General features: G+C 43.4%; 11 protein-coding genes and 2 non-coding genes across 22 annotated transcripts in view; 8 read left to right on the top strand and 5 right to left on the bottom strand.

Annotated features, from left to right (window-relative positions):
* Nucleotides 1-12,806: 12,806 nt before the first annotated feature.
* On the bottom strand, nt 12,807-19,786 carry cbln2b (cerebellin 2b precursor). The gene is made up of 4 exons (XM_062985628.1): nt 19,718-19,786; nt 17,681-18,148; nt 14,967-15,086; nt 12,807-13,632 (listed from the first exon to the last, which is right to left on the bottom strand). The coding sequence occupies exons 2-4, from the start codon at nt 17,963-17,965 to the stop codon at nt 13,435-13,437; spliced, it is 603 nt and encodes a 200-aa protein (XP_062841698.1). The 5' UTR covers nt 17,966-18,148; nt 19,718-19,786; the 3' UTR covers nt 12,807-13,434.
* Nucleotides 19,787-22,224: 2,438 nt separating this feature from the next.
* fbxo15 (F-box protein 15) lies at nt 22,225-33,458 on the top strand. 2 transcript variants are annotated; one of them, XM_062985631.1, is made up of 10 exons: nt 22,225-22,362; nt 23,182-23,271; nt 23,514-23,618; nt 24,764-24,994; nt 28,616-28,816; nt 28,897-29,020; nt 29,259-29,341; nt 30,427-30,572; nt 31,588-31,712; nt 32,100-33,458. In XM_062985631.1, exons 1-10 carry the CDS (start codon nt 22,334-22,336, stop codon nt 32,376-32,378), a joined length of 1,413 nt encoding a protein of 470 aa, XP_062841701.1. In that variant the 5' UTR covers nt 22,225-22,333; the 3' UTR covers nt 32,379-33,458. The 2 variants fall into 2 exon arrangements, with proteins under 2 accessions (XP_062841701.1, XP_062841702.1); XM_062985632.1 differs by having other exon boundaries at nt 31,593-31,712; nt 32,100-32,275.
* A 23,413-nt stretch (nt 33,459-56,871) lies between these two features.
* On the top strand, nt 56,872-91,195 carry neto1l (neuropilin (NRP) and tolloid (TLL)-like 1, like). 2 transcript variants are annotated; one of them, XM_062985887.1, is made up of 11 exons: nt 56,872-56,933; nt 58,329-58,382; nt 58,588-58,722; nt 60,805-61,053; nt 83,603-83,644; nt 83,721-83,848; nt 85,095-85,323; nt 86,006-86,119; nt 87,137-87,611; nt 88,762-88,836; nt 90,732-90,817. In XM_062985887.1, the coding sequence occupies exons 1-10, from the start codon at nt 56,903-56,905 to the stop codon at nt 88,820-88,822; spliced, it is 1,518 nt and encodes a 505-aa protein (XP_062841957.1). In that variant the 5' UTR covers nt 56,872-56,902; the 3' UTR covers nt 88,823-88,836; nt 90,732-90,817. The 2 variants fall into 2 exon arrangements, with proteins under 2 accessions (XP_062841957.1, XP_062841956.1); XM_062985886.1 differs by lacking the exon at nt 88,762-88,836 and having other exon boundaries at nt 90,732-91,195.
* LOC134301262 (cytoplasmic polyadenylation element-binding protein 1-like) lies at nt 70,711-74,363 on the bottom strand. 5 transcript variants are annotated; one of them, XM_062985889.1, is made up of 8 exons: nt 74,278-74,357; nt 73,650-73,834; nt 73,199-73,305; nt 73,043-73,126; nt 72,781-72,873; nt 72,201-72,321; nt 71,344-71,420; nt 70,711-70,882 (listed from the first exon to the last, which is right to left on the bottom strand). In XM_062985889.1, exons 1-6 carry the CDS (start codon nt 74,290-74,292, stop codon nt 72,224-72,226), a joined length of 582 nt encoding a protein of 193 aa, XP_062841959.1. In that variant the 5' UTR covers nt 74,293-74,357; the 3' UTR covers nt 70,711-70,882; nt 71,344-71,420; nt 72,201-72,223. The 5 variants fall into 5 exon arrangements, with proteins under 5 accessions (XP_062841959.1, XP_062841961.1, XP_062841960.1 ...); XM_062985891.1 differs by lacking the exon at nt 74,278-74,357 and adding an exon at nt 74,141-74,171 and having other exon boundaries at nt 72,993-73,126; XM_062985890.1 differs by lacking the exon at nt 74,278-74,357 and adding an exon at nt 74,141-74,171 and having other exon boundaries at nt 71,344-71,488.
* Nucleotides 91,196-93,017: 1,822 nt separating the features above from the next.
* On the top strand, nt 93,018-95,121 carry timm21 (translocase of inner mitochondrial membrane 21). Its single transcript, XM_062985755.1, has 6 exons — nt 93,018-93,309; nt 93,415-93,477; nt 93,784-93,881; nt 94,082-94,155; nt 94,342-94,447; nt 94,585-95,121. The coding sequence occupies exons 1-6, from the start codon at nt 93,018-93,020 to the stop codon at nt 94,675-94,677; spliced, it is 726 nt and encodes a 241-aa protein (XP_062841825.1). The 3' UTR covers nt 94,678-95,121.
* Nucleotides 95,122-96,353: 1,232 nt separating this feature from the next.
* si:dkey-118j18.2 (uncharacterized) lies at nt 96,354-104,877 on the top strand. Its single transcript, XM_062985941.1, has 5 exons — nt 96,354-96,604; nt 98,441-98,520; nt 98,605-98,764; nt 99,246-99,375; nt 102,321-104,877. Exons 2-5 carry the CDS (start codon nt 98,501-98,503, stop codon nt 102,518-102,520), a joined length of 510 nt encoding a protein of 169 aa, XP_062842011.1. The 5' UTR covers nt 96,354-96,604; nt 98,441-98,500; the 3' UTR covers nt 102,521-104,877.
* An 8,602-nt stretch (nt 104,878-113,479) lies between these two features.
* On the top strand, nt 113,480-237,550 carry sema5a (sema domain, seven thrombospondin repeats (type 1 and type 1-like), transmembrane domain (TM) and short cytoplasmic domain, (semaphorin) 5A). The gene is made up of 23 exons (XM_062985554.1): nt 113,480-113,544; nt 152,816-153,025; nt 163,406-163,505; nt 165,826-165,871; nt 176,809-176,871; nt 181,541-181,639; nt 186,467-186,680; nt 188,854-189,139; nt 189,723-189,858; nt 193,473-193,677; nt 197,587-197,674; nt 197,781-197,900; nt 201,193-201,310; nt 202,727-202,908; nt 203,668-203,811; nt 208,164-208,311; nt 218,246-218,471; nt 224,723-224,932; nt 226,496-226,666; nt 228,931-229,086; nt 230,620-230,664; nt 231,407-231,618; nt 235,827-237,550. Exons 2-23 carry the CDS (start codon nt 152,881-152,883, stop codon nt 235,944-235,946), a joined length of 3,234 nt encoding a protein of 1,077 aa, XP_062841624.1. The 5' UTR covers nt 113,480-113,544; nt 152,816-152,880; the 3' UTR covers nt 235,947-237,550.
* On the top strand, nt 216,035-216,108 carry trnat-agu (transfer RNA threonine (anticodon AGU)). Its single transcript has one exon. It is a non-coding gene; the product is annotated as a tRNA-Thr (tRNA).
* Nucleotides 237,551-262,325: 24,775 nt separating the features above from the next.
* On the bottom strand, nt 262,326-277,239 carry mtrr (5-methyltetrahydrofolate-homocysteine methyltransferase reductase). 2 transcript variants are annotated; one of them, XM_062985624.1, is made up of 15 exons: nt 277,132-277,239; nt 276,257-276,416; nt 276,000-276,153; nt 275,628-275,745; nt 274,801-275,161; nt 274,592-274,705; nt 273,427-273,580; nt 273,254-273,342; nt 272,866-273,046; nt 271,451-271,493; nt 270,265-270,454; nt 269,894-270,012; nt 265,606-265,698; nt 263,177-263,380; nt 262,326-262,657 (listed from the first exon to the last, which is right to left on the bottom strand). In XM_062985624.1, the coding sequence occupies exons 2-15, from the start codon at nt 276,401-276,403 to the stop codon at nt 262,513-262,515; spliced, it is 2,112 nt and encodes a 703-aa protein (XP_062841694.1). In that variant the 5' UTR covers nt 276,404-276,416; nt 277,132-277,239; the 3' UTR covers nt 262,326-262,512. The 2 variants fall into 2 exon arrangements, with proteins under 2 accessions (XP_062841694.1, XP_062841695.1); XM_062985625.1 differs by lacking the exon at nt 277,132-277,239 and adding an exon at nt 276,701-276,967.
* A 294-nt stretch (nt 277,240-277,533) lies between these two features.
* On the top strand, nt 277,534-281,288 carry cct5 (chaperonin containing TCP1, subunit 5 (epsilon)). The gene is made up of 11 exons (XM_062985712.1): nt 277,534-277,752; nt 278,375-278,435; nt 278,637-278,801; nt 279,034-279,232; nt 279,337-279,529; nt 279,826-279,975; nt 280,060-280,179; nt 280,267-280,452; nt 280,562-280,699; nt 280,785-280,965; nt 281,060-281,288. The coding sequence occupies exons 1-11, from the start codon at nt 277,648-277,650 to the stop codon at nt 281,185-281,187; spliced, it is 1,626 nt and encodes a 541-aa protein (XP_062841782.1). The 5' UTR covers nt 277,534-277,647; the 3' UTR covers nt 281,188-281,288.
* Nucleotides 281,289-282,163: 875 nt separating this feature from the next.
* On the top strand, nt 282,164-284,876 carry cmbl (carboxymethylenebutenolidase homolog (Pseudomonas)). 2 transcript variants are annotated; one of them, XM_062985285.1, is made up of 7 exons: nt 282,176-282,270; nt 282,812-282,960; nt 283,197-283,411; nt 283,576-283,683; nt 283,782-283,924; nt 284,287-284,378; nt 284,467-284,876. In XM_062985285.1, exons 2-7 carry the CDS (start codon nt 282,958-282,960, stop codon nt 284,644-284,646), a joined length of 741 nt encoding a protein of 246 aa, XP_062841355.1. In that variant the 5' UTR covers nt 282,176-282,270; nt 282,812-282,957; the 3' UTR covers nt 284,647-284,876. The 2 variants fall into 2 exon arrangements, with proteins under 2 accessions (XP_062841356.1, XP_062841355.1); XM_062985286.1 differs by lacking the exon at nt 282,812-282,960 and having other exon boundaries at nt 282,164-282,270.
* Nucleotides 284,877-285,317: 441 nt separating this feature from the next.
* Nucleotides 285,318-285,391, bottom strand: trnat-agu (transfer RNA threonine (anticodon AGU)). Its single transcript has one exon. It is a non-coding gene; the product is annotated as a tRNA-Thr (tRNA).
* Nucleotides 285,392-286,382: 991 nt separating this feature from the next.
* klhl15 (kelch-like family member 15) overlaps nt 286,383-288,358 on the bottom strand; it is a 9,903-nt gene continuing 7,927 nt past the window's right edge. The window contains exon 5 of one of the 2 annotated variants that reach the window (XM_062985284.1): nt 286,383-286,550. In XM_062985284.1, the coding sequence (XP_062841354.1) occupies nt 286,541-286,550 (10 nt within the window). In that variant the 3' untranslated portion in view covers nt 286,383-286,540. The remainder of the gene's footprint in view (nt 286,551-288,358) is intronic. The other variant, XM_062985283.1, reaches the window with a different exon arrangement.

Raw genomic sequence — 288,358 nt, 5'->3', positions numbered from 1 at the left:
AAGCCGCCGTCCAGACACGCTCATCATCTTCAGCAAAAACAATCATATTGATTCATTTTCTGAGCGCCGACAGCAGAGACGCCGCAGTAACACACTCCTCACGTCCCCGTCGATCAGAGGAACGTCGTTACAAAAAAACAGCATCTAACGGATTCTACAGAATTTATTTGTGATGGACGTGAAGTTGTGGGACTGAAAAATGCTCTTCTACCCCTCATACACCCAAGTTCTGTGGTACAAAACAAATTCTGCATCGCTTAACCCTTCGTAATCTTGATCCTTCATGATGGTCAAAATAAGAGAAACATTCTTCATCATCTGTTCATCAAGTTGTGTGTGAAAAAAACTTGACTTTGAGATGAATTAGAAAGACGACTGTGAGTCAGGCCTTTTGTTTTTACAAATTTGACCTATTTTATGCAAATTTAACACTGATGGTGAAAATAACCTCATTCCTCATCATCCGCTCATCAGGTTTGTTGTGGAGGAACTCCTGCAGAGCCTTGGCTTCAGCCCCACTGGGCACCTTTGGGATGAATTGGAAGGACAACTATGAGCCAGGTCTTGAATGAATTTTCCACGAGTTTCATGACAGGACGAAAAGATTCCAGTCACAAAAAATAAATAAATGAATAAAAATGAAAACTTCAGCAGGTTCTCGTCTCTCTCTCCTCGCGCGTGATTGGATGAGCATATTTCTGTCTGTGAGAGGAAGCTGAAACCCTGGAGGTTTGGTGATGAGGTGTCACCGCGTCCCCGGAAGAAAAGGTTTCATCTCCAGAACTTCTCATGTGGATGCTCGGCGACGTGAGCAGATCCGCCGTGCCCCGTCACTTAGCTTCACTCAGAGCCGGAGAACCTGGTGAGATGGAGATCTTCCTCCATCTGGATTTAAACGCTCGTCTTCTACGCTTCATGATCATGAGAGAGATTTTATTTCATTATTTATTATAACATATACGACTTTAATCACGTTTACATCCTAAAGAAACTTTTTATTATATAATTATCATTTTACTGGAATCATTGGGTGCAATAACGGAACGCACCCCGGACAGACGCCAGTCCATCGCCGGGCCTGGGCCATCCTCCACCCAGATGTAGCCAGTCGTGTCCAGATGCAGACGCCCGACTGGCCGAGAGCACCACTGAGGATCGGAACCCTGGATTCCAGGGGTAGAGGGCTAGGTGGTCCATGAACTTGAATAAAGACGACTGTTTCATGACCTTGAGTAAAGACCGCTGTTCCACAGACGGCTGTTCTATGAACTTGAGTAAAGATGGCTGTTCCATGTTCCAACATAAGGCCAATCATGTGTACATGCAGACACCCGACTGGCCGACAACACCCCTGAAGATTAGAACCCTGGATTCAAGCGGTAGTGAACCAGCTAGTCCACGACCTTGATTACATCCAATCATCTAGAAGGAACGCACCCCGGGCCTGAGACTGTGGAGGAAAGTCCACGACTGTCTGTGTTCCTGGATCTTCACTGATCTTCTAGTGATTGATGCTTAGCTGTGAGGTTTGAGACTCGTTATAATAAATGCAGTTTTTTCTCTCTCTCTGTTTCTTTCCTCTTGGTGTATTCTTGTCATTCAGCTCGTGCTGTTCTCCATTCTCCCAGGAGGCATTGTGGTTTGTTTATTCATTCCTGAGCTAACGCTGATGGATCGCTGGATGAGAAGTAACTCCAGACGTAGATTAGAAACAGCCACATCGTGTTCTGTGTTGGTTTTAGGTTTACTGTAAGGTCAGCGCTCCATAGCTGTCACATGATGCTCAGTGGTTGTTAACATCACGGACACATCTGTACAGCTGTGGTTGTCACTACGAGCTCCTTTTTGAGGTCGAGTTTCCATCATTTTGTCCACCGCAGTGGGATCGCTGAACTTGAGCGTCTTCATTATCTCCGCCCGGATTCTTCTCACCCGAGCACCTCGAGCTTCTCTGGAAGTCAGCTTTGGGTGCACGTTGGTAGCGGCTCATTCGATTTATCAGGAAGAAATGTCAGCGAGAAAACAGCCAGGAGGGACGGCCGCGAGGATCGAGTTTCGTATCGAAATGACTCCTAATGGATGCGAAAAGCCGGCAGCTCGAGTCTGATTGGATCCGAGAAATTCACCTGATTAGCCGTGTGATGGAACGCTGCGGAATCTCATAGACACGCGAATGCACCCCAAATAGAACACCCCAAATGCACCCCCCAAAATTTTATAAGGCTGGGAACAGAGCTAGGAAAGATCCCGTTACAGCATGATGTTCTGATCTCCTGCTCCACCAATCATAGAGGGGAGGAATCCCTGCAGTTTAGTCCGTCATCCTACTGAAAAGTATTGGAACGTCCCTTCTGAATTTGGACCTCATATGTTTCAGCCACAACAGTTACTAACAGGTGAAATAAATCATATAAAGGAAATGACATGCTTCCAACTTTGCAGCAACAGTTTAGGGAAGGTCTTTTCCAGTTCCAGCATGAGTGAACTCTATAAAAACACAAAGAATAAAGGACCTCAGTCCCACTCAACAGCTCTGGGATTAAATGGAACATCCACTGGAACATGAGACTTGCAGTACCCAGCCTTACAAATGCTGTCATCTGTTATATGAAATGAACGAGCACAAATCCCCACAGTTAGGTCTGGGATGAATCGGAACACCTGACTGGAACATGAAATGCTGTCATCTTTAATATGAGATAAGAGGGCACAAATCCCCACAGACATACTCCTAAACCTCATGAGAAGCTTCTCAGAATGTCGGCTGCTGTTCCAGCTGAGAAGATCACACAGCCCTCACACACAGACGTCGCTCAGTTTTAACAGCGTTCGTTTTTAAACGGGACGCTCAACAAGCTCACAATCAGGCGTCCCAATACTTTTGGCTGTGTAGCGTGTAAAGCTGGTGCTGATCCTGCGCTGTTCTTTAATCTCAGATTATTGATGTTAAATGATTTCTTTCTGTTAGATTTTAGGGGGAAGAGAAACTTTGATCATTTTTAGTGGAGCAGAATATCAGAGTCGCTCCTCGTCGTGGCTCCGTCGTTTGTTTATTAAAGATGGGTGCGTTTATGTAATCAGCGCCCTCGTCACGCGCCCCGGCCCTGTTATTTTATTTATTTATTAATTTATTTCTTTTTTACACGAGCGTCCCATCTGCTTTGACAATCTGTTTTGATAGAATTCATTTTTCTTTCCCTTTTTTTCTCTTCCTCTTTCTTTCTTTTTTTTTTTTACCCGACTCTCATCTCGGTCGCTTGATGTTCCTCGGCTCAGGCTCGGCGTGCGGTCCGATAAAAACCCAGAAGTCGGGAGCCACCCGATCCGAGCCCCGAACAACGAGACACATCAGAAGCACCTCCGGAGGAAAAAAAGAGCTTCACGGGATCTGTGAGAAAATAAAAAATGTAAAGAAATGAAGATGATGAATAATTTTCTGTGCGACTGAAGTCGGGAGGAAGCGCTCCTCGTTTTGTTTTATCTTTATCTGGAGAGATCGGCGAGAACCGACCCGAACACCTGCAGATTAAACAAGACGTCCAGCTGTAATCGAAACGTTAAATTCATTTTTATTTACGGAGGATTTTTGGGAAATCTGATTGGTCGGATTTAACACACGGCAGCCTCTTAGATCCTTTTAGATCTTTTAGATCCTTTTAGATCTTAGATGAACTGTTGTTCGGTGGTGAAGTTTTCCAGGTCATGAGCTTGTCAGACATCAGGTTTTAAAACTGTGGGCTTTAATACAGAGTTGACCCCGCTCCTCCCTAATTTTTTCCTCCATTTGATGCCATAACAGTCTCATGAGTTTAGAGCATCTGGTGCAATTCAGTCAATCCCATCTGATTTAAAAAGCACACGTTGGACGGAACGACCTGCCACACATGAGCGTTCAGTTTCCTTACCTTGTGCACAAGGGCCTTCCCTAAACTATTCACACAATGTTGCCTGAAGGAGGCGTGTCGTTTATTTTATAGAATTTATTTTATACACTTTAGTAACGTAGGCTGATAGCACAAGTTTCATTTAATCATTTATTAAAGGTGTGTTCACATACTTCATATACATGACACACTCGTCTTTTGTCAAGGGTGGCAAGAAATTCCAACTCTTACCTTAAAAAACCCACAAAAACTGGAGCTTGTGCATGACGGGTGTCACTATCCACAGTCGGACAGGCTTTACACCTCACTCAGCTGTAAAGAGTTGGTGTTTCGTGTTTCCGTCTCATGCCCAGCGTTTCTGCAGGCCAACATGCACAATGTCAGGAGGCCGACTATTCAACCAGGGTCCATTCTAAGCAGAGTTTGGTATGTTCTCCATGTTCTCCCCATGTCTGTGTGGGTTTCCTCTGGAGCTCCGGTTTCCTCCTACAGTACAAAGACGTGCACTCAGGTTAACTGGAGATAATAGAAGTGCAAGTGTGGTGCCCTGTGATGGACCGGCGACCTGTCCGGCATGTTTCCTGCCTTTCGCCCAACGAAACAGACACACAGCAACCCTGACCAGGATAAAATGGCAGTAAATCAGACACCGAAAGAATAAATGAATGTATTATTATGCCAGACTGGCAGTGAGTGAGATCCACGGCATAAAAAACAGCGCTTGGTTTGGTGCATCCTGTCAGAAACTCTTCAGCTCTCTCAGATGTTTTTCTCCGACATGCAGCTTTACCCCCGACGGAACCCGAGCGCGGCGGAGAGGAGCGTTGTTTTGCTCCGGCGTTTTTAAATATTCTTTTGTGCTCGCTACTCTCCGTCTCGGCTGCCACAAAGTGGCTGGATGTTGTTTTAAATGCAAAGCCGGGACGATGGTGGAGCGCGTCTCCGTCCCTGCTGAGACCGCGCCGGCGTACGCCTCTTCTTTGTGCCGCTGCTGCTCGGCGGCGTGTTTGTGTGGATGGTTTTTTGTTTTCTTCCCTCTGACTTTTGCTTTAGAGAAGTTTAGAGAAGTAGAGACACTTTTCCACGTTGTTGCAGACGACTCGGAGAGATCCTGAAGCTCTCATTTACTTCTCGTGTTTAAGCTTCATACGTTATTCACTGATGTTCACCCGAGCCTTCGGAGCGGCCCCGCCCGCTGTCCGGCCTACGTGTCTTACCACGGAGATGTTTTCAGCAGCTAAAGTTTTATATCCAGCAAGACTGGAAGAAGGAAAAATTCTGCTTCCACCTCGACAACAAATATTCATGGAACTCCTGCAGGAATGGAAATAGAACCCGAGTGCAGGAGTTCAATCAAGATTAAACAACAGACGCAAATAAATAATGTGGACAAAATAATAAAGGCAAAGAAACAAATAAAAAAACTTCCGCAGCAGCAACGGAAACCGTGAACAAAACAGGGGCGGCACAGAACTGAGAACTGTATGTCACGATATGACAGGACAGAAGGGGAACTGACCAAGGATGTCACACCGCCATTGAGGGATTCCGACATTCCACATCAGCGGAAAATCGAACTACACTGAGCATTCTGGCATCACGGCTCCACAGAAAAGCAAGTGTGCAGGCTAAGGAGCCAACGAGAACGAAAGTGAGGGGCCGTGACATGTAGGGGAACGTCCACCTGGAGCGAATCAGCGCTCAGATCACACAGCAAAACAGGGACACGACATTCAGGATGCACCTGTCCCAACTTTATTGGAATGCCTGGCATCCATCGAATGATGATACGCCTGCTATTTAGTTTAAAATATAAATATTTTGTCTCTTGACTGTTTACAAACCATTACTGTCTGTGCTCCTTGGTGCTCGTTGTCATTTTTCCCAGAATTGTGTTTGTAATTCTGAGATAAAAACGTCCAAACTGTGTGAGTTCATATTTCAGGCTCTTCTGAGGATCTGTAACGACGGCTGTACCACACTTGGCGCTTTCCCGGCGGTCTGGCAGTAAATTCCCTCACGCCGGGCGCCGGCTGATGTTTCTCCTCGCTGCTAAATGAAAATGTCCGAGGGGATTTTGGAAACGACGCCTGAAAGTGTTATATTAAAAATCCACTGCTGTTTGTGTTTAGAGGCATCAGAACGCTTCGGACAGTTTTCGATCTCGTCTAAAACATTTAAATATATCAGTTTTTTATTCATGATGTGGTTGGAATGGTTTATGGTGGGATGCTGGAGCTTCGAATCTACCTCTCAGTCTGCACTCCAGAACTTTCCATTAAACTTTAATGACTTAAATCCGGTGATAAAAGGATCTGAGACTTCATAAAGAAATGTGAGCACTTCCACCTGTTGCTTTTTTATCTACAAACCGACCGTGCGGTGAACGGTTTGATCTGAAAGGTAAACTTGTAAACTCCTACAGCGCTGGAGTAAAATAAAATAAAATAACAGTGTAATATCAGATGATCGGGGTGATATTCTGAGACCTCCGGAACAGGTTTGACCTACAGGACCGAAGATCCATCACGGATCAGCGGACGAATCCTAATAAGCCGAGATCAGGTGTAGCCCGAGGCCATGTAATAATAGCGAGGTTGGGCGGGTCGTCCGGGCCTCGGCGCGGCGGCGGGCGCTAATGAAACACTGCTTCATGCATTAATGTAAACCCTGCGAATAAAATCACGAGGTGGAGGGTTCGTTATCGGCTCTGCCTCCTCATCTCTCATAACCTTGATTTTTTGTCTCGTTAGAGTCCATTGATTTGCGCCGCGACCTTTGGCACGTCGTCGCCGCTGCTGCTTTTATATAGATTATTGCGCACGACCCTCGTCTTATTATTGGGAACCAAATACGTTCAATATGTTTATCCTGAATAAATAACGTCAACGTTTATATCTGTTAGAACTCAGAACCATCATCCTCACTGTTGCATTAGTGCTGTTACATTGTTACAATGTTGCATTAGTGCTGTTAAATACAATGTTGCATTAGTGCTGTTACAATGTTACATTAGTGCTGTTACAATGTTACAATGTTGCATTAGTGCTGTTACAATGTTGCATTAGTGCTGTTGAATACAATGTTGCATTAGTGCTGTTACAATGTTGCATTAGTGCTGTTACAATGTTACATTAGTGCTGTTAAATACAATGTTGCATTAGTGCTGTTACAATGTTACATTAGTGCTGTTAAATACAATGTTACATTAGTGCTGTTACAATGTTGCATTAGTGCTGTTACAATGTTACATTAGTGCTGTTAAATACAATGTTGCATTAGTGCTATTACAATGTTACATTAGTGCTGTTAAATACAATGTTGCATTAGTGCTGTTACAATGTTACAATGTTGCATTAGTGCTGTTACAATGTTACATTAGTGCTGTTAAATACAATGTTGCATTAGTGCTGTTACAATGTTGCATTAGTGCTGTTACAATGTTACATTAGTGCTGTTAAATACAATGTTGCATTAGTGCTGTTACAATGTTGCATTAGTGCTGTTAAATACAATGTTGCATTAGTGCTGTTACAATGTTGCATTAGTGCTGTTAAATACAATGTTGCATTAGTGCTGTTACAATGTTGCATTAGTGCTGTTAAATACAATGTTGCATTAGTGCTGTTACAATGTTGCATTAGTGCTGTTAAATACAATGTTGCATTAGTGCTGTTACAATGTTGCTTAGCTCCCTTAAAATGCTCCTACTGAGGCGCCTTAATTCTGAGTGATGATCTGACTGAATAACGAGGGAGCGCCCGACGCCTCCTCAGCGCTGAACTATCCTAATTGATGTGGGCGCATGGAGGAACCCGCTGTGGTGTAAATCTGTACCTGGAGGCGCCTCCTGAAGCCCCGTCGGTACAGAATATTTTTGTTTTCCTTTAGTTTATTTATTTATTTATTTATTTTTTGGCGGTTCGACTCGCCTGCAGCGTTCCTCCAGGCTCATCAGAACGCTGCCGGCCAGAACCACTCCGGCGGCCGGAGTTCCGATTCCTGTTTTTTTTCTCCCGCCCTTTCATCCTCACGCCTGTCATGCGCCGCTCATCCCGACGGAGCCCCGGGGTTTAAATTAGCGGAATAATCTTTAATTCAACACTAATTAAGATGCTAATTAAGAAAAAGGACGCGGCAACAAGGTCTCGCTAATACGGCGGGTAAAATTTCACCTCACGTACCTGTGATTATAAAACTCCAAATTTTCTCTTACACAACAGAAACAGTGAAATATTATTATTTATTTATTTATCTGCGCTCACCACTGCAACAAGGTCAGGGTTGTGGTGGGTCTGGTGCCACCTGGGGAAAGGGTCCCGATCCATCACAGGACAGCAAACAATCAAACAGTCAGATCCAGAGATCCGGGTTTCATTAGACAGCGAGCTCCAGAAAAGCTCCAGCGTACTGCACCGAGCCCTGAGCTCAGCCCCACTCAACAGCTCTGGGATGAACCGGAACACCGACTGACTCGTTAAACATCAGTATCGTCTGTACGCTCTTCTGATTGGAATCTCGTGCTGTAGAAGGAAATAAATCAGCAGAAGAAGCCACACCGGCTCTTGTATTTTAGTTTTTTGTTTCCTGCCGGTTTGACGATCTGAGCTGATCTGATACCTGATGTGTTTAATTTAGCTCGAGTCATTTCCTGTTCTAGATTGACTTCTTGATTTCTCTTACAGCTTCTAAAACAGGAGCTGAGGGTTAATTACAAGTTCACAGGTACAAAGAAACAGAGCCGGGCGGCAATTTAAAAAGTTTCGGCTTCTTCGAGGATCGTTACAGATGTGATTATTTTCTAATCTAGTGAAGAGCCGAGTCACCAAACACACTAACGCTCAAATATTATGAAAGCGAACATATAAATATATGATATACCTGCCATTTGTGTACAGGGGACAAATTCCTGCAGTAGAAGTCACCACAACGCTGCCTGGCTTCCAGGAGGTCGTCTGTGGCCGCTGAGCCGGTTTCAAGCGACCAAAGTTCCCAAGTCGGCCTCATTACAGCACATCCCGGCGTCTACGAGGGTGATTTACTCCCAATCCAGTCCCAACGCTTCTAAGATTGAAATTTGTACTTTCCAAAATTCTTCTATTACATAAAGTAAATACAATTCTTTCAACATTTGGGGTGTAACTGCGCCCCTGTGCACAAATCAGGGTCCCTAAATACAGGGTTCAACAGGTTTGGTTTGTTGCATTAGTGCTGTTACAGTGTAACAATGTTGCATTAGTGCTGTTACAATGTTGCATTAGTGCAGTTACAATGTTGCATTAGTGCTGTTACAGTGTAACAATGTTGCATTAATGCTGTTACAGTGTAACAATGTTGCATTAGTGCTGTTCCAATGTTGCATTAGTGCTGTTACAATGTTGCATTAATGCTGTTACAGTGTAACAATGTTGCATTAGTGCTGTTACAGTGTAACAATGTTGCATTAGTGCTGTTACAGTGTAACAATGTTGCATTAGTGCTGTTACAGTGTAACAATGTTGCATTAATGCTGTTACAGTGTAACAATGTTGCATTAGTGCTGTTACAGTGTTGCATTAGTGCTGTTACAGTGTTGCATTAGTGCTGTTACAATAATGCATTGTTGCATTAGTGAGTGTGAACCTTTTTCGCCTGTGATTAGTCCCTGGTAGACAGCTATTGTTGCCCACAAAGTGTGTGTGTGTGTGTGTGTGTGTGCGTGTGGGGGGAGTGGAATACAAGCAAGGCGTCCACATACTTTTGGCCATGTAGCGTATGTGTTGGTTTTTTTTTGTATTTCTGTAAAATGAGGTGTATGCAGCTCTGCAGCTAATTTTGGTCTCAGCTCAATAAATTACCCATGAGGCTTTGTGTTCTGGTGCTATGTTATTATTAGACTTAGCACTAAGCGCGTTAGCGTGATATGGCGTTAGACTTTCTGATTGCTAGCTGTGTTAGAGATTAAGAGATTTCTCATCTCTTTAAAGCCATTAGCGGGTGGTGTAGGTGTGGCGTGTGTGTGTGTGTTGTGTGTGTGTGTGTGTTGTGTGTGTGTGTGTGTGTGTGTGTGTGTGTGTGTGTGTTTGGGCCTGAATGAGACTCATGAGGAAACCTCACGTTGATCCAGATTAACGCTGACGCCGCTCCGGAACCCTAAAACATCTCGGTGCTGAAACCCCACACGTGCCGTTAGCGTGTAACCTCATCCGCCGGCTCGTGAAGCATCACGCCGTGCCTCGCCGTGAAGTCGCCGGGACGCTGGACGCTTCCGCCGGGAGAACGAACCCGAGGTTCAGTACAGGATCAGTTTCAGAAGAGCCGGAGAGGAGCGCTAACGCTAACGTTTCCCTGAGTGTTGCTGCTTTTTCATAATTATAAAACGCGGCGTATTCAGCCATCTGTACCATCGTCAACGTGTCGCCGGAACGCGAGATTTATTACGTCGCGCTGCGCCGCGTTTATAGCTGCCGCTGTTTAATAGAGAGAATTTTACTGTAATGTTTACAGCACAAACAAGCACGACTAAACACAACGACCGTTACTGTCAACCTGAATAATAACATCACCTGTCTGTCTCTCTGTCTGTCTGTCCTTTTGTTTTTCTACCCATTCATCCATCCATTAATCTATCAATATATCTATCTGTTTGTTTATCTATCTATCTATCTATCTATCTATCTATCTATCTATCTATCTATCTATCTATCTATCTGTCTGTCTGTCTGTCTGTCTGTCTGTCTGTCTGTCCTTTTGTTTATATATCCATCCATCAAACTGTCTGTCTGTCCTTTTGTTTTTCTATCCATTCGTCTGTCTTTCTTTCTATCTATCTGTCTGTCTTGCTATATGTCTGTCTGTTTTCTATCTGCCTTTTAGTTTTTTATTTGTCTGTCTCGCTATCTGACTGTCTCTCTGTTTTGCTATCTGTTTGTATGTCTGTCTGTCTCTGTCTGTCCTTTTATTTGTTTGTCTTTCTACATGTCCTTTTGTTTTTTCTAAACTGTCTGTCTTACTATGTCTTCCTATTTGTTTTTTTTATCTATCAGTTTATCTATATATGTTTGTCTGTCTGTCTGTCTGTCTGTCTGTCTGTCTGTCTGTCTGTTTTGCTGTTTGTATGTCTGTCTGTCTGTCACTTTATCTGTTTTTCTCTCTCTGTCTGTTTTTCTATCATGTTTGCTTTTTGTCTGTTTCATTATCTGTCTGTCTCTATTTTATTTATCTCTGTCTTTCTAACTGCACTTTTGTTTTTCTATTTGTCTGTCTCACTATCTATCAATCTCTCTCTCTGGTTTGCTGTCTGTTCGTATTTCTGTCTGTCTCTTGGTGTTGGCCCCTAATAAACCAGCACAGACCAGCATGGAGGATCTCTGGATCATGATCGGCACTGATAGTCCTGGATTACAGACTAGTATTAGGGACTAGTGTAGGAACATTGGGAGCCTAATGATCAACAGGTCGAGAGTTTGAATCCCAGCTCTGCCATGCAGCCACGGTTGAGCCCTAGAGCAAGGCCCTTAACCCTCTCAGCTCCAGGGGCGCCGTACAATCTCTGACCCTGCGCTCTGACCCCAGCTTCCAAAATGAGCTGGAATCCAGGACTCCATCAAACCACAGCGAGAGCCATTAAGTCTAAATAAAGAGAACCTGAATTCCTGGTAAATCTACCCAGGAGTTGTTACCCTGCTGTAGTTTATTTAGGAGCTCAGCGACAACCTGACGTTGACAACCTCTAGTCCGACACTTCCTTTTGACCGAATGGACTCAAATTCCCAGACACTCCTAAATCTTGGGGAAAGCCTTTCCAAAAGAGCGTAAACTGTTGTGGCCACAAAAAAAGCCCAAAGAAGGGAGAGATACGAGCATCAACAGTTACATAACTGACTGATTGTAAAACGTTTTATTAACACATTTAAAAAAATATATATATAAAATTAAAAAATAATAATTAATCAAAATAAATACATAAATAAATAAATCATAAATAATAATAAATAAATACATAATTAATAAATAATTATTATAATTATAATACTAATATTAAATAAATAAATAAATAAATAATAGTAGGACTTTATCCAATAAACATGGTGCTGAAGGACGTTTACGAACTTAGTAGCGCTCGTTACTGCTTATGATTGAATTTTCGGTGTCCATATAAATAGGACTAGTTCGTCTTCACATGGAACAGTGGTCTTGTGCCAGGGTCAGAAAAAAAACACACCTGGAACACGGGCGTGCTTGTACACAGCTGAGCAAGCTTTATATCACAACAGGTTTAGACCTTATATCTGTACACTATAGGTCCAAAAGTATTCGGACACCCGAACGTGAGCGTGTTGGACGCCCTGTTTCAAAAACACAGTGACCTCTGTGTGATCTTTTGGGCTGAGAAGCTTCTCACAAGTGTGTGGGTATTGGTGCCCGTTCAGTCAGAACATGACGGCATTTATATGATCAGTAGACGTTCCGGTTTGTTCCAGAGCTGTTGAGTGGTGCGGAGGTGTTTCTCTTCATGTATTTATAGAGCTCGCTGCGTTCACGGGGGTGCAGTCATGCCCAAATGGAAAAGGGGCCTTCCCTAAACTGTTGCTGCCAAGTCGAAAGCACTTTATCAATCATTTACGTTTACATTTAAATTTTTTGTCATTTAGCAGACACTTTTATCCAAAGAGACAGTGTACAATCCAGGCAATTGAGGGTTAAGGGCCTTGCTCAAGGGTCCAACAGTGGCGACCTGGCAGTGGTGGGGTTTGAACCAGCGACCTTCTGCTTCTGCTTCTGCTCATTTCTTTAATATGATTGATTTATTACACCTGTTAGGAAGCGTAGTGGTGGAAACACACACACTTTGACAGTCAAATGTTTATAAGAATTTAACTCCAAGCGCGTCTCCCCAAAACAGCCGTAATGAACGAGACTGAACAGACACACGTACAATACAATATTTTATTAGGCGGGACATCAGTATAGGGATTTATTTTTCCACAATGCACATTTGTGAGCAAGGAACACCAAATCAATCAAAGTTAACGCAGATCCGGAACGTCGAACACAGCATGGGAATAATAGGTACTTCATAAATTCTGATAGATGCTCGGTTAAAGCTTCGGCTCGTCCTCGTCCGCTGATTCAGCTCTATAGTTTATATATCGTGTTTTTCTCGTTTAGTAATCAAGGCGTGGTGGAGGTGGCGTGCGCCGGGCAGACATGTCCGGAATCCGGAGGGAAACATTGTGAACACCACAGACAAACACCTTCCGAAAGAGTTCGTAAAGGTCCGACGCTCATCGTGAGGCTCTACACACACAACGCAAAGCAAACGAAGGAACGCAGTCCAGGTTCCGCTTCATTATTTATTTATTTTTAAATCTGTATAATATGGACATCCAGGTTCAGGACAGAAACATAAACTCTCTCTCCGGCGATAAATCCATCATGATTCTCGTCCTCCGTCTCCTCAGGATCGTCCAGGTTATATAAGTATATCTGCATTTAATATGTACGTATATTAATATATATATAGTATAAATATTCATCCTCGGCGCTCATCAGACAGTCAGGAGCGAGTTCACAGAGGAAAGACTAAAAATCCAGAGAAGGTGGAGTACTTCCATCCGCCCATCAGGTTCCCGCGCTCCAGCTTGAGATAGACGCGATCCTCCCGCTCCACCATCAGCAGCACGCCGTTGCTCGCCGCCTCCCGCGTCACGTCCTGGTCCCCGGCGAAGGCCGAGATGATGGGGTACTCGTTGTGCATCAGGTTCACCTGGACACAGAGTCACACGCCAGCGCTCATTATTTATGTTTAATATTATCGTGCCAGCATCTGTATTTTCTATAATATATAATAATATTAAAATAAATAAATAAAAAACAAATACACAATAAATAAATTAATAATAAATAAAAAAAATAAATAATGAATAAATAAATAAAAAATAAAAAATAAAAATAAATAAATAAATAATAAAAAAATAAAAAAATAAATAAATAAATAAATACTTAGTAGTGCTCCTCGTTACTGCTTATGATTGAATTTTTGGTGTCCATATAAATAGGTCTAGTTCGTCTTCACATGGAACAGCGGTCTCTCGCCAGGGTCATAGGCATGCTCATATACAGCCAAGCAAGCTTTATATCACTACGGGCTTAGAATCTGTAAACTATACTGCCAAAAGTATTCGGAAACCCGACCGTGAACTTGTAGAAATCAATCTTGCCTTTTATTTTGGACTAAACTGTGGGAATTTGTGGTCCTGGGCCAACATGTGTATATTTGACTAAAGGAAGCATGTGCACACCAAAAATCAGCCGGTTGGGTGCATGGACATGATTAGGCAGCGTGCACTTGATTTTGTTGGTGCGCTCTCAGTGCAGGTCCCAAGCCTTGATAATAATAGAAGGGTGTCAGACAGGGTGTCCGGGGTAAAAACTACATCCCGAGTCTGGTACAGGACCAATCCACTGTGGCAACGCCTAAATACGGGAGCGGCCAAAACAACAACAAAAAAAATATTGAGGTGTTTATTGACTCTAATCCCTATGTCCTGCTCCTTCCAAAACAGTCTACAGGCCACCCCGGTCACCCCGGGCCAGGCTGGTCCAGTTCCGGGTTTTACACTGGTTTATTATGCAGTAGCCTCGCTTGATTTCCTTTTTTTCTGCACCGTGTGTCGGATCTCGGCACTGAAATGAGCACACAAAGCTTTATAAGCTGCTGCAGGGATAAAAGCCCCACGGGGTAAAACCAATAAACCACAAAATACTGTCGGAGCGCCGCGCAAACCTCATATCACCACAAAGAGCGGTCAGCACAAAAGTTCCCCGCCATTTTTATTGGCTTTAATAACTCCGGTCACACGTGTTTTCCTTCGGGGGGCTTTTATGCTCCAGATTTACGATACCGAGCATCTCTGGACGTCCATCTGAAAACAGAGAGGGAATTCCACAAGGTGTGCAGTGATGCCACCACACCTAAAGTATGAGGACACCTGATCATGAGCCTTGAAAACGAAAACGATCCAAAATCCGTCCGCTTTAATCCCGGCCTCGAGGTTTTTCAATGGTCAGAAATACACCCTGTGATGTTCCTGTTCTCACCTGGATGGTTTGTCTGTTGTAGACCTTGACCACGTGGAAGCTAAAGCTGTAAATTCCTCTCCGGGGTGCCGTGAACACACTGGCCTTCAGATCAAAGTGGTTGCCGATGTTCACCAAAACCTGCAGACAGAGGCACAAGGATACAGACGCGTCTGTAATATTTGTTTTTATTTATTTGTTAAAAGTGACAATTTTGCTTTTGGTTTGTTATTAACCCGTCACATGAGGAATCACACATTTCACAGAATGCAGGCAGGTCAGCCTAGCACCTGATAGTATTCTCTGAGGAACCATAAGGAGCTTTGTTGTTGTTTTTGTGCAGGCAGGCCAGCCCTGCACCTGATATCACTCTCTGAGGAACCATGAGGAACTGTATGGAGCTTTGTTCTTGTAATTTGTGCTTCATAATGCTCTGCACATTTTCTAGACTGCAGGCAGGCCAGTCTAGCACCTGATAGAAGACACTAGCTAGAAGCAGAACATGTTGCTCCAGAATGTGTAGTTGTGAAGGTGCTCTCACAAATATACAAGCTAGAAATGACATAACTGGACATACCAGACCCTGAACAGACCTGGAGAGATTGGTCAGCTTTAATGCAGTGCTGTTGGGGGCATTCGTTTTTGGGCATTTCCCCTTCTATGCACATTTCTTTCCATGATATCATGCACTGAAGGGGGTGAAATGCATAAAAGCCTTGCCTAATTTCAGAATGTGTAAAGATTGCTTTGTGATGGTTGGCTGCACAGATGGATCAGCTTTCTCCAACATTCTCTGAGTCCTTCCACAATTCCTGTCATATGTAGTTATTTTTTTGGTTATATCTGCAGATATTTGCTTATATAAAAATCATGCTTCATAATGCTAATGTTCTTTCAGTGGGATACAGGTCCAGACTCCAGGCAGGCCAGTGTAGCACCTGCACTCTCTTACTATAATACTATATAACAAGCATGGACGTCCCTGAAAAAGACGTCTAACCGTCTTTGCTGCTCCAAAATGCATTATGTACCCCTCAGCATTTGCCAGTGGTCCATACCAATGGCACCAACACTCCGCCGTATCATGACTGGCACTGGGTTTCAAACTTTGCACTTATTGTCCCAGAAAACACGACGCCCATTATTTCCAAAACCTGTGGACTCGTGGCACATGTTTTCACTCTGCAACAGTACATCCAGATGAGCCAGGAGAAGTCGGTGCCGTTTCTGGATGTTGTTGATAATTGGTTTCCGCTTTGTATAGTTGAGTTTTAACTGATGCGGCGGTGAGCTGTGTTTACTGACGAGGGTTTTCTGAAACAGTCCCAAGTCCATGTTGTTCTATTCATTACAGAGGCAGGTCCATTTTTAATGCGGCGCCGTCTGAGCGATCAAAGGTCGCACACATTCAGTATAAATTATTTTACTCTTTTTAATAATATTATGGACAGTAGATGGTGAAACCTCGACATTTTTTGCAGTTATTCTTGTTGGACAATTCGTTCTCGCAGTTTTTCCACCTGTTCCTAATCCCTAATGACTGAACCTTTCATTAAAGCTCCATTTTATACCAGATTATGACAGAATCTCCTGTTTTGTTATTTATTTATTTATTTATTGTATTTTACAGTACAATCTCCTCCTGATCTTCTCGGTTTTTATTTTCCAGCTCTTTTAAAATGCCGTGCAGGCATTAATTTAGGAAATAACTAAATAAAAATGGTATAAATCTAAAATAAACAGTAGTGTGGTTTATTTCTACAGGACATACACACGTTCCTCACATGGAGCGGTTATTTTCCCTACAGCGCTCCACATAGAATTACCATACGCAAGGATTTCTCTGTGATTTCCTATAAACGTTATATAAATTATAAGATTTAACTGTATTAAGTGTATAGTTATGTAGTGAATGTGCTGAATGAAGTGTATGTATGATGTATACTCTCTGTATGTACTGTATGATTTGTGTGTATAGTGCGTACATGCAGCGTATACAGTACATATGTGTGTATATGTATGTATGTATGTATATAAAGCATATTTTAACAAGGCAGTAAGACTTTATTCACTTTATATTAAATTAATATTTATGCTTTGTGCCAAACATTTATGGAAATGGTTTTTTAATTTAAAACTAAAAAAATCGACTGATTTTTTATTGATTTTATTTATTGATTTTATTATTTATCACTAGATGAAATTAATGACAAGTGGGTGGGTGCAAAATAGGATTTTATATTTTATATTTTTTTATATTTTTATATATTCTAACTTAGAATTAAAAACTAATTAAATGCCTTAAAATAGCTGTTATTCATTATAAAAATTATTATTTATTTATTTATGCTTTATTTACCTATGCTTACAAACAGTAAATAATTTTATTTAATAAATAATTTTATTTATAGTTATTTATAGTTTTATTCTTTTTTTATCTATTTATTGTAACTGTGTGTGATGTTTATAAAAATAAATCCTTTAATTCTTTTATTAATATTTTTGACTGGGAAGATTTAGAAAAGGTAAATAAAACCAAAAAAATATTTTATTTTACTAAAAAAACAGAATTAAAAAATATTGGTTAAGTAAACCAATGATTAAGACTATAAAATAAATAAATTAGGAATATTGTTTGTGCTTTTATGTCGAGTTACATGATAATTAAATCTAATATGACTCGTTACCCAACGCTGTAAAATCCCAAATGAGTAAAGAACAAAAGGCTGCTGGACCTGGTCGAAGTAGATGGTGGTGGAGGTGTTGCTCATGTCGGAGGGTTCGTGGTTGGTTCCTCTGATGGCAGAAAACGCCACCCTGGCGCTACCTGAGCGAACCGAGATCCCCAGCGCCGACGTGACGCCCCCGTCCGAGGAGGGGTTCGAGTCGCACACCACCAAACATTTGCCCTCCAGCACCACGGGCTCGGTGTCGTTCTGTCCCCGAGACACACCCACCCCGAACAGCAGCAGAACTGCCAGGACCAGCGCCAACATGGGCACAGCGTAGCGCCCCAACATGATCGCAGAAAGGGGTTTCTCCAAAATCTGTACAATCCCAATCAGAGGGGGTTCAGATCACCGTATCTCCAACCACTCTCTCTCTCTCTCTCTCTCTCTCCCCTGCTATTTCTCACTGTGAGTGATGCTTGCTCGACCCTCCGGCTCCTCGCAGCGATCCTCACAGCTCCTTACTCAGAGAGTCTGCAAAAATACACGTAAAAACATTAGAATATACAAACTAATAAATACTAATCTCACAAATATATCACATTTACTTTCAGAGAAATTGTAAATATTTTAAATACTAGATCATAAAAAAGAAAATAAAACATATATCTGCGTCACTTTTTGAATGACCGAATGTCTAAAAAATTATTTGAGGTTTTAAATTTAAAAACAGACAGAAAACTAGTTGTTCTTTAAGAATTTCACAATGTTAATTAAATTTTTTATAATTTTGGTGGATTGTTGATTTATAAATTTGTAATTCTATCATATTATTTTTCATAAGCTTGTACCTGCATAGAGCACTGGACGTGTTAAAAGAATAAAGATCCAAATACACCGTTAATAAATGTAGATTATATTAATGTACATTTAATTAATGGGTTTAAATCATCTGATAAAACTACTAAAGCAGACTTCAGACTATTAAATTATATGTGCATATTGAGCTAATAAATATAAATTTCACTATCTTTAAATTAAATGTGAACATAAAACCATGTACATGTTTTAAATGCAATATTTGAGTTGCAACTTGAAATTGAAATTAAAATATTAATAATAATTTTTAGTGTTTAAATGTAAGCTTTAAATTGAAAGTGCACAAACTGCATTGGAAAATATGCAATGTTTGGACATGCATGTCAGTATTAAAACTCCAACTTTTAAATAAAATTTAAAAAAAGCTCAAAATTAAAATCGATTTTTAGCCGTGCAAAATGTTCATTGTAGTCCTGAGATGCAAAGATAAAATATGAAATGTACGTGTTCATGATAGGCTGTCTTTAAAACTAAGAAACAACAAAAAACATTTTTAATTTTGTCCGTTTTTGCAGTATTTGCAGTTTTAGCCCCACAAATCAGCAATTAAAAACTTTTTTTTTTATTTTGTATTCTTGCTTTGTGTTTTAAGATATACAAGCAACATCACTGACTATGTAATTTATTACAATATAAAAAAAACAGCATTTCCAGTCATGCATGTTCCATTTAAATAGAATTTATAGTTTAATTCTAAGGTTTTTTTTATATGTCATATAAATTGTATTTAAAACTACTTTTCATTTTTATTTATTTGATGTTCAATTACAGTAAACAGTAGATGTGAAATCTGCATTACACACTGTAATATGCAAACAATGCTTATATGCTTTTAACATTTTGTTATAGTGTAATTGCAGTGTAATTGCAATGTAATTATAATGTAATTGACTGCACTGTGTTTTACTTGCATATACAAGCAACATATTCATGTCACACAAGTTCTGCTGCAAAGTTTTTTGCATCCAGCTCAAACAAGATGTTAAATATTTTGCATGCATTATGCATTATATTTCTATAAACGTGCATCGTTTCTCTTCTGCGTGCATTATTATAAATACATAAAACTTTTATCTTTTGCCTGTATCCCTGTAGACTGTAATATAGACATAAATCCAACATCTATGTCACACCTGAATGCAATAACATGACTATTAACTCTGTACATACAGGTACATACAGGTTCTACTGTAAATAAAAACTGTACATTCATTTCTTATTTACCTGGTCGATCCATCGCTGTATGGGATGTGTGGGTCCGTCTGCAGCTCAGAAGAGAATGAAGAAGATTCCTCCTCCCCCTCATTCCTTTATAAGCACACACACACACACACACACACACACACACACACACACACACCAGAGAACTCCAGGCTACCGTGCACCCCTCACCATCACATCACCCAGTCACCTGAATCACCTGAATAAATTAATAAATGCATCTTCTTTTCTTCTACAAACTGCTGAAATGCAACTTGATATAAATATGATCTGCTCAAAATGGAAATCTAAAACAACCACAAAATAAAAGACCAAATGTTGCTATTTAAATTGATTAAATTGACTTTTAATGGATAAAAGAAAGCAAAAGGATGAATCTTGATGAATGGGTGAGTGTGTATGAGGAGAAGATGGGTTGCTGGTTTGCTCCTGTGTTTTAAAGAGCAGATAAATAAAGGAGCTCTAGCGCCATCCAGTGGAACATCCTATCACATTTAGACTGAACGGGTGGATAAATGGGAGATAAACACGTCCAAAATGTGGACGCCCTTTTATTAATGTATCCGTCGAATTCCACCACACCCACTGTTATCATGGAATCGTGCAGCCATGCAGCCTCAGTAGACAAACACGGACAGCATTGAGAGTTTGAGAGTACTTTGTGATGGTTGCATTCAAACAAGCCTTGTTTATATGGGCACAAAGATGTCACAGGCTGGTCAATCAAGTGGTGCCATCTAAGGTGCTGTATGTATGTACAAACATTGTCAAGGACACACAGAGAACATGCCAATTTCACACAGGCCCAGACAACTGCTTGACCCACTGCACTACTGTGCCACTGTATATAACACAGTGAATAATAATTTGGAGATCTCAGTTGATGCTGGCTAATTAAACTGCTCTGTTTGGACGTATTTCATAGTAAACGTTGCTAATTAAGTAAGATAATTAATAAATAAGCTGCTCGTTTAGCTCCTGATCTCGCCGTGTTTAACGATACGCTGACATTTTAAAAACGGCGGGGTGAAACTTTCCGTGAGCGTGTGATGTTCAGTCTGACAGTGTGTGTTTGGATTGTTGAACCATCACTTAACCTCCCTAATTAACTGTCACTTCTAAGTTACTAATTGGTGCTATTATGTAAGTCGTGCCACACCGACACGGATGAGTTACTCTGGAGGGAATGGGAGAGCTGGAGGTTGAGCGAGGAAGTGTTCATTTAATTACAGACCTGCTTATGCTTTACTCATTCTGTCATTGACTTATTTACAATCTGTCCTTTTACACACAATAGCTTAGGGAAGGCCCTTTTTGGTTCAAGCGTGACTGTGCTCTTGTGGACAAAGCGAGGTTCATAAAACTCTTCAAATTCGGTGTAAAGAAACTCCACAGGCCTGTACAGCTCGATTCTAGCTTCACTGAACATCTCTGGGATTAATTAGAAGTCTGTGGTTTGTGTCTGACTTCTATTTAAAAAGCTTAATTCCAAAAGTGAAATAAGATAATAAGAGCAAAGCATTAACAGACCCTGAATCGTTTACTTACAATTAGTAGGAGGACCATGCATCCTCTTTTTAGCAGTTAAAACTGTGCTCTAATTTGTAAGAAGAGTTTTTAAAGGTTAAATAGAAATAAATAAGATTATCTGATCGTTAAAGGTAATTTTATTGGGTTGTTTTATTGGATTAAACTCAATATGCCAACGTGAAATGATGCCACGCAGAGCTGGATGCTAGACAGGTTACCGGATTAGCCACCCACTCATCCTTATGATGATCCTTATGCAAAACTGGCAGAATTTGGTCCTTGGTAATTTGGCACATAATCCGGATCTGACCATCTGAAAAAAAGATCCTGGGTATATTGTGGGCAGATGCCCATTTTCCACGGCACGGTAACCTATGGTATGGGACATATTTTGTTGCACTGTACTGAAGTACCTGTTCTAATATGGTAACCCTTCTTGACCAGGGTCTAAGTGCACTGAAGCAGGCTGTGTAGGTGGGGCAAGAAACGTTACAGACCGGTCCGTGTACCTTTGGTCATTCATTTTTTATTTAATTGAAAAATGGGTAAATGGGCCCTTTTTGTTTGTCTGATATTTATCTATTAAAACTTTAATTGTTCAAAAAAGGCTAACAGTAAGGCTAACCGAAAATTGTCCAACTGTTGCTGCTGTGTACAATATGAAGGTGTATTTGCTCTATATTTCTATATATTGTTCACTTTATGTCAGATATGGCATAACATACACACACACACATATATATATATATATATATATACATTTTATTATTTATTCCACGTCGAAAACATTTGATACACAATGGGCACATTACATTATGTTAGCATTGTGCTAAATATGGTAACGGTAACGTTGACAGGGCCTGTAACGCATGCGCAGTACAATTCAGGCAGCGCAGCCTCGACTCTATTTGCCCCGCGCATGCGCCGTAGTGCTTGTGATGTTGTCATGGTTACGAATACTTCTCGAGTTCTCTCGAAAGTAATTCAATTAAACAGACGAATTAAAATAAATTGAATGATTTATAAAACGTGTTTAAAGTGTTAAGGTGGAATTAAGTCGGTCTTAAGTTCTACAGAAACACAGGACGGATGAGTTCAGCACGTTTCCACACGCACAGGTGAGAAGCTTCGGTTTGGGGTTTGTTTTGCTAAACTACAACCAGGGTCGCGGTGTTCCGTGCACCACATAGAGGTGCACAGCGTTCCACACCGTTAAATAATACTAAAAATAATGCATTTATCCTTGTCCACCAAGTGCTTTATCATGACCGGGGTCGCGCTGGGTGCGGACCCACCCAGAAACGCCCGACGCAAGGCCAGAGCACACCCTGGGTACAGTAGTTGGCAGGAGTCACAGGACTCACTTAATTACACACTTGTTATCAAATCAGGCCAGTTAAAAGCTGCCAGTCCATCTTCTGTATGTTTGGGAGGAGTGGAAAAGACTACCACGAAGAAACCGGGGAGAACATGCCAATCTCCAGTGCCAGTGCTGAGAAGAAATGTGTCCTGTTGCTCCAGTGTGATCCAAGGACCAAGAAACTCAGACCTGCCATTATAATTAATCATAAGTTGTTTTAAGAGTGCTTTATAAATCAAATTTACTTACTTACTTACTTACTATAACTAATTAAGATATTAATTACGATGATGCTTTTGTTGGTCAGGGTGGCGGTGGGCCCCGTCACCCCTTACTGGGTGCATCGCAGTGCTTCGACCACACACTTATGCCTGTGTAGACGCCCGGCTGACTGATAACAGTGGTGGGCTAGTGTAGGAGGAAACCCACACAGAGCTCCACACACAGCAAGGACCCGGACCACTCGTCCTGGGAATCGAACCCAGGACCTTTTTATGTTAAAGTTTATTGTAATAAAGCTGTATGGTTTATTGTAATAAAGCTATATATTTTTACTTTGTCTGTTTTCTTTTAACAGAAAGAACCATGTTCTGGTACAACGATCACCACTCAACCCCAAACCATCGTCCAGATCCACCACCAGAAGATCTGAGAGCTACTTAGAGAGGTGATTCACCTTATTACTCTAGTCTGGCTTCGGAATAGAAATAAAGAAGTGGGATTTTAAAACATGTCCTCATTTTAAAAAGGGCGACTAGTGACGTTAGTATTTAAAGTAAAGTAACAGCCAATAACTATGTCATAAATGAAACATATTCAGTACATTTTGTGATAATAAACATATTATCACACACGTGTTTAACAGTGCACGTATCTGATCCTATATATTTTGTCTTTGCCGTTGTGTAGGTTGCCACCGGAGCTGATCGTGAAGATTCTGTCCTATTTGGACGCCGGCTCTCTGTTCTGCATCAGCTTCGTTAACAAGAGTTTTAACGAGCTCGCCAACGACAAGTGAGTTACAGTTTTAACACGTTAGTTTCTGAAGCGTGGACGTGTTTCATTTCTTATCTGTAGCCCTCACAGCCAGATATGAGGCTGGACGGCTTCCTTCATCTCAGAATCTTCGTTCCACTTCCTTCCTCTGTTCTTCTTTTTAGGTGTAGGGCGCCTACTGGGGAGGTAACAGGTGATTAAATAGACACCCCGAATCATGCAGATTCACCCGCTCGTCCAATCAGATCTCCCCGCCACAGATTTATAAAAGAATAATTAAGTCAGGTTTATTTGTATAGCAGTTTTTTTTAAATGAGCATTGGTTCAAAGCAAATGTACAAAAATCCAAACCCCCCAGTGAGCAGCCGAGGGGGGCAGTGGGGAAAAAACCTCTCTTAAAATTATAGCCTAGAGAGGAACCAGATCCGTGAGCGGACGAGAGAAGAAATTTAGATTTATTACATTAGTACTAAAGAGAATGTAAAGGAAATGATCATCAGTTCATCATCCTGTCTGATGGTGAACAGCAGGACCGGCATTTGGGGGTTTGGCAGCTTCAAATCCACAGGATTCCGCCCCAGGTTTTTGGCAACGTGAAGGTAAAAGAACCCAGAATATCTAGTCCAACTATGAGAGGAACAAAATAATAAGTCGGGAGACTCCAGCAGCACCCCTCATTATAAGAGCAGAATGTACCATCAACAACCCTGAGAGGACGTATGTGAGAGCCAGAACGAAAGCAACCATGAACCCCAGGGAGATCAGAAGGAGCGAGAACTTCCACATCTCATCGATCCTGAGCCATCAGACTGCATCAGACCCTCGAGCTCCAGGACTAGAGTCATGACCATTTGGACTCTGGAGCAGCAGCACATTTTCAAGAGTGAATCATGTTTGACGGATGCCCTGGAGAGTTTAAGGATCCACCCCGCCCTAAGTTGGATAGAAAGTTAACTGTAAAGTGTGGTGGAGGTGGTATCATGATATAAGAAGCTTAATTAAAATCTTTAATGAAGCCTGTGTGAAGTAGATATGATATTATTTTGGGAATCACGTTCCTTGATGGGAGCTTTAGAGCTTTAAGGCTTCACAGCTTCTAATTATCGGACTAGTAGCTCGGTTCTCGCTTTTAACCACAATAATAACGAAGCGTCTCCCCCCAGTGCAACATGGTACCACCTTTACTCCCACCGACGAGCAAACGTGGTGACGTCCGGACCGGTGCAGCACCTGACCGACGGACTGGACGCGGCCAGCGTTCAGGAGAAGCGCAAGGGATTCTGGAGGAGACGGTTCTTCAGAGATCTGTCCGGCCCACACAAGGACTGGAGGAAAGAACTCAGAGTCGTCCATCCTTACACCGGCCTGCCACGCCGAACCGCCCAGCTCCTCAGGTGAGACGTGAAACCATCGTTTATTTACCAGGGCCTTCAAAAAGTTTCCTCACTTTTTTACTCTATTTATTTAGAATTTCAAAAAACAAATTCCATCACTTTTGTACACAGTTGCCTTCTGATGCATTTTTTAATGTTTGTGGTTGAGCTCGTAGCCGCTGATGCGCCGCTGCTTTCACTTCATCATCACATGAAAATCTTCTTCCTCTTAAAGCTTCTCTGAGTGGAACAGGTGGAAATCAGATGGAGCTAAATCAGGACTATAAGCGTCTCTCAGTCTCTCAGACTCGACACATTACTCCTCCTCCCACCCTCACCACATTACAGCTTATAGTCGGGTGTCCAAATACTTTTGGCTGTATAGTGTACAGTTCAAGGCTTGCATGGCAGCCTCAAAGTCTACAGCATTATGAAGCTTGCTCGACTGTATACAAGCACGCCTGTGTTCTAGCAGCTTTTTTATTCATTTATTCATTTTTAATTGCAAACCCTATTTCAAAAAAAGTTGGGACGCTTTGTAAAGCGCAGTAATAAGAATAATCTGTGATTTTTTGAATACGTTGAAATATTTATTTAAATAAAAAAGTAGAAAGAAAAGACTGCAGTGCTTTCACTGAATTTGAAATTCTAAAATCCATGCGCGTAGCTTACTCCAAAAAAGTTGGGACGCTTTGTAAAGCGCAGTAAAAAGTCAAATCTTTGTTAATATTTGTTAATACTTTCAAATATTTATTTAACTAAAAAAGTAAAAGGTCTTTTTGTAGATTTAGAATGAGATGCCTGCAGCACGCTCCAAAAAAAGTTGGGACAGAGTTAACATAAGACTAAAACTTTAACAGAGTGTTTGAGTAGTTGGTACCAAGTGAGGTAGCATGATCGGGTATAAAAGGATCCACCTGGATCAGGATCAGTCTGTACAAGCAATGAAGTCTCGTTGCTCACGACTGTGTTCCAAACTTAGTACAAGAATAAACATCTTTATAAATGACCTCATAAAGGTCCTTCCCTGAACTGCTGACATTATACATTTACGCTTTTATCCAAAGCGACTTACAGTACCGTGACAGCATATTGTCCAAGTAATTGAGGGTTAAGGGCCTTGCTCAAGGGCCCAACAGTGGCAACCTGGCAGTGATGGAGCTTGAACCAGCGACCTTTCGATTACCAGCCCAATGCCTTAACCGCTTATACAGCTGTTAGAAACGACTGTTCCTGAACCCTTCCTCGACTCCCTGCGCCGGCTGGGCAGAACATTTCCAAGAACGTAAACACACAGGGGTTAAGATGTTAGCAAAACATGTCAGAACCTTCCCGCGCGCCCGCTAATTGGCGCCGTATAATCAGGGCAGCTCTAACGTCTCTGACAGAGGAAACGCGGCGAGGAACGCGAGCGCCGCGCCGGGAGTCTCCGAGGTTCAGCGTGCGGTTTCATCTCGCCGGTAATTAGCAGCAGAAGCTCCTCTCGCTCAGGCACTTCAGATAAACACATAAACCACACAGCCAAAAGTATGTGGACGCCCAAATTATGTGCTTGTTAATGATTTTGTTCCAAACTCATGTGTGTTTTTTAATTTCTGTACCAAAGCTCACTCTACTGGGATTTCCCCCAGGTTTTGAAACATGACTGCAGGGATTTTGCATCCGTTTAGCCACAAGAGCATTAGTGGGTGGAATATTGACGTTTAGCTGCATTTGTGGCATTTAGTGGACGCTTTCTTTATCCAGAGCGACTTACAATTATGACTGAATACAATCTGAGCACTTGAGGGTTAAGGGTCTTGCTTAGGGGCCCAACAGTGGCAATTTAGCTGTGGTGGGGCTTGAACCGGCAACCTTCTGATTACTAGTCCTCTTAAACAAATGAAAAGTATTGGGACGCCACTTCGAATAATTAAATTCACATAGTTCAGCCATAGCAATCGCTAACAGGTGTAATAAACTATTTATATATGGGTAGATACGCTTCTCTCTTTGCAGCAACAGTTTAGGGAAGGCCCATCCCCGTTCCAGCATGAGCGAGCTCTATAAAGACTTGAAGAGACATGACCTCAGCCCCACTCAACAGCTCTGGGATGAACCGGAACACCGACTGATCAATCAGTAATCAGTGCCAGTCAATCCCAGCCATACAAATACCATCATGTTTTGACTAAACAGGCACAAATTCCCACACACAGACTTCTCAGAAGTGAAAAGATCACTCAGAGGTCGCTCTGTCCTCATGTCCTCATGCTCAGGTGTCCAAATAATTTAGATCGTATAGTGTAGGTGTGAGATGGTTCCAGCATCCACTTCCGTTTGATCATCAGGTGATAATTCTGTAGTTTCTAGAGTTAAAAGTAGAGTTGAACACACACACACACACACACACACACACACACACACACACGCACACACACTCCAGGTTTATTAAAGGTTAGCATCAGACACCACATCTCATCGCTCTTTTGGGAAAACGAGGTGCTGGAACGGCGCGTGATCCCGCCGCCGGAGCCGCTGTAGTTTTAACCTCTGATTTAGAGCTGCTGAGCCTCTCGATTTCCCCTCTCTCAGCGCAGGCCGGGTGGGAGTAATTGTTCTCCTGGTTTTCTCAAAACGTGGAAATAAATTGCCTGGCTCGGTCCTCGCGCCCGCACCATTCCCCCGTCGGCTGGCCCGTCGGCGAGAGGACGAGATTTACCTCCATAATAACACTCCGCACACACTCGCAGACACAAACAACCATCAGAATCGAAGCTCTCTGGGATTCAGCACTCACGCTCTGTTTGAGTCGGCCTGATTAATGCCACGGGGCGCCCGGCGTCACCCCTAACGTCCATCGTATCACCCTAACGTCCATCGTATCACCCTAACGTCCATCGTATCACCCTAACGTCCATCGTGTCACCCTAACGTCCATCGTATCACCCTAACGTCCATCGTATCACCCTAACGTCCATCGTATCACCCTAACGTCCATCGTATCACCCTAACGTCCATCGTATCACCCTAACGTCCATCATATCACCCTAACGTCCATCATGTCACCCGTTTCCTTCCCTTCACACTGGCACTGGTCTGGATTTACGTTTTGACTAACGGCATCCACTCAGGAATCCTGTTTACCGTCACCGGTGCTACACTGAAAGAGGTTCAGCCGAAAACCAGTCAAAAGTTTACATACACTTTACATACGTTTCCACCAGGTACTCTTGATTTTAACCAACTGAACATCCAACCAACCATCCAGTTTAGCAAATATCCAACCAAACATCCAACCAACCAACCATCTAACCAACCATGCAACTAAACATCCAACCATCTAAACATCCATCCAACCAAACATCCAACCAAACATCCAACCAACCAAGCAAATATCCATCCAACCAACCAACCATCCATCCAACTAAACATCCATCCTTCCAGCCAAACATCCATTCAACTAAACATCCCACCAATCATCTAACCAACCAGCATCAGTGCTTGACCTCACAACTGGCACAAAATCCTGATACATTCTGATCATCAATGAAGCTTTTTTATCTACTGGAAACTTTGACTGGTCTCCTGAACACACACTGTTAGTACCTGTGTCCAGAACTATATGCATTATGATCTTAATCCTCGTTGTTGTGTTGTCAGGACTCTGTGTATCCAGTGGGAGATCACGGTGAGGGGTGTAAGAGGACGGGAGAACAGAACGGCACACACTCGGGTTTATTTTAGCCAAGCCTCCGTCACCGTGAGCTGGACTTCAGGGAACTGGCCCACGCTCGATAAACCCACCACACTGGAAGTGCACGGAGTGATGCCAGTGCCCATTAACTGCCCACTCGCATTCAGGTAAAGACTGGCACAGTAAGTGCTGAATGTGAGAAGCTCTGATGTAATGGATGTATTTGTTGTATCTTGTGCTCCTGTAGACCGGGTCGGCGGTCCCTCCTTAATACGGCGGTGCTGAATAAGGGTGTCGGTACACCGTGTGGTTCAGACGGACTCGTCAGGTTGCTGTATATAGAGAAGGGATTAACTCTGGGGGTCTGGAAGGTACGTGTGCTCACATGGACCAACCAAACCCAAATCATGTCCAAATAATACGGTGCTGTGAAAAAGTAAGTGCCCCCCTCCATCCTGCAAAACATCAAATCCCAGCAGCCCCGGGGAACAGACGCTGTATTTTTATTAAATCATATCATTAATACACTGGACTTGTCATCAGAAGGTTGCTGGTTTAATGAGGTGATTATTTGCATTGTTTACATTAAAAAGTGTTTTCGATTTCCAGGATCAACAGGAAGTGGCTTTTGTTTTGTTGAACCTTCATCATCACAGACTGGTGGAGAGGAATCTGCTCGGCTCCTCCACCACGTACGTTTATTACAGTGATTTTCAGTCTCGTATGAACACGTGTTGAACTGAACCATAAAGATCCTGGTGGTGGTGATGAGGAGGTGAGGGTCGCTGGTTTTTGGGACGTGGAGCTCAGGTGGATTGGGGAGCTGCAGGGTGTTTAATAGATTAGCTGGATAACGACTCCATCTCCTGGTGATGCTCAACACTGGGACTGTAACAAGAAACTCACACACGGTCCATCACTACTGCAGATTTAGGATCAGATTATTCACTCTGATTATAATCCCACATACCAGTCTAGGTTTAATCAATCAGGATAAACTCCCAATCATAATCAATAATAATAATAGTAATAATAATCAATAATAATAATAACAACAATAATAATATTAATAATAATGATAATCATCTAATAATCCTAATAATAATAATGATAATAATAATAATAATAATAATAATAATCTAATAATCCTAATAATAACAATAATAATAATAACAATAATATTAATAATAATGTTTATAATATAATAATAACATTAATAATAATAATATGAATAATAAAAATAAAAATACAAAACAAAAATAATCTAATAAAAAATATAATATAATAATAAAGTAATAATAATAATGACAATATCAATAATAATAATAGTAAAAAAATAGTCATAATATTAATAGTAATAATAATTTAATAATAACAATTAGTTATAATAATTATTATTATAATAGTAATAATAATAATGTTTGATATATGGTTAAAGGAACTTTACAAGTAATCAGAAGGTTGTTGGTTCTAACATTTCCAGGGTCTCAGTTAGTTTGGTGCCACCTGGAATGCATCACTCACTCACTCACACCTAGGGGCGGCGTAGAGCAGCCAGTCCACCTTCTGCATGTTTTTGGGTGGTCAGAGGGGAAACATCACATGTACGTTTATAGACAGTGACCTGAGGTGAGAAAGGTAACGAGGATCCTGAAGCTGTGCAGCACCCACACCACCCGCTGTATGTAATCTAACAGAGTTATTACAGTGATGTGGTACACATGTGAGGTTTTAGATCATATGTAATGGTGTTTCTGTCCCTCACTGTTCCCTGTAGCATGTATGAGCCGGGCCGAGCGGCGGCTCGCTTCGACGACCTCGATCCTGAATACGGGCTGCACAGCTACTCGGTCCACACCGAACTGCACAACACGGAGACGAGCATCACCTCCACTCGCTTCACCCAGCTGCACTGCAGGAGAGGTACACAACTAATCTCAACCTAATCTCAACCTAATCACGACCTAATCTCAATTTAATCTCAATTCATTTTGAATTGTATAAGCCCATTTGGAGTGGCTGTGTCCCAAATTGCAAAGCACTGTACTAAGGTATGTTTACTTTGTTCACCAGAGACTTTATTATTCAAATAAACACTTTATTTGTGTTTTTTATTATTATTTTGCTAGATTCCTAGCATCACTTTTTATATAATTGACCTTATTTAAGCATCTCATTGTACTTGTACAGTGACAATAAAGCTGTTTTATTTTATTTTATCTTAAAAGTCATCTAAAGTTTACGTTTCATTTCATGGTGTGAACGCTAGAGGGCGCCAGAGCACCACGTTCTCCACACCACCATTAAAACAGATCAGAACCTGCTGACGGGTCCAAAAGTCTGATCTAATGTACATAATAATTATTATTTTTATTGTAATATTACATTTTAAAAACAGATATGGCCAAACACATACATACATTTAATTAAATAATACATTTGGTGCTGTAGAAATGTGACATGGTCTCCTAATTCCTTCTCACCGATTGTTTATGGGTTAGTTTGATCACATCTATTAAAAAATACATGGAACAGTGGTCTCTTACCAAGGTCACGAAGGGAATTTGCACCAATTCACAGCACCATGGACTCAAAGGCTGCCATGCAGGGGCTTCTTTTTATTTATATTCATTATAATTTAACCAAATGAATCATCTGTATATATGAGTTCGGCCGGCCCGAGAGGCACGCAGACTAGCACACGCCTCATGTATGGAGGATTACGCTACTCTCTCTGTATTTCTCCACCACACAGTAGCAAGGAAGGTTAACCCCGTCTAGCATTTCCTCCCCCAGGCACAGCCAAGTGTGTTTGTTCAGTGCTCGGTCAGGTCAGTAGGTATACTGCTGCACCACCCACATCATTTTTTCAAAGTGTCTGTAAACTCTGATCTTTATTGTTTTATCGAGCAGTAAATCGTGATTATTTCGTTATCAGATCAGATAGACGGAGGTTACGTCCTGCTGAGGGTTCTTCAGAAGGAGAACAGGTCCAGTCACGTCCCTCTGTGTGCAAACATCAGCCTGCCGTGGAGAACCGAAGCTCTGCAGGGATGCATCCAGGTATCCAGAGATCAGTACTCTAAAATTACTCAAATGTACTTCTATGGTGCGTACAGGAGGTCTGGGTGTCCATAATTTGGAATCACATTGAGTAGCTACAATACAATAGTGTCACAAAAACAGTGTTAAACACTTTAATACTTCTGTGAGGGTGTCCGAATACTTTTGGCTGTACAGTGTTGGTTCAGGTTATTATGATTAATCGATCAAAGTAAAATAAAAACTCATCTCAGGCATTTACATTATAGTTACAGTCTGAGCAATTGAGGGTTAAGGGCCTTGCTCAAGGGCCCAACAGTAGCAACCTGGCCTTGGTGGGGCTTGAACCAGCGACCTTCTGATTACAAGTCCAGTACCTTAACCACAGGGATGTTTGTGTCTCCTCAGAACTGCTGTATTTTGACGCTGACGCTTTTCGACGAAGCTCAGACGCCGTTCTGGTGCGTCAGCGCTCCCGTGGCTATATCTAAATCAAACCCGGCGGAGGTTCTGTACGACCGGGCCGGAGAGAGCTTCTCCATCCGGTACCAGGATGCAGAAGGGAAGCTGGAGATAGTGCTGGAGGAGGAGGAGGAGGTGCTGGAGGAGACACGCTACGTCATGGTTCAGTTTGACATTTTTATTCCGCTCAGTAAACTGAACAGCCACTTCGGGAGGAATTACTGACGCTCGTCTCCAGGAATTTCACAAACGGGATCCAGAAACGGGCGCGGTTCATGAAATCGAACAGAATCGGAACGTGAAAGAGCGTCGTTTATTATTGGTGTGTTTAAATATCGGCAATGATTCGAAATCTACATGTTAATCTGTTATAATTAACGTTATAACGATCTCTGATCATTAGCTCTGTGATATGTGAGGGTTTAGTGTCACATGAGGCAACCAACAGAGTTTTAATATTGATCACGTACTTAAATAAGCAGCTTTAAGATTCAGAGATTCAATATCAGCAACAAATGGAGCTTTGTTATTTTTGTGTGTCAAAGCCTCGTGCACCAAGATGCTTAGCTTGGTATAAGGAGCAACCACCGTGGACCCCTGAGCTTCTCATATTAAGATTTTCCACTTACTTACACACATTTACATTTGTACTGTTTTCATATCACTGGCAGCTAATAAATGTGAAGTTCTTTTAAACTAGCAGGTGCACCCTATGGCGCAGACACTCTTTTCAGGCCATGTGCTCCTAATATATCACTCACTCACTCACTGTCTTAACCATTTATCCAATTAGGGTCACAGGGGGCGCTATCCCAGCTTTTCAATGGGCGCAAGGCACACAGTAACACCCTGGACGAGGCGCCAGTCCATCACAGGGCAGACACACACACACACATACACACACACACACACACACACACACACACACACATTCACCTATAGGGCAATTCAGGGTCTCCAATTATCCTGACTGCATGTTTTTGGACTGTGGGAGGGAACCGGAGCTCCCGGAGGAAACCCACGCAGACACCGAGCCACCGTGCCGCCCTCTTAAAATCATATAAGGTATAAAGTATAAGGTACTGGACTAGTAATCAGGAGGTTGCCAGTTCAAGCCCCACCACTGCCAGGTTGCCACTGTTGGGCCCTTGAGCAAGGCCCTTAACCCTCAATTGCTCAGACTGTTTACTGTCACAGTACTGTAAGTCACTTTGGATAAAAGCGTCTCCTAAATGCTGAAAATGTAAATGTAGAATGTGTGGGGTTCCGTTTATTTATTAATAAAATAACGGTGGTGGTCACATACTTTTGGCCAAATTGTGTACCTTCTTTTAAGGCAGGGGTGTCCAAACTACCCTTTCTGAAACGGCCCGTGAGGTATTTTAGAAATTAAATGAAAGTTGGCCCACAGGTTTAAGATCTAAAAATAATAGTAATTCCCAGTTTGGACACTGTGTGGCGCTCCACATCACCTTTTCTCAAACCAATAACGACGTTACACCTGCAGTAATGATCCTGAACCTCATGGTGGCTCCAATATTTTTTATTACTGATGTATTTATTTATTTTGGACCCCCTGCTTTAACATCTGCGTGACCAGACGGGGGCGCTCTACCAGCTCTGCGACGTGAATTAGTAAACGCTGCACGCGTGAGCCTAACGCACCTCAATAACACTGACTCACGAGATACGGAAGCGCCGGAGCCGCAGGCAGGAACTCGGTACGCCCCGGCAGTCTCATTAACATTCGGGTCGTAACACCGGCGACAGAATCCGCTCGGTCTCCTCGCGCCGGCGTGCGTCGATAAAAAGCCGCTCCTCCAGGATAAAGCCTCCTCCGAGGAGCCAAGACGATCCCATTACGCTAACCCCGCCGAACCCCCTCCTCCCCGTGCTAATCGCCGCTGTTTTAACGCCGCGGAGATTAAATCTTCTCCAGCTGAGAGTCGTTATATTAAAGGACGCTTTTAAACCTTCAGCCTGAACGAGCAGCGCTGAGCCTCAGCCACTCGGGAGCGGCCGAACCCAAACACCCTGCACCCGTCCCACCCGGGGGCGGTTCCATCCAGAAACGTGGAGCTGCAGTAATAAATCGGCTGATTACACGTGATTACAAGGGTCGTCTCAATACTTTTGACCAATCACAATCCAGCTTGTGAAAAAAATGGTCAGTTATTTTTATTATTGCTCTTCAATCCTGTGGTTTCTCCTTTCACTCAACTAGCAGGTGCACCTTATGGTGCAGACACTCTTTTCTGACCATGTGCTCCTATTTCAGGATGGTGTCACCTTTCAGAAATGAAAAGGGTGGCCACATACTTTTCGCCAAATTGTGTTTTAGTGCGGCCAGTCGCACCTTCACGTCGCACCTTCTTGTAAGGTCTGTGTGACCAGACGAGGGCGCTCTTCCAGCTGAGGGATCAGGAATCAGGCTCTTAGCAAGTGTTGTGGCTGGATTAGAAGGGGCGTCCCAATACTTTTGACCAATCACAATCCAGTTATTTTTATTATTCTTCCATCCTGTGGTTTCTCCTTTCACTCATTTCGGGCGGAGACGTCGTTTTTGTCACCGCCTGGTTTACATCAGCTCATGCCACCCCTGACGCCCGACCCCCCTGAGGTCCGGTTTGGTTAAACGTCGCTCACGTTAAGCTAACTGGTGTCAGAGAGGCGGATACTCCACCCCGTTTACACCCCGTTTAACCACAGCCAGATTTTAATGAGTTTTAAATCCTCCCAAACTCGTCGTTTTAATTAAAGCTAAACTCTCGGCCGGCGGGAGCCCACCAGGAGCGCTCGGTACCCGCCGCTCAAAACGAGGATTTGGCACGAATGCCAGCTCGTTAGGTCGACGAGGGCAGCGAGGCCGAGCGGAGTGTTTATTCGGTGATTAGTTATACGAGCACTGACAGTTTTTATGACCGGCTCATTCTGTTCAGGGTGGCGGTGGGTCCCGGTGCCAGGGTGTGTTTCTGCCTGGCACTTAAGTTGCCTAGTGCCTAGTTGGCATCGAATCTGCCACAGAAGTAAATACACTCCCCCAGTAGCTGCTTTTGTTTGGGTTTTTCTTTCACCATTCATTCAGTCATTGTTTTTTTTTACTACTACTTTATCCTGGTCAAGGTCACAGTGGGTCAGATTCATTGGGCGAAAAGCAGGAAACATCCTGGACAGGTCGCCACTCCATCACAGGGCGCGCACACACACACACACACACACACACACACACCTAGGTGAACTGTAGTATCTCCAGTTATCCTGATTGCACATCTTTAGATTTGTGGGAAGAAACCGGAGCAACCAGAGGAAACACACACAGACACAAGGAGAACATGCAAACTCCACACAGAAACTGAGTCGACGATCATTTTAGATCCCGAGTGCTTGAGTTGAAGGTTTGAAGACGTTAGTGTGGAGTTCCGGGGATTGACCCTTTAATGGGGTGGCGCGCAGAGCCGTTGCCCCACCCTGCCATCATGTGAGTGGTTAGGATCACGTGGGTGGAGGTTTAACCGGGGTATAATCACCTAGGAACCTAGATCTGGGGTTTTCAACTTACGGCGCACCTGAGTACCTGTCCAGGGGGGCGTGACATCAGTTTGGTTCTGGTGTTATTTTATTTTATGGGTGCCGCTGTGCTTTTACACTGTTTGTGTAACGAGGGCACGTGTAGGTCGTGGCGGTGATTTATTCCGGGTTTGACGGTGAGTAGACGTTTAGATTAGCGTGATGTACGACTCGCGCTGGTTCAGATCCCGCATCACTCAGTCCTTCCTCTTCGGCGCTAACATGCTTTTAACCTCGTTATAAAGAGCCGCGGATCAGCGTTTAACCTCTTCTGAACTTCAGAACGGCTTAAAGCTCCTCCGTTTCCTTTTTTTTTGGTATTTTGGGGTCGTGAACACGCATCGTTACTGAAGCGAGAGGAATCTGCGGTGTTTTGTTTTTTCCGGAGTCGTTTCTGGCTCTTACCGTGATCTGTTGGTGGGTCTGGACCTGGGGATTCGAACCCTGCATGATGAGGACGCCTGGAGAGTAAAATCCAGGCCGGAGTTTGAGTCCCGAGTCTGTTGGAGCTAAATGAAGACAGAAAGCGTTATCCATCCAGTTTAATTCCACCCTCAGCGGCGGGTTCTGACCGGAGCGGCGCGGCGGGTTCGTTACGCTCATGGCGGGCAGATTTAAAGAGGGCGCGGTCACAGATTTCAGGGTGTGATTAATATCACCAGCTGTTTACTATGTCATGTAAAACAGTGAGGTCACACCCAATCAGCAGCATGAGCTTCGACCTTCTCCATTCTTCTCCATTTTTCTCCATCCTTCTATATCCTTGTCCAACATCCTCCTTCAACATCCTCCATCCTCCTCCAACATCCTCCATCCTCCTCCAATGTCCCATCTCCATCTTTCTCCATCCTCTTCCAACATCCTTCTTCAATGTCCTCCATTGTCCTTCATCCTCCTCCATCCTCCTTCATCCTCCTCCATCCTTCTCCATCTTTCTTCAAAGTCCTTTTTCCTCCTCCATCCTTCATCCTCCTCCATCCTTCTCCACTATCCTCCATCCTTCATCCTCCTCCATCCTTCTTCATTCTTCTTTAAAGTCCTTTTTCCTCCTCCATCCTTCTCCACCCTCCTCCATCCTTCATCCTCCTCCATCCTTCTCCACTATCCTCCATCCTTCATCCTCCTCCATCCTTCTTCATTCTTCTTTAAAGTCCTTTTTCCTCCTCCATCCTTCCTTAAGTGTAGGAACATAGAAGCCTCAGAGCTCAGCCCTTCACTCTTGAACGTACCAGAATGTTCAGATCTGACCGGATTTATTTATCCTGCTTCTCTCCTGATTGCTCTCGAATCTTTTTAAACTGCAATCAAGCCCCATTTTTCAAACGTCTCTGGGATCAGTACAGATATCAGAGCGCTGTTTTTACACGTCGGCTCTGATCCCTCTGTGTGTCTGACAGGATGTAATGCGCTGGTGCTTTCAGCTTCAGCCGTGACGATGAGAAGCTGATTGCGTTCGCTTCATACGCGCCGCCAAGCTGAAGTCGCCGTTTACTGCTGTTTTTTATTCACTTCACATCCAATAAAGAACAGATAGACAGATGAGTGAAAAGTATGTGGACACCTGAATTTCAGGGAATTTCCAAACCCTACAGGCATTAATACTGAGCTGCTGTATCAGCTTCCACCTTTCTGGCTGCCAGTCTACTAGGTTTTAGATCATGCCTGCTGGAATTCATTCCCATTCGGCCACAGATTGAACTCGAGCCCAGAGAACTGTATAGAATCGATGTCTGGATTTCTCTCTGTGTGACAGAGTTTCAGGTTGCATTTTTTAATCCAGCGGCGGGCCGTGTTAAGTGACAATGGATTTCTGAAGCACTCCACAGCCCATGTGGAAGCTGTAACACAAGTTTAAAAGTGAAACAGTGTGGAACATCCAGATACATACAGTGTATCACAAAAGTGAGTACACCCCTCACATTTCTGCAGATATTTAAGTATATCTTTTCATGGGACAACACTGACAAAATGACACTTTGACACAATGAAAAGTAGTCTGTGTGCAGCTTATATAACAGTGTAAATTTATTCTTCCCTCAAAATAACTCAATATACAGCCATTAATGTCTAAACCACCGGCAACAAAAGTGAGTACACCCCTTAGTGAAAGTTCCTGAAGTGTCAATATTTTGTGTGGCCACCATTATTTCCCAGAACTGCCTTAACTCTCCTGGGCATGGAGTTTACCAGAGCTTCACAGGTTGCCACTGGAATGCTTTTCCACTCCTCCATGACGACATCCCGGAGCTGGCGGATATTCGAGACTTTGCGCTCCTCCACCTTCCGCTTGAGGATGCCCCAAAGATGTTCTATTGGGTTTAGGTCTGGAGACATGCTTGGCCAGTCCATCACCTTTACCCTCAGCCTCTTCAATAAAGCAGTGGTCGTCTTAGAGGTGTGTTTGGGGTCATTATCATGCTGGAACACTGCCCTGCGACCCAGTTTCCGGAGGGAGGGGATCATGCTCTGCTTCAGTATTTCACAGTACATATTGGAGTTCATGTGTCCCTCAATGAAATGTAACTCCCCAACACCTGCTGCACTCATGCAGCCCCAGACCATGGCATTCCCACCACCATGCTTGACTGTAGGCATGACACACTTATCTTTGTACTCCTCACCTGATTGCCGCCACACATGCTTGAGACCATCTGAACCAAACAAATTAATCTTGGTCTCATCAGACCATAGGACATGGTTCCAGTAATCCATGTCCTTTGTTGACATGTCTTCAGCAAACTGTTTGCGGGCTTTCTTGTGTAGAGACTTCAGAAGAGGCTTCTTTCTGGGGTGACAGCCATGCAGACCAATTTGATGTAGTGTGCGGCGTATGGTCTGAGCACTGACAGGCTGACCCCCCACCTTTTCAATCTCTGCAGCAATGCTGACAGCACTCCTGCGCCTATCTTTCAAAGACAGCAGTTGGATGTGACGCTGAGCACGTGCACTCAGCTTCTTTGGACGACCAACGCAAGGTCTGTTCTGAGTGGACCCTGCTCTTTTAAAACGCTGGATGATCTTGGCCACTGTGCTGCAGCTCAGTTTCAGGGTGTTGGCAATCTTCTTGTAGCCTTGGCCATCTTCATGTAGCGCAACAATTCGTCTTTTAAGATCCTCAGAAAGTTCTTTGCCATGAGGTGCCATGTTGGAACTTTCAGTGACCAGTATGAGAGAGTGTGAGAGCTGTACTACTAAATTGAACACACCTGCTCCCTATGCACACCTGAGACCTAGTAACACTAACAAATCACATGACATTTTGGAGGGAAAATGACAAGCAGTGCTCAATTTGGACATTTAGGGGTGTAGTCTCTTAGGGGTGTACTCACTTTTGTTGCCGGTGGTTTAGACATTAATGGCTGTATATTGAGTTATTTTGAGGGAAGAATAAATTTACACTGTTATATAAGCTGCACACAGACTACTTTTCATTGTGTCAAAGTGTCATTTTGTCAGTGTTGTCCCATGAAAAGATATACTTAAATATCTGCATAAATGTGAGGGGTGTACTCACTTTTGTGATACACTGTACATTTGCTGACAAACCCGAACTTGCAAATAAAAACACTTGTGCAAGTTTATTATTATAAGTTAAAAATCAATAATAATTCATTTACGTTTGAAAATAACTTCGTCCGCCATGTTTTTATTATTTTTCTGTGAGAGAAGAGCTGCCGCAATGAATGCTGGGATTGCCTTGATCACTAAGGACGCTTCCGATGCTCACTCGTTCTTGAGTCAAAAAAATGTTGACATTTTAAGATGCCTCAGTAGTGAGAATATTACGGCATCTAGGATTTCGAACAGCCTCCTTCTCGGGAGCGTACGTAGGATGACATAAAATGCGTCTATGTAGAGAGCGCGCTAGGTTTTCCAACACACCCACTGTGTATGTGTTTACTGTATTAAATGTGAATTATTAATATTTCAGCATTTAGGATTTGAGTTGGGTTTAGGATCCTGATATTCACGTGTGAGTAGATTTTCCATCCCGGTATTCCAGCCGAGTGTAAAGGAAGAGGCGTGAAGCGCTGAGTCGCTGCTTCTGATATGAGTTTCCTGAATAATTCAGGATCTTACTGTAGATCAGCGAGGAGACCGAGCCGAGTGGCCGCACCGACGGGTTATTGTTTTATTTTGGGGTTTCGTAGGGACTGTAACCGAGCACGACGGGAACAATCCGGTACCAACAGAACAAATACAAGAACAAAACACCACCGAGAACCAAACGAGCAATTCATACTTTCATTTTTATCTCCTCGGTGCTTTTCTAGTCAGAGATTATCATTAACTATTAATTAATTAATCATTAACTACCTTCTCATAGAGGGGGGCAGTCGTTAATAACGAGGTGTTAACGAGCCCATTTTTATTAAAACCGTGTTTAAAGTGTAAAAGTTTAAGGCGAGCTTTCAGATCATATGTTTCAGGTATAGAGAGCGGTTAAAGTACAGGATTGCTTAGACAGTAAACTCTCACAGTGCTGTAAGTCACTTTTTCATCATTTACATTTGCAGCATTTAACAGACGCTTTTATCCGAATTGTGACTGAATACAATGCAAGCACATGAGGGTTAAGGGCCTCGCGCAGGGGCCCAACAGTGGCAACTTGGCAGTGGTATGGCTTGAGTACTAATCCAGTACCTTAACCGCTAAGCTACCACTGCCCTCATCATTAGATGAAGCTTTTTCCTTTCAGGAGAGTTTCAGAGCTGTTTATTATTCCTACACTGACTGACGACCCTGAGACTTTACATTCAGATTCAGATCGTCCTCACTTCCTGCTCCCGCTCCAACAAAACACCCCGAGGTGCCCGAGGTCGCCGTCCTTCCTCTCTAATGAGCCGTTTATAATCTGTTTTGTTTGCTGAAGGTAGAACGTGAATCTCAGGGATGTAAATCTAAGAGCCTGGAGGCCACGAGTCCCTCGGATTGAGTGTCCAGGGTGTGTTCCTGCCCTGCTCCTGATGTTTCAGTGTTGTGTGTGAAAATAAATAATGTTGGTCATGAACCCAGACGTGTTTGTGGTTTCTCCTGGAGGTACCAGGCTCATGATGCCAACCACAGAACTCTAGATGATCTGGTGTGAGCGAGTAAATAATGCAGCGGTGCTGATGTAAGATTGTGATGAATCTGATGCAATTAACTGTAAAGTAAGAACTATTATATACATTTAATTCCCCACATCACAGACCCGGAGCCTCTTAGATCAGGAGGGATGATAAAGATAAAATAAAATAAAGAATCATCTCCTCCTCCTCCTCCTCTTGGTGTCCTGGTGTTCGGTTCCTCTCTCTGTTCTCTGGTTCTCTGTGAGGATTTGCTCTGTAGATCTGCAGGAACAGCTCGATATTTCTCCCAACCAGCGCTTTCAGGAGGAAATTAATCAATAAACCCCCTTTTTTTTTTACACCACATTCATCTTCCTGTTACAGCGAAAACCAAAATCCTCCTCCCATGATGCACTGCACACGACCTCACAAAGCTAATGAACCTCCAACTATAAACTGGGGGGTTATTATTATTATTATCGTTATTACTATTATAATTATAATTATTATTTATTATTATTATTATTATTATTATTATTATTATTATATTTTATTAAATACTAATACAAATACTAATATATAATAATAAAATACTGATTTATTTTATTATTATTATTATCATTATTATTATTATATTATTATTTTTATATTTTATTATACCAATTTGTTTTATTATTATTATTTATTAATCATTATTATTATTATTATATTTTATTATAATGATTTGTTTTATTATTGTTATTATTGAAGTAAAAACTATAAAAAGCCCTAGAGCAGAACCTTGTGGGACACCTATCTTCATTAATTGTGAATAAACCAATGATGGTTTATCAGGTACAACCCAAACCAACCGCATCGTTGAACCTTTCCAAGCACCACCGCGGTTATTTAGTGCATTTAGCACTTCAGCTAACTCTGATTCTCTCTTCTACCGTGGCGCTTCTGTGTGCCAGGCTCAGGAAATTATTAGCATGTGTTTGTTTAATACCGAATAGACGTGATTGACGTTGCGTCTCTCTGAGTGAGAATCTGAACGGAGTGAGAATCTGAACGGCGTCCTGTATTTACTGATCCCGAGTCACACGCCTTCACTCGACTGTCCGTCAGGTCCACAGCTCGTCCGGCTGGAGTTTGGCTCCGCTAGCCATGCGCTAACTCGGTTTCGCTCCGTCGCTCGGCTTCTCTCTCACGCCGCTCTGAGCTCTCAGCGGACTCGTGTCAGTCACGTCGGCATCAAACGTCTGATTTAATCCCAATCAAACGCTCATCATCCAATTACTCACCGATCACGAACCGAAACCGTTATCAGCACTGGTGAGGGAAATGCTTTTCTTCTCTCTTTTGGGGGGAAAGGGGGGTGGGGTTCCACTTGTCCCCCTCGTTTCCTGTTGTCCATCTCAATTCTTCTGCCTTGACCACCGCCACACCCCCTCCGACTTGTCCGTGCAACCCCACCCTCCCTCAGACACCGCCTGTTGTCTAGGGTGCCAGGCCAGGTTGGTAGTGCTGCTGCTGAGATTAGATTCTTGTCTTTTTTGTGTGTGTGTGTGTGTGGGGGGGGGGGGGGGGGGGGGGGGGGGGCAGTAAGGGTCCCTTCTCCCCATCATTTCTTGTTTCCTATCTTAATTCTTCTACCTTGGGTACCATCGCCGCGTCCCCTTAGACTTGTCCGTTCAACCCCTTTCTTAGACACCACCTATTGTCTCTGTTGGATGCCAGGCCAGGTCAGTAGCGCTGCTCCCGGGAGGGGGGGGGGGGGGACTGTTCTTCTGCCCTCGTTCAAGGATTTGGTTTTTAATTTCAGGTCAAACATCTTCTCATTAATCAAACTCAGGAATCACTAATAATCACCGAGCGCTCACATCCAATGAATCACCGTCAGATCTGCACCTGATACACACGCGTGTTCCTTCAGTCGAGGAATAAATCAAAACGTCGTGAATATTATCCACAGATTTAACGTTCCTCTGAGGACCGAGAGCGTCCGTGAACCTGGTGAATGAAAAACTGAAGAGCTGAAGGATCATTAACCGGTTAAACGTGAGCAAAAGTCCTGACCTGTAGTGACAGGAAGCAGCGATAACGAATCACTGTCATTATATATTACATCATATATTACAGAGTTAATGGTAGTTAAAGTGAATCCTGCTGATGTGAAGGAATCTGCACTCGAAATGTCTAGATCTTCTCCATCATCTTCTCCATCATCTTCTCCATCATCTTCTCCATCATCTTCTCCATCATCTTCTCCATCATCATTTTTTCTAGAACTCACTCTAAAACCAAACTAAGTAACGAAGAACTCAAATTCTTCTTTGCTTTGTTCGGTATTTATGCTGGTGGAAAAAAACGGATAAACACATCGTCACACCCGGTGATGTCAAGCTTTTTGGGTCCAGGGTTCGATTTTATCACGTGTACCTTCTTCTTATAAGATAGAGCTGAAACGGTTCCGGTCACTCCTGGTAGGATCGCGGTGAGAACCCGGTAACGAGGCCGTTATCACACGTCTTGTCGGGTGTAATTTGTCCCGAACTTTCCGACCTCGGCGCTTTTATCCGTGTCTGTGCGGAGCAGAGAGAAAATGTCAGAGGAATAAATGAGCTACTAAAACATTAAAGCACTGTAACTCGTAACCTGCCGCCGGACGCCACTGATAGATCGTCTCTGAGCCGCGCCGGGCGCAAAGATCCCGTATTTCACCTAACGTGAACGCGCCGGATCTGCAGGAAACTCGCCGTGACCTTCTGAGAGCCGTTTACACCCGAAATACGAGCTTACTGGACGTTCTGTTTTTAAACTGTGAGCATCTGTGCAGATTTGTGCCACCTACCTGTCAAAGCAGGCCTGTCCTGCCCAGACATGAACTCCACTAGACATCTAATAGATCCCTCACCCTCACACGCACCATCAGATCCACATCTAATAGATCCCTCACCCACACACACCATGGACAGGTCCTTCCCCAAACTGTTTAAGAGAGAGAGAATTGGTTTGATGTGCTGTATGAGGATGGAGGACGTGTGGAGTCGAGTGTAATTGGGTCATATTCCAGCCTGCATTTTAATAACCTGCTAATTAGCCGACAGGTTGTAGCGGGTCCACATCACACACAGGTCAGAGAACAAGTGTGTGTGTGTGTGTGTGTGTGTGTGAGTGTGTGTGTGTGTGTGTGTGTGCTGTTCCCTCCTCGACGGCCAAAATTCGGGGGAAAAAATGAGTCACGGCGACGGTGCTGTTTTGGACCTTGACCTAATTTTTCTCATCAGAATCGATCGTGAGCTAGCTTTATATACACAGTAAATAAAGCGCTAATGCTAACGCGTCACTTGTATTCCCTGACAGGAACATTAACAAACTCAGGCTCTGATAGTAGCCTACTCACTGTGGCACGTAAAGTGCTTTCTAATTCATCCCAGGGGTGTTGGGTGTGGTCGAGGTCAAGAAAGCACATGTTCACTGCTCGGGAGTCCACAGGTGGAGTGCTTTACACCCCGGAGACAGATCGGCTTGTGCTTGGTGGCTGGGCAATGGAAACCCAATCCAAGTTTTAGCAGTTTAGGCTTCGGGGCCGAGCTGTTCCTGCTCCTAAACATTCTCTGATAAGACTGGCACAGCTGGTCAGGTGGGTGTGGCACAGCAGAGCGGGTTCAGCCGACTGGGGTTGATCCTTCGTCTGGAGTGGGTTTTGTTCTTCCTGCCAAAACATGCAGAAGGTGCCTCCTTGTGCCCGTTGTTACCCTGAACATAATGGATAGATTATAGGGAATGAAGAAAAAATACCCTAAAAGCAGCTAAATTGAGGGCAAACGGAGGTCCTGTAGGTCATTTTGATGCCCCCCTGATGCCACATCACACGTCCTGGCGCGTTATTTTCCCGCCGCGGTGTTGGCGCGTGGACAGACTGACGGAGGAAGAGCGATACTGATGTGTTATAATAATATTTTGTCAGTGCGCCCCTGTGCGCCTCTGTCCTTCTCTTATTATAAACGATACTGACACTTTTGCTGCAGGAGGGTATACATCACACCCCGCCGCTGGTACACGGGGTTACCATGTGCCCCCGCTGCCGCAGCTGACGACTATATTTAGCTGAGCGTTCAGTGTCAATAGAGGACGCGCTATATATCCAGTGTGGAAGTGTAACGGCGGTGCAGGGGTGCACTTATTTATCACCCTGTATCACCCCCACGCTCACTCTCTCGCCCTCCGGAGAGGTGGACTGTATTTAACTCAGTCACATGCCCAGTTAGTACCCTCGCCCACCGCTGTGGAGACCCCGGGTCAGCTGTGCCTGGATGTGATGGTCAGATGTGATAGGTGGATGTTATAATTGTATGTGATGGTCGGATGTTATGGTCAGATGTGATTGGTGGATGTTTTGATTGGATGTGATGGTTGGATGTTATGGTCAGATGTTTTGATTGGATGTGATGGTTCAGGAATCAGTTGTGCCAGAATACACAGTTACACTATATGGTCAAAAGTATGTGGACAGGTGATCACAGGCTTACTGGACATCGTGGTCCAAAACCATGTGTTGTTAATATAGACCCCTTCTCCTTTTGGGGCACTAACAGCCTCTTCTCCTCTTGCAAACGTTCTAATCATTCAGTCACTCACAGTTGTATGTAAACGTCACACTGTGATCCGACTCCGTGTGTGTGTGTGTGTGTGTGTGTGTGTGTGTGTGTGTGTGACTGATAGATACGTCCCGTCGCGATGACATTTTCATTTACTGGTTGGGAGTTTGAGCGTCTCTCCGTCTTATCAGCTTTTCTCAGGAACTGAATCCGTCAGTCTCGTGTCGGATGAATTCGGAGGAGGACAGGAAGGACAGGAAGGACAGGACAGGAAGTTCTGGCGAAGTTTCATCATTTATACTTTTATTTATTTATATTTATTATTAGTTTGTGAAGTCTGAACAAAAGTGGAACTGAAGTCGTTTGTTTGTGAGGATCCTGACCCGTCTGTCTTCTGCACCGAGGCTCTGAGCTTCAGGTCCATGACTGGACGGATTTGGAATGGAAGGAGGGAGGGAGGGTGGGACTGGGTTTGCTCTAAATTGATGCTGTCCGTACACAATGGACAAAATACGGATAAACGTACACTCAGGAACACCTACATCTGTTTAACTCATAATTTATATGAGTTTTATTAGTTATACTGATGGAATAAAAGCTAACGTGGTAGATGTGGCCTGAAACGGGAGACTCGGAGCTGTTAAACGGTCCATCGTGGGTCCTGTACATTACAGCCCCGCTGTGCCGGGTTTTAGGACGTCGTTCCTCCAGATCTGCTGACTCGTCCTCCCTGTTTACGCCGCAGCGCTATCAGATCAGCAGCACTTTCACTTACCGCCAGCGCAGCAGCAGCGTGTTGGTGCAGCACCAAGCGCTTCAGCGTCACGTTTCTCCCCCTCGTAGCGGCGCATCTATACGCTCCTCTCTATAGGTAGGGAGAGACGCCCCGGTCTGACATTGCTGAGTCTCTCTGCTCCATTATTCTCCTCTGGAGAGAACCTGGCGTCTCCTCACTGCCGGAGAGAGTCGCTCATCCATCGTCTGCAGAGCGCTGACACTCACAGATCTGCACGACGGGACTCGACTGCTCCGGCATCTATCTTCTGTTTCATACCGGGAGAGAGCAGAGGGGCCCGGGAACCACGCCCGAGAACCACGCCCGAGAACCACGCCCGGGAACCGCGACCCCACTGTGAGATTCTCACAGATCAGTCACTTACCTGCAGGGGAATCATGTAAGAGAATTAATGGAAATAATTCATTAGGGGGAACAAAGGGGGTTAAAATACACTATTATATCAATACTAACAATACTAGTAAAACTACTACTAATACTACCACTAATACTTCTACTAAAATACTACTACTATTAATACCACTTAAAATACTACTAATACTACCACTATAATTTATATGCTACTAATAATACTAGTAATACTAATAATAATAATAACAATAATAATAATTCTAACAATACTAATAATTATATTGCTAATACTACTTATAATACTGTTACTACTAATATTATTACTACTACTGATACTAATACTAATAATATTTATAATACTACTAATGCTGCCACTACTACTACTAAAATGCTGCTAATAATACTATTACCACTACTAATACTACTAACACTACCTGAAATGCTACCACTAATACTAATACCTTTTATAATACTACTAATACTACCTGTAACGGTTTGTGGGCTAGACGGACAGGATGGGCGGACACAAACGCAGAGATGTGAAAGAAACGATATTTTAATGATAACAAAGACAAGACAGGACACAAAACCAAACACACAACCTATGCTAAGCTAACTAAAGCTAAACTAAACACACAGGAAACCTAAACCCTAAGCTAAACAAGAACTAGACAGGACTAAACAGACTGAACAGGACTAAACAGACTAACAGGGCAAAACAGACTAACAGGACTAAACAGACTGACGGGGCTAAACAGACTAACAGGACTAAACAGACTGACGGGGCTAAACAGACTAACAGGGTAAAACAGACTAACGTGGCTAAACAGACTAAACAGGCTAACGGACAGGCTAAACAGGACTAACGGGGCAAACAAACAGGCTAAACAGGCTAACGGGGCTAAACAGGCTAACGGGGCAAACAAACAGGCTAAACAGACTAAACAGGTTAACGGACAGGCTAAACAGGCTAACGGGGCTAAACAGGCTAACGGACCGGCTAAACAAAGACTAAACAGGCAAAACAGACTAAACAGGCTAACGGACAGGCTAAACAAAGTCTAAACAGGCTAAACAGGCTAACGGACAGGCTAAACAAAGACTAAACAGACTTACAGGGCAAACGGAGCAAACGGAGCAAACGGAGCAAACGGAGCAAACGGAGCAAACGGCGCAAACGGCGCAAACGGACAGAGTACCAGGAGCAGAGCAAACAGACGCAAACAGAGTTACCATGAAATAGTCTCCAACCAGCCTTTCCCTGAGCCTCTCCTAAATAGTAGCAGCTGGGGCTAATTAGCCCCAGCTAACCAATCAGGAGAGGGAGGCTGGCTGGAGACTGGGGAGAGAAGGGCGTGGCACACTGGAGCACAGGATCACACTGAGGCTCCAAGCGTGACAGTAGGCCCCTCCCCGAAGGCACGACTCCTGGCGTGCCCAAATACAAAAACAAAAAGGAGGTCCTGGACCTTGAGGGGCAAATTCGAAGTCATTTAATATGCCTTGCGGTAGGCATGATAGGAGACCAGAAGCGCTATCGGGGAGCGCCGACGAGAGTTCAAAAGCGCCGTCGGGGGGCGCCAACGTGGGAACAGAAGCACCATCGGGGGGCACCAACACGGGAACAGAAGCACCATCGGGGGGCACCAACACGGAAACAGAAGCGCCATCTGGGGGCGTCATCTCGGAAACAGGAGCGCCATCTGGGAGTGCCGATGAGGAAACAGGAGCGCCGTCGGTGGGTGCCGATGAGGAAACAGAAGCACCTTCGAAGGACACCAACTCTGGAACAGGAGCGCCATCAGGGGGCGCCAACTCAGGAACAGAAGTGCCGTCGGAGGACACCAACTCAGGAACAGAAGTGCCGTCGGAGGACACCAACTCAGGAACAGAAGTGCCGTCGGAGGACACCAACTCAGGAACAGAAGTGCCGTCGGAGGACACCAACTCAGGAACAGAAGTGCCGTCGGAGGACACCAACTCAGGAACAGAAGTGCCGTCGGAGGACACCAACTCGGGAACAGGAGCGCCATCGGGATGCTCCAACTCGGGAACAGGAGCGCCATCGGGATGCGCCAACTCGGGAACAGGAGCGCCATCGGGACGCTGACGAGGGTTCAGAAGTGCCCTCTGGGGGCACCCAGGAGAATTCAGAAGCGCCATCGGGGGGCGCTGACGAGGAACCAGGAGCACCATCTAAGGGTGCCGACGAGAGTTCAGAAGCGCCGTCGGGGGGCGCTGACGAGGAGCCAGGAGCACCATCTGGAGCCAGCTGCGTTGAGCCTGGCGAAGAGGCTTCGGAAGCCAGCTGCGTTGAGCCTGGCGAAGAGGCTTCGGGAGCCAGCTGCGTTGGGCCTGGCGAAGAGGCTTCGGGAGCCAGCTGCGTTGGGCCTGGCGAAGAGGCTTCGGGAGCCAGCTGCGGTGAGCCTGGCGAAGAGGCTTCGGGAGCCAGCTGCGGTGAGCCTGGTGAAGAGGCTCCGGCTGTCAGCTGCGTAGAGCCTGGCGAAGAGGTTTCGGGAGTCAGCTGCGGTGAGCCTGGCGAAGAGGCTTCGGGAGTCAGCTGCGGTGAGCCTGGCGAAGAGGCTTCGGGAGTCAGCTGCGTTGACCCTTGAGAAGAGGCGTCCGGAGTCAGCTGCGTGGACCCTTGAGAAGAGGCGTCCGGAGTCAGCTGCGAGGACCCTGGCGAAGAGGCGTCCGGAGTCAGCTGCGAGTACCCTGGCGAAGAGGCGTCCGGAGTCAGCTGCGTGGACCCTTGAGAAGAGGCGTCCGGAGTCAGCTGCGAGGACCCTTGAGAAGAGGCGTCCGGAGTCAGCTGCGAGGACCCTTGAGAAGAGGCGTCCGGAGTCAGCTGCGAGGACCCTGGCGAAGAGGCGTCCAGAGTCAGCTGCGAGGACCCTTGAGAGGCGTCCGAAGTCACTTGAGAAAACACTGGAGAAACGTCATTCAGCTGCGAGGACCCAGGAGAGGCGTCCGAAGTCAGCTGCGAAAACACTGGAGAAACGTCATACAGCTGCGAGGACCCTGGAGAGGCGTCCGAAGTCAGCTGCGAAAACACTGGAGAAACATCACTCAGCTGCGAAAACACTGGAGCAACGTCATTCAGCTGCGTGGACCCTGGAGAGGCGTCCGAAGTCAGCTGCGAAAACACTGGAGAAAAGTCACTCAGCTGCGAAAACACTGGAGAGGCGTCCGAAATCACTTGGGGAAACACTGGAGAAACATCACTCAGCTGCGAAAACACTGGAGCAACGTCATTCAGCTGCGTGGACCCTGGAGAGGCGTCCAAAGTCAGCTGCGAAAACACTGGAGAAAAGTCACTCAGCTGCGAAAACACTGGAGAGGCGTCCGAAATCAGCTGCTTGGACCCTGGATATGCGTCAAAAGTTAGCTGTTTGGACCCTGGAAAGACCGGACTCAGCTGTGAAAACACTGGAGAGGCATCCGAAATCAGCTGCTTGGACCCTGGAGAGGCGTCAAAAGTCAGCTGTTTGGACCCTGGAGAAACTGGACTCAGCTGCGAAAACACTGGAGAAAAGTCACTCAGCTGCGAAAACACTGGAGAGGCGTCCGAAATCAGCTGCTTGGACCCTGGATATGCGTCAGAAGTCAGCTGTTTGGACCCTGGAGAAACTGGACTCAGCTGCGAAAACACTGGAGTCCGGACCACATTAGCAGTGGGCGCTTTGCTGCAGGAAAATTTTGCTCTCATGAGGCCCTTAAACACCTTAACCGAGTTCAGCTCAACTCCCCTGTCAGACCAAAGCTGCTTAGCCCACTCACGAGCAGCACCCCTCAGCCGAGACATCATAAATCGCACCCTGTCGATTTCAGCTGGCTGGGGGTCCAGAAGGTTCTGCAGGTAGAGCTGGCTCTGTAGAAGGAAGCCTTCGACGCCTGAGTCGCTTCCATCATATGGAGCTGGCCTACTAAGCGGGAAGGTTTGAGGAAACCTCATGGAGCCGAAGTCCGGAAAAACATGGACAAAAAACATCTCGCTGTGTCCTCTTTGGGGAGACTATTCTGTAACGGTTTGTGGGCTAGACGGACAGGATGGGCGGACACAAACGCAGAGATGTGAAAGAAACGATATTTTAATGATAACAAAGACAAGACAGGACACAAAACCAAACACACAACCTATGCTAAGCTAACTAAAGCTAAACTAAACACACAGGAAACCTAAACCCTAAGCTAAACAAGAACTAGACAGGACTAAACAGACTGAACAGGACTAAACAGACTAACAGGGCAAAACAGACTAACAGGACTAAACAGACTGACGGGGCTAAACAGACTAACAGGACTAAACAGACTGACGGGGCTAAACAGACTAACGGGGCTAAACAGACTAACAGGGTAAAACAGACTAACGTGGCTAAACAGACTAAACAGGCTAACGGACAGGCTAAACAGGACTAACGGGGCAAACAAACAGGCTAAACAGGCTAACGGGGCTAAACAGGCTAACGGGGCAAACAAACAGGCTAAACAGACTAAACAGGTTAACGGACAGGCTAAACAGGCTAACGGGGCTAAACAGGCTAACGGACCGGCTAAACAAAGACTAAACAGGCAAAACAGACTAAACAGGCTAACGGACAGGCTAAACAAAGTCTAAACAGGCTAAACAGGCTAACGGACAGGCTAAACAAAGACTAAACAGACTTACGGAGCAAACGGAGCAAACGGAGCAAACGGAGCAAACGGAGCAAACGGAGCAAACGGCGCAAACGGCGCAAACGGACAGAGTACCAGGAGCAGAGCAAACAGACGCAAACAGAGTTACCATGAAATAGTCTCCAACCAGCCTTTCCCTGAGCCTCTCCTAAATAGTAGCAGCTGGGGCTAATTAGCCCCAGCTAACCAATCAGGAGAGGGAGGCTGGCTGGAGACTGGGGAGAGAAGGGCGTGGCACACTGGAGCACAGGATCACACTGAGGCTCCAAGCGTGACACTACCATTACTACTAAAATACTGCAAATAATACTACTACCACTAATACTACTATTAATGCTATTACTAATACAACTAATACTACTTCTACTACTACTACCCAAGGACGGATTAAGGATAGTCTGGGCCCCTGGGCAAAGAGTTGATCCGGATCAGTCAGGGTGGGTTTGGTGCCCCCGGATACTCCCTGGACCGAACCCCACCAGTGTTTATTACTGTAAGAAGTTCTGCTCTCTCCTAAAACGTACAGAAGGTGGATTGGCCGCTCTGAATTCCCCTGAGGTGTGTGATTTATTCCCTCGGCTCACACACCGTTGATGTGATTTGGTGGTGGAGGTACAGGGCTGGATATTAATGAGAAAAACAGATCTAATAGGAAGGTGAAGCTCCTGCAGCGTGATGATGAGAGCCGCTGATCCTCCTCCTCGTCCTCCTCGTCCTCCTCGTCCTCCTCGTCCTTGTGAGGTTATTTAGGTCCAGGCTTATTTTCTGCCTGAAATCCATTAGCAGATTCATTAGTTCATCCACTTGCTGCCAGCACAAATAAAAAACTACAATAATAATAATAATAATAATAAAACCTCAACGTTTCAGCTCTGCTCAGTTCTCGGAGTGAAGACTGATGCTGATGTTAGAACTTCAGAGAAACTCTAAAATCCGGTGGCGTGTGGTGGTTATCTGATGGAGGTTTCGTGACGGTGATGAACGCTCAGAGTCGTTTTCTGTTTGTCTGGACGGTTTTGATGAACAGCGCTCCGTATTAAAAGCTTTACTGTGATTTATGACTCGCTCTTCAGAGCAGTTTGTCACGTCCCGTCATTTTTGGGAGTCTGATAAAGAAAATGCATCGCTGGAGATGTTCAGAATATTAAAGCTCCTAAACTAAATGGGTTTTATATAGAAGTTTATATCTGGGCAAACGTTTGTTTATATGAACCTGAGGTGTTTGAATCTTTTATTTTATTTACATTATATACATTAATATATATGCAGGTCCACGATTATATGTATATATATGCTTTTACAGCCTCATATCAAACAGTTCGTCTCATTGGAGGAGCTTTGAATCTCATCTTCTCCTTTCATCTTCTCATTTCCTCTCATCTTCTCACATCCTCTCATATTTTCATCTCTCATTTTCTTCTCTCCTCTCATCTTCTTATCTTCTCCATTCATCTTCTCCTTTTATCTCATCTTCTCCTCTAACCTTCTCCTTTAACCTTCTCCTTTCATCTTTTTCTTCTCATCTTCTCCTTATTTCATCTTCTCGTCTTCTCATCTTCTCTTCACATCTTCTCATATTCTTTCATGTTCTTCTCCTTTTATGTTCTTCTTCTTTCATCTTCTCTTTTCATCTTCACATCTTCTCATCTTCTTTCATGTTCTTCTTCTTTCATCTTCTCTTCACATCTTCTCATCTTCTTTCATGTTCTTCTCATTTCATCATCTCCTCCTCTCATCTCCTTTCACCTTCTCCTTTGGTCTTCTCTTCATATCTTCTCCTTTCATCTTCTCATCTTTAATTCTCCAAGCTGCCACCAGTAGAACCAGCACCACGGTTTGAGAACCACAAACATGCGCTGGTACAGAACCATGGTTGGTTTTTATCCTCTGTCCTCGTCCGGGTTCAGGGTTTCCAGGAGGACTCAGAAGTTTGATGTGATTTATGAAGGATGTTCTCTCTGTAGATCCAGTAAAGCTTCGTTTCTTCACCAGCGCCCGGTCTCCTGCGTCCCTGACTCAGTGATACGTCTTCATTCTCTCACCGGCGTCTTAATGAGGTCGGGTGATGAATTACAGAACCAATTAACCCTCCCTAATATTCACTCCTAAGTCTTAGTTGCTTTGAATGAAAGTGTCTTGTTGACTGGAACACCCGGAGGAAAGCTTATTGGCTTCTTGTAGACCCCAACTGATGATGAGGATCAAACCCAGGTCTTCAGGATGCATGTTGCAGTATGGCACCCACGTCACCCATTGCACCACGATGCCACCCATATTTAGGCGTTGCCACGGCTGAGCTGGTCCTAAAACCAGACTTTTGTTTCTATCTGGGCTTGTGACCTGCACTGAGAGCGCCCCGACAAGTGGACCTCCCAATAGCTGGACTGTTTCTCATCTTCTCATCTCATCTTTTTCTCTCATCTTCTCCTCTCCTCTTCATGTTCTCCTCTCATCTTCATCTTCTCATCTTCTCTCCTCTTCATCTTCTCCTCTCCTCTTCATGTTCTCCTCTCATCTTCATCTTCTCATCTTCTCTCCTCTTCATCTTCTCCTCTCCTCTTCATCTTCTCATCTTCTCTTCTCATATTCTCTCCTCTTCATCTTCTCCTCTCCTCTTCATCTTCTCATCTTCTCTTCTCCTATTCTCTCCTCTTCATCTTCTCAACTCCTCTTCATCTTCTCCTCTCCTCTTCATGTTCTTCTCTCATCTTCTCCTTTCATCTTCTCCTCTATTCTCCTCTTCTCTTCTCATATTCTCCTTTCATCTTCATGTTCTCCTCTCTTCTTCTTTCATCTCACCTTCTCTTCTCCTGTTCTTTACATTTAATAAACAAAATTCCTTCTTGAATGTGTTCACTTCACTCTCATCCTGCTGCCTTCATACTAAGTGTGTGTGTGTGTGTGTGTGTGTTGTGCAGATACACACACTATGCCAGATAAGCCCTCGTTTGCATAATTGCCATGTTGCAACCATTCATCCGCCCGCCAACCCACCCGCCGGTGAGCTGAATTCTGATTTGTTGGGTCACATGACCCAGTGAGAGCTTCTGAAACACACAGAGATGTGAACTAAAGCGATAAACGGATTAACTGGTTTAGCTGGTTTAGCTGGTTTGCAGAAGCGTTTGACTTTCAATCGTTTTTCAGGGGCGTTTAATTCCGGCAGCGTATTGAACCGAAACGAGCCCTTATTATGATGTCGTGAGGAACACGCCCTGGACGTGAGCTGCCTCCAGGGGGGGTATTGGTGCACTCATATATCCAAACACCATACTGGATTCAATAGAGTCAATAGATGATTGATGAAGTAACAGGAACACAGATATCACACACTGGTGGATGGAGTAGCTGTCGTTTAGGTAGCAACCCAGTTATTATGTTTTTTGTTATTTGTTTTATTTTTGTGTTATACGATTATACACCTCTATGTTTGTGGCAACAGTTTGGGGAAGGTCCTTCCCTGTTCAGTCATGACTGTACCCTATATGCAAAGCCATGACGTTCATGAAGTCAAGATTAGTCGAGTTTGTTGGGTAGAAACTCTAAAAACCTTCTCGTCCAACATCAGAGCCTGACCCCATGGAAGCTGTTTCGACTGACCTGGCACAAATCCCCACAGACACACTCCTAAACTCCGTGGAAAGCAGTTTTTGGCACCTTGGCCTGTTTAGTGTCGTTCAGAGAGAAGTTTTGGTGTTTACGACCTGACGTCAGATCAAAGTGACTCTCTGCGTTAGTAAATCAGGCTGGTCAGACAGAGGACGTCTTCTGTGCTGCGATGTTCCTGTTCGGCACGTCTCGGTCAAACCACCGGCCGCCCCGCGCATGCTAATCACCGGATCTGTATGCACGACTCCATCTGCATAAAATATGACACGGCTCGGCTACGGCGGCTTTTGATCGGCGGCCAGCGCTGGGACTGCGCTAGTAAATCTGATGCTAGCTCACAATTGCTTCCTGATGATGTTTTGAGGCAGTAAGCGAGCCGCCTGCTACAAATCCTCCTGTTTTAAGTGGACCTGAGCTGCACCTTGTGTCGCTGTACAGGATTTTGGAACTGGACTGTGGGGATTTGATCAAATTAAACAATAACAGTAATATAGAGGCTTGGTTTATTGGCAAGTTCCTGCTATTTGTATATTATTATTAAGGTGGATGCAGTGTCCACTGTGTCCTGTACACATTCATTTTTAAGGTGGATGCAGTGTCCAGTACACATTCAGTATTAAGGTGGATGCAGTGTCCAGTACACATTCAGTATTAAGGTGGATGCAGTGTCCAGTACACATTCAGTATTAAGGTGGATGCAGTGTCCAGTACACATTAGTTTTTAAGGTGGATGCAGTGTCCAGTACACATTAGTTTTTAAGGTGGATGCAGTGTCCACTATGTTTGCTACACATTCACTATTAAAGTGGACACACTGTGTACTATGTCCAGTACACATCCATTATTAAGATGGATGCAGTGTCCAGTAGGCTCCTACATTCTCAGTGGTTCAGCTGCTGGTCCAGTTTCACAGCAGCGTAATGTCCCTGTTGGGCCCTTAAGCAAGGCCCTCGCACTCGATAGTAAATTTGCTTTGGATTAAAGCAACCATTGAACGGCTGGAGTGATATTTGCTTTGTGTGTGTGTGTGTGTGTGTGTGTGAAGACCTTGTGTGTGTGTGTGTGTGTGTGTGTGTGTGTGTGTGTGTGTGTGTGTGTGTGTGTGAAGGAACCAGGGCCACGTTTGGTTCCGTTTTGGATGGAATGGTGAGTGTTTTGGTGCTGATGAACGGAGTGACTGTTGCTGCAGATGCTGCTGCTGGCCGCTGATGCTGATCCTCCTCCCATCCATCTCATCCTGTCCTTCCTTCCTCCCTGTGTGTGTGTGTGTGTGTGTGTGTGTGTGTGTGTGTGTGTGTGTTTTCTCCGTGCCTCTTCATTCAGTCGCATGTGCTGCTGCTGCTGCTGCTGCGCGTTTCCCGCAGTCTGCTGCTGGTTTGCGTTTATTTTTGCAGGATTTTCGGGGGTAAAAAATCACCTTTACACCGGATTTTTGGATGATTTGGATTTACAGACGCGCGGCGGAACACCGCAGGACCATTTTGATCCATGGATGAACGTAAATCATCAAAGAAAAAGATGTAAAGAGAGGATTTGAGCTGGTTTGTTTGGGGTTTTTTCGTGCGTAAACTCCGGGGAAGTTGATGTGTTGATTTGTTGATTTGTTGATTTGTTCTCTGCATGCTGCAAACCATTGAGAGATGTTTTGAAGAAGGAGTGAGCTGGTGGAGGCTGAATGGAAGGAGAAGATGAACGGATGGAGATGTGAATGGACGGACGCGCACGGATCCTGATCGTGAGGATCGTTCCCAAAACGCATGAATGAATTCCTGCGTAAAATAATCATTATTTTTATGATGATGCGGCGGCTTCGCTCTGAAGATGAAGGAGTCAGGACTGAATAAATAAATGCACCAACAAATCAGGATTTGGAAAGAGTTCACACTCAGCTACTTCAAACCTGTGAAATATAGATTTCTATATTCATATTTGTATTTATTTTCTGCGTTTCTTTCGGCTGCGCTTCTCTCACCGTGAACGCAAACGCATGCTCGCCAGGTGCTGGTGTGCTGGTGCTCTTCCCTCTCCGCACCACCGATTTTGGAAATCCTTTCCAGTTTATTCGTATCTAAATGGAATTATTTCAGATCGAGGGACGTGGTGAAAGGAGCAGACATGGTTCATGGTTCATTCAGTTTCCTTCACGGTGAGTCCAGAACGCTCCTCTCTCATTCCACCTACTGCAGAATTCACTTTAATCTCCAGTGTGCTGCTGATTTCTGTTTCAAGTTGCAGAACTTAACAAGCACTAATAAAAGCATTAATAATGAATAATTAATCAATACATATATTGTGTTTGTTGTTATCCCTTTTAAAATTTTATTAGTGCAGTATTTGGTGCGGATGCACTGCCCACTGTATCCAGTACATTAAATATTAATGTGCATGTACTGTCCACTCTACTGTCCTCTTATTATTATTATTATTATTATTATTAATAATATTTTATTATTATTGTTTTGTTGTTATTATTATTATTATTAATATTATTATTATTATTTTATTATTGATTTAATTATTATTATTGTTATTGTTATTTATATTATTATTATTAATACTATTGTTATTTTTATTATTATTATTATTATTATTATTATTTTATTATTATTATTATTATCTCTGCTGTATGTAATACATAACAAACACACTATATGGCCAAAAGTATTTGGACACCTGATCTTAAGCTTGTTGGTCAACTCATTCAGTCAGAGCGTTGGTGTGGTTTGTATGGTTGGGCAGTGATGCTGGTCAAGAAGGCCTGAATTGATTTGTGCTTTGCTTTGTGCACAGGAGCACAGTCATGCTGGAACAGGAAGGGGCATTCCCTAAAATGTTGCTGCAAAGTCAGAGGCATCTTATTTCCTTCATATTAACACGTCATTAGAACCGATGTCCCAACTTTTATTGCTGCTTATGAACAGCACGGTGGCTCGGTGGGTAACACTGTCGCCGCACAGCCAGAAGGTCCTGGGTTTGATTCCTAGGCGGAGCCGTCCGGGTCCTTTCTATGTGGAGTTTGCATGTTCTCCCTGTGTCTGTGTGGGTTTCCTCCCAAAAAGAACTTTATTTAGGATGTAAGTTCAGCATCAGTGATTATCTGACTACAGCTGGCGACTTCTCTGTGCCCATATGAACATGGCAGGTTTTGTTGCACCTATTAGACCGGTTCAAAGAGCTGTTTACAGATCTCACAGAGCAGATTACAGTCGGGAATTTCACTCACTGCCATTTATAAGCAATTTCAGTCCTCAGAGCTACGTGGAACAGTGGTCTCTTCACTTAATAAGGGATGAAAAAACCTTTTAAAAAAACCTTCAAAAATAGATCTATTCAAACACAGTATGTTCTTTATGTATTGTAGGTTTCACTTGATGGCGCACTCCCAGTCTGCATTCCTATTCCGCTCAGTATTTCCACCCTAATATTTGATCTGCATTTTCCAGTGGATTAATATTAAATAATCTACCTGGTTTAGTGATTTAATTGATTTAATTAAGTTGATGTGATCTAACGAGCCTCCTGACGTTGAATCGTCTCTCAGTTGTTGCAGGTCTTCTGATGCTCGGCGTGTCTGGGGCAACGAAGAAGGAATCAGGTAACGACTGATGACTTTATTTATTTATTTATTCTTTTATCATACATTGTCCCAGGTTGAACATATCCATTTCCCCTGTACACAGAGAAGTGGCCCAGCTTATCACACGCCTTCACGATGTGTGCAAAGTGGAACACGCTCTACCCTCTGTGTTTCTCCACCGTTTGTGACGTCTGAATGCTTTTCGTTTTGTTTTTCCCGGCAGCGAGAAACAACTCAGGACTCCAGCCAGCCGGGCAGTGCGGAACGTGGGTAAAAAAACCCGAGGGAGGGTTCTTCACGTCCCCCAACTACCCCAACAAGTACCCGCCGGAGCGAGAGTGCGTCTACATCATCGAAGGTTTGCAAAGAAACACGCTCGATCACTGTTAATGCGGTTTCAAGTTTTTTTGTCACGGCGTGCTAATGACGGCACGAGAGTGAGTTTAACATCTGCTCTTCATTAATAAAGATCCACTCCAGTGCACGGCTGTTATACGTCGCTGCAGAACGATTCACATTCATTGTGATTATTGTTTTTGACTTCCGTCATTAATTAAACGTAATTGAGCGTGAGAGCGGTGAGCTGAGCTATGGGTAGCCACATGGCTAATATGCGGGTGTGTCGACTCTACACGTGTCACGTCTTGTTTTCTATAAGCAGGGTCAGTTCTGGACTGTTTGAATGGACTAAACCCACTCGCTCCTTTTAAAAAAGACTTCAATTTGTTGCCTGCATGAAAAACACACTCCAAAAAATGGGACGGAGGCAGAATAAGAATGAAAGTTTTAGTGTTTATATCAGCAAGTCGACACCGGGCCTCATTCTGTTCGTGCTACATAGACACAGAGTGCGTGTGCTTGATCTGCCTGTAGTCTAGAGCTTTACACCACATACTACATACATATAAATATAAAATATATACACTGATCAGCCATAACATTGAAACCACCTCCTTGTTTCTACACTCACTGTCCATTTTATCAGCCCCATTACCATATAGAAGCACTTTGTAGTTCTACAATTACTGACTGTAGTCCATCTGTTTCTCTACATACCTTGTTACCCCCTTTCATGCTGTTCTTCAATGGTCAGGACCCCCACAGGACCACCACAGAGCAGGTATTATTTAGGTGGTGGATGATTCTCAGCACTGCAGTGACACTGACATGGTGGTGGTGTGTTAGTGTGTGTTGTGCTGGTATGAGTGGATCAGACACAGCAGCGCTGCTGGAGTTTTTAAACACCGTGTCCACTCACTGTCCACTCTATTAGACACTCCTACCTAGTTACACCTTGTAGATGTAAAGTCAGAGACGATCGCTCATCTATTGCTGCTGTTTGAGTCGGTCATCTTCTAGACCTTCATCAGTGTTCACAGGACGCTGCCCACGGGGCGCTGTTGGCTGGATATTTTTGGTTGGTGGACGATTCTCAGTCCAGCAGTGATGGTGAGGTGTTTAAAAATTCCACTCATACCAGCACAACACACACTAACACACCACCACCATGTCAGTGTCACTGCAGTGCTGAGAATGATCCACCACCTAAATAAAACCTGCTCTGTGGGGGTCCTGTGGTGGTCCTGACCACTGAAGAACAGCATGAAAGGGGGTAACAAAGCATGCAGAGAAACAGATGGACTACAGTCAGTAATTGTAGAACTACAAAGTGCTTCTATATGGTAAGTGGAGCTGATACAATGGACAGTGGGTGTAGAAACAAGGAGGTGGTTTTAATGTTATGCCTGATCGGTGTATATACACATATATCTGTCAGTGTTCTCACTTCCCGACACATTAAAAAGTCTAATATTCTGTAAATATAAACACATTTAGAAATTGAAACCAAGCGAGAAGCTCCAAAAAAGTTGGGACAGGTGCACCGCTGAGATTCAAACAATCTCTGCATTGTTGGGCTTGCAAACTAAAGCGCTGCACCACCTGAGCGATTTTATTATTTAGAAAGGGTGCACGTTTTAGAATCTCTGAATCTGTCTGAGGGTGGGTGAGGGTGCGTTTCAAATCAGCATCCTACTGCAAAGAGCTGCAGCCTTGCTCTCAACGGGGGAATGGGTGCGTTTTACCCCCCTGTGTTCCATCGGCGTTCCTGTTAATGACTTTTTAATGGACTGTCAGGTTTCATGACTCGTCCTTCCTCGCACCCCTGTGAGCACCCCTGTGAGCACCCCTTGCTGAAGGGGAATGATTCACTCCTTGTCCGTTGTTATTAAATAAACACAGACATGCACATATTTGGGGGATGGCCCTGACGTACTGGTGCACCCGTGCAGGCGCGTAACGTAATAGAATGGATGTCGTTTCATATCCCCCCCTCCAAACCTCCTTCCCACAGCGGTATTGATTTCAAATGAAGTGTTTTATCAGCGTGTACGCCCTTCCACTCACCGTTGAATTGGCGTGTGTGTGTTTGCTGTTGCAGCTCCCCCGAGACAGTGTATTGATCTCTTCTTCGATGAGAAGTACTCCATAGAGCCGTCCTGGGAATGTAAATTCGACCACATCGAGGTGCGGGACGGCCCCTTCGGCTTCTCGCCTATAATCGGGCGCTACTGTGGACAGCAGAGCCCGCGGTACATCCGCTCGAGCGGCCGCTACCTGTGGATAAAGTTCGTGGCGGACGGTGAATTAGAGGCGGTGGGATTTTCAGCCAATTACAACTTCACCACAGGTAAGAACCGCCCGGTTTAGTCCTGGTGCTGATCGTTTGGTTTCATTGATTCACAAGCTGAACGAATTTGACCTTCGGCTAAGAAAAGGCGTGGCTGCTGTACCTATCAGTCCAAGTGACAGTGGCACGGCCTGGCAGGTTCCCTGGGACTTGTCATTATGGGTCGATGAGGCATGACGCATGGTCTCAGTACCTGTCAGCCTTAATAAAGGAGGTGTGACCTCTCTGTACCTGTCAGTCTTATGAAGAAGGTGTTGGGTGTGGCCTCTGTACCTGTCAGTATTATGAAGAAGGCGTGGGGCGTGGCCTCTGTACCTGTCAGTCTTATGAACAAGGTTGGGGGCGTGGCATCTGTACCTGTCAGTCTTGTGAAGAAGGTTGGGGGCGTGGCCTCTGTACCTGTCAGTCTTATGAAGAAGGCGTGGGGCGTGGCCTCTGTACCTGTCAGTCTTATGAACAAGGTTGGGGGTGTGGCATCTGTACCTGTCAGTCTTGTGAAGAAGGTTGGGGGCGTGGCCTCTGTACCTGTCAGTCTAATGAAAAAGGCGTGGGGCGTGGCCTTGTTGTTATGGGTAAATAAGGTGTGACTTCAGTACCTGTTAGCCTTAATAAAGGAGGCATGGCTTCTGTATCTATTAGACTTAATAAAGAAGGTGCGGCCTTTGTATATATTAGCCTCAATAAAGAAGGCGTGGCCTATGTACCTGTTAGACTTAATAAAGGAGGCGTGGCCTATGTACCTGTTAGTCTTAATAAAGGAGGCGTGGCCTCTGTACCTGTTCGACTTAATAAAGAAGGTGTCGCCCCTGTTTTTGTTGTTATGGGTGAGGAAGGCGTGACTTCTGTACCTATTATCTATAAAAAGGGCGTGGCCTTTGTACCTGTCAGTATTATGAAGAAGGCGTGGCGTACCTGTAAGTAAGTTATATATACACATACACGTGTGTGCAGAACAAGGGTTAAGGGCCTTGCTCAAGGGTCCAATGGCGTCTGCATAGCAGAGCCAGGATTCAAACCGACAACCTTCCGACTGACAGCCCAAAGCTCCACCCACTAGGCTCCACCCACACGGTGTAGAATCAGTGTTTTGCTTCTTATTTTTAACAGTTGTTGTTTTAAGTGCCTTATAATTAAATTTTACTAACTTAAATACTAAACACCATTAAGCACAGTGTGTCATTACCTAGTAACAACATTACTGTCATTATTATAACACATTTATGAGCCTTATAATAAAATAATCTAATAAATTCAGCACAGCGTAATTAAACAATAAAACCGAGGATGTTTTATTGATAGATCGAGCTGATTGGCTGAGTCATGTTAAGTAAATATATAAATACGAGCGTGACTCGATGTGGTTCACTTTATGATCAAACACGCCACAGTTTCATCTCCTTATACGATTGTAATCAGACTGGAGTTACGATTTTATGTGTTTAAGCAGCTCAGTGATAAACCTGTAGCTGTAATGATGAGATAAAACACAGATTTATGATGTTCTGGTGTCCCGTGATTGGTTCTGGATCTGAGCGGCTCTCTACTCCTTTATTAATAATGTAATGACCCGCCGGTGGGGACGGAGAATGATCCCGCCGCCGGACGGAAGAGGGATGAACGTGTGAGCGAGGTGGCTGAGATCAGACCGGCTGATTAATCGTAACTTTTTTTTTATTATATTCCTGCATTTTTCCCTTTTTTCTCGATCGAGTCGTATCCGATTCCCGTGGTTATATCTGCTCCAGCAGTGCTGCAGAGGGCTACAACTAACACACGTGTGCAGTAGCCGAGCGCTTCTTTTCACCTGCATGTCTCTGTGCAGTTCTTTGAGCAGCCAGCAGAGGACGCTATTGCAGCCGGTCATTTCTGTGTAGGTGTTTGGGATTCGATCTCACAATCTCAATGTCAGCCCTGGTGGACTAGCGTGTTTTACCGCTGCACCCCCCAAGCCGTTGGTTCTCTGCATAACAAAAACGACAAATCGTGTTTTTATATCTAACCGGGTTTAAAATGTCATTTTTTTATTGTTATTTGAATCTGAATCATTTTCACGAGTCATTTTTGAGTCAATTTCATGATTCACTATGAATCGTTTTGATGATGGGTTTGAATCTGAACCATTGTGTCCAAATTTCCCACACATTCGATCCTTCTGCACTGTTCGAGGGCCCTGAATGTGTGTAGGTGTTACACAGTTCCTTTATGTCAGGGTTTAAACCTCTCATTCAAACATCGGGTCTGTCTGAAAACCTATCGACCCGCCCTGCTCCCTACTCCCTACTCCCTACCTGATCAGCTCCTCTGTAGAGATTCTAATAAGACCTGGAGCTCATAATTAGATTATTTAGACGCTCTATTATTTATACAGTCTAGTAAATAAGTAAATGCATCAGGACCCCCCCCCCCCCCCCCCCCCTCCATTTGCGCCCCTTATATCCTCTATACAATTGACTGAATCTGAGATTTTGTGCTTTTACTAGCTGCAGTGGCTCACTCGTGCGTTCCCTTTATTAACCACGTCGCCTCCTCGTTTGTGACGCTCCTGCTTCAGGCTAAACACTAATAATAATCAATAATAAACTGACGTTAGAATAATACGATGCTCTTCCATTAGCTCGACGCTCCCGGTGCTGCTCACGGCCGCGTCAGTCACGTACTAACAGATACGATGAGAGAAAAATCTCATTATCAGGAATCCCGACAGGTCGCTGATGCAGTCAGATCTATTCATCTGCTGATTTGTGGATTGGTGAACGGAGCTGATGGTCGTAGATTTAACTGGGAGAGCTGGTACCATGGTTCCATGGTCCGATGGTACGATGGTTCGATTTATATCAAAGCTGCCGAAAGCAGAAGAAATGAAACGTCTTCATCTCAGGCTGGCGTGATTGCAGACCAGATTGAAATCGACTTTTCTGCTTTTGTGATTTTTCTAAACAATCTTAGAGAACAGACAGACAGAAGCAACCAGCGCATTAGTATTGTAAATGAGACAGTAGATGCTTTAAACTCGCATTTATGACTATTTTGGTTTTTCAGGTCTATGCATCTATTTATTCTCCTGTTTCTTACAATCTAGTCGTCCATCTAGTCCGACTCCATGGTTATATCTCTCCTCCAGTGCTGCAGACCTCAGCCCTGACCGAACACATGCCCCCGTAGACAGTGCACCGCTTCTTTTCCCCATGCACACAGGGATCTGTATCGCACACTGCAGGGGTGTCCCATCAAAATGGCTTGTGAGGTATTTTAGAAATAAAATGAAACTCATGCCACTATTAATCAGTTTTTTTTTTTAAAAACAGCTTGAACTGTTTGATAAAAGTTTGGACCCCACTGGCGTACGAAGAGTCACATACTGCTCTCTGTTATTCACCGTCTTTGTGCAGCGCCTCGACCGGCCAGCAGAGGGCGCAACTGCAGCAGTGATGCGGAATCCCTCCGGCCCGACTGATAGCAGAGCTAAGATTGGAACTCACAAGCTCGAGATCTCAGCTCCGGTGGGTTAGCGCCACACAAACGGCATGAATATTCTCACTTTAAATCCTTTTTTGAGAGGTTCTGGTGAATAGGAACTATTCAGTAATTCCGAATGCTTTTCCACGTCCTTGGCGTGACGAGATCAGGTGTGACGCCTGTCGTCCGGTCCGGTTTATGATCTAATTTTATAAAGTCATTTAATAAAGAGCACGCTGCCTGGCACCGTAAAGCGCCGCCACCCGAGTCAGACGTCTGGCATGAGGAAAGCTGGCTGAGAACGCTCGGATCGATTTCTCTCTTACGTCATGATTTTATTTAAGAAGGATGTCACGGACGGGCCGGGCGCTGAGGAGACGATCACCGTGTTCACCGATTTCCCCAGACGCGCCCTGAACGTCTCTGTATGAGGGCTCTGTACGCCTTTCTATACTCAAAAAAAATAAACGTTACTTTACCTTCATTCCACGGCTACAGAAAATCGAACGCATTGTATTCCTGTGTGTGTGTGTGTATAGTGTGTATAGTGTGTGTGTGTATAGTGTGTAGGGTGTGTGTGTGTATAGTGTGTAGGGTGTGTGTGTATATAGTGTGTGTGTAGGGTGTGTGTATAGTGTGTAGGGTGTGTGTGTAGTGTGTATAGTGTGTAGGGTGTGTGTGTATAGTGTGTGTATAGTGTGTAGGGTGTGTGTGTAGTGTGTGTATAGTGTGTAGGGTGTGTGTGTATAGTGTGTGTATAGTGTGTAGGGTGTGTGTGTGTGTGTGTATAGTGTGTGTATAGTGTGTAGGGTGTGTGTGTATAGTGTGTGTGTAGGGTGTGTGTATAGTGTGTAGGGTGTGTGTGTATAGTGTGTGTGTAGGGTGTGTGTGTAGTGTGTGTATAGTGTGTAGGGTGTGTGTGTGTGTAGGGTGTGTGTGTGTGTGTAGGGTGTGTGTGTATAGTGTGTGTGTAGGGTGTGTGTATAGTGTGTAGGGTGTGTGTGTAGGGTGTGTGTGTGTGTAGGGTGTGTGTGTGTGTGTAGGGTGTGTGTGTATAGTGTGTGTGTAGGGTGTGTGTATAGTGTGTAGGGTGTGTGTGTATAGTGTGTGTGTAGGGTGTGTGTGTAGTGTGTGTATAGTGTGTAGGGTGTGTGTGTGTAGGGTGTGTGTGTGTGTGTGTGTAGGGTGTGTGTGTATAGTGTGTGTGTAGGGTGTGTGTATAGTGTGTAGGGTGTGTGTGTATAGTGTGTGTGTAGGGTGTGTGTGTAGTGTGTGTATAGTGTGTAGGGTGTGTGTGTGTGTATAGTGTGTGTGTAGGGTGTGTGTATAGTGTGTAGGGTGTGTGTATAGTGTGTGTGTAGGGTGTGTGTGTAGTGTGTGTATAGTGTGTAGGGTGTGTGTGTGTGTGTAGGGTGTGTGTGTATAGTGTGTGTGTAGGGTGTGTGTATAGTGTGTGTGTAGTGTGTGTATAGTGTGTAGGGTGTGTGTGTGTAGGGTGTGTGTGTGTGTAGGGTGTGTGTGTGTGTAGGGTGTGTGTGTGTATAGTGTGTGTGTAGGGTGTGTGTATAGTGTGTAGGGTGTGTGTGTATAGTGTGTGTATAGTGTGTAGGGTGTGTGTGTGTAGGGTGTGTGTGTATAGTGTGTGTGTGTAGGGTGTGTGTATAGTGTGTAGGGTGTGTGTATAGTGTGTGTGTAGGGTGTGTGTGTAGTGTGTGTATAGTGTGTAGGGTGTGTGTGTGTAGGGTGTGTGTGTATAGTGTGTGTGTAGGGTGTGTGTATAGTGTGTAGGGTGTGTGTATAGTGTGTGTGTGTAGTGTGTGTATATTGTGTAGGGTGTGTGTGTGTAGGGTGTGTGTGTGTGTAGGGTGTGTGTATAGTGTGTAGGGTGTGTGTGTATAGTGTGTGTATAGTGTGTAGGGTGTGTGTGTGTAGGGTGTGTGTGTGTGTAGGGTGTGTGTGTGTATAGTGTGTGTGTAGGGTGTGTGTGTAGTGTGTGTATAGTGTGTAGGGTGTGTGTGTAGTGTACTGTGTCATGATACCATTGCTCACGCTTAAATAAGCAATTTAGTCGGTCAAGGTCAAGGTGCTTTTTGGAACGGAGTCTCTTATGATCACCGTGTTCCAGGTCGGATCCTTTTCTCATCACGATTGGCATCAGGATGGCGGCGGGTCCAAAGGGTGACAGTCCATTTGAGGGCAGCCAGTCCAGTCGGTGGCGTAATGGGTGTAATCTCTGTCTAAGTAGAGCGTCTAAATAATCTGATTATGAGGTCCAGGTCTGATTAGAATCCTCTCTACTGAGGAGCAGATCAGGTGGGTAGTGGGGAGCAGGGCGGGTCTCTGTTGGACCCCTGAGCATTGGCAGGGCTTGAACCTTCAGTCTTCTGATCACTTGTGCAGTACCTTATCAGGCGGTTATCATATTGTGAGCTCATTAAGCATCGTGTTCTAGCAGTGCATCAGCGTCCTCCGTATCTCTGCACACGGGTTCGAAACGATCGTGTGTGTTCGTGTGTGTGTTTATGAGTGTGTGTGGGTGTGTGTGTTTATGAGTGTGTTTATGAGTGTGTGTGTATTGCGCAGTGTCGCCTTCATTATCTTTAGCTCCGTCCATTAAGCGCTCAGATCCTGAAACATCGATTAAATTAAGCGTTCCAAGATTGTGTGTGAACATCTGCAGGTTTGTCACACACACACACACACACACACACACACACACGCAGTGTAGCGTTGGCTGCGGTCGCCTCTCTCCCTGCCAGACTTGATTAATCACGCGGCCACGCTGCGCTCTCCATTTCTGTTTTTATTACTTTTACTGCTACAAAACGCGTCCAATTTCAGCAGGAAAGGAATCGAGAGGAAAAACACATCGAGAGGGAACGAGCGTGAGTGATGAGCGTGCTGGAACATTCCGATTTCCTCAGACCCGCCCTGAACGACTCCGTGTGAGGCTCCGTACGCCTTTCTTTACTCAAAAAAAATAAACGTTACTTTACCTTCGTGCCACGAAGGCACTGCGACCTTCTGTGTGTGTGTGTGTGTGTGTGTGTGTTTGTGTGTGTGTGTGTGTGTGTGTGTGTGTGACAGACCTGCAGATGTTTAATTTAATAGATGTGCTTAATGGACGGAGCTGATGCTAACGAAGGCGACACTGCACAATACACACAGTTACACACACACACACTTACACACACAGTCATAAACACACACAGTTATACACACGGACGTGGAGACCGGTCTACCTGGGAATCAAACCCAGGACCATCTAGCTGTAAAGCAACAGTGCTACCCACCGAGCCATCCCGGACTGGTCGTGTTTAGTATCTCCAGTAAACATGACTGCACGTCTTTGGACTGTGGGAGGAAACCCACACAGACACGGGGAGAATATGCAAACTCCACACAGAAAGGACCCGGACCGCTCCACCTGGGAATCAAACCCAGGACCTTCCTGCAACGATGTTTTGGTTATTCCTCGCCCCTGCCCTGATTCTTTAAATTGCGATATTTATTTAGTTATTTATTTATAGTTGGTTGGATGTGGGCTCGTTTCACACGCTGGTTTGCAGAAGCGCCGCCGTCGTGGTGATGAATTCTGGAGAAATTTCGGCTCTGATCCGTCTTCCGGCTTCTCCTTTCGTTCATTTCGGCGCCGTTGTTATCCAGCAGCTCGTTTGACGGATCGGTCGCTCAGGAGTCCCGGTCCGTTTGTCTTAATTAGCGAGACCGGGCGAACACGACGGGCGAGATTAGAATTATCCTCTCTAACGTGTCGCTGGGAACGTACCTGCCGTCTCTGCTCCGTCTGATCCGGTTCATCCGGCGAAAGCTCAGCGAGAGCCTCGGGGACGGGATCTGATCGAGCGGATCCGATTACCAGAACGAGGCCGGTGTTACCGAGATAATCGCATCAGGAGCACAAATGCGTTTACTCGCTGCTGTCGTGCAAAACCAGGCCAGGAGTAGAAATGCTAAGAGTGTAGAATTAATTCTACAGACCGAGCCAACGTGGCCGCGTTTCAGAATAACTTACTGAGTAAAGTACTGATTTCTTACTGGAGTGCACCGTGGTGTTACTGTAGTGGTGTTATTGTGAACGGTGAACAGAATTACCAGGAACTCGAGTCACAATCACACGAAGCACAAATCAGTCAGAGTCTGCTTCTGATTACAGTTTTTATTTTCATCACGAGCCGCTCTGCTCAGAAATCCTCCAGTAATGGAACCGCAGACCTTCAGCACGGAGGAAGGTCGACCGGTCCGACCAGACCTGTTCTCTCCAGGGTTACTGAACCTGGTATCCTGGTACTCTGGGGGCAGAGGTACCAGTCGTGCATGTGCAGGGCCCAGGGCCGGAGTGGGCCCCTTTTTCAGCCCGGGAGTTTCATGCTCAAAATGTTATAAAGATAAAGGTATTTAAATTTGTACAGGAGCAATAAGTTAAAAGAAAAATCATTTGAAATTAAAATTGCATTTGTCTTCCCAACAGAGAGGTGCTCTATCGTTAGGTTTACACTAAACTCTTAAGTAGCTTCACTACACATATTTAGTGGCTACCTACAGCATCAAAAGCCTCCTAAGCAGTGCACTGGTTTCTGTAACTTTATTAATAATGGTGTCATTGTACATGAAACATGGCTTATCTGCTGCTCGGAGGCTAAAAAATTAAGGGTTAGCCTATTTTGCTGAATAACATAACATGCTTGAAGTTTTTTTTCTTTCTTAACAATTTAGCCTTTATTATGATGGTGTAAAATTGTTAATGATTTATGTTATTTGTCTCCATTTGTTAAAATAAATTAGGCTATCGTGCTGACATCTTTCCGAATGTCAATTTAACATCATGTATATTCTCTGTTATATTTTACATTACAAATAACTATGTTAGTGTAAATAACTCTGTTAGAATATCCTCTACCTGTCCCTTCAGTAGTCATGGCCTCCTCGGGGTCAACAGTACAGTAGCGTCAAAAACATTGCATTAATGAGTTAGGCTATTTAATATATTACACTTCAAATTATCTTTATTATTTTCAGTTTGAAACTGGATATTTGTGATTAATGGTGTGTATTGGGTAAATAAACTACGCTAAGTTGACATTGCAAATGTTGCGCAATAGCCTTAGTGACAGTACAAAATTATTTCCATATCTCTCTTTACCGGCTGCATGGGGTCTGTCCTCTGGAATACAGCTCTGTTCATTTAGCAGCATCTTTTTCCAACACCTTACTTTCTTTAACCTGGTCTTTTCGGCTCCACCTGGCCTCTTCCTGCCCTCCATCACCACGGACTGATGGTTTGCGCTTTCCTGTCGCTATATTTACTTTTACTGGCGGTCAATTAAAGACGCCTCGTGGGCCAAACCACATCTGGGAGGGGGGAATTCCCTCAGATGGTAGAACCCATCTAATCTACTGTGATGTAGGGGCCACACGGTCAAATGAATGGAGAATGAATGCAAGAAGATTAGATAAGTGTCAGAATTAGTTTTCCCATCCAACCAGCCCAAACTCGAGACTGACATGAGCCGGCCCATCGGGAATACTCCCGAATCTCCCGATTAGCCACTCCGGGCTTGTAAACACCTTATAAACCATCACACACACACAGCCATACTGAGCACAACTGGCACACGGCCATTTTAACCATCCTGTGATTTGTTACTGCTTAGTTTTGCTGCTATACTTTGTAATTTTGCTTTAGATCAACATAAGCTGCTGCAGTGTTTGTACAACACTTAATGTGAACACTTTACTTTTTTATATATATATTTTAGTTTCTTCTATTATACTTTAGTTTATTCTTATTTTATTCATGTTGCACACACACACCGAGGCCTGGGTAACTATTATACTACATGGTTGAATCACTTAAAGCCCAGTCTGAGTATTGCTTGTTATTCTGGCCCATAGTTTTGTGCATCAGGTCTGGTGTACACTGGTGTTTAGTGTTACTACAGTCTCACTGTATTCAGATCCACAGCTGTATGGTGAAACATCTACAACCTCATTAGGAATGCTAGTGACTAACTTAAACCATAAACTTTAGGTTAAAATGCTCAAATCAAACTCAATCAACAGCTGACAGACCCCACACACATTCAGAATTCTTGGACCTGTAGGCAGGAATCATGACTAAACAGATTGGTGTGATCTTTATGAAAATGTAATGTTTGTAAGAGACACAAACTCCAACAGGACTGAACGTTTCAATATTTTTAATAAAACCAACCAATACAAAATCTTACAGGGGAAAAAAAAAGAAAAAAATTTTAAAAAAAAAAGAAAAGAAAAACATTTGCTGGATTCTTTGTTCTCATCACAGGAACACGATGGTTCCTCAGAGTCACATCTGCATGCAGCAGATGAGTATCTGTAAACAAGCAAAGAAATCAATGAGTACAATGACATGAACATGTTCTCCCTATTACAGGTCTAACAATCTAAACACTTTAGCTGACGTTCAAGACTCGTTTAAAACATTAATGGCCAGTTCCAATATTACAGCATACCAATTAAGGCAGAGACACAGCTGCAGGAGTCCATGTGAACCTGCACTGGTGTACTAGACTTGTCTAGACTGGAACTAGAACAGAGGACCCAGACCCCTCAACCTGGGAATTTATCCCAGGACCTTCTTGCTGTGAGGCGACAGTACTACCCACTGAGCCACTTTTTTGCCCCAATTTCAATCTAAAATTTGAAAGCGGTTCAAAATAAATATTAAATAAAATTGTTCAAAACCTTTAAAAAGGAACCAGTCAGAACGTTTCTCATTCTATTAAGATAAAGCTTAAATGTTAATATTCTGTATTGTAGAAAAACTAATGATACCTTTCCAGTGATGAGGGGGGTCTGGTGATGCTGCATCAAGGGCTCCCCAGTGGCTTTCCCGGGTGTTAAAGATCACCCTCAAAAAGAAAAGAAAAGACAGTGGTGGTGCTGGACTCAGTACTGGTCAGTTCCAATATTCCAGCATCTTAGTTAAGACAGAGACAGAGACACTGCTGAGAGTCCATGTGAACCTGCACTGGAAGACTGACCGTCCCCTGTGAACGAGTCTGGACCGCTCTCACCTCAGTCAGTCCAGAGACCGTACCAATACCAGCACAGCTTCTATTCTACACTCATGTACAGTACATTATAAATGGGGGGGGGGGGGGGGGGAACATTCTGGTTCATGGCTACACCTCTACTCTAGCACTGTAAGGGTGGTAGCACACGGTCCACATCTTACTGTAATGATTCTGTATTTAATATTGTGTGGTAACGATCGTACTTGAGGGATCTGTTGGATGTGGGTTTGATCGAGGCTCCCGTGTTGAATGTAGCAAATCTGATCAAAAGAAAGAGGGACTGTGACCCTGACCAGATCGTTACGATCAGACGACTGGGTCGAAGCAGCAATGGGCATCACAGGCAGTCGTGGAGGGACGAGCCACAAACTGACAACTGGGCAAGACTTTGAATCCAGAGACCTTGGTGTTGGAGGGAACGAAGGCTGAGGAGTCTGATACTCGTTTCATGGAGATCATGAAGATACTAAAGTACAGTTACAGAACTCTGTGCTATCTAAATGTTTGTACAGGTATGTTTTGTAATGATTGACCACTAATCCACATCTAGACTGGAACTGGAACCAGCAGAAGCTCAAGAGGAAGAAGATAATCTAAAAACAGATCTCAACTTACCACGACTCCCCCAAACAGATCCATCATACAGAGCTCGGACAGACAAAGAGTAGCTCCTCCCCAACCGGAACCCCCTGGTAGCAAAGGCGCAGTCGGCCACCACCCAGGGCATCACCTACACCTGTAGGATTGAGGTGAGACGAGGTGGAGTCAGATACCTTACACCAGTAATGCTCATCACACACACAGTTAAATTAAATCCACCCTCCATATTTATTAACCCGTGGGTCATCGTTAGGACGTTATAAACAGTGAGCGGTGTAAAGCACCAGCATGGCCGCTCATGATGCTTAAACTGTTCCAGCAGCAGCGCCCCCTTGTGGAAAATCTTCCACCGGGTGAACGAGCCAGTGTGTGTAAACAAATTCCAATCCAGGTCTACAGGGAGCACAAGATCCACGTTCTCTTGATGCACCGACCAGTTTCTATGAGCCACGAGCTTTTACTCTAAACACGATAATCCACCCAACAGGTTCAGGTTCTCAGATCCAGTGTGAGAAGAACCAGAGCCGAACACTTAAAGCCCCGTGTAGTTTCTATCAATCTAGATGTAAATGAGATGATGCAGTGCTGCTTTTACCCTCTGGTTTGGGTGCCTGGTTGTGGAAAGCACCGTGTGGTAGGTGATGATGCCGTCGGGGTGGTGGTCCTGGGTGCAGGTCTGAAGCAGGGCCTAAAGGAGAGAGCAGAGAAGAAGAACCCAGTGTGAAACATGTTCGAAATACCACCACCATCCACCAGCCATCATCTGTTCAACCATACACATTTATTCAGAACCCTGGTGCAGCTCACCCAACCACCACCAGTACAACCACCACCAGTACAACCACCTACACCGTTACCTCGACGAACATGTCCTCCTCTTGATCGATGGGGCCACTCGACCTTTACGGGCCCACACCCACCAAATTCTTCTAGGAGGGCACCTAAAAACACAAACCAGGTGAACTAAAGCACAATAACAATCATGTGTTGAAGTTTTGAACAGGTGAGGGAACCTTCAGTGATGTTGTGAGGGATTCCTCCCAGGAACACCTTCCTTGAATACACCTTCGGGTGGGTAGGGTTCCTGGGTGGTGGAAGCTGCCCTCTCCAGGTGATGGTTCTTCATTAACAGCCAAAATCAGAGCAAAAGAAATATTTAATCAAGGAGAGACACAACAAGCGTTTCCAGATCTGAGCTTTAACTTCCATTCTGTTCCACTAAATTACTGATTTTACTGGTTGGATCTTTTACTCAAACTCGAGATTATCAGGGTCTACAGATGAAATGATCAACTTTAGAAACATCTTTTACATGAAAGTTAAGTTTGAAAACTCCAGTTTATCTTGTATCATGTGCTCAGAAAATCCCGTTCATTCGATTCAGACTAATAATATAAAACAGGGTGAAGATCAGCAGCACAGACGCACCGGATCAGTCAGAACTTCATCTAATCAGAAACGTACCTGATACTCTGTGGTGCTCCATGTACACAATGACTGTCTGGGTACCGCTGGAGACCGCCTCCCGGATTGTGTTCTGGGTCTGGGTACCCCGGGAGATGAACTCCCAAGTTGTGGCCGAGGTCTGAGGTCTGAGTTCCCTGGACCACAAGCTCGGGTGACTGTGGCCCAGTCGACACATCTTGAGCCTAAAAAAGAAAAAGAAACATTTAATCAGTTTAGTTTTAATCCTTCTAGGTGCAGCTGATATGAAGGTAGAAACACAACGTGAGTGATTTTGGTCTCTATGGGACGATTCAGCACTAATTGATTGTGGTTTAAACTGCAGCACTAAACTAGAACTAAAGTTGGAATGATTGAGTAGCAGGAGGAAGTGGTGCAGTAATCACTGATCAGCTCATCACTTCATCTCTACATCCGTTTCTCTAATAACCCACCTGAGCAGCTTTTATTAGCACTTCTCATTTAGAGTTAGAAACGGCTTCTATACTCACAGTATCAGGATCCATTGTTTGGTTGTTTGGTTGTTTGGTTGTTTGGTTTTTAGGTTTAAAAAGTTTAAAAGGTTTAATAGTAGAATAAACAGTGAAAGTTCCTCGCTGGAGAAAATCAGCTTTTATAATCTGTTCACCTGATTCCAGTTCATCAGCTGATCTGTAACCACCTGCACTGACCAATCACAGGCCAGAGTGGAATTAGTGTCACGTGGGAGGGGCGTGTTAATTAGCTGCTAAAATAAAGAATAAAACAAGATCATGGATTCAGATTAACAGTCGTGTTGGTGGCTGCTAACTGATGTAACCTGAAATAGAATTACATTAGAATTAAAACAGAATTAAAACAAAATTAAAACAGAATTAAAACTGAATTTGATTTTCTGTTAGTTCCTCTGAGAATCCTGGGGCTGATTATGAGGTTTCATGATTCAATTCTGATTTCGTTACAGATTTAAATATATTTATTCTGGGCATTTAAAAATAAGAGGAATGGTCGAGGGAACACGTGAAGAACATGCCAAACTACTCACGTTAACAAGATGAGAAATGATTCATTTATTGACGGGACAATTTACACTCAATTATTCTACACACATTGTTCTCTAACCCTAACCTTCACATATAAACGTGTGTGTGTGTGTGTTTCTTTGCCCTGTGATGGACTGAGCTGTCCAGGGTGTTTCCAACCATTTCACCAAGTGAATCGGACCCACCGCGACCTTGAATAGGATGAGAGCTGGAAGGAAAAAAGAATGAATGCAGTAGCGACATCTCCTGGTCACACCAAGTACTGCACTGGACCCGGATGCTGCAGCAGCCATAAAAGATTCAACATTAAAAATATCTTTTAAATATCTGTATATAAAGTCGGTTACAAACTATTATAAATGAAAATGAACTTAAGTGCTCGTGAGACTGAATTATATTTTTGTTTAGACACAGAATGTATTCAACTGTTTTGCAGTTAAAGGTTGATTATAATTTTTTATTGATAATGTTCTCAAGCTTTTGATGATATCTGCTCACAGGGGGCTGATGCACATAAAACCTGCAGAGCCAGAAAGTACAGATGGGGGTAAAAAGTCCTTCTGCTTTGACCAGAAACACTAGAGATCCTCTGATCTCTTTTACTGTACGTTTACTATTCACCATGTGAATCACCATGTTGGACATCCCACTCCAAAACCATGAGCATTACTGTGGAGTCATATTCCTCCAGTATGGGAAGATTTTAAAGTATCTGTAGGGATTTGTTACTTTTCAGTTAAAGGAGCACAATAAAAGGTGAATCTAGCTTCAGTAAGGTGCATTGGGACTCCTGTAGTTCCTGAGAGGAAGCTGGTTGTTCCCACAGCTCTATAGAGGAGTAATCCCAGTATCCTGCCCCATCAGCATCACCGCCCTGGTGCTAATGTAAATGTACTGGAACACTCTGGTTAACTGTTAAGCCATGAAGAACTTATTTGTTTTGGTGCTTTAGGTTAAAATGCTCAAATTAAACTCATTTAACAGCTGACAGATCCCCCCCAATCACAGCCCCCCCCCCCATTTTATTTTCTGTAATTTAGGATATTTGCTAGGGCATCTTTGCATTTTCAATTCTGTAATTTAGGATGTTGTTTAGGGCATTAATTGCATTTTTATTTCTGTATTTTAGTGTATTTAGTAAGGTATTACTTAATTTCGGTAATTTTAAAATTACTGTCATTTTGGGTGTTTATAAGGATATTTATTACATTTTTAATTCTGTAATTCAGAGGATTTATTGCATTATTAATTCTATAATTTGGGATATTTATTAGTTTTTTTTTATTTAAATTTTTGTAATTTAAATCATCTTCAGGGTAGTTTTTGTGTTTTTATTGTTGTAATTTAGGACATTTATTAGGGTATTTATTGAATTTTTATTGCTGTAATTTGGAGCATTTTTACTCTCTCTGCCTCTCTGCTTCTCCTCCTGACCTCTCGCACCTCCTCCTCGGCTTCTGTTTCTGTTGGTGAGCAATTATCACTCGGTCAGGTATCTCGGGAAGGTCGCGGCGTCCCACTGTGAGAGTGAACTGAGCTCGGTACAGATGATCAGATGATCACACTCAGAACGGTGAGGACAGCGAGGACGGAAATCCTCACACTGTAGGAGCGAGGGCGACGGGAACGGGGGCATTAGGTGTTAAAATGAAACGAGTGACTGGATGTCACCTTAAATATTTAGGAATCCTGATCAGATGTACCCGTCCGAAGTAATCAAGGCTGGTGACATACGTGTAGCAAGGGGGCACATACTTTTACTAAGGGGGTACATACTTTTTCAGGTCGCCCTAATCCTGACATCAAAACGTACAGAACCCTTCCCACCCCGAGCACCCAGGCATCATATGGGCAAAGATCTAAAATTCACAACATCTGCTTGGCCGGTACACACACACACACACACACACACACACACACACACACACTCTCTAGTTCACCCTCTGTGTGAGGTTTTGGGCAGCATATGTTCACCGTATGCCAGGGAACTCACCGACCGTCGTGCCAGACAGATTGGACTCCAGTTGAAAAGCAAGCTGGCATATCAACCAACCCACGATGCACAGAACACTCACTACATGGGCAAAAGTATGTGGACGCTCGTACATCTCTTTAGAGTTGGCATGTCTCCTCTGCCAGCGTGTATGAGCTCGTCTGGCTTCTCAGTTGAGCAGTTGTCGCTAATAGAGTTTCCTAGACTGAGCAGAGAAGCGTTTTGTCGTCTGTGGAGACTGTGTGTGTGTGTGTGTGTGTACGATGCAGAAATAGTTGATTCCATTACGAGCGCTGTTGTATTACTGTAATGTTGAGTATTTATGATGGTGTTTATTACATGTTCATTTTCAGGGATTGTTAGTTTAGTTTGTGTAACGGAGGCAGTAGAGGCGAGTGAGGCAGAGTGATACGAGGTGAGGAAACGAGGCAGCATGATGGATAAAGTAAAGCACACCGAGGTCTCCAAGGTCGACCGTAACGAACGACTCCAGCCACTTAATTACAGCCGATCAATTCCAGCCGATCGATCGTACCGATCCGAACTCGGAGCAGAAGCTTCTAGTAAAACCAGTTCAGGGTTGTTTACCTGAGTACTGGAGACACTCTCTGCTTTAGGGGTGGGACAGAGACCCTGACCAGGTCACCAGGTGAAGGTTTTGGCATCAGTTTTGTGTACTGATCACTAGGTGCCGTTAAACTAGTTTAACTAGTCGTACAAGGTTCTACACCACCAGAGAAATCATACAAGCTTCTGTCTGTATATTTATAATCTCTCAGTAGTGTCATGTACTTTATTTTATTTTATTATTATATTATATTATTATATTATTTTTATTATATTATTGTGTTTATTTTTTTTTCTACCTTATTATAATGTTTTTTTTTTTTTTTTCATATTATTGTATGTATTTTATTTTTTATTATATTATTGTATTTATTTTTTTCTACTTTATTATATTAATTAATTTACTTTATTTTATTATTAAAATATTACTTTTATATTGTTGTATTTATTTTATTTTAATTACTTTATTTTATTATTTTATTTAACTATGGGCAAACAGCTATAACAACCTTCATTCTTTTGGGAAGGCTTGCACAGTGTTTTGGAGCATGTCTGTGGGAATTTGTGCACATTAACTAGAAAAAAATGATTTATTGAGTTCAGACAACCAGTGTTCCAATTTGTCCCAGCTGTATTCAGTGGGGTTGAGGTCAGGTTTCACACTAAAACATGATAAAAAACGTCAGATGCAGAGGAAGGACAGAAGTGTAGAATATATTTTCTGTTACTGATTTTACACACCTGGTAGCGATGAGTGTAACTGAAACTTATGTTGCCCCCTGTAAAGTGGATGTTCTGTACCGGTGTATATAAACGTCGGACTGCAGGAGATGGAATCATTGCTGACCTTTCGTTTAAGAACTCTGACCTTTGAGCCTCTGAATTGGAGTGTGGAGTTCTTCGCCTCTTTGGCTTTTATTGATTGAACTTGTTCGGCGTTTCTGCTCTTTAAAGGTCGTGATGTTTTTCCTCGTCCTGCTGAGCGTCGCCGGCGTTTCCCACTCGGACGCGTCGCTCAGACTGAACGGAGAAGTTTATCTAACATACAGACGGATCTGATCTGCTGACTCGCTGAGCTGAAGGGTTTAGCGCCTCGGACTCTCAGATTAAATCTCTCGGGCGTTCGAGCTTCGTGGCTTCGCTGGTTCGAGTCGAATCAGGACTCTGAGAGGGAGGAGAAGAAACTGATCCTGGTTATTAAGTTTAAACCCTCGTCGTGCTCGGGGGGATTCCAGATAAAAACAAATCGCTTCATCTCGATGCTTTTTAATTAATTTTATGATGCGACGATATCGAGAAACCCAGAGAATTACAAGAGGAGATAATCCTGAGCTCCGGGGAGCCGCCAGCGCTTAAATAAATAAAAACATCTCGTTTATTCCTCTCATGGTTCTTTATTTTATCTGAGAGCTTCTGTCTGCTTCTGTGAAGATCATCTTAGAAGTCTGTGATTATACCAGAGCAGCTTGTTTGTTTACGTCGTTCCCACTTTGCAGTTTGTTTTTAAATGCGGCTCATTTTATTTTTTGTCTCATTTTGACTTTCAAATCACAATAAATGTATCACTAATTGCTATTAACTGAGAGACGTACTCTGTAGGACCAAAAGTATCTGGACGCCTGACCATGAGCTGGTCAGACTCCCCGTTTAGTAGAACAGAGCGACAGTTCACTGGGCAAAAGGCGGGAAACACCCAGGACAGATCACCAGTCCATCACAGGACACACACACACCTAGCTGCAGTTTGGTATCTCCAGTTAACCTGACAGCACGTCTTTGGACTGTGGGAGGAAACCGGAGCATCCGGAGGAAACCCACACAGACACAGGGAGAACATGCAAACTCCACAATAGGGCTTATTACACACACACACACACACACACACACACATCATTACCCTGGTTTTTGCTGAAGTGAAACTCTGGAGCCGATGCTGCGTTCGGAGCTCCACCACTGTGGCGTGAAATTGTGTTCCGAAGCGGATGTAATTGCAGCGTGAACCCCAACGCCGTGTGTGTTCTGTATTAAACGTTTTGGGCTGAAGCGCCGCGGGTGTGTTGTGACAGGCGAAGTGCTCGGGCGTGAACGCTCTCGTTAGGTGTTAAAGGAGACGTCAAATCACACACACACACACACACACACACACACACACACACAAATAATACATGGCGAGTTGTATGTGGACACCCGAGCATAAACATGTTTTCCAAAATGATTAGCATTTGTATCAGCTTTGATTTGATTCAGAACGTTAAATACAGGTCAGATTTTCTGTATTGTTGACTTGGTGGGCACAAATCCCCACAGACACGATTCAAAATATCACAAGAAGCCCTTGTGATATGGAGCAAGGAAACTCCATATCCATGTTTGCACGTGATTTTGGAACGGGATGTCCAACAAGGAGGATCAGTGCTATCCTAGTAGGTAGAGCTCTGATCCGTCTGTTATAAGGTTGTGGGTTCGAATCCCGGCTCTGCTTTGCTCTGTGTACAATGCCTGACCCTTGTCCTCCGACCCCATCGTTTAAAGAAAAAGCACTTCACTGTGATGTACACGTGAAGACTTGTAGTATATATCACAAATAAACGCTTCATGTTCCATCCTAACAAGCTCACGATCAGACACCAGGTGTCCACATACTTTTGGCCGCTTTGGCTGATCGTGTTTCTCAGTTGATTATTTTGAGGAGTTTGGAAGGAGACGCGCGGCCGTAATGAAGATGAATCGGATCGAACAGCTCATCATATTCTAATGCAAATGGTGCATCTGCTGCAGCGCCGCCGGCGTCCGATCAATTTAATCATCCTGTCATGAACAGTTTGTGACTCTCAGTAAAGGAATTTAGTCGTAGCCGGTTCCTCTTCCTCTGCTGGAGACACCGATGGTGTACGAGGAGGGTATATTCAATAACTCGGATCGGCCTGCATGACTGGACCCCTGTGTTTGCTCTTAGGGGCCCCTGTCCTCAACCCCACTGAGCTACTTTGTGGTCCAGGCCGTCTCGTCCAGCGTCTGCAAAAGTATCTGGACGCCTGACTGTGAGCTGGTCGGACGTCTCATTTAAAAACATATTAAAATAGTGAGAAGTGTGTGTGTGGGAATTTGTGCCTGTTTAGTCAAAAGATGACAGCGTTTGTATGGCTGGGTGCTGATTACTGACCGATCAGTTGAAGTTCCGGTTCATCCCAGAGCTGTTGAGTGGGGCTGAGCTCAGGGAGCTTTTCTTCATGACTGTATAGAGCTCGATCATGCTGGAACAGGAAAGCACCTTCCCTAAACTGTTGCTGCAAAGTTAGAAGCATAGAATTTTAGCGACTGTTGTGTCTAGAATGCATGAATTGGATAGTTAGAAGAGGCGTGTCTGAATACTTTTGTCCTTACATTGTAGATGCAGTTTGGTTCATCGTGTTCCCTCGTTTTTATTAATTAATTAAGTTAAATAATTAAAATTAGAAGTTTGTTGGTTTAGAGACACAAACTCATTAAAAAAACAGAACCAGGTCACGTGTGTGTAAAATAAATCATCTTTTTGGCTCAGCAGTAATTGAAGGCGGTGGATGTGAAAATGAGCTTCACTATCAGACGTTCAGACTCTCCGTACCATGAAAGAAGAATCTCGTCCGCTTTAATTACCTCTCGCTAATTTTCCTCTCGGAGCGGCGGGTCCTGCTCCGCTAGCGTTCAGGAGCGGCGTGATGAAAAGCCTCGCCGCCCGTATCGATCCGAGCGTCGGGCGGAGCAGAGATCTGATTACGGCTTCGTGTTCGAATCGAGGCTCAGCGTCTGGTCTGGTGGAGGCAGCGATTTCAGGGCAGCGATCAGATATTTCTAGATTCAGCTTCACGCTGCTGAAAAACAGGCGCTAGGCTAAACGTTTACCGATTCTCCTGATGAAGATCCAGCAGACGGCGGCCCACAGAAGCTTGAAATTTCAGGAAGCACGAGGAACGACTCAAGAGGAAACCAAAGAGTGATGTGGTTTGTGGTTTGTGCGACTCCACCAGCTACTCTGTCCACCTTGAGCTCAGCAGTGAATAAAGAGAGGAACTCTACAGAGAACATGTCATAGCACCCACAAAAACGCCAAAAAGCCGCTACCGTTTACCTACCAAGTCCCCGGAAAGAAACACTAGATAGAGGAATGTGCTGGGACTCGGGTATGCCTAAAAATTCTCCTCTCGCGACCCACCGCTGTTCTGTTCTCTAGTAAACACATTATAAGCCGTGCTGGTGTTTTTGTGTTAGCGGTAGCATCTCCTGCTGTGATTCAGATGGAGAACGAGAATGAGAACCGCTTCAACAATTACGCTGTGTGTTATAAATCTGGGTAAATAATTTGGGTTGCCTGCACCAGTGAAACTCCTCACACACTGTGGTTGCCGTGTGGAGCCCTGGTTGATCGGTGAGCGCCCGGCCAGGCCGGCAGGTCCACCGTAACATCATTTTTCAGAGCTTTGTTTTATTGTTTATTAGAGACCTGCTCTTACTTTATTATTTATTAAAACCTGCTTTGATTTTATTGTTCATTAAGTGTAGATTAGAAGATCTGTTTAGGAGGCGTGTCCACATACTTTTGGTTTAAATAATGTAGAATCTTTACAGGCTACACGCTGGGTGGTGTTAGCTAGGCTAACCGTGTCGCTCATGCTAAGCGGTGTGAGTGATGAGGAATGAGCCGAGCTGAGCCAGCGCTGCGTCTGTACGAGCCCCGAGAGAGACGAAGCATCATCACTGAATCATCCCCACCATCCAATTAATCGTTTACAGTCCCATTAAGAGCCGGGCGGAGTCTGTTAGTGCTGCAGGAGGGTAACGGCGTCAAACGTGAGGTACAGACGGTGATTTATGGTGGAACCTGAACGAGACCTTTTCAGTTCCAGGAATTTAATGATCACAAATCGTTTCAGGTGGAGCAGGAAATTAACAGAGCAGCATTGTGAGGATCTTCATACTTATAGCCGTACTCACATCTGTACTCACATCTGTAAACATCTGCACATTCTACCGACTGAGAATCTTAGCTGTGCTATCAGCCGGCCAGGCACCTAGATTGGCTGTCTGTAGTGGGGAGGGAAAACGGTCAAGAAAGGATTCCTCATTGCTGGCACAATTGCAGCCTCTGCTGGCCGGTCGTGGCGCCTGAATGAGAGGCGGCTGATCGTGGATGGCCCTCAGTGGTGTTATCAACCTGCTTTTATTATTTATTAAAAACCTGCATTTATTTATTTTTTGTTTATTAAAAACCAGTTTTTATTTTATTATTTATTAAAAACCTGCATTTATAATTTTTTTATTTATTAATTATTATTATTATTATTTTATTATTCATTTAAAAATCTGCTTTATTTTATTATTTATTAAAATCAGTTTTTATTTTATTAGTTATTAAAATTTCCTTTTATTATTTATTAAAAATCTGTTTTTATTATTTATAAAAAATCAGTTTTTTTATTTTATTTTATTATTTATTAAACATCAGTTTTTATATTATTATTTATAAAAAATCTGCTTTCAGCATCATTAAATTACACCAGCTCATTACCGCTGGGATTCAGGGTTCAATTCAGGGTTCGGATCCCTGGTGGTGTTATCAGTCGGTCAGGCGTCCACATACAGACACGATTGGTGATGTTTGAGGGATGGATTGACCGAAGTCTCATGCCCAGTGTTTCCATGGAAACTGTGACCCTGACCCAGAAATGTCATGGACGTTCTGAACCGTTCCTCAAACCTCACGGTACCTCAGTGATACAGATCCAGACCAGTGTGTGTGTGTGTGTGTGTGTGTGTGTGTGTGTGTGTGTGTGTGTGTGTGTGTGTGTGTGTGTGTTAAACATCGCTGCTTTATTTGCTAAATAAAAACAGTGGGGAGCAGGGCAGGTCATCACCACACGAGCGTCAGCCGCTCCACGCTCCTAAATAAACGTGGAACCCGGGAGCTTCTCTCGGTCCCTGAATCGGTGTGTAAGTTCACACACACGTTTAGCTAATGAGAAAACGCCCCGGGGAAATACACTCCCGCCGTAAACGATGCCAAAACCCTGAACCATCAATCGCTGCACCAGCTGATCTCACCCGACCGCGAGGTCAGAATCTCATCGACTTCCTGCCGCTTCGATTTTTCTCCTGAGTAAAATACAGGAGCTCTTAAAAACCACCAATAACCCACATGGACAGGGTCACACACACACACACACACACACACACCAACAGTGCTGGTACGTACCAGAACAGCGGCACCCAGGTGGTACAACAGACCACAGCGGTCGAGGTGCCACCGGGAGTGGTGGAGGAAAACGTAGAGCATAGCGTGACTCGCAGGTTTTCAATACTGTAATCGGCACTGATGTGTCCCGTTTCCGTTTCAGATCCCGACTTGAAAGACATGGGCGTCCCCAAACCTCTCCCCGGTAAGTACCCTCGATCTTCCTTCTTGTTCCAGCGGCGCCTCCTTGTGGTTCTGACGCTCCTCCTCTCTCGCTGCAGCGTGTGAATTCGAGATGACCGGACCCGAGGGCATCATCGAGTCCCAGCAGATCGTCAGAGAGGGTAAAGCTTCACCCACCGAGGCCGTGGACTGCAGCTGGATCATCCGAGCTCCTCCCCGCTCCAAGGTCAGAGACTCCGCCCTTTTTGGCCACGCCCTTCCAAAAAGGAGACCCTGTTAAAGCGTGACCGCGCCCCTGTACAAATTTAGGACCATAAACACAAGCTGGCGAGGTTACCATGGAAGAACTTTAGTAGCCTGCACCAAGCGAACACCTTTGGGACGAATCGGACTGTCCACCGTGAGTCAGGGCTTCTCGTCATTCCCAGCCATCAGCACTTCGCGCCCTCGCTCTACACCGGTGCATTAGCACGTTAGCTCAGCGGCGACGTGATCTGCATGCCAAACCCGGACGCGTGTGTGGCGACGCCCCTCCCGGCGCTAATGTATTCCAGAGCGGCGGCGAGGAGAAGCTAGCTAATTGAAAAACCGTAGCGAGGACGGCTAATTAGAGCGCACTGGAGTAAACAAGGCTGTGACGCTAATACATCCAGCAATAACGAGTCCGAGTGACGTGAGTCGCATTCGAAGGTCCTTCGCTGAGCGCCACGGCTCTTGGCTGTCAGGAGTTTTGCATGTTCTTCCTCCCTTTTTTAAAAACGTGATAAATTCTTTATTGCTCATTTTCCTTGTTTTTTTTTTTTTTACCTGGTCCAGTCGTAGTCGATTGGAATTCATCCTCGACAGTTGGGCCCCTGAGCGAGGCCCTTAAACCTTAGGGTCACTGTTGGGCGAAACAGCCCAAACAGTCCACCACATCACACACACACACACACACACCACACACACACACTTTTGTAGTAGCTCCAGTGAACCTGACTGAACGTCACTGTACTGTTGGAGGAAACCGGAGCTCCCCAAGGAAACCCACACAGACACGGGGAGAACATGCAAAACTCCACACAGAAAGGCCAGGGAATCGAATCCTGCTGTGAGGCGACAGCCCCCCCCCCCCCCTGAGCCACTGCGCCACGCTGTCGCTCAGTAAAAGTGGAGCTCTGTAATTTACCTGTCACGTCTGATGGTTCGGTTCTATTTTGAGTGCCGCCAGTGGAACTCAGACGGAGATTTTTGTGTCTCGTTTCCTCCTTTCTCAGGAGTGTAGGATGATGGGAAATGCGTCTGTGTAAAGAGAGAGCTAGGTTTTCGGACAGACCCGTCGTCCCCCTGACATCTGACGCTTCGGTTCGTGCTGATGGTGCTCGTGTGCAGGCCGCTGAAGTTTCTCCACACCAAACCAGTCAGACTGAACCACGCCCTCATGGACCTCATTGTCCAGTAAATAAACTTCTGTGTTTCTATTCGTCCCTCAGATCTACCTGCGGTTCCTGGACTACGAGATGCAGAACTCGAACGAGTGTAAGAGGAACTCGGTGGCGGTGTACGACGGCAGCGGCTCCGTCGAGGACCTGAAGTGTAAATTCTGCAGCACGGTGGCGAGCGACGTCACTCTGAGGACGGCGCTGGGCGTGGTGCGCATGTGGGCCGACGAGCACAGCCGGCGCAGCCGCTTCCGCATCCTGTACACCACCTTTAAAGAACGTGAGACGCGCACACACACACACACACACACACATTTATTATATTTATTATATTTAACTACAGACGCAGGAGCAGTCACAAGTCACAAATAAATGAGGTGGCCGGAATAATAGATCAGGCTATCTAAATCAAAACCAGTAAAGACCAAATGAGCAAACCAGTATAATCTGCTAGACCAGCTAAACCACTAAACTGGTGTAAAATCACAACACAAGCTAAACTAGCGTCGTAAACGATACAGCAGTTCAGGTCACGTGTTCTGTGTGAGAATCAAATCCTGGTGGTGAAGAGATGAACTACAGCATCGTTTAATTTCCAATCAGAACGAAAATCTTTCAACAATTAATCATCCAAATTCACTCTGTTGTTGTTGTTCTCCCTGGGAATAACGACATTAATATCTCCACAGCTTCATTTACTGCGGCCTGGAGGCTCTCCGATTATATTAGGATGATCCTTTATTAAAATATGAGATGTCTAAGGAGTCTAGTGCAGCATCCTTTCATCTGCACACCTCATTCAACCTGCAGCTTCACCTATTCATTCATTCATTCAACACTCGCTCTAACAGGTTAATCTGGTCAGGCCGAGCCAACCCTCCCTCCCTCAGACACGCTCAGTTGTGTTTACATCATTGATTTGTGACTTTGTGAATCATATTTTCTTGTGTTTTTTCCTGCAGCTCCGTGTGAGGCTGATATGTTCTTCTGCCACAGCAACATGTGTATCAACAACTCGCTGGTGTGTAACGGGATCCAGAACTGTGTCTACCCATGGGACGAAAACCACTGCAAAGGTGAGCTGAACGTCCTGTCCTCTTTCTGAGCGCCGATATAAAACACGATCAGGTGTTGAGGGATATTTCATGAGTCCTTGATGTTCTTGTACAGAAGAGCGAGGTATAGACCAGGTCTCATGAGAAAATAACACTGATTTATAAGAGGCGCTCTGGGCTGGAGGGTGGAAGTCAAGTCAAGTTTTTATTTGTATAGCGCTTTTTACAATGGACATTGTCTCAAAGCAACAGAATCCAGGACCAAAACCCCCCCATGGAACATGAGGATGGTCAGTGCAGGGGAAATGTTGTGATTTTGTTTAGTTTTGCTGTCTTTAAAACAAGGAAAGGTAAAAGATCTGACACTGTACTGATAAGGTCTGTGAGGTGGACGTCTCGAGGTAGCTCTGACCTTTTAGATCTTTTTGGTTCACGCAAAATTAGGAGATCATCCTAGACTAGACTAGACTGGACTAGAATAGAATAGAACGTCTTTTTTTGTCATATATACGTGTTCAGTACAATGACATTTTTTCCATATATCACAGCTTGTTTGGAAGCTGGGGTCAGAGCGCAGGAGCTAAGAGGGTTAAGGGCCTTGCTCAAGGGCCCAACAGTGGTTGACAGTCTTCTAATTGATAGCCCAAAAGCTTGACCAACTAGACCAGAACATCCATGATTTGTAGCACGACCCAGGCAACACATAAAAACACATGAAAACGATGGCAATCTGGTCCCACTGTGGTTTACAAGGTGTAGCGTAAAGCCTCCACAAGGGGGCGATCGTGTACAAGTTCATTTTTTTATGTGCCGGTTAAAATTCATTTATTTAATTAGTATTTTTGTCTGCAACTCATTTTAGGGTTTGAATCACCTGCACTAGACTACCACTGTCCTTAGTGTCTAGAATGGTCATCCAGAGTAGCCAATCCACTTTCCGCATGTTTTGGGGTGGTGGGAGAAGACCCACTGAGTGAAGCCCTGTAGAAATGTCTAAATGATATCAGAATGCAAAAATATTTGAACCTGTTTCATCAGAGAAGAGGCAAGCGAACATCCTGGATAACCTGAACAACACCAATGGCAGCATCATCGGCGTGACCTGCTGCGTGGTCCTGGTCCTGCTCGTCGTCTCCGTCATGGTGCAGATCAAACAGCCCAGGAAGAAGTACGTCATGCAGCGGGACGACCTGCAGGACGCCTTCCAGGACACGCCGCGGCGCTACGACCTGGCCGACCTGGCCGACCTGGCGGAGGACCTGGAGACCACGTTTCAGAAGCGCTGCGTCCACGAGCACCACTGCGGCCGGGCCAAATCGACCTCCGGGATGGATCCTCATCATCATCATCACCATCATCACCACCACCATCATGTCAAAGATAACCGGCGCAGCATCGTGGTGATGAAGCACGGCTACGCGGCGCAGGAGGAGCCGGAGATGGACGACGAGCTGGACGAGGAAGTGCCGACCACCAGCCACCGACTGTCCCGACACGACAAGGCAGTGCAGCGGTCAGTACCTCTCGACTTCTGAACACCAGCAGGAGAACGTCGTCCTGGTTCTGGTTCTGGTTTGAGTTTATTTCTCTTGTTTTCTTGCTCCCGGTCGACTCGTCTCATTTCGGCAAACAACAAACGAGCAGACGAGACGTTTCTGTTGTTTTTATTTTCCTGCTGAAGTTTCTTTCTTTGTTATTTCTAAATTTTCCATTTGCTCTGTTTTTTTGTTTATTTTTTTTAATGCTTTTGTGTCTTTTAAGCTTTACTTTTTATCTTTATTAGACAAAAACAGGATATTAAATGTTTTGCTTTATAAACTTTATTAGGTACACCAGCTGGTTTGTACATTTGCAGATTATTTCATAAGCTTGAACTTTGTGGGTATACAATAACTGACTGTAATGGACACTTTGTCAAACCCCTCTAACCCATTCATTATGGTAAGCAAACACACAGGACCCAAACTGACCGGATGATGTCCAAACATGGTAGTGCGTGCTGTTCTGTGTATATATAAACATAGCAGGTGCAGCAATGTTGTTGGGATTTTCATATTAATTCCTGTTGGAACTTCCCGGCCTCTTTATTAGGAACACATGCCCTGTTAGTGCAGGTTGTAGATGGACAGTCTAGTCTGTCATCAGTGGACAGTTTCTGGTCACAGGCCGATCACGCTGGCTTTATATTTTGGTTGTTGTTTTGTGCAGTTTTTCTCTTTCCAGTTGGGTGACAGTCAGTCATTGTATATCCACACATTTATCTGTATGGTGGATGTAGCTTGTAAAATAATCAATAAATGCATCAGATAGGTGTTCCTAATAAATATAATCATAATACATTTATGATTTGATACGACTAGATGGGGGGGTGATGTAGAAACGGCACTTCAGCGCCATCTAGAGGAAGAGTCTGGTTTAGTGTTTGTGTTTACACTAGAGTTAATTACTGTAAATATACTAACAAATAAGCACATATATATTTAGATGTCACTTAGAAAAATAAAAATATAGTCTAGAAAGATAATACAAGTGCATAACTGATTAATAATGAAGATGATTTTGCATGTGCATATTCTTGATTCTGAAGTTGATTAGATGAATATTAATGTAAATAATGATTATTAAACAATGAATATTAAACATGAGAGCGGTGGATGTTTCAGGTTTTGCCTCATTGGGTCTCTAAACAAACATGAATCAGAGTACAACACGACTAGAGTGTAGGAGACCGGACGAAGGTAAGCTCTCCTAAAGCATGGTACCATCGTTTCTTTGGGATTTCAGAATGATTGTGTTGCTGTATCTTGGAGTTTGTTTGTTGTTTTATTTTTTGCACTTGGACGTGATATTTTACTGTTTGAACGTCGTGTTCAAGACTTGAATGTGGTCTTTATTATTCGAGCAGTAAAATGCATCTGCATGCATGTTACAATATTTTATATTTTATTCTGAGACTCATATTTTACTTTATTATTATTGTCTTATGCAGAAATGTGGACACCTCCTGGTCAAACTGCACGTTCTGTTGATTTTTTTAAGTGAAAATAAGTCAGCAGGTCTCTACAGGACCCTTTCAGCACCCAGCCACTCAAATGCTGTCGACTGAACGGGCACAAATTCCCATACACAGACACACTTTTAAGTCTGGACCGGCTGTAGTTCTAGCTGAAAAGATCATGTAGACGTCGCTCTGTTTTATTACAGTTTCTTTCTTAAACAGACGTCCGACCAGCTCAGGATCAGGCGTCTGAATACTTTTGGCCTTATATTGTACGTTTGCCTGTTCATTCACTGCATGTTCTGTGTTGTATGAATTGAAAGCTTTTGCTCGTGTGTTTGCTCGTGTTCAGCATGTGTTATGATTAATGTTTTATTACATATGAAAACACTGAAGCCGAGGATTGAATCAGCGTAATCTTGAACCTTCCCTGGTCTGTGTTCAGTTCCTCCTGATTCCCATTGAGGGCTAACACGTGCTTCCTTTTAGACATGTGAACTCACTCCATCTTTACCAAACTGCAGATTATGCAAAATCACAGAGCGGATCGAAGCACTAACTGCCCTCATCAGTAAACCTGACCCAGACTGACCCAAATGGACCCAAACTGACCCCGACTGACCCACAGGAGAGCATGCATGTGGCAGCTCTGTCTGGAGTCACTCTGTGGACATGTGCATGCTGATGTTGTGCACGTCTTTATTTTATATACTGTTTTGTTTTTGTATTTTGAACTGAATATAGATGTTTATTCTGTTACTCCTAAACCTCACTAATAATTATTAATAAATTGTATTCATTCAGACCTGTAACCTATGTAATATTATATATAGTAAACAAACTTATTTTATACTTACATTTGGACACTGTATCATTTATCATTTACCACTTTGCTTACTTATTGCTTACAAAGCATTTAATCTGTTTATTAAAGAGTCAAATCCAACACAAAAAGAATTAAAATAAATAAGAAACTAAATCCTGTATTTACAAAAAACATCAAAGGTATTATTATTGCTGTTGTCGTTATTATTATTATTATTATTATTATTTGTAATATTGTTGCTGTTATTATCAGTACTAATAATATTATTGTTGTTTGTTTTGTTATTATTATGTTTATTATTATTGTTGGTATTGTTTGTAATATTATTGTTGTTATTATTTACATTAATACTTTTATTGTTTAAAATTTCATCATTATCATTGTTATTATTATTATTATTTTTAATGATAATATTATTGTTTTTATTATTGTTCTTATTCCTGGTGTTGTTCCCAAAACATCACAAATCCTTTATTTTATTCAACAGTATTAATACAGTTTTTTACTTTATCAATATCCTTTTTACACCAGACACATTTTACAGCTTGTTAGTTATAAAGTGGAATCTTAAAATTCTCAAAATCCTACGTGTTTGATGCTTGGAGATGTTTTGCCTCTTTAACCATCCTCCTCATTGTGCATAAATAAAAATACTCGTGTCATTACAGCACCAGTTGTTTCAAACTTAAACTTAAATTATACCTCTAACAGTGAATAAAAGCATTTTTAGGTTTGTAGATGTTTTATCTAAACATTTGACCTGATATTGTTGATTGTAGCTTATTTTTAATTGTTTTTATGTTTTACAGATGTGGCCCATCTCTGCCTTTCCAGCTGAGGACTAAACCCTGCTGTAGAAAAAATAAACTGCTTTCTCTGTTGGATCACTCATGGATAATACACACTGTGTTTCTACTACAGACAAAAAACTACAACTGTGGCGGTTTGTGGCGGTTTGTGGGGGTTTGGGGAAGATTTACCTTGTTATTTGGTATTTTTTTTCCATGTGTAGAAAAAGAATCTGTTATGTTTCACCGGTTTGCCCTTTAAGAAACTCCTGTAACGCTGAATATGAAGAGGTCGATTTTAATCTGTAATCTTTTTCAGTCCAGGATTTATCGACCGTTTATCAGACAAGCTGAAGAAGGAAGAATGTGCCGCCCCTGTAAGACTTTAATATTAAAAGTGTATTCAAATAGTTTAGCAAGTCCTGTCTATGCATAATTTAATAGAAATGGCTACTTAATTATTTCATTTTTACCAATAAAATAAAGGACAAAAGAAGTCGAGTCTTTCTTTATTAAACATTTGCACAGTTCCATTTCACATTCACACTATATGGTCACTTCTAAAAAATCAGTTGAAAACGACTAGATTGGAAGATAAAAGTAAACAAACAAAATAGAAGTTAAAGGGGAACGCCAACTTCCCGACAAGTTCAGTTCATTAAATCTGTGCTTTTCTAGAGCTGCTCTGGCGACTGTAACTGCAGTTTCTGAAGTGGAGACATCAAGGAGCAACAACAACTCAGCCATAACGCTCACAGAACAGGACACCAAGTGCTGAAAAACATAGAAATATTCTGTCCTTGATTTACTAATACACTCACTACTTGGCAAAGTTAACATTGTCATGTCTGGTTCATTTGTTTATGAAAAAATAGCAGGTCTGCAATAAATTAGAAGATGCTGGATCACAGGAGACACTGTCCACAGCCAGAAGAGCTTTACATGAGAACTTTACATCACCATGGGCTCAGGAGGATGCCTTGCAGGAAAGAAACCCCTGCTTCTGCTTTTCAGACAATAAACGAATGTTTGAGACACAGTTTTGCATATAATTTCTAATTACATACGTTTTTGTTTTGATTTTGAATAAGAACTCGGGTAAATGTTATGCTACTGTGATTAGCAAGTGAGGCTCTTTTTTGCTAGTACATTATTAGCATTATTAGCATTAGGAAACTGGTATTCACAGTGAACTAACATTATAAGAAGGACTACACCTTTGGTGGCAACTGTAATGTGTAGTTACAGTGTAGAGGAATAATTGTATAAGATTTTTAATTGGTATAAGTAATTAAATACGTTTTTGATAACTTGTAATTGTTTGCTTGTTGGTATTAATGTAATTGAACATCATTTTGAGACATTTTAATATTAAATATTTAAGTGAAATATTAGTTGATTTGATATATCTTAAAATATAAACTTAAATACCCCCCCCCCCCCCCCCCAAAAAAAAGGTTAACAAATATGGGTGAAACTACAACTCCCATGAGCACTTGCGTATCGAGGTGCTGTGAAGCCTCGCAACACACAGCTCCTCACGTCACAGTTTAATCACAGACTCTGTCAAGGAATCGACTCTTATTCCCGTTGGATTAAACTCGATTCCAAACCCTTGAAAACTGCGTATAGACTATTGTTTTAGAGATCACATACATTAAATATAAATCCAAAATACAGTTAATGCCAAATAGGTGCATTGTACGATTGATCTGTTTATGTTGTTTGCGGAACCTGAGCCAGTTCGGACAGTTCGTTGGAGAGTCGATTCTAAAATTAGGGAATCGATTATATTAATAAAGCGTTAAATATGAGAATCGACACTGCAGAATCGGCTCTTCATTTCTGTTCACTTCTCTAACACTTAAAAGCATAATAAATGAACCGAAATATATGTTTTCTGACTATTTTAGGTTGAATATAAAATATCTGATTAATATAAACAAAACAACTATGAATGAACTATAACTTTAGTTATCGCAGCTATATTTATGGATTGGAACTGTAATTTTGAAGGGGGATTTTGGGCATTGTAACTGTGGCTGTGTTTGCAGCTCATTACACACTTTATACACGCCTGCAGAAATTAAGTTGCTTTTGTGTTTATGTGCGTTTACATCTACAGAATCCAGAAAATAAGCTTTTAATCTCAAGTAAAACTATTTTATAGAGTTAAAATCGTAATAAAAGGCATTGTGTGCATGTAAAGCGTTTGATTTTGGTTAGTTAGACTAGAAGTTGCTTGTTAGTGTTATTGCTATAGTCATATTTTTAAAATAACTGTATATTTTTACATTTTGGGTGTAAATGATGGTTTATTCTTTCTTATACAGACTTGCAAAACCCTCTCATTGTGTACAGCATGTGTTAAATCGGTTATATGTCACCTTGCCTGTACAAACGTCAGCTTTACACTTACATAGTCCAGTTTTAATTCGGATTAATAAATCTACATTTGCTTTTCTGCACCATCACGGTGCTTTAAGCCAAACGAGACATTTGCATGTTGGATTTCAGTGCAAAAATAAAGATCCTCCTGAAAAGCAGGTTTCAACCACGGGAAACACACCATCCTCAGGCCTGTCTGCTGCCCAGAAAGGTTCTTTTTATTTATTTATTTCTGTTAAATGCATGTTTATTAGTACATTACAGTAAAGTTACTCCACATGTCCTGGATGCACTAATGCTGGTTTATTCCCAACAGTGAAGCAGGCTGGACGAGATGTCACCTATCTGATTGTAGTGCTGGTTGGACTCGGAGTTACAGGTGAAGTTTATGATCGAAGATGCAAATAAATTCATTTTGCATGATGGTTAAAGCTGCAGTATGTAACTTTGGAGTGTGTAGAGGATTTGGAGACCTCTCTGGCGTATTTGTGTAGCGTGGAATAAACTGACGAAGGTTGGGGAAGCAATCCACAGTGCTTAATTACGTTAAACACACCTCAAGGACCGTGCATTCCTTAAACAGGCCTTTACAGGTCAACACACAGCACCCTTATTATTAAAATTCACATACTGCAGCTTTAATAATGATATTATTAATACACCTAAAAGCATCGACTTCCTACAGGAGGACTTCTGTACGTCGTCTTTCAAGAACTGTTCTCATCATCAAGTCCAAGCAAGCTCTATGGAAAGGCTTTTAACAAATGCAAGTCACATCCAGAGGTACGTACCAATGGAATCAGCGCTACAAGCAATATTTCATTTTGGATTTTACCTCATCCAAATTTTAGCCTTCAAACTACCCCTGATAGTCTCCTCAACCCTGGTGTATGAAGTCATATCAATATACCTGTTCACACCAACAACAATAAAGTAGCGCTGATCTTCATTTAAATGACTAAAATTTTTGGTTTGGTTTTTAGGTGGTCGGAGCTTTCGGCGAGCCTATTAAATGTTACGGAGAGACGACACGGCGAGGTCGAAGACAACACGTCAGGTGAGGGGGAAAACTATTTATTATTAAGATACATTGAGTGGGTGGTGCAGAAGTCGCAGAGACCTGGATGTGATACTAATGCTTATGTTTTTGAAATGGCATCTCCAGCAGGTTCATGGTCAGGGACTGTTTTACTTTAAAGATCAGTAGATTACGTGTAACGAGCTTTCTGTGATCTCTCTGCAGTCATGTTGAGTACATGAAGGACGGACAGAAACACATGAGGCTGAAATTCTACATCGAAGGTTCGGAACCGGGCCTGCAAGGCACCGTCCACTCCGAATCACGAGAGGTAAATAATCACTAATGTGTAGAGTATATTCTCTATAGTCTCTGAACATACAGTGCCAGAATTATTAACATCCATGGTTAAAGAATGCTTGTAACTACACATTTGTATATTCACACTGTGCTTTTGTACCTTCTTAGAATCCAGAAACCGGGAAATATGAATTCCGTTACATATTCGTGGACGTGGAGACGTACCCCAGGAGAACCATCGTGGTTGAAGATAACAGATGAGAATGTTGTAGGAGAAATTTCTAAAAGTGATGATCAAATGGGCTTAATTACTTAAATCCAAAATGCAGGAAAATGAGCATAGGAAAATGGAACATTGCCTTCTGGGCAGTTTGATTCAGACGTTTAGTCTTTTTCAATTGAACGTGTTTTGCTTCAGCATTGATTTGATATTTGAGATTGGTCATATAAATCTAATCAGATATTTTGATTTGTGTTTATTTCTGTAATGCCTGTTTTGTTTAAGGGTTTTGGTTCTTTTTGTTGCTGAGTAAATATCTAGATGTAATTCTTCTCATTTACAAAAAAAGGTCTGGAGCTTTGGAGTGGTCTAAACAGTCAGACTTGCCCTGCTTATATGAGCACAGAGAAGTCACCAACTATAGCTATGACTTTATTTTAGCAGATTTATTGCCAAAATAGACAATAAAGAATTTAAATTTGCAAGAGGGAAACAGTGTTTGTTATTTAAATTCCGTGACAGGATGATTAGAAAATTTGACTTCAGATGTAAATCCTGATACCAAAGTGTTTTTTATTAATACATATTTAATAACAAATATTATAAATAATTATTGATTTGTTTGAAACTGAAAGTTGGATGGAAGGGATTTTTGTGACTCGGTTTGGGCGTGTCTCAAATCGACGTCTAGTTCTCAAATGAGACCTTGTTAGTTAGGAACACTTGTTAGGCACTCATTTATTTAGTTTCACCACCTGTTTCTTGCTGGTCAGGATCGTAGTGAGTCAGGTACCACCTGGGAACACTGGGCAAAATTTTGGATGCAATTTTGAACAGCCAATCCACCTACTGCATTAGGAATAAATTAACCAGAGGTGAATTGTTACCCGGTGTATTCCTCCTGCCTTGCTCTTGGATTCCAAATAGTGCTCAACCCACTGCAATCCTGACCAGGACGAAGTGGTTAGTGAAAATAAAAAGGGCTGTTTCTGCCATGTGACCTGATGGTGCAGCAAACGGATAAGTTGAAACTCAGTAAGAGGTTTGGTATGTTCTTTCCATTTCTAAGAGGGTTCTTTCCTGGTCTTACAAACATGCGAATGATGGGTTGGCTGCTCTAAGTTGAAATTGCTATAGATTGAACTCTGGAGTGTGTGTTTGTCCTACAGTGGATTGTCAGTGGTGTGTTTCCAGGTGGTGCCAGATGCACTGCAACCCTGACCAGGATGAATAAAAGATGAATGGTAATGTTTTACCAGGTGATGTGATGGAGCAGTGGATAAAGTGGGTGCCACATGGTAACTGGTTCTAAAGTAGCTGGGTTCGAGCCTCATTTTCAGTCCCTGTTCTAAGAAATTTGGTATGTTCTCCACGCATTTGGACGTGTTTTCTCTAGGGGTTCTGGTTTCTTCCCACTATTAAGGCATTGGGAATGTGTTGTTGGTGTAGGTGAGCAAATTTGGAGTGTGTTGCCCTGAAATGGGCGCATTCCAGCCCTGCGCCCACTGCCTCCGGTGCGCTGGATGCACTGCATCCCTGACCAGGACGAGGCACTTGGCAAGAATAAATAAAGAGATATTAAAATCCCCTAAAGGACTCATTCTTTTCTGAAATTATTGGATGATAACTGGGATCCTAGCTAGTGCACAGGCAGAAGTGATGGATGGTTTGAGACGCGTCTCAGCCCTGTTGGGTTTTTCTTACGGAAGCTGTGTGATACACAAAGATTTATTCATGTTAGCTCTCATTACACACACATTATAACCGCGGGGATCTCTTTTAAAGGTCTAATATCAATAAATACAACTTTTTAGTTAGCGTTGAATCGTTAGAAGAGCGATATTTCAGTCAGAAGTTGGTTTTAAGGCGTGTTTAGGCTATTGAGAACAGCTACATTCCTCAGTAATGGAAAACAAACAAACACCATGCTAACGGCTAACTGAGTTTACACACATCAACGTGGCGCAGGTCAGTCACTTTTATAACCTTTTAAACTCATTACAGAAGTTTTGTTTGTGGAAATAAAATATTATTATAAGATTTCAAACTTTAAGGTAGTAACTGGATACGCTAGATAGCGTGGAGCCCTGTGGTAATTAGTATAAGCTAAGTGGCTAAGCTAACACAGTAGTGTGTTTGATTCTAACGATACAATTTTATATATATATATATTTGTAATGTTTTTAACTATCAAAATGGATTTGGTAAAGAGTTCTGGACTGCAACTTGAAAAGGGATGCGATACACATTCTGTCTGCATTGTTTTAAATGTATTGATGTCTTTTTTATTTATATATATATATACTTATAAAAGACGTGTATTATGGTAATCTTGGTGTTTAATTAATTTCTACAGTTCCATTTCTGTCTGACTGTTTAATTTAAACACTAAAATACAATTTTGTTTAAAATTACTCTAACAAAATTGAGTCTATCAGTAATAAAAACAGAGAAAAATCTGATGGGTTAAAAATAAATAGCAGCACATTTAATATCTGGTTATTTTAGTGCTCAGTCTGATGCTTATCTGACCATTTACAAGCTCCTGGTTGAACCCCGGTTAGATTTTGACCAACTACACCTGACAGAATTGTTCTAATTCTAATCTAGTTCTAATCTAATTCTAATCTTGTTGGTTTCTGGCATGAACTTCATACTGTACCCTCAACTGGATTATTCCAAAAGCTTCATTTTAGTTGTTTTATCCATTCCAAATGCAGTTTTCATGTGTATTTTGGATCAGTTCCCTGTTGGAACACCCACATTTGTTATTATTATTACTATAAGGTGCCATCAAGTTGACTTTGAGTCTTGCCAACCATATGGATATATGGTAATAATATTTTAATAATAGTGTAATAATTATAATAACAGTAATTTAATATATATTGTGTCCAAAATAACAGAGCTTCAGATTCTTTGCCATCCAAAGTTTTCTCAAAAGACTTCAACCACTTTTTTTCCTGCTTTTACATCCATATTGCCATCAATAAGGGTTAAATCAAACAAGTTAGATTTACATTAGAACCGTAAGAGTAGTTATGGTTCATTTTTATGCAACAGTGCTTATTACACACAGCACTGGATATTATTGAAATTATGAGGGAACATATGAGGGAAAACGGAGCTGCTGCCAAGTTAAATCTCTTTAGTCAAACTGTTTTTTTTATAAATATAAGACAAAGGCGCCCAGGTGGCACAGCGGGATATTCCTCTAGCACACCAGCGCAGAGATTCTGAACTCCTTGGTTTGAAATTCGGCGTTGCCACCGGTCGGCTGGGCGCCATCTAGCGGGCATAATTGACACGTTTCTGCTAGGGTGGGATGACCGGACTATGTGGGTGGGGTGATTGGCAGATAGAGAGGCGCCTGTGCAGAGTACACGGGTGGAAAAGGGTTCCGCTGAGGGCTGCGCGCGGGTCGGAGGAGGCGTGAGCGGCAGTATACCCTCCTCACCTGCAATCAGGGATCCACCAGCAGGGGGAGACAAACTGACTACGATAAACTGGGAGAAAATGCAGAAATAAAATAAATATAAGACTATTATACTATATTATTTTTGATCCGATTAATTGATATTGCAGCTAACCCTAACCCCCCCCTCCCCCAGGACTTCTTTGCATCCTATTATTGTCTGATTTGCACAGTAAAACTTCCTCTCAACTGTTTGTTACTTGAATTTGAGGAAGTGCGAACATGACGAGTGCATATCAGCGTGTCGTGTGTGTCGGAGCAGGAAATGTTCAGTACAGGAGACACTGAATGAATGAACGTTGTCTCTTGTTTTTTGTTTCTGATTTCAGTCGGACTGAAGGTTATGAAGATTGGATTATGAGGACTGAATCAGACTGAGAAGGTTCATCATGGAGCTGTACTGGTACATGTACGTGTTACGCTATAATCAGGCTGTTTGTTGATCGCTCATTTTTGTCAGTTTGGTGAACGCGGCTGTATTCTATCGTTTCAGAGTCGTCATAATATTTATTATGATAAAGATCTTCTTCTACGTCTGCTGGTACCGCTCGAGACAGAGGCAGCTGGCGGCGTATCTCAGTAACCCACGCAACGCCCAGATCGTTATCGTGGGAGGACGGGCGTACCTGCACCAAATGTGCGAGAGACAGAATGTACGTATGATGTTTATCGAATCAAGCTTTATTGTTGTTGCTCGGTCACGGTACTTGAAGCGTACGACCAAAAGTATGTGGACGCTTTGCCTAATTATTAATTTTGGGTGTATCAGCCACACCCGTCAATAACTTTTCCAAACCAAGCTCCGCAAAAACAAGGTTTGATGTGTTTATGCTGTTTGGTCTGGAGGAGCTTCAGTGGATCTTGTAAAATTCTAAACTCAAACCATCAAGAGTCTTTGGGATGAATTGGGATGCAGACTGCATAAACAGTGGACCCCGTAAATGCCCTTTTGACTGAATAAACACACTCAGAATCGTCCAGACAGAGCAGAGGCTCCAGGATGATGGATGATAACGCCCAGCTCACAGTCAGCATTCCAATTCGTCCCAAGTGTGTTCAGAGGGTTTATTTAATTACACATAGAGCTCCAGTACAGCCCCTTATCACAATGCTGTTTTGTCTTGCGTTTCTCAGACGTCCATCTGGCCAAACTGGCATGGCGTTCAGGACGAAGGGTCAGTGGGCGAAGTGTCCGCTTCCCTTCCTCCGTCCTCATCCCTCTCTCATCTGGACCTACCTCCTCCATACGAGGTCGTCTCTGGAGGTAAGACCTAGAGCTTCACAACATGGAGTTTCCTTTCTTTCGACGGGATAGTTCACATAGTTCATGAGTCCTAAATTTTTTTGGGAATAGTTATTAACCTTATCCATAAAGGCCTACCTAATTCACGGCCTTAAAAGTTGCATCACAGAGCGTGAAATACGCCGTTTCCCGTGTAATACGCAATTTGCTGTGAAATTTAAACTTTAAAAAGTTTGTGTTAAGCAATTTAACATTTTTAATTTGTGCAGCATTCAAGTGCTTCACGATTGCTGGTTAATCTGCACTACGAGGTGCCCTGGTGTAACCGAGCATCTTTAGAGTTGCTGAGTTTATAGAGAAAGAAATAAACTGTACATAGACAAACTATGGGGAGTAGAATACTACTGGTTTGTTATTTTGAGGTGCAGCACAGAGACGATCACGTGTGTAGAGAAGCACACTTTTACATTGATTATAGAGATAGATGGATAGATAGATGGATGGATGGATGGACGGATGGACGGACGGGTGGATAGATAGATGGATGGATGGAGTGATGGATGGATGGATGGATGGACGGGTGGATAGATGGATGGATGGATGGATGGATGGACGGACGGGTGGATAGATGGATGGATGGATGGACGGGTGGATAGATAGATGGATAGATGGATGGACGGACGGACGGACAGGTGGATAGACAGATAGATAGATTGATCAGTGTGTTAATCCCAGAGGGAAAGTCAAGTATTACAACAGCTCAAGGTACAATAGGAAAAAAATTAAGTAAATAAAAGACTCAGTTAAAAATGATTAATTAAATAGGCTCAAGAGTATTGCGTTAGTACAGTGTTGGTAGGTAATAAATATATGTGCGATATGTAATATAAATAGAGAAAATTACAAAAGTGTCTTGGGCATTAACATAAGAGAAACTAATACAAATAAAGTAAGTAAGGTGTAGCGAATGTACAACGTGCATATATAAAATATATGTAATTGTGCATCTGATACAATAATAATAATAGGAGCAGTAGTGTATCTATTCTTATAAACAATATATACAGATATATAAGTATAAATATAGCAATAGTGCAGAGGAAACGGTGAGAGGAAGTTTGATGATGCGTTAAAAATATGCACCGTGTGTCAGCCTCGACCACATTTCCAGCCTACCTGCAGAACGTGTGTGTGAGAAGTACAGTGTGGTGGAAGCTCTTCAGATGTTCCTGTACATGTGGTTCAGTGACTTTGTGATTAAGGAACAACTTTGTTCCACCCTGTGGCTTCAGTCAACTACCGTTTCCTCTGCTGTAGTGAACGCTTAAAGCTTTAATCAAACACACTGATGAGCCAGAACATTAGAACCACCTCAGATGAGCCGCTGAGACACTGAGTGTGAGCTGGATCGTCCATCGTGGTTCCATCTCCATCTTCCACACCCCTACATGCATGAAATAGGCATTAAAATGCACATATTTTCTCCCTCATCATTGTTTGGATGCTCATGAGTAGTCAACTGAACGTTGGGAGAATATGCTGAGGTGAATTCAGGCCTCTCAGGGTGGTAAGATATTTACAGCCTTGTTTCGTCTGTTCGGGTTACGACCTGCATAAAAGCGAGGAGCGACCCGAGGCGAGTCCAAGCCTGTTTCTCCGTCGTACTCGAAAAATACTCTCCGGGCCGGAGGATCGTAAACGCTCCGTTCAGTTTCTGTTCAGAGCCTCGCTTCATGTCTCTTCTGCTCTCTGATTATGTCTAACAATGTTCAAATCAAGTTTTTAATTCACTTAAGTTGTGTGTGTGTGTGTGTGTGTGTGTGTGTGTGTTTTTTAAGTGTACCATAGTCAGAAAATGAGTTGCAGAATAAATAATAATAATTAAATAAACCTGTATGTGACCGCACTCTTGTGGAGGCTTTATGTTACTTCGTTTAAACTACAGTGGGACCAGATTTTAGAGCAAAGACAGTAAGATGCCTCGTTTGTGAGCAGGATTGACGTGGGAGGGTTTAGAAAAGTTTGCAGAAGCACTTTTACCTCGTTACTGTGACCAGTTTCGGTTCTGATTACACCGAGGCTCGACGTGCACTTGTGGCTTTCAGCTCACAGAGCAGAGACGGCAGGAAACCACGCAGGTCTTCAGGTTTCTCACGATGAGATGTAGAGCAAATAACACACAGCCAGGATTTAATCAAAGGTGCATCGTTTAGGGCTAATTCTGCTTCATGGGGGGTAAACATCAAAGCAAATATGCTATAGAACTAGTATAGAACTAAGTATTAGTATTATTATCATATAGCATAAAATATAGTGGCTCGGTGGGTCTCATTTTACATTTACATTTTCGGCATTTAGCAGATGCATTTATCCAAAGCGACTTACAGTACTGTTACAGTATACAGTCTGAGCAATTGAGGGTTGAGGGCCTTGCTCAAGGGCCCAACAGCAACAACCTGGCAGCTGTGAGGTCTGAACCAGTGACCTTCTGATTACTAGTCCAGTACCTTAACCACTAGGCTAGTCTCCTCACAGCAAGAAGGTGAAGTGGAGTTTGCATGTTCTCCCCGTGTCCATGTGGGTTTATTTATTAAAATCCTAATTAATAGAGAAATTAAAGGTTTAAGTCCCACCACTGCCAGGTTGCCATTGCTGGGCCCTTGAGCAAGGCCCTCAACCCTCAATTGCTTAGACTGTATACTGTCACAGTACTGTAAGTTGCTTCAGATGAAAGGTGTCTGCTAAATGCTGTAAACGTAAATATAAATAATAATTAAATAAACGTGTATGTGGACGCCCCCTTGTGGAGGCTGAAATATGAGTTTTTAAATGCTTGTCAATATTTATGTGTACACTTGTGATTTAACAAAGGCCGCCGATGCCGTAGGTCGAGCGTCGGCATCAAAGATGACAGGAAACTGACCGTCTCTTATCGTTCCTCTCTCTCTCTCCCTCTCGTGTTGAAGCGAACGACCTGAAGCCTCCGCCGTACAGCGAGTTCGCCCAGAACGACGACACCGACGCCTCCCAGAGCCTCACCATTCCAGACGCCAACGATTCCAGCACCATCAGCGACGACCCTCCGCCGTACTCGCCCAGTCCCAACCGGAGCGCTCGCCCCGGCGTCCAGCGGCACCAGCCCGACTCGGAGGGCAGATCCAGCTAGTCCTGATCCGTCCGTGCGGATGATCCTGTGTTTTTTTATTAGTTTGCTAATTAAGGTGTACGCCACATGGTCAAAAGTATTCGGACGCCTGATCGCGAGAGATTTAATAAACAAACAATATTAGGCTAGAATAACAGATGCTCTTTGAAGTATGTCTGTCGGAATTTGTGCCTATTCGGTAGTACGAAAGACTTTTAAAAGTCGGTAGTGTTAAACCTTGTTAAGCGTTTCCTCATGCTGCAACAGGAAAGATCCTTCCCTAAACTGTTGCTGCATATGATTTCCTATATATCACTGATTTATTACACTGTTGTGGCTGAAACACACAGATTCAGTAATTAGAAGTGGCGTCCCGATACTTTTGTCCGTATAGTGTATGCGTACGTGCAGGATTTTCTATCCTTTAAAATGATAATAACGGGACTTTTAATACAGGAAATGTGATGATAAATAAATAAAACAGTTCATCGTTTACTATCCTGGGTGGATGATGAACTGTGTGAGCTGCTCGGATGATAAAGGGTGTGCTTTAAGCTCACATATGCCTTATTTTAAATTCCTCCTTTATAACCAGCATCGTTTTAACATCACACTCGTATCGTATCGTATTCTACCGACTATAAATCACAACCGAAAAAATGGATCATACATGTTACTTTTAGTAGATGTTACATTAATGCAGCGCTTTTCAGCTTCCGGATTCTGATGCCCTTATAGGATAGACTCATTATTACTGTACAATTATTACTGTACAATAACTGACTGATCTGATGCGTTTTGATGCTTTTGAAAGAAACCGAATGCGTCTCCTAGGAGCTGTAACACAAGTTTAAAAGTGAAACGGAGGAGAATCCAGATAAACACAGATATTATAGTGGTAGACTAGTGGATACTATAGGGATAGACTAGTGGACTAGTGAACAAGTAAGACGGTTGCTAGTTCAAGCCCCACCACTGCCAGGTTGCCACTGTTGGACTCTTGAGCAAGGCCCTGAATTCTCACTTGCTCAGACTATATACTGTAAGTCACGTTGGATACGAGCGTCCGATTAAATGCCATGAATGTACAACAGAAGCATCAAAATGCACCAGGAGCGACGCAGCATTTCAAACAGAAGCGTGTTCAGCTAAATCAGAAACGCCTTAATCTTCTGGTCAGCGTAGCATTTCATCCGTCTCGGCTAAAGGCCGCGGCGGCGTCCTCAACCCGCGGCCTCGTAGATGGTGTAGATCCGTAAGTGCCATGTTGGAAAGTCGACTCTGTAGTTGTAGACGCGTGTAGAGGTCTGACCTCACGTCACGGTCACTTCCTATGTGAGGACGATTTCAGAAAGTCCCCCCCCCCCCTTCCCCAGCACTTTCTTTTTGTCTTTTATTCGCCTTAATTGTGTGTGTTTTTGTGTAAAGGCATGTGCAGATAATCTACAGGAATCGGTTATACAGAGTAAAGCGCCGTGATGTGGTCCAAACAATCAGAAAGAGCTTCTATTACTCTAAATATGTCTGTCATGGTTATTTTACCAAAGTGAAATATTATACCAGCACTTAAATATATAAACACCAGTCAAAATATTCCAGGTTTATAGGCCTTGTAATGGTTAGGGTTAGAGCAGTTAATTTTCTTAATAGATTTGAGTTTTTATGCTGCAAACGTTGTATTTACTAGGCAGCATTTCCAGCCAGCGTTCGTGCTCTCAAAACGAAATAATCGTGCCATTTAATATATCCACTGTGAAGACGGAAGCTTGGTTAGCTTTGAGAGGTTAAACTCGGGGTTAAAATGCCACGGTGGGATTGATTATTCCTTATTAAACCAGGATAAAGTTTTAAAACTGTAGAGTATCAGTACATGCCTGTTTGTATGCAGTGTATATAATGACTTATGATGATAATGATGGTGTAAATGCAGAAGGTGTGATTGTGTCTTTTCTCTCTGTGTCTTATCAGGTCTTAGTAGCGACTCTCGGGCCCTCGGGTCGAACCTTAGCGAGCGTTCTGATTTTGATGTGTGTGTGCGGTAACGACGTGTTTAGCGTTTGATCTGACGGTTTGGGTCCACATGTGTGGGGTCTGTAGGATGAATGAATGAATGCTTGTACACTGTTATTCGCACCGGCCGTGTTGGTTCCGTTTGTAGGTGTACGTCGAGAGACTGGAGCTCATCTGTGTCTGTACGCTGTGCGCTGAGGGTGGTGACTTAGATTTAAGGAAGGGGGTAAGGGGGATGGTACATTGTGCAGATCTACAGATGAGCTACAGTCAGTAGATGTATACCTACACGATGCACCTGATATTCGGTGCACTCGGTGTATAAGGATCAATGCTTTTTATTATTAAACCATCACAATGAAATGAAAGAGTTTGGTGGGATTTTGTCTACTGTCATCGTCTTTGCTCTCATTTTACTTTTGCTTTTTTAACTTACATTTTACTTTTTAAATACATTTTCATACACTGAAATAAAATATATTTAACTGTTTGGCAAGTGCTTTTATTTTATTTACATTTCGGGACGGTGTACCATACCCTTATTTAGAATGTATTTGTGTACACCTTATAAGCATTTTTAAAATTCTCTGTAGGACAGAGATGAGGACTCGTTTCAAATGACTAGGACTCGACTCGTGACTCGCAAAAAAATGACTTGTGGACAGCAAAAGTCAGCAACATTAGTTATGTTTGACAATTAAACGCTTATAAATTTAATAGCATCTGGAAGAACAGAAGTTAAGGTAAGCAGTATTATGGATTTTTTGCTGTATCTAGGATTTTGGCCGCGGTGCCGTAATTTGCAATGAAAACAAAACGTCAATTTAAGCTTTTAACTGGTACCTAGGAGAAGTAAAGGCACGAAATCAAACGGCAAAATACACTCGCTAATCTGTTGTTTTTTATCTGAACTTACAGATTATTTGTTTATTTCTACGCTACATTTCCAATATTGACTCGTGACTTGACTTGGACTCGTATTTTGTGACTTGTGAACATCTCTGTCTGTAGGTAAATGACATGAATGTAAATGTAAATAATTATGAGGGGTGTCCACATACTTTTGGTAATATGTACAGTACTGTAGCTCGATTATTTTTGTAAGTGTGACTCAATGTGGCCACTAGAGGGCAGTAACACACCAGGTTTATTACAGATCCCACCAGCTCCTCTGTGTCCTCTTATTACTCAGAATTTCTGTATTATTTAAAGTGCTGGTATTAAAGTTCGGGCCCCAAACGTGCAGGATTGTTTTACTAATGACATTATCTTAAATATGAAACACAGTATGAGGACCAAATTGAAACTGGACGAGGAGATTGATTCAGAGCAGCTAAAAGTTCTCAGCAGACCAGAGAAAAGAGAAGAGAAAGATTGATCATATTTCTGATTTCTCCTTCTTCTTCTGCGTTCCTCCCCTGAGGCCTCAGACGCTACCCGAATTATCCATCATTTCCTGGCAGAGTGTAACCGAGCCCCTAGTTTACAGTCATCAGATGCTAATTAGAGCTCAGATTCAGATTAAAAGAAAATGTCAGGGTAGAATTCATCGAGAGGAGGTGATGCCGCCTGAGGGTTCCAGTCCCTTTTAATAAAGTAAACCATGCCTCTCAGTCACAGATATTCAGCACACGACCACCCCACGGCTTCAAACATGCAGAGCAGGAGTTCTAACTTTTCTATGTGCCTGGCCAAAAGTATGTGGACACCTGAATTCCTAAATGCAATATAGAAGCACAACTCAAAAAACATTGTATGGACACGTGAGCATGAGCTTGTTTATTTTAAAGTACACCTCCTATTCCAAAAATATAGGCTTTAATATGGTTTACCCTTTTGCAGCTTTCAGGGAATCATCGCAAGTATTTGGCATGTGTCTGTGGGAATTTGTGACTATTTAGTCATTGTACGGAGGCCTGGCTTGCCACTGAAGTGCCACTGTGGTTTCTCTACACTTTATGGGTGGCACGACCGTGCTGTAACACTTAATGGCCTTCCTTAAACCGTTGACTTTAAGTGATTGGAAATGTCATTTTTGGGTGTGTGTGGGAATTTCTGTGCAGCTTCCATTCTTCTAACAACAAGAAAAACAAGATTTTCATCTGTGCCTGTGGGAACTTATGTCTGTTTTGGTTTTAAAAAGCATTTGTGAGGTCAAGCGCTCATGGTGGACTAGTAGGTCTGGCTAAATATTAACATTTCAGTTCAAAAGTGCACAGTTCTGCAGTAACTAGACATTAATGCAGCTACCCTGTAATGCATCAGTGCTCATGGTACCGGAGTACTGACAGAAAGCCTGAAGGTTCAAGTCTCACAGTCCCAAACAAATGAAATCTGTTTGTGTGAGGTCTCTTAGCTTTGGAGTAAGAGAACTGTGACCAGACGAGTGTAATCTCCTGTAGACGGACACCGTGGGCCAAATTAAAAGGTGTTAAAAAGGGATTTGGCCAATGATCGACATCTACCGCATCTTCTAATCCAAAGCTACTCCGACAGCCCCTTCACTTAATCAAAATCTGATCTGGGTTGCTGTCAGCTCTCCGAGTTCCCTTACCTCGGCTCCCCGATGAGAAATAAGAGCACCAAATGTTCCACGAGCAGAGTCGATGCACAGCGCAATTAGCAAACTAATAAACACCTCTGTGATTTATTGTTCCTGCTGTTATTGGGGACAGACGTGTTTATAAAAGAACCTCGCTAGTTTTTAATTACGCCTCATTTTTCCTGCTGTCGGCGACAGCCTTATGGTTTTGGAAAACTTCAATTAGTGTTTAAAGTGGAGCGCCTATTAGAACCACCCTGCTTTCTTCTCCTTCTTCTTCTTCTTTCTCGTTTATTTCTGCCGTCGTGTCTGTGTTAAAAGTGGAACGGCGTGGGCGCAGCTTTTATCTCCATTACTGTACAGAAATGTGCGAGGAAGTTCGGTCTGAAGTAACCACGCCGAAACACGGGACTTCAAAGGCCTGTTTTAGACTTCAAAGCAGCTCTGAGCATGACCATTACTGATGAGACCAGCTGATGGACACTTTGCTTTCTAACATGTTTTTATAAACATTAAAAACATTAAAATGTAGGAATATATTCTGCATAAGGAGTAGCCTTGGTGTGGCGTGGCCAATGGTGCCTGGAATCTTCCTTCCAGCATGTTCGATTCCTTTATTTTTGCTTTTATTTGATCACCAGGTTTTACAATCATGTAGGGTCACTGCATACAAAAACAGGATTCATGACGGACATGCAGTTCCATTCACATGGTATTTTAATGTGTATATAGTTGACCATTTGCAATTTTATGAACTTCTACAAGCTTATGAATCTTTTTATACGTCCTAAATAAAAAAAATGGAGCCCAATGTAGAGTTTAAGGTTGGAAAATCATTTTTTGTGTGTTTTCCTTGACCGGTAGATTTGATAAAAGGTTTATTGATTGAAAAGTCCATTGGGACTAGCAGAGTGATGTACAATGACACGTAGGTTATAAGTTTTGACCCACGATTTTCACACTGTTCCGTGTGACCCTTTAAAAACCCACATACAGTCCTCACATAAAGGCTGTGATTGTGTAGCGAGACCCAGCAGTGAAGGTTTGAACCGCAGGTAAAAGAGGGAAGACAACAGGTGAGTGTGAAAGGTCAGAATGAGTCAATTCGTGTGTACCTGCAAACTCCATAATGTGTGTGTGTGTGTGTGGGTGTGTGTGTGTGTGGGTGTGGGTGTGTGTGGGTGGGTGGGTGGATGCACGAGCAATCTGACAAACCAATGTCCTGTACAGTGTTTGTCATTTCAGCCACCTTTTAAAAACATGCCAGTAGGTGTTGAGCTGCTATCCACAGCGACGTACAATTCTGACCGAGTGGCAAATTTGCGATGGTGGGGCTTGAACTGACAATTTTCTGATTGCTTCCATTTCCCTGGTGAGTGTGTGTTGCCCTGCAATAGCTTGGCGCCCTGTGCTGGATGCCTTTCCACCTTGAACCCAATGGGTACAGCCTGGACTCACTGCAATTTATTTATATTTAAAGAATTAAGAGTTCCACATCAAACAAAAATAATTACTAAAAGCGTTTATTTATTCAGGTCCTGTTGCGAACTGGTCATGGATGCGGCGGGTCAGGTGTCACCTGGAAGGATGGAAGCTCCTCAGGTCTGAGGGAATTCACCATCACGTAATATTACCACTTCAGGTAATGTAGGTGCTGCACAGCTCCAGCTGCCCAGGTCTGATCCCAGCCTGTAGTTTGTTCTCATCATAACAATGACCACAGGTTTTCTCCTGGTACCATTATACCTCCCTCCTATGTCCTGAAGATGTCAGTAGGTGGATTGGCTCCTCTAGTTGTAAAGATACCAGTACCAGTAACACAATTAATAATAGCAGAGGGTATAAAATACAAAAAAGATCAGATCATTAAGGAAATGAGATTAAAATGTAATAATGACACTCAGTCATCAGTCCATAAAGCCCTGTGGGAACAGTATAAACGCAGCAATTTCATAAATAATTTAGAAAGTTATCCCAATATTTGGAATATTCATCAGGCTCAAATTTAATAACATTATTAATAAAACTACAAAGAAGGAAAACAAGTAATTAACCTTAATTAATGTACTGCATTTGGTATTACATAACAAAATACACAGAAAATAAATGCAGTCTTTGTTTTTATTAAAATGTATTCTTTTATAAAGTTTAATTATGCCATGTATATTATACAGCGGTACCTTAAAACTCAACGTCAGTTGGGGTTGTTTATGACACTTATACACTGAAAATAACACAAATATAATATAAAAAACACTGAAATAAAAAGCTGATTCTCACCATTTCTCAGAAGCTGGAGCTGTAACGCAAGTTTAAAAGTGAAACAGGGAGGAGAATCCAGATAAACACAGATACATGTGGAGCTGTAACGCTGTAAAGCGACAGTTCATTGTTAATTTGAAATTAAATAAATACATTTTTAAAAAACAAACTGAACATGGGAAACGTTAAGTTTAAGGAAACAAATTTCTCTACGAAGGGCGTTGAGTTTCAAAGATTTTGAGTTTAGGGGATGTTGAGATACAAGGTACCGCTGTACATAAATATGCCACTCTATGGAAAATACAGTATAAGTTAGCTAAAACACTAAATTTAAGAGCAATAATAAATCCAAACTTACTTGAACCCCAGCTTAGCACTCAGATCTGTATTTTTAACATGATCTTTATTGCAATTAGTATAATTATTCTAATTATTATTTGATATATTTGTAATCTTGCTCATTACCTACTAATCATCTCAGTTCACTAACTTTCCATTCATTCCACAATCCAATTCTACTTGTGATTTTAAAAACCTTTCCTCCTCGCCTTCAGCCAGTCTAACTCAAACTCACCCACGCTTGAGCCCTTCAATTTTCTCCTTGTTTGCTTTCCTCTGTTCTGCTGCACCACACAGAAATGTTCCCTGTGGTGAAACAGGCCTGTCATGCTCCCAACACCATCCCATTTTTTAAAAGTAATCAGACCATGAAAGTAATTACATTGAGCTTTCAGAGCTAACAGTGTATGCTATATCACTACATGCTACTCGTTCACACAGATCATGAATCCCTGCCGCAATCCACACGTGATTGTGTTGCTTTATGACACGTAATACAGATTACTGCAATAAGAAAAGTTGATGTCCTTAGCAGTAGTGAGACAGTTGTCATGGTGATGTGTTTTAAGCTAAAATGTAAAAATAATAGGCCAGTGTTTTTATACTAATATTTATCCACCACATCTGGAGTGTATGTGCCACCCTACGAAAAAAAGGGTAAAAAAAAGAAAAAGATAATAAAATGGTGTAGTGGTGCTTGGGTGGCGCAGTGGTAAATTGCACTATCCCATTACGGCTGGGATCCAGGGTTTGAATCTCCAGCGGTGCTATCAGCCAGACAGGTTCTTAACAAAAACAGCATGATTACCATCATTACAGCATTATCCAGAGCTGGACAGTTTGCAGTGTGCTCTCAGACTACCATCCTGAGACTGGACTAACATTATTGACTAACTGTTCTCCCTGAGTTCACTCCTAAATGCTTGATCTTTCTGACCCCTGTAAGTAATTAAAATTAATTAAGATGTCTGGTGTTTGTTGAAACCTGTTTACCACAGTGTACACTCACTCGTCAACAAAGTGCTGCTCACACAGGCGGCTTGTTATATTACTGAGCTGCCTCTCCCCCCCCCCGAGGACGGATGTGAGTGATTGCAGACTCTTAATGAGCACTTCGCCCTGACCGTTACTGATGGGTAGAGATTGGAAATAACGATCAAACGCAGTGAAACAATAATGATGAGGCTCGGCTCGACCAAATTAATGCTGAGGGGTTGGTGTTTACAAATCTGCATGCAGTATGATTGAAATATGCTTAGATTATATGCACAAAATCCATAGATGCATTATAGTTATGCAATCAAGTGTGAAAACTCCCTGTGGAACGGATGCCACGCTTTAAAGTCAAGACAAAGTTATTTGTTTAGTGTTTTTCAAACAATTTTAATCCAAATGTAGTCATTTCCAATTCTCCACTGCAATTCCCTTACCACTTTTACCTCCCATGCACTGACCAAGGAGAGCCGCAGATTTAACCTGCTAGCAGCTCACATTCTAGTGTCTGCATATGTGCAACAACAGTGAAGCCACGTCAACCTCCCTTCCTCAGACACAGCCAATTTTGTCTTTTAGATGCCCGGGTCTATGATGGGCTGTGCCACCCAAGCGCCCCTGTTATATAGCACATTTTACAATAAAACCTTTTCCTAAATATATGAAAGCTCCTTTATAACTTGTTTTAACTAAATATCCTAATCTATTTGATTAATGAACTGTAATTGACAACTGCAGAGCTCACATAATATTAAGTTACAGTGTGGGGTTGGTTGCTTACAAAGAAAAGGGAAAATCCCCAGAAACACAACACACACACACACACATTAAACACACAATCCTCTTCTCAGTCTACATGCACTATTGTGCTTATGTCTGTATGATATAAACTGATGAACCGCCTGCAGGGTGCCGTATATAAATGTCCAGATACCTGGATATCTAATACTAAGCAACACTACGTCATCTGTCACTCATATGTGGTGTAGCTGGCAGCATAAAGCCCGCTATATCTTTTTTGCATGTGTTGCATCAAATTGCAATGCCTCCTGGGTTAGATCTTCTCTTGAAGCCTACAATGAGGCAGTATTATTCACCTGGCATCAATTAGGGCCCCAAATAAAGTTTAGCCAAGAGGAAATAGAGAAGGGAAATCAGTGAGGGTGTGAATAGTGACAGAAAAATTTGCCCACATAGAAGAGCTTACAAGAGCGCAATAAACACATGCGCAATGTAATAAATATTAGGATAGAAATGTATTACTCTGACCTATTAGAAAGATGCCTCGTTGAACGTCACTAAGCTCTTCAGTCCAAGCTAATCTTCTGCCAGTGTTTATATATTAAGATTTTTATCTTTATCTGTTAGCTACAGGGGCTGTTGGGGTAGCTGACTAACCAACAGGAGTGTCATATTTTTGTTCTCTTGTGTATTCTAGTAAAAAGAATCAACAGTGCTTTCTATTTGTCCTTTTTATGCCCATGCCAATCTTCACAAAACACAGAGTATATTGTAGGTATTGACTATCTGATTTCCTTTAGACTCCTTCAGGCCAAAACACAGACAGAGAACCCAAATATTTGGGCTGCAATTCCGTTTTAATCACCTCGTCATGCAGCACGGCAGTTTTCTCCGTATTGCTGAATGACGGGGTGTGAGAACCAGGATTAGATACTCGTGTTTATTACCACAGAAGCACCCAAATATGAAATTGCATATAAAAAGAATCGCATGTAGTTTATTTTTCCTTTTCTTCCCAGCTGTCCTTTTTACAACCGTGATTTGTTTTCCTTGCATCAGAAAACTCACATATTTTCTTTCCTGTGCGGTTTTTATTTGAGTGGACTCGAAAACAGTAGCATGGCATTTCAAAGGTAGATGTGGAAGTCGTCTTGTGGAAGGAAGCTGTAATGTAAACCACAGATTATCCCGCTCTGATTCGCCTTTTGAAAAGCAATGAGGGGGAACAACTAAAATAAATTGTGTTATTTTTTTTTTTTACAGTGGAACAGTATATCTCTAAATCTCTGGTGACTGTAAGTCAGTAGTAATTTCTTGGGCACGGAGTAGTAGGGTAGGGTAGGAATAAAGCACTGTGATGGATTGGCACACTTTCCAGGATATTCCTGCCCTGTGATCAGTGTTTCCTGATGGAACCAGACCTGCCATGATTTGATAAAAATAAATGACTGAATGAAGTTTAAGTGTAAATAATTATACTCTTTAAAAATTCCTATGCACTCGGATGGTGCAGAGGTCCATTACACTATCCCACCACCACTAAGATCCGGGTTAGAATCTGTACGCCAGCCGGGTGTCTACATAGACATGATTGGCTGTGTCTGAGGGGGATGATCTGTACTGGAAAGATTCCTGTCTCACGCCCAGTGTTGTGCACTAAAACCGGATCAGTCGCGACCCTGAACAGATTAAAGCGGTTGATAAAGATATAATAAATAATGAAATATTAATAAGAGGTGTGAGATGTTTGGCTGAGATCTGTAGAGCTGGGAGAAGATACTTTTGGATCTTTTTTAGGGTTCTATCAGGGCTCAGGTGTGGTTCTGCATTACTGGGTCCATCTCAGTCATGATCAGCAGGCAAGGTCATCTGCATACAGCAGAAATGTGAGTTTTTAGGTCGTGCAGAGTGATACGGACTGCTGTAGATCACACTCTCTTACTCTCTCAGTGTGTTCATTCTCTCTCTCTCTCTCTCTCTCTCTCTCTCTCTCTCTCTCTCTCTCGTAGCGAGCGTCTTCACTCTCTCAGTGACTCTGTGCCACTCGGATCATACTCTCTCCTCTCTCACAGTCTGCTCTGTATCAGGATTACTGCAGCTCGGATACTCGTCTCTTTATCTTCTCTAGATGGTCCGTCTCTCCCCCGGTGTTCCCCCGGTAAGTCTCCAGTTTCTCTGGTGTGTGTAGCTGCGCGGTTCTGTCTCGGTACCTGCCGGCCGTGTGCGCGCTGCGCTCCTGCGTATCCACTGCGTGTTCCGCTCCAGTCCGGCACTCACCACACACCACAGCGCAGTTATAGTACATACTGAGATGGAAATGGAATGGAAGTTTATTTATTTCTACTGTTTTTAGTTTTTTTTTTTATTAATCAGCGCTGGATTGTTTGTCGGAGAAAGTTTGAATGACTTCTAAAGCGCAGTCCAATTTGCGCTAAATCAGACTGACATTTCTATCATACAAATACGTTTGTGCACAATACACAGTATTTAATTCTGATCTTTATTGTTTCTAATTTTAATATCAGTGTAGTGAGAATTCATGCAGACCTGTTTGTAATGTGAAATCATCTTCATAATTACCATGCGCGGTTACGCAGTGTATAAACACCAATGAACTCAGTAGTGCTGTAATGGGACCATGTGCGCTTCTGCTCTGATTGTGATATTATTTTTGGGAATATTTATGCACTCGTTTTATATTGTATCGCTCATAGCGAGGATTAAACCACTTGATGGCGCTGTAACAGAGTTTTATTGATTATTAAAGGGATTCCATAAACAGTAATGCGTATTAGATAGCAGAACTGCGCAGTAATGGTTGAATGAGGATGACAGCATGGGAAATTATATATTATGGTATATAAGGAATTAGTTTTGTCCTTCTGGTGGCTCTTGTTCTTTTAATGTTCTTTCAAACAACGTCACCACACTAGAAATGTTCATTATTAAAAACCCCACAATTAATTGTTAGTGAGGCATGGTGGCACCACTGTTAGTGCGATTGTCCTAAAGACCTGAGTTGGATATTCACCCCCAGTCCTTCTCTTTGCTGGGACCCGGAAAGCTCAGTAACAGTGCGAGTGAAATTACTACTTTCCTAAGTAATAACTAATTCCACTGGTAATTACATGGTGAGACGTCTGTTTCATCTTTTCTGCACATAAGTTAAATTTGTGCAGCAAATGCCTTTCAAGTTTAGAACATTCTTTCCTGTAAGGAAATTTTTTTTTAAATGATTGTTGTGGTAATTACAAGGTTAATACAGATGTGGTTGCTGCTGTGCAGCAGATTTCTCTGTTGGAAGCTGAGTGTGTAACACTGTCTAATCAAAGGATAGGAAATATTATTTTAGGCCTGTTGAGTGTCTCCCCTATAAAGCAATGCTTACTCAGAGCTGTTTGGCTGATAGTGTGGAGCTTTGATGTTACACTTCTTCAGTAAACATCTTGTTCTCATGTCCCACACATTTATATGTTAGAAACACAAACAGTGAGTGATATATACTCATAATGTTTGTTAAAATAAGTTGGGGTTTTTTATTTTCCCTTTTACTTGTTCTGAAACTATGAGGAGCCTGTAATCATACCAGCAAAATATGTGGGCTATTCCGTCGAGTCGGTGCCATTTCCATTCCCAGGACTTTATATGTATAAATGTAAATGATAATTAACTTTAAAATGCATTTTCTAATTGAGCAAAGTGTCCTGCATGTTGATCTAATTGCACATTTAGGATCTATCATTTAAAACGTTCATAAAACCCCCCATAACACTGATAAATAGTGTTAAAGTGTTGTTCACATCCTCACTCTCTAGCACGACAATTTAGAATGAAATATAAGGAGTACAATCCTTTTCTCCTGCAGTGTTCGGTGACTCCAGATCCCATCGATGTTTTTAATCTTTATTTTCCATCAGAAATGTAGAATATTGTGGTTAAAATCCCCTCAGTCCTGTTACCCTCACATATTCATCCTCCTGATAATAAACATGTGGAAATATTCTCATCAGTCAGGTCACATTTTGAACAGAAATGAACATTATCTGTTTCTACTGAAGATCATGGGAAGAGCATTAGTAGGTTCTCCCTTTTTTCCCCTGTATGTTTGATAATATTGTAACTCTGACTGTTTATACTTATTAGTTTATTTTAAAAAGAACATGTGATAAATCACTAGACTGTGCTCGGTGTTCTGTGCTTTAGCACATTCTCCATGCTGCTTTATTTCATGTATGTACTAATTCTAGGTTAAAATTAGAACTCTCAGTCCTGTTCCTCATATACAGCCCATCTTATACAGCTTAGAAACCTTGTAGAAATGAAACAAAGGTGCTTGAGATTCGACCAAAACACATTCTGAGTAGTTCAGTGTGTGTGTTACTACATGCAAATGGAACCCATTCGGTGGAACGGCCCATGTACAATCTGATATGTGCTAAATCACATGCTACATTACTGAAACGTCTGCATAATTAGTGATTTTAGTCCTCACTAGTTTGATTACTATTTTGTGTTTGGCGTAAATGTCTTTTTCTTTCAAATGTGTGTTTACTCTCTTCTCATTACAGTTAGATAAATCCAATAACAGGCACAGCACAGCTCATAATTAAAACATTTCCTTCAAATAACATTTTCAAACATAAGAATGTTAATGAATGAATTTAGTTTATATGTAAGCCACAGGATTTTGCCACTAATGTCAATATCTTGTGGTCCAACCTCAACTAAATATTTATGCACTACTGATTTCTCACGAGCCATCACACTTCTACTATTGTCAATATTATTATCGCTCATATTATTATTACTCAGCAGCATGGTGTCTGAAATGTGTGCCACCTTCAGCGTGAGTTAACACAACAGGCTTTGGCAGGTCATTAAGCGTAATGGCATCAGCATATTTTCAGCCACGCACATTTAAACACTCACACTCACTCGCTCGGAGCTAAATTTAATGAGTCTCAGCATGGTGGACTAAATATAAACTGCCTTTTCAAATAGACAGCAAACTCAGCTGTTATAATCGCACACACGCCCCCACATCCTAATAAATATTCATAAAGAGTTTACACTACAGACTGTACTCATAAAGCATCACTGCTGTCACTGTAATCCATTGTAATCTGGTAATAGGGAAGGTTTGCAATCATTATAAGCTGATGTAATGCCTCATAAAGCTTCTCTAAGTGGCCAAAAGTTGGTAGACCCTATTTTTTATTATTATAAGTTTAGGTGTCTCCAACTTGTGGCAACAGTTTGAGAAAAGGTCGCTTTCCTTTTTTCAGCATGAGTGTCCCCGTGTACTCTAAGTACGACCCAAAAAGACATGGTTAGACAAGTTTGGTGTCCAGCTTAGAGCCCTGACCTCACCCCGCTGAACACCCTTTGGGATGAGTTGGAATATTGATTTTTATCCAGACCTTCACGTCAAGCAGACTGAATGAGCACAAGCAAAATCAGACACACTAAAACTCTTATAGAAAGCATTCCCAAGGGAGCGGAGGCTGTAGCAGCTGCAAAGGAGAGGTCAACCTAATATGAATGCCTGTGGGTTTGGAATGGGATGTCCTACAAGCGTATATTCTGATGTGCACACACTGTCGGCCATATAGTTTATATCGCTAAATCGATGTAAGGTAAATAGCTCGTGCACTGCTCATTTCTTTTAATCAACTTTAGTCTGTCTGTGCTCACTGATTTAACCTCACCTCACGTCTATCGATCCAAATCGACTTCAGTTCATGGAATTGATCTGAAGTCAGCTATTCATTCTCACTCCCTTTGTCTTACTTTTTAACCTTATTCTGATTGGTTTTACTTATTATAAAGCTACTGACCAACACAGACTAGTGATCTCCCGAAAAAGTAGAAGGTATGAAAAATTCCATGCAAGAACAATTGTGCACAAACAGTGAAGCAAATTAACGATCCAGCTTGTTGCAGTTTATTAGGATGTACAGTTCAAAAGCTCTTTGAATTTTTATATTAGCTGTGCAGTGTTTGTCCTGCGTGTAACTCTGCACACTTTCTTCAGATTAAAAACAGGGCTTTGTTTACGAGGTGGCGGGGCTTAGTGTGTCTCTAGTGTAGGGGGGCATGGCTCTAATGCTCTAAAGCCTTTTTGTGTGATTTCACAAATACGTCTATTGTATTAATGTGCTTATGTTTTGTATTATTAGAGGGGGGTGAGACTGAGGAGGCGTTATTATTGATGTGTTATTCATCAGATGTTTGTATGAGAGCTCCACTTGAGAAATGAGAAAGTAATAGCAGAATGTTTTGTAGATTTTAAGGCATCATAAAAGGTTATAAAATGCTGACAGAGAATTATTCACATAATTAAAATGCAACACAGGCTTCACAGACGGACCTTTTTATTCGTACTAGATTGTAGCGTGCTCACAATACTTTTGGTTTAGGCTGAGTTTGCCTCCAGAGGAGAGCAGTTCAAAGCTGTTCACACCACTAATTCTAAATATAATCCTCTGTAGAGCTGTAGTGTGTATAATTACCCTGGGTGAGACTGCACAGAGAGGAAAGTGACCCTGATCCAGATGGTTCTGTTATTTTAGGTCTTAGCAGAGACACAGTGAAGTCGGTGAAGACACAAAGGACAAAGGCACAAAAAGTCAGAAAAGTATTGAATTCTCACTAAAGTTTTCATCTGTACTTCTTTTGTCTTTTTGGAAACAAGAATACGTTTTAAAATCATAACCGGAGAGCCGAACACAGGCTGCTGAAAGATTTTAAACAATAAATAGATCTAATACAGTGAGCTATATGACTATACTTGAAATTATGTGCCTGTACATGAATGTTCGTGTATCTGTAATACAGAATGAACTCAGGATACGGTCTGTGTACCAGGACAAATAAGAAACCTCACCGCTGGCCCCGAGGCACCAAAATCCATTAACAAGAACTGAATGAGTCTTCAATGGGTTATTGAGGTTCCTTTAGGCAATAAGATGCGATCGCTCTAGTAGTGAATATTAGGGCTGTAATGATGTACACGTATTCTGTTGTTTCCATGCAGCACGAACTGTGAATCAAATACAAGTAGTAGGACCATAAACGCCAAGGTGAAACCTAAAAAAATCAGGAATAAACGTCAGACCTCAACTACTGTATGTTACCCAAGTGTCTCTTGTTCTTTGGAAGTTTATAACACCCTGAAATTGTCGTCAGTGAACAGTTCACGACAATTCTTGAGCTGCGTAATGATTTAATTACGCCTCGAGACTTTACAACTAGAAATGGTGTCCAAAATTGCCACCAATTTTATTCTGTTTTTTTAAGCTCATTAAATGCATCCAGCCGTGTATAGAAACCCAATTCCAAATGTATGGAGCAGTAGGATTAATATAAATAAACTCATTAATGTTTAACTCACTTGCTTCAGTCTATTTCAGATTAGCTTGAGCTTAGAGAACTCGGTGGCGTTACTGGATGTTGTTGATGTACAGTGTATCACGAAAGTGAGTACACCCCTCACATTTCTGCAAATATTTCATTATATCTTTTCATGGGACAACACTATAGACATGAAACTTGGATATAACTAAGAGTAGTCAGTGTACAGCTTGTATAGCAGTGTAGATTTACTGTCTTCTGAAAATAACTCAACACACAGCCATTAATGTCTAAATGGCTGGCAACATAAGTGAGTACACCCCACAGTGAACATGTCCAAATTGAGCCTAAAGTGTCAATATTTTGTGTGACCACCATTATTATCACTGCCTTAACCCTCCTGGGCATGGAATTCACCAGAGCTGCACAGGTTGCTACTGGAATCCTCTTCCACTCCTCCATGATGACATCACGGAGCTGGTGGATGTTAGACACCTTAAACTCCTCCACCTTCCACTTGAGGATGCGCCACAGGTGCTCAATTGGGTTTAGTCCATCACCTTTACCTTCAGCTTCCTCAGCAAGGCAGTTGTCATCTTGGAGGTTGTGTTTGGGGTCGTTATCCTGTTGGAAAACTGCCATGAGGCCCAGTTTTCGAAGGGAGGGGATCATGCTCTGTTTCAGAATGTCACAGTACATGTTGGAATTCATGTTTCCCTCAATGAACTGCAGCTCCCCAGTGCCAGCAACACTCATGCAGCCCAAGACCATGATGCTACCACCACCATGCTTGACTGTAGGCAAGATACAGTTGTCTTGGTACTTCTCACCAGGGCGCCGCCACACATGCTGGACACCATCTGAGCCAAACAAGTTTATCTTGGTCTCGTCAGACCACAGGGCAGTCCAGTAATCCATGTTCTTGGACTGCTTGTCTTCAGCAAACTGTTTGCTGGCTTTCTTGTGCGTCAGCTTCCTTCTGGGATGACGACCATGCAGACCGAGTTGATGCAGTGTGCGGCGTATGGTCTGAGCACTGACAGGCTGACCTCCCACGTGTTCAACCTCTGCAGCAATGCTGGCAGCACTCATGTGTCTATTTTTTAAAGCCAACCTCTGGATATGACGCCGAACACGTGGACTCAACTTCTTTGGTCGACCCTGGCGAAGCCTGTTCCGAGTGGAACCTGTCCTGGAAAACCGCTGTATGACCTTGGCCACCATGCTGTAGCTCAGTTTCAGGGTGTTAGCAATCTTCTTATAGCCCAGGCCATCTTTGTGGAGAGCAACAATTATATTTCTCACATCCTCAGAGAGTTCTTTGCCATGAGGTGCCATGTTGAATATCCAGTGGCCAGTATGAGAGAATTGTACCCAAAACACCAAATTTAACAGCCCTGCTCCCCATTTACACCTGGGACCTTGACACATGACACCAGGGAGGGACAACGACACATTTGGGCACAATTTGGACATGTTCACTGTGGGGTGTACTCACTTATGTTGCCAGCTATTTAGACATTAATGGCTGTGTGTTGAGTTATTTTCAGAAGACAGTAAATCTACACTGCTATACAAGCTGTACACTGACTATTCTAAGTTATATCCAAGTTTCATGTCTATAGTGTTGTCCCATGAAAAGATATAATGAAATATTTGCAGAAATGTGAGGGGTGTACTCACTTTTGTGATACACTGTATGTCTTCTGCTTTGCAAAGTAGAATCTTTACTTGCATTTAAAGATCCAAAGCCAAACTGTGTTTACTGACAAGAGTTTCTAAAGTTCTCTAGAGTCCATGTGTATATATATTTATTACAGAAGCATGTCTGTTTAATGTAGTTCCTGCTAAGGGATCACAGGGATGGAATGTGTCACTCAGGAACTCAGGTACAAACCACTGCTTTTTTACTTGGGGGTTTGGGTTAGTTAGTTTTGGGAATGGTCCTTATTAGTTCCAGAATAGCTGTGCCCTTTTGCAGAAAGAAAGGTCCATAAAGACGTGGTTTGACTAGTTTGGTGTGAGGTTAACTCCACATCGAGCCCTTTTGGCAGGAATTGGAACTTTGCGAGCTAGAATCTCCTGCACAGCATCAGGGATTGACTTCACAAATGCACCTTTGACCAAACGAGCACACATTCCCACAGATTAACCTCAAAATCTTAAGTAAAAAGCCTCCCCTGAGGAGCGGAGGCTGTTATAGCAGCGGGTCCACGCTGTCGTTTTGGAATGGGATGTCCTGGCGAGGCGCGTCTGTGTTCCTTATCATCACCGAAATGAAAGCAGCCGAGGTGAAAACGTTAGCAGCTCGTGAGCAGCCGTAACGTCTCCCCCTGTGTGATGCTCATTTAAATCTGACATGTTGCCACGACTGAACTCAGACCCGGCGTGAAAAATGCGAACTGTCCGTCACACACAACAGGAGTCGCAGGAATGAAAATGTATAAAGAGAAGCTTTATTAGCACTGATGCTGCTTGTAAAGGTTCAGCAATGTTGCTATAGTTACTAAGGAAGATCTGATCATTAGAGGTGAGGAAGAAAGCAGTGCAGACAATGGGCGGTCCGGCAGTGTGTGTGTGTATGAGAGTGTGTGTGTGACCTTTTATTTTCCTTTGTTTGCATTATTTAGCAGCACCAAATGTATGTACTACTAGTGAATAATGAATTCTATTTACTTATAGCTGTGGTTGTTTCCTCTCATTTAATTCACGTTATGTTTTGGGTGGCTGAAGCTCTGTGTTGGTTTGGTTACCTAAAAGGATAAAGTGCTTGATTTATGTTTGGTGTTTGGCAGTTGTAGCCTAGCGGTTAAGGTACTGGACTAGTAATCAGAAGGTAGCTGGTTCAAGCCCCACCACTGCCAGGTTGCTGCTTTTGGGCCCTTGAGCAAGGCCCTTAACCTTGTAATGTAAGTTGCTTTGGATAAAAACATCTGCTAAATGACTTAAATGTAATATTGTGTTTTATTTCTTTATTTTTGCATTGGAGATTTCGCCTCCGGGTTTGACTGATCCACTTTAAATTAATCACTAAAAACGAGCCCTCCGTCTCCTCCTCAGGTTGTGTTTATAATCTAACCCGTTTATCTCATGGTGGTGCGTCTCCGCCACCGTCGCAGCGTGTTTGTATTTTGTACAAAGCTTTTTTTAAAATCGGTTTAGATAAGAACATCTGCCAAACGTCGGAAGTGTAACGAATGATTGGAATCACTATCACACTACGCCTAAATTCTGCCCAGATCTTGTAAAAACTAAACAACCGGCTCGCTTAAGCTAACAAGAGGAACCGTAGTCCAAACAGAGTCGAGTGTTTACTGCACTAATAGCTCCTCTGAAATGCACTTTATTGCTTTAATGCTAAACTTAATCTCTGTTTTTATACAAAGTACTAAGATTTAGGTATTATCAAAGCTTGAGAGTGTCGTATATACTAATGTATACATATCTGACTAAGTGCTATATTTTCTCTTTGTTGAGACTCTTTTGTTTATGCTCATAAATGCGTACAGTATATTTTCGTTATGTTGTTTGATATTTGCAATAGGAGTGAATTAAATACTAATAAAAACATTTGTTTTGCTTTACTCTGAGTATATTAGATGATTATCATGTTCATAGTGTCTCTGTGTGTGTTATTTATGTGGTGTGTGTGTGTGTGTTAGATCCCTCTCTGAGTTGCTATGAATGAGCATGTTATCGAACCCTCTGAGTGTGTTTGTGCGTGTACACAGAGTTGTTATCAGACCTAAGCGAATAACAGGAAGTTAAATAAGTAGGGACATTTCTCCGACGCCAATAGAGGTCCTGGCTGTCACAGCCGGTGTAGGTTCCTCGGCTCGTTTAATGAGAATCCTGTTTACTCAGGAGCGATGGTCAGTACTGTTCGAGTAAACAGGGGAGGTATTTCTTACATTTAAGGTTAATGCAGTGGGAAATTTTCATATTATGGGTTGGAACAATGATTCTGAAGAACGTTAAACCACCTGCCTATTAATGTGTAGGTTTCCAGTCCAAGTCATGGACTCAACAACACGTCTAGCCACAAGACGTAAGCAGCAGATCCGGTAAGTTGAGAAGTGGGATCATCCTGCTGGTGAAGACCGTTGGCATGAAGGGCTGCACATGGTCAGCCACAATATTTAGGCAGGTGCTATGTGTCAAAGTAACATCCACATGAATGCCAGGACACATGGGTGCCCACCAGTTGCCCAGAGCATCACACTTTCTTCGCTGTTGTATCCTGGCACACGTCGTCCACATGCTGTAAAAGAAAATTCCATTGCTTCTCGCTCTAGTTCTGATGCTCACGTGCCGCTGTAGCTGCTTTTGTGGTGGACAGGGGTCAGCATGGGGGCACTCTGACCAGTCTGCAGCTACCAAGCTGTGATGTGTTGTCTGCTCTGACATCGTTTTATCATAGCCAGCATGAACTTATTTTGGGTACACATGACCCTGTTGTTTTTCTTTGGACCAATTTTGGCATCTGTTAACCACTGCATGCCTGGAACACCCACCAAGATGACGCTGTCGTTTCGTGGTTCTGGCCAAAACAATTCGGTCCTTTTATAGTCACTCAGGTTTTTACAGTCGTCCGTTTTTACTGGTTACGACACATCGGTTTAAAGAACAGACTGTCTTAACAATCTGTCTGATATATCTCACCTGATGACAGCAGCCAGGGTAAGGAGATAATCACTTCCTCTGCTGGTGGTTTAAACGCTGTGACTGATAATTTATAATATTATTGCTGCAGGGGGTTAAAAATATGTCATCTAAATTTGTTTTAGGGGTTGGGGCTGGTTCGTTGGCTGCCTTAATTCTGCATATGTAGATGCTCCTTTACTACCTAATTACCCGTGTGCTGCCTTAAAATACACTAAACGTCATGAAAAAGCATGAATTATTGTTTAGGTGGTGAAGAAAAAACAAAGAACGAAGCTAACCCACGCCCCCTTCGACACGTGGGCAGCAGACGTATGCATTTTGTCACCTACACTTTGACGAGTGCAGTGCGGATCAGCTCTGTGTACGGAGAGACACACCCTGATCCGCACTTTTTTCCCGTCTCTGTGCAGGCAACATCGATCAGCCAGCAGAGGTCGTAACTGCATCAGTTATGAGAGAGAGACCCCATCCGGCTTAGTCCCGCCCATATCTGAACAACAGGCCAATCGTTGTTCATGTGGCCGCTCAGCCCAGACTCGATACGATGTATTCCAGATCCCAGCTCTGGTGTACCAGCATGTGTTTTTACTGCTGCGCCACCTGAGTGGCCCATTAATGTAGTTGTTTTATTGACCATGAGATGTTTTACCAGCACTTTATCCTGGTCAGGGTTGCAGCAGGTCCGGTTTTTCCATAGTAACACACCACAGGCAGGATGCCAATCCCTCACAGGTCCTCACCTACCAGACAATCATGTCTGTATGCACACGCCTATATGCACGTAGTGGCCTAGCGTGATTTACCGCTGTGCCACCTGAGCGCCTTCACCATAACATAAAACTGCTAAAAATAACAAAACCTCTCATTCCAGTTTTACTTCCACAGTTGTTTGATATTTATAAAAAGTTCATGCAAGTCTCTGTTAACACTAGGTGACATTTTTATATACTGTTTTCTTTACTTTTAAAAGGGCACGCTGTGCATTTGCTTGCACTGCTGAAATGTATTTTAATATATGAATGTTTTTGGTGTTTAATATAGTTTTAAAAAGATAGAATAGGACGTTATAATCCCTCGTAAACACACTTTTATGCTATTGTTCACTGGTGATTAACCCCCCCAATCAAAAAGAGAACTATTTTCTCAGACCATTACATAGATGTCATAGACTAACCTTGTAATGCTAAATAAAATTAGTCCAACGTTTATGTACGTGCCACATGTACAGAGTTTCTCTTGTACTAATTACCCCAACCGGTCAAAATTAAGTCAAAAAGAATGAGATTCGTAAAAAAAAGGAACTATTTGTGTATTTGTGCTGTGCTGTGAATATTATGATTCTGAGAGGCAGATTTATAAAGCAGAATCATTTATGAGCGTATTTGGGATCGTTGTGTAACACATCGTGTGTATCGGCTCTTTTATGTGTGAAGTTCACATGTGTGCAGGACTTAAAACCAGAATATTATGGCTAAGGTAACCCAGTAATTACTCCCGTATTGAGACTAAAAGAGGCTTTTGTTACCTGTTTTCCACAGACGCTGTGCCGGATTTATTGTGCATTCAGGAGCCAGTGAGCCTCTTTGCATCAGTTGCACGAACCGAATTGTTAAGCAGCATCAGATGTGTTTATTAAAGCTGGTACAAATAATAGACGCTTTACCTCGACATTAAGAATAAGCTTTTATACCTGAAGTCAAATTCTTCAGCATCTAAAGACAGATGCTGGATGTGTTACACCATTATTAGAGCAAAAGGTCGAGTGAGTTGGAAAAAGTTGCTTGAATGTTTATTATTTATTAATCAGCTTTATTGCTAATTCCTGTCTCGTACTGTCAGCCAGAAATACTGCCGGTACACATGAACTCTCACTAAAGGTGTGTTTATCTTAGAAGCTGTATGTAATATTAAGAATAAATCATGAAAATGTATTACATTTACATTTTCGGCATTTAGCAGACGCTTTTTATCCAAAGCGACTTACAATTATGATTAAACACGATTTTAAGCAATTTAGGGTTAAGGGCCTTGCTCAGGGGCCCAACAGTGGCAACCTGGTAGTGGTGGGGCTTGAACCAGCAACCTTCTGAATATTAGTCCAGTACCTTAACCACTGAGCTATCACTGTATTATTTAGCTTTAGGATAAGGATAAGCGAAAATGGAAAGGGAAAATGGAACGCCTGTTATATTTATATTTACGTCTATATGAATATGATTAAGGGCCTTGCTTGAGGGCCCAGCAGTGGCTGTGTGGCAGAGCTGGGATTCCAACCCACAACCCAAGTTGGTAACCCACAGCTCTACCCACTAGACTTCCACTGACAATTAACACTAAACAGTTTTGCCGCTCAGGTGGCGCAGCGGTAAAACATGCTCCGGGTGGGCTGGCCGGCTACATGAACAACGATTGGCTTGTTGTTCATACAGGGTGGGAGCTGATAGGGACCTCATAACTGCTGCAATTACGACCTCTGCTGGTTGATTGATGGCACTGCACAGTCGAAAAATAATGCTGATCAGGGTGTGTCTCTCCGTACACAAAGCCGATCTGCTTATGAACTTGCTACAGGGGGCGTGTGTCAGTTTCGCTCTCCTCAATCAGGGTGGAGATCAGCATCAGTAAAGAGGTAATTGGATACGACTAGATTAGGGGAGAAAATTGGGGGGGGGGGGGGGGGCTGTGGCTGTGTGGCAGAGCTGGGATTCAAACCCACAACCTTCTAGTTGGTAACCCACAGCTAGGCCACTAGGCTCCCACTGTCCATTAACACTGAAGAGATTTACGTTTAGTGAACATGCTAAGTAATAAATCCGGTTATAACCGCGCCAGGTCTTACTTTTAAATATTGTATTTTCTTATCGTGTCTTTACCTGTTGCCCCTGAAACATTATTGACTCAGTGCTGTCTCGCGGATCTTTCTTTTCTATTCTCCTCCCGGGTCGTTCTCACTCGCAGGCGTCGCCGCCAATGTATTTGAAATTCAGGAATATCTTATTTGTCACTTTTGAAGAATTATGGTAATAGAAGCTGCTTTATTCTGCACAACGTCTGACATTAAATGCCATCAAGATTTCCACCCGCGCTAAAATGTCAGTGACTCACACAGTGATTCATAACTATCGCTTTTCTCCTGCCACATTGATCCATTTTCCCCTCTTTCCTTTTGTGAAGTTAAAACTGGTTGTTGAACCGAACGTTCGGGGGTTCAGTCGGGTTTAGTGCCTCGTCTCATGTAAAAAAAAAAAAACGTAAAGTGAAAAACAGGCTCATAAAGTAAATTTCAGTGTGTAAACATGTAAAGTCATGTCTGCTGGGTTCTGTCACCACAGACTCATTAGTCCTCGTGTTCTGTACAGGGTAAATACTTCCTGCTCTTGTTTTTCAGTTGCCATGGTTGTTAATTGTTCTCACCTGTCTCTCGTTAGTCCTCGTTAGTCCGTGTGTTCAAACGCTCTCGGTTTCCCCGTGTGCTGCCGAACTCTTGCAGGTGTTCCAGCTGTGATTTTGAGATGGGTCATGCCACGCTCTTTCCTTTTGTTCCCGTTGTTTGGTTTCCTCTGGCTGTGACTCGAGTCTGTCTGTCGGTATTTATTATTAATTACCCCGCCGTGCTTTGATGACCTGCTTTTTTGTTCCGTACCTGAATACCTCGACCGACAGCGATCTTCTGATTTTTCATCCCGGGTCCTTCCCCGGCTGCTAAAATCAGACACAAGTAAGACATAAAACACAATCATGTGGTTCTGTGAAGAATGGATTTGCGGTAGGATCTTTTTTAAGACCAATGATTTTTAAGACCAGCTAATGATTCATTAATTAATTCATTATATTTTATGCATTTTCTCCCAGTTTTAGTTTAGTAAATTTGTCTTCTGCTGCTGGGGGATCCCCAATTTTTTGCACTTGAGGTTTTGCCTCCTCCGACCCGCGCACGGCCCTTAACGGAACCCTTTTCCACCCATGCACTCTGCACAGGCGCCTCTCTCCGCCAGTCAGGGTCCTTACACAGAGTTTGAAGACCCCACCCTTATATACCGGTCATCTCTCCCTGCAGGCACTGCCTGTTATGCCCCTTAGATGGCGCCCGAGGAGTTCAAAATCTCGGCTCTGGTGTGCTAGCTGATTATCCACCCATTCACTAACCTGACTGCACTGTGGGAGGAAACCGGAGCTCCCGGAGGAAACCCACACGGGGAGAACATGCAAACTCCAAACAGAAAGGACCCGGACCGCCCGGCCTGGGGATCGAACCCAGGACCTTCTGGCTGTGAGGCGACAGTGCTACCTACCTGAACCCCACAAACGCTTTGTTCAACAGCCTGTTTTGACTTCACGAAAGGAAGTTGTCGCTGGTTAAGATGCTGAATTAGAAATCAAAAGGTCACTGGTTTAATCCCCCTTCTGCCAGGTTGCTGCTGTTGGGCCCTCGAGCAAGGCCCTTAACCCTCATTTCCTTAGAATGTGTACCAACATGGTACTGTAAGTCACTTTGGAAAAAGGCGTCTGCTAAGTGCTGAAGATGTGAATGTTCTCACATCAGGATTTAAGCTGAACTCTTTGTTAATACACCCGTCTCACCTCGTTCTGTATCACCTTTAAATCAGTACAGGTTAGGATGATAGGATGTTTTCTTGTGCGCTCGTTTCCAGTAACATCCACACCACTCTCAGGTGTGTTAGGTTTTCCATCCATAATACAAGTTTAAATTGGGATTTTTTTTCTCCTGGGTCAAAACGGCGTCAGCGGTGGCGATATTTGTGATTGAAGCAGATTTCCGCTATCAAACCTTTAGAACATGGTGGAGACAGAGCGCTCGCCAATCAATACAGAGCTGTCTGAAGTCCTTCAGCTCAAAGAGTTGATTTGGAAATCATAGCGCCGCGCGATCGGACATCGATTCTCCATCCGAGGCACTTAGGAACGCCTCCACCGACTCCCGAAAACAGATAAAAGCTTATCCGAGCATCACAGACGGAATCACTGCAGACGGGTCCCGTATATACTCTATCATTATTGTATAGCGTAGTATATTTCCCAGGAAAAGCCTTGTTGGAGGACAAGACAGGAAGTGCTGCTCCTTACCCTGAAACAGATCACATCCAGCCTGACGCAGGAGCAGCAAAAATATATTCATAATATTTTTCAATAATGTTTTTTGTTCGACTCAGCAGCTGAAATTCAGTTTGTTTCTGGATGTTTAGGATGAATTATTATTCACTGTGCATTCTTTACAGAACCCAAGTATCAATGGTTCTATGGGAAATCCAGTTCTATTAAATACTGTATAGTGTAGTATTATTTGCTTTCATTTAGGGATCTGGGTTTGAATCGCAGGCATGATTGGTTATCACTGTGGTTTGGGTGGGGGAACAAAGACCTGTGATAAAGTGGTGCTCTGTACAGGGTATTTCTGCCTTGCAACTAGAGTTTTACACTGGAAATGGACCTGCCACGACCCTGAACAGGATAAACTGGTATATAAAAGTATATAAGTATATACAGAAAACCTGGCTTGCATTCATAAGGCATCCATGAAACCCAATGATCCATTTAGAACATGATGCAATTAGCAGACACGGTTGAGCTCAGACTTTTGGATTTGGACTCTGCTGTGTGATAAACAGTCAGTCAATGTCTTTAATACCGTGTCGTACCTCTATACAGAATGAGGAACGTGTGTGTGTGTGTGTGTGTGTGTATCAGCCGAATCGATCAGTTCTTGTACTAATGCATTATGAGGTGATCAATAGACGTGTCGATACAGTAAATGGACGTTAATCACAGCCGTGTTAGCTGTTATTCCTCCTCATCACCGCTCCGTTATCTAAGACAAACTATCATATCGAGCTCTAACATGCAGGAGAGAGAGAGAGTGTTTCTGACACCATGACATGAGAAAACGTCATGGCCCGTTTCATAAAAAAATACTTGTATGTCCATTCAGGGTTAAATTTCCTATGTTCAAGATCCACTTTTCTTATTTTACTCGTACTTGGTTTGGACAAAGACATGGCACCGCTGAAGTAACTTGTATTTACTTAATTTAGCTTCACTTTTCAGTCACAATTTCATGGAATTACTCGGTGAATTTAAAGTAACAGCATCATTTATTTAAAAATGCATGAGCACTTCATTTGGCGGGCCGGATTGAGAGTTTTGCCGGGCCGTGTATGTCGTGCACCCCCGTTTTAAACAAAGTCATTATTAGATTCCCTGTTTCATACTTGAACAGGGTGCATCTGTCGTCAGGGTACATAATTCAGCATCGTCTTGCTAAACATGTGTACTGAGCACAACACCCCCCTCACTTCATGTCAGTACAGCTTGTGTATGATCTGAAGCTCCTGCATATATTGAACATATATGGCGCATCGTAAAGAGGAGAATCAGACGACCACGTAAATTCCACTCGCAAATATGAACAATGTTTTTTTGTACTTTAGTCCGTTAATTAAAGGATCTACAAAACTAACAAGTCACGAATTCTTATTAAAGTTCAGTTTGTTTGAACTTCAGTTCTAATCAGTCCCCTGCCTGGGTGATTTTCAATCAGTCGTTAATTAACATTTTTATCGTGTATAGCAGGTAATTACAGGTAATTATTTCACATTCTTAATTCTTAAAAGCAGCACCGTTCGTTCTGTTCGTTGCCATGTTGATTCAGAGCACTTGTGCATGCAAAATAAAATATGTATAATAAACACGGTTCTAATTACAGTCTTGTTTTTCTTTTTTTAATAAAGATACTGCAAATGAATGAAGCGGAAGCAGGAATAATGCACGCAATGCTGAGCGTATTAACACACACGGCTCGGTTAGAGTACAGGACGGCCCGGGTGTCGGGTTCAAGCAGACAGTGTAATTGTGTAAAGCTGAACACACTGACTGAGTAAATTACATGTGATTGTAAACCTCGGTTCCCTTGGAAGCAATTAAAGGGACGTTTCTTTTTCTCTCCCACTGGGGTCTGGGTTCAATTTGCCACGTCCACACAGACCGAACAATTCTGTCTGGCACACTTTTGAATAAAAATGAGTCTCGGGCCGCCAGACGGTGATCAAACGGAGGGCGTGTATGATTTAGGAATCTAGCTGTTTGAAACGGGCCCCGGTCCAACCACTACAGTTCATGATCTTACTAGAATGTTAACCAGTTATTAAAAATGTTCCTGCTATTAATATGTGCAGATTTATTAATGGTTCAGTGTTCAAGTTAGATGCAGAGTGCGTTTTAACCGTAATGTACCATGGTGTTAGTTTGAGTAATAGGAAATACAGTTATACACCGATCAACCATACCATTAAAACCACCTCCTTGTTTCTACACTCACTGTCCATGTTATCAGCTCCACTTACCATATACAGTGTATCACAAAAGTGAGTACACCCCTCACATTTCTGCAAATATTTCATTATATCTTTTCATGGGACAACACTATAGACATGAAACTTGGATATAATTTAGAGTAGTCAGTGTACAACTTGTATAGCAGTGTAGATTTACTGTCTTCTGAAAATAACTCAACACACAGCCATTAATGTCTAAATAGCTGGCAACATAAGTGAGTACACCCCACAGTGAACATGTCCAAATTGTGCCCAAATGTGTCGTTGTCCCTCCCTAGTGTCATGTGTCAAGGTCCCAGGTGTAAATGGGGAGCAGGGCTGTTAAATTTGGTGTTTTGGGTACAATTCTCTCATACTGGCCACTGGATATTCAACATGGCACCTCATGGCAAAGAACTCTCTGAGGATGTGAGAAATAGAATTGTTGCTCTCCACAAAGATGGCCTGGGCTATAAGAAGATTGCTAACACCCTGAAACTGAGCTACAGCATGGTGGCCAAGGTCATACAGCGGTTTTCCAGGACAGGTTCCACTCGGAACAGCCTTCGCCAGGGTCGACCAAAGAAGTTGAGTCCACGTGTTCGGCGTCATATCCAGAGGTTGGCTTTAAAAAATAGACACATGAGTGCTGCCAGCATTGCTGCAGAGGTTGAAGACGTGGGAGGTCAGCCTGTCAGTGCTCAGACCATACGCCACACACTGCATCAACTCGGTCTGCATGGTCGTCAGAAGGAAGCTGACGCACAAGAAAGCCCGCAAACAGTTTGCTGAAGACAAGCAGTCCAAGAACATGGATTACTGGAATGCCCTGTGGTCTGACGAGACCAAGATAAACTTGTTTGGCTCAGATGGTGTCCAGCATGTGTGGCGGCGCCCTGGTGAGAAGTACCAAGACAACTGTATCTTGCCTACAGTCAAGCATGGTGGTGGTAGCATCATGGTCTTGGGCTGCATGAGTGTTGCTGGCACTGGGGAGCTGCAGTTCATTGAGGGAAACATGAATTCCAACATGTACTGTGACATTCTGAAACAGAGCATGATCCCCTCCCTTCGAAAACTGGATAACGACCCCAAACACAACCTCCAAGATGACAACTGCCTTGCTGAGGAAGCTGAAGGTAAAGGTGATGGACTAAACCCAATTGAGCACCTGTGGCGCATCCTCAAGTGGAAGGTGGAGGAGTTCAAGGTGTCTAACATCCACCAGCTCCGTGATGTCATCATGGAGGAGTGGAAGAGGATTCCAGTAGCAACCTGTGCAGCTCTGGTGAATTCCATGCCCAGGAGGGTTAAGGCAGTGCTGGATAATAATGGTGGTCACACAAAATATTGACACTTTGGGCACAATTTGGACATGTTCACTGTGGGGTGTACTCACTTATGTTGCCAGCCATTTAGACATTAATGGCTGTGTGTTGAGTTATTTTCAGAAGACAGTAAATCTACACTGCTATACAAGTTGTACACTGACTACTCTAAGTTATATCCAAGTTTTATTTCTATAGTGTTGTCCCATGAAAAGATATAATAAAATATTTGCAGAAATGTGAGGGGTGTACTCACTTTTGTGATACACTGTAGAAGCACTTTGTAGTTCTACAATTACTGACTGTAGTCCATCTGTTTCTCTACATGCTTTGTTAGCCCCCTTTCACCCTGTTCTTCAATGGTCAGGACCCCCACAGGACCCCCACAGAGCAGGTATTATTTAGGTGGTGGATGATTCTCAGCACTGCAGTGACACTGACATGGTGGTGGTGTGTTAGTGTGTGTTGTGCTGGTATGAGTGGATCAGACACAGCCGCACTGCTGGAGTTTTTAAACACCTCACTGTCACTGCTGGACTGAGAATAGTCCACCAACCAAAAATATTCAGCCAACAGCACCCCGTGGGCAGCGTCCTGTGACCACTGATGAAGGTCTAGAAGATGACCGACTCAAACAGCAGCAATAGATGAGCGATCGTCTCTGACTTTACATCTACAAGGTGGACCGACTAGGTAGGAGTGTCTAATAGAGTGGACAGTGAGTGGACACAGTGTTTAAAAACTCCAGCAGCGCTGCTGTGTCTGATCCACTCATACCAGCACAACACACACTAACACACCACCACCATGTCAGTGTCACTGCAGTGCTGAGAATCATCCACCACCATGTTATTTAGGATGTAGTTTGTGAACATATCAGAATGTAGACGAGTGGATGTTGGGCTTCTCGTTTTGAGGGAACATAGTATCTGTTAAAACAAATAAACAACATAAGACAGAAAGTAAGGCTCTGTTTTATAGAACTCTGGAAATAAAGAACACTGCTGAGATACAATCCAAGAAACTGTGGCTTGTGTAGAATTTAGAACCACAGTAACTTTAAGCACTAGGAACACAGGGCTGCAGAAAATTAGGACCCCTGGAACACAGGATTTTGGAAACACAGGAGGCTGAAAGTATAGGGCTGTAATAATATGGCACTCTAGGAACAAAGGACTGCTGGGAAAATAGGACTAGAAAATAGTTTGCATTAGATCAGAAGGCCACCACTGCCAAGTTGCTGCTGTTGGGCCCTTGAGCAAGGCCCTTAATCCTCAATTGCTCAGACTGTATACTGTAATCATAATGTAAGTCGCTTTGGATAAAGGCGTCTCCTAAATGCCAAAAATGTAAATAACTTAAAGATCCAAGAACCAAGGAAACTGTATTTAAAGCATCAGATAAGCATCAGATAGGGTACACAGAGACCCCCCCCCCCACACACACACTAATTCATTCATTAGTTTAAACATTAAAATAACTACTTAAATGTATTTTTAGAACAGGTCTGTGCTTCTTGGTGTTTGATGTTTTGAACTGGTTCCAGTACACCAACTAGACGTGGATTTCTCATTTTGGACCGAGTTGCAGTCTGACACACTTTTGGTTTCCAGCCTCAGCCCAGTTGGTGAAGGAATTTATAAGAGTTGGAGGTGCTTGTTGATTTAGGGACCACGGCTGGCCGGGGCAGTGCGGGTGCAGGGTGTGTGTGTGCAGTGTGTGTATACAGTGTGTAGTGGGTGCAGTGTGTAGTGGGTACAGTGTGTAGTGGGTACAGGGTGTGTGTGCAGTGTGTAGTGTGTGCAGTGTGTAGTGGGTACAGGGTGTGTGTGCAGTGTGTGCAGTGTGTAGTGGGTACAGGGTGTGTGTGCAGTGTGTACAGGGTGTGTGTGCAGTGTGTAGTGTGTGCAGTGTGTACAGGGTGTGTGTGCAGTGTGTAGTGTGTGCAGTGTGTGCAGTGTGTACAGGGTGTGTGTGCAGTGTGTAGTGTGTGCAGTGTGTAGTGTGTACAGGGTGTGTGTGCAGTGTGTAGTGTGTGCAGTGTGTAGTGTGTGCAGTGTGTAGTGGGTACAGGGTGTGTGTGCAGTGTGTAGTGTGTGCAGTGTGTGTGCGCAGTGTAGTGGGTACAGGGTGTGTGTGCAGTGTGTAGTGTGTGCAGTGTGTAGTGTGTGCAGTGTGTAGTGGGTACAGGGTGTGTGTGCAGTGTGTAGTGTGTGCAGTGTGTAGTGTGTGCAGTGTGTAGTGGGTACAGGGTGTGTGTGCAGTGTGTAGTGTGTGCAGTGTTTGTGCGCAGTGTGTAGTGGGTACAGGGTGTGTGTGCAGTGTGTAGTGTGTGCAGTGTGTAGTGTGTGCAGTGTGTAGTGTGTGCAGTGTGTGCAGTGTGTGTGTGCAGTGTGTAGTGGGTACAGGGTGTGTGTGCAGTGTGTAGTGTGTGCAGTGTGTAGTGTGTGCAGTGTGTGTGCGCAATGTGTAGTGGGTACAGGGTGTGTGTGCAGTGTGTAGTGTGTGCAGTGTGTAGTGTGTGCAGTGTGTCCATGCCCACCTGCAGACCACATGTCTGTCCTGGACAGTGTCTGAGTGGAAAAGCAGCCGCGTCACTGAAGTGCCGACTGGTGCGTCTCATTAAAGTTCTGTTATATAAAGCAGCTGTGATGTGTTATCCACTTCATCCACTGTTCAAGGCCACGTTCCTCACGCACGAGAAGAGTAATGTATTGTTCTCAACGCTCAGACCTTCAGCAAAGTGTTAGTGAGAGTCAGCATGTCTCATTCTTCATTCTTTATTTCTTCTTTTCCTCCTTTCTGTTTTACCACTCTACTTCACTCTTTCTTTCTTTTTCTTTTTTCATTTATTTCTTTATTCATTTCTTTATTTCTTCTTTATTCTTTTCTTCATTTATTTTTTTTATTTCTTTCTTTATTTTATTTAATTATTTATTTGTTTATTTCTTATTTTCTTTTTTTCTTTCTTTTTTCCTTCCTCCTCCATTTAGTTTCAGGCATTTAAAACAATCTGGAGTGTTATTTAATTTATTTTTATTTTATTTAGTAAGCTGTGTTGTAAGAACAGTGTGTTACTCCTGCTTGTGATTTTTCACATTTTTAATTAGATTTGGTGCAAAGCACCTAATGAGTTTAGAGGGCACGTTTAGTTTTTTTTTAACACCATTTTAAATAACATTTAAGTTTTCTTTTTCATTATTTATTTTAATGCCGGTGTCACTCGTGGTGCCAGACGTAAAGGTGACGTTTCTCACAGAAATACGTGTAGTGTGATTAACACCGAGTGTGATTGTTGAAAGTTTTAGAATTGTTATATATATATTTTAACTTATGCAGTATGTAAGTAGGTCAGTAGGAGACTGGCGTCCAGAATGTCGTGGTATTTGGGGATTTTGTGTGCATGCTTGGTGTGTGTGTGTGTGTGTGTGTGTGTGTGTAGAATAATTGCTGCTTATACAGCTGCATCCATCAGCTTAGACTGTTTTTGTTTTTTCTGTTCAGTTACTACAGGGATTGTGTGTGTGTGTGTGTGTGTGTGTGTGTGTGTGTGTGAAGAGCCGCGATCATGTAGCACGTGCTGTGTGTTATTTCAGGACCTCCCTGCTGCTCTTTATAGCTCCATCCACCTTCACCCTTCCTCCTTCTCCACTCTTTCATTCAGTCATATTAGAATGCATTTCTATATTATTTTTACACGTCCTTCAGTGCAGTGCACAGGTAAGAAAATAAACGGCTGACCAGTTGAGGTGCCAGGATTAAATAACTGAAATAACCGCTCAGGTATTTGTTAGGCCCCCGTCCTCTGGAAGTCGGATCAAAGAAAAACAACGTCTGTTAATATTTTAGCGCAGATCGTCTGTTAGCCTGATGTTCTACATACTGCAAAGCAAAGCCAATAATTTTATAAAAATAGGACGTGGTTTTATTGGAACACTTGGAACACTTTTATCTTCATGTTGATGAGCATGTTTGGTGTTTTGTACAAAAGCACATGGAACACGGCTCCTAATGATCATATTCTGGTGTTATTTATCCTAAACAAGTGTTTTTAAAACAGATTATATTCTTTAGTATTTCTAGTTACTTTCTGGTAATACTGTTAGACATATTTGGGCATCTTTACCTTGGAACCAGGACTTCTCATCCAAACATCAGTGCCTGACCATACAAATGGCACAAGTGGAATATATATCAACTGGTGTCAGGTGTCCACATATTTCTGGCAATATTGTGTATATACCTTTTGCATTCTCTGTTCATAACTAAGTCTTGTTTTTGTATGGATATAGCGCAATACCCCAAAAAACGATGGGGACGAAGTATCTACACAAGGTGCCACACCAAATTGACCCATACCTACCTGCTAAAAGAAGACCAGGCCCCCACTTGCGCCTCAGTGGATCAACACGTTCTCTATTCATGCCAAACTAAATTCTACAATACAAACAGCTACAAGGAAATCTTCATCTTAGTAAACTATTTAAATTCTTAAAAGCAATTGCACTTAAATATACCATATAATGTAGAATATAATGGATCTATTAGCTAGCCATGATGATACCCATAGCAACTGGCATGGCATTAGGAATTACACAAACAAACAAGTCTTGTTTTGTAGTTCTGCGTTTCTGAGTTCAGAGTTGTGTTCTGTGTTATACGTGTTGCTGTTAGTCAGTATGACTTTATCTGACTTTGTTATTACTGGTGTATCGTATTTTTACTTTGATTTACATTCTGAAATGTAGGTTTTGTACCTGTAGCTTTTTCATACCTAAATAATGAACTAATTTTGCGGTAAGCTGTGATAACGTTTTCTGTCATACATGCCGGGAAACGTTTCGTTTCATTACTGGAGTATAGATGCGTTCCAAATTTACTTTAAACTGTGGTAACAGAACAAAACCCAAAACCATTTACCCGTAGTCGGATCTGAAAGTCGCCCGAGCGTCTGAAGTTTGTCGTGTGAAGATGTGCTGTTCGACCCGCAGTAACACAGCTGCATAAACCAAACATCGAGCCAGAGATCCAGATGCAAACCGGAAAAGCCACTCTTACTGCTTACAAACAAGAGTCACATGGTCAGAAGAGACTCGAACATCTGCTCCAGCTGTTCACCAAACACAAATACACTTATTCATTAGTCACACGGTTGGGGAATCGACATCAAACGAGCCGTAGATGTCAGCAGAGAGGGTCAATTGAGTCCTAATTATCTAATTGGATTCATATTCAGACCCACAGCAGTTCACAGTAATTGCACAAACCTACTGGAACTGTCTCTTAATGCAGCAATTATACGTTATACCATCACAAACAGGTTTAAACCTGAAATCGCTAGCTCGCAGCATTCGTGTTTCTTAACCGCCCACGTCAGCACCACAGTGAGAAAGCTCGTGACCCCTCAAAGCCTCAGCCGAGTCTGGGGTGTGTTACTGCATCGTGGGAAACCATGAAAATATTTACTACCACACATATACAAAGGAATTTATTATAAATATGTCGATTCTGTTATAAGTTTCAGTGCACAAGAGAGCTGCAGGGTTACGCAGTAGCTTCAGGGAAGTTCTTTGTCTCGGTCGTGTGTTTCTCTCTCACAGGTTTTGCATCAGTTTTGCATCAGTAATAAAGAGTTATTGTATTATTTCTAACTTCTGACCCCTGAGTGAGGACTCAGTGTATTTCTTGATATTTCTATTCTCCATCGTTCTTTAGATTCATGAGTATGAATATATCTCTGATTATGAAGCCCCTCCGGTCCATGCCGTGAATTTATACAACAATAAAAAAGAACCCAAATGAAGAGGCTGTGTGCTTGGCCCAATTGCTTTTACATTCTGAGCACTGACGGGTGAAGTGAATAACACTGATTATCTCTTCATCACGGCTCCTGTAAGTGGGGGGATATATTAGGTAGCAAGTGATAATTTAATCCTCAAAGTTGATGTTAGAAGAAAAATGGGCGAGCGTGAGGATCTGAGGGCCAAATCGTGATGGCTAGACGACTCGGTCAGAGCGTTTTCAAAACTGCAGCTCTTGTGGGGTGTGTCCCGGCCTGCGGTGATCAGTATCTATCAAAAGTGGTAAACCGGCGACAGGGTCATGGGCTCATTGATGCACGTGTGGTCCGATCCAACAGACGAGCTACTGTAGCTCAAACTGCTGAAGAAGTTCATGCTGGTTCTGATAGAAAGGTGTCAGAATACACAGAGCAGCACAGTTTGTTGTGTGTGGAGCTGCACATAAAGGGGGACACAATATTAGGAGGATGGTCATAATGTTATGCCTGATCGATGTATTTCTTACTGTTTAATAATTTAATGCAGTTAGATTTGTTTTGGTGCAGCAGTGCACACAGGATGGTACATTCAGCAGTGTTTTTTTAATTATTAAGATTGTTTTTCCACCAATATTACCCCCCCAGACAAACTGGTATAAATCTTATTTAATATCTAGTGCAACTAGTTCAATAATAAAATTTGCATTTTTTCCTTACTGAGGGGTTATTATCATAACTAAAGCACCGCCAGCTTTGTTGGTTTGTTGTACCGTGTTCTTTTCATGGCGATTTTGTTTTTGTTTTGACACTCTGTCACTTTGTCCTCCATCGTTTGTCGTGTTCGGAGGCACGCGCGACCTTTAGCACTTGTACACTTCAACAATTTGTCATTCGAGTTACTTTTCCAAAAGAACTAAACCCACCCTGGTGGTTTCTTTGCCCTACTTGTGTTTTCTCATTGATATTTCACGCCGAGGCTCTGGGACTGCTCACTGCTTGCTCTGATTTTCTGTTTTGTACTGAATCTAGACTGTTATCTTCGTTACTTGCTTCATGTTTGTCTTTATGTTTTCCTATTCATCTTAGATCCGCATGTTTAACGGTTCAAATCCCACTTCAGTCACTTCAGGACCTTTTCATCATTTTGTTTGTGTTTACTACTCATCTCATTGTTTAACCCAGCGGTCCCCATTTCATATAAGATATAATTTCACAGACCAAGGGGGTCGGGGGATTTAAAATAGAATAACTGTAGAATGGAAAATCAGTGTGAATCCTGAGCTTTTCTCACTGCTCCCACCTAGTGGTGATAAGAGGCAATAACACCCGAAGAGAATTGGAAATCGCTCTTGTAGCGTCTCTAATTATTTAATCTTTCTGTTCGGCCCGGTAATAATACCCACGGACCGGTACTGGTCCACGTCCCAGTGATTGTGGACCACTGGTTGAACCCTTTAATGGACCGCTTAACCATTTGGTTGACGTGTTAAACTCAAAAATATTGCTAGATGGTTTTAAGAAAACAGCTGAAAAATTATCCATGAAAAGCTGCATCATTTTTATGATCGTCTCAAATGTTTGGTAGAGGCTTAACAAAAAAATACTGTGTGCACTAGTAAAATACGTATATGTAAATAAATTGTTTGTTGTTGGTATAGTCTGAAGAAACTAAGAAATGCAAAGAAATATAATTATAAAGATTATTTTCTTGGTGAGACCATTACAGGGTTATTAGGCTAACAGAGTTTTCTTCTGATAAACCAGAAACACAATAAAAAGACTTTTAAATCGTTCCAAGTTTTTATTGTATGGTTTGTGATGACCATAAACCAGGCTGAAGGACGTGTTCAGTACAGTACTGGAATGCGGCAGGGTTGTTTACTCAAACATGAAAGGATAAAATCATGTTATTTATGGAGCGTTACGTTCATTAAGATCTGAACCGTACAGACTGAGCTCACTCAGATCGTATGAAGTGCCGCCCTGTTTTTTATCCCGTTTCCTCTGGATTATGAAGGTCCGGATGGTGTATCAGGGGTAAAACAGATCCGACGAATGTGATGAAGTGCGCTTGTTTCTCCTCCTCTGCGCATTAATTAGTTTGGTTATGCATTTAAATGGGTTTTTCTCAACGTCCTGAATTTTAATGAAACGATTTGACTGTTTTCTCTCTCTGTGTGAGATGTAAATAAACTAATTAGGCAGAATTTGTGTCCTTAACATCAGATAAAAGCAGAATAAACACTCAGCGGGGATTTAATTGAACTGTGCGGGTAATTATATGCATATGCATGCTGATTATGCTATATCTCTTATAAACATATGAAGTTACCACTTCTGTTTATGTGTTTATCTCTCTGTCCTGTCACTGCAGGTCATACATTAATATTTACTCACTCACTCACTTAACCGCTTATCTAATCAGGGTAGCGGGGGGGGGGGGGGGGGGGGGAGCCTATCCCAGCTTTTCAATGGGCACAAGGCACACAGTAACACCCTGGACGAGGCGGCAGGTTCCCGTCACATCTAGCAGGAGCAGCGTTGTTGGCACGGCAGCCTCGACTCGCAGGCTTCAACCTCGGTTGGGTAAACAGGTTTCCGTCAGAACCACCCCGTTAAAATGTGAATCATTAAGAGTAAAATATCAGTTCTACAGAGAGTAGCCTGAGCCCCTGCGCCCCTGATTATTACAGCAGAACTAAAAGTGAGAGCGAGCAGGTCACAAGGTCATGAAGGCTTTCACAGGGCATCAGCGCCCAACTCACCCACCGTCATCAAACCTGAGTGATCGTACAAGAGAGGCAGAACGACAGCAACCCAACATCCCTGATCACCACACGTTTCTATTACCAAGAACCCCCAAGCTCTGCAGCTTTGTCTATATTCAGGGCGGGCAAATCTGACAAACATGAGAGCACCAGACTGCCCAGACCTTTTAGATCTTTTCTTATTAAATAATGATCATTAGGATTTAAATCAAAGCTCATGTGGACCTGTTTAACATGTGTACACATGACACCGGATATGGAGGGCTGGTAATTGCTTACTGTAATCATGCAGTGTGTTTGTTTTTCATAGGTAGTGCATGATCTGAGGATGCTGCAGGACTCGTGATGTAAATATCTGTGTTTAATTCATCCTTTATGATGGTTTAGAAAGGATTTGCATAGCGGTTAGCACACCAAGCAGATTTATTAGCTTGTATTCAACATCTCTGATATTTATTAGCTCCTGTGCTGCTGTTATTATTTCTCCGAGTGCAGTTTTTCACTGAGCCAATTACGCCGCACACATGGGATTAATCACCTCCCGTAAGTCTCCAGTACTATTATTACTTTTCCTCCCAGGATGTCATTAAAATGAGATAAAACAGCACATTTTGGGAGGTAAGAGGAGAGATTGTTGTGTGCGTCTCTCCGCCGCTGGTGTCCTGCTCTTTAGCGTGGGATTCGATTGGAGTTTAATTATGGAGCCACTTCAGTAACGCTGATGTTATTATCCGTGTGTTTGGACAGCATGTGTTAATTCTATTCTAATTTTGAGTTAAGTTCAGTCTAAATGAGCGCGATACTGATCATTAACACTAAAAAACACAGATTTAAATGCCGTCCAGGCTACAGTAAACAACCTACTGCACAGTTCATGTACGATTGACATGTTGGTAAAAACAAAATATGAAATGTGTTTCATGTCATAACATTATAACCACCTCCTTGTTTCTACACTCACTGTCCATTTTATCAGCTCCACTTACCATATAGAAGCACTTTGTAGTTCTACAATTACTGACTGTAGTCCATCTGTTTCTCTGCATGCTTTGTTACCCCCTTTCATGCTGTTCTTCAATGGTCAGGACCCCCACAGGGTCAGATTCTTAGCACTGCAGTGACACTGACATGGTGGTGGTGTGTTAGTGTGTGTTGTGCTGGTACGAGTGGATCAGACACAGCAGCGCTGCTGGAGTTTTTAAATACCGTGTCCACTCACTGTCCACTCTATTAGACACTCCTACCTAGTTGGTCCACCTTGTAGATGTAAAGTCAGAGACGATCGCTCATCTATTGCGGCTGTTTGAGTCGCTCATCTTCTAGACCTTCATCAGTGGTCACAGGACGCTGCCCACGGGGCGCTGTTGGGTGGATATCTTTGGTTGGTGGACGATTCTCAGTCCAGCAAGGACAGTGAGGTGTTTAAAAACTCCAGCAGCGCTGCTGTGTCTGATCCACTCATACCAGCACAACACACACTAACACACCACCACCATGTCAGTGTCACTGCAGTGCTGAGAATCATCCACCACCTAAATAATACCTGCTCTGTGGTGGTCCGGTGGGGGTCCTGACTACTGAAGAACAGCATGAAAGAGGGTAACAAAGCATGTAGAGAAACATTTCTTCCATCTTTAAAATGTCTGTGTATTATTATGAGGCTGTTGTAATGACATTATAATAGTGTCAGAGAAATAAGAAGAAGATCTGGGCACTAAAACAGAAATTTTATTAATGCAGAAAAGCCGTTGAAAATCGGAGCCGGTTTGTTACAGGTATCAACACCCTGCTTTATTAAAAAGCTCCATCATCAGCTGAGTGTTTCTAAATGTGTGATTTATCGGGGTTCTTACACAAAAGCGTGTTGCAGGTTATTACCACCTAATGGAGAGAGTTACTAATGAACCCAGAACATACGATAAAGGAATTTAAAGCCAGAACCGACGCTTTAAACAGTTTATTATTGCACATCGGTGTGATTTATGACGCGTCACTTCAATTCCATCATGTGTGGATCCAGGAGAAGGAAACAGAGTTGTTGTTGGGTCGTCGGTGTGGATTGCAGGGTGTGCGGGGAGGGGACGCGTCTGTACGGTGGATATCTCGCAGTTTGAGATCTTCGGTTTCCTTCTCCTCGTGTTCCGTGCTGGAGGGGATTCTCGCCGCGTTTTTCTGACTCGTACTGACAGTGATGTGTTTACCAGAATACACACTCACCGTAACCGAGGAGGGAATTTTTACAGACGCCCCAGAAGCCTGGCAGGCGTGCCACGTCTATTCCATAAAGATTCCTCTGCTTAAATGACAGTGACTCTTGAATTTCATCAAGCTCTTTATCCTGGTCAGGGTCGTGGTGGGTCCGGTTTACGGGGAAACACTGCGCCGATCCAACACAGGGTCTGTCTGTAAACCTGTCTCTCTCTCTAAACAGACACATTTCCCATCAGTGTGAAGTGGTAGTGGGAAGCAGGGCGGGGTCAGACGGACCCTATGACAAGCAAACTTAGGAAGGAGTTATACTGAGTGATTTAGATCGGTTTGAGTTACGAGTGATAATCATAAGCAGCTTTAATAGATACCAGTTAGATATGATGCACTCGTGTAGTTACACCAGTAACTATAATTAGTCAGCAATTAATTCACATTTTTACTGGAGCATGTGGTGGAGTTAATGGGTTAATAGGGTTAAATACCCATCAGTAAGAGCTGGTGCTAACGTTCTAGCATGCTTCCTTCCTCCTGTATTTCCTTCCTTCTTTCCTTCCTTCCTTCTTTATTTCTTTCCTTTGTTATTTCCTTCCTTATTTATTTCCTTCTTTCTTTATTTCCTTCCTCCTTTATTTGCTTCCTTCTTTCCCTCCTTCTTTATTTCCTTCCTTTTTTATTTCCTTCTTTCTTTCTCTTGCTTACTTGTACTTGTTTTTTTCCATTTTATATATTTTTCTTTATTGATTTTTATTTCCCTTTTCATGCTCCTTATTCTCCTTATACTTAACTTACATTCTTTATATCCTCCCTCTTCATTTTATTTGTCCTTATAGTTTATATTTATTGTACCTTCCACCTCTACGTTTCTAACAAAGCCTTATATCATTTGAAATGAAAAGCCTGAGAGCTCTGAGGTTTCTCGTTGTGGTTTGGGTTTCAGTCGAGCTCCACATGCGACCTTGAGGGCAGAGGACAGAAAAGGAAGTTTTTAGGTTTATTCAGCTCCCTCAGAAAAAAGCCACATAACTACAGCGCTTTGGTTTCTCCACAATCTCGGGAACGCTGGATATTTCCGTCCATCCGTGTGAGGGAATCCAGCACAGAGAATCAGAGCATTTAAAATAAGAAGTTGGATGAAGAGCTTCAGGGTGTGACCGGGTGAAATTGCCGGTTTGGCTGGTCCAGATTTAAATCCGACTCAGCCTGTGGTCGTCCTTCTTTAGCGGCCCTTAAATTCCTCCGTTTTGGCGAAGGCGGCCTTCAGTATGTCAGACTTTAGGCAGCGCTGCCTGCAATTACACCGCCACCGCCTCCAGATTCTTTACTCAGCTTCGAGCCAGCGCCTTTCATCACAGATTCCTGCCAGTCTAATGTGATACACGTAAACACATTTTACACCAGTTATGATTCTGTCTGATGCTCTCAGAACAAATGTAAAAAAAAATGTTGGTACTGGATTTTTTTAAAATAAATATTTTAGAGCGAGAGACAGAAAGTAGAAATGCTGATTCAGGCGTGTGAACGTTTTCAGTTCTGCTGTAATAAAACTGCTGTTTATTTCAGCGTTTGTTTGATTTTACTCCACAGCAGCTTCCTAGAATGTTCAGCAGCACACTTGGTTTACAGGCTGTGGAGGATCAAAGCCACACCGCCATGCTGCCACTCTTGGACCCCTGAGCAAGGTCCTCAGTCTTTATTGTTATTTATTGAATGACAGATTCTGACATGGCTGAATATAAATGTAAAAATCTATGCCATCTAACCAAGGGTCGCTTGATATGGACCTGAGTTTGGTGCTCACATCTGGTAACTGTATGTAAAGAGTTTTGCATGTTCTCCCCTGTCCATGTGGTGTTTCTCCATTTTTTTATTGGCTACAATGGCTTTCTCCAACTTCCCTCATGCATAAGGTGGATTGGATGTGCTAAATTTTCATTAGAGTCAGTGATTAGGTGGATGTGAGAGGGTGTTCCTTCCTTCCTTCCTTCCTTCCTTCCTTCCTTCCTTCTGTCCTTCCTCCTTCATTTCCTTCCTTCCTTCCTTCTTCATTTCCTTCCTTCCTTCCTTCCTTCTGTCCTTCCTCCTTCATTTCCTTCCTTCCTTCCTTCTGTCCTTCCTCCTTCATTTCCTTCCTTCCTTCCTTCCTTCCTTCCTTCCTTCCTTCCTTCCTTCCTTCCTTCTTCATTTCCTTCTTCATTTCCTTCCTTGCCTTCCTTCTGTCCTTCCTTCTTCATTTCCTTCCTTCTGTCCTTCCTTCCTTAATTTCCTTCCTTCCTTCCTTCCTTCCTTCCTTCTTCATTTCCTTCCTTCTGTCCTTCCTCCTTCATTTCCTTCCTTCCTTCCTTCCTTCCTTCCTTCTTCATTTCCTTCCTTCCTTCCTTCCTTCTGTCCTTCCTTCTTCATTTCCTTCCTTCCTTCTGTCCTTCCTCCTTCCTTCCTCCTTTATTTCCTTCCTTCATTTCCTTCCTTCCTTTTTAATTAATTTTTATTTCCCTTTTCATGCTCCTGATTTTCCTTTTATTCCACTCATCCTTATACTAAACTTACATTCCTTATACACTCCACCTTCATTTTATTGGTCCTTGTAGCTTATATTTATTGTACCTATTGTTTCCTTTTTAATTTTGTATTACTTTCTTTTATTCTCTATTATACATTCCTCCTTTCTCCTGTCTCTCCTCCTCACTCACTTTCAGCCCCTTTCTTCATTTCTGTTTTCTACATAAAAAGGTTGTGTTGTTTTTGTTGGTAAAATCAGTAAAGCCCATAGCAGAGTTATCAAAAGCATCTTGGAATATTCTTTTATCACAATATTTCCATGATTGTAAAATGAAAATTGAATTTCTCTGGATTTACAGATGCTGTTCTGCTCAGTTCTGCATTTTTCTGTCTGAACAATATTTCCTTAATCAGCTCAGAATCTGTTCTCCTGCAGCACCGAGTTACCTTCTATATAAAACCAGTTTCTATCTAACACAACAAACTCTGCAGCAGTAAATGTGTTTTCTGTAGATACTCAGAGTTTTTACCCAGTGACAAACAGGCTGCAGAGACAAAAATATCTGGATCAAGGAAATCTGTGAGTGCTGCTGCATTTCCATCAAATTATGGATTTATTTCATCATGGAGACGTTCAGCTGGATGCAAATGTCAAGCTGTGAGTATAGAAAAATAATCACTCCTGCATTGTTAGATCAAGTGTGTCGAATAAATCAGGCACCTGTACACACAGAAGCATCACTTCTATATGACCAAAAGTTTGTGGACATCTGAAATCTGAACATCATTTCCAAACCCATGAACATTATATAAGTTACTGGTGCTTCAGTGCATTCAACAAATCAGGTCTAACAAAATAGGTCAATCCCCAAACTGTTGCCACAAAGTTGGTGGCATTCTCTAGAATGGAACAGCGTGCAGTACAACAGAATAGTGGATAGTTTAGGACACTGGGAGCCTAGTGTGTAGAGCTTTGTACTGTCAGTTGGAAGATTATCAGTTCAAATCCAGGCTCTGCCATTCAGCTACTGTTGGCCCTTGAGCAAGGCCCTTAACCCTGTCTGCTCCAGGGGCTCTGTAATGGCTCTGACTCCAACTTCCAAACCTGCTGTGGTGGGGCTTGATCTTCTGATTACTAGTCCAGTACCTTAACCGCTAACCTACAACAGCCCACTGGTTTGGTCAGTAATCATTATAAAGGAGGCAGCAGGATGAAAACGGTGGTGTGTTGCTGATACCAGCTCTTATTGTTGGAAGTCCGAACCCGAACCCATCCTGTCGTTCTCTGAATGATCTCCGCTGATGGTGCCAGCCGAGTCTCATCCACGCCAGCTCAATCCTGGATAAAAGTGCCTTCATGAAAAATGCATGGTGTTTTCGCGCGCTCACAGACGGGATAAATTAGCCGGCTCGCGTTCTCCTCTCCCTGCAGCAGATGCTGGCGATGCTTCCTCAGCACCGGCTGGAAGAGGAAGAGAGGGAAACGCTCCGTCTCGCACCGAGGATGCGGGTTTGTCGGCGGCGCAGGAGTTGGAATCGATTCTGGCCGGCGCTGAATGGCGAGCCGCGGTGGTGTAATTGTGTCCGCGGGAGCCGAGACGCGTTCAATAGCCCCGCGGGGGAACTTCTGCCAACAAATCCCCGTCGGCTACAGCGGGGTGTGAAGTCTGGTGTTGTACACGGCTCGCATCGTGTCTGGCTGTCTGATGTGTGTGTGTGTGTGTGTCGGTTTCGCTCGAGTGTGTTTAAAGTCGACTGTTAAAAGCCGTCTGTACAAACACCAGTAAAACAAGCAAACAGCCTCAGTGTGTCACACACTCACATCGGGAGGTGTGGGGAAACAGGAGTACCCAGAGGAAAGTGGCAGACTCACACAGACTGGAACAGAATTACAACTTAAATACATGATATGGACAAAAGTATTGGGACACCCCGACATGTGTTTCATCCACAATGATTGCTAACACGTATATGAAGGAAATTACTATTCCAACTTGGCAGCAACAGTTTAGGGAAGGCCCTTTCTTGTTTCAGCATGACTGCGTCCCAGTGCACAATGTGATCTCTATAAAGACATGAAGAGTAAGACACTCGACAGCTTTGGAATGAACCGGAACATCGACTGAGGCTTTCTCGACCGGCATCAGTGCCCTGACATACATGGACTGAAAAGGCACAAATTTCCACAGACATACTCCAAATTCAAACTCATTCTAGTGAAATGATCACACAGAGGTTGTATTTTATTAGAGTTTGTTTTTACATTTACGTTACTCAGAGTGGCTTACTGCACTGTGACTGTATATTGTCTGTGCAATTGAAGTTTAAGGGCCTTGCTCAAGGGCCCAAGAGTGGCAACCTGGCAGTGGTGGGGCTTGAACCAGCGACCTTTTTATAACTAGTCCAGTACATTAACCGCTAGGCTATGACTGCCTCAAAATGTATATTTATGGCGCTTAGGAGGCACTTTTATTCTAAGCGAATTACAATTGTGATTTTATACAATCTAAGCAGTTAGGGACCTTGCTCAAGGGCCCAGCAGTGGCAGCCTGAGAGTGGTGGGGCTTGAACCAGCGACCTTTTGATTACTAGTCCAGTACCTTAACCACTAGGATATGACTGCCTCAGCAGCAGGCACTTTTACCGTAAGCGAGTTACGATTGTGATTTTATACAATCTAAGCAGTTAGGGGCCTTGCTCAAGGGCCCAACAGTGACAACTTGGCAGTGGTGGGGCTTGAATCAGCGACCTTCTGATTACTAGTCCTGTATCTTAACCCCCTGAACCCCTAGGATACAACTGCCTCAAAATGTATATCTATGTATATTTATGGCGCTTAAGAGGCACTTTTATTCTAAGCGAATTACGATTGTGATTGTATACAATATAAGCTGTTAGGGGCCTTGCTTAAGGGCCCAACTGTGGCAACCTGGCAGTGGTGGGGCTTGAACCAGCGACCTTTCGATAACTAGTCCAGTACCTTAACCACTAGGCTATGACTGCCTCAGCAGCAGGCTTTTTTACTGTAAGCAAATACATATTGTGATTTTATACAATGTAAGCAGTTAAGGGCCTTGCTCAAGGGCCCAGCAGTGGCAGCCTGGGAGTGGTGGGGCTTGAACCAGCGACCTTTTGATTACTAGTTCAGTACCCTGACTACTGACCTTGGTGTTGTCGAGTGTCTGCATACAGCCCTGCCATGGAGTGCCGTTCTGTCCGGAGTGTGTTAGAGCATCGTGCTTAGTGATTACGGGGAAACTGCATCCCTGCAACCCTGATCAGTGTAAAGCAGGGAGAAATATAAACCTAAACCCTTTTTAGTTTTAGTCTGGGTCAGACAGACGAGAGTAAATCAGTGATGTTTTGCTGTAGAGTTTAAACAGAAGAAGATTTAAGAGACTCTACAGTAAAACAGGCGTGTTTACGTGTCTTTATAAACAGTTTATACTGAACTTCCATCCATCACGTCTGTACCGGGTACCGAGACATCGGAACACCCTGACGCGCCCTAACGCGCCTCTTTCTAACGTTCAGTGATACGGATGAAATGGTTTTACGACACAGTTTACTGCATAACGACCCTCAGAAACATTAATGCACTGTGATAGCGGACGCTCCCCCCCAGTTTCCCTCCAGTCTTATATCATATAGTTTGTTAGAACGCTGCTGCAGGTCGTGCTCCATTTGGTCCACCGGCCCATCAGCGCACAAACACACTCCTAACGACATTCTGTACGCTCCATCCATCAGCGGGATTGTGTATTCGTACCCACGTCTGGCGTGTGGGAGCCAGTTTGTAATACAAATACCTGGAACTGGAACTGTGCTCCGAGCGAGCGTGTGGTGGTCCGTCCCGTCTGTGTGTTTCAGGAGGGACGTGTATAGCAGTAACGTGTCCTGTAGCGCGTCAGGCTATAAATAGATACAAATGTGTGCGTTCTGTTCTGTTTGGTTCTGTTCTGTAGTAATCGCTCGTGTCTGAGAGACGCTTATAGTCCGGATTTAGCTCCATCTGATCTCCACCTTTTTGGAGGCTGAAAAAAGCTTTAAGAGGAAGAAGATTTTCATGTGATGATGATGTGAAAGCAGCGCTGCATCAGTGGCTACGAGCTCAACCATACACATTAAAAAGTTGGTACGACGCTGGAAAATTGCATAGGAAGGCGACGATTTAGAGAAGTGATGTAATTCTTAATAAATAGAGTATAAAAAAGTGCGCTCGTAAATGGTTATATGCTAAACTGTACATTTATCTGCACATGTACCTTACAATTAAGTAATTTTTCCATATATTCCAGCTTGTTTGGAAACTGGTGTCAAAGCGCAGGGTCAAACATTATACAGCGCCTCTTGTTGGGCCTTGCTGGGATTTACAACCTCACAACCTTCTGATTAATAGCACAAATCTCCACCCACTAGGCTACCATGGTCCCAATTACAGTAATCCCTCGCTATATCGCGCTTCGACTTTTGCGGCTTCACTCTATCGCGGATTTTATATGCAAGCATGTCTAAATATAAATCGCGGATTTTTCTCTGGTTCGCGGATATCTGCAGACAAGGGGTGTGTTCGAAAAGCTAGGGAGCTCTCTACATAGACGCATTTCACGTCATCCTGTGCGCTTCCGATAAGGAGGCTGCTCCAAATCCTTCAACATTTCAACGTTATTTTCACTCAAGAACGAGTGAGCATCCGACGCTGCCTTAGTGATCAAGGCAATCCCAGAATTCATTGCGGGTCGGTCGCTCTTCTCTTACAGAAGAATAAACATGGCTGACGGTGCGGACAAACGAATGGAGTTCTTTTCAAACGTAAATAAAATATTACTGATTTTTAACTTGTATAAACTTGTACCGAGTGTTTTTATTTGCAAGTTCGGGCTTGTCAGGAAATGTAACCGTAATCGGTACCTGAAGGGAGATGTTATATTGACATGTTAGCGTGCTGTGCTACCTCAATTCATTGGTTTTAATGACAAGATGCTAAATGCTAAACCCGATGGAATCGGGTTATGAAAATAACTATATAAACACATGGTTTTTACTTCGCGGATTTTCACCTTTCGCGGTGGGTTCTGGAACGCAACCCCCGCGATCGAGGAGGGATTACTGTAATAACAAAACTAAAGAGCATTTTGTCCACTCTCTATATCTTTCGATCTACACTGTATTTCATTCTGTGTAAGGCTCAGTTCCTGACAGGGAGCAAATGTTGGTATATATTCTAATATGAAATATTCCCTGATTTTAATTGAGCTTTTACCGGAGCTAATTAAAATTAAAGTATTGTGTTTTTTACAGTTAATTTTCTACAACTAGGTGAGCCAAAAAATGGGTCGCAGGAAAATAATAATGATTAAATAAACGAATTTTAGGGCGGCACGGGGGCTCGGTGGGTAGCACTGTCGCCCCACACAGCAAGAAGTTCCTGGTTCGATCCCCAGGTTGGGCGGTCCGGGTCCTTTCTTCTAGGTCCGAGTCCTTGCATGTTCTCTCCGTGTCCGTGTGGGTTTTCTCTGGGTGCTCTGGTTTTCTCCCACAGTCCAAAAAAATGTGCAGTCACTGAACTGCCCTGCAATGGACTCACGCCCTGTCCAGGGTTTTACTGTGTGCCTTGTGTTCATTGAAAAGCTGGGATAGGCTCCAGCACAACCCCCCCCCCCAAGACCTTGATTGGATAAGCGGTTAAGAAAGTAAGTGAGTGAGTAAACAAATTTTGCAAGGCACATAAACACAAAATGAACTTGTACATGAGCGCCCCCTTGTGGGGGCTTTACGTTACATCTCGAAAGCCACAGTGGGACCTGATTGCCACCATTTCCATTAATTAAAAATTTTAATTGCTTAAAAACAGTTCTACAGATCTACACAATGATTAGAGTAAATATTATTTTGACCACAGTTATTGAATATGGTAATGTATTCTGGTTTGCGCCTTGTACAGGCACATTGATAGTCGTGTCTGAGGCTACAAACAGGATGCTTGAGGAAATAACAGTCCCTCGTCGTGCTGATTTGTAGTGCTCGCTGTAGGAAAATTGTTCTTCACACTGATTTGGACGGAGCCGTCGCCGATTCCTGCAGCATGAGAACAGATTCGATGCTGATTACCTTTCTCCCCCCGAGACTCAATTCATCACGATTGGTGGATCTATAAATCCACATCGCGTGTTTCAGACTCTCAGTGAGAGTGTTTCTGCTCGTGTGTATGTGTGTGTGTGTGTGTGTGACGGTGATAAAGTTACGCACTCGGCTGATTCATTCCACCGGGGGTCAAACGAGCAACGTCAAGAGGTCACAAACTCAAAGAGTCGAAGCTCAACAGCTGCTTCTCCTCAAGCACTCTCAGGTTCTCTCAAGCTCTGATAGGAGCCGTCATGGTACCAAAAATCTGTCAAAATCTGAATTTAAATGGAGTTTGTGAGCCAGATTTGCTCGTCCAGCGTCTGTGCCTGACCTCACGAGTGCTCTTTTGAGTGAGTGGCCATAAATTCATACAGAGGCACTCCAAAATCTTGTGGAAAGCCTTTCTGGAAGAGTGGAGTCTGTTGTAGTTGCTTATGTTTTTGGAAACTAGTGTAAAATATCTATTTTCTTACATGTTAAAGATGTTCTTAACCCTTTGGTGGTTTTAACTATTTGGTTAAGCTTACTTTGAGTCTAAATACTTGGGTAAAAATAAGCTGTATGTAATTTAGCATAGTCAGTTTGTCTTCCGCTGGTGGATCCCTGATTGCAGTCAAGGTGAGTATACTGCTGCTCACGCCTCCTCCGACCCACGTGCAGCCCTTAGCGGAACCCTTTTCCACCTATGTATTCTGCCAATCAGGGTCCTTACACAGCGTTTAAAGACCCCACCCACATAGTCCGGTCATCCTGCCCTAGCAGAGCCGTGTCTGCTGCAGGCACTGCCAATTATGCCCCAGATGGTGCCCAGCCGACCGGTGGCAATGCAGAGTTTCGAACCGAGGAGTTCAGAATCTCGGCGCTGGTGTGCTAGTGGAATATCTCGCTGCGCCACCTGGGCGCCAAGTTGCATCATTTTTGAGATCATCTCAACTGTTTGGTAAAGGCTTATTAAAAATAATAATTGTTTGTTGTTGGTATAGTCCCAAGAAACTAAGAAATGCAAAGAGGGCGGCACAGTAGCACAGGAATGTCATGGGTTCAATTCCCAGGTGGGGCGGTCCGGGTCCTTTCTGTGTGGAGTTTGCATGTTCTTTCCATGTCTGTGTGGGTTTCCTCCGGGAGCTCCGGTTTCCTCCCACAGTACAAAGACGTGGAGATTGATGTTGAACTTGAACTAATGAATCATGGGTAATCTGTAACTACCTATCCGGTCATGGATGGAACCAAAGTGGAAACATCACCTTCAAATCCTAATAGATAAATAACACTGTGAGAAGGATCATGTAAATGGACACTACAAGGGGATTCAATCTAATAAACCATTATCTCTCCCTCTGTCTCTCTCTCTCTCTCTCTATATATATATATGTAGGTATCAGATGCACAGTGCCACGTCGGCTGGCTCTAACCACACCGCGTCGAGTCCAGGTGAGGCCGATGGCGCCCCGCGCTCCGGGATCCGGCCCGGCCCGCTTCCTGGTTCTGCTGCTCCTGATGCTTGAAAAAACGTCCTGCAGGGAGACGGCGTGGGCGGCGGAGTCACCCTGCCATCGAGCCGAGCATCCTTTCATCTCACACACAGGTACGGCCTTACATACATACATACGGTGTACATCCAGTAACACACACACTGAACTACTCAGAATGTGTTTTGGTCGAATCTCGGGCACCTCTACAAGGTTTCTAAGTGGAAGATGATTGTATATGAGGAACAGGACTGAAAGTAACAGGGCTGAGGGACTAAAACATGGATCTTAACCACATTATTCTACATTTCTGATGGAAAATAAAGATTAAAAACATCGATGGGATCTGGAGTCACTAAACACTGCAGGAGAAAAGCATTTCTGACAGATTTTACTCGTATATTCTAAAGTGTATTTTATAAGTGAACAAACCTGAAACATTTATCAGTCCATAAAGCATCTTAAATCGTCTTGTTTTGAACCTTTTCTCCCAGTTTAGTGTAATCAATCTGTCTTCCGCTGCTGGGGGATCCCTGATTGCAGTTGAGGTGGGTATATTGCTGCTCACGCCTCCTCCGAACCACACGCAGCCCTTGTTGGCACAGGCGCCTCTCTATCTGCCAATCAGGGTCCTTACACGGCATTTGAAGACCCCACCCACATATTCTGGTCATCCCACCCCATAGCAGAACCGTGTCTGCTGCAGGCACTGCCAATTATGCCCGCTAGATGGCACCCGGCCGACCACTGGCAACGCAGAGCAGTTGAGAATCTTGGCGCTTGTGTGCTAGCGGAATATCCCGCTGTGCCACCTGGGTGCCTAAAAGATTGATTCTTTAAAAGTGGTATAATATTTAAAATGAGATTTTGGGGTAGATTCGTTCAGGTGGACGTTTGTAGTAAAAAATATTAATTATATCAATTAAAAATCAAACCCACAGCGCAGTAAAAAGTGCATAAAGTCACGGGTCTGAATATACTGTAGATAAACTTTCCCACCTCGCCTCCTGTCATCACTATCATTTATTCACTTTTAATTTGTAGCTCATAGATCGTGTGATCGATGTTATTTGAAGTGCATTCCGCTGTAATTAATCTGCTCTCAGCTTGGAGGCTTCAGACTGAGCGTATTCATCTGCTCAGGGTCACCTTAAAAAAAAACACAGTAAATGTTTAGAGTGTTTGTTGTATTTATTTGCGCTGACATGATTAGCTGCAGCCACTGTGGTCCCGTTTCACTTCAGACTGAGCTTAATACGCTTAGTGCCCTTGCTTAGGGCTGCAAAAGTTCACCTGTTAGTCAGGCACCTTCAGAGGTGCCCGAAAAACTACTAGAGAGGGGGGTATGACCGACACACACACACACACACACACACACACACACATGCACATACACTCACACACACACACTTTCAATCACAGAAAGAACAAGTTCAGAAAAGTTGCCCTATAACACGTTCAGTGTAAATGAGCATTCATCTCACACACACACACACACACACACATGCACACACACACACTCACACACACTCACACACACACACACACACACACACATACACACACTTGCACACACTTGCACACACACACATGCACATACACTCACTCACGCACACTCGCACACACTCGCACACATGCACATACACTTACTCACACACACACACACACGCACATACACACACACTCACACACACACACACTCGCACACACACATGCACATACACTCACTCACTCACATACACTTGCACACATGCACATATACTCACTTATACTTGGACACACACACTCGCACACATGCACACATGCACACACACTCACACACACACACACACATGCACATACTCTCACTCACACAGACATTTGCACACACACATTCACATACACACACTCGCACACATGCATATACACTCACTCACACCCACACACACTCACTCACACACATGCACACACACACTCACACACACACTTACACACACAACCAACACAGTCTTGATCCCTTGACTGCATTACTTGCATCTTTGCACTTTATTGTTTTTATATCTCTGCTGCTATATAAACTCTATGCTGATAACTGTAGATCAGAACATGTTGTTTACCTCACCTATCATCCACTCAGTACCATGTACTGACCATCACTACACTCGTCTCTAGTCTCGTCTCCTTTAATGACCTGTTTTAGATTAGAAACGTCTCTGGTATTTATCGTACTGTTGTTTATCTGCACTGTGTGAATACTGTATAGTCTTGCACTTTTGGTTCTATGTTGCACCCTGGTCCTCCTGAACTCTTGAACTCGTGTAAAGAATGCTTCATATTTTGCAGCACGTTGCAATCAAGTTTTGATAGCTGAACAAAACTGCAGCTTGAAGTGTGTGTGTGTGTGTGTGTATTACTCCCACCCTTCAGAAACATAAGCACACACCAGCCACCGCCACGAAACTGCCAAAAATAATGGATTCATCCACACAGGGTGGCTTTATGCGCTCCCGTGATACACGAGCGAGTCGCACAGAGCGGGCTTATTTTTCTTCACTACGTTCCTCCATGTGTATATATATTTTTGCTCCGCTCCACCTGGCCTTGTAAAATAAGAGCTTCCTTACAATTTACAGCTCCTGAGATTTTTCATCTGGAGGCCAGATTACAAAAGAGTCAGAAGCGGGACTCACACAGACCTCTGCTTGGTTTTTTTTCCATCCTGGAGGGTTTGACATGTTGCTCGTGCTCTGTATAAATAAATTATCATTTTATTTATTACTCAGGCTAGTTTGCTCCCAATAAAGTCAATGCCGATCTGCTTTTACATGAAGCTGACAAACCAGGATGTTCTTTTTATGATGCAGTATATGGCCGTCAGTGTGTGGGCACCTGATGCCAAGCTCGTCGGACGTCTCATATCGAAAGCATGGACGTTAATATGGATTTGCTCCTCTGGCTTGTGGCTCCACTCTTCCTGGAAGGCCATGGAGCCCAGAAAGCACACATCCTAGAAGCTGTACCACCACGCCGGCCGGCATCTCCTTTCCAGGCTTTGCCGTTTTATTTAAACAAAAGTGAAGACATGCGTTAAACCCTGAATGGGTAGCACTGTCGCCTCACAGCAAGGTCCTGGGTTCGATCCCCAGGTGGAACGGTCCTGGTCATTTCTGTGTGGAGCTCCGGTTCCCTTCAACAGTCCAAAGACGTGCAGTCAGGATAACTAGAGATACAAAATCATCCATGACTGTGTTTGATATTAAACTTGAACTGATGAATCTTGTGTAAGCAGTAACTACCTGTCCTGTCCTGAATGGAACCAAAGTGTAAAACATGACAATGACGTTACAATCCTAATAAATAAATAAATAAATAAATAAAACCCTAAATGCAGATTTCGTCCTGTGCATGTTCTCAGGGCGGCTGCACGTGCGTTCACTCTGTTCCGCTCTCAAATTGGCACGTCGGATTAAGACTTCAGTCTCTCGTACGTGTAACTTGAACCAGTCTCGGTCTAAAAATCGATGCAGATGTCGGGACGCTCGTGTCTCCCGGCGCAGGTCGTTGTGCGTCTGCCTCTTCGGCTACTGTATCACTGCACACGGTCGGCTTTCTCACTTTCTGTCCATTAATCACGTCTGCAGTAACATCATGCTCAAGCAAATCATTTCCTCCTCGAGTCTGAGACTCAGAGTTTATTATTATGTATGGTTTAATTGCAGCACCATCAATGTTTTACTTCTAAAATCTTATAAAACTGTTATAATAACTGAGATAAGATATGTTATAATAACTGAGATAAGATATAAAACTGTTATAATAACTGAGATAAGATATAAAACTGTTATAATAACTGAGATAAGATATAAAACTGTTATAATAACTGAGATAAGATATAAAACTGTTATAATAACTACAACATTAAATCTCTCGTCGAGTGAACACAGATTTAAAAGTATGTCCAAATCATCGCTATCTGTTTTTAGTTACAATTTTTATACCGTCCCAACTTTTTGGAACTGGGTTTGTAATACATAAAAGCGTTCTATCAGGGTCTTCAAAAAGTTTCCTCACTTTTTTTTACTCTATTTATTAAGAATTTGAAAAACAAACTCCATCACTTTTCTCCATGTTCATCTTCTGATGCATTTTTCCAGCGTCGTACCAACGTTTTATATATATATATTTTTTATTTATTTATGCATTTTCTCCCCTTTTCCTCCCTTTTAGCGAGTCCAATTTCCCGATTGCGTCATGCTTCCTCTCCACTAATGCCGATCTCCGCTCTGATTGAGGAGAGCGAAGCTAACCCACGCCCCCTCCGACACATGAGCAGCAGCCGTATGCATCTTATCACCTACACTTTGACGAGTGCAGTGCAGCTCAGCACTGTGTACGGAGAGACACACCCTGACAGCACTCTTTTCTCATCTCTGTGCAGGCACCATCGATCAGCCAGCAGAGGTCGTAACTGCATTAGTTATGAGACAGAGACCCCATCCGGCTTAATCCCACCCATATCTGAACAACAGGCCAATCGTTGTTCATGTGGCTGCTCAGCCCAGCCGATGTATTCGAGATCCCAGCTCTGGTGTTCCGGCGTGTGTTTTTACTGCTGCGCCACCTGAGCGGCTGACGTACCAACTTTTTAATGTTTTTGGTTGAGCTCGTAGCCACTGATGCGCCGCTGCTCTCACATCATCATCATCACATGAAAATCTTCTTCCCCTTAAAGCTTCACAGAGCTAAATCCAGACTCTCAGTCTCTCAGACACGACCGATTACTACTCCTCCACCCTCACCGCTTATAACCACAATACCAAAATATAAGAGTGAGGAAACTTTTTGAACATTTTCAATACAAAAGCAGCTGCTTTAAGGTTTCTGGTACGATCAGGGTGATTTTTACTGCATGGCAGGTTTAATACTTACCTGGCAGGGTTGAGGGCAAGACTCATTGCACTCCGGTTGTGCTGACCCGTCATATTTTTCTCGTATTTCCCCCCATGGGGATCAGTAAAGCAATCTTATCTCATCTTAAAGTTTAAAGAGAAGAAGAGAAACTCTAACACAGGGATGAGGAGGAAACTCTTCCTCTTTTCTTACGTTTCTTCTTCCTCACAGTATTGGTTCTTATTTGCCCAAAATGTCATCGAATTTCAGCTTTCAGACGGCTGAGCTTTCGTTTTCCTTTGTTGTCTGGAGGGACTGTTATTCTGTAGATGACAGGGTTGGAAACCAGACGCCCTTCTCCTTCTCTTTCTGGTGCTGACCTGCAGGAATCCAGCTGTACAGACTCGTCTTTATATCAGTAAACTGAAGAATGAACCCTGATTCTTGAGGGGACTTTATCGATCCGTCAACTCTTCCACAATGGCTGTGTAAACATGCCAAGATTTCTGCCAGTCCATCGGTTTTATTCATTCTGGTCGCGGGATTTAACCAGACTATAGCAGCTTTCAGTCAGCTGGAGTTTTAATGTGCAGACGTATGAGACCCAAGGTACAGAAGCGTTTATGCTCGATTAATGTCTTCACCTATCGTCTTCATGTTTTAAAACGTTATAAAAACATTAAAGAGGCGGAATGTTTGAACTCACTCATACAGTTGTCACTTTTATGTCACTGATAAACCCTAGTCATTATGGGGAAACATATCAGTGCACACTTAGTGCAGGTCCCAAGCCCAGATAAATAGGAGGGTTGTGTCAGGAAGGGCATAAAACTGTACCAAATCAGACATGTGGCTGAATGATCCACTGTGATGATGCCCAAAATATAAAGGAGCAGTTTAAAGCAGTTGTTAATTTATTCAATATTGTGGACAGACGTCCAGTTAATGGAGTCATGGACCTTAAGTTTGGGAGAATGGACACGTCTAAATCTCCTCCCAACTCCTAATGAACTGTTTATATATTTTACCCATTATTCCTTTCTTTCCTCCTTGATGGATCCTCACACCCTTGTTTTCCTAAATAAATAAAAAGGGGGGCGTCAGCTATACTACCGCTTTATCCTGGTCAAAGCCATGGCGGGTCCACTTTCCCCAGAATCACACAGGTCCCACACAGGATGTCACTTCCTTCCCTTTCCCCAGAAATGGTAATTCATGTCTGTAAGTAGACACCCGACCGGGCGATAGCTCCACCGGGGAGTTGAACCCTGTATTCAGCTGCACCACGGGAGCTCCTGCTCATTTCATTCTGATTGGTGCTTTGATTAAAAGACATTTCAGTCGCAGATTTAATTGATAAACATTAATGTAGATTTTCTGCTGCTGTCTTCACTGATGGCTGCTTTGTCCGTTATAAAGACTCACGCTGAGCCGCTAAATCAGATTCGAAATGGCCATCAGTAGCACTGACGTCTGAAATGCAGCGCTTTAATTAGCCCTTCGAGTAAAAGCTTTTAACGCTTTCTTTAAAAACGACACTGCTGTGTGTAATCCCGACTGTCATGGTCCGTGTACATCTGCAGAATAACTCATCATGGGTCAAACCAGGCGCCCGACACGTGACGAATCTGCTCCATCATTTTCTAAAAGTGATAAATAAGCAATAACGTCAGTGTTTTAATAACTACTTACCCCCGTTTCAATGCATTTTTTATCGCCCACTTGTTTATGACCGTGCTCCGCCCTGTCATGTCTGATTTATTGGCTCGCCCGGGGCCCTCCTCCCTCTATAATTTTGTTCCAAAAGGCTATTAAAACCTTCGTTTCCAAAGTAAATTTACAGTCAGATCAAAAAAAAAAGAGCAAACACACGAGTCGAGGAATAAAAAGGTCTCTCCGGTTCGCTTCAGCCGAGGAATGGCAGATATTTCATCCCGTTTCCAAACACGGAGGATTCGATAGCGAGCAGATCTCAGAGGGAACGGCGCGGGGCGTCTCGCGTGTGCAGACCTCCAGCCGGTTAAATGGATTCCATGCCAAACCAGAACCACGAAAAACAGCAAACACACCAGCGTTTGGAAATCCGGAATATGATTAAATTACCGCATCAAAAAACAGCTCGACATTCGGGTTAAACCAGCTCCCATATCCAAATAAACACCACGTTTCATTACCAGTGCAGCACCAGTGTGAGGTTTAATTACACACTAAAGGAAAACTGGTTCAGCTTTTACTCACAGGTTCACAAAATCAAACATTAATAACAGAAAACGATGTTTAATGCATCATTGTGTTAAGATTTCACCTCCAACAAGTCACTAATAATGTAAAGCAGATAAATCTACAGTGTATCACAAAAGTGAGTACACCCCTCACATTTCTGCAGATATTTAAGTATATCTTTTCATGGGACAACACTGACAAAATGACACTTTGACACAATGAAAAGTAGTCTGTGTGCAGCTTATATAACAGTGTAAATTTATTCTTCCCTCAAAATAACTCAATATACAGCCATTAATGTCTAAACCACCGGCAACAAAAGTGAGTACACCCCTAAGAGACTACACCCCTAAATGTCCAAATTGAGCACTGCTTGTCATTTTCCCTCCAAAATGTCATGTGATTTGTTAGTGTTACTAGGTCTCAGGTGTGCATAGGGAGCAGGTGTGTTCAATTTAGTAGTACAGCTCTCACACTCTCTCATACTGGTCACTGAAAGTTCCAACATGGCACCTCATGGCAAAGAACTCTCTGAGGATCTTAAAAGATGAATTGTTGCGCTACATGAAGATGGCCAAGGCTACAAGAAGATTGCCAACACCCTGAAACTGAGCTGCAGCACAGTGGCCAAGATAATCCAGCGTTTTAAAGGAGCAGGGTCCACTCAGAACAGACCTCGCGTTGGTCGTCCAAAGAAGCTGAGTGCACGTGCTCAGCGTCACATAAACTGCTGTCTTTAAAAAATAGGCGCAGGAGTGCTGTCAGCATTGCTGCAGAGATTGAAAAGGTGGGGGGTCAGCCTGTCAGTGCTCAGACCATACGCCGCACACTACATCAAATTGGTCTGCATGGCTGTCACCCCAGAAGGAAGCCTCTTCTGAAGTCTCTACACAAGAAAGCCCGCAAACAGTTTGTTGAAGACATGTCAACAAAGGACATGGATTACTGGAACCATGTCCTATGGTCTGATGAGACCAAGATTAATTTGTTTGGTTCAGATGGTCTCAAGCATGTGTGGCGGCAATCAGGTGAGGAGTACAAAGATAAGTGTGTCATGCCTACAGTCAAGCATGGTGGTGGGAATGCCATGGTCTGGGGCTGCATGAGTGCAGCAGGTGTTGGGGAGTTACATTTCATTGAGGGACACATGAACTCCAATATGTACTGTGAAATACTGAAGCAGAGCATGATCCCCTCCCTCCGGAAACTGGGTTGCAGGGCAGTGTTCCAGCATGATAATGACCCCAAACACACCTCTAAGACGACCACTGCTTTATTGAAGAGGCTGAAGGTAAAGGTGATGGACTGGCCAAGCATGTCTCCAGACCTAAACCCAATAGAACATCTTTGGGGCATCCTCAAGCGGAAGGTGGAGGAGCGCAAAGTCTCGAATATCCACCAGCTCCGTGATGTCGTCATGGAGGAGTGGAAAAGCATTCCAGTGGCAACCTGTGAAGCTCTGGTAAACTCCATGCCCAGGAGAGTTAAGGCAGTTCTGGGAAATAATGGTGGCCACACAAAATATTGACACTTCAGGAACTTTCACTAAGGGGTGTACTCACTTTTGTTGCCGGTGGTTTAGACATTAATGGCTGTAATTGAGTTATTTTGAGGGAAGAATAAATTTACACTGTTATATAAGCTGCACACAGACTACTTTTCATTGTGTCAAAGTGTCATTTTGTCAGTGTTGTCCCATGAAAAGATATAATTAAATATCTGCAGAAATGTGAGGGGTGTACTCACTTTTGTGATACACTGTACAGTGCCAACGAGTGTGCTGCAGGAGAAATCTTAATTATTTGGTTATTATATAAGTATTTGTTGATACCTGCTGTTAAAGAATTTAATTGGCCAGTACACTGACCAGAGCCCTGACCCCAACCATATCCAACACCTCTGAGAGAAAGTAAAATACCAGTCGTGAGTCTCGGTGCCCATCATCACTGATGCTCCTGCGCTGAGGGTAGATTGTGAGCACGAGTGGTGCATTTTAATACAGGTGAATCATCATGGCTAATTACCTCTCATTATTATACAGAAATATGATTTATAACCTTCTGATGTCTGTGTGCATCTTTCTGTCTGTTTGCCTGTCTTTCTAACTGTGTATCTGTCTGTCTGTCTGCCTGTCTTTCTAACTGTGTGTATGTGTCTGTGTTGGTGCATGTGTGTGTCTGTCTGACTGTGTGTGTGTGTGTGTCTTTATGTGTGTTTGTGTCTGTTTATGTGTAGGTGCATGTCTGTCTTTCTGTATGTGTGTTTAGGTGCATGACTGTCTGTGTTTAGGTGCATGTCTGTCTGTGTTTAGGTGCATGTCTGTCTGTGTTTAGGTGCATGTCTGTCTGTGTTTAGGTGCATGTCTGTCTTTTTTGTCTGTCTGTTTATGTGTTGGTGCATATGTGTCTGTCTGACTGTGTGCGTGTGTGTGTGTGTGTGTTTGTCTGTTCATGTGTTGGTGCATGTGTGTATCTGTGTGAGTAGGTGCATATCTGTCTGTCTTTCTGTCTGTCTATGTGTTAAGGTGCATGTCTGTCTTTCTGACTGTGTGTGTGTCTGTGTGTAGGCGCATGTCTATCTGTCTGACTGTGTGTGTGTATGTGTCTGTTTATGTGTTGGTGCATGTGTGTCTGTCTGACTGTGTGTGTGTCTATGTGTTTAGGTGCATGTCTGTCTTTCTGTCTGTCTGTCTTTCTGTCTATCTGTCTATGTTTTTAGATGCATGCCTGTATGTATGTCTGTCTGTCTTTCTGTCTGTGTGTGTGTGTAGGTACATGTCTGTCTGTCTATGTGTTTAGGTACATGTCTGTCTTTCTGTCTGTCTGTCTGTGTGTGTGTGTGTGTAGGTACATGTCTGTCTGTCTATGTGTTTAATTGTGTGTAGGTGCACGTCTGTCTGTGTTTATGTGTGTTTGTCTTTCTGACAGTCTGTGCATGAGTGTGTGTGTGTGTGTGTGTGTGTGTGTGTGTGTGAGATCTTATCCAGACATCATTAGTGTGATATAGACAGAACTGAACACGCTGATAAATGAGTGTCAGATTTAATCAGGCTTTTTTTCCTCTCTTCATTAATTTGTTCGCATTGATCTCTGACGTTCCCACGTCTCACTACTGAAGTACACCGGCGCATTAGGAGCGCCGATACGAAAACGGGCACCATGTTAAAACTCATCAAACTCCAACAGCCCCGAAAAATCAGAATCAGGACGGACAGGCATGAAATTGGCACGAGCAGGAAACTGGATGTTTTCAGTTCTGAGGCTTTGATGCAGAGTATTGAGGTTAATATGAAAAGTGCCATGTGCACACACACACACACACACACGAGAGCACACACACACACAGACACACACACACACACACACAGCATGATACATGACGTGTTTTCTCTTCTCCTGTTGCAGAAATGGAGCCGTGGATCCACCGTTTCAGAGCTCAGGGCACAGTGGATTATTCACAGCTCACCTTCGACCCCGGCCAAAACGAGCTGATTGTGGGGGCGAGGTAACGACCTCTTACTCTGTTACTCCATGTGAAATCAATTCTATTCTGTTCACGTCCAAATGAACCATTAACCATTACTGAATGTGCAGTTTCTGTTTCTCAGTTTAGAGCTGCAGTTTGTCTTTTAAAACTAATTATAATAATAATAATAATAATAGAATTGTCATTAATTAAATACGAATGTTTTTAACATGTTTTTAAGATCCACAGATCAGCCAGACGGTCCAAAATAAATCATATTTTTTATACAAAAGCTCATGTAGAGACGTTTAGATGAAAGAAAGACGCCTGATGTACCTTTTAAAACTTAATATTGACCTCTTATTAACTTTTACCTTTTATTTATGTAATTAAATAATCGTGGGCAAAGCAGTCTACTACTTAAATACTTAAATAATAAAAACTGGGGCATTCTGGTCCCACTGTGGTTTACACAATGCTATGTACAGCCTCCACAAGGGGGTGCTCATGTACAAGTTAATTTCATGTTATGAACCTTTTAATATTAGTTTATTTCTGCGACCCACTTTAGGCCCTGTACTAGGCTGTACACCGCCATCTAGTGACCAACAGCAGCCCCTACTGTTCGGTCGAGGTACTGACACAAGCGGAATACTCCAGGAATAGCCTGGAGGTCATTATATAAGAAATAAATTCTAAATATTGACATTTTTATTGAACCATATTTTGGCATATAAGTGTACAGAGCAACCGATGGGCTACAGTTAGTGATTGTATACCCACCCAGTTCATTAGTATGGTAGGTGTAACTTATAAAGCAATCAGTGAGCGTACGCATCAGATAGGTGTTCCTAATAAAGCGCTTGACGAGCGTACGACAGCTCACCTTCATTATTAATCCGTCAGTCAGTAAACACTCCGACACTTTCATTACCCCAAAATAAAAGTGTAAACATACGAGCACGATCCGTCCCCCTCCGCCCGGCCCCGAATAACCCGAGTGATGATTTTAACACGCCGGCTCCTGCGGTTCACCGTCTCATCCTCGGTTCTCTCAGTCAGGAAAGTAAAAACAATGTGAAAAGGAAACACCTCGACAGGCGGGAACGTCTTAAAGCAATTATTTACTGACAGCTGAGGGTTCGAGATGAACGAGTGTTAACGGTCCACTTCCACAAGAGAAGCTCTGCTGAGGAAATAATTACTTTCTTCTCTTCTCCGAGAAATACAACCCCAAATCAGAAAAAGTTGGGACAGCATGGAAAATGCAAATAATAGAAAACACGAGCGTTCAGATTAAGCTCGCACCCTTGTCCTTCACGCACTGAAATTCCTCCTGATTCCTTGAATGGTTTAATGATATTCTGCACTGTAGAGGGAGAACATGCAAATCCCTTCCAATCTTTCTTTGAGGTTCATTGTTTTTAAACATTTCAATCATTTTCTCACACATTTGTGGACAAACTGGATCCTCTGATCATCTTTGCTCATCAGAGACTCTGCTTTTGTACCAAACCATGATTACCATCACCTGTTCACATCACCTGTTCACATCACCTCATTACTAGCCCTAAATTGCCCCCGTCCCAACTTTTTTTGGAACGTGTTGCAGGCCTGAAATGCAGGAATGGATGTTTATTAATAAATGAAATGAAGTTGAGCAGATAAAAGATGAAATATCTCAGATTCATCCTGTCTGACATCAAAGAAAAGTCAAAGTCAATGTAAGAAACTCTGTTATTTGCATTTTTCATACTGTCCCAACTTTTTCTGATTTGGGGTTGTAAAAAATATGTTATTTTTCTTATTTTGGGGATTTTTATTCAGTTTTATTCATTTTATTAATAAAAATATTATTAAGATTTATAGCTGAGTTTCTAATAAAAGATTTAACACTGTGTCCAAGAGATGATCCTCAAAACATAAACATAACTGCAGTATTTTAAGAATTTTAAGAGTAAATCTGTCTTTTCCTCATCCTAATTTCTCCGGTGTCCTATATATTCTGTAAATCCAGCACATAAAGCGTTTTATTAAGCTCACATCGTAGCTTGATTGTGCAGCTGATGATCCTGCAGCACTTAGCTGATAAAATCATGCTGTTAAATCCATCGTGGCTCAGAACACTGCGAGTCCGGTGTTCCTAATAAACTGGCCAGCGAGCGTGTACTTCATATAGAAAAATCATAAAGCTCAAAAACGTTTCCACTCTCCTGCGCAGACGTCTTCAAAGAGAAATCTTCGAGTTAGATTAGCGCCGATCCTCTCGTCCACGCTCTGCCTCTTCACCCTTATTGCCGAGCCTGTTTTTATTTCATTAATAAAGTCACATTGATTCTTCTTCCTCTTCCTCCTGCAGGAATCATCTCTTCAGGCTGCGTTTGGAGGACCTCTCATTGATCCAGGTGTGAAAATCTCTCAGCTTTTTTCTCATTTCCTCTTTTCCCGTAAGTCTCGGAGACGTCAGGTCAGGCTGGATAGACGCCGCCGCTTTGTGCAGGTGGAAATTACGCCGGCATTCAGAGCCTCCACAGAGCGAGAGGAGCGGGTACAACGGGCTGAAAAGAGCCTGTAGGAGGCTTAAATGAGAGCAAATAACGGCTCCACTTAACAAATGGCCTTACGTTCGGCTATTTAGGGTCGTTTTTTGGAACTGTAGAGTAATGATGGCAGTAAATTAAGTCGGAGGATTCAGGTAGGTGCACAAAGAAACAATTAGAGCTAAAAAAAAAACCACCCGGGCCCCGTTCCAACGTCTCCGCCCGTACACTGGGAGCTGTAACTAGGTCCATTTCTATAAACAAAACTCTCCGTGTGTTATTAAGGGTCCGGTTCCATTACCAGAATGACTGGTTTTCATCTCCAGACATTCATCTTTCCTTTTCTTCTCCTCAGAACTGTTTCAGCTCAGCAGTTTTCGCTTCAGTAAGCAGTCGGAACAGGAACTGTGTTTATTCTGCTCGTGTGCGGCTACTGGGGTTTTTTTTTCTTCATATTTTTACCTGCTGAGTCAAACATCTCGTAACTCTGTGGGTAACCTAGCAAAAGATAAATTACTGGACAATTCCCAGTAAAAAGAAACTTCTCTAAAGCTCAAAATGGACTGGTTACAGGATCATGTTCTTCTGCCCTGCCTAATATGGCCATCAGAGGGGGCATGGAGGTGCAGAGGACTGACATGTCGATTCCTTTGTACTTTGTTGAGCATTAATTTTTATTTATTATAGTTTCTCTAGCAAGAACCATGAAATAAAATCAGGATACAGGAACCAGTAAACAAGAACCATAAAATGGGATCAGTATACAGGAACCAGTAAACAAGAACTATGAAATAGGATCAGGATACAGGAACCAGTAAACAAGAACCATACATAGGTTAAATCCTGATCCTATTTCATGGTTCTTGTTTACTGGTTCCTATATCCTGATCCTATTTCATGGTTCTTGTTTACTGGTTCCTGTATCCTGATCCTATTTAATGGTTCTTGCTAGAGAAACTATAATAAATAAAAATAAACACTCAGAAAGTAAAGTCAGTAAAGAGGAACTGACATGTCAATCCTCTGCACCTCCATGCCCCATCTGATGGCCATATTAGGCAGGGCAGAAGGATATAATCCTGTAACCAGCGTTTTTAAACCATTCCAGGATTGATTTACATTTGTACTTTGTGTTGTTCTGTACAGAGGGTGGAATTTTACATTCATCCTGTTCAAACACAGCTCAGTTTGGTACACAGTGGTATCCGTGGGTTTGCTCTGTTAGGATTGCAGCGGTATCGATCCGGTCTGAAGCCTGATATCATAATCTAGTGCGGCTCCTCTTTTCTAATAGATGTTCTGGCAGCGATAAAAAGTAATAATAAAAAATTCCAGTTCAGATTAGAGGCGCACTCTGGAGACAGGAAGGTGAAGCTTCATCGATCCTGATCTCCTCCACGGCTACGGCCGGACCGTCTCGATTCACATCAGCTCTGAGAGGAAAGGCTTTAGGAAACATCACTCACGCCGTACATCAGGTCACATCAGTACCAAAACAAACACTCATCCCTGATTTCTGCTTCCTGTTCAGAGTTTCTGTGTGAAAAGTTTGATTCCGCTTTACTCAGCCGATCGTGTTACGCAGTGTTCTGCCCCCTCCATCTCACAGACATTGATTAAGTGCCAGGATGGAATTTCTATTGTATTTAAATCTCATTGTGTTTCCAGCCTTGCGGACGAGCACCTGATCTGAACTACAGTTTGTTCAGGCGCTAAGCGGATGAATAGATCCTCGAGAGCGCTCGGATTATAAATCTGCCCTTAATAAGCCACCAACTGAGAAATTAATGAGAAATTAACGTCTTCTTTTTTCTCTGCCTCGATTAATTCTCCATAAGGTGAGAGCTCGTCCCCGGTGCGGTGTTAGGGTGTAATTTGGGGATTGATGCACGATGAATACGGATTAGCTGAGGGTGGTGAAGCTTCTCCTCTGGCATCAATACACTCTCATGATTATAAATGAGGATAAATTCATCCTATTCTCGCTGTGTGTGAGGGTCTGAATGGTGAACGTAAAGCACAGCAACGAGAATCCATCATGACCTCGTCTGTATCAAACACTATCACTACTGATCAGTCATAACATTAAAACCACCTCCTTGTTTCTACACTCACTGTCCATTTTATCAGCTCCACTTACCATATAGAAGCACTTTGTAGCTCTACAATTACTGACTGTAGTCCATCTGTTTCTCTACATGCTTTGTTACCCCCCTTTCACCCTGTTCTTCAATGGTCAGGACCCCCACAGAGCAGGTATTATTTAGGTGGTGGATGATTCTCAGCACTGCAGTGACACTGACATGGTGGTGGTGTGTTAGTGTGTGTTGTGCTGGTATGAGTGGATCAGACACAGCTGCTGTTTGAGTCGGTCATCTTCTAGACCTTCATCAGTGCTCACAGGACGCTGCCCACGGGGCGCTGTTGGCTGGATATTTTTGGTTGGTGGACGATTCTCAGTCCAGCAGTGACAGTGAGGTGTTTAAAAACTCCAGCAGCGCTGCTGTGTCTGATCCACTCATACCAGCACAACACACACTAACACACCAGCACCATGTCAGTGTCACTGCAGTGCTGAGAATCATCCACCACCTAAATAATACCTGCTCTGTGGTGGTCCTGTGGGGGTCCTGACCATTGACAACAGCATGAAAGCAGGTTAAAAAAGTATGTTCGAGTCTACAAGTGATAATGTAAAATATTGGTGTGATGTAAATCTGAATTTAACTCGTCATTCTTCACTTCTCGCACAATTCCGGGCCGTACACCGGATCTCATTAACTTCTGTCCTGCAATTACCCGCTGCCTGCAAAACAATTACCTTCTCTAATTAACTTTAGCTAAATCCTGAGGCTGGCTAATTCAATTATGTCCGGTAAACGATTCTGAGGGTTCAGGCTCGAGCGCAAACTCTCCCACAGCAATCATCATCATTTCAAAACAATCCTTCTTTTAGAAGAAAAAGTTCAAGCACCAAACTGAAAGCTGTCAGAAAGTGATACTCACAATCGGACTGAGAGAGAGAGAGAGAGAGAGAGAGAGAGAGTGGAAGTTACCTCCTCTGGTTTTATAGAAGTTTCTACTAAAGAGGAAAAGTTACTGGACAACACTGGGATGGATGGATGATAAGAAGGATGGATTAAGGAATGGATGATTAGATGGACAGATGGATCGATGTATGAATGGATGGATGATTAGATAGATGGATGGACAATTAAATGATTAGATGATTAGATGGATGGATGATTGTATAGATAGATGGATGAATGATTAGATGATTAGATGGATGAATGATTAGATGATTAGATGGATGGATGATTACACGGATGGATGATTAGACTAGTAGATGGATGGATGGATGATTAGATGATTAGATGATTAGATGGATGATTAGACTAGTAGATGGATGGATGGATGATTAGATGATTAGGTGGATGATTAGATGATTAGATGGATGATTAGACTAGTAGATGGATGGATGATTACATGGATGGATGATTAGACTAGTAGATGGATGGATGATTAGATGATTAGGTGGATGATTAGATGATTAGATGGATGATTAGACTAGTAGACGGATGGATGATTACACGTTTGGATGATTAGACTAGTAGATGGATGGATGGATGATTAGATGATTAGGTGGATGATTAGATGATTAGATGGATGATTAGACTAGTAGACGGATGGATGATTACACGTTTGGATGATTAGACTAGTAGATGGATGGATGGATGATTAGATGATTAGGTGGATGATTAGATGATTAGATGGATGATTAGACTAGTAGACGGATGGATGATTACACGGATGGATGATTAGACTAGTAGATGGATGGATGGATGATTAGATGATTAGGTGGATGATTAGATGGATGATTAGACTAGTAGATGGATGGATGATTAGATGGATGTGCCTTCAGGGACAGTTTGGAACTCAGTAGTGAGTGGTAATTTCAATAACAGACTTTCTATAACGTTTTATATTTCTGTAGCTCTTGGTGTTCTATTCTGTTATATAGTTTCATGGCTGAGCTGTTGTTGCTCCTAAATGTTTCCACTTCACAATCAAACCCCTCACAGATGATCAGGGAAGATGGAACAGGACACAATATAATTTATTGTTATTAAAAATGTTAGATACTGAGCTCTTCTGTGGTTTACTTAGTTTATAGAAACCGCATGGACACATGATGGATAAAATGAAGCGTAAATTAACGGGCGTGGCCGAAACGGTTGATAGAAGAAACACAAACGTGCAGAAAACATAAATATATATTCTTACTAATGACATGAACGACCTTATCAGCTCTGTGCTGTTTCATATTCAGAGTGTACGAGTGAAACACACACACACACACACACACACACACACACACACACACACTCGGTCCTCTGGCAGCTTGCCATCACACATCCCGGCCTAATGCGCACTATTTTCAGACGTGCGCCCTTACAAATAAGCTGCACATCAGCAGAAGGGCCGAGCGCTCGGAGAGCATGCAGCGCCCGTCCACACCGAGGGCACGAGCGGGCGCGAGCGGGCGCGAGTGGGAATAAATCATCAGCTGGTTTGACCCGGAGCGCCGAACACTTCAGCAAAAATAACATGTGGATTAAGTGTAATTAGTGACACCATTATCCTCACTAATGAGATTATAGTGAGATTACAGCCAGCTTTTAATAATGACAACAGGATCAGCTAATGTACACGACACAGCAGTGTTAATGAGCTCGTAAATCATACACATAAACCATTAATGACGTCTGACCACTGTTTCATTTATTAATCATTAAATAAACTTTTAACTCGTTCACATCGCAGCTTCATTTAATGTACATGTTTCTAGGAATACAGCGGTACCCTGAAACTCACCGTCAGTCGGTTCTGGGAGTGGTGTTGAGTTTAAAAGACATTGAGTTTCAAGGTATTTTTTCCCATAAGGATGTTTGGAAAACCTGTTAATGCGTCCATGGTCTCGTGGAGCTGCAGATATTTTAGTCTCATGTAAAATAATGAGGTTGTTTTTGACACTTAAACACTGAAAATAACACAAATATAATATAAACACACTGAAATACAATTACAAACAGTTACACCAATAAAAATACAATAAAAGCTGCACTTTAGTTTTACTTCTTTATTATTTCCTGACGCTTCTTAATGGTGGAGATGCTTGATTCCCTTCAGCACTGGCACATTCACACAAGAAGTGACAAAACCGCTTTTCCGCTGCTGTGCCGTTATTTCCTATGAACAAAACTTAGCGTGACTTGTGATTAGTGGAGGAACTTATGAGCAGTAATAATGAGGAGAAGTTTAGTGCTCCTGTCTCCTTCTTTTACTACATTAAACCACGTTAAGCTTTATTTTCAACCAGAAGCGTGTTAGACTCTGGGAGAAGCTGATTCTGATTCTCACCATTTCTCAGAAGCTGGAAGTGGAACAGGGAGGAAAATCCAGATAAACACAGATACAGTGTATCACAAAAGTGAGTACACCCCTCACATTTCTGCAAATATTTTATTATATCTTTTCATGGGACAACACTATAGAAATAAAACTTGGATATAACTTAGAGTAGTCAGTGTACAACTTGTATAGCAGTGTAGATTTACTGTCTTCTGAAAATAACTCAACACACAGCCATTAATGTCTAAATAGCTGCAACATAAGTGAGTACACCCCACAGTGAACATGTCCAAATTGTGCCCAAAGTGTCAATATTTTGTGTGACCACCATTATTATCCAGCACTGCCTTAACCCTCCTGGGCATGGAATTCACCAGAGCTGCACAGGTTGCTACTGGAATCCTCTTCCACTCCTCCATGATGACATCACAGAGCTGGTGGATGTTAGACACCTTGAACTCCTCCATCTTCCACTTAAGGATGCGCCACAGGTGCTCAATTGGGTTTAGTCCATCACCTTTACCTTCAGCTTCTTCAGCAAGGCAGTTGTCATCTTGGAGGTTGTGTTTGGGGTCGTTATCCTGTTGGAAAACTGCCATGAGGCCCAGTTTTCGAAGGGAGGGGATCATGCTCTGTTTCAGAATGTCACAGTACATGTTGGAATTCATGTTTCCCTCAATGAACTGCAGCTCCCCAGTGCCAGCAACACTCATGCAGCCCAAGACCATGATGCTACCACCACCATGCTTGACTGTAGGCAAGATACAGTTGTCTCGGTACTTCTCACCAGGGCGCCGCCACACATGCTGGACACCATCTGAGCCAAACAAGTTTATCTTGGTCTCGTCAGACCACAGGGCATTCCAGTAATCCATGTTCTTGGACTGCTTGTCTTCAGCAAACTGTTTGCGGGCTTTCTTGTGCCTCAGCTTCCTTCTGGGATGACGACCATGCAGACCGAGTTGATGCAGTGTGCGGCGTATGGTCTGAGCACTGACAGGCTGACCTCCCACGTCTTCAACCTCTGCAGCAATGCTGGCAGCACTCATGTGTCTATTTTTTAAAGCCAACCTCTGGATATGGCGCCGAACACGTGGACTCGACTTCTTTGGTCGACCCTGGCGAAGCCTCTTCCGAGTGGAACCTGTCCTGGAAAACCGCTGTATGACCTTGGCCACCATGCTGTAGCTCAGTTTCAGGGTGTTAGCAATCTTCTTATAGCCCAGGCCATCTTTGTGGAGAGCAACAATTCTATTTCTCACATCCTCAGAGAGTTCTTTGCCATGAGGTGCCATGTTGAATATCCAGTGGCCAGTATGAGAGAATTGTACCCAAAACACCAAATTTAACAGCCCTGCTCCCCATTCACACCTGGGACCTTGACACATGACACCAGGGAGGGACAACGACACATTTGGGCACAATTTGGACATGTTCACTGTGGGGTGTACTCACTTATGTTGCAGCTATTTAGACATTAATGGCTGTGTGTTGAGTTATTTTCAGAAGACAGTAAATCTACACTGCTATACAAGCTGTACACTGACTACTCTAAGTTATATCCAAGTTTCATGTCTATAGTGTTGTCCCATGAAAAGATATAATGAAATATTTGCAGAAATGTGAGGGGTGTACTCACTTTTGTGATACACTGTACATGTGGAGCTGTAACCCTGGATCTGACGGTTATTCCACACTGATGCAGGTTCAGCTCAGATTCACACTGATCAGGTTTTACTGCTCAGGCCGAGTGCTGAACAACGCGACAGTCGCACAAACGTCCAGTTTAAGGGACCAAATTTTCCAAAAACTTTCCTTGGATGTTTAAGTCAGTCACTAATCTGTAGGGGTCAAACATGTCTGTCTACACAAAATTTGATTATAAAATCATGAATTTAAGTAAAATTAACTATAAAATAGATCAGATGTTCAATTTCAGTTAAAGTTTACTTTGGTTTAAGTGATGTATTTCATGGCAGTCTTTGTTTATATTTTAATCCATTCTGTAACTGCTCTCTAATATAATTGAAACACACACTTGCCAAAATCGATAAATAAATAAACTTGAAATTCTGTGTAGGTTTATCATGTACAGGCAGTGAATGAGCTGATTAAACTGCTATTGTAAACACTTCAGTAATCTCATCCTGTAATCTCATTTACATTTGACACAACCTTCTAATTCCATCAGCGATTACTATCGACGTCTTCGTGTCGATAGAGATACGCCTGATTTGACTTCAGGCTTTAAAATGGAACAGTGGTCTCCTGCCAAGATCAGAAAGAAAAGCCGAACCGACATTATATGCTCGGAGGAAATGCGTCTGCGTGGTCAGATTTAATTTAAAAACTTCTAAAAACAAGTCTGTCGTTAAGTGAAAGCTGACGGGACTTTGGGTGACACTGTCTAAAGGAGCTAAATCCATGGTGAGATAAAGCCTGCTTGACTGTGGACACTATAATTCAAGCTTGGCAGACTTTGTTTTACGATTATGTTGGACTATCCTGACAAATTTCCTCCCAGTATGAGTGACGGTTTGGATTTTAGTTTTCACTGAGTATGGTGAGTATTTTGTAACGAGTAATGTCAAACCTACCCTATTTATATGGGCAGGGAGAAGTTGTTAGGTGTAATCATCATTGAGGAATTAAAGAAAAAAATTGAAATACGCCTGATTTGAGTTGAGGCTTTAAATTGGAACAGTGGGCTCCTGCCAAGATCGGAATGAAAAGCCAAACTGACATTATATGCTCAGAGAAAATGTGTCTGCGTGGTCAGATTTAATTGTGAAAGTGCCGGAAGATGAGGGACACTGTCTAAAGCACTAAATCCATGGTGATTTAAAGCTTGCTCGACTGTGTAGAGTGTCACTCAAGCTTCCAAGTCATAGCAGACTTTGTTTTAGGATTATGTTGGACCATCCTGACTAATTTCCTCCCAGTATAAGGTGCTGGTTTGGATTTTATTCTTCACCGATTACTGCGAGTATTTTGTGATGAGTGATGTCAAACCTGCCACATTTATATGGGCACAGAGAAGCTGTTAAACTTAAATTAAATGCCACAGTAGAAGTTTTAACAGCACCTCAGCTGTAGTGTTAAATTCCTGAAGCTCGACCAGCTTCATGTGCACGTTATGAAGCCGTTTTCATAATTCACCCACGTTTCCAAACAACGAACCCACAGAGCGACGAGCGTCTGAAACAAATCCACCAAAAGGTCACGATCCAGAGCAGGAGAACAGTCGGCGTTTTCTCTCAAATAAACATCAACTGATTCAAACCAGCAGAGAATTTCTCTCCTCACACGGGCTGAACAAGTCAACAAAGGAGGCTCGTTCGCCCACTGATGGAACCCGGTCCGCTGTCGGGTCAAGAAGTTTTACTCAAATCTACAATTTAATTGGATCTTTTACACTTGTGTATAAAATATAGAAATAAAAACTAGTACAGGTGGCTCTCACTTACTGACATTCCAAATAAACAAAGCAACGATATAACAAAAGCTTTAAAAACGTTCTATTCTAGATTTATTAAGAATTTAAAAAACAAACTCCATCACTCCATCGTCGTACCATGTTTGTGGTTGAGCTCATAGCCACTGATGTCCATCAACCTTTCGATTGCTAGTCCAGTACCTTAACTCACATTATTACCTTCACCATCAAACTTCCAAACACTGCATTTCATTTACATTTTCTATTATTCTGCGTTAAACTGAAACCCTCCTGGATTTACTTACACGTCCGCCTGGAATTGTGGGTTACAGCAGGATGTCTTATACTTAAAATTTGTAAAAACAGACCAAATTCTCTCTCCAGTTTTGAACCTGATTCCCGACGGATTAGCACAATACGCTCTCCTCTGTGTTAATGCTAAAGTGCTTATTTATGAGCGTGTCATCGCGCTGCGTGAGCGTGAATAGCTGACGCCCGCTGGGAAGAGCTTTAATGTCGTCTCTGTGTTTTAACTGATTTACAGTTCACATGAGATGTGTTTATGTCCCGCCGCGGCGTTCCTGTCGTGCTCGGGCGTGTAAAACACTGGACCGGAATGAATGAATGGATTAAAGTTTAATCTAACGCCTTTACCGTTTTAAACCTCTCCATCAGACGCACCGGTCAGTTCAGCTGCAGGCCAGTTTATGAATAATAGATCTGGGATTGCAAAATAAAATAATGATAAGAGGGTAAATCCTCATCAGCGTCTTGTGAGGGGTTCAAAAGGGCAAACGACTCAGAAAATTCAGAGTTTAATATTTATTCATAGTGAAATAAAATGATGCTGCCTGAGTTCCGGGGGTTGGAATCTCGGACTGGGCTCACAAATACAGAAGAGAGCATGGCAGTATGTAAACCTAACTATGGTTTGGTTTGGGGGGTACAGAGCAGAGCAAACTCAAGACTCGAGGTACAATTATATCTGGCCCGTCGGTATATAGGACGCACACCGTTGATACTACAAGTCCCAGAATGCATTGCAACATGTAGCTCATGTAGCCTACATGAATATATTTTTCTTTTGCACTTTATCCTGTTTAATAAAGGTCGACCCAGTTTGGCCCTTGATGTAGTCCTGGTTTTTCATTTTAAATCCAGTTTAGTGTAGTGAATTAGTCTTCTACTGCTGGGGATCCAGCATGATCTGCTTCATGTGCTCGAGCGATATCTTTTGCAAAATCAGCTTCTGCCCGAGTTTCTCTGTTTAATCATAAGCTAATAATAGCGACATGAGCTAGCACTAATCGTTACAGTCCGTGTCCTCCTGTTAAAATTGTTCCCGCCATGTAGCAGGAAGGTTTAGCACAGCAGACAAAACTTCACAGAAGATCCGTCTGTACCCAGCCAGCCAGCCAGCCAGCCAGCCCACCTCTGTCCTCACTCTCATCATGTGGGCTGGAAAAGAGAAAAGTATTTAAAAATAAAGCCGTCAGCCTAATATTAGCCGCCGTTCACAGCGTCTCAGGCAGCGTGGGGTGCGATTCTCCTCCTCCCAGGCTGACAGGAACCTGCTTTACTAAAATATGTCAAAACACTTCTGAGGCATTTGGAAACAGTTCTAAATGAGGTTAAGATCCAGCGCAGCGTGCTTCATCTGCAGAAGATCCAAATCATCAGGGTGAACTTCAAATAACACACAGAGCTTCTCTCACACCTTCTTATGTTCCCTTCAAATCTCATCCGGTCCTGTGTTGAGTTTTATTTAATTATAGATTATTTAAGCTTTTGCATGTTGAACTAAAATAGTCATACACAAACTGTGTGTATTTATAGATGTGATAAGTGTATTAATGGGTGTGTTAGTGTATTTATGGATGTGTTGAGTGTATTTATGGATGTGTTGAGTGTATTAATGACGTGTACTGACATGTTAATGCGTCTCTCTCTGCAGGAGGCCGAGTGGCACTGTGACGAGTTCACCAAAGGCGCCTGCTTCAGTCGAGGAAAATCCGAGGTGAGTTTCTCCTCCTCACTCGCCTCACCGCTCATGATTAACCGTGTAAAAACCGGGGACTACGAGAGGCGCAGAGCTCTGAGCTTCCACTCCACTGTCTAAAGATCACAAGTTCAGATCATCGTGATGCCACAGCCGGCCGTAACCGGGAGTCTGGGAGAGTGTAATTAGCCCCGCTCAGGTAAAGAGGACGACCTCTGATGACCTCACAGACGTCTGGGTGTTTATCATTCAGAGCTGCATCAGAAAGTTCTCACCCTCATCTAGTCTGTGTGGAGACCGGTCTAATGTCAGAAATAATATAAATAACCTGATAAAGTTATTAGATGTATCGATATGTAACTCCACAGTTTAGGTGACCCCACATGTTGCTCAAACCCAGGATTAAGAACCCTTCTCTGTGATGAATGAAGCTGATTTTAACAGGACGTGAAGGCTACATAATAATTATAATAACGTCATTAAGATTAATTAGACATGAACCCCCGTTTAAACCAGTTTAACTGTGTATTAAATCTACAGTGAGGTCTGAGCTCTTCAGTTAAACTGTAATCCTAACCTTGTAATATTTAAACCCGTCGGTTTCGGCTCAGCCAGGTGCTGGTGGGGCAGTACGAGTATTTGCACCCATTTGATTTTTTTAGCCGGTTTAAGCTGATTTAAAAATCTGAGCAAATCTCGCTAACACGTTCAGGGATCAGGAATCATTTCCTCGTAAATCCCTCTTCATACACCTCGCCGATACGAACTCCATACACACCGAGTTATACTAGGCTCTCATTCGAACCCGTCTGCTCTCTGCTAACAGGGTTTTATCATCTCAAATTTACATTCGAGTCATTTCAGTGATTAACAGACTTCTGAATACTGCAGAACTTAACATTTACAGAACTGGGACAGATACAGACGTCACCTTTTTGCATCACAACATCCTCTTCAAAATGTGTTTCTTATATAATCTAGTCGTGTCCAGTTACCCTGATTGCGTCCTCTATACTGATTCGACCCTTCACCGCTGACTGAGGACGCCTCTCAACTGACATACACCCCCTCCGGCACGTACAGTCAGTACAGACTGCATTTTTCACCCTCATGAGTCGAGTTCACACACCGACGGGCACTGTGTACGCAGGGCCATCAGTCAGTCAGCAGGGGCCGCAGTTGATCCGACTTTTTACCCCTAACCCTATAAACAACAGCCAATCGTTGTTCATGCTGCCGCCCAGCCCAGTCGGAAGGCAGAGCTGAGATTCGATACGATGTATTCGAAACCCCAACTCTGGTGCGCTAGTGTACTTTACCGCTGCGCCACCTGAGCGGCCCTTCTTATGTAATCTTATAGAGAGCTACACTGGATTCAGAAAGATCATCCGTCACTAGTGCAGGCACCTTAACCAGACAGCAGAGGGCGCAGACGTACATCAGCAATAACCTCCACCTATTTCTTTTTTTGGTGAGTCGGGCAGGTTGTGGCCACCCGGCCAGGTTAAAAACACCAGCTGAGGTTTAATGAAATTTGAATTCCTAAGAACACTGACTCTGGCACTCAGCAGTAAAACATGCTTGCACACCAGAGCTCGTTGGTTCGAATCTCAGCTCTACTACCGGTAGGTTGGGCGCCTGCACTAACAACGATTGGCTCGTTCATAGGGAGGGCGCCAGATGGGATTCCTCATAACTGCTGCAGTTGCGACCTCTGCTGGCTGATCGATGGTGCTGCACAGAAACGGGGAATAATGTGTGATCAGGGTGTGTCTCTCCGTACACAAAGCTGATCCGCATATGAACTCACCTCATGCAGGTGAAAAGATGCATTCAGGCACTGCACACGTGTCGGAGGGGTCGTGTGTCAGTCACGGCTCTCCTCAGTCAGAAAGGAAGTCAACATCAGTAGAGAGGGAGCAGAATGCAATCTGGAAATTGGATACGACTAGACTGCTAAATGCTTTGTAGTGTTGGGAAATATTAATCACACTTTTTACAATCTCATTAATCTCAGTGTGTCAGTATATTTAAGGTGGTCCGCTGAGCTTTTTTCCTTTCTTTTTTGCTGGTAGCAATATGTAGAAAACTGCAAACACAGAGTCACACAGACCAGCGTGAGAATCATAACCTCAGTTGTGTTCCTCACAGCACCGGTTCTGTTTTCCACCTCCATCACTGTGCTGGATCAGCCAGGCCAGCTAAGATTAGAACATCTTAATCAGTTCTGCCGGTGCCAAGTCTGTCGCCGCCATTATTCCACATATTGCACACAAACCAGTTTTGCAAACTCATAAAATGTGAATTTTAGGAGTAATTGTGTGCATCCGACTCCCTCACGGCTGCTCCTGCACCGATCTCATTCACACAGATCAGGCCGCTCTGTCCGCTTGGAATTCACACCGAGCACGTTCTCGTATCGCTCCTCACCGCTGCTTCTCTCGTTTATCATTTATTTTATATGAACGTGTCTCTGTGATCAGTCAGAAACATTAAATCTGGGTTTATTTACACCGTACGTCTCGGTTAAATGATATCAGAGAGAAAAAGAAATGGTCCGTTTTTGTCTCTGAGAGGCAGCAGGACCCCCTGCAGAGGAGGGACCAGGAAGATTTATTTCCTCCTCGATTACAAGCCTCATAAACACACACACACACACACACACAAGGACTTAACAGTAGTGAATAAAAACTCCAAAATGTTCAATAAAGTTATAAAGAACTGTAACTCATAAGGCAGATTATTTCGACGCTCTACTTAGACTTACTTACTAAGCTAAGAGCACTGTTATATTATTATGCATTTATGACAGCGGTCCCAAACCTTTTTTGCACCACGGACCAGTTTTATATAAGATATCATTTTACGGACCGGCGGGGGCAGGGGATTTAACAATATTACTCACAAATGAGCTTTTTTTGCTGCAATGAGACGCTGCTCCCACCTAGGGGTGATAAAGGACAATAACACCCAAAATTTTTGTAAGAGAAGTCGTGCCGCACTGAATGCTTGGATTGATCTTCAGCGCTGAGGAGGCGTCGGACGCTCCCTCGTTATTCCATCATCACTCAGAATTAAGAACCTCAGTAGGAGCATTTTAAGGGATCTAAGGATTTAGACACGCCCTCTTCTCAGGAGTGTAGGATGATGGGAAATGCATCTATGTAGAGAGAGCTAGGTTTACACACAGACCCGACATGTCAGGATCTTTGCTTCTGTCTCTCCTGATGCTTCTCTCATTAAGCAGCAGTAAGACGATGATCTGTGGCCACGTTTATAAGATAAAGTGAGAGATGAAGCTCCTGTGCAGATTTACGTTTCCTCACTCTCAGGTTTATTGGATTAGTGACTGGACTCGCCACAATTCATTAGTCTACTGACCTTTTGTGGTGTGATTAATGATCCGCACTAGCAGCCGTTCAGCAGCGTTCAGTGTTTCTTCATTATTCTGACCAGCAGCTCGTCGTGTCCAGTGGTTCTTTTATTTGCTCTACACTTATCCCAAGAGTACTGCTACAGCAGAATGTTACTGGATGTGTACATGGTGTACGTAATAAGAAGTGCGTCAATTATATTTTACGACGTCCAAAACCCAGTCCTAGCTGGTTTAGACCAGTTCCTGGCTTTGATTCCTCGGTGGAGCGGTCCGGGTCCTTACTGTGTGGAGTTTGCATGTTCTCCCCATGTCTGTCTGTGTGGGTTTCCTCCGGGAGCTCCGTTTTCCTTCCACAGTCCAAAAACATGCAAGTGTGTTTGACATTAAAAACTGATGAATCATGGGTAAGCAGTAACTACCTGTCCTGTCATGAATGGAACCAAAGTGTAAAACATAACGTTAAAATCCTAATAAATAAATACATTAACTATAATAAAACAATTACTATACTACTACTACTAATAATAATAATAATACAGTGTTTCCTTATATTCAGACCTTATGATGGAGGTAGGTGGATGTGGAGACACGTATTACATTATATATTACACAGTATTATTATGCATTTATGACAGCGGTCCCAAACCTTTTTTGCACCACAGACCGGTTTTATATAAGATATAATTTCACGGACCGGCGGGGGCAGGAGGATTTAACAATATTACTTACAAATGAGCTTTTTTCACTGCAACGAGACGCTGCTCCCACCTAGGGGTGATAAAAGACAATAACACCCAAAATGCGTTGGAAATAGAAGCAGTGAAAACTGCTATTGTAACGATCTCTAAGTGTTTATTCTTTCTGTGCGGCCCCGTAATAAATGACCGGTCCATGGCCCGGTGGTTGGGGACCACTGATTTATGACACATTACACGTATGTGATTTGTTTGCAATATGGTGTAAATATAAAAGCTCTTCTGGTGAATACAGACAGACTTTTACGGAAATTATACCCATCTAAACATTTACAATCCCACACAACAGTTTTACACAGAAGATTAAAAAATACTCACATTTTCTGTTGCCCCGCCGGTGTTTGTGTTCATCCAGAGGCCTGTAATTCAGGATTATACTGCAGACTGTGATAAAAGATTCAGCAATTATTATAACGTGAACGTTTATACCACCAGGAGTTTCACAGCGTCAGCAGTTTGGGAGAGAAGTTCATATTAGTTGATTAGATTCTGTTCACTGGTTCTCCTCATAACCAAATCACCAACATGATCCATCGATTCTGTTTCGTTTCTACAGGAGGAATGTCAGAACTACATTCGGGTCCTCCTGGTGAACGGAGACCGACTGTTCACCTGCGGCACCAACGCCTTCACCCCCATCTGTACCAACCGCACGGTGAGCACGCCACACCCACACCCACACCCACACCTACACCCGCTACCTCACTAATCCCGACTCGCTTTAACTCTGTTTAAGTCTGAAATTCATTTCTACTGCAGACTTGCATCTTTCAGTTACCACGGCAACTAATGCTTTTAGACGAACCTGCTCTGATTCTCATCAAACTCCAGATTCTGTTCTGAAACAAAAACCAGCAACGATTATTACACTGTGCTACCATTAAACAGCTCAAAATGATCACATGCACTGTAATTAACATGCACTGTAATTAGCATGCACTGTAATTAACATGTAACCTCAGATGTAACACATGACAGACGTGTTTAAGTGCTTCTTTAATTATATCTGATTATTGGAAGTAATTTCTTTATAGTGTAAGGTGAGTGTTATGTAAACTTTTTTGTGGGTGGCACGGTGGCTCGGGGTAGCACTGTCACCTCACAGCAAGAAGGTCCTGGGTTTGATTCCCAGGTGGAGAGGTCTGGGTAATTTCTGTGTGGAGTTTGCATGTTCTCCCCGTATCTGCGTGGGTTTCCGGGTTTCCTCCGGGAGCTCCGGTTTCATCCTACAGTACAAAGACGTGCAAGTGAGGTGACCTGGAGATACTGAATTGTCCAAGACTGTGTTTGCTATTAAACTTGGAATGGAACCGTAGTGTGTAAAACATGATGTTAAATAATCGAAACTCTTTCTTTTTCGACCTTGGCAAGACACCACTGTTCCATGTACTTTGCTTTTATGAGCAGATGATCTTGGGACCTGAAGTTGCTTAGAACTGACTTGGGATCTGTTCAGAACCTCCCAGACTTTTACACTGTAATGCATCTGACTCAGTCTGATAGGTTTAGTTTAATTAGCTTTATGTGTATGGGCACAGAGAAGTCACCAGCTCCAGTCAATCACAACCACTGATAAGTTTAATGTTTTCTGCATGTCATATTACTAATACAAGTGTTAAAATCTTATGATTAGATCATTTATAAACAATAATTGCAGTATAATTAGGGCTGTACTAAATTCACGGGAAAATCTGCTTCATTTCATGGACCTTGTTTTTCAAGAATCACAGATTTCATGGATTTTTAAAGAAAAGAGCCACATTTAACATCAATCATTAAATCACACTCAAAAATTGAATAATAGAATAAATGAAGCTACGATACACAGCACAGCTCCCTTAATAGTTGAATGTAAACGCTTCAGATCGCTTCATGTTCTGTCTCAAGTACCAAAATTCTCATCTGTGTTTTGCGTCCCTAGAATTGGTTGTTAGTTTTCCAGACTCAGTGACCCGAGTCGTGTTTTTATCTGCTTTACTTCCACGTCTTGGACGTTTTGACTAAGCGATTGCTAACTGAATTGCCGTAGGATTGCTAGGACGCCTCATAGTGCAGATTAACCCGTAAACATAAAGCACTCGGACGCTATGAGAATGGAAAGCGAATGAAGAATGTTTGAATTTCACAGTAAATTACAGATTACACAGGAAACGGCTCATTTCACGGTACGTGATGTGAATTAGGTCGGGCCTTACTCATAACAGAACGTTTTCTATCATTTCCACCACAAACAGACTGCGTGCGGTTCTGTGAACGTAATCAAACACATTTCCATCGTTTGGGATCTGATTCGGTTGAACTGCAGCGAATTGAAACAGTGATTTCGGTTTCGGACGTTTCTGCTTCCTCAGATTCACGCGTACGAGGCAGTCATGCGGGAATCTCGGTCTTCCAGTAACAAGATTACCCATGAATCCTCCCTCCGTTCGGCGACAGCCAGCTTATTTACGATGACAATCTTCCCCACGTCGGCTCTTTCGGCGCTGACAGTTATTATTGACTCGGAACGCTGTAGCGCCCAGAGGTGGAACATCTACCGCGCTTTGTGCCGGCGGGAAGGAAGCGACGGCGACATCAATCTAAGAGGGAAAACAAAAACGTCTCAGTGTGGCACCGACGCAGCTGCCCGGGTGTGAAGAGCAGCTTTCAGATTCGACTTTAATATGCAGAGCAGAGCGTTTAGCCTGGACATCAGCTTCAGCGGAACCGACTCATTAAATAAAGAAATAAATAAAAACAATGCTTTTAGTGGACGCTCACCGTCCGTCCCTGTGAATTAGGAAATGTTCCGATTCATTTTAATGTGACCTGCACATGTTTAAACAAAAGCACTTCTTCATCTAATGAATCTACATCAATTATTATTATTTATTACTATTTTTTTCCGGCTGCTCCCATATTTTTCATTTATATTTAGGCACCACCACAGTGGATCATTCTGATCTGCATATCAGATTTGGTACAGTTTTTATGCCGGACGCCTTTCCTAACACGACCCTCCTTTTTATCTGGGCATGGGACCTGCACTGAGAGCGCACTGACTCAATAAGTGCACCTCCCAGTGACTCGGCTATATTGTTTATTTATATTTAGTTACCGCCACAGCGGATCATTCTGGTCTGCAAACCAGATTTGGCTCAGTTTTTACACCGGATGCCCTTCCTGACACAACCCTCCTGTTTATCTGTGCTTGGGACCTGCACTAAGAGTGCACTTACTCAGTGCAATAAGTGCACCTCCCAATGGCTCGGCTGCCCAGGTGGCACAGCTGGATATTCCACTGGCCTGCCTGGTTCGAATCTCAGCTCTGCTACCGGTCGGTTGGGCGCCATCTAGCAAACAAAATTGGCCATCGAGTCTGCTGGGTGGGAAAAGACCGGACTAAGTGTCCGATGCGCCTGCGCGGAAGTGGATGAGCCTCATGTGTGAGGTAAATCAGGAGAAAAAAGGAAAACATTCAAAGGTTTCATTGGTTTTTTCTCAAACACGGTGCAGATTCAGAAACACTCCGTCCTTGTGCATTATCCACCACTCACTCACTCGTCTGTCTCTTGTTGACACGCGACCAGAAAACCTTCAAACAAACGCGTCTCAAAGCGGAGCGACCAGCCGAGCGTGTGTGAATCGCGTCTTTCAGCACCTTCCTTTTTAAAATTCCTCCCAGGCTGGTCGATCAGTCATAAAAGGACGCCGTTCTTTAATTCTCCCGCCCGTCCCGAGAAGAAGACGCGCTCTGTCACCAGATGCTGCTGCTTGTAGCCAGACATGCAAATTCAGGATCAGGACGAGCGATCCTGGCAAATAAACCAGCTCAGGGTCCTGGAGGAAGCTGACAGACGTCCAGACGGAGGCTGAGCCAGCGCTGAAGATAATCCCTCCTTTGCGGCGATCACACAGGCCGACCGTTGTGCTGTGTTGTGTTGTTGTGTTGTTTTGTGGCCGTCAGCTGCTCGGGAGATAAACACATTCGAGTCAGGCCACGCATCATCTCAGCTTCCTCCAGGACAGATTCCTGCTGAAAGCGTCCCTGTTAACTAATCCAGACGGGTTTTACTGGCCAGTAGGTTTCGCTAACGGGGAATTTCACTTGGCAGATCCTTTTCACCGACTCAGGCGGTTTTACAACAAATAAAAGGAGAAAAAGACAGAAATGAGGATGCTTTATCTGAAGGCTGTCCACACTACAGTAAACTTTACTGCACCCTCGAGGAGACTACCTTCAGATTCAAAGCTCTAGTTACACAACCCTGTAAAACTGACAACATCCACACGTTCATACAGCCTGATCAGTCTGATCCATCGTTCGTCCGTGTTTAATGGAACTAATGGAACAGTCACAGATACAATATACAATATTAAGGGTGTGAAAAAAGTGGGTTTTAACCTCAGTTCTGGTTTCCTCCCACCACCTCCAAGAGACATTCAAAAGGTGCAAAAGGCTTTTTGGATAGAAGATCAGCGGGGTGGTGCGATTTACAGAATCATGTCTTTCTGCCTTGTCATTTATGGCCGGCAAAGGAGGCATGGAGGTGCAGATGATTGTGGTGTCTGCATGTTCTCTTTGTGACCACTTTGGTTTCCTCTGGAAGCTCCGGTTTCCTCCCACAAGTCCAAAGACGTGCAGTCAGAACTACTGGAGCTACTTATGTATGAATGTATAAATGAATGTATGAGTGAATGTATGAATGAATGTATGTATGAATTCATGTATAAGTGAATGAATGAATTAATTTTTATTATAATCAGACTTCTTACATAATTGGGGCAACAAGTGTGATGAGATTACAGTACTGACAGTGCTGAGGGGGATTGGTGAAACCTGACCCGCCACAACCCTGACCAGGATAAAGTGGTTCCTAAATACAAATGAAATGAAAGAGGTGGCCTGTTTTTCGCCCGAGCCCCTGCTTACCAAAATATCTGTGCCCTCGTGTCCCTGACAAACGTCTTATACAGAGAGTAAATGAAACATGTATGAACGTCATTATAAATTCCCCTCAAAATAAAAAGCAAACATGCAGCAGGACACGTGATCATATAAATATATCCCACATAAATGTTTGATATATTTAAAAGAAATAAAATGTCAAAGCGACCGTTTCAAATGAAATCAGATGAACTGGTGTAGAGAATCTGAATCCTGCTGGAATGAAATGAAACCTCTCATGATTCTGCTGCTCCCTGAGTTTAGAATTACAGCGTTTACTTCTACACTGACACGCCCGTTTATTACATACATACATCTACAAGCTAATAAACCGGCCGTCCCGTCTGCTCCAGCACATTATTACACAAATAAAGATCTACTGAAATACATCCGGCATGAACCCTGGTGCTCCTAAATCAGCCCTCGTACCCACGCGCTGCTCCTACACACACAGGAGGAGTAAACGAGGATCTGGCGGGTGGATCTCATGGCTGCTGTTAGAAGGTTAAAACCATTACATATTTTCTCTTTCTCTCTCTGTTCCTCTCTCACCAGTTAACCAACCTGACAGAGATCCATGACCAGATCAGCGGGATGGCACGGTGCCCCTATAACCCGCTCCATAACTCCACCGCGCTCATCACCTCCAGCGGGGAGCTCTACGCCGCCACCGCCATGGATTTCTCCGGTCGAGATCCGGCCATTTACCGCAGCCTGGGGGGTCTGCCTCCTCTCCGCACCGCCCAGTACAACTCTAAATGGCTTAATGGTAGAGTACCGCGCCGGCACACTTCTACACCACAGCGCCTTTACACACCTGTGTTACTACAGATTAATACTCAGTAAAATAACAATCTAAGCATCTTTACCCAATTATACACTGCAGCAATGTTCATGTGAGGGATCTATTAGATGTGGATCTGATGGTGCGTGTGAGGGTGAGGGATCTATTAGATGTGGATCTGGTGGTGCGTGTGAGGGTGACGGATCTATTAGATGTGGATCTGATGGTGTGTGTGTGAGGGTGAGGGATCTATTAGATGTGGATCTGATGGTGTGTGTGAGGGTGAGGGATCTATTAGATGTGGATCTGATGGTGCGTGTGAGGGTGACGGATCTATTAGATGTGGATCTGATGGTGTGTGTGTGTGTGTGAGGGTGAGGGATCTATTAGATGTGGATCTGATGGTGTGTGTGAGGGTGAGGGATCTATTAGATGTGGATCTGATGGTGAGGGTGAGGGATCTATTTGATGTGGATCTGATGTCTGGTACAGACCAACAGAAGATCTACTGTGGCTAAAATTCCAGATTATATTAATCCTGGTACTGAGGTACAGTAATCACGATCCTGCAACAGGTTTTAAACAAAACAGCGTCTTTAGGTTTAAATACTTTATAAAAGTTTACTTTTTAATAACCTGTAAAATAAAGCAGCTGTGAGTTTTGAGCTTTAGGGATTAAAAGGTCACGTCAGGACATTCCCATTAGCCAGGAGCATTTTGGGTAATAATAAAAGTACAGTCTGACTGACAGAAAGTGTAACCCTCGGGGTGAGCGCACTCCTCCGGCTGAACATGCCTTTAATTATTCTCCCATTTTCCGTGAAGGTCAGGCCGGTGACATTTGCTTTGGGCACACAAACCAAATTGGCCCTTTTACTTCCTATAGTTTGATCTTCCCACGTCGGAGCGCCGTGTCCAAACGGGAGCGGAAACGAGGGGTCAACCGCCACGCCGTCAGCGCCACGTTTTATCTGATTCCTATTAAAAGATAATTGGAAAAATAAATTAGAGCCCAAACGCGCGGCACACGCCTCGCCCCTCTCGCCCCTCTCCCAACAGCCTTTAATACATTTATACTTTATGGCAGATTGATTCTGTCCGCTCGCCATCGTACCGGCCGGGCTGAAAGCGGAGCTGGCGCTTAAAAGGAAATTAAAGCAGCGCTGACACGAACAGTCTGCGTTTGAATCGCACCTGACTATTAATTATGAGACGTGTCGGCTAGGAGATAATTAGACCGGCGCTCTTAGATTAGACGTTTCTCATCTTAACCTCCGTGTTTGATCTAGATAAACAGAGAGAGACGAATAAACAGTGCGCTGCTCATGCAAGTTAAACACCGCTAACTCCGTCCTGCTTCCTATTTCCCACCTGATCAGCTCCTCAGTAGAGAGGATTCTAACAACACATGGAGTCATAATCAGATTATTTAGACGCTCTACTTAGACGCCAGCTAACGTCTCCCTCCGTGTACCGAAAACGCTTAAACTCTCCCTGACGCCCCAATTTACAAATAAACCCACACTCGTATAATTACACCTTTATACAGATTAAACATCAACGAGAATTTATTTACATGTGATAAGAACTCTGTTGGTTGCTCCACACTATAGTCGTCCACCACGTTTGTAGTTCTTTGTGAGGGAAGTCGTGCCGCACTGAATGCTGGGATTGATCTTCAGCGCTGAGGAGGCGTCGGACGCTCCCTCGTTATTCAGTCAGATCATCACTCAGAATTAAGGCGCCTCAGTAGGAGCATTTTAAGGGAGCTAAGGATTTAGACACGCCCTCTTCTCGGGAGTGTAGGATGATGTAAAAAGCGTCTGTGTAGAGAGAGAGAGCGCTGGGTTTTCAGACGTTTTTATTATTATTATTTTTATTATTATTATTAAGGAAAGCACGAGCAGCCACCGTGCTTCGACCCGCTCTCCCGGTGGTACTGATCTGCCCACACTGCGGCAAAGTCTGTGCAACCAGGATTGGACCCATCAGCCACCTCAGAACCCATAGACAGATCGTCCAGTGATAAACGAAGGAAGAGAATCGTCCTCGGCAACGAGGGATAGCCTAGACTAGACTAGATTATTATTATAGTTAGTAGTAAACAGTAAACAGAATAGGAGGATTCAATATGTATCTGCTTGTTTTCTCACCTCAGAGCCCAACTTCGTGTCCTCGTACGACATCGGGAATTTCACCTACTTCTTCTTCCGTGAGAACGCGGTGGAACACGACTGCGGGCGGACGGTGTTCTCTCGGGCGGCGCGCGTCTGTAAGAACGATATCGGGGGCCGCTTCCTGCTGGAGGACACTTGGACCACCTTCATGAAGGCCAGACTGAACTGCTCCCGACCCGGGGAGATCCCGTTCACCTATAACGAACTGCAGGGGACCTTCTTCCTCCCGGAGCTGGAGCTGCTCTACGGCATCTTCACCACCAACGTGTGAGTCTCACGTCACTATTAGGGCCCTAGTGGAACTCCCCTCATATTAAAGCTAACTATTAATAACACACACATTTCCCATCATCCTACACTCCTGAGAATGAGCCGCCTTAATCCTGAGTGATGATCTGACTGAATAACGAGGGAGCGTCCGACGCCTCCTCAGCGCTGAAGATCAATCCCAGCATTCGGTGCGGCACGACTTCCCCCACAAAGAACTACAAACGTGGCGGACGACTATAATGTGGAGCAACCAACAGAGTTCTTTTAAAAATCTGTATAAAGGTGTAACTACACGTGTCATTTATTTGTAAATTGGGGCGCCAGGTCAGGGAGCAGGGCGGGTCGATAGGTTTTCAGACAGACACGTGGTGTTTTTGTTATTTTGTCCACCACCTTATATTTTCTGGGTAAAAGCTGGGTACAGTATCATTACAGACGTGATGGGAATGAGAACACCACCGTTCCTCCTGTATATCTTAAACTGTGTGTGTGTGTGTGTGTGTGTGAGACATGTGTGTGTGTATGTGAGAGAGCCATTTTTTAACATTACTGCCCCTCTGTGTCTCTGTTTGTACCTCAGGAACAGCATCGCCGCCTCAGCCGTGTGTGCGTTCAACCTCAGCGCCGTCACCCAGGTCTTCAGCGGCCCGTTCAAATACCAGGAGAACTCTCGATCAGCCTGGCTCCCTTATCCCAACCCCAACCCCGACTTCCAGGTGAGAGCTCGGCATACACACGAGCTAATACCATTAATAACACATCTGAGTACAGCCTGAAGCAGAGGTGGGCAGTTAGGGTTTGCCAGGGGCAAACTGAGACTGTTGTGACCTCATGTGGTTTGATGTGGTCCGGGGGCCGTACAATGTGCAACTGGGGTGAATTAGAGACACAGAATTGTCCACGACTGTGTTTGAGATTAAACTTGTACTGATGAATCTTATAAATGGAACCAAAGTGTAAAACATGACGTTAAAATCCTAATAAATATCTGTTTCAGCTCATTACCCACAGTGATCACTTCAGAGGTGCCCTAAATGTTAATTCACAGTAAAATCGGTACACTTCCGAACCTCATTGTGTCCAGAACGGCGTGTGTGTGATACTGATAGCGAGCTGGTGATCCTAATACTTTCCCTCTGAGCCCCGTGACTATCAGGAGACTCCGATGCTCCTCACAAGCTCTCGGCTCTTTTTAATGAAAACTGTCTCCTCAGCAGGTGCTGATTTTTTTATACAGGATCAGCCGAATTTGAGGCCCGTCTGAGTTATTTCTGACGATAATAGAGTTGCAGCGGGAGAAGGAGAAACGTCTCCGAGAGCCGGATGGTTGTTTGGTGAAAGCCGGAGCCTCGCTTTATCTCGGCCGGCGTGACATCTTCATCAGGAATTTGTCAGCGTCCGAGAGCGAAGATTTACGAGCGTTGGATTTATAGCTTCCCGCGCCGGTGTAAAACCACCAGCCGGCCGCCCCGCCCGACACGGAGCGCGGCGGCGCTGAAATGATTCCTGCGCTGATTGAGTTTGATTGCGTGAAGAAATAAAAGCAGGAAGATTAACCGAAATGTCCTGCACTCAATCTGGAGTGCGTTTAGTTTTAATGCTGAGCTGATTTATTCCTCACGTACGGAATATTCAGGCTCGGTAATGGACTGCACACACACTGTTTTTATACATGCAGTTTGTCTACATGTCTGCGCTCGAACCCGGTGGGCTATAGCGTAATAGGCATGTTATTACATGTTCATGACACTACAGATCTACTGCTGAGTGTTACATTCAGTATTGTTCAGCGCTCGGCCTGATCAGTAAACCCTCATCATCGTGTGAATCTGAGCTGAATCTGCATCAGTGTGGAATAAGCGTCAGATCCAGGGTTACAGCTCCACATGTATCTGTGTTTATCTGGATTCTCCTCCCTGTTTCACTTTTAAACTTGTGTTACAGCTCCAGCTTCTGAGAAATGGTGAGAATCAGAATCAGCTTCTCCCAGAGTCTAAAACGCTTCTGGTTGAAAATAAAGCTTAACGTGGTTTAATGTAGTAAAAGAAGGAGACAGGAGCACTAAACTTCTCTTCATTATTACTGCTCATAAGTTCCTCCACTAAACACATTCCTCACTCGCTGTTTTACTACAATAAGTCGCGCTAAGTTTTGCTCGTATGGCCTGAGTCGCTTTTACCGCCTCGTATCAAACAGTTCGTCTCATTGGAGGAGCTTTGAAAAGGTCAGCGGTCGATATGGCACCTAATCTGCTTTAATCTAAAAAACTTTACATTTGAGTGGAGCAATTAAGGGTTGCTTGGTGGAATTCAGATTTGAACCAACAACCCTACAATCCCAGAGCCGGACAAGCTCTCTCCCAAATCGGACAGAGCCATTCGTAAAGTGAAACTGTTAATCTATTCATTAAACATTTATAATTTAATTGTTTATTGTGAGGATTTTTTACTCACATTTTTCCTGCATGCTGTGCTACCACCCCGGCGACACCCTAATCCGACTATGAAGAACGATAGTCTTACCGCAGAGCTGTAATCACCGATCGAAACCGTTTATTCTGCTGAACTCAGACGTTTGGACACTTTGAGAGCTCTTTTTATCCCACTGATGGTCACCTCCAGCTCCAGAGCTTGTTCATCTGAAGAGAGACGCCGGAGGACAAATCAGGCCGATAGAAGCTCCCGTGGTTTTCAGTAATACACTTCACACCTACAGCCCCGCTCAGCCTCCCGATCTTAACGCCTCCTCACACCGAGACGCTCGCAGACGGCCTCCTGAAGAGTCTGTCCGTGGTTCAGCCCGGCGTTTTGCAATCTGCGGATCGATCCGTACGAAGCGATTGCACTTTGAAGGAGCCGAACTGAGCACAAAAGATGGTTTAGTGTCCCGGGGAGAATCATCGATGATTTTCATTCAACATCTCCTGACTGTTCTTTCTCTTTTGTGTTAGATTTACTTTAAAAAGGAGCGTCTTATTATTATTATTCAGAGCAGTGGCTTTAGATGTAAATTATTTGTCAAAAAATGTGCACAATATTCCAGCTTTCCTTTCTCGACATCAGATGGTTCAGGGAGTGGCATCGAGTTTTAAAGACGTTGAGTTTCAAGCTATTTTTTCCCATAAGGATGTTTGGGAAACTTGTTAATGCGTCCATGGTCCCGTGGAGCTGCAGATATTTTAGCCCAATGTAAAATAATGAGGTTGTTTTTGACACTTATACTCTGAAAATAACACAAATATAATATAAACACACTGAAATACAATTACAAACTAATAAAAAAATACAATAAAACCTTTTGGCAACGATGCTTACTGATTGATTTCACTCTTTTCGCAACATCAGCCTTCTTTATTGTTTCCTTATGCTTCCTAATCGTTGATCTTGGAATACCATATCCCTTAGCGAGTCCATCTACTGTTATCTTCTTCTTTACTTCTACTGTAATGAGAGATATCTTCCTCTTCTGATCAGCACTATTACTTTTCACCTTCTTAGGAGTTGTGATAAAGATTAAAGGCAATAAATGCACAAAATAACACAAGAAAATGCGTAAGAAGAAATGCACTGGGACGTTCACTGGGCGAGAGCTACCGCTTGACTAAGGCTTACCACTTTGTTTACATCACTCACCCCTTTGCTTTGCTGCAAAGTGCGGCCTACGTGAGTCGAACAAGTTCTCGCACGTACGTCGAGTACAAATTTGTCCACAAGGGGCGTCGAGTTTCAAAGATTCCAGGTTTAGGGGACGTGGAGTTACAAGGCACGACTCTATTCTGCTTCAAAATTCCGAACACGACTGGTCTGGTCAACAGCTCATGATGTGAAGTGCAGTTGAGCTTTGCAGCAAAACAACAATCTGAGCAAAAACAAGAGCATTCTCACCTTTAAATGTGGTCCTGTCAAACCCTCTACTCAAACCTTATTGAGCCGCTGTGAGTGAAAGCAGCTCGACCAGGCAGACGGTTCATGATTGAGGGAAGAGTGGGTGAACATTCCTCCACTACCATGTGATTGATCGTGAAGATTGATCCCCGGGTACTCGAGTGTTTGATTGTGGAGGAATGACTAGATATTGTTTTTAGGTTGGCAGTGGCGTGTTTTACACAAGAACTTTCTCCTTGAGTTAATTTAAAAAATTGAATCGTAATTGTGGCGCTCAGGTGGCGCAGTGGTAAATTACACTACCCCTGGGATCCAGGGTTCAAAACCCCAGTGGTGCTATCGGCTGGGAAAACGGGGCCTATAAAAATAAATAACATAAATAAAAGGAAATCATATAATCATATCCCTTCCTCTCTCACCTCTCTCTCCTCTCTGTTTCTCCTCAGTGTGGGACGATAGATTACGGTTCTTACGTGAACCTGACCGAGAGGAACCTGCAGGACGCTCAGAAGTTCATCCTGATGCACGAGGTGGTTCAGCCCATCGTTCCCGTGCCCTACTTCATGGAGGATAACGTCCGGTACTCCCATATAGCCGTCGACGTCGTGCAGGGCAAAGACGCTCTCTACCACATCATCTACCTGGCCACAGGTAACAAGCTAACCTCGATTATGCACGAGTAATGGATGGGAATCGTAAAAAGACAATCAGTGAGTTCTGTGGGCTAAAAATTAAAGACGGGTCACAGTCACATGGTCTTCAGGTCAATACTATTCTACAGAAATACTAAATATACTCAATTCCAGGACCAAGGTTGTGTCCACCCACTTCTACACTTTATTCTATAGTGTTCTGATGTTACCCACCAAAAAACAACATTTCAGAATTATGTGATCATGCACAGTAACCTGATACTGAATTATCACTCGTATGTGGGGGGGTTAGTATTTAAAATTCTACAAAAATGCATATTTATACACCATACAGATAAAATGTGTGTGTGTGGGGGGGGGGGGGTCAGACAGCACAGACACAAATTAATAATATTTAATGACACTAAGTAGGTTTTCATTCTCAGTTGAGTTACTTTGTACGTGTGGATGTGGGTTGATGGTTTGATATGTTAATAATATTTTTAAACATAATTATATTAGCAGCTGTGCAATGTTTACATACATTAAATATAAATACGTCAATATGTGGTTTATTCTCACAGATATTCATAATTTATCAGAATAAACGCAGTAACACAGAACACTTCAGGTTTAACATGCTCGTCTGTCGAGATGATTTTTCCGGAGCTTATGTTAGTCATATCTGGAGCCCTTAATCATATAAGCTTAAGAGATAAAAGAGAAGCCGAGGGAATGTTTTTAATACATTTCATCTTTAATCAATAAGAGCGTTCGTCAACAAACAAACAGTGTTTTAATCAGGATCAAACCCTGGATCTAATCTCTAACACTCGTGTCTTTATTTTAAACGACTCGATTTGAAATTAAATCATTTATTTGTTTCTTTAATCCGGAGTGTTTCCAGCTCTGCGATTCATCATGTTTACAGCAGCGTTTTTTAATCTGCACTCGTATAACGTTTAAGCACAGTTTGTGTGATGAGCTTAAGTTTAAGCTTTACCCGGCCCATAGAAATCCAAATAAACTGCTGAAAGATAGTCAATAAATATCTACAGGAAGGACACGCTTCTGTACACATCATTTGTGTTTTTGTATGGGCCGGCAGCAATGGTTTATGGATAAATGTGTAGGGTGTTCCACCCACGGGCCGAACTATTGCAACAACATTTGGGCCACTGGGTCTCGCCACAGCCGCCCATCAGTAGCGTAGTTTCCACCGATACCCTGCTGCAGTGATTGAGCCTCAATTTCCAACATCCAGCCCTTAGTCATTCACCCCATTTCTTTTGGGGGTTTTGTTTGTACACTCTAAGGGTTCATTCACATGAGAAGCAACAAAACCGGTTGTGCCGTTGTTGCCGCTGACCTTTCCAAAGCTCCTCCAATGAGACGAACTGTTTGATACGAGGCGGTAAAAGCGACTCAGGCCGTACGAGCAAAACTTAGCATGACTTACTGTAGTAAAACAGCGAGTGAGGAATGTGATTAGTGGAGGAACTTATGAGCAGTAATAATGAAGAGAAGTTTAGTGCTCCTGTCTCCTTCTTTTACTACATTAAACCACGTTAAGCTGTATTTTGAACCAGAAGCGTTTTAGACTCTGGGAGAAGCTGATTCTGATTCTCACCATTTTTTAGAAGCTGGAGCTGTAACACAAGTTTAAAAGTGAAACAGGGAGGAAAATCCAGATAAACACAGATACATGTGGAGCTGGAACCCTGGATCTGACGCTTATTCCACACTGATGCAGATTCACACGCTGATGAGGTTTTACTTCACTGCTCAAGCTGAGTGCTGAACTTTGTCACTGTAAAAAATCTGTTTTAAACTAAACCAGCTGGTTAAATTTAGGATTTAATGAAACACTCATTACGTACTGATAAAACCCCTGAGGAAACCTTATAGTACATGAGTGTATCTGCAAATGTAAATGAGCTGCTATTTGCTAATTAGACTATCAGCTCTATTATAACTCAATCTGGCGTTTTTCAGTCCTTCACACCTGCTTCCTGAACGCATGCATTATTACTTTTATAAACCTGATAACGTGTGTCAAAGGATCAAGGACCTGCAGCAAAACAGAACAGAGCGAGGATTTAGCCGTGATCTGAAATAAACCTTGGCGCTAAACAGCTCGGCTTTTTTTGCCTTAAGTAAGATTTAAGGAAGCTCATCCTGCATTCGCACCGATCCGAGGTAATTTCCCGAGCGCGGTTCGGCAGCACACCCCGCTAACGCCCCGCGTGTTCGACAGGGCTATCAAGCAAATCGATGCTTCTCACCAAGACTCAAAATCAATGGTCTCTACACTTACGATATATGTTCCATAAAAATCCTTTAAAGCTCCATGAAGCTGAAAATAAGATCAAGAGTAAATACTCCCCGGGTAATATCTCAGGTATTGAACTCAATAATCCGTCCATTTTTCATGATAATGTGAGGCCACTGAATATTCACCCGCCGCTTCCACACACTGGGAGGATAAAAAATAGATGAATCTTGGTGTGGACGTAAGTTTGGAGGTAATTTTACTGCTAATTCTGAGGAGTGGTTTTATTCAGGCTTCACAAAAAGTCATTCAGAGAAGCTAATGATGGTACGCTGGGTAACGCTTCCCTGCTTCAACTCCACTCGGTTTTAAAGCAGATGCAGAAGAAATCGGAGCTTGTTTTTTCTGCCTTGTTTCACTGGTTTTAAAGCAATCTTCTGTCCTCCTGCTCATTAGATCTGTTACTTTTGGTCCATGTTCACTCAGCAAATTAAGTTTAAAAGAAATGCAAATAAAACAGTGAGAACTTACACCCACCCAGTTTTTTCTTTGCATGGCTTTGGAGAAATTATTTGAATGCAGTTTTTCCGGTGCTTGGTTGGCACGGTGGTGAAGTACACTACTACTAAGTACACGACTACTAAGATCCTGGGTTCGAACTTCAACCAGGCAGTCAGGCATCTGCACAGACATTGTCATTGTCAGTGCTGCTCCCAAGCCCGGATAAAATAAGAAGGGTTGCGCCATGAAGGGCATCCAGTGATAAAACTGTGCCAAGTCTGGCTAGTGGACCAGATCCGCTCCGGCGACCCCTAAATACAAGATGCCTTTTTACATTTAAAACAATTTACATGTTGCATTCTGTTATTAAAACATGTTAAAATTGTGAATTGCGCAGTTTAGAGTTCAGTTCAGGTTCATTATGGCCAAAAGTATGTGAACATCTCTCCTAATTATTGACTTTGGGTGCTGATTAGGGATTTTAACGATGCACCACAAGACAGTTAATAACCGATTAAAAAATTCCACGAATCAAATCGTTTTGACGTGTAAAATGAATCGATATTTATTTTACGCAGCAGAGGGCGCTGGCGCAATACACCCCGCTTGGTTGTCGTCACTAGTGCTATACGCCTGGTTGCCAGATTCAGGGTTTTTCAGCCAAATTGGGCTTAATTTAAAATTGTTTTGTATAGTTTGTACCTACCTCAGAAATAAAAGGGCATTCATTATTTAGATAAATAAAAGATACGAGATAAGCACATATACAGGATTTTATTTTATTTTTTAAAGAGAAATAATAAAAGGAAACTTTGTCATAATTTGTCTTTCATTTCAGTTAAAAAAATCGGGAAAAAATCGTATCGTGAACCCAGTATCGTGAATCGCATCGCATCGTGGGTATTGTTACATCCCTAGTGCTTAAGGTTTATTAATGACATCTGACTGTGTCCTTGTGCACAGATATAGGTTGAGATGTAAGTGCCTGTGCTGTTTCGGTTTAGTGTGCACAAATTCCCAAAGACACACTTCACAATCACATGGGAAGACTTTCTTGGAGAGTGGAAGCTGTTATAGTGTGGTAGAATTGGGGGGGGGATTAATTATTAATTTAATGCTCACATTTCCTGTGGTTTGTGGTTTGTGTGTGTACAGATTACGGCACCATTAAGAAGGTTCTCTCTCCGCTGAACAGAACCACAGGAAGCTGCTTGCTGGATGAGATCGAGCTTTTCCCCTCCAGGTACAGAAAAAATAAATCATTATTTATGTGTTCATTTAAAAACACATCATTTATGAATCATTAAGCTGAATAAACATGTGTGTGTTGTGTGTTGTGTGTTGTGCAGGAGGAGAGAGCCCATCCTGAGCCTGCTCATCCTGCAGAGCCGCAGTGAGCTCTTCGTAGGGGTTCGAGATCAGGTCATCAAAATCCCTCTAATGCGCTGCAACTTCCACAAATCCAGGGAGTGAGTCCGAACATCCACTACTGACACCAAAAAACTGGGTTTGCACATCGTTAGGGCTCCAGCCATTAGCACTAGAACAGCTTTAGGGCTCCACGATGTTTAAAGACGCAAACGCCACCGCTGACCCACATCAGAGCGTTTTAGTTAACCAACAACGGTAACGAGAAAATAAAAGCAGTGGCCAAAATAACAGAAACAAAGAAAAATACAAAACAAGAAAGAAAAAAGATCAAAAATGAAAAATTAATAAAGAAAGGAAACCCTGAACAACCCGGGACCGCCAATCCACCCACCGGAGCAGCCCGTACCCAGCGTGGATCCAAACGGAAAGGGCTGTAGTATTACTCTATGATTATGTTTTATTATTTAAGAAATCTGTGTAAAGTGTAAATTATACATTTATCTACCAGGTGAAGGTTGCCAGATATCCCAATTCCAAACTGATCTGCACTGCAGCTTTGAAAACAAACACTGTAATGTCATTAAGAGTCAGAATCACAGTGCAGATTATACAGTGACAGATGTGGGGTTGGGTTTGCCTCTTTTTGGGAGGGGGTCCAAGTATTAATTAGAAGGATCAGGCCCCCCAAATCCCCTCCATAATTCGAACCGTGGTCAGAATCACAGCACAGGAGCTTTGTGCTCACATCCAGCTCTTGATTTATAAACATCATACAGAAATGTGGTTCAGCCGCATCACCATTCAGTCTGCAGTGGCTGTTTAAACCTTCCACCTCGAGCTGATTGTCTTCTTTAAACACGGCATCATTCTAGAGTATACGCTTCCAAACTAATCCCACACGTCAGAGGCGCTGAGAATCTCCCAACCGCTTCATCGGATACGGCCGCTCACATTCTCAGGCGTTCGCGTCCTGCTGCGTATCCGTGTACGTGTACGTGTGAACACAGCGGGGGGTGGGGGGATGGGTGGGCGTAGATAATATTTCATCAGATATCATCTCATATCAGACTGAAAACTAAAACTTCCTACAGCACACGTGATAATAAATCTTTTCCTTTCCTTCCACTCACTGTGCATTTTATCAGCTCCACTTACCATATAGAAGCACTTTGCAGTTCTACAATTACTGACTGTAGTCCATCTGTTTCTCTACATACCTTGTTACCTCCTTTCATGCTGTTCTTCAATGGTCAGGACCCCCACAGGACCACCACAGAGCAGGGGTTATTTGGGTGGTGGATGATTCTCAGCACTGCAGTGACACTGACATGGTGGTGGTGTGTTAGTGTGTGTTGTGCTGGTACGAGCAGCGCTGATGGAGGTTTTAAACACCTCACTGTCACTGCTGGACTGAGAATCGTCCACCGACCAAAAATATCCAGCCAACAGCGCCCCGTGGGCAGCGTCCTGTGAGCACTGATGAAGGTCTAGAAGATGACCGACTCAAAGACTCAAACAGCAGCAATAGATGAGCGATCGTCTCTGACTTTACATCTACAAGGTGGACCGACTAGGTAGGAGTGTCTAATAGAGTGGACAGTGAGTGGACACGGTGTTTAAAAACTCCAGTCAGTGTCAGTGCAGCGCTGAGAATCATCCACCACCTAAATAATACCTGCTCTGTGGGGGTCCTGACCAGGGTGAAAGCAGGTTAAAAACATGCTTTTATATGGTATACAGTGAGTGTAGGAACAAGGAGGTGGTTTTAATGTTATGGCTGATTTAAAACAAGGGTCTTAAAGGCGCTGTATATTTCTTTACTAGCTTAGCTCCCAGAGTTGCGTGGTTCGGTACGCCGGATGAATCTTTACCTTTAAATGCTAATCAGTGTGACATCGCTGCCAGTCCATCACTTTTAGCTGGTGGAAGGATCCTGCTGATTTGGAAATCTCTCGCTCCACCATCTGCACCGGCTGGAAGACGTGATGAGCTGTTTAAAGTTAGAAAGCATTAAATTTACCCCGGGGGATGTGTGGAAAAGAGTTTACTGCAAATGGCAACCGCTTTCTGTCGAATATTCAACGTCTGGGGAGAAAAACTGGGCAGTTAATAAGTCCTTTAATAATTTCTTTTGTCTCACTGAGAGTCTGGTAGTGTTATCATCATTTTATTCATTTTTAAACAGCTATAAATATGAATGTGCTGATTGATTGATCATGGCATCACTGCTGTTTTGCATATCCAATCAGCTGCACAGGACCCCGACAGCGTCCAAGGAGGGTTTAGAGTCTCCTGACACACTCTCCCTCCGACGTGTTCGCAGTCCTTCCAGTCCCTTCTTTTTCTCCTCGTACTTCAGTGGATTTGCGCGTACAGAGAGCCACGCCCTGATCCCTGCACTCCTTCCATTTCTGTACAGGCTCCCTGGGCAACCAAGGTTCCTTACACAGCGTTGATAACCCCGCCCCTTGTTAGTCCGGTCTTTCCCACCCAGCAGACTGGAGGACAATTTTGTCTGCTGTAGACATTTGCCAATTGTGCCCGCTAGAGGGCGCCCAGCCGACCAGTAGCAGAGCCAGGATTCAAACCCGGGAGCTCAGAATCTCAGTACTGGTGTGCTAGCGGATTACCGGCAGGGGTGTGCTAGGGGTCGGCACAGCGGATCATTATGGTCCGCATACCTGTTTTGGCACATTTTTACTCCGGATGCCCTTCCTGACACAACCCTCTTTGCTTTATCCAGGCTTGTGACTGGCACTGAGAGCGCACTGACATGTGCACCTCCTCAGATGTAGCCAATCATGTCTGTTTAGATGCCCAACCGGCCAATAGCTGCACTTAAAATCTTGGCAGTGCTATCAGCTGGAAATTAGTATTGGGCTAGCTAATTTTACCTATTTACCATGGTCAGTTATGTCACTGGACTGGTAATCAGAGGGTCACTTGGTCAAGACCCACCACTGCCAGGTTACCATTGTTGGGCCCTTGAGCAAAGCCCTTCACCTTCAGCTGCTTAGATTAAATTTGGTTGAAATTCTAGGTCACTTTGGATAAAAGCGTCTACTAAACACTGTAAATGTAAGATTTCTGTAGCTTAACACACACACACACACACACACACACACACACAGAAAGAGATCGGCACAGTGCCCTTTACAAGAGGTCCGAAGGGACGAGCATCTCTCATTTTTAGTGGCTTATATTTCCAGTGGAATGTTTCCTTAGCCGTCCTGTCAGTGACCTCCCGGTCCCAGTGAAGTGTGTTTGTGTTCCATACAGAGTTCCTGCTTCCTGTTTATCCTGACAAAATGTCCAGCACTGATCTCACATTAATATTGAATTGTGTGTTCTGTGTGTGTGTGTGTGTGTGTGTGTGTCTGTACCTGTCAGGGCGTGTGTTGGAGCCAGAGATCCGTACTGCGGTTGGGACATGGTGCTGAAGAAGTGCACGGTGCTGGAGGAGAGTATCAGCATGAGCCAGTGGGAGCAGAGCATCACTCACTGTCCTGTTAGTACACACACACACACACACACACACAAACACTTTATTATTGAGATTATGAATTAAGATTCAGACTCTGGACGGGTGTGTGTGTGTGTGTGTGTGTCTCTTTAAACTCCTCCTCATGCCCCCTTTTATTTATACTCTGGAGTGTGTGTGAAGTGTAAATGCGAACCCACTGACCCAGCCACTGACCCACCCGCCCGGCCGTATGAGACCGAGCGCTCACACAGCGGTGTGTGTTTAACCGAACGTGTCAGTTTGTTAATAATCTGAGAAAAATAAACATTTCATGTTATTTTTTCTGTCCTCGAACAACCTTGTTTAAAATGTATTTATTCATTGCAGCTCGGTATCGTTTCTGTAGGTGCTGTTCTGAGCCAATCAAAGCAATTCATAGTGTATTGTGTGTATGTTAATGTATGTGTGTATGTCTGTATATTTGTTTGTGTGTATGTATGTGTGTGTGTGTAAATGTGTGTGGAGGGTATGTGTATTTCTGTATATATGTGTATTTGTGTTTGTGTACATGTGTGTGTATATGTGTGTGTATTTGTGTATATATGTGTATGTGCGGTAATGTGTTTGTGTGTTAATGTGTGTGGGGGGTATGTGTATTTGTGTATATATGTGTGTTTGTGTACGTGTGTGTGTATATGTGTGTGTATTTGTGTATATATGTGTATGTGCGGTAATGTGTTTGTGTGTTTGTGTGTGGGGGGTATGTGTATTTGTGTATATATGTGTATTTGTGTATATATGTGTGTATATTTGTGTGTCTATGTGCTTGTTTGTGTCTGTATATGTGTATATATTTGTATGAGTTTGTGTATTTGTGTATTTGTGTGTGTGTGTGTGCGATTGTGTGTTTATATCTGTGTATGTGTGTGTGTATGTGTGTTTATTTTTGTGTGTATATTTGTGTGTATGTACATGTGCATCTGTTTGGGTTTATGTGTGTGTGTGTATATATTTTTATGTGTGTGTGTTTATTTGTGTGAGTGTGTATATATGTGTGTCTATGTGTATGTGTGCTTGTTTGTGTATGTATATGTGTATATATTTGTATGAGTTTGTATATTTGTGTGTGTGTGTGCGATTGTGTGTTTATATCTGTGTATATGTGTTTGTGTATGTGTGTGTATTTGTGTGTATATATGTGTACATGTGTGTGTATATATTTTAATGTGTGTGTATATGTGTGTGTGTATGTGTGTGTGTATATGTGCGGGTGTGTGTCTCTGTGTATGTGTGTTTATTTTTGTGTGTATATTTGTGTGTGTGTGTGTGTGTGTATGTACATGTGCATCTGTTTGGGTTTATGTGTGTGTGTGTATATATTTTTATGTGTGTGTGTTTATTTGTGTGAGTGTGTATATGTTTGTGTGTGTATACATTATATATGTGTCTGTGTGTTTAAAGGTGAAGAACCAGACAGTGGACGGACAGTTCGGTTCCTGGTCCAGTTGGGGCTCGTGCAGCCACAGCGACGGAGGAACAGTCGGATCATGCCAGTGTCGAACCCGGTCCTGTACCAACCCGAGTCCTCAGTGTGGAGGGAAACAGTGCCAGGGCAGCAGCGTGGAGGTGGCCAACTGCTCTAGGTAAACACACACACACACACCCCCGCAGGACTGCACCCATCTCAGGGTACCACACACTCACACCTACGGCCAGTCTGAAGCAGCCAGGAGGAAACTGGAGATCCAGATAAACTCACACAGTGAATGAAGGCCAGGATCAAACCCAGGACCCAGGGGCACCCACTCCGCTCACTGCACCACCATATAAACCCTCGTCATATCATGCATTATTAAACTGAGACTATATAAACAGAGTGCTCAGTGAACTGAACCGATAATAAAAGAAACAATCGTTTATAAACCAAATAAATAAAAACAGAAGTTCTGTTTATAAAGCGTATGAATAATAATAATCTGATATATTCATCATTTAATTCTACAGTGTGACCGAATTCTTGTTTTGTTTTTTTATGGATTTTACCTCCTTTAGTCAGGGGGTAGATCTGTTTCCTTACAGCAAGAAGAGCCTGGTTTTGATTCCCTATCCTCCCCCTATCTATGTGAGGTTTGCATGTTCTCCATGTGTCCCTGTCTCCAAAGACACCCAGTCAGATTAACTGGAGCTACTAGAAAATTGTGTGTGTGTGTTCTGTGATGGACTGGCGACCTGTCCGAGGTGTTTTCTGCATTTTGCCCCATGAATCAGACCCACTGTGACCCTGACCAGGATACTGCTAATTTCTGGAGTTGCTTTTATCTCACAAGAGCCTCAATATTTATTAATATTTAATGTTGATGTTGAAAATATTGAATAAAAAAGTGATGTTTACCTTCTGTTAGAAACGGCGCGTGGACTCCCTGGACGTCCTGGTCCTCGTGCAGCACGAGCTGTGGCATCGGGTTCCAGGTTCGTCAGCGCTCCTGCAGTAACCCCACCCCACGCCACGGCGGGCGAGTGTGTGTGGGACAGAACCGCGAGGAGAGGTGGGTACTCATACGTGCATGTTTAGCACTTTTGTGGACCTTAGTGCTGCGTTCCCCCTGGGGAAAAAAACCCTCGCCGTTTCGGACAATCGCATTTTACTGACCAGTGCTCCCCTCTTTTAGTCGGTTAAATCGAGGTTCCTCTGTATTTAATTAATACAATTGGTGGCAGTCTGGTCCCACTGTGGTTTACAGGATGTGATGTAAAGCCTCCACAAGAGGGCGCTCGTGTACAAGTTCATTTTGTGTTTAGTGCCTGGTAAAATTAGTTTATTTGATTACTATTTTTCTCTGCGACCCACCAAAGGTTGAAAAACCCTGATCTAGATGAACTGTATTCCTGTAGGCCTGCTACTTTGTGCTATCGACCAGCAGGGTGCCCACACAGGCACTGGCTGTGTATTGTTTAGCAAACACTCACTTTGCATCTCGTGCGTTTAGATATCGCCCAGTGATTAATGACGATGCCGCGCCTGCCAAGCTCGTCTAACAAGAAAAACCATCAGCTTCGATTTGTCCTGCAGCTCCTCCGGGTTACCTCAGGTTCATACACATCCAGAGACCCATCAAGCGCATTGATTTTTTTCCCACTATATCTCGAGCACGACCGCTCACGCTTGTTATCCAGGGTTCAGGAGTTTTCTGTTTGTAAGTGGTCGGGTGTTATAAAGAAAAAGAACCAGATGCAGGCTGAAGTTTGGCTCCAGGTCAGCTAATTTTTACGCCTCCCTGTGATAGTTTTATTTCTGAGGCGAACAAAGAGCACCGAAGTCTTTCTATTAGCTGGAAGAAAAGTGCGTTACCGCCGAGCATTCTGTTAGTCTCTTGGCAGGAGTCTGAACCGGACTCAAAGGAAAGCGAGGCGCGGCGTTGTTTTCCTTCTCCCTCTCGCCTCCTCGTCCCCAGGCCGTCGACGCGGAGTGTGAAAGGTGGCTCGGTTTGAGTTGTTAATAGCAGCCGAGCGTTTCTTTCTTCTGTGAAATCCTCTCCCACTCAGCCACGGGGCATCCGTTCAAAGAATCCGCAGTCACACTTCAGACTGGCACAGACCCTCAAACAAATCCACCGTGGGTCCGTCACCGCCGGGAACTCGGGGTTTTGTCTGAGAGAGAGACGAACCAGAGTCAGGATGTTATCGCAGTCGCATTTCACCCAGAGACAGAAGTCTGACACTTGTCTACGTGTGCGTTGATATTTTTGGGTCACTAAGAACTGAGCCAGGGTGGAGATTTCTGTGAGGAGTAAGTGCTTGAATATTTTGGTGGTGAGGAGGGGAACACAGTTACAGAATCATGCTCTCCTGCTTTGCCATTTATGGCCAGCAGAAGGGGCACAGAGGCGCAGTTTGTTGGTGTATCAGTTCCTCCTAAATGATGTTTTCAAATGTGAAAATTGAGGACTCTGTGAGGATGTCTGTGAGCAAGAGAGAATCATGCTCTCCTGTTTTGCCGTTTATGGCCAGCAGAAGGGGCACGGAGGCGGTTCCTTTTGTACTGAAAACTGATGCTTTCAAATTGAGGAATCTATGAGGCTGTCTATGAATAACCGATTCAAATCGTGGCACATGTCCACCAATTTTTAACTGTGTTGTGGTGCATCGTTTCATCCCTACTACATAATAGAGGGTAGAAAATCGTTTGGGATTCATTGTACCCTACTCAGGGTGATACAGGGACTTGGTGGGTAATGGGTTAATCTACGTGAGGCAAATGCACAAAAAAACACATAAATGATTTTCCATTAAAGTGTTTGTATTAGTGTGGACTGGGTGTAAGTCAAGGTCTGGAACTCGGCGTGATTTGAAGTGCCTCAGTCGCCTCAGTCTGTGTGTGTACATAATTCGGAAGTTGTCAGATTCAATAGTCGTATCTCACCTGAGCCAGACTGCAGCATCGCCGAAAAAGCAATAAAAAAAAGCTGGAAGAGAGCAAATCTTCTCCTGCCTGAGAAAGCTCTGACAAACGAGCGTCTTTATGAAGCTCAGATCCTTCACTTTTCACTCCTCCTGTTTCTCTCAGAGTCAGACCTTAATTATTATTTCCTCTCTTTTTATTGAGTGATTTTTGTTTTGTTATTCTTTTCTCCGCTCCTCCTCTTTCTCACAGAGGTGTCGAACCCATTAGGTGGGCGAGTGCAATTTGCACGAGCACTATTTGCATACGCTAATTAAAAAAGTGCGTCGACGGGATATAAATCTTCCTCACATATGGACCAGCGGACTTTTACGCTTCGACCAGAATTATTTCCTGTGTGGAGACGTTCACACCGCGGGTCTGTGATCGGCTCCGGGGACAAAAAAAGTGAGGAGGCGTGTTTAAAGTGTGTAAACAAGCAGCCTGTTGATTACAAATCAAAAATTACATTCTTTAATTTACAAAAGTATTCACACCCTTCTTGTTGTTGAGACGGGTCTAGAACTCAATTGCAATCCACCTGCTGGAATCTTCCAGGGAAAGCACACCCTGGTTTATAAGGCCCCCCAATTTACACTGCACTGTCAGAACCAAACCATGAAGTCTAAGGTCGCGTCTGTGGATTTACATCATCAAACGTAGCACAGCAGAGATCAGGACATCAAACGATCTGTAAGACTCTGAACGTTCCCAAATAATTTAGCAGGTCTGTAATCGGCTCCGGTGACAAAAATGAGGAGGAGTGTTCAAAGTCTGTAAAAAAACGTAGCCCTGCTTCAAAGTGGACCTTTAAACATATCCACAGCTCGTTTCCGACAGCAAACGTTCACAAATTGCTGGGGTGTGCTTTACGAGAGCAGGACTCACTCGTAAATGATCCAGTGAGAGCCGGTGGTTCTGCCCACATGGTTGTTAGAGGTGGTTGAGGCGAGGGTGTGTGGGTAAATCTACACTAACGCAGAGTGAGTTCACAAACCTGTTCCTAATAACCTACTGCAGAAACAAAAGAGACTAAATTACTCGGCTATATCTCAAACCTAACCTGGGTTTATAGTAAAGCTGTGGTAGCTCAGCCGCCAAGCTACTGGACTAGGAACTGGAGGGTCGGCATTGTTGTGCCCTTGATCCTGACCTTGAGTTGCTTTGGTCACAGTTGTGTGCCACTTGGGGTCTGGTACGGACTAACAGAAGATCCACTGTGGATGATGAGCATATAGCCGTAGCCTAGTGTTTAAGGTACTGGGCTAGTAATCAGAAGGTCGCTGGCTCAAGCCCCACCACTGCCAGGTTGCTGCTGTTGGACCCTTGAGCAAATGGCTCGGACTGTATACTGTCACACTACTATTGTAAGTCAATTTGGAGAAGGCGTCTGCTAAATGCTGAAAATGTAAATGTGGGCATTGAGATTCTGAAGGAGCTGCTGGTAACATCCTGGTACCGGGTACCACAGAACTCCTTCAAATGTTTTGTGGAGTCCATGTGTGGTCCTGGTGTTTCAGCTCAGGGTTTTTCACCTTGGGTGGGTCGCAAGCCAAAACAAATGGGTCATAGACAAAAATAATAATGCTTAAATAAACTTATTTTAACAGGCACGTAAAATTAGAAACTTGTACACGAACGCCCCCTTGTGGAGGCTTTACGTTCCACGTTGTTACCCACAGTGAAACCAGATTACGCTTCCTCAGTACCCGACTGCATCGTTTCACCTGCACGAGGCGAGTTCATATGCCGATCAGCCTTGTGCACGGAGAGCCACACCCTGATCGGCATCATTCCTCGACTCTGTTCAGGTGCCATCAATCAGCCAGCAGAGGTCGCAATTGCATCAATTATCCGGCTCCCACCCTGTAAGAACAACAGCCAATCGTTGTTCATGTAGCTGCCCAGCCTGCCAGATGGCAGAACCGAGTTTCAAACTGATGAGTCTGAAATGTCAGCTCTGGTGTGCTAGCGTGTTTTAACGCTGCGCCACCTGAGCGGCTTCTTTTAATAAATTTGATGAATTTGATGTGTTTTGATGTGTTATTTTCCTTTTCTAATAATGTTACTATTTTTATGAGCGTATTTTTGTATTAAGTGAAACGTTGACAATAATAACGCCTCTTTTTTAAACTTATAAATAATTCTAATGCTTATAGGAAGCCAACAGTTAGTCTAAATCATTGGGTCATGCTTTGTTTGTCCTCTCTGACCTTTTATTTTACTTCTTGTCCTCGTGTGAAACATCTACGGTGAAACATCTACAGCATCCTCCAATGTTCTGATCTTTAGCTTTACATTCAGCTCGTCCTCATATTAATGTTACGTTTTTATTTTATCCCACTGTTTACTTTATCACATCTGTCGGCCACATAAAGCCGGAACATTAAACTGAAATATGAACTCCTCGCTCGTCGTTTCGTCCTCATTATAATCGTAATAAGAGATGCTTTTTTTCAGGTACTGTAACGAGCACCTCCCGTGCCCCCCACATATCTACTGGTCAGCCTGGTCGCCATGGGAACGCTGCACCGTGCCATGCGGCGGGGGCATCCAGTCTCGGCGCAGGACCTGCGAGAACGGAAACGAATGTCCAGGATGTAGTACGGTACGTCTCACACACACACACACACACACACACACACAGTTTAATAGAAGCTCAGTCCATCTGAGACACGTCGTTATAATCAGAGCGTTTACTAACGAGCCACGTTTTGTCTGACCGTCCCAGACCGTCCGATCTGAATTAATAATAAACACGGTCAGTTTCAAACCCCCAAAATATTACGCCTGAAGATCCGTTAATAGCACTTTAAATGTTTTTATAGATATTGGGTGGGTGATCGGGTGCTTTGCATACATTTGCACACTTTACCGTGTTGTGGACTTTTATCATATTTTTATGATCAATCTGCACTCAATCACCCCTAATATGGTGCCAAACACCCTAATAGCATGAAAAGATTCAAATATTAATTACAAAAGTATTCACACCCCTCATTGTAGCAGTCTAACTTGATCTTTAAAACAGGTCTAGAACTTAGTTGCCATCCACTTGCTGGAATCTGTAATGACTGGTAGTTTGGGTAAGCACACCCGCGTCTATAAGGCGCCCAATTTCACTGCACTGTCAGAACCAGAACCAAACCATGACGTCCAAGGACGCGTCTGTGCATCCTAAAATCAGATGAGGCGACTCAAAGGTTCAGTTTGGTTTTGGTCACCCCATGGGGTCTGTCCGAAAACCTAGTGCTCTCTCTACTCCTGAGAAGAGGGCATGTCTAAATTCTTAGATACCTTCAAATTCTCCTACTGAGGTCTGTGCATCTCCATCATCAAACGTAGCACGGCAAGGACATAAAACAGCATGTACGGCTCTGAACGTTCCCAAATTATTTTTACTGGTCTTCATGATTTTGAAATGGAAGAAGCCCTTGAACCAACCTTGAACCTTCCTAGAGTTTTTGTCTGACCAAACTGGGCATCTAAGCCAGAAGAATCTTGGTCAGAAGGGTCAGAAGAACCCGACAGTGACTCTAAATGAGCTCCAGGAATTCTGTGCAGAGATAGCAGAACTTGGATGGATGGACAACCATCTCTCCACTACTTCATTAATCAGACCTTGACTAAAGAAGAGCGGCAGAACAGAAACCGAAACATGGTGCCCCCCCTCGATTTGCTATATTAGCTTATATATTAGCTGGGGTTTGTTAACAGAACTCCAGCACATTCAGTCCTCTTGCTGCTGGTCAGTTTTACTGCTGCTGTAGCTGCTCCACTGCTTCAGGAAATAGATTGTGACTTTATGAGGTCGTTTCCACGTGCTGAGGAAAACAGCGAGGTTCTTTTATTGGAAAGTGAACGCCGCGCCAGTATAACGCAATTCAGTCTGACATTAACTGCAGGACGAGCAGTTAGTGAACGTACCCAGTATCTGCTCACGGCCAGCTTAGCCTAGATCGCTTCGTGTGCTGGTTGGAATGACGGGACGGCACGGAGAACCTTGTAGCTGGAATTTCAGATCATTCCGGGACACAGTGCGGACACTCCGGGCAGCTGAGATTCACTTTTTAAGCTTTTATGTACGTCGTGGCAGGACGACAGTGTTTACGAGGCATGAAAACTTCTACGGTGCAGACAATATCTTAAATGTCAGCTGCAGCGCTGTCACCACGCCCGTGCCCTTTACAGAAGTCTTCACGGGAGGACTCACCTGAACCGAACCACCTCATTGATCCCATCTCAAAGAAACGATGAAGCGACTTGTTTACGGTCACATGGGGTCTGTCTAAAAACCTCGCTCTCTCCTACACTCCTGAGAAGTGAAGAGGGCGTGTCTAAATCCTTAGCTCCCTTAAAATGCTCCTACTGAGGCGCCTTAATTCTGAGTGATGATCTGACTGAATAACGAGGGCGGGTCAAGCTTGTTTGGCTGTAGTTAACGGCAGACCTGTTGGATTACATCTAAGAATCCGAACACATTTTGTCTCAGCCAGAGATGTGGATTTTTCTTAATATAGAGACCACTGTTCCACATATTGCAGTCAAACAAGCTCAGTTCTGCTAGTTTCAGTTCTATTTACTTCATCTATCAGTTAAAGCCGTCGGATAAAAGCGGTACGACTCGAGACGGGATGGACGGACCGATAAGAAGGAAACGAGAGGTCAGTTCACTGTGATATCTTCTCTCCAGTTCATTCTCATTCATTATATTCCTCAGACACGCATCAGTTTTATAAAGGAGGGTGAACACGACTCCTGTTGAAGCTCTGTGAGGGTTCCGTTAGGGTTCGGATGAGGTTAGCCGACTAGCCTACCTGTAATTACACTGTCTGGGCAGGCGCTGATATATTCGGATATTAAAATCTGTCTCAGTCTCAGGCTTATTTCTGCTGCTAAAGGCTAACGGTGGCCTCAGATGAAAGAAATCATCCAGCAAAACTTGAAAATCTACATTATTTATTTTTGATCATATTTTAATATCCAGTGTTTGCAACATGGCTAATGAAACCCTTCCAGCTCTACCATTAAACTAACTTTTTTTATTTTCCTGTTTTCTCATGTCTAGTTCTGTACTACAGCTCCTCTGATGCTTGCACCACCCCAGTGCTGGCAGAGGAGGGCTGCAGACTAGCACCTGTACCCTGACATGTGTGAAATAGCCGACAGCTTCTTTACACCAGCCAGCAGTGCATCACACTATGCTCTGTTTGTTCCTCCGACATTTGTTCTGGTGCCTTGACCAGAGTGAGTTGGTGATGCCATGTAATACCCTGCCCAGTATATATTTCTTCATAGTGTTTGTGAAGGGCTCTGTGGCATTGTGTGTGTGTGTGTGTGTGTGTGTGTGTGTGTATGTGTGTGTGTGTCGGGTGTGTATTTATTCATTCATGTTTATATTCTGACTTTCTCTGGTCAGGATTGTTGTGGGTCTGATGCCAACTGGAAAGCAGGACAGGGCATCAGCACACCTTCACAAGAAGGAAGTAGGGCAGTAAGCGCTGTATAGCAGTATGGGATCTAAATACCTGGGTTTGATCCTGGTTGCTGTCTGTGAGGAGTTTGTTATGTTCTCCCCGTGTGTGCCTGGGTTTATTTCTGTTGTTTTGGTTTCCTTTTATATTACAAAACATGCAGAAGGTGACATGGCTGCTCCTCTGAATGAGTCAGGGTCACTTTGTAATGAATCCAGACATACGTACAGTGTTTCTGGGTGGGGTCGGACCAGGACCCTGACCAGGACGAGCCAGTTAGTGTAAATGAATGAATGAAGAATAAACGATGCACATGGTGCACTTTCTCTGTATTGTGGTGGACTGATTGGACGAGCATTCCTGTGTGTGTGTGTGTGTGTGTGTGTGTGTGTGTTGATTTGTACCCTCCTCAGCCCCATGCGCTGGTAGGAATTCATGTGATCACAACCACCTGCTGATTCTCCTGATAGTCGACGTGTCAGACATGAATTCTGGACTGATGTTTAACATCTGCGTGTATCTCTCCACGTCCTCCTCCTGAGCTGTGAGATTTTTCAGTCACAGCCACAGGGAATCTGCAGAAGTTCCCCAGATGCTCGGTGAAAGAACGTTCCCGATGGATGGATGGATTCAGGAACGGTTGCAGCAGCCTCGCTGTGACAGAGGAATTATTTAATAAAGAAAATAAGCTCCCGCTGTTCGGTCGTGCATGAGCGCGCGGATCGTTCATTAACCAACCCGCTAATTGTGTATGCACGCAGAGAGACCGTCTTATCCTTCATTACCATGTGCTTCCAGTAACAACAACAACAACAGTCCACTCCCATTTTAGTTTAATGTGTTTACTTCGGACAGGCAACACAAACCGTGTGGGAATAAACACCACAGGAGCGTAAATCACTGGAAAAATAGAACCAGAAAAACTTTAAATCCTGGGAACACAGAGCATCAAAAACCCAGGAGTCAGGGAACAACAAACACTGAGAACCTAGTCAGGGAACACTGGAAATTTAGGAGTTCAAGGAACAGGGAACACTGAGAACCTAGGAGTCAGGGAACATAGAACACTTAAAATTCAGGACTCAGGAAACAAAGAACACTATGAGCTGTGGGCATTATGGGCCCTGGAACTAAGGACCCTTAAAACATAGGGATCCAGGAACATATTCAAGAAAGCTGGGCTCTTAAATAGTGGCAACTGGCTCTAGAAAAATTAAACATTGGGAACATAGAACCATGATATCATATTAACATAGGAAGAAAAGTCTGGCTGTATGGAATCATTAACACAGGGCCCTGGGTACATACTGTTCTAGAAATAAGGGAATCCTGGGAACACGGGATTCTAGAAACACTAATCCTGGAAGACCCTCACTGAAATAGAAACGTGGAGACTGAACATGAATCTGTGAACATGGGACAATGTCTTGGGCTTTTTAGCCTAGGATCATAAAACATCTGGATCATCTAGGGATCTGGAACGTACCAAAAGGTCATAAAACACATTCTACAGGGAGAACGTGCTGAACGTTTGTGTTGATTAACGTCCTCCTGAGTGAGCGGGATCTGAACTGATGACGTTTTGAATCAGATTAAGTGAAAAATGTAGAAATAAATACACGGCTGAATTGCAGCCGGTCGTTCCTCACAGCGTTTATTTTACTCTGTGGTGGGAACGTGGGGTAATAGAAACCATTATCAGTGAAGCTTCATCAGGGAATTCAGACACGTTCCTGTGTGATGTAAGCGTTCACTGCAATCACAGAGGAGTGTGTGGCGTCGCGTACGCTGCAGTGTGTGTGTGTGTGTGTGTGTGTGTGTGTTGGCAGCATTAGTAATTGAGCTTATTTGTCTCTGCGACCCGCTGTGAGGCGGCATGTCCCTCAGGTGAAGGATCTGATAACAGATACACTCGAAGGATTTTGGGTAATGGATGGGGTTCTGCTATTTTACATCCAGCACAGATGAGCTGCTGCGGTGTGTGTGTGTGTGTGTGTGTGTGTGTGTGTGTGTTTAAGAAAATATAAAAATGCTCGATCCTGTGGGAATGAGGGGTAGGTGTGGTGAAAGGAACACGACTCTCCAGGTGGGGTTTGACATTATTCATTAGGGGTTCAGTATATTAATATCAGAATACAGCTGCATTCATTATTAACACCCCGGTGCGGTTTTAGCTAATGGAGCGACGCTTCGTCTTCTGGTGTTACGTCTACGCAACGAGAGCCTAGAGACTTAGATTTGGAACAGATGTAAAAAAAAATATAATAATAAGTTGAGAGAGAAGAATGATGATTTGGTAGAAGTGTGAAATACGCTGACACAAACATAAATAAATACCGTGTCCTGATAATTAAAGACTTATAAGATAGATTAAAGATAGATTTAGCTGCAGAGCCGCCCAAACTTACTCAGCTATAAATAAGGTACCACTTACCTCAATGTCCAGCTATAACGGTCATCATGACGTGTTTACAGTGTGCAGTTCCATAATAAACAAGTGTGTGTGTGTGTGTGTGTGTGTGTGATGTCTGGAAATGACCTGAGCGTTCCTGCTAACTGGGCCATTTGCGTGTAGTAACTGGATGAAACGAAACTTGTTCAACACTGAATCTAGTAACACACACACTTAACTAATCAGAAGGTGTTTTGGTCGAATCTCAGTCACCTTTGTTTCATTTCTACAAGGTTTCTAAGCTGTATAAGATGAGTTGTATATGAGGAACAGGACTGAGAGTGAGATTTTAATCTTCTCAGTCAGAGTTACAATATTATCAAACATACAGGAGGAAAAAGGGAGAACCTACTAATGCTCCTCTCATGATCTTCAGTAGAAACAGATAATGTTAATTTCTGTTCTAAATGTGACCTGATTGATGAGAATATTTCCACATGTTTATTATCAGGAGGATGAATATGTGAGGGTAACAGGACTGAGGGGATTTTAACCACAATATTCTACATTTCTGATGGAAAATAAAGATTAAAAACATCGATGGGATCTGGAGTCACCGAACACTGCAGGAAAAAAAACATTTTACCCCTTATATTTCATTCTAAAGTGTCAGGTTAGAGCGTGGGGACGTAAACAACACTATAACACTATTTATCAGTGTTATAGGAAGTTTTGTGGACATTTTAAATAATAGATCCTACATTTGCTATTATATTAGTGTGCAGGACACTTTACTCAATTTAAAAATGCGTTTTATAGTTCATTTTCATCTACATTTATACATATAATGTCCTGGGGATGGAAATGGCACAGATTCGATGGTACAGCCCATGAAATTGTGAAAGACGTGATTTGGGATCCAACACTAACACCAGCCTGGTGAAGCTGAACAGCTCTGAAGATTCTAACCAAACCCTGTAGCAGAGGTCTGAGTGTAAATTCTTATTAAATGCTTTTATAGGGACTCACAGCAGTACTAGAACTGTTCCTGTTTTTAATCCCTGGACTAAATAATGCTCCTCATTTCTTTTGCCAGCACTTTAAAGTTACTCAAGCTGTAAGACTCAATCTAACCCAATTTTCTGACAAGACAGGCCTGCATTCACCGAATAAAACCCAATAACGCAGGACTAACAAGCGTAACCTCGTGTGCTAACTATCAGTGCAGCATCTCTATCAGAGATTATTAAGTAAAAGTGAAAAGCTCTGCAGAGAGCGCTCGGACGTGTCGTGCTGCACTCGCGGCGCTAAATTGGATTTAATTAGGAACTCGCCCCCGTGACTTTCCCCAGCTGAGCCAGTCGAGTAAGTACACGGCACAGCATATTCGTTTCGCTGGTGTTACACGATGGACTGCTTACACATGATCTACAGAGCGAGCTGCGCCGGAGAGTCTGGTCCACGGTACAGCGGGTTAATCGCTCGACGTGATACATGATAAACCGTATAGTTGTGGATCTGGGACAGACTAAACGGGTTAAGCTCACTGTAGCTGGAAACAACGACAGGGGTCGTGCCAGCTTCCTTAAAAGCAATACAGGTTTAAAAAATGTATTAGGACCATTTCCGTCCTCAGGACTTTATAAGTATAAATGTAGATAAAAAATAACTTTAAATGCATTTTTTCATTGAGCAAAGTGTCCTGCACACTCATCTAATATCAAATGTAGGATAAATAATTTAAAATGTTCATAAAAACTCTGTCATTAATCCTTTTCTCCTGCAGTGTTCGGTGACTCCAGATCCCATCGATGTTTTTAATCTTTATTTTCCATCAGAAATGTAGAATATTGTGGTTAAAATTCCCCTCAGTCCTGTTACCCTCACATATTCATCCTCCTGATAATAAACATGTGCAAATATTCTCATCAGTCAGGTGACATTTTGAACAGAAATGAACATTATCTGTATCTACTGAAGATCACGAGAGGAGCATTAGTAGGTTCTCCCTTTTTCCCCTGTATGTTTGATAATATTGTAACTCAGAGTCACTACGTGCAAGTGCCTCTCGTTCTTAAATCGAGTTACATGTTTGGGCCTAATGGTTAACGTATCACTCTAGTAATCAGCAGGTTGCTGGTTCAAGCCCTGCCCCTGCACTCTGACTCTGAGTAGCTTGCACTGTAATCAGTCACAATTGTTAGACGCTCTGGATGTAAGCGTAGTGTTTGTGCTGCGCGTCCCCGGGGACCAGGGTTTAATCCTCGTCTGTGTGTGCACGGTGCGTGCAGAAAGCATTCAGCATGAAGGGGTGCGTGAAAAATCCCAAAATCTGAAGAGAAACACTCCGAGCTGGTGCGTATCTGCCGAGCAGAGTGGAACCGAGGACTGACTCTGTTGGGTGTCCAAATTTCTCAACAAAATATGTTGCTACAGAGGTTTTCATCCTTAGATTTAAAATATAGAGCAGCTGTAGCCTAGTGGTTAAGGTACTGGACTAGTAATCCAAAGGTCGTTGGTTCAAGTCCCACCACTGCCAGGTTGCCACTGTTGGGCCCTTAAGCGAGGCCCTTAACCCTAAATTGCTTAGACTGTATACAGTCACAGTACTGTAAGTCGCTCAGATAAAAGCATCTGCTAAATGCTGATAATGTAAATAAATAATGTCATTTATTATATAGATATGGAACTTAGCCTGGGGTACCGTTGTGTACATTTTATATTAAAGGGGTGTGTGTGTGTGTGTGTTATTTAAAGTGATGAAACTTAAAACGACGGTTGACGTTGAGATATCTGAATGATTCAGCGTCGAGCATCATGCAGGAGGACGAACAGCTTGTGTCCTAGTTACAGCTCATTCATTTCTCACTCGCACCGTGTGCTTTTATTAAATCACTTTAATTATTGGCCACGTCTAAACACTTTCGGTTTTTCCCACTGTGAGGAGACGCAATCATTCCACATTCATCTTCTACCAAAAAACACCAGCACGTCGGCCAGTAAACACCAGCGTCTGTCTTTTAGAGAGTCTTCAAACGTCTGGCTTCGTTTCCGTCTGCCGCGTTCAGAACTGTTTGCGCTGCAGAGTCTTTCAGGACTTTAAGCAGCTCTTAGAAATCATTTGAAGAGCAGATAAAATCTGTCTCCCGAAGCAGCGCAGAATATTAACCTGAACAGGAAATGTGATATTTATAAGCTCACAAGTTTTAAAAAAGTGACAGCGCATCATTTTTCCTCAGCGGTAATTCAGCACAGATCTGCGCAGGTCTTTAACCCCGGACTCGTCCTCCTCACGCTGTTTTTCTCCCTTTTCCGAAGGACAGGACGACTTGCCCCCTCTGACAGATTGATGGATGAACAGCGATGACTGTTCTCTTTTTTGTGCCAAGGTCTGGCAGCCACTTAAGGCCTACACAGCAGAATTAAATAAATGGACAGGAAATGGCTACATCTCGCGGCTTCGCCTTTCGAAAGCCTGTTATTAAATTGAGACGTAAAAAAAATTGTAACTCGATAGCACGTCTTTAGTTGGAATACATTCATACGTTTCTGTAAAATGGATCTTGGAGATCTGTTCTTTTATTTATTTATTTTATTTATCTTATAGAACACTTATAGTGTCAAACTCAAGGCCCGAGAGCCAAATCCGACCCGCCACGTCATTTTATCTGGCCCGCGAGAGCTTAAAAGACGTACGACTGTCTTAAAATACTCTGTAAATCATACATAAACTGCACTTCCCACAATGCATGCCGATTTTGTGACCTGCAAGGTGATCCCGCCACTAGATGGCAGTGTTTCCACATCAGCGTTTTAACTGAGGCGATTTTCCAACAAGTGATGCTGAGAAATATTTACAAATAATCCCAAAATGTACAAGAAGAGAAACCGGTACGTCTCTTGTGTTATGAGGCCGTGTCTGTGGTAAAGGAGGACAATATAAACGTAGATATGCGTTATAAATATACAGGATACATTTGGCATTTTGGCTCCAAGATAAACAACAAATTGTCCAAGAATTAAAAGGCAAATAAGAGAGCAATCACAGCAGGATACGTTACAATCAGCCCTTTGAGGGCCACCATAATGCAGATGTGGCCCTCGGTGAAAATGAGTTTGACACCGCTGAGCCTGGTGAAGGAATGTTTTCACAGCTTCAGAGTCCAGTTGTGATGTGCTTTACATCACTCCACCCTGAGCTTGATCTGTGTGTAGCTGCTCATCTATGGAAACCTGGATTATCTGTTTATCCGGAGCTTTCTTTCCAGCAGTGGAGACCACTGTTCCATGTATATTTTGATCGGTGCAGTCAAACCAGCACTGTTTATATTGGCACAGAGACGTCTCCATTTGTTGTCATTCACAACCACTAATAAGAAACTAGACTTCCTTATAGAACTTCCTACACAATCAAATCAATCATCGTAGTCTCTGTATGTATACTTTTGATCCCCAATTCTCCTCCCAATCTAGTCGTATCCAATTACCCGATTGCGTCCCCTGACTGAGGAGAGCCGTGACTAACACACATCCCTCCGACACCGCTTCTTTTCACCTACAGAGAGACACACCCTAATCCCCCCCCCCCCTACGAACGAGCCAATCATTGTCCAGGAGCTGAGATTTGAGCCGACGAGTTTGAGATTGTGTTGTTTTCTTGTTGTTGATATTTACAGGAGCACCAGTCGTGTAACACCCTCCCCTGTCCGGACCTGAAGAAGACCACGCCGTGGACCCCATGGACCCCCGTGAACATCTCGGATAATGGCGGGCACTACGAACAGCGCTTCCGGTACACGTGCAGGGCGCGGGTGGCCGAGCCGAACATGCTGGAGGTGGGCAGACAGAGGATCGAGATGCGTTACTGCTCCAGCGACGGTTCCACCGGCTGCTCCACCGACGGTACGTCCACTCACAGCTCACTGTTTAATTCTTTATGCCAGTCCATCTCTGGGCTTCGACCTTCCCCCCTTCTGGTTAGACGCCTGGCCGGCCAACAGCACAGCCGAGGATCAAAGTGGCGATCTGGTATAATAAACCGCCGCGCCACCCGAGCGCCCATTAAGATTCAATACAAGCGTCTCTCAAAACACCCGCCCACATCGACAGCGAGACTAAACCTCAGCGCCTGCCGATTGATCATAAACAACATGTTAATTAACATGATATGGAACTCAACGTGAGTCTAATTAGAGGCAGACAGTGAGCAGCGGAACGTGGCGTCAGACAGTAATTGTTAGCTTTGTTATTGACTTTACATGTTCCTACAGCGTCTAATCTTTATCAGCCACCCAGCACGATCACACACACACACACACACACACACACACACGCAGCTTTAATGGGTCAGAGCGTACGTACTGTGGTGTCGTAAGCCCCGCTCGGGGGGGGTTAAACACGCGCCCCCTTCAGAGCGATGCTCCTAGCAGGGCTGGTTAGTGACTAATTAGCGTCTGAAGATCCTGGCTAATAAAACACATCATGAATTCTCATTCCTTCTGTTTTTTCCACCCACACGGGTACAGGAACAGCATGCCACGCCCACAAGATCTACGTCTCTACCACATTATTACGTGTAGCGAGTCTGATCATTCATTCTCTTTACAATCGCATCGTTCGATTCACTTCCGATAGACACAGCTGATGGGATTTGTTGGGATTTTGTCATGAATAAAATCATTTGTCTTTGTGTCGCTGTTTATAGAAGGCTCTACCTAATACATGAACCCTGAAATCAGTCGTTTCCAGTGTAAATTTAGGGTCTGTGTTCAGCATTTAAACGTTTTTCATTCGTGTAGCGTTCAAGTGCTTCACGTTTACTTAAAATACTCTGTAAAATCGTACATAAACTTCATCTCCCACAATGCATGCTGATTTTGTGACCCGTAAAGTGATCCCGCCACTAGTTGGCAGTGTTTCCACAGCAGCGTATAACTGAGGCGTTTTTCCAATAAGTGATGCTGAGAAATATTTACGAATAATCCCAAAATGTACAAGAAGAGAAAGCGGTACGTCTCTTGTGTTATGAGGCCGTGTCTGTGGTAAACGTAGCCATACATTATAAATATACAGGATAAATTTGGCATTTTGGCTCCAAGATAAACAACAAATTGTCCAAGACTTAAAAGGCAGAGGGCAATCACAGCAGGATACGTTACAATCGGCCCTTTGAGGGCCACCATAATGCAGATGTGGCCCTTGATTTTGTCACGAATAAAATCATTTGTCTTTGTGTTGCTGTTTATAGAAGTCCCTACCTAATACACAGGGTCTGTGTTTAGCATTTTAACATTTTTTATTCGTGCAGCGTTCAAGTGCCTCACGTTTACTGGTTAATCTGCAGTATGAGGCGTCCTAGCAATCCTACGGCAATTCAGTTAGCAATGCACTCTCAGTAATCCAGGTACACAAATCCACAAAGTTGAATCAGTTCATCTGGACACAAGTTGGTTGTAGAGGGTGACTCCTTCAGTCTGAGCTGGTGGTGAATACCCCAACCTTATATACAGGCGACCGAAGCCGCCCATTGCACAACAATGGATTATCAGGTGATCAGGTCCATATGCAAGTCACAGTGAGCATGAATTACAATGGCCATGTGTGCCTTTCACATATGATTGTGGTATAGCCCTAATCACGGCATTGTAAGATGGTGATAGTGTACTCTCAGCACACACACCCCCCCCCCCACCCCACCCCCCCCTCGGTTCAGGGATGGTCGCTTAGTCAAAACGTCCAAGATGTGGAAGTAAAGCAGCTGAAAACACGACTCGGGTCACTGAGTTTGGAAAACTAACAACTGATTTTACAACCAACCGTCGCTGGATGTTCTAGGTTTACATTTAACTATTAAGGGAGCTGTGCTGTGTATCGTAGCTTCATTTATTCTATTATTCAATTTTTGAGTGTAATTAAATGACTGATGTTAAATGTGGTTCTTTACTGTAAAATTCTGTGATTTTTGAAAAACACAGTTCGTGAAATTAAGCTGATTTTCCTGCTTTAAAAACATCACATCACTGACGATCATTATTATGATCATCAAACATCCAAATATATTAAATATAGTCATCAGACGTCAGCTGGAGTTTTAACTTCTGACCACGAAAACAGCACTCGTCCTCTGGTCCCTTCACTTTTTTTTTAGAAATGAAATGTGCCTAATATTTATTGTACTATCTTTTATCTGCACTGTGTGTATTGTGCTGTTTGTATTTGTGTTCCGTGTTGCCTCCTGGTCCTGGAGGAACGTTGTTTAATTTCAAACTGGATAAAATAATATTAAAACTGGCACCAAACAAGCAAATAATTCATGTACCCACCAACATCTCACTTTCAAACCCAGTCCTGATGAATGGTGACCGTAATGATAAAACGGGGCCTAAACAACATCATGCTGAAAATATCTGAGTGAAAATACTTCATCGTCCACCTCATCTTCTCTCAGATCATTCTGACCTCGAAAACCTTCCTTCTAATCTACGTACGATTGATTAAAACTCCTCCAGAACGTTTCAGGTTCATCAGAGAATCGATCCGACCTCATAAAGCTGCGTACAGAAAAATACGTCGAGTTTATGAAGGTTCATGTCGACCTAAATGTTCGGACACGGAACGAGCCGAGATGATTGTTAAGCATCAGTTAAAGCGGACGAGTCGGGAATATCACGAACGCCGTGTACCGTTAAAGATTAGATGTTCTTTTTGACATGGGTCATGCCATGGGTCATGTAATTGATTGGCACCCTGTCTGTGACGTATTCCTAACCTGGACTCAGTGTTTATGGGTGGCACTGATAAATAACAGTAATATTTTAAACACTGGCAGCATTAAGTCGAGATGTAGGGTTCTGTATGTTTATATTATTGTAAAAACCACTTTATCTTTATCTCAGCTGGGCGCCATCTAGCGGGCACAATCGGCAGTACCTGCAGCAGACAGAATTGCCCACCTAGTCTGCTGGGTGGGAAAAGGCCTGTGCCTGTAAGGTGGACGAGTCTCATGGGTCTGCGCTCGCAAGTCGGGACAGGTGAAAATACCCTCCCCAAGCTTAACCAGGATGCCCATCAGCGGAAGAGTAATTGGCTATAACTAAATCAGGAGAAAAGGGAGAAAATGCATCAATAAATAGAAAATTAACCCACTTTATCCTGGTCAGGGTCACACTGATGGGAAACACCGGAATGCACACAGTACCAATTCATCACAGCACTTCTGCAACCCCTCCCAGCCTCAGACAGGGCAAATCACGCCTGTAGAGACACCCAGCAGGCCGATAGCACCTCAGAAGTGCCCTCATGGTAGTTGGGATCAGCCACACCGGTGCATCACATCTCTTCAAACACACGGTGCAGCATTAAAAATGAAACCCAGTCAGCTGCTGTGTGTTTATTTTATTTATTTTATTTATTTATTTATTTATTTGCTCTGTACGAGTCCCGGAGGTTTGCGATGCTCTTATCGATGACGGACCAGCGCCGTATTTCTGCTCCTGTCTAGAAAACGATGCTGTCGATTTTCCTCCGAGGAAACAATAACAGGTCACGCTGCAGCACATCCTGATCTGAACCGCACGACAGAACCGGAGCAGAACCAGCAGCTACGGTTCCCTCGTTTTCTCTCCGTCTTACCTTCCCAGCTTTTTTTCCTTTAATGGAATTACGTCTCGACTGTAACTCGACGCCGGCCGATATTTCTTTGTGTTCTCGGTGCTGAAGGCGGTGTGATCTGTTCCAGCGTTCCCTGTTCTCTTTCTTCCTCTCCTCGTCCCTCTGTGCTCCGGCGTGTAATTGATCTGGGATTTATAGGACACTTTCCAATCACTCTCCTCCTCTGTTTTTAATATCCGAGTCCTCACCAGCGTGAGCTCGAATCATTTCTTTCCCAGTACTTCCCAGTAGCTTTCCCTGCTAGTTCTGTGCTCTGTGTGTATTCGGTAAGTGTTTTATTGGTCTGTGCTCATGCATTAAAAAACTATATTTTTTTTACTTGAGCACAATGAGTGTTGAAGAGGATTTTTTTGTCCCTTTAGGCGAAGAACATGCTCAACCCGTGTAGTTAAATGTTTAACATGCCGCGTTTGACACTGCAATCAGATTTTTGACATGTTCTCTGCACTACATTTATTCTGACATGAAAACTGTCAAGTGAAAGTGGAACCCGCTCTGAGAATGCTTTCCTGACGTTATATATGTACGAGACGTCTCTCTGGCCTCGCGTACGTTTAACAGCCGTGTTATCTCGTCATTTCATCAACCACGGAGCTAAAGTACAGGGTCACACGGCTTCCCAATGCACCTCAAACCACAGCCTGTGTGCAATTAAACCCGTGGTAGTGCCCTCACTTGACATGCTATTTAGTTTGATTTATTAAGTCCCAATCTAGTCATATCCAATTCCCCGGTTTTATTTTCCCTCTGCTGCTGCACACTCCAATCACACAGGGATCAGAACAGCACACCAAGAGTCACGCACTGCTCTCCGTTATCCCCCGTCTCTGTGCAGCACCACGGCCAGCCAGCAGAGGCCGCAATTACAGCAGCGATATCCAGGTGGCGCAGCAGGATATTCCACTAGCACACCAGCGTCAAGATTCTGAACTCCTCTGTTCGAAACTTGGCGTTGCCACCAGTCGGCTGGGCACCATCTAGCTGGCATAATTGGCAGTGCCTGCAGGGAGGGATGACTGGGGTCTTTAAACGCTGTGTAAGGACCCTGATTGGCAGATAGCGAGGCGCCTGTGCAGAATGCATGAGTGAAAAAGGGTTCCGCTAAGGGCTGCGCGCGGGTCGGAGGAGGCGCGAGCACCAATATACCCTCCTCGACTGTAATCAGGGATCCACCAGCAGCGGAAGACAAACTGACTACGATAAATTGTGAGAAAATGCGACCAAATCAACCATTCGACCAAATTTCCCAACAGACACAGCCAGTCGAGTCTGTGAGGCGCCTGGTCGGTCGATAGCAGAGCTGACAGGGCGCAATAAGTATTGAAAAAAATCCCTATTTTTTAGAGCAATGAGAATTACTGAGCTGCGCATTTTTTATGTATTTGAACGCTGACGGATTTTTCTTTCTCTTTTATTGTGTGATTAATTTTAGTTAATTAAATTTAGCACAGAAAACTTTTCTGCTCCTTTAACTTTCAAATTTCTGCTTTTATTTAAGCACTGATGAGATTTTCTGCTTTTAAATGCTACCCAGTAATGTTTTAAAGCTTCTTGATTCTCTCTCTCTTCCATAAAACATCGTAGTTTTATATTTTTATATGTTTTCTGTTTTCTTTCTTGTTCTTCTCACTGACTAATTGAGCTGAAGACACTTCCCTGACACTCGTATCTTTCTTTCCTCTTCATGTTCCGCAGATTCACTCAATAACGACCGGCTGTGTTTCCACTCGGTGTTTTTGTTCACTATAGTGGAGCTTATTTCTTTATTTACTCTTCAATATTATTTATGGGTGGTTATGATTAAGCTGAAATGTTTAGTGCATCTTTTTTACTTCATGTCTCTTTATTTATTTTTTTCTGCACTTCTAAACAGCTCACCAACTTTCTCCTGCTCTCACTGGATAATGGTATAAATGAGCAACCTCATAAAGTCTTACTGCTATCATAGATGCTCGGGTCCAATTATAAACAAACCCTGTAAATAAGCACACAGAAAATGAGCTCCATCCAAGAAAGGACCATACCAGTCTACCTACCATCTCAGCTCTGGGGTGCGTCCACATTAACGTTAACATATTCCCACCTAAATGTGCACGTGTGAGGAGTTTTAAAATGTGAATCGCGTGTCCACAGCACTAATAAACGTCCCCAAACAAAATGTAGAAACTCTCTGGCTGTGTTTCTCTTTCATCTGCTAATCAGATCAGCGCTCCAAGTCTGAAATCCCCCAAAAATTAATTGCTCGGGTGCGTCACGGTGCCTGGGGAGCTCACGCTAATCTCGCCCAGATGCCCAGAGTTGGCGAGCGGCGCCTCGAAAGTCTGAGAGCTTGTTTATCACTGGTGCACGTGGTAGATCGACATCGGGAGGTCATGTGTGTAGGCTGCACAGTTTACTGTGTTCACTTCCTAACGCACCCTGTGTGTGTGTGTGTGTGTGTGCGTGTGTGTGTGTGTGCGCGTGTGTGTGTGTGTGTGTCTCAGGAGACACGCTGCGCTCGGGACGTATCACCGGACTGACGGTGAACGGCGGCTGGTCGGCGTGGAGCTCGTGGACTCAGTGCAGCCGCGACTGCAGCTCCGGACTGCGCAGCCGCAAGAGAACCTGCACGAACCCCAAACCCAAATACGGAGGAACCACATGTCTGGGTCCCGCACAGGAGTACCAGGAGTGCAACACCACGCCCTGTCCAGGTAAATGCACACACACTCCACACATAAAGGACCCCTACTGCTCCACCTGGAACTGGAACCCAGGACCTTCTTGCTGTGAAGCGACAGTGCTACCCACCGAGCCACCGTGCCGCCCTAATTAGTAATCAGTTTCTAAATGACTCTAGCTGTTAGTAATTTTACACTGGAGTAATGCTAGCAGGAATATCATATCGTTAAAATGCTTCCATACGCTTGTCTGAACGGACCAATCACATCGCACAGGCACCCGCTTATATAGTTTAAAGATAAAGTTTGCTGGCTTTATGGGTTTTGGAGGAAGCACGTGCCAGCCTTCAACCTCTGGGTTTGATCTGAACCCGGATCTCAGTGCTGGTGGGCAAAACCACAACCTGTTTTGCACCACAGACCGGTTTCATGTAAGATATCATTTCACAGACCGGCGGGGGTGGAAAATCTGTGTGAATCCTGAGCTTTTTTTATTGCAACGATACTCTGCTCCCACCTAGTGGTGATTGAAGAGTTTTGGAAATGTAATAGCTCTTGTAGCGTCTCTAATTATTAATTCTTTCTATGCGGCCTGGTAATAAATGACCCACGGACAGGTACTGGTCCATGCCCCGGTGGTTGGGGACCACTGTGCTAGCATATTAGAGTGAATATCTGTGATATGAATATTTCTGTGGTGTTTTATGAAGCGTGGGATGAAATAAGAGAAGTTTGAAGTCGTCTCAGATCTTCCAGAGTTTGCTGCATCGATAATCTGACTTCATGCTTTCCTCATCCTAACGAATGACATGATCTCTGTTTCCAACCTCATTCCTTCAGTTTTAGGATCCGATCGTTTTACATGAGGAGAACGAACAGATGAGATTTTGCTATTAATTACAAACGAACAGCGGCGTGTGTGTGTGGAGTGTGTTTGGAGTCGGCGTGAACGATACACGCACCGCGCAGTAAAAGCCAATTAGCTGAGTTTACTCGAGCAGTTTGAGGAAAATGATTGTCTCGACACGACTCGGTACATGAACACGACGCTTAACACGTTTCATTTTACAGCGGCAGCACTTCCAACTTTTTATATTTATACTGATTATAAAAGTTTTTCTTTTACATGTTTTACCACCGATCTGTCCTGGTTGGATCACTGAGGACCCGGGTTTTCTCAGAAATGACTGGGCACAGCGCAGTACCACGCCCCAAACAGGACGCCGAGCCATCACGGAAACATTCTCAGATCATTTAATGTTGATACAGGGCAGCACGGTGGCTCGGTGGGTAGCACTGTCTCCTCACAGCAAGAAGGTCCTGGGTTTGATTCCCAGGTGGAGCATTCCGGGCCCTTTCTGTGTGGAGTTTGCATGTTCTCCCCGTGTCTGTGTGGGTTTCCTCTGGGAGCTCCGGTTTCCTCCCACAGTACAAAATTGTCCATGACAGTTTTTGATATTAATCTTGTGTAAGCAGTAACCAAAGTGTAAAACATGACGTGAAAATCCGAATAAATAAATAAATAAATAATGTCGATCCTTCCTAAATACACCTCTCTTGATTTCTGTGTGTGTGTGTGTGTGTGTGTGTGTGCAGTGGACGGTAGCTGGTCGTGTTGGTCCTCGTGGTCCAGATGTTCGGCGACGTGCGGCGGAGGTCATTACATCCGCACCCGTTCCTGCAGTAACCCCCCTTCCGCCTACGGAGGGGACATCTGCCTCGGCTTACACACCGAGGAGGCTCTGTGCAACACACAACCTTGTCCAGGTACACACACACACACACACACACACACACACACACACACACATTAAACATAAATATGCACTGTTGGACCTCTGAGCAAGGTGCTTAACCCTCAGTTTGTTAAATAACATTCAATTATTATTATTGTATTCTGCTTTGGATCAAAGTGTCTATAAATGACATAAATGTAAATAATACAACTTCTTTATATAGCCAAAAGTTTGTGGACGCCTGAATATAAGCTTGATAAAAGATTTTGAGAGTGCTCACATAGTCAGGGACCGATGTTAGACCTGTAAGCCTGGCTCACAGTAGACATTCCAATTAACCCCAAAGCAGTTCACAAGGGTTGAGGTCTGGGTTTTTTCCTGGCGCGGTCACTGGGGGTCCTTCACATCAAGCCCATCAAACCTTGGTCAGTAAAGCGCCTCCACCTCACTGTTGGCCTCCAAATTTTAAAGCGTATGATTTATTTTAGGAATCATATGAAATGAATACACCTGTTGACAGTGGGCGTGGCTGAACTCACCTGAACTCTGTGATAAGGAGGGGTGTCCACATACTTTCTTCTAAATACTTGTGTTATGAAAGGTAGATTTCCTATATTATTTGATAAAAATAACTCAAAATAAGTGTTCTGGTGACATTTGGAAACACACAAAGCGCCGGGGCATCTCCCAGAGGCAGCCAATCCACCTTCTGCATGCTTTGGGGGGGTGTAAGGAGAGACAGGTTGCTGCTGCACCACTGTGTTACATGCATTTTGCATTAAAATAAGAGATAAAAGGAGCTCATGCGTTCACATGTAGTACAAACAGTGTGTGAAAATAGGGGAAAATATAGTGAGTGAGTGACACACGCAGCCCTGATGTGCACAGGACGAAAATTGCGCCCCTGTTAGTGCGTATAAACACAAGCGTGCTCGAGAAACTGAAAGGCTGGCGCTCTGTCGTCGCTAATGTAGCGTATAAAAGCTCGGCCGGTCGAAAAACTGAAATCAGAACGTCGCGTTTTATGGCGAAGCGAAGCATGAACGCAGCATCACAAAAGCCGGGAGAGGAGAGGTCGAGTCGAACCCCCACATTCAACCGAAACACAACGGCTGAGATGAACGAGGATCCTGCGTCCAAATGTCAGTTTGCCCATTAGTCCGAGTCGGAGTGAAACTACCCGCTGACCTTTCGGCTGCTCCGCCCGTCACCCTGTTTATTACTATCGCCCGGGATGAGAGGACGGACGAGGGGAGTGAATGCTAATGAAGACGGAGCGGCGTGCTAGCTTATACACCTTTCATTAAGCTTTATGTCTCCACCACTAATTACTTTTCATTGCTTTGTGTACATTTTAATGAATTTTAACTTTAATGCCTCATAAAGCTCTGAAATGTTTTCCTTGTAACGTAAATGTCACCGTTTATCGCGTTGCCACGTTGCGTCCTGTGCCGCTGTTTTGGGTCGTAAAGACACTAAAGCTTTTTAATATTTATTAAGCATTAAAAATGACCGAGCTGTAAATACGCCACCTGTCTGGGACGGCCTGTGTTGTTCCCGAATAATATAACACACCTGGAGTCGTGACGTTCTGTGTGGTGTGTTGTTTCTGTCCTTCCTGTCAAGCTAAACCAACACCCAGGTGCACTGTTGGACCCCTGAGCAAGGCTCCTAACGGTTGCGTAACTATATTATATGATTGAAAGTTTGTGGACACCTCGACAAAAGCTTGATAAACGCCCCAGTCCGAAATCTTGCTGCTCATTAAGTACAGAGAGCTTTTGCGAGGTCAGGAACTTTTTTATTACAGAGAGACAGAGAGCCTCAGCACAGACAACGGACCACGTTACTCTCTGTGTATCCTTCCACTGCTCATGAGGTGCAGTCCACCATCAATATACGTTAATATACTCCACACATAGGGTCTGTTTTGTGCATCATATTCATATCTTTGCGTATTTTTGGGGATGTGGGAAGAAACCGGAGTACCTGGAGGAAACCCACACAGACTCAGGGAAAAGATTAACTTCTTACAGACAGTGAGTGGAGCCAAGGATCGAACCCAGATCCTTAGGAACCATGTTGCTGTGCAGCACCTACCCTTGATGGGTGACTTACAACTGAGACTGTATACATTGCAAGCAATTAAGGGTTAAGGGCCATGTTCAAGGGCCCAACAGTGGCAGCCTAGCAGATGTGTGGCTTGAACCAGTGACCTTCCAGTTAGTAGTCCTGTACTTTAATCTACAGGTGAAACCCGTATAAACCTGGTTCATGTGTTTGGGTATTTTACAGAGAGCTGGTCTGACTGGTCTGAATGGTCCCACTGCGACTCGTCCGGCTCTCAGGTCCGCCTCCGTCACTGCGACGTTCTCTTTCCCACCGGGAACCAGTGTTCAGGGAACAGTACAGAGACCCGTCCCTGTCCGTCCGACTCCAACTTCATTCCAGGTAGAGACACACACAAACACACACACACACACACACACACACACACTACTGTACATCATCACCCCATTACTGCCACATCATCTCGCCACTGCTGCCACATCATCACCCCACTGCTGCCTCAATCACCCCACTGTTACCACATCATATCACCCCACTGCTGTACATCATCACATCATCACCCCACTGCTGCCACATCACATCATCACTCCACTGCTGCCACATCACATCATCACCCCACTGCATCACCCCACTGCTGCCACATCACATCATCACCCCACTGCTGCCACATCACATCATCACTCCACTGCATCACCCCATTGCTGTACATCATCACATCACCCAACTGCTGCCACATCACATCATCACCCCACTGCATCACCCCACTGCTGCCACATCACATCACCCAACTGCTGCCACTTCACATCATCACCCCACTGCATCACCCCACTGCTGTACATCATCACATCATCACCCCACTGCATCACCCCACTGCTGCCACATCACATCATCACCCCACTGCTGCCACATCACATCATCACCCCACTGCTGCCACATCACATCACCCAACTGCTGCCACATCACATCATCACCCCACTACTGTACATCATCACACACACTACTGCCACATTATCACCCCACTGCTGCCACATCACATCATCACCCACATTGCTGCCACATTGTCATCTGACTGCTGTCACATCACATCATCACCTTACTGCTGTATATTATCACCCCACATTACTGCATCCTCCTCATCTGCGTCCTGCAGCTTCCTTATTTACACTGAGCAGGAACTAAAGGAAACAGGAAATATATCATATATAATCCTAATATAACACAGTCTGTACCGAGTGCAGGGTACACAGACTCCCGCTTCAATTCCTATCGACAAAACGTAACATAAGACCCGCCAACCATCGATTGTGGCTTCACGGGGCTAATTAGTGGCTCGTCTCGTCTCTCATCAGAGTTTCCTGATCGATCTCTCGCATTACAGTAATGCAGCGCCGGAGCCAATTTGCATTTCTACACAAAGAGGAAGAGAGCTCGACATGGTGTGATTTTAACAGAACCTCAGCACTGATCTGTACGATTTATAATATACAGAATATAAACACCAGACAATAGCTTGGTGAGTTCTGTATAAAAATCAGCCTCACTAATGCTGAACTGAAGCGCATCCCCACAGCCATGTTCCAAAAATCTTGCTACAGCAGAAAAAAAAACGACCCAGCTCCGGATCCCGAGCCGAGCCGAGCGCTCTGCTACACGTATATTCTCCTCCGTTAGCTCTGAACGTGTGAATATGGAGATGAGTTTGATCAGTCTCAGGACTCGGTACCGAGAGGACGTTGGCACTTTTCCATCAGAATTCATTATAGACGCCTTTGGAAACACTTCATTACGGGGCTTCATTTCATTTAATTACGCCTGGCATTCACCGCGGGAGGCACAGAGGGTGCCAGCTTTGTTATTAGCTGTTTGTTTTGCTCTTATCAGCTAACACCGGTGTTTTGTTCTCCTTCTCCTCAGAGATTTCTGTAGCCCACTCGAGTCACACGGACCGGCGCTGTGGAGGTAATCACTCACATACGCTGTGTTACATGCTGCCAGCATACATCACACACTCACATTTATACAGCAAGTCTTCAGCAACCTCGCTCACCTCACTGTGTGGAGTTTGCATGTTCTCCCTGTGTCCATATGGGTTTCCTCCGGGTGCTCCGGTTTCCTCCCACAAATTCATGCATAATAGGAACTACTTCAAATTGCCCTGTGTGTGTGTGTGTGTGTGTGTGTGTGTGTGACAATGTGTGCAAGTGTGTGTGAATGTGTGCAAGTGTGTATATGTGTGTGTGTGTGTGGTCAGAGAGAGTATGTGTGTGTGACTGTGACTATGTGTGCAAGTGTGTGTGTGACTGTGTGCAAGTGTGTATAAGTGTGTGTGTGTGTGTGACTGTGTGCAAGTGTGTATAAGTGTGTGTGTGACTATGTGTGCGTGTGTGTGTGTGTGTGTGTATCTGTGAATGTGTGTGAATGTGTGAGTGTGACTATATGTGCAAGGTGTGTGTGTGTGCGTGACTATGTGTGCAAGTGTGTGTGTGTGTGTGTGACTGCGTGTGCAAGTGTGTGTGTGTGTGATGGACTGGCGACCTGCTTTTCAGACCCACTGCGACCCTGACCGTAACAAAGCAAGATTTTTCAACACAGTGCTCATAATAACTATTTAATATATGAATTAAATGTATAGGGTAAATACATGAAGTCTAAACTATACAGTCATAAGTATGTGGACACCCTGCTCTGTGTCTTCGTACAGACTTTAACGTGTTCCACATGATCGCCGTGGGTCTGAGCAGCTCCATTCTGGGCTGTTTGGTCACCCTGCTGGTCTACACCTACTGCCAGAGATACCAGCAGCAGTCACACGACGCCACCGTCATCCATCCCATCTCGGCCGTGCCTCTCAACACCAGCATCACCAACCACATCAACAAACTGGACAAATACGACACGGTGGAAGCCATCAAGGTCAGTACAGTTTCATTCTGCCTTCGTTATTCTGTTATTAATGTGGGATTCGAATCAAACTGCTTGTGATTGTGAACGTAACGTGTTCTCTGTACGTGAGTCTGTCTCAGTCTGAAAAGCCATCAGTGTCTCACACACTCATACGCTGCTCCAAACACCTTAATACGTTTATTTTGTAGTTATCAGTGATATGCTGATGTTAAAACACATCTGTACACTTTATTACTCAGGTTTAGGTTAAACAAAACTATAGGAACTCCTCAATTATGGTGTAATTAGCAACGATTTTTAATTCATTTTAATGGGGGGTAGTTGTAGCCCCACATTTGCAAGAACTGGAAATGAACCCAGTTTGCCGGATGCTTAATCAAGGTAGAACAAACAAACAAAAAGCAGTGGCCAAAATAACAGAAACATCCGCAGCCACAGTGGAGACAGTGCTCAGAGCGCCTGCGATGACCAACCCAGGGGCGGCAAAGGCTCATTTTTTATTAGCAGCTATGGGTCGTGTTTAAATATTACACAGCCACAGCGGAGAAAGCGCTTAGAGCGCCTGTGGCAACCAAGTTCTCAAAAAAGAGGAAAGAAATCAAACCCAGATCCAACCGGGTCGGCATTTTTTTTAGAAGCAGCTATGTGTTGTGGTTCTCCAATGTGCAAAAAAGTGCATGTTCTAATATTAGCTGTCAAGAATTTAGAGGTTTAACCATCTACAGTCCATAACATTATTATAAAAACCAATAAAATCATGCTTGTGTGATGAGAATAAGCACACGGGGGAAATACTGCAAAAAATCCTCCTCAGTAAAACAGACTTCATGCTGAAACCGTCTCTCTCTCTCAGCGTTCAGACTCTTTAGCTCTGAGCTTATCTGAGAGACAGAGACACGCGGTGAAAACGTGTCGCTGTAGATAAAGATGTTTATAATCAAGTGTCATTTCTCATTCTTTTATTTGAAAAATGATTCAGAAGTATTTGACATTTTCTATTAGATGCACATAAACTCTGTTATCGTGAGGATGGAAGGTTTATATATCCGACAGCGCTGGCATTTCAAAGCACCGCGCACTACGCCGGGAAACATTCACACAGCTTTTTAAAAAGGGCACAAATACTGGTGTAAACTACTGTTAAACTTTCATTAAATAGTTTCTACACAGAGCAGGAGGGGCGAATGTTTAATCACCTAAAGCTGCATGAGCTGGATCAGGTGGGTCAGGAGCTCAGCACGGCAGCAGGATACTGGATGTACTGGATATAGTGGTGCAGCGGTGAAATACACTAGCCCAGTGGTCCCCGGGCCTCACAGAAAGAATAAATAATTAGAGACGCTACAAAAGCAATTACATTTCCAAAACTCTTCAGGTGTTATTGTCTCCAATCACCACTAGGTGGGAGCAGCGTCTCATTGCAGCGAAAAAAGCTCAGGATTCACACTGATTCTCTATTCTATAGTTTCTCTATTATAAGTCCCCCGTCCCCGTCGGTCTGTGAAATTATATCTTATATGAAACCGGTCCGTGGTGCAAAAAAGGTTGGTGAGCGCTGCACTTGCCCACAACTACTGAGATCTAGGGTTCAAATCTCTGCTGTGCTATCGACCGGTCAGGCTGGTCCTCAGTACCAGATAAAATAAGGAAGCTTGCATCATTATGGACAGTTGGCATAAATGCTGCCTAATTTGGTTCAGGCACCAGAATGATCCACTTTGGTGACCCCAAAATACAATTTAGGGCAGCTGTAGCCTAGTGATTAAGGTTCTGATCCAGTAATCAGAAGGTTGCCGGTTCAAGCCCCACCACTGCCAGAATTGCTTAGATTTTATATCGTCACAACTGTAAGTCACTTTGGATAAAAGCGTCTGCAAATGTCTCTGATAGATAGATAGATAGATAGATAGATAGATAGATAGATAGATAGACAGACAGACAGACAGACAGACAGACAGACAGACAGACAGATACTTTATTGATCCCAAAGGAAATTAAAGTCCCAGTAGCATTATACATCAATACACGCTATAAAAATTCAACAATATAAGTTCGAAAAAAACAGCACAAACATAACCAAGATTAAAGGTAACCTGAGTTTTACATATATTGCATAACTACAGAGCAGTTATTAATAATAGTAAAACATGAAGTTATTTACAGTAATAAATACATCAATAAGTGTTTCGAATTAATGTATTTTAATCCTTATGATTTAATAGTCTGTGGTTCACAGGTCTGAATGTGTAGTGTTAGCACAGCTGCTAAATAATTATTTTTAAATTCTAACATTAATTTTAAAGGTATTTTTATCGGTGTGTCTTTTGTGCATTATTGTCCCTAATACTTTTAATCCCGCACTCTTTATTATAATAGCACATTAGTGAGGAATGACGGATCCTCTTAATAATCTGTGATACAGGATCAATCATATTCACGTGTTTATAGTGTTTCTGATGGGCGTCAGTTCGGAGGATTCAGTCCTGATTTGGTTCTGCTCCCTTCCTCTTCACAGCCCGATGTTTCTGTACTCTTGCCCCTGGATGACCACAGCATGCGCCAGGCTTTATCCACTAACACTGGCGTGACCCGACGCCTGGAGATTTTCTACTAACTCTCGATCAGCACATGTCCTCTTCCTCCGTCTGTCCTCCCCCGTGACTCTCTCGTTCTCTGGCAGGTGTGCTCATGCATTCCTTCTCCCGATCTCTTCACCTCCATCCCATCCTACAGCACACACGGGGGCACACGGGCGGGCGGCGGCGGGGTGGAAGTTTCTGCCCCCTGTGTGTTAGTGTCAGTGTGAAACGCCCATGTCGGTCATGCTCTTCACTTCTTATTCTTTAACATTTTCATTTCAGTTTGTGTTTGTGTCCATAATGAATCAGATGTTGATTTATTGCTTTTGATGGTTGTTTTAAATGGTCCCAGTTTGGTCTGCACCCTCATCTTTTTTATTTTGGTTTAGACATTCAAACACTGGGGACGTAAAGTGATTAAAAATTAGGGAAACAAAAGAGAGTAAAAGGAAAAACAGTAGAACGAGTTAGGGAATCAGGGCAGTAATTGCTCAGCGGTTAGAGTACAGGACTAGTAATCTTAAGGTTGCCGGTTTAAGCCCTTAACCCTCAATTCCTCAAATTGTATTCAGTGATAATTGTAAGTCACTTTGGATAAAAGCTTCTGCTAAATGCCGCAAATGTAAATAAACAATAAAAATCAGGTTTGTTTGCACACACAAGGAATTTGTTTCCGACTGTTAGCAGCTCTACAGTATACCGACAATGTACTTTTAACAACATAACAGCGTAAAATAAATAATAAGACAGCCGCTCAGGTGGCGCAGCAGTAAAATACGCCAGCACACCAAAACTGGGCTAAATGAGCAACGTTCGGCTGTTGTTCATACAGGGTGGGAGCCGGATAGGGTCTCTCTCATAACTGCTGCAATTACGACCTCTGCTGGCTGATTGATGGCACTGCACAGAGTCGAGGAATGATGCTGATCAGGGTGTGGCTCTCCATGCACAGGGCTGAGCCACATATGAACTCGCCTCGTGCGGGTGAAACGATGCAGTCGGCTACTGCACACGTGTCTGAGGGGGGGTGTCAGTCTCGCTCTCCTCAATCAGGTAGGGGGGTCAGCACCAGTAGAGAGGAAGCATGACGCAGGGAAGAAGGGAGAAAATGCATTAAAAATTAATAAATAATACGACATGTTAAACACGGAATTTTGAAAAAAAGAACTAGAGAAACTAGGTAGCCAGATTAGGAGGGCTGGGAAAAATAAGAAAACCACAAGAACTCGTAAAACACAAACTAGAAGGACTGAGAGAATAAATTAACCAAAGGAACTAATGAAACAGACACTGGAGGATTGAGAAGACCAGGAGACGTGGACTAGAGGGAACCAGGGGTTCAAACACATTAGGAAATCAGGGGACTGGATGGCTTAGAGTTCAAGGAAAGCAAGGGAACCAGAGGACTTAGGAACTAGAGTAACAGAAGGGGAAAATGAAAAGAAGGGCATCCAGGAATAGAGAACTCAACCCAGTACATGTGCTGCTCCTGATCTGTAGACGAGGTACTGATAGTATTCCGGAGTGTTACTGCGCATCACTGGCTCACGCCGTCATCACGAACATTTGCTTTTTATTTTAAAATTACGTTTGAGTCGTTTACGTGGAGCCTCACGCACGTCTCTCTCTCGTCCGCAGGCTTTCAATAAGAACAACTTGATCCTGGAGGAAAGGAATAAATACTTCAACCCTCAGCTCGCTGGAAAAACCTACACCAACGCCTACTTCACAGACCTGAACACCTACGACGACTATTGATCCTGGATCTCTACGACCGGTGCTTCTTTAATTTGCGATTTCTTCACCACCGCGGCCAGTACATGGATTTGTTTTTAATTTTATTATGATTTGATGTTTGACTGTTTGATGTTTTCTGTGGGACCATTTTAACAATCACGTGTCGATGGACCTTCACCAGACTAACAAGAACATGAAGCTCTTCTGCTCTTCTAATAGAGCAAAACAAAAAACACAAACGGCATCTCTGTGGTGCTGAAACGTTCTGAAAACTTCTCATGGAGGGATCTCTGCACCTCTGTGCTCTCGATAAAGGAAACACTCTGGGACTTCAGCAGGACGGCGTGTTTGCATGATTTCCATTCGCTGTGTTTTTGTTTTATTGGTCTGCATGGTTGCCAGCACTGACCAGAATGACCAGAGAGAACCTGACCCAGCGGCGACCCTGCAGTGCCCTCGTGCCTCCTACATTGGTGCCCAAAAAACGCCGTGTTTGTTTACTACAGTGGGGATACGTGCTTTCATCTCCTGTACAGCACCTTTAACTCAAACCGTCCGTCTGCGTAGCTTCCGTAGATTTAACCGTTATATTCTGTGTTCATCATTCTGTCCCGCCGGCAGCGTCGTGTCATTTTAACACAAGCGAATTAACGCTCTAAACACACCGCAACATTTTTTATAACTAACGTTTTGCTAATTTGAACTAAGACCATGAAGGATCAGTATCATTAATGAACCGTACGCTCATATTTTTAAAGGGACGATAATCTGTTTCATCTGTTATTATCAAAAAACAAAAGCTGTAATCATTTCTTTAAAATAAATAAAGAATGCCGTATTTTCTGGACGTATTCTCATCTGCAGCTGTATAAAAAACTTCGAATCCCAGCTGTGCCATCGCCCGACGTGATTGGCTGTGTCTGATGGTGGGCGGGCTGAAGGGTTTCCTCATTACTGCTGTAATCGCGACCTCTGCTGGCTGGTCGAGGCACCTGCACACAGACGGTAAATAACAGAGATCAGTGCACAACTCGATTGGGAGAAAAAGGGAAAATCCATAAATAAAAGGCATTAGCCTCCATAAATATTTACAGTTTATTCAGACCTTACTCTCCTGTCTTTATCTGTCCGGTTCTCATGAGTCTGCGCCCACCGTAGCCCCAGATTCCTGTGCACGGGCGACACTAATAGAACCCCGCGTGTGCTTCTGTTGTTCTAGCTCGTCCACCTTTAAATTCAACATGTCGTGTGTCTTGAGATGTAAAAAAAAGATATTATTTTACAATACAAGCACAGCTTACAAGTGCAGCTTCCACTGTGTGGTCGGTGCCTGCACCAGCTATGGACGATCAGTTCTTAAAAGCTTGTAAGCTGATGCAGGTCGGAGAGGTCGGAGGGAGCGCACGATAGTCTCAGCTCTCTTCAGCCAGCATAAATCTAACAGCAGGGAATTGGAGACGACCGGATTGGGAACACATGGTGGGGGAAAAGAACGTCCAGGAACTACGGTATAAATCCGTCGCTGTGATTCGTTTCTGTTTCATTTTTATACCAGTTTTGTTTGTTTGTTTGTTTTTTATCTGTTTGCTTGTTTTATTGTGCATAAATTAAAGCAGCTTGTTACAGCTGTGTGTGTGTGTGTGTTTGGGTGATTCGGTGCTGCGTAAGCGTTTAATAAACCACCGTGATGGATGGTGAACCTTACCGAGTCAGGATGCGTGAAGGATACTCCGCCGTGACGCCCATGCTGGATCGGAGTCGCCGGACGTGGCTACACACATGAGCGCCGCTCTCCATCAACCTTCAACCCGATGAGCTCGGCGTGTTTAGAGGCTAATCGGGCGCGCGCGATTAATCAACTCCCGGCGTGCTGCCGAAACGCTGATCCGGTCGGTTCCGGCGCAATCGATCACTGTTTACCTTGAGCTGAGTTTAAACGACCGCGCCCGTCCCTCAGGGTCTCTCTGTATTTCGGGTAAGTCTAAGTGTCGAGTCATGTGACATGCAGAGGGATGTGAGTTCTGCTCCATTTACGCTAACGTGGAAACTGGTGAACGTCTGCGAGGACCAAATTCACACCAGCACGACCGTCTGACCTTCATATAGATCTGGAGTCGCTCATGGAAACAGTTTCCCACCAGGAATCGGTGCTGCACGACTCCAGCAACCCAGGTTCAGTCTCCAGCTCTGGTCTGGACAGGTTCCTTCTGGGTATCCTGTCATCCTATACACTCACTCACTCACTTTCTTAACCCGCTTATCCAATCAGGGTCGGGGGGGTGCTGGAGCCTATCCCAGCTTTTCAATGGGCGCAAGGCACACAGTAACACCCTGGACGGAGCGCCAGTCCATCACAGGGCAGACACACACATACACACACACAAACACACTTACATACACACACGAACACATACACACGTACATGCACACAGGCACACACATACACACAAACACACGTACATACACACACACACACACACACACACACACACACACACACACACATTCACCTATAGGGCAATTCAGTGTCTCCAATTAGCCCGACTGCATGTTTTTGGACTGTGGGAGGAAACCAAAGCAGACATGGGGAGAACATGCAAACTCCACACAGAAAGGACCCGGACCGCCCCGCCTGGGAATCGAACCTAGGACCTTCTTGCTGTGAGGTGACAGTGCTACCCACCAGGCCACCCCAGAGCTTCTGTACAGTGTAACTAAATCATTTTAATAATGTGTTATGACAGGGTACTGGACTAGTAATCGAAAGGTCACTGGTTCAAGCCCCACCACTGCCAGGTTGTCACTGTTGGGCCCTTGAGCAAGGCCCTTAACTTTCAATTGCTTAGACAATATACTGTCACAGTACTCTGAGTCGCTTTGAATAAAAGCCTCCGCTAAATGCTGAAAATGTAAATGTGTTGTTTTTATTAAGTTGCCTTTATGGAGGATTATAAATCAGAAAGTGAGTCATCTGATATCAGCGTTGATTATCTTTTAAATGAAGTTCTTCCGAAGTCTGGATTGTAACGGGAACGTTTGTACCTTTATTCACACCTGAAGCAGTGAGAACTGAGCGGTGTGTGTTTAGTGTTCAAGGTTATTTCTTTAATTCCTCGCTCTCTCCGGGGTGCTCAGTGTTAACGTGGCGTTTGGACGAGGTGATGATGTGAGGGCGCGGTGCGAGACCCGCTGCTGTCGAGACTCTTGGACCAATTAATAGGAACGTCGAGCCGCTAATCCCAGCGCTCATGTTACAGCGACAGCTCCAGAAACTCCATTCGGTCTGTACACCAGCACTGGGAACACTGGGAGCACTGGGAGACCTGAACGCTTCAGCCATGGATCTGTGCTAAATGAAATTGAAGTGAATCCATTATTAGCTTTTTAAGGTGACTTTATTAAAACATATTCATTCGTTGTCTGCTTTACCACCACTTTATCCTGGTCAGGGTCTCTGTGGGTGCAATTCATTGGCTGGAAGGTAGGAAACACCCTGGACAGGTCACCAATCCATCACAAGGCAAACACACACACCACACACACACTAACAATTCAGGGTCTCCAATTAACCCGGCTGCACGTCTTTGTACTGCGGGAGGAAACCGGAGCTCCCGGAGGAAACCCACACAGACACGGGGAGAACATGCAAACTCCAAACAGAAAGGACCCGGACCGCCCCGCCTGGGAATCGAACCCAGGACCTTCTTGCTGTGAGGCGACAGTGCTACCCACCGAGCCACAGTGAGTTTAAAACTGAGCACCAACTTAAATATCAGCAAAGCAAAGTTTCTTATTCCATTCCACTGTGGTTTACAAGGTGTAACATAAAGCCTCCACAAGGGGGCATTTGCATAGTTAATTATTATTATAATTTTTCTCTGCGACCCATTTTTTTTCCGGCTTGTGACCCCTGCTGTACAGCATCGCCCCCAACAGATCATTTGATCACAGATTTGGTACAGTTTATACGCCCGGCGCTTCCTAATGCAACCCTTCTATTTATCCGGGCTTGGGACCAGCACTTGGGAGTGCACTGATGTCAAGTGCATACTGTCATGCACCTAGTGTATTCATGAGCCCAGCCTGGGATTCGAACCCTCGGTGCCGTCAGCGATTCTCAGTTTGTGGTTTCCTCCCCTTAATTTGATTGATGCTGTATGTGGGTTTATTTTTGGGACGGTTGCACCACCTGACGTTCTTGTACACACTTTCTGATCACAAGAATGTGGTGGAAAGGTCCTGGGTTTGATCCCCAGGCGGGGCGGTCTGAGTCCTTTTTGTGTGGAGTTTGCATGTTCTCGCCGTGTCTGTGTGGGTTTCCTCCGGGAGCTCCGGTTTCCTCCCACAGTACAAAAACATGCAGTCAGGTTAATTGGAGATACTGAATTGCCCTATAAGTGAATGTGTGTGTGTGTGTGTGTGTGTGTGTGTGTGTGTGTGTGCCCTGCGATGGACTGGCACCCCGTCCAGGGTGTTACTGTGTGCCTTGCGCCCATTGAAAAGCTGGGATAGGCTCCAGCACCATGACCCTGATTGGAAAAACGGTTAAGAAAGTGATTGAGTGTGAATGTGGTGGAATAATGTGTGTTAATAAAAAATATAAAATAATAAAATTGGACCTAAATGAATGAATGAAAGAAGGGAATGAAGGGGATTAACTGCCCCGGGGAAACGTGAGGTGAATCTCACATAAATCCTGAATGTGTTTGACAGGAGGAGGAAATTCATTCCGATCCGGACGTTTGGCTCCGCGGGTGTCGAGCAGGATTCAGCTGCAGGAAGCTCGAACCGTGTGCCAATCCCCAATCAGGCCCCGACACGTTTAATCAGCAGCTGCGCCGCCCGACCCTCCCCTCGTCTATTCGGCTCTGAATCGCGCCGCCTGTGTTGTGTAGCCGGTGTGGAGTTTCGGAGCCAGCGTTCTCCGTCCAGCGGCTCTTTGATTACTCACGAGCCTCCGAAACCTCGTCAATGAGCGCTTTATTATCGGGTTTAAAGCCGCCGATCGGAATTAAAGCTGCGCAGAGCAAAACGAAGCCTTCTGTTCAGAGAGAGGATGATGACGCTGAAATGAAGAAGAATCACAGATCTATTGTTAGCAGACCGCTGGAGATGAACACATGTGGTGATGATTAGCGTGGATTGTTCTTCAGATTCAGCGTAAAATTGGCGATCGTCCGATCGGTTCCTCCAATCAACATTCACGACTTGCGGGGATTAAACGTGTTTAATATTTAATCCTGCGATTCCAGCACGTTAGTCGAGCATGAATTAATAATTATGACGGCTCTCGTCCATACACATGTTCACAGATGCTGATGATCAGCCAATCAGCTCCTAGCTCCCGGCCATGGATGCTTCATGGTGTGAACATGGAACGTCCTGGCTGTGGTGCAAACACTTCTTTGTTGATTTGTACAGTTTCACCAGTGCTAAAAATACATAATAATAAGTATGAATATTTTCTCTCGCGCGCTCTTGTTCCTTGTGATTGTTAAAGCACTAATTGCAAGTCGGCAAGCCGTAGCCTAGTGGTTAAGGCACAGGACTAGTAATCCAAAGGTTGCTGGTTGAAGCCCCACCTGCCGGTTGCTGCTGTTAGTCCTCAGTTGCTCAGACTGTATACTGTAACTTTACTGTAAGTCGCTTTTGATAACGGTGGCTGCTAAATGCCGAAAAAGTGTAAATGATTGCATTTCATGTAGTTGTTGGCTTGTTATTGGCCTGTTTACCCATAATCCTCCACATATTTATCATCATAAACAAACATGATATGGCTAAAATAAAATTAACGTTCCACCGCTTGCGAATTCTGTCCGGTTTAGTACAGGAGCCGAAATCCTTTAATTGCTTCCATTTAAACCATCATTAAACCCATTAGAGTTTGTAATGAAGTTCCGGATGAGTTATCGATCCCCCGGGAGCAAAAACGCCGTCCTGATATCTTACAGAAAACGTCCCGCCGTGCTGAAATCCAGCAGCAGAATTACTGTCGCAGGTTCCGCTCACAAAACAAATGTCAGAAGCGTCGAGTTCATTCCGACGGGCCTCGGTCGGAGAGCGAATCCCATTTCTGCGAGTCAGACAAACCAAAAATAATCACGCCTTTATTTGCGGGCTGCAAAAACGCTTCTGCAGCGTAAGCAGAAACACCAACATAGGCGTCGTATTTCCAGCCTGATGAGCTTTTCTTGGTGGTGCGGCGACGGCGGTCATTACTGCTCCGTTCATTCGTGTAATCTCCTCTCCCCGAAATGTAACCGAGCCGAGCGGGCGGCCGGCCGTCAGAATGAGGTGTTGGGTACGTGCGCCCGTGACCGCGCCTCGATATGGGCTCGGTCGGGAGGAGCTCGGGTCGCTTTGTTTTCCAGCTGGGAGTTAATTTACTTTCCATCACCTTCAGTGTAAAAATAAGAAAACATGTCAGCTGGGTGTAGAGAGAAACAGGGGTGTTTTTATTCCATTAAATTTACTACAGAACCAAAAGTATTTGGACACATGACTGTGAGCTTGTTTGAGTTTCCTGCTGTGACTTTTCGGTCGAAAGATGCCCAGCCGTAAATATCAGGCTGTAGATGTTCCAATTCATCTCAAAAGCTGTTTGATGAGGTTTAAAGACAGAGTTTTGTCCTGGCATTCCCCAAACTGTTTTTTATATCTCTGATCAAGTTGTTTCCCAGTTACTGCTCCCAGTACCCCTGCGCTGACCACACTAGGGGCGAATATCTACAGTATCTACAAATGCTGTGTAAATATTATGATATTCCGCGAGTCCTCAGCTAGACCGGTCGACCTCCATCCGTCAGTCTGTTAGACGCCCGGCCAGGTTGATAGCACAGCTGGGATTTTAGCTTAAAAGCTGCACCCACCTGTAACCTGCCTGCTAAAAATCAGGTTTCTGGATCCAAAACCCCTGAGCTAGTTGAAGACCAATCATGGACGTTTATAAACACCGGCACGTCTCCCATCTCCACCGTTTCAGCCGTCGTTTCCGACTCGTTTTCGGGCGGGGCGTCTCCCCTAAGCTTTTCCTCACCATGATTAATGACGGCACTCGGAACGTGGACGCGTTACATCAGCGCCGGAGCTCCGAGAGAGACAGGATTTCCTTTAACCAGAGCGAGACGGAGTCTAATGATGCAGCATCTGCTCCGATCCTCCGTACAAACACTGTTAAAAAGTCATTACTGCGTCCGGGACGTCTTAATACTCCCAGATATTAATGCGTTGTTTAATTGATGCTGAAACATCATCGCTCGTCTCGCGGTTTTTCCTCCACGTGCAAAATAAAGACTTTTATCTGACCGGTGTCTACAGGAGTGAATATGCTTCCATAACAGTCATATCTGTGAGCTCATCTCATCAAAACCTCAGAACATCAGACTAGCACCCGCACCCGGCCCTCCGACACCTGCGAGATACAAGAGCCGTACGGAGGGTCACGCTACGCCCTGTGTGTTCCTCCACCGCTCGTGCTGGTGCCCAGATAAACAAAAGTCCGTCCCTCCCTCAGACACGCTCTCAAACTTACCTGGTTATAATATTAAAATTAATTGAACTCCTTGATCTGCTCATTTGATGTTCGCAGTGTAATAGAGAACATGCTAAACTCCATGAACAATCCTTTTGTCTGATCAAAACCTGCTTGTGAGATGAATGAAGGTTTACGTTTTTTTGTTCCAGCGCTCGCTCACTGGCCATATCGTAACACCAATTGTGTCGCTTTGGTACAGGAGCTGAAATCCTTGAATCGCTTCCTTTTAAACCATCATTAAACCCATTATGGTTTTTAATGAAGTTCTGGATGAGTTATCGACCCCTCGGGAGCAAAACGGCGTCCAGAAATCCTACAGAAAATGTCCCGCCGTGCTGATGAACGCCTGAAATCCAGCGTCTGTGTGTATTTTGTTATTTTTTCTGTACTGAAGCTCCATCGTTTGCAGATGAAGGTCAGAGGAATCTCGTGTTGCTAATTTCCTCCCGTCAGACGTCGGATTTGACGAATGAGTTCAATCTGCATTCATTACGCCGCCGTCAAATATTAAAAAACTATAGGCTGCAACCTCCATATCGTTTAGGGGCTTTTGGAAGGGCGCTAACCTTCTCCGCGTTCATTAATCATCATCGTCCTCGTTAAGCGAGGTAAACACTGCTCCGCCCTAAAACGACAGATCGCTGAGGGACGTCCTCACTGAAATAAATAACAATAATAACACTGTGTGTGTGTGTGGGTGTGTGTGTGTGTGTGTGTGTGTGACAGACCCGAGCAAAAAGTATCCGGACACCTAACCACATGTTTTTCAGGTGTTAGGATGACATTGCCCCACCCTGTTGGTCTATAACAGTCTCCACTCTTCTGGAAAGAATTTCCACAGCTTTTGGAATGTGGAAATTTGTGCCAGTGGTGTTATAAAGAGCTCTGATGTTGGCTCACAATCAACACCACTTATGAGGAGTGGAGTGGAGGCTGTTATAGATACAAAAAAGAAGCCACGTCCATATTAATGCTGACAGTTTTGGATAGGAAGGTTTGACAATCTCGCAGTCAAGACTTAGGAGACGTTTTTATCCAAAGCGATGTACAGTAGTGTGACAGTATCTAATTCCAATTATCTAAGCCACTGAGGGTTAAGAGCCTTGCTTAGGGGCCCAACAGTGACAACCTGGCAGTCGTGGGGTTTGAACCAGCGACATTTTGATCACTAGTCCAGTACCTTAACCACTAGACTACAGCTGCCCAATATAACAGTAATTAAATTTTACATTTTCAGCATTTAGCAGACGCTTTTATCCAAAGCGACTTACACAATGAGCAGAACACGATGAGCAATTGAGGGTTAAGGGCCTTGCTCAGGGACCCAACAGTGGCAACTTGGTGGTGGCGGGGCTTGAACCGGCAACCTTCTGTTTACTAGTCCAGTACCTTAACCACTGAGCTATCACTGGCCCCAAATACCAAAAGTATCCGGACACCTAACCATGTGTTTTTTAGGTATTAGGATGACGTTGCCCCACGCTGTTGCTCTATAACAGTCTCCACTCTTCTGGAAAAGCTTTCCACTAATCCACTTTTCTTTCATCTCAGCGCTGATCTCAGTCGTAGCTTGTTCTAGCTGCCGTTAACCCTCAGGTTTCTGGTGTATCTTGAGCTTTAGGTGGGACGCGACTCTGGGAATCATGTGACGACGGCACGCTCGTTTATCACCGCGTTTAACTCCCCGTGTGCCAAAAAAGCTTTGGTAAATCTGGATTTCAGCGACTCAAACTGTGCCGTAATTCATTTCTGCAAAGGTTACGGGACACGGCGGGATTTATTGCATCTAAAGCGCATAAATCATGGCGGGAAATGTCACGCAAAGAGAACGCGTTTAAAGATCCATATACATCAGGGATGCATTTTAAACGGTATTAAACCTGCACACAACCGGCATCCAAATAATAATAATAATAATAATAATAATAATAATAACAATAATAATAATAATAACAATAATAATAATAATAATAATAATAACAATAATAATAATAATAATAACAATAACAATAATAATAATAATAATCATAATAATAATAGTGATATTTACTGCCTCTTAAAAGCCTTAATGCTGAAGTATTAACCCCTAAATCAGGGGTGTCCAAAACTGTTTTTTAAAAACCTGATTAATAGCTGCATGAGTTTAATATTAGTTCTAAAATATCCTGGACGTTCCTGGACTAGAGGCTCATGAATCTTCTGACTGGTTCTGTTTGTACCATAAAAGCAGAGCTGGAACTTTTCTCTGAAGCAGGCAACACAAACGATGCATCCAACAAAACATAAAACAAAATTGACTTAATTACTAAAAACGGTGGCAATCTGGTACCACTGTGGTTTACAAGCTGTAACGTAAAGCCTCCACAAGGGGGCGCTCATGGACAAGTTAGATTTGTGTTTGTGTGCCTGTTGAAATTTGTTTATTTAATTATTATTATAGAAGGTCCTGGGTTCGATCCCCAGGTGGGGCGGTCCGGGTTGTTTCTGTGTGGAGTTTGCATGTTCTCCCCGTGTCTGTGTGGGTTTCCTCCGGGAGCTCCGGTTTCCTCCCACAGTCCAAAAACATGCAGTCAGGTTAATTGGAGACCCTGTATTTACCCTCCAGTCAGTCGTGCTCTGTGTCCCCCCCGGTTTTTGTAAGTAGACGTATTTTTGGGACGTAAAGCGTGGAGCTGCGTTTACAGTAACGGCGTGTCTGTGCTGCAGATTTGAGCCACAGACGCTACAGACGATCCTCACGCTGAGCTCGGAGCTTCAGAAGAAGAGACGAGGGGGTTTGGGAGCTGAACTCAGGTTCAGGTTCTCGTGAGTGTCTAAGATCGATGATGTGTGTCTGTGTGTGTGTGTGTGTGTGTGTGTGTTGCTGGATTTACCGAGTGAAGAGGTTTGTCTCTCTGGAGGAACTCCGGTCAGATCCAGAAGCTTCTTCTCCTTCAGCCGTGAGTCCATCAGTGCTGAGAATCGAACCCGCGCTCAGAGATGCAGAGAATATTTTATTCTTTTACTTTTTTTTACAGTTAAAGGTAAAAGATCTGAACCCACATGGGCTAAAGTATGTGGACAGATGAAATCGATTATGTGTCTGTCTGAATACCTAGTGACCCGCCCTGCTCCCCCACTACCCACCTGATCAGCTCCTCAGTAGAGAAGATTCTAATAACACATGGAGTCATAATCAGATTATTTAGACGCTCTACTTTTACATCAGCACAGTTTTAGCTCACTAAGCTAACACAGTTAGCATCAGGACGCTCAACCTGCTAGCACGCCGGCTAACGTCTCCCTCCGTGTACCGAAAACGCTTAAACTCTCCCTGACGCCCAAATTTACAAATAAACCCACACTCGTATAATTACACCTTTATACAGATTAAACCTCAATGAGAATTTATTTACATTTGAAAGAAACCCCGTTGGTTGCTCCGCATTTCGTTTGTCCGCCATGTTTGTAGTTCTTTATGAGGGAAGTCGTGCCGCACTGAATGCTGGGATTGATCTTCAGCGCTGAGGAGGCGTCGGACGCTCCCTCGTTATTCAGTCAGATCATCACTCAGAATGAAGGCGCCTCAGTAGGAGCATTTTAAGTGATCTTGGAATTAATTTAGACATGCCCTCTTCTCGGGAGTGTAGGATGATGGGAAATGCTTCTGTTTAGAGAGATACATGCCCCCCCCCCCCCCCCAGCTCATGGTCAGGCGCCAAAAAACAGCCGCTTCAGCACCATGTGAGTAATTCAGCAGAAGAATAAAACCCTGTGCTGAGGGAGTGGTGCTCTCTAGTATTTTTCATGTAAACTAAAACAAACACCCCCCCCCACACACACACACACACTCACAAACACCCCCCCCCCCACACACACACACACCTCCAGTCCCTGTTTTGGTAGCTGTAGATTTGTCCTCATTTCCGTCCCTCGTGTCAGTAGAAGCTCGGACGGCTCAGAAGGGAAACGCGTCTCCTACAGAATGAAATGCCACCCAAATGAAAACAAATCGGGCGGGTCGGCCGCACGCCACCTCGCTCCTCCATTAGCAGGACAACCGACTGAACGCGGAAGACGGATGAGATCATTCGTTTTCAATGCCGAACCTGCAGAACCGGAGCGTACGGCCGAGACGCCACGCCGTAAACAATGCGACGACATGCTTTACAGAAGGAAAGTGTTCCTGGTTTCCCTTGATGGTTTGCACTAGACTCAGTATTTACAATGTGTTTTTGAAATACATTCAATTTGATTTGATTTGATTTGATATTAAAACCGGTTTTGAAAGTGTTAATTTACACAATTGATAGTATTGTAAGTATTTATAGTATTGAGAGTATTTACAGAATTTAGAATGTTTACTGTATTTAGAATTTTACAGTATTTACAGTATTGAAAATATTTACAGTATTAAGAATATTTGTGGTATTTACAGTATTTATATTATTGACATTACTGACAGTATTGATGGTGTTTACATTATTTACAGTATTTGTGGTATTTACAGTATTGAGAGTATTGAGAGTATTTACAGTATTTACAGTATTTATGGTATTTACAGTATTTAGAGTATTTACAGTATTGAGAGTATTACAGTATTTACAGTATTTGTGGTATTTACAGTATTGAGAGTATTTACATTAGTGAGAGTATTTAGGGTTTTTACAGTATTTACAGTATTTGTGGTATTTACAGTATTTGTGGTATTTACAGTATTGAGAGTATTTACAGTATTGAGAGTATTACAGTATTTACAGTATTTGTGGTATTTACAGTATTGAGAGTATTTACAGTATTGAGAGTATTTATGGTATTTACAGTATTTAGAGTATTTACAGTATTGAGAGTATTACAGTATTTGTGGTATTTACAGTATTTAGAGTATTTACAGTATTGAGAGTATTACAGTATTTACAGTATTTGTGGTATTTACAGTATTGAGAGTATTTACATTAGTGAGAGTATTTAGGGTTTTTACAGTATTTACAGTATTTGTGGTATTTACAGTATTTACAGTATGTGTGGTATTTACGTATTGAGAGTATTACAGTATTTGTGGTATTTACAGTATTGAGAGTATTTACATTAGTGAGAGTATTTACAGTATTGAGAGTATTTACATTAGTGAGAGTATTTACAGTATTGAGAGTATTTACATTAGTGAGAGTATTTACAGTATTGAGAGTATTTACATTAGTGAGAGTATTTACAGTATTTGTGGTATTTACAGTATTGAGAGTATTACAGTATTTACATTATTTGTGGTATTTACAGTATTTGTGGTGTTTAGTTTGTTCTCTTGGTGTGAGTTGGACTCGCTCAGCTCAGTTTTATCAAACACTCAGAGTTTAGATTTTTTACCCTGATGAGGTTTTCAGCTCCTCGCTGTGCAGCTGCTCGTCGACGCTGAATATTAATCTCAGACATTCAGGAACCAGTTTGTCACCATCGTTTGTTTCTGGGATCATTTGTGGGACGTTTTTCATCTGATAAATGAGGATTTATTTTATTAAAGAGAATAAAGTCGAGATGAACTGAACCCTGAACCTCCCTGCTGAACAAACCACTTCATTCTCCTGATGTTCTAACGTGCTGCTGAAGAGACTGATGGGAAATCAACGGACGGGACTCGGAACCAGATGTTTGTCACATCTTTGCTTTTCCTTTTCTTAGTGCAATTATTTAGAATAAATGATCTGTTCTAACTTTGTAGCAACAGGTTGAGGAAGGCCTGTGACTTAGAACAAAGCCTGGTCCACCATAGTCACTCTTCCAATGGATGAATTGGAACGCTGTGAGCTAGACCTTCTTACCCAACGTCAGTGCCTAATTCTGAAGCCTGAACGGGCACAAATTCCCACACACACGTCAAAATCTTGTGATAGCACATCCCGACAGATGGAGGCTCATTTATATTAATGCCTGTAATATTGAATGGGGTGTCAAGCATGATAATGACAGGTTGTCCACATACTTTTGGCTGTTTGTCGTATCGCTGTACAGCGGCGTGATTCTGTAGAACACTTTTCTAAGCGCCCGGTTCTGCAGCTCAATCAGAATAATAATTTCCCATCATCCCCCAGCAGCACTAAACCTTAATATTATGGACAGCGGTTTAAGCGTGCGCACTAATCAACGTCAATAAACGCTACGATGCGGCGAGTGTTTAGCGTTTAGCTAAGTGCAGCGAGTGAATCTTTGCACGCGGTTCCTGTTGTTCTAAGCGTGTCGACGTGAGTTTGGAAGAGCGTCAACGAAAACATAAACATTTCATAACAGATATGATGATGTTTACACACGGCGTCAAGGACGGCGAGGGACGATGAGGGACGATGAGGGACGACGGGTCTGATGATGTACAGCATAAATGAATTAATATGAGTGTGTGTGTATGTGTGTGTGTGTGTGTGAGGCTCTTGGACAGCTCCTGATAACCTAATGTAAACCCGGCGGACGTCACCGCTGTGTTTGTGCTCCTCGGGTTCTTTAATTAAAGCGTCAGGAGATGAAAAACAAATCTGCTTCAGTTTATAGACGTGCCGATCAAAGTCATTCATTCATTGTGTGTTTTACCTTCCCTTCATCCTGGTCAGGGTCGCGGTGGGTCCGATTCACTGGGCGATACACCACACCTTGGACAGGTCGCCGGTCAATCACAGAGCAGGATCAGAATCAGGGATCCTTAAATAAACCCGAATCTTTATTTCTTTTGCTTGAAACATACGTGTACGTGAGCGCCCCCTGTGGAGGCTTTATGTTACATCATGTATAGAGAGAGTAAGATGTATTGCTTGCTTGTGTTGCATTTACATTTACAACTTTATCCAAAGCGACTTACAATGACTGAATACAGTTTGAGCACTTAAGGGTTAAGGACCTTGCTCAGGGGCCCAACAGTGGTGGTGGTGTTGATAAGGCTTGAACCAGCAACCTTATGATTACTGGTCCAGTATCTTAGCCACTCAGCTACCACTGTTGGATCAGTGTGTGACTCTCCGTGCATGGCACGGATCTCCGTACGAACTTTGGTGCAGGTGAAAAGAAGCGGTCTGCGCTTCACACCAGTCGAAGAGGATGAGTGTTAGTTACGACCCTCCTCAGTCAGGACTGGAGGTCTGGCACCGGACTACTGGACCACCGAGTTCTCCGTCTCTCTTTACCTCTGTAGTTTGGATTTCGACTGTGCTGTTTAGCTCCTTCTCGAAACACAACCCTGCACAGGCGTGACTCTCCGTACCTGATACGGCTCTCTGTAAAAGACTCTGACGAGTGAAAAGAAGTGTCAGAGAGAGCGCATGCTAGTCTGAAGCTCTTCCAGTTGTTACTGGAAATCGGAAATAGCAAAGTTGAAGGAAAATGGAATAAAAAAGACTCCAGCAGGGGCGGGTGACGTGACTTCACTAGATCCCCGTTTTTCTTCTCAGCGCTCTTGTGAGACGCTCGGCGGGTTCCAGAGCTCGATCGTTTCTCCTCATGACCTCTCTTTATCTCCCAGTGCGAGTCTGAACCGAAGGAGAAAAGAGTAATGACCCGGAGGTCGAGCGTGTTCCGCTCAGGACGGATCGATACCGATTAAATCACTAGAGGGGAAAAGCAGCGCGGGGGGTCGAGGGTTTGGGCATCACGGACCTCATCACGGGTCGAATCGGAAGGTTCAGTGTGGTTTTCTCAGCATGCATCAGAACGTGGAGTTAAAACATGACTCCTCCGCATTTTCTCCCTTTTTCTCCAAGTTTAGTCGTAGCCAGTTCCTCTACCTCTGTTGGAGACCCCATACGAGGTGTACGAGGAGGGAATATTCTCCGGACGCGTGCACACTCCACCCAGTCCTTCTTATTCACCTGTACTTCAGTGGATCGGTGCATGAGGTCAGTCTTGCACAGGGAGAGTCACGCCCTGATCTCCACGTTCCTCCACTTCTGTACAGGCGCCTCGGCCTACTAACCAGGGTCCCTACACAGCCTCGAAGACCCTGCCCACTTTTTTAGTCCCGTCTTTTCTCACCCAGCAGACTAGTGGCTGATTTTGTCTGCTGCACCGTCTGCACTGCTGATCGTGCCAGCTAGGGCACATCTTCATGCTCTTCTGCCGCCTTTCTGGAGCAAGAAAAGACAAAACGTCCTTTATTCACAAAATAAAGAACCTCGTTTGTACCCGAGTGAAGCTTCGGGAGGCGACCGATGCGTCTCCCTGAACCCTGAGGTCTCCGGGGTGTCGGTGCTGGAAATATTTCTCCGATTTTAATAAGCGAGATTTATCAGACGTCTGAGAGAAGCCTCGAGTACACGTGTCGGCGGTAATGAGGTGCTTCAGGATGAGTTTCGGCGTGTCCCAGATTCTCTCCCGTCAGCCCACAGAACAAACCACAGAATCACAGAGAGGACGGAAGAGAACAAGAGGAATCAGTCAAACCGGCGCCGCCTAAAATTACTTCTAAAGGTCTGAAATAGAAGAAATAAATGTAGCCTGTGCACAGAAGCAGGACAGTGTTTGTACAGGGTTCTTTATTGCTGCAGTTGCGCCCTCTGCTGGCTGATCGAGGTGCTGCACAGTGACGGGGGATAATGGAGATCGGCGCCTGACTCTCTATGTGCGATACGGATCTCCGTATTAACTTTGGTGCAGGTGGAAAGAAGCAGTCTGTGCTGCACACCTGTCGAAGGGGACGTGTGTTAAGTACGATCCTTCTCGGCCAGGATTGGAAGTCTGCAGCATCGCAGGGAATCGGATATGACTAAATCATGAGAAAATATTAATATTATAATCACAACGTTAAAAGACAGTGTTTCAGTCCCGATCTTCTGAACCTCACGTCCGTGACGTCTTCATAATTGATTTTTTATAATTAAATAAATCTCCTCCCGCTGTGAGACGAGGTTCGTCCCAATATTTCATGATTACATTACCAAATTAATTGAATTCCGTCACCATAAACATCACGTCTGATTTTATTCTTCATTAGAAGAAGCTGTTCCTGAAGATCATGAGAACATCCTCACCATCGTCCTTCAGCGTGCCTGGTTCCTGCAGGAGCATCAGCATCATCAGCATTAATACTGAAGGGTCATGTGACTGACTGGTCACTTAATAACAGAGTGATGAAGGTCAGGAACATGCGGGACAGACAGGGCGTCGAGTTCATTCACTCATTCATTCACATACTCATCCATTTACACAATCACTCACTCACTTATATACTCACTCATTCACTCATACAATCACTCATTCACATACTCACTCATCCATTTACACAATCACTCACTCACTCATTCATTCACATATTCACTCACTCACATAATAACTCAATAACTCACTCACTCATTCACATACTCATCTGCTCAATCATTCACTCATACACATATTCAGTCATCCACTCAATCACTCATTCATTCACATACTCTCATACTCACTCATCCATTTACACAATCACTCACTCACTTATATACTCACTCATTCACTCATACAATCACTCATTCACATACTCACTCATCCATTTACACAATCACTCACTTATATACTCACTCATTCACTCATATACTCACTCACTCATTCAATCACTCACTCAGACACTCACACACATACTCACTTATATATTCATTCATTCACATGCTCCCATACTCACTTATGTATTCACTCACTCTTGTACTCACTCAATCACTCCCTCATTTATTTGCTCACTCATTTATATACTCACTTATTCACTTACATAATAACTCACTCATTCACTCACTTATCACTCATTTATTTACTCACTCATTCCCTTGCTTATTTACTCACATAAAAACTCACTCATTTACATACACTTATAATCACTCACTCATTCACTCACTCACATACTTATTTACTCACTCACTTATTCATTCTCTCACACACTCACTCGCTCACATAATCACTCACTCATTCACACACATACTCAATAACATACTGTATATTAACTCACACACGTGACCATTCACATAACTACTCACTCATTTAATTACTCGCTCATTCACCCACACATTCACATGCTCATTCACATGCTCACTCATCCACTCACTCACACTTAGGGGCAGTTTAAAGCAGCCAATCTACCCTCTGCACATATTTAAGAGGTGGGAGGATACTGGGTGTCTCTCTCTCTCCCCTAAATCCACCCAGACAGACAGACGGACCCTGAGTGTGTGTTCTGGTTTGCATCTCATGAATTGTAATGCGAGTGAGCGGAGACGTGAGTGTGCGAGCTCAGTGACATGAAAACCTTTGTTCTTTCATTTCCATCTGCGGACGATTTTAAATCTGGTTTCCTCGGCACGCCAGATCCGCGTCTCTCTGAACCCGAACGCAGGTGAAGTTCACCTCTCCAGAATCAGGTCGGCGTCTCCACGAGGGGGCCGAGAATGAAAAATCCACACCGGCGCTGAAGACGAAGCCTCGCCGCGTTATTGTGACATTTGTCCTTTTGACGGCGCTCCCGAAATTCTCGCCGCTTCGACGGTATTAGGAGAAATTGAGATCATCAGAGTGGCTCATATTTAAATGATTTAGAGGTTTTAATTTCACCTCGCGCTCGGTGATAAGCACGTCCTTGCACAAAGTTATGAAGACTCCGAGAGCGCGCCATCCATCTTAGTCCGGCTGAACGGGCATCAATGAGAGATCCACGCTTCGATATTGGCAGAAACGATTGGTCAGAGCTTTGGTAATTACCACGTTATCAATGGCTGTCCGGAGCTGATAAGCACTTATTTTCTATAATGGCTGTGAGCTTTTTGAACTTCAGGCTGTTTAAGCTCCTTCACCGCGGTCCATCTGGTCCTGATCCAGCCGTGAACCGTTTAACCTTGGATTAATGAAGGAACCTGATGAAGAACCTTCACACAGCAGATTCAGGAGAACTTTTCAGTCCGGCAGGGTTGGCTGACATTTTTCAGTTTTTGTTGTACACCATATGGCCAAAAATATGTGGACACCAGTCCTAGGTTTACATTCTCAGTATTTTCCAGCGTGACTTACAGAAGAGCTTCTTCAGTAGAAGTGTGTTTTTAGTAATGTAGAAGATCAGTAAGTGCAGGTTAAATTCAAGTAAAGTGCTAGTAAAGAGGTGATGAAGATCAGTAATCAGTTTGGATGCCCATCTTCCTCGAGTTCTGAGTGGTTTAAGCCCCACCAACTGGCCTGGCTCACCTCTGATGTTCTAATTCACACCACGCTCATTAAACTATGTCTTTATGGGCCAACTTGGAAGCACGATTTAGTTCATATAGTTGATTTTTATACACTAGGGGTGACGGGTGTGGCTGCAGTAGGACTGAGCAGGAGTGTCCACATGCTTTTGCTCAGTTGTTAAATAAATAATGATTTTATGTTAAATAATTTCAGTGGCCAAACAATTAAAAACAATTAAATATTTCAATAAAATAAAAGAATGAGCTGAATTTTTAACTCGGAGGTTAGTGGCAGTTCTGGCTCCGTCCTCAATACAAAGATCAATCAGCCGGTGGAAATGAATCTGTATGATGTTATGAACCGACGTTATTGATCAAACTGTTACTGTTTTCTTATTGGTTAATCGATAAAATCACTTCCTGCTTCATTAATAACTCTAGTAAAACCAGTGCTGCGTGTATGGATTTGTTTTCAGTAGCCAGGCTGAATTTAGGATGTGTATCTTGTACTCCGGGGTCCATAAATTATTTGATACTCGTAAACCGTGTTTACTACCCGTGTTCCATCAGACACGTCCTAATCGACCGCGCCTACAAGAGTGCCAAAAACTATCCATCCCCCAAACTATGCCTGTGTTCAAGATATTATACTACATACTGCATACTACACTCAGTGTAGATACTACATACTGCATACTACATACTACACTCAGTATAGATACTACATACTGCATACTGCATACTACACTCAGTATAGATACTACATACTGCATACTGCATACTACACTCAGTATAGATACTACATACTGCATACTGCATACTACACTCAGTATAGATACTACATACTGCATACTGCATACTACACTCAGTATAGATACTACATACTGCATACTACATACTACACTCAGTATAGATACTACATACTGCATACTGCATACTACACTCAGTATAGATACTACATACTGCATACTGCATACTACACTCAGTATAGATACTACATACTGCATACTGCATACTACACTCAGTATAGATACTACATACTGCATACTACATACTACACTCAGTATAGATACTACATACTGCATACTGCATACTACACTCAGTATAGATACTACATACTGCATACTGCATACTACACTCAGTATAGATACTACATACTGCATACTACACTCAGTATAGATACTACATACTACATACTGCATACTACACTCAGTATAGATACCACATACTGCATACTACATACTACACTCAGTATAGATACTACATACTGCATACTACACTCAGTATAGATACTACATACTGCATACTACACTCAGTATATATACTATCTTACATACTGAATCTTACATACTGCATACTACACTCAGTATAGATACTACATACTGCATACTACACTCAGTATAGATACTACATACTACATACTACACTCAGTATAGATACTACATACTGCATACTACACTCAGTATATATACTACATACTGAATCTTACATACTGAATCTTACATACTGCATACTACACTCAGTATACACTGAGCAGGTATAACATCATAAGCCCTGACGGGTGAAGTGAATAACACTGATTATCTCTTCATCACGGCACCTGTTAGTGGGGGGGGATATATTAGGCAGCAAGTGAACATTTTATCCTCAAAGTTTATGTTAGAAGCAGGAAAAATGAGCGAGCGTGAGGATCTGAGTGAGTTTGACAAACGCCAAATCGTGATGGCTAGACGACTGGGTCAGAGAATCTCCAAAACTGCAGCTCTTGTGGGGTGTGTCCCGGTCTGCAGTGGTCAGTATCTATCAAAAGTGCTCCAAGGAAGGAACAGTGGTAAACCGGTGACAGGGTCATGGGCGGCCAAGGCTCACTGATGCACGTGTGGTCCGATCCAACAGACGAGCTCCTGTAGCTCAAACTGCTGAAGAAGTTCATGCTGGTTCTGATAGAAAGGAGTCAGAATACACAGAGCAGCACAGTTTGTTGTGTATCTGTGGGACGTGCTGAACAAGTCCGATCCATGGAGGCGCCACCTCACAACTTACAGGAGTTAAAGGATCTGCTGCTGACATCTTGGTGCCAGATACCACAGCACACCTTCAGGGGTCTAGTGGAGTCCATGCCTTGACGGGTCAGGGCTGTTTTGGCAGCAAAAGGGGGGCCAAGACAATATTAGGAAAGTGGTGTATATACTGTATGTGTACACTCCCTATATATTTATATATATACTCCCTCGAGCAGACAGTAGGAGTCGCTGTTGCAGCTTCAGTAAATGATACCCAGTCTATGCACGGTCAGCAGATCAGCCCTGGTTTTCTCTGTGAGCACCACGGCGCATTTAATTAATGCATTTATTCTCGCAGAGGCTCGATGATGAAAGGATTTCGCTAAACACGTTTAAAAACACTCTCCCTTTCATGTTCTCAGCCCCGAACCTCTGAACACGCGACCCATTTCACTCCTGCAACAACATTTCATTAACTTCCTCTCGTTAATGTGTTCATCTCCGCCCGCGTTGTCGATGTGCGCCGTCTCTGCGGGCGCGGGCGCTTTCTTTTATCTGTGGACACCTCTGTACATGAGTCCACTCGCCGCACTAACAGTCTCTCTGTAGACCGTGTTTGTGGCTTGTTTTGGGTTCGAATCTGCATTCGTCGGTTGAAATGCGTGTCGGGGGAGGAAAGAGACGACGCAGTAAACAACCCGGCAAAAACGTGCGTGAATATAAATATGATGCGTATTCAGGTCACTTCAGTTTGGCCTGAGGGATTTTGTATTATGGAAAGTATTCGGACGCCCGACCACCATCTTGCTGGACGTCCAGTTTTAAAAACAAACCTATTAAACCAGAGCGACCGATGTGTGATCTGTCTGAGAAGCTTCACACGAGACTGAAGACTGAGACTGTCTGTGTGTGGGAATTTGTGCCCGTCCAGTCACAAACTTTTCATGATGGTCCTCACCCGGTCCTCATTATGACGGTGGCTCCAGTTTGACCCTGTCAGGATGTTAAGTAATGTTTTCTTTTCAGGAGCGAGATTGAGGAAGAGAATCGTGACGATGACTGAGGTGAATTCATCATCCTTCATTTATTCATACTCCATACTTTTTTTTTTGCTCAGTTCATTTAGCGCGGCTCTTCCCCAAATCCAATTAATCATTCATTTGCATAAGTCATTATGGCTGTCGGAGCGCAGGAGATCATAAATCTGGGCCGATTCCTGCGCATCATCGAGCGCATTTAAACCCTAAACACTTTTTGTGCTGTTTTGCTGCGGGCTAATGAGGGCTGAAACAATCACGCCGCCGCTCGCTCGGCTCTCGCTTCACTTCATTATAGCTCGGGAATAAATGAGCTGCCGACTCCGACTCTCAACTTTTCCTGAAGTTCGACGTTTCACGGCGACCGCCGTCGTTTCATCGGTGGTGAGAACGGTGGCTGTGAGTCTAAAGTACAGAGATAAGCAACATGTCTGTTGTTAAACTGTTGCAAAATGTTCTAAGCAGATAAGAAACAACAGTTAGCACAGAATGGAGGTTCCAAAGTCCAATGACCAATGTGATGTGACTAGAGCAGTATGAAGGGAGGCCCACGGTTCTGTTCCTTGTTCTTCAGCTATTACACTGCTGTAGGAACCCACGATGGTGCCAATAAATTCTTCCAATCCACGACTCTCAGCCCCAATCGATGAGAGCCGAGGCTGTCATGAACCCAAATCCAGATTGCTTCTTTTCACCTACCAGGGACGGAGTCTCACAGAGTGAGGTATCTCATGCGGAGAGCCACGCCCTGCCATTCGTGATTAGCTTTTCGACTAGTCGGCAGAGCCTCAGTGACGAGGAACCATTTGTCCCTTCCCCTACCAACAGCCCATCGTTTTTCTGTGTAGGCGCCCGGAAAGAAGAAAAGGGCATTCCCCAAACTATTAAAGTCCTGTATCATTGTGTTTCTCTTATACACTTGGCAGTTTGTTTTAGACATTTTAGCCACAGTCTCTAACTTTGTGGCAGCAGTTTAGGGAAGGACCTTTACTCCTCCAGCATGACTGTGCTCTGAGGCATGGGTTGAGCTTTTTGTGGAGGAACTTTGGGGCCTTGAGCTCAACACCTTTGGGATGAATTGGAACATCACTTGTTGATTGAACCAGGCCTCACAAATGCTTATTTATGTTTGACTGGGCACAAATTTCCTTCTTAATCTTAAAACTCTTAAAAGCAGTTACAGATACAGCAGTGGGATAAACTGGTCCGACTTATTAATGCTTATTAATGTTGGAATGGGACTTTTGAACAGGCTCTCGTTCTGGTGTCCACATACTTTTGGTTCTATACAATATATAGTGTGTGCAGTTTGTTTCTTAAATTATTAAATAATTTCTATAAAAGCAGCCGCACTGTGACCTTCAGCAGCGTCGTTTCCTGGAGAAGCGCCGCAGCGATGATGGAGATCGATGGGAAGCTTGGCAGCTTGCTGATGTTCCAGGTTGGTGCCAGCTCGTGCCATTCTCAGTCTGGTCGAAATGCTGACCGCACTAAAATACGTCTAAAAATAAAAACAACTTGTTGTTGGTTAGAAACTTCCTGCTGCAGCGTTTCATCGATCGTCTTTAATAGCAGATTAATTGGTTTTATTCGGAGGCTTTTTAGTCATTAGGAGGCCTCGCGCTCGCCGTCCTGATGATTCGGGCCGCTTCCATCAGAGGCAAAGGCGCGCTTCAGTGTGCTTCAGTGTGTTCGGCCTTTAGCAAATAAAGAAACGTCCCTTATTAAGCGACAAGCTTGACGAGAGCCGCCTGAGCACCCACGCATTAGGAATGATTGTTTATCCTCTTGTTTTTGTGCCGATTTTACTGCACACGTAACCGCTGAGTCTCAGAACATTTTGGACTTCCTGTTTGCGGGGGGGAGAAAATCATTCATCATCCTTCATCATAACACAGTAGGGCCAAAAGTATTTGGACGTCTGACCGTGAGCTTGTCGAGCATCCCATTTTATAAACAAGCGGTATTAAAACAGAGCGACTTCTCACAAGACTTTGAAGTATGTCTGTGGGAATTTGTGCCCATTCAGTAGTACGAAGTTCATTTCAAAGGCTGAGGTCAGGACTTTAGGTCAGGACCAGGATTAGCCCTTCCCTAAATTGTTGCTGCAAAGCTGGAAGCATATTGTTTCCTGTATATAATTCATTTATTACACTAAGATGCACTATAATTAGAAGGGGGTGTCCCAATACTTTTGTCCATAATGTGCATCTGTGTGTACATACTGTATATACATATATATTCAGGGAAATGGATATGACTAATATAGGAATTTAGGAGAACACGCTGTGCTCTTTAGATTCCTTTACCACTCGTGCTGTTGCATGGACTGGACAGTAGGAGTCACTGTTCAGCAGCAAGTACAAGTACATATTTCCCCATCTACCCTGTTCTCCAAACAGTTTAGGGAAGGCCCTTGTGGTGAGCCAGCTCATTTATGCAAGGTTCTAGTCGCCTTGGACTGATCGTCGGTGGAACTCCTGGATTCTAAATGTGAGATCAAAGATCCACGATGCTTTCGGACACCGGCGCATTATGTTCATGTCCATCAGCCGGGTAATAAATCCCAGAGCGGACCGGACGCGTCGGCGTTTGAAGTTCATCAAAACAACAGATTCAGCACTTGGCAAACTTGATGACTTCATCACCTCTCCTCCTGGCACTGACGGGCGTGGGATGGAGTCGGGGCAGATCGGCATCGTTCTTCATAATCCTGAACCGCCGTTAATGTTCGGGACGGAGAGCCGAGCGCGCCGGCCAGGATCCTTATCTAATGAGCGTCATTACCTTGCGCATACATCTTTCTGCTTCATTTCCACCGTCCTGAGCGGCCGAATCCATCAGCAGCTCCGACCGCAGGCTCGCGCCCGCTCTGATTTATCGCCGTTAGCCCCCCGAGCCCCTGCTCCACACACCAAAGGCACCTTGAACCTGTTCAATTAAGACGCCGCAATTTGGAACTTAATTTATTCATAACGCGAGGTGTCCTAATGTTAGCGCGCGCCGGTCCTGGCTCCTGTACAGCCGCGGACCTGAGCGCCGCGTCCTGGCATCAGCGCCGCACATAAACACGGCTTTTAGAGCCGTAACGCAGCCAAATGGGCCTGAAAACGCTGGAGGTGATTTTGTTGATACGACTCCGGGAGGAAATCGAAACGGGTGCCTGGATAAAACGGCGACAGAATTCTGAGCGGCTCGCTGCTGCGTGAGGTCTGAATTCCTGCTTTTATCTGCCACACTCGGAACCCATAACGAGCTGGTTTTGATTCGTTTACACGCGTCTAACGACTCCACACACTGACATCCGGTGGAATCTGAAATGATTCACTGCCGATTCATTTATAAATGACTCACTGCTGATTCATTTATTAGTGGTTTGCTACTGATTCATTCATAAGTGATTCCTCATTGAAGACTCATTACTGGGCTACAAACAGTGCTTTCATAAATGATTCACTGCTGATTCCTTTATAAATGACTCACTGCTGATTTATTTATAAGTGATTCGCAGCATGATTCCTTTATACATGATTCCTCATTACAGACTCATTACGGGGCTACATACATCATTTTTCCAAATGATTCACTGCTGATCCATTTATAAGTGATTCGTTGTTGATTCATTCCTGCTTTTATAAATGGTTCACCGCCGATTCATTTCTAAATGATTCCTCATTAAAGACGCATTACTTGGATTCAAACAGCGCTTTTATAAATGACTCACTGCTGATCCATTTATCAGTGATTGGCTTCTGATTCATTTATAAATGATTCCTCATTAAAGACTCATTCTTGGGCTACAGACAGCACTTTTATAAATGATTCGGAGCAGATTCATTTAAAAGTGATTCACTGTTTAATGGTTAATAAATGATTCCTCGTTAATGACTCATTTTTGGGCTACAGACAGAGCTTTTAGAAATGATTCACCGCTGATTAATTTCTAAATGATTCCTCATCAAAGACTCATTACTGGGCTACAGACTGCGCTTTTTTGGCATCAGTAATTATTCATTTCCAGGGTTTGTTTGTGATTCTAATACATGAACAGCCTAACCCATTGGTGAACACTTGTCAGTGCGCTCTCAGTGCAGGTAAGGAAAAGCAGGACCAGAATAATCCACTGTTGTGAACATTTCATTTAATAAATAAGCAGCAGAAAACACTTTTTGCAGTAATTGCAGTGTCAGAACACCGGCTGGTGTCGCTGACCCTGGGTAACCGTGTTGATGGACTAGCGTATTATGGACTCCTGCACCCAGAGGGCCCAAATGTAATATATTTAAAAATAAACCTCAAATGTTTTCTTGGTAGGGAAATACAGTGCTCTTTTAGGTTCCAGATGATTGTAGTGTGTCCTGTTCAAGATTATAATCGCTAATCAAATCAAAAGTGTCCGAGTGGCTTCAACTTCCCGCTCAAACTTTATTTACTTTAATAAGCTCATTACAGCCGAGTGGACGCGGCCGGCGGCGCTTCATCCGGCGTGCAGCGCCGCGTCGAGCCGCTCATTTAGTCCTGATTAAAAACTCTCATTAACCTCGTGACACAGCGCACGCCGGAACCAGAGTCCTTTATTCTCTAGAGCTTATACTCCATCAGAAGTGCACCGGCGTCCACTCTCACGCTGAAGCTACGGGAAATAAATCTGACGCGGCGCCGCCAGGACTAAATATCATATAAGATTCTACAGCAGAATCTGAAGTGTGAATAAAACTTTAATAACCATTCAGAATTTAAAGCTGCACTGATACTGATGATGCACAAACACGGTTTCATTGTTTGATCAGTTTCAGGCGTGTGCAGGTAATCCATTATACGTGTACGTAATAGAGACGTACGCTTAGGGTGGGGTCGGGGGTCCTGAATAAAGGCAGTGTGATTGTTTTAGCTCCAGACGTCCTGCAGGTATCGTTTCTCCTCTCGAAGTTTGGCTAAAATCTTCATCGCGTCCAGTTTATCCAGCTGCAGCTCGTTCCCGATCATCTCCACCAGGGCATCGTTCACGTCTCTAGCCATGTTCTTAGCATCGCTGTTTAAATCAATAAATAATAAATCAATAAATAAAATAAATAAAAGCATAAACAGTGGGAGTTTAAAAGACTGACGGTGGTAATTTACAAACGTTTATAAAATGAATCAATATTTACATGCATTGTTTGACGGTTTTCCGCTGCGCATGTACAAACCCTGTTTCCAGAAAAGTTGGGACGGATTTAAAAACACATAAACCATCTGAGATGAGCCCCAGAACTGCATAGAACTAATGTCTGGATTTTTCTTTATGTAAAAAGAGTTTCAGGTTTCATTTCTTGATGCAGCGGCGGACCGTGTTAAGTGACGACGGATTTCTGAAGTACTTTCGAGACCACAAGCCAACGATCAGTCAACTATCAGCCAACTATTTTATTTTATAGTAGCTAAACCTGTATTACTAGTTTATTACTAGTAGGTGTGAGTCCTGCTGCGTCCACGACGACGTTACGAATCAAAATACTGTAATAATAAGAATTATCTGCCCTAGACTCATCAGATTTTAACGGAAACTCACCCGCAGACGTAGAGACGCCCGTTCTCTTTCAGAAGAACACGCAGGACGTCCTCTGCGTGGCGCCGCATCTCGTGCTGGACGTACTTGGGTTCGGGTTCTGATCCAGTACAACCAGTGGAACCGGCGGGACGGGTCTCGTCTCGTGAGAAGCACACCTTCAGATGGTTCAGCGTTCCGTTCTCCACAAAGCTCTCCAGCTCGTCTCTGAGGACCGGACACAGAAAGAAGAGTTCACGCTGGATTCAGAAAGTATTCACACCCCTGGACCTTTGTGCAATAGTTATTAGTATTTTTCTGTACTGTGATACGATACCGGTTACACTGTTCTGTTTGCACTATTTAACCACGTGTAAATATCCACATTTTTTCACCATGTAAGTACAGTAGACCCTTGAGTTACGAACCGTTTACCATAGTTTTTCCGGTGTTTTCTTTATATTTTGTACAATTCAATATTAAAATGTCCCCAAAGAAGGTGCAGAGAAAGCGCAGTGCTGAGAAAATGAACAAATGTAATATTATTTGTTGTTGTATAATTACTCCTGGCAGTAGGTGTCAGTTTGTACCAGACAGAGGGGACAGTGAGTGAGAGAGAAGAAGGAACTCGGCTCAGTAAAGTATTCTTTCTTTTGTGCAGTTACACCTACAAAATACAACATTACTGAAATAAAGAAGGAAATAATAGAGAAATATGAGAGTTTTGTTGTTTCTGGTAGATACATTTTATATATAAAGAAGGAAATGTATTATGGTGTATGGTGCAGCACACGTACTGTACTGAAATGTGATGTGTGTTTATGTACAGTACAGTACTACTGTGTATTGTTGTTTATTATTGTTTATTACAGTAATGTCTATTCTATAATTTAAGATTTAAAGATAATATACTTGTATTTATAACAAAAAAAAGCATTTAAGACATTAGAAGGGTTAGGTAAGGGGGGGTTTGGAAGGTCTGGCACGGATTAATTCTATTTACATTATTTCTTATGGGAAAAATGGGTTTAACTAATGGACATTTTAACTTAAGAACAGCGCTTCAGAACCAATTACATTAAAGTCAAGGGTCAACTGAACTCATATTTCTTATAATTTTAGCTTACATTGTGATGTGTGTAATATTTTTTATTTTATTTAATTATTGCTGCTGGTCTCACTGAGAGCTTCCAAACAGACTTTCGTTGTATAACTACAATGACAATAACGTCTATCTTTAACTTTTGATTTGTTTTTATTTTGCACACTGTAATGTGGATTTGATTTTGAGTCCCGAGAGAAGCTCTTCCTTGGATTTACTGATGAAACTTGGAGTAAAACTCGGAGCTCCTGGTCCTGAAGGTCCATCATCACGCTGGTGAAGCTGCACAGTAAAACTTTAATATTTTTAAACTAGTTTTGCTTTAACGGGCCGTACAGAAGGTCAAGGTCTCTCTCTCCGACTTCAATTTTCACTTCAATTTAATACAAGTGTGTGTGTGTTTGTGTGTGTGTGTGTGGAGCATACTTTAGAAGATGCATCGCTGCGTACACACACACACACACACACACACAAAGAAGGTCAGGCTCATCGGTTTATCTTTTTACAGCCGATCGCTCAGCGTTTATATATCGGCTCCCCGCTGCTCACCAGAACTCAGCAGCCTCGATAAGACACGTTTATCTAATAAATATATTACATTTGAGTTTCTTTCTCACCACCTCCACAAAAACGTCTCTACATCCACGTCAGAACTTCAAAACTCACATGGACACGTGATGTGAAACACGTTAGAAGCACGTCTACATTCTTAATACACAATTCACATGAAAATGTGCTTAATTTCACAGGTTTCTAAAGAAAAGAGACGCAATTCACGTCAAAAATGAAATAATAGAATAAATGAGGCTACGACACAAAGCACAGCTACCTTTATAGTTGAATGTACACCTCCACACAGAGAGGACCCGCCCCGCCCCGCCCCGCCCGGGCATCGAACCCAGGACCTTCTTTCTGTGAGGCGACGGTACCCAAATCTCTTAAGTTCAGACCCAACAAAAGCAGTTTATGAGAACCTGAGAGAGGAAACGAGGACGTTCGGAGGAAATGAAGCGAGTCCACGGGAAGTTAATTAATTCGGCAGACTGCGGCGCGAGGAACAAACATCCACCGACAGAGTAGACGCATTTAGAGCGGCACGGCGCAGGAGCTGCATCGCTGATGAGCACCGCACCCGCCGTTAATAACTTATTTAAGAGCGGCTTCTGACTTTGTACCACCAGAAGTTTGTGGACACCCAACACCAGTTCAGTGCTCCTACATGACACAGCTGACTCCCAACTCTTGATTCCAAGCGCCCATCCTCAACGGGTACATCTGAAAGAGCCAAACCCAACCAGAAAGGTGCGTCCACATACTTTTGATCGTGCAGCGTGTTGTTTTCCGTACATACCTGAAGATGAAGTCTCGATCTTTGTGCCTGCAGCCGAAGAAGAGCCACGTTTCTCCGAAAGCGACGTCCTGATCTTCGTCTCGCTCCTTCTCCCTGTAGAAACGTCAACACACCTTGATCAGGGTCGCACTGGATCCAGAGCCAATCCCAGTAACACCAATGGACAGTTTGGCCAAGTCAAACCACCTTTTTGTCAGCCACGTTTTTTTTTTTTGGACCACCAGTCTACGTTTGAACGTCCACAACGTACCAGCAAACCTTCACGGATCAGAATTACTGGGTTAACTGGTTACTGGGTCAAGACCGGGACTCAAAACAAACTGGGACCAAAACTCCACACCAAGGTCATGGAACAGGGATCTTAAGACTGATTCCAAGACCTTCAGACCAGAACTTGAGCAGCTTTGAGACTGGACTCAAACCAGCAGCCATCTCCAGGAGCTCTGGCTTCCTTCCCAGAATGCTTTTCACCGCGATGGCACAAAAAGCGCCAGGCTTTATCTGCTCACACAGCCGCTCGTGCCCGACAGCCCGGTGCAGATAAGCGAGCGGCGCTCGGTCACTCCGTCTTTCCACAGCACAATGGACGTCGTTAATGAGATCTAGCGATAGCGCGCGGTCCGCCGCTACGATCTATTGTGAGGGAACCGGACGCGTCTCAAATCGCACAATACACGGGGCAGGTCGATACACCGCGTGACGCTACGACCTACAAACATCTCGATGGAAGATAAAGACCTACGATACAGAGGGGAGGTCAGCCGTCCATGTCGGATTTTACTGGATCCAAATGTAGCGACTAAATGATTTACTGGTCAGCTGGTAAAACCTTTACTGGTCAGAGGTGGTCAGAGGGTAAAACCTTTACTGGTTGAAGGGTTGGAGGGTAAAACCTTTACTGGTTGAAGGATTGGAGGGTAAAACCTTTACTGGTTGAAGGATTGGAGGGTAAAACCTTTACTGGTTGGAGGGTTGGAGGGTAAAACCTTTACTGGTTGAAGGGTTGGAGGGTAAAACCTTTACTGGTCGGAGGGTAAAACCTTTACTGGTCGGAGGGTAAAGTCTTAACTGGTTAGAGGGTAAAACCTTTACTGGTTGAAGGGTTAGAGGGTAAAACCTTTACTGGTTGAAGGGTTAGAGGGTAAAACCTTTACTGGTCGGAGGGTAAAACCTTTACTGGTTGAAGGATTGGAGGGTAAAACCTTTACTGGTCGGAGGGTAAAACCTTTACTGGTCGGAGGGTAAAACCTTTACTGGTTGAAGGATTGGAGGGTAAAACCTTTACTGGTTGAAGGGTAAAACCTTTACTGGTCGGAGGGTAAAACCTTTACTGGTTGAAGGATTGGAGGGTAAAACCTTTACTGGTCGGAGGGTAAAACCTTTACTGGTCGGAGGGTAAAACCTTTACTGGTTGAAGGGTAAAACCTTTACTGGTCGGAGGGTAAAACCTTTACTGGTTGAAGGATTGGAGGGTAAAACCTTTACTGGTTGAAGGGTTGGAGGGTAAAACCTTTACTGGTCGGAGGGTAAAACCTTTACTGGTTGAAGGGTTGGAGGGTAAAACCTTTACTGGTTGAAGGGTTGGAGGGTAAAACCTTTACTGGTTGAAGGGTTAGAGGGTAAAACCTTTACTGGTCGGAGGGTAAAACCTTTACTGGTTGAAGGGTTGGAGGGTAAAACCTTTACTGGTCGGAGGGTAAAACCTTTACTGGTTGAAGGATTGGAGGGTAAAACCCTTACTGGTTGAAGGATTGGAGGGTAAAACCTTTACTGGTTGAAGGGTTGGAGGGTAAAACCTTTACTGGTTGAAGGGTTAGAGGGTAAAACCTTTACTGGTCGGAGGGTAAAACCTTTACTGGTTGAAGGGTTGGAGGGTAAAACCTTTACTGGTTGAAGAGTTGGAGGATAAAACCTTTACTGGTTGAAGGGTTGGAGGATAAAACCTTTACTGGTTGAAGAGTTGGAGGATAAAACCTTTACTGGTTGAAGGGTTAGAGGGTAAAACCTTTACTGGTCGGAGGGTAAAACCTTTACTGGTTGAAGGATTGGAGGGTAAAACCTTTACTGGTTGAAGAGTTGGAGGATAAAACCTTTACTGGTTGAAGGGTTGGAGGATAAAACCTTTACTGGTTGAAGGGTTGGAGGATAAAACCTTTACTGGTTGAAGAGTTGGAGGATAAAACCTTTACTGGTTGAAGAGTTGGAGGATAAAACCTTTACTGGTTGAAGGGTTAGAGGGTAAAACCTTTACTGGTCGGAGGATAAAACCTTTACTGGTTGAAGAGTTGGAGGATAAAACCTTTACTGGTTGAAGGGTTGGAGGATAAAACCTTTACTGGTTGAAGAGTTGGAGGATAAAACCTTTACTGGTTGAAGAGTTGGAGGATAAAACCTTTACTGGTTGAAGAGTTGGAGGATAAAACCTTTACTGGTTGAAGGGTTAGAGGGTAAAACCTTTACTGGTCGGAGGGTAAAACCTTTACTGGTTGAAGGGTTAGAGGGTAAAACCTTTACTGGTCGGAGGGTAAAACCTTTACTGGTTGAAGGATTGGAGGGTAAAACCTTTACTGGTTGAAGAGTTGGAGGATAAAACCTTTACTGGTTGAAGGGTTGGAGGATAAAACCTTTACTGGTTGAAGGGTTGGAGGATAAAACCTTTACTGGTTGAAGGGTTGGAGGATAAAACCTTTACTGGTTGAAGAGTTGGAGGATAAAACCTTTACTGGTTGAAGGGTTAGAGGGTAAAACCTTTACTGGTCGGAGGGTAAAACCTTTACTGGTTGAAGGATTGGAGGGTAAAACCTTTACTGGTTGAAGAGTTGGAGGATAAAACCTTTACTGGTTGAAGGGTTGGAGGATAAAACCTTTACTGGTTGAAGGGTTAGAGGGTAAAACCTTTACTGGTCGGAGGGTAAAACCTTTACTGGTTGAAGGGTTGGAGGGTAAAACCTTTACTGGTTGAAGGATTGGAGGGTAAAACCTTTACTGGTTGAAGGATTGGAGGGTAAAACCTTTACTGGTTGAAGGGTTAGAGGGTAAAACCTTTACTGGTTGAAGGGTTAGAGGGTAAAACCTTTACTGGTCGGAGGGTAAAACCTTTACTGGTTGAAGGGTTAGAGGGTAAAACCTTTACTGGTTGAAGGGTTAGAGGGTAAAACCTTTACTGGTCGGAGGGTAAAACCTTTACTGGTTGAAGGGTTAGAGGGTAAAACCTTTACTGGTCGGAGGGTAAAACCTTTACTGGTTGAAGGGTTAGAGGGTAAAACCTTTACTGGTCGGAGGGTAAAACCTTTACTGGTTGAAGGGTTGGAGGGTAAAACCTTTACTGGTCGGGAAGGGGGGGGGAAGCGCACCACTGCTGAGATCTTATGTTCTCAAGTTCATGGTTCTTGAGTTTGAACCTCGGTTGTGCTATCGACCGACCAGGCGCCCACACAGACCAGATTCCTCTTTGCTGCTGTGACTGAGGCCTCCGCTGGCGCCTCTCTGTACGCAGTGCTGCTCTCAGTTTTCAGGTGAAAAGAAGTGGTCGGCGAAGGCAGGTGATAGTCCAATTCCTACCTGGTCGTAATCCTCATCAATAACCTCTCCACTTCTGCAGACTGTTAGGAACTGGATATGACTAGATTGAGATGCTGAATTTTTTTGATCCACGTGTTATGGCGTGACGAGCGCTGATCTTACAGGAGAGCAGGAGCAACACACTCTTAGTAAACAACCCTAAACACCCCCGCGAGTCTCATCCGGAGCTCATTCACACCTGACGGCGACACCGACGCAGCGAGATTGAACCCGGCGTTACGAATGCCGCCTCAGCTGCGCGCACAGACGCTGCGGCTAATTACAATTAGAGCTTTAATGGGCCGGATCGGAGCGGCGCTGACCGACAGATAAAAACAGGATCGCTGCTGGACTAATGACAATCTGCGCTTCTTCATTTCACATGCAGCCCTCGGTGACCCGTCACAGCCGAGACTAACGAGCGGAGGGCGGCCGGCGGACACGTTCCTGACCGGGAGGAGAATACAGAGCGCCGAGCAGGACGACCTCGCGCCACGGGGTTCAGTTCAGGAACGTTCTCATGCTCATACGCACTGCTGGTTTTTATAATACCTCCTCAGTGAGACACAGAACAGTTAACACGTCTACATTACCTCCTAAACATTCCGACAAAACAAAGAACTCCTGGGTAACCGTGAAGCATGGTGGTGGGAGCATCATAATATGGGGCCGTTTATTCTTTCATAACGTTAATAACATGATCAGAAACATAAAAAAGAAGCCAAACCTTTGCTGGAGGAAGCCTACGAAGGGTGCCACGCCCGTCCCCGGTCCCACCATCACAACGGGAACCGTGGGGTCCGACGGCAGGCGGAAGGTGTTGTTCAGACGAGGACTCACGTGGACCTGAGAAACCGAAAATACAACCAAGATTCATTTCATTGTTATGTTTTCCCACCACTGTATCCTGGTCAGGGTCACAGTGGGCGTCAGGCTACTAACCAGGGTTCTTACACAGCCTCGAAGACCCAGCCCACTTTTATAGTCTGGTCTTTTCCCACCCAGCAGACTAGTGGCCGATTTTGTCTGCTGCACTGACGGTCCCAGTAGGGGGCGCCGAGCTGAGAACAAAAATGTGAAGAACGCAGGCGCACCAACCTTGGGCGTGGCCGAATAATCAACACTCCGCCCCGATGCCAGTTTCGTCCCGTAGGGTTGAAGTATGGAGGCCACACGACCCATCAGCCACCCCGTGCACAGCCCGGTCCTTTCTGGATGCTCCTCGCACGCCGGAAACTTCACCGCGGTAAACACGAAGCGGACTCTCCCCGGACACCGCAGAGCCGAGCTGGACACAACAACACCGGACACGAGCGTCATCGCCACAGCGGTCAGTGTGTTTCTGATGAACCCCCCCCACGCTGACCGCACATTAATAATTTTGCTGATGGGGTATAAAAGCCTGGTAGGATCATTACACTCCATCAGGAGCATCAGCGCAGACACGGAGGGTGTCGGAAAACAAATGAGGACATCAGGGCGCCCTGAGCGCAGCATCCTTGTAAGAGCGACGTGGCATCACGGAGGACGCGATAGCCATAAATAACGACCTCGTACCTGCGCTGCTCCAAACAGACGGTTTCTAGTTTGGTCTTCGCCCCGAAGTACACAGGACGTGTCTAAATCTGAACTGGACAGGATTAAACGTTACATGATCCGATTTAATTATTTAGGTGGTGGATGATTCTCAGCGCTGCAGTGACACTGACATGGTGGTGGTGTGTTAGTGTGTGTTGTGCTGGTACGAGTGGATCAGACACAGCAGTGCTGCTGGAGTTTTTAAACACCGCGTCCACTCGCTGTCCACTCTATTAGACGCTCCTATCTAGTCGGTCCACCTTGTAGATGTAAAGTCAGAGACGATCGCTCATCTATCGCTGCTGTTTAAGTCGGTCATCTTCTAGACCTTCATCAGTGTTCACAGGACGCTGTTGGCTGGATATTTTTGGTCGGTGGACTATTCTCAGTCCAGCAGTGACAGTGAGGTGTTTAAAACCTGATCCACTTGTACCAGCACAACACACACTAACACACCAGCACCATGTCAGTGTCACTGCAGCACTGAGAATGATCCACCACCCAAATAATACAATGACCATTGAAGAACAGCATGAAAGGAGGTAACAAAGCATGCAGAGAAACAGATGGACTACAGTCAGTAATTGTAGAACTACAAAGTGCTTCTATATGGTAAGTGGAGCTGATAACATGGACAGCGAGTGTAGAAACAAGGAGGTGGTTTTAATGTTATGGCCGATCGGTGTAATGAGCGTTGGTGGGTTACCTGGCGGCGCTGTACGCTCTGGGCTGCAGCTTGGGTAGATGTTCTGCAATAAAACAGAGGGCACCGGATGAGCCGCCCTGATATATAAACATGATCCGAAAGGGCATTTCACATTATTAAACACTTCTTACATACGTTCGGTAAAATAATACCCCTCAAAATACCAGATCAGGTTCTGCATGAGTTGTGTGTGAAAGTGAGTTTCTTATTTACAGAGAGAGAGAGAGAGAGGACGCGACCTTCGTCCTGGTTCGACTCTCTCAGGCTGAACGCGTCTCGTATTCGCGGGGTTCAGGAGTTCACCGGTCTCCGGCGTCCTTGCGCAGTAATCGAGTAGAAAATGTGAGAAATACAGCACAGAGCTCAAGGTTTTACACAAGGATTCAGGTTCTATACCGAGAATATAAAACTACCGCAGGCTAAATACGCAGCACTGTTCCAGGAGTGTGTGTGAGTGTGTGTGTGGGGTGTTTGAGGGCAAGAATTCAGAGATAAATCATCGCAGCTCGGAGCAGAACGTAAACCTTGATCAGCGTCCGAATCCGAAACCTTCAAGATGTTCGATGTTCGTTTGGGTTTTTAACACCATGCTCACACAGACGTGACATTCATGGCAGTTAAAGTCAGTCTGAGCACATTTAGGACGTATTTTCTGATGTTTTGGGTGTTTTTTTGATGTATTTACCCCCTCACTGTTGTATTAGGAGCCTGAACTGCCTGTAGGGAGGTAACGCGGGTTCACTTAAATGTGGTATGATTAGAGCGCCATCTGGTGGAAACTCGTAAATATAAGCATTACGAATGGAAGCAACCCAACACCAGGACCCATCAATCACCACTGGTTTGCTCACAGGTACTGATAAATGGCAGCAGCCGGGGCACCTTCAGGGTGTTTTGGGGGGTGGGGGGGCACTCAAAGGTCACCCAGCCAATGTGGCACCACAAGTGCTTTAAATCTAATCATTTTCTGCAATTTATTTCACAGTAATCAAACATTTTTTGGTTTGAGCTTAAATATTTGGACCACAAACTGGAACTGGCTTGAGTCTACATGGCCAACCAATGGAATATCTGCAGTCTGGTCCGTGGTAGATCTTCTGTTGGCTTGTGCAGCGCGCCACAGCCCCGCCTGTGACACCCCTTGCCATTTCCGAGATACTTTAGTCCAGTCGTCTTCCCATCACGATGATGGTCTTGATCAAAGTCCGTCAGGTCTTTACGCAGAAAAGATCTGCTTCATTCAACATGTGAACTATGAGGAACCTCCATCAGTCTGACATCTAACAGATCCCTCACCCTCAAGTGGACCAGTGGTGTACAACAGCAACAGCGTCAGTATGCAACTTTAGTAGATGGTCCAAATATTTCAGCTCATCGAATGAAGCTGCACGGCTGAAACGGTTGATTTTACTCACCAACCAGGAGGCTGAGAGGAGGAACGCAGGACGGAAAAGCGTTCAGGAGGTCCAGTAAACACACGCCGGGGTTCCGCACAAATCTCTCGTAATCGGCCGATCCCTCGCGGCTGCACAGCTCCTGCAACCGTCGTTTCTGCTTCGGGTCCTGAGTACAGTCCACCAGCGCTCGCAGACATGCCTGAAGCACAGAAACACACACACACACACACACTGAGCCCACACAAGCAACAGTGACTCCTAGTGTCTGGTGGAGAAATCAGAGAGCACAGTGTGTTCCTCCGTACGCGTTTCAGCTCTCTGTAGGAATCCACCACTGGCTCACGTGACTAATAATGAACAAACGGATGAACAGGTTCGCTGTGTGCAGTTCTGGTAGCAGAATTACCTTTTTGGGTACGCTCCGTATCTCCAAGCACCAGGTCAGCAGATCCTTCAGCGTACACTTCTCAGGGACGTACGCAGGAACTCGCGCTCCTATAGATGCGAACAAGCACAACGCGACAGGTCATGCAAACAATTCGTCACGTGATGAGAACATAAGAATAAAACATTCAGTACCTTTCTTTTTGGTGTTCTGGAGCAGCCTGAGATGAACAGTGTGGTTCTGTCTGTCCTGCAGTCCCAGTCTGTCCAGTAAATCTTTCACTTCACTCTCCCTGTTTGGACAGAGGACGTCAAACGCGTCTCCAGGTTCATAAGAAATGTTCTCGTCCTAAAATAAGAAACAAGACATTAGATAATATTAGAAGAGCACTGTGTTTACATTCTGATATCACAATATTATCAGATTATTTGATCTGTGATGGACAAAATAAAACACTCGGTTAACTATAATAGCGTTTAACAATAACAGTGTTAATAATAATAGTGCTAATAATTATAATATTAATAATAGGAATATTACTAATAACGTTAATAACAATAATAATGTTAGTAATAATTACATTAGCATAAATTATATTAATCATGAATTAATAATAATAAAATTCTATAATAATAATTATTATATTGCATAATAATAATAATAATAATAATAATAATAATAATAATGTTTATAATAAGACTTAATAATAATATTTAAAATAATGTTAAAAATAATGTTATAATAATGATATAAATGTTAAAAATAGTGTTAAAAATAATAATCATAATAATATTGTACCAAATAAAAATAGTGTTATAATAATGTTAATAATAATATTAATAACAATAATAATAATAATATTAATAATAATAATGATATAGTAATAATATTAATAATGACGTTAATAACAATGTTAACAATAATGTTAATAATAATATTAATAATAATGTTAATAATAATGTTAACAATAATGTTAATAATAATGTTAATAATAATATTAATAACAATAATAATAATAATATTAATAATAATAATTATATAGTAATAATATTAATAATGATGTTAATAACAATGTTAACAATAATGTTAATAATAATATTAATAATAATGTTAACAATAATGTTAATAATAATGTTAATAATAATATTAATAACAATAATAATAATAATATTAATAATAATAATTATATAGTAATAATATTAATAATGATGTTAATAACAATGTTAACAATAATGTTAATAATAATGTTAACAATAATGTTAATAATAATGTTAATAATAATAATAATAATAATAATAATATTGATAATATTAATAATAATGTTAATAATAATATTAATAATAATCAAACCGGACGCACTGAGATGTCGAGTTCCAGCAGGACGGCTCGTTTCACTGCATCCTCTGAAGTTAAACACAGCGCTCTTGTTACAGGAACTTCATGAAAGTTTTCTGCAGCAACATGAGCTTCAACCTGCAGCAAAAACCCCACAAGATCAGAGTCTCAGCAGGAGGAACAGGAGATGATCTTCAGTAAACACGTTCTGGGCTGCACACAAAACATCCTACCTGTTCAGCAGGGGCGTCCTCCAGACACACCTCCAGGAACGGTGCAGGAAGAGCAGGAACGCTGAGCGCCGACTGTGAGAGTGGCGCTAAGGACCGACTCAGCGTCGCCTCTGTAGGACTTCCTGTTTCCTCGCTCTCAGACCCACGTGTTTCTGGTTTTAATTCCTGACTCTCCTCATTGCTGATCTTCAGGAGCTGAAGGCTGAGCGTGGGCACCTCCGGCCCGTCCTGAACCGGAGCAGGTCGCTCATAACTGTCCCGAGGGGCGTCGCCGCCCTGATCCGGGACAGACATTTTAGTTCTGATCTTTTTCAGGGCGTCCCAAAGTCCGTCGATCCACGGGTCCACCACAACCTCTAGCCTGGAGAGGAAACAGAGACTTATTTCATTCTGCTGTAGTTTCATCTTATGGATTCATTTCTATGCTTTTTTTTTAGTTTTTGCCTAATATCGACATATCCAATTCCCTATTGTACTTGAAACTTTCACCACATACACAGTAAGGTGATGTGCATGCTAGCACATGGATTTACACCCAGGTCTGGGTGTATCCCTGCCTTCGCTCCCAGTAGTCCCGGTATTTGTGACGCTCGGTTGGCATATATTACTGCTTAGACTCAGGGTTCAAATCCCAAACTGTGCTATCTGTCGGTTGGGCTTCTACATTCAGACATGACTGACTATGTCTGAGGGTTGAGGGGCTGGACTGGCACCCTGTCCAGGCTGGGGTGTGTTAGTGATTTGCATCACAGTGATTAAAAGATAAATACTGCATGAAATTAAATGAAATAAATGATTTACTTGAACGGGTTTGAGTACATTCTTACCCCGTGCCATCATCAGCGTGACCTGTTGGGTAGAAATGCTTGGCACCGAGTTCCTGCAGGCGACGGTCGATTGTTTTTCCACAGTTGCAGAAATCTGCATAATTTGTGTCTCCTAAAGCTGAAGGATACGAAGACAAAGAGAACTGCTTCCAGTCAAAATGATGACACATTTGTTTGCTATTGTGGTATTAATGCACAACATTTCACTGCTGTTTCCCCTAAAAATGCTCACATGGAGTTTTAGGTCCACAAACACACACGTTCCTGGTCATATAGTGGAAAGGCGTGGTGTGTAAATGTAAAGTGGATTCATATATATTGAATATTTGGACCAAACCATTTGAGCCCCACTATCTGTACAAACGATCTTACCTAAAAGTGCATAACGCAGATGAGAGAAGTGATCACAGGCCAGAGACTTGTTCTTGATCCTCTTCACGAATTTCAGTGCCGTGTCCGGAGGTTCTCCATCCCCGGTTGTAGAAACAACAAAAACCACAGGGCTGCGTTCGTTCTCTAAACTGTACTGCAAATTCAAAACAAAAACAACGAGTCCTGAATGTGTGCCTGGAGTTTTTCCAGCTTTTCAGTATTAAAATTAAAATACTGTTAATGGTTGGATGTTCTACCTGGTCTCCTTTACTCAGGCAGCTGATCTCTGGATTGAAGCCGCGTTCAGCCGCCGTTTCACAGATCTGTTCAGCTATCGACTGAGCCTGACCTTTCTGTGAGCCGTACAGTATCAGGAGGCGAGGGGATGGAACTTCACATGGCATTATGATGTGGACACTGTGAACAGAAACAATGCGTGTAATAAAGTTTATTTATTATATTCATATTGCATTTTGCCAGGTTCATACAAGCTCCACGTCTTCTAGGCTTAACTGGAAAGTCTGTTTGTGGTTGTAATGATGCTTTGCGTGTCTGGGTCTTAATTTTGTAAGAACGGAATGGAAGGAGGTTGACTGGTGAAGGTTTACCCACGTAAGAGACGCACCAGCCAGGATGGACTGTAGGACAATCCACCACACAACGTACAGAAGTTCAAGGACCTGCTGGTAATGCCCTGGTACCTTTTTTCAGCTGTCTTGTGGAGTCTTCTCAGGCAGGTGATTATTTGATTAGGATGTTTTGTGGTTCTTGGATCACATCCACCAAAACACCTTTCCTTTCATTGGGGGGGTTTCCCTGCAAACACTGGCTAGAGACCACTGTTCCATGTCGTTCCTAATAGGTGCTGTCAAAACTGATATATGTGTAAAGACATATAGAGTCACCCATTGAAGTCAGTCGTGTAGTACTAACGTAGAAATAAGATCATGCCACAACTTTTGCCATTAAACAAACTTGACTTGATCTGTAAACACATTTGGAAGCTTGTTTTTGATTTTGCAAACAACCAACACGTCCGAAATAAGCACTCTAAATGTAAACAAGCACATAAAACAGTTTAAATTAATAATAATTAATAGGAACAAACATGTAACAGAGAGTTAAAACTTACCTTTATTTTATATAAACCGGTCCCATATTTACTATGAACTGCTGGACTGTGTTCACATACATTAACATGAGGCGGTTGTGTCATCAGGACACACGCGTGTTCAAATCGTTGATCTGTAAATCATACACATTGTCGCCCAAACAGACTCACTTACATGTAAGTCCATCCGTATGATGTAAAAGTTAGTGCGAGAGTATGAATGTTATCGCGACACTGGAACGAACCATTTGAACTGCTGTTTTGACTACAAAGTGTTTATAAGCTTCGTTGGGAGCATTCGCGAGTTGTTTTCATTAAAACGTTGCTTAAATATCAGAATATAATACATGTGATGACTAAAAGATATTACAAATAGCGGAATAATTGACGGTTGCTGTAGGGGAAAGCACTTGGTTTGATCCACACCGCCCCGAGATTCTTCCAGAAGTAGCCGGCGAGGTGCACACAGCGTCGGGTTGAATGAAATCATCTTAACTTAAAACAAAATCTTTCTAGCTGTGTGTTTCTCGGCTCAAAATGTCCACACTGGGGACTCTCGCCTTCGATGAATATGGAAGGCCTTTTATCATCATCAAGGATCAGGATAAGAAATCGCGTTTGTCGGGCCTTGATGCTCTTAAGGTTGGTACGTTAAAATCAGCGGCTGTGTCCCAAATCGCGTTTTGTTTCCTGTATATGTGCACTATGCAGCCTATGGCATAATGCCTAGTGCTGCATATCTAGTGCACTTTATTAGGGAAAGAAAGCAATTTGGGCAGCAGTATGCTTTGACTGTTGAGATTATTTCTTTTTTTCTTGTTTTTTAAAACTTACGCTACTTGTGTGATTTTATATTAATGTTTAACTCTATAAAGTCGTTTTGATTTAGAAGTCTGGCTTGTTTAAATGATGTCCAGGTTTTTGTTATGTATTAATGATTAGATGTATTATTAGCTTAGCATAGTCGGACCAGCAGCATGTGCATGTGTCTGCTCTGATTTAATGACTGGCAGAAACCCCTAATACAGACCTGTAATCCAATTACACTGATTACCAGCTAACATTTTATTTATTATTTATTATATATTAGTGTTAAACTTGCTTGCTAAATAAAGATCAGCCTGTGTGCGTTTTGCTTTTTCAATATGCTTTATTTTTTTTCTGCATAACGTCGGGTTATGTAGATGTGCAGGATTAGATGTAACTGTGGGGATTTGTGTTCAGCTGCTTATATTCTTGACATGTTGGTGTCCTGTTATTTTAGTCACACATCATGGCAGCAAAGGCGGTCGCCAACACCCTGAAGACTTCACTGGGCCCGAATGGTAAGATACAGCAGCACAATGCCATATAAGGCTGAAAATACATTTCTTTCTAAGATTTATTTTATGGATGGACCTTTATGGTTGGTTACAGTAAGAATCCACTGATCTAACATGCTGGAGAATTTTGGATCATATACTGTATTCATATTTTAAAACATTAATTTAAATACCTTAATAAAGTAACCTCACCCACATCTGCAGGACTCGATAAGATGATGGTGGATAAGGATGGTGAAGTGACGGTCACCAACGATGGCGCTACCATCCTTGGCATGATGGATGTGGATCACCAGATCGCCAAGCTCATGGTCGAGCTCTCCAAGTCTCAGGATGATGAAATTGGAGATGGCACCACCGGTGTCGTTGGTAAGATTGAGCATCACTTTGACAAATCAAGTTCATATATTAATTCCTATTTATCCTCCTGGGATTCTGGCTTTTTTTGCTTGTGTGTGTTAATTAATAATAATAATAATTTATAGTTGTGTCTTGTAAACAGGATATAGATGATGTATATGTGTATTTTATAAAGTTTATGAGTTTAAGAACTACAGAGGCTCGATATTCGCTCCATTCTTTTGTCATTTCTTGTGTACAGTCCTTGCCGGAGCTCTTCTGGAGCAGGCAGAGCAGCTCCTGGACAGGGGGATCCACCCCATCCGAATCGCCGATGGCTACGACCAGGCGGCCCGCATCGCCATCCAGCACCTGGATAAGATCGGCGACAGTTTCCCTGTGAACCCCAACAACACCGAGCCCCTGATCCAGACCGCCATGACCACGCTCGGCTCCAAAGTGTAAGCAAAACCTTCGCTTCTATTAATAAAACACTACGAATGTTCTATTTCTTTGTTCTTGATGCTGTGCCGGTGTAATTGGCTGCTTCTGGACTGTTTTTCAGCATCAACCGATGCCACAGGCAGATGGCAGAGATTGCCGTCAACGCCATCCTCACCGTAGCCGACATGGAGAGGAAGGACGTGGACTTTGAGCTCATCAAGATGGAAGGCAAGGTCGGAGGCAAACTGGAGGACACGCAGCTCATCAAAGGTGTCATCGTGGACAAAGAGTTCAGCCATCCTCAGATGCCCAAGGTGCCCTTCATCGTTAGTTTTTCTGTAAACGTATTTTTAAGGAGTGTATGGGGCAGGGGTAGGGCCACAGGGGTGCTGACTTTGGTACAAATCTGATGTGTCTTTAAATTGCCCCTCTATTTATTTGGGCACCTCCAAGATGCTTAATGCTTGATATATAAAGACCAATTTGCGGTATTGCCACTATTTCTGCTGTTTGGCTGATCATGTGATGAAAAATGAGAGCATCACACTGGGAGAATCTCTTCTCAGAACGAGCAATGAAAGTGTTGCTGTAACAGTTTTTTTATGTACAGGTATTGAAGGACACGAAGATCGCCATCCTGACCTGCCCGTTTGAGCCCCCCAAGCCTAAAACCAAGCACAAGCTGGACGTCACCTCGGTGGAGGATTACAAAGCTCTGCAGAAGTACGAGAAGGAGAAGTTCCAGGAGATGATCCAGCAGGTCAGTAGGCACATGCGTGCATTAATTTCGCAGTATGTAAATATCGTATATCCTAATGTGTTCATGAATGTGTTTTTATAACAGGTGAAGGAGAACGGTGCCAACCTTGCCATTTGCCAGTGGGGTTTCGATGACGAGGCGAATCACCTGCTGCTGCAGCACGAGCTGCCGGCTGTACGCTGGGTCGGAGGACCCGAGATCGAGGTCGGCTCATGAACCTTATTTATGCATTTATTTCATTTTAAATAGAATTTTTTTTTTTTTTAATATCTAATATTTCTAATTGATCAGCTTATCGCCATCGCCACTGGTGGGCGTATTGTGCCACGATTCTGTGAGCTGACCCCGGAGAAACTGGGCAGTGCCGGCCTGGTGAGGGAACTCTGCTTTGGCACCACTAAAGACCACATGCTGGTCATCGAGGAGTGCAAGAACTCCAGAGCTGTTACCATCTTTATCCGTGGAGGAAACAAAATGGTTTGTCCTTTTATTACTTTATTCCCTGGTTGTTCTTTCGGTAATTCTAAATTTAAGAGTTAATTTTGCCATTGATGTTGTTCACACGTTTGCTAATACCTTTGTTTAGATTATTGAGGAGGCGAAGAGGGCGCTGCACGATGCCCTGTGTGTGATCCGTAACCTGGTTCGAGATAACAGGATTGTTTACGGTGGCGGCGCTTCCGAGATCTCTTGTGCGCTTGCTGTGAACGCGGCAGCCGATAAGGTACAGCGCGGCACGGTCACGCCGACATTCTATACAGTCACGCCATAATGTGACCGTTTTTAATGCGAGTTTTGTTCCTGGGCAGTGCCCGTCTCTGGAGCAGTATGCCATGCGGTCGTTTGCCGATGCTCTGGAAGTCATTCCCATGGCGCTGGCGGAGAACAGCGGATTAAACCCCATTCAGACGATGACTGAGGTCAGAGCTCGACAGGTCAACGAAAACAACTCGGCACTGGGAATCGACTGCCAGCGCATGTCCACTAACGGTAGGTGCACTTCATACTGGTCAGAACTACAAATAGTTATGGTTTCAATGGTCCTGGCGTGTTTATGGATTCATTTATTACTGTATTTTTACAGACATGAAGCAGCAGCATGTGATCGAGACCCTGATTGGAAAGAAGCAGCAGATTTCTCTGGCGACACAAGTGGTGAAGATGATCCTGAAAATCGACGATATCAGAAACCCTGGTGAATCTGAAGACTGAACCAGTTTGCAAGCACTCTGATCCTAGTGTTATTTATCATTTGATACTTCGTTCATTCAATGTGTAGAGTTGAAAGAACCATTAAAATGTTCAACCTGGAACGTGAACGCCTCTTGTTTGTTATTTATAAAGCTGTAACGTAAAGTGTGGGCTGGAAATAACACAGTAGTCGTTCACAGAAATAAAAATAAATAGTAATATAGTGCTCATCACTTATTCCTAAGTACTCTCAATTATCCTAGGTGTTTCTTTATATTACCTGCCTTGGATCTGCATTTGCCAGGCTGCACAGCAACATCGCCCCAGAGTTCAGGCCTTGGTTTTGGGGTATTTTCTATGTCTAGTTGTGTTTTTCCATGTCTGAGGGGACTCCTTTGGATACTCCTTCCTTTCAGAAATGAGCAGAAGATTAATGGCTGTTTTAATAAATCATTCAAGATTAACTTTGTCATTTCACTGTACACCAAGGTGCGTAGAAAAACAAAATCACGTGCATTGGGTTCATCGCATATTTAAAATAGAGAGCATATATAAAGCTATGTAGGACTGAAATAGGTACATCAATGGTTACATACATTAATATTCACATGCTGACAAAGTGTCTACAAGCACATCCAGACCAGCAGAAGATCTACTGCAGATCAAATTGCAGATGACTTTAATCCTTGGTGATGAGGTGAGTGTGGCATAACACAGTGCATCAGACCTTTCTGTGCCAGTGAAAGTGCCCATGCTATTAAATCCTGACCAGCGTGGAAAGCACCTAAATGGGCACCGAGCAGGTCACGCTGCAGGATGATCCACCTCGTTAGGTACAGGAGTTGAAGCAGTCTGGGAAGTGGGCACGACTAAATTAAAAGCCTGTGTTTCAATGGTCTTGATGGGTGAGGTGTACGTCTTGGAGACTACTAGCCAATCGCAGTGCAGGAGGCGGGACTTGTCGGAAAACAGGTAGGGGATATGAAATGAAACCACCGCATTTCTGGCGTTTTCAGTTCTGCAGATAAATCAGTTTCTTCCTCTTCGACCAGCACAAGAGTTTTATTTTATTATCCCCTAAATCTCAGTAAAAAAAACTTTAAGGTGAGTAAAATGTAATCGAATCTGATTTAGTAAATCATGCAGCGCTTATCTTAACATGAAATTAACGCAGATTTCTGCAGTTTCACGTAATGCAGGATAATAAAACTAGAACAGATCAAAAACATTTTGCACAAGAATATATATAAGAATAGAGCACTTATGTAGAGAGTTTTATAAAGTTTATGCTTTTTACATGAATTAATTTGGTCTGAATAAAGGTTTTGTCTTAGTAATCAGTATGTAGACTTCTGACCATGAACTTTGAACTATGGTTGTTCTGTATGCCTGCAGCCATAAAAGGTTTTTCCACAACATTTTGTATTGTGCATGTGGGGATTTGTGCCCACGCAGTCAGAAAAGAGCATTTGTAAGGTAAGGCCCTGATGTTAGACTACGTAGAATGGCTGGAATCAGTGTTCCAATTCAGCACATAGGTTTAATTGTAGAAGAGGTCAGGGATCTGTGGAATTCCTCCACACAAAATTCGACCAACCAAGTGTTTGTGATGAAGTAAAAACATAAATCTCTTTTTTTATAAAAGTATTCAGACCCTTCTTCAGTACATGGTCGAAGCCCCTTTGGCTGAAATTACAGCTGCAAGTAATCTTGGATGCGTCTCTACGAACCCGGATTGGGGCAATTTATCCCATTTGTCATGGCACATCCTCTGAAGCGCTGCAAAATTGCATGGTATGTACTGCCATCTTCAGGATCTTTTTCTTTTACATGCTGTTTAGCTAAGTCCAAGCAACCATCATATCCCATTTACTCAACTGTGTCTTCCGTCAAATTCAAGTGCACGAAAGGTCAAGGGGTCTGAATACTTTCTGAATCCACTGTACCTGTAGATTACGTGTTGAGTTTTCACCACTGGTATTTTTACACATGCAGCACACTACAAAATAAAACCTTATTATTATTTTTAGATGGCAAACGAGGCGAGGCCGTGCCCGTGTGATATCGGGGACAGGACGGAGTACGGCAGTCTCGGAGACGAGCTTCAAATCGAGCACATTAAGGCTTACATAGTGAAACCTAAAGAACCAACAGATAAAGCTGTCATTGTAATTCAGGATATTTATGGATGGCAGCTTCCCAACACCAGATACATGGCTGATATGCTGGCCTCCAACGGATATACGTAATTATTTACATTTCTTAAAACTGAATTATTGTACACAGAGGCCGGAATGGTGGCAGAGCTAATAGGGCATCATGTAGTATCATAATCATAATAATAATAATAAACACAATTAAGGTTATTATAAAGTGCATGTGCTTATCAGATTTTTATCTGGATTACAGCGCTGTTTGTCCAGACTTCTTTGTTGGAAAGGAGCCGTGGAGTCCTTCCAGTGACTGGTCAACATTTCAGCAGTGGCTGGAGGACAAAAAACCCACAAACATTAACAAGTAGCATTAATTATTAATCCTTACTTAAATATTAAACATTTAATTGTTCTGTCGTACCATTTTCTCTGTGAGTATCGTGATAATGTTTCTGCGTGCAGGGAGGTGGACGCGGTTTTGAAACACCTAAAGGAACAATGTGGAGCCAAACGGATCGGAGTGGTCGGGTTCTGTTGGGGCGGAGTGGCCACACACTACCTGGCACTGCAGTGTCCAGAAATCAAGGCTGGAGTTTCAGTTTATGGTAATACACTGATTTAAATAATCGAATTGATTTCTATAGCAGTGCCCCCAATCATACACGTGGAAGAATCACAGTAATGCCCACCACTGGTCAGTTTTTATATACCCAGTTTATCTGTGCACTGACCAGAGAGCCTCAGCACATACAGAAGACTACGCTTTTCTCACTGTATTCCTCCACCATTCGTGCCAGCACCTTAATCTTTAGTAAAGCCTCCAAAATACTATGTTTTGCACCATCGTATTACATTTTTGTTTCTCGATTTACATTAGGTTAATATCTATTGTGCCCCCAAATGGTCAGAAACGACCAGGTCATGACACTACGTAAGCTTTTATACTAAAGTAATATGTGGTTTGCAGGGATTATCCGAGAAAAAGAGGATCGTTACGAGCTGAAAAGTCCCACTCTGTTCATCTTCGCCGAGAAGGACGCCGTGATTCCGCTCGAGCAGGTAAATCCTTGTGATGACATTCACAAGAAAATAGCAAATATGCAGAAGACCATAAATCATTTTGTACTTCATTCTTTTCTTATCGAAGGTAACATCGCTCGAGCTGAAACTGAAGGAGAAATGCACCGTCGACTTCCAGGTGAAGATCTTCCCTGATCAGACTCACGGATTCGTGCACCGCCAACGAGAGGATGTTAACGAGACGGACAGACCGCACATTCGGGAAGCTCGCAATGACATGATTAACTGGTTAAATAAGTATGTCTAAAATGAAGCAGGGACCAGTCGGTCATGCAGAATGTTTCATATCAGTGAGGCATCGTTTGCATTTTGAGATACTGCAGAATCAGATGTCTGCCACAAGCCCGATATACGTATACATACAATATATATATGTCAGTATTCCCTCTTATGATTGACTTTAGGTATTTCAGCCAAGTGAGGGTGTGCTAAAGGCCGTGTTATATTAATTATATAAAATAAATAATATGCCTTCAACTTCGTGGCTACAGTTTGTGATTGACTTTCTCCTTCTGTAGCAGAAATTCCCACATACACATTCCAAATTCTTGTGGGAAGAGTGAGGGCAACACATGAATGCCCATGCACTTGGTCCTGGTGTGTCCGGACAGACGGGTCCAGAGGGAGAGATGGATCTTCACCAGCAACACCTAAAGATGTGTAAGAACACATAAAGCTGGACAAAAATATCAGTGACACCTTTATAGCCAATTATTTTAGGAATTTTACCTGTTTTGTTAGCGAACAGTAAAGATCTTGTTGGCTTTTTGTCAGTCACGTGACTAGCAGGAGAAAGTCCAGTTACTTGCTCTGCTTTGATCAAATGGTTTGTTTCCGCGATGAATGAAATATTATACATAATAAGCGCACTTTTAAACGAAATGAATCAGAAACGAGCTTCTTACAAACAGAAATAAAAGGCACCGCTGGGATTCGAACCCAGGATCTCCTGTTTACTAGACAGGCGCTTTAACCAACTAAGCCACGGCGCCGCGTGCGTGACAAGGCGGCAGCACGAGCTTACGTCATCTATCGAACCGCCAAAAATTCAAATCCTTTAAAAGTTTTAACGGTTTTAACGGTTAACTTTGAGCGACGCCGTTGAACAGCAGATACTGAGGAGAAAGTGAAGCTAAAGATTATTTAACTAAATTATAACAACGACGGATTTTAAACTAAACTGATTAAAATAGAAACTTTGTTTACATCGATTTAAAAGATTATTAATAGAGTGTTGTCTTTATTAAGAGCTGTGAGTGTTAAATAATACTATTTTCTAATGATTCTTCTGGCATTTCACCTTAATTTTGTTACAATTAGTCCAACAACGTTCTTCATCCACTCAGTTACTTCTAAAATTAATTTCTAATCAATTTCTTTTTGTCTTATTACCAATTAAAGACCAAAACTACAGGTCGTGTGGTAAAATATGTAGTTTTTTCATGTGCAAATCTTGAATACATGCACAAATCGAGAGTATCTGAGTAAATATCAGAGTAAAAGTTTAAATAAATGTCAATAAAACTATTGAAAGTCAACTGATTTTGATGGATGGAGAGCATCTTTAACTTGTGATGATTTTAGTTTGGTGCCTACCTGTTGGGAAAAACATTAGTGATTTAAACAGTACAGACCTGAATGTTTGACCCCCGCCAGTCAGGGACTCAGGATGGCTGTTATGCAGCTTAAAGTACCTTAAAGAAGTTTTATTTTTGCACTATGATTATTAATCTGACAAAGGAATGCAAATCTACACGATCAACATCTAAAATGTTTGTGTGACACACACGGCTATGATGTCCTGTTTATACACACATATCGGCTAATCCCATCTAGCAATACTATAAATAATACTTCCAATAATTCAAAACTGTTTTGACATATTAGTAAAAACTATATTTTTCAATATCCAATAAGTAAACACGGCTCAGCTGGCACCTCATACACTGGTGATGTTTTTGTACAAGAAACGACTCGGACAAATTAAATAAGAACATTTATTTCAGGAAAGAAATTACAAAGTCTTAAAATAGCAGTAAACATCAGATCACATATTACTAAATATTTTAGCAATCTGATCATCTTAATGCTCCGGTAAAGTTAAGATACAGGGCTATTATTTCTTCATTGGATCAGTTTCATCAGGTTATTCTGCAGAGGGATAAATGTGACAAGGTTAAGAATCTAAATCATGTACAGCTGCTCAGTAGAAACCTTGTCAGACTGTATTTTGGTATATTTATGTACATGACACTGACAATGGGTTGTAAAAATGGAAAAAGTTTTGAGACACAAGGAGGTGAATCAGTATTTGAGGAAGTTCAACCCAGTGCTTTGTTATAAAATCAATACACATAAAAAGATGGATGCCAGAACGAACATTTCCAGACAATACTTTTGGTTTACCAAGAAAACGAACCATTTGTCATCTCAACATCAAGATTCGTTGTTCCATGATTTACTTACCACTTCATCCTGGATCGGGTCACGGTGGGTCTGGCTGTCGAGAATCATCAGAACGTGGTATGAACACATAAAAGCACCATTGCTTCCATTTACCACCAGAGAGTCAATAAAGACCATCTAGCAACATCCTAGAAATAGTTTGAAAAAACTGCTCAAACACCTGAAATTATTCCTACATTAAAATGTTCAGTAATTCATCAAGAAACTTATTATTACTACCAATATTATTAATTTTGCAGGTGTTTTTGTGAAGATTGTAAAAGTACAAAAGTGTTAAAAATAATCAGTATTTTATGTGTTGCCTTGATTGACGATTACTGTAAATGTCACGTTCGTTTACTGTAATGATTAAAACATGAATGTGACTCATGTTCTTACTGAGATGGAGTTCATCATTATTTAGTTTTATTTCCTACAATGATTCACAGATGGAAGAACAAGAAAACAAACCAAAAACGTCCATGCATGTTTGCTGTTGGTTAAAAGCAGAAGTGTCAGTTTTTAATAATGGAAAAGCTGGTGGAACCTCACGAGAAAACTGGAGCCAAATGAAACAAAGCAGCATGTCAAATGGATTTCATCAGTTTATTGCACAGCTTGTGTGTAATGATTGATGATGTTTTAATAACACATTTCTCACATAATACCTGGTACATGTACTTGGAGCTGTTTGAATTTTACAGTCTGTATTTTTTGGCCAGTCTGGCCAGTCAGTAGTGCTAAAAACATGCTGCCCTAAATCAGAGCAATACTTTAACTTACATTAATTAGAGTTTAAAAGAAGAAGAAAAAATATTAGAAATGTATAAATATGAGATATAACCATAAAATTAAGAGTTAATTGTCTAACCTGAACAGGACAGTAACTGCAATAATATTGTGGCCATTTTCTTGATGTACAAACAGTTTATGGTTTAGAGGTGGATAAAAAGTGCTTGGCTATAAATCCAAAATCCAAGTGCGTACAAAAGTGGGGCATTTAAAGCAAACACTTAGTGGAAACGGAGTGATCAAGACAACCCACCTCAAGGCTGGAGTTCAGATCCGAACCCCACTAGCAGACGTCAGTTCACGTTTGGAAATTTTACATGAAAATGAGATTTGTGGCAGAAAAGATAAAGAGGATTGTGCTTGTTTAATATTCAGGTCGGTACAGAAAGTACCTCACGTAACCCGTGTGTGTGTGTCAACATGTGATGGACTGGTGTGCTGTCCAGGGCATGTTTCAAACATGTACCACTCAGATTTTTCAGGTGGCACCGGACCCACCGGAGCCCTGATCGGGATGAAGAGGTTACTAAAATCTACATACACGATACATTTCATATTGGCTCATGGATTCATTCATTTAAATTCTTTTAAACTGGCTTTAGCGTGAGGACTTAAATATTAAACAAATGAAAGCTGCCGTATACAAACCCAAGTGCTCGAAAAAGTTGGGACATTTTTTAAAAACCTGATTTGTTAATTCTCTTGAACCTGTTTTATTGACA

Source organism: Trichomycterus rosablanca, chromosome 23, assembly GCF_030014385.1.
Source record: "Trichomycterus rosablanca isolate fTriRos1 chromosome 23, fTriRos1.hap1, whole genome shotgun sequence".
NCBI classification, from domain to species: domain Eukaryota; kingdom Metazoa; phylum Chordata; class Actinopteri; order Siluriformes; family Trichomycteridae; genus Trichomycterus; species Trichomycterus rosablanca.
This window is presented reverse-complemented; position numbering and strand designations above follow the sequence as displayed.

What these genes read in the sequence shown, in the direction of transcription:
- cbln2b (XM_062985628.1), bottom strand. Translation starts at nt 17,965, where the DNA reads ATGTTGGGGCGCTACGCTGTGCCCATGTTGGCGCTGGTCCTGGCAGTT. An exon ending in CCACCATCTACTTCGACCAG is followed by an intron (nt 15,087 to 17,680) that starts GTCCAGCAGCCT and finishes CTCTGTCTGCAG; the next exon opens with GTTTTGGTGAACATCGGCAA. An exon ending in ACAACAGACAAACCATCCAG is followed by an intron (nt 13,633 to 14,966) that starts GTGAGAACAGGA and finishes CTCTGTGTCCAG; the next exon opens with GTGAACCTGATGCACAACGA.
- fbxo15 (XM_062985631.1), top strand. Translation starts at nt 22,334, where the DNA reads ATGAGTTCAGCACGTTTCCACACGCACAG. An exon ending in CGAACCGCCCAGCTCCTCAG is followed by an intron (nt 24,995 to 28,615) that starts GTGAGACGTGAA and finishes TTGTGTTGTCAG; the next exon opens with GACTCTGTGTATCCAGTGGG. An exon ending in CTGCTCGGCTCCTCCACCAC is followed by an intron (nt 29,342 to 30,426) that starts GTACGTTTATTA and finishes TGTTCCCTGTAG; the next exon opens with CATGTATGAGCCGGGCCGAG.
- neto1l (XM_062985886.1), top strand. Translation starts at nt 56,903, where the DNA reads ATGGTTCATGGTTCATTCAGTTTCCTTCACG. An exon ending in CGTCCCCAAACCTCTCCCCG is followed by an intron (nt 83,645 to 83,720) that starts GTAAGTACCCTC and finishes CTCTCGCTGCAG; the next exon opens with CGTGTGAATTCGAGATGACC. An exon ending in GTACACCACCTTTAAAGAAC is followed by an intron (nt 85,324 to 86,005) that starts GTGAGACGCGCA and finishes TTTTTCCTGCAG; the next exon opens with CTCCGTGTGAGGCTGATATG.
- LOC134301262 (XM_062985889.1), bottom strand. An exon ending in GGAGCACCACAGAGTATCAG is followed by an intron (nt 73,306 to 73,649) that starts GTACGTTTCTGA and finishes CTGTTAATGAAG; the next exon opens with AACCATCACCTGGAGAGGGC. An exon ending in CCCTCACAACATCACTGAAG is followed by an intron (nt 73,127 to 73,198) that starts GTTCCCTCACCT and finishes TTGTGTTTTTAG; the next exon opens with GTGCCCTCCTAGAAGAATTT.
- timm21 (XM_062985755.1), top strand. Translation starts at nt 93,018, where the DNA reads ATGATGGTTTATTCTTTCTTATACAGACTTGCAAAACCCTCTCATTGT. An exon ending in CCTGTCTGCTGCCCAGAAAG is followed by an intron (nt 93,310 to 93,414) that starts GTTCTTTTTATT and finishes TATTCCCAACAG; the next exon opens with TGAAGCAGGCTGGACGAGAT. An exon ending in GGTCGAAGACAACACGTCAG is followed by an intron (nt 94,156 to 94,341) that starts GTGAGGGGGAAA and finishes ATCTCTCTGCAG; the next exon opens with TCATGTTGAGTACATGAAGG.
- si:dkey-118j18.2 (XM_062985941.1), top strand. Translation starts at nt 98,501, where the DNA reads ATGGAGCTGTACTGGTACAT. An exon ending in ATGGAGCTGTACTGGTACAT is followed by an intron (nt 98,521 to 98,604) that starts GTACGTGTTACG and finishes CTATCGTTTCAG; the next exon opens with AGTCGTCATAATATTTATTA. An exon ending in ATACGAGGTCGTCTCTGGAG is followed by an intron (nt 99,376 to 102,320) that starts GTAAGACCTAGA and finishes CTCGTGTTGAAG; the next exon opens with CGAACGACCTGAAGCCTCCG.
- sema5a (XM_062985554.1), top strand. Translation starts at nt 152,881, where the DNA reads ATGGCGCCCCGCGCTCCGGGATCCGGCCCGGCCCGCTTCCTGGTTCTG. An exon ending in CCATCTGTACCAACCGCACG is followed by an intron (nt 181,640 to 186,466) that starts GTGAGCACGCCA and finishes CTCTCTCACCAG; the next exon opens with TTAACCAACCTGACAGAGAT. An exon ending in GAGGTGGCCAACTGCTCTAG is followed by an intron (nt 202,909 to 203,667) that starts GTAAACACACAC and finishes ACCTTCTGTTAG; the next exon opens with AAACGGCGCGTGGACTCCCT.
- mtrr (XM_062985624.1), bottom strand. Translation starts at nt 276,403, where the DNA reads ATGCCATGTGAAGTTCCATCCCCTCGCCTCCTGATACTGTACGGCTCA. An exon ending in TCTGCGTTATGCACTTTTAG is followed by an intron (nt 275,746 to 275,999) that starts GTAAGATCGTTT and finishes CGTATCCTTCAG; the next exon opens with CTTTAGGAGACACAAATTAT. An exon ending in GTAGGCTTCCTCCAGCAAAG is followed by an intron (nt 265,699 to 269,893) that starts GTTTGGCTTCTT and finishes ACGTTTCTACAG; the next exon opens with GGAGAAGGAGCGAGACGAAG.
- cct5 (XM_062985712.1), top strand. Translation starts at nt 277,648, where the DNA reads ATGTCCACACTGGGGACTCTCGCCTTCGATGAATATGGAAGGCCTTTT. An exon ending in GCCATCCTCAGATGCCCAAG is followed by an intron (nt 279,530 to 279,825) that starts GTGCCCTTCATC and finishes TTTTATGTACAG; the next exon opens with GTATTGAAGGACACGAAGAT. An exon ending in TCGGAGGACCCGAGATCGAG is followed by an intron (nt 280,180 to 280,266) that starts GTCGGCTCATGA and finishes CTAATTGATCAG; the next exon opens with CTTATCGCCATCGCCACTGG.
- cmbl (XM_062985285.1), top strand. An exon ending in AAACCCACAAACATTAACAA is followed by an intron (nt 283,684 to 283,781) that starts GTAGCATTAATT and finishes TTCTGCGTGCAG; the next exon opens with GGAGGTGGACGCGGTTTTGA. An exon ending in GGCTGGAGTTTCAGTTTATG is followed by an intron (nt 283,925 to 284,286) that starts GTAATACACTGA and finishes TGTGGTTTGCAG; the next exon opens with GGATTATCCGAGAAAAAGAG.